Raw genomic sequence first — 251,427 nt, 5'->3', positions numbered from 1 at the left:
CCGCACGCGGGCCACTCTGTGATTTCTGAGGATGGGAGGGTTACTTGGACATGGCCCTGTTCCCAACTGCCCATCACGGCGCCAGCGCACAGCAGACCTAAAGCCTGAACGTGGGGGCCTCAGACGTCAACGGTTTAGAAAGTTTTAAAAACCTGCCTTCAACAGAACTGTGGAGACACCCTGGCCCGCGCAGGGTCTGCATAATTCTTCGGGGGGGAAGCCCCTGAGTCGTGTGCGCCCAGGGAGTCTGCGGGTTGCTATTTTCCCATTTATGAAGTCCCTTCCATTCGTCGTTACTATTTTATGTTCACAGTTTTAAAATTAATAATAACGCCAAGCCTTGACAAACACGCCTCGGCACTTCCTCCCCCCTTCGCCGAGCCTCCCAGGCTGGGCGGGGCGGGCGCGTCCAGCGCAGCGCACGTCCGCCGGGCCCCGCCTGGGGGAGCCGGGCAGCAGGAGGGAGGCCAGGCGCCGCCACGGCCGGGACAAGGGAGAAGAAGGAGGGGAAGGGACAGGAGGGAGGGGAGTTGTGCCTATCTAAAAATGCGCCGGCTTCGCGACCTGAGACTGGGAGCCGCAGTGCCAACTGGGACTGAGCCCCCCGGTGGGACCCCATGGCCATGGCCCTGGCCCTGCTCCTGCTCCTGAGATGCCCCCCAGGGTTGCCATCACTGCGCTTCATTGTTTTAATCGCTAAGGCGCTGGCCGCAGTCCGTCTAAGTCCTGCTCTGGCTGCAAATCCAAATCTCATTTACTTCTCAGAACGACCCCCTTCTTATATCCCACTTTATAAATAAGAAAACCCTACGAGAAGTAAAATTACGTGCCCAACCCCAGGGCAGAGGCGGAGCATCCCCCTCTCAGTCTGGCTTCAGACTGAGCCCAAAAGGAAATGTGTGGCGAGGGATTAAGTGGAAAACTGGCCTTGCCCCTGGTCTGAGTAGGGCGGCTCACCTTCCTCTCCCTCCGTTTTTCTCTCTGGGAAGGGGGCTGGAATCTGGCTGGGTGTCCCTGTGAAGGTCAGAGGAGCTGACTCGGTGGACACTGGGTAGTGCAGGGCTGCCACCCTAAGCTCACTGGATCCCTTAGGGATTCCTCCCCACCACATCCCTACTGTCCCTCTAGCCTTTGCTGGTGTAGGTCTCTTCCCTGGGAGATCTTCCCCGCTCCCAGGCTCTAAGGCAGCTGAGACAGGTACCTTCTTGCCTGGAAGCCCTCAAGTTCTCTCCCCATGCTGCAGGGAGGCTGGTAGGATTGGGGCGGCAGAGTCCAGACATGCAGGGAGGCTGGTAGGATTGGGGAGGCAGAGTCCAGACTCCTGTTATTCCTCTCTACCCCAGCAGCTGTGGGTCACCTTACCCCTACAATTTATTTTTATCTGTTCCATCAGTTTGCACCCCCAGGAAGAATGAAGTCATGGCACCTGGGAAATAGGGTAGGGGAGAGATGGGGCTCAGCAGGGTCCTGTCTGGCAACTGTGAACATCTATAGTAGAACTTCTGTAAGTTGACCATTCAAGGGGCTGTAACAAATGTCAACATATGCAGGCAGTCAACATAAAGAACTTGGTTGGATGTACTGACACATACATATGGTGCATGTCCCCTCTATGTAAATTAGGTCAACTTAAGGAGGCAGTCAATGTAGGGAGGTGGTCAGCTATGGAGGTTCTACTGCATTTGTCTTTTCCATCTAGCACCCTAGCAGTCACCAAACTTAACCCAGAAAGCCCAGTTGGGGAGGTAGGGGATGGAGGGCAGAGCAGGAAGGGAAGACACACCAGAAAGCCCAGTTGGGGAGGTAGGGGATGGAGGGCAGAGCAGGAAGGGAGGGTGTCTTCCGCAGGCACTCCCACCCAGGGGCTTAAGTGGAGCAAGTCATCCTCTGTCAAATTTCAGCTGAGACTGGGGCTGAGAGGACCAGAGCTACTAAGGGAGAGGGGGGAGGTGCAGCTCTAAGAAAAGGCCTAAAATGTCTGACCTTTGCCTAACCCCATCACTAAGCTCTCACCCAGGCCCTGGATAGCCCCTTAGCTGGCCCTCAGATGTCTTCTTCGTCCCCAAGTTCACAGGACCAGCCTGCCCATTTCTCCGGTGTCCCATAGTCCTACCTCACATGATCTAATAACTCCCTACGTTTCATGCCTCAACACTTATGCACACATAAGCCCCCCAACTCCTAGCACACTCATTGCCCCTGGACTGGCCCCTCGCACCACCACCCCCTTTCAGCTTTCACAATCCTGTGCAGGAGTCAGCTCACTGGCAGTGTCCTTCACCGCATCCTGCTTTAGTAACTTGTTGACTTAGCTGTTTTACCCCTCTAGGGTGTGAGCTCCTAGAAAGCTGACATCTTTAATTCAGGACTTTGGCTCTCTCCCCTAACTGTAGCACTGGGCCTGGCACAGGACGGACACCCATTTAATGCCAAGAGATTTGACCAGATGGGTGTGCAGGAAGTACAAGTAGGGGCATTTCTGGAAACTGGAAGTTCTGGGAGATGCCTTTCGTCACTAACTGCCACCCATCCATCTGCTCCATCATCTCTCATGGGCTCCATCTTTACCATTACCAAGCCCAGAGGAGGGTGGGTAGCTCTCTTGCCCAGGTTTCTTCTGCGGCAGCTGCCCTGGTTGCAACAGACTTGTCCCACGCCTTATCTTTTTGCTGGCCCCACTCCCATCGTTGCCCTTTTAAGAAATAGGAAATTCTTCTCATAAACAAGCGCCCCAACCTGAGTGGGGAACCTGGCCGCGGGCCGTGCAAGGTCCCGGGAAATTAGGGGTACTCCCAGGTACAGCACTTGTTCCTGGCTCAACTCTGGGGAAAGGTGCACAGCCCCTTTCACGGTGTTGCTCTCCTCAGCTCCCGGGACCGGGTCCCAGGGACTGTAGGAGGAACTTGGGGGAGCCTAGAAACAGCCTAGGGAGCGTCTATAAAGTGCAGCCTCTAACATCAGGCGAAGGGTCGGTCACCCGGCTGCTCCCTGCTACAGGGGGTTCCTCACGCACACACTACCCGCCACTAGCTCCTTGCTTAGGAGGATTCTGGGTAAGTCCGAGGTTTGCGACCCGAGCCTCGGGCTCTCCCAGTGGTTACACTAGGGTGAGAGGAGTGCATCCTGCTACGGTAAGGGTGCCTGAACTCGGCACCGTCCCAACCTCTAGGGGGAGCTGAGAGTTAGCAGAGGAGTGTTAAGAGTGTGGCGTGGGAGTGCAGGCCGCTGGGTCCCCTGGGGTGATTGCAAATGAATTGGGCCTGGGAGGCATGGACTCCTGTGTTCCTTATCACCTAGACCTTGAAGAAGAGAGAACTGCTCTTCCTTTTAATGGCTGGAAAATGGGTTACAGGCAGAACAGAAAGGTTGCAGGGAATAGGAGGGAAACAGACATTTGAGTAGGAAGTCTTGTTGATGCTTCTAGAGATTTCTTGCTTTGCGGATTTAAATTCTCTTCTCTTTGGGATGAGAAGTGAACTAGTATTTATTTAGCATTCATCAGATTCTACTTTACCAGTTTGGAGCCTGTGTCCTGCCCCTTTCCATCCCTATAGTAAGTAGGTCTGTCAGGCTACTCTTACAAGTACTCAATACATATTTTTTCAATGATTTTTTTTTTTTTTTTTTTAGTCCCAAGTGCCAGGCGTTGTGTTAAATTGTTTAACATCCATTGCTGGGTTGTTGTTGTTCCCATTTTACAGATGAGAACACTGAGACCCATAAGCTAATCTCTTGTCTAAGATAGTAAACAGTGCCTAAGGGACCCCTATGGGCCTGCCTCTAGAACTCTCCTACTGTGTGTTGCTGCCTTCAGTCGCCTCTCCATGTCCAGCAGGCCAATCTGCCTCATGCATATCACCTTGCAGCCAGGCTTTGCATGGGGGCTCATCCAGAAGTCTCTCCCTCCTTCCCTTCCGAGAGTCCATACAGGAAGTGTTGGTGGGAGCTGTGGGCCAAAAAGGTGGCTCCATGGACAATGCAACAGGTCCAGACCTGGGGAAGGGGTAACCATGAGTGGGGGAAAGGACAAGACCTCCACGCAAGTCTCCCTATGTGTCCCTCCCCATACCCTCTTCATCCGTTGCCTCTCTTTGCCTCCCCAAGGCACCCCCTGGCCCTACAGTACCAGGTAGGTAGTGAGGCCCAGGTAACCTGCAGCCAGCAGGGCTACAAGGCTGAAGTAGGCAGGGTGTGGGAGGCTGGGCAGGTAGCTGACCACGAAGTAGAGGTTGATGGCACAGACCAGAACCATGATGGAGGAAGTGATGACCTTGCTCAGCCTGGGGAATACAAGAGAGGCTCAGGACTGGCCAGATGCAGCTGGACCACCTATATCATCTCCTACGCCTCCTCCTCCTTCCCTAGTGATGGGGCAGCTAAGACAAAGGTGGCTCTCAGCTTCTCTGGGCTGTAGGATCTGGAGCATATATACCCCCTAGCCCACCTTTTGCCTCCTGGGCTCTCTCAGCTGCACACTGGTGAGATTTGGTAGGAGAAAAGTCTGAGGTGAGAGTGAGGAGGTCAGGGTCTAGAAATGGCCCTCACCCCTGAATTCCATTTCCTACCTCCCCCACTTGCTAGCTGGGTGACCCTGAGTAAGTTTCTTAACCTCTCTGAGCCTCAGTTGCTTCATCTGGATAATAGGGATAATGGTAGTTCCTACCTGGGTGGTTGTGAGGATCAAATGTGGTAATGCATGTCCAGTGCTTGGGATAGGGAGTACTCACAGTCCATTGGCAAACTCCTTCATGAGGGCAGGCAAACTGGTGAACGTGAGGATGGGCAGCACAGCAAATGGAAGCTGGGAGTGCAATGGGAGGTGGAGGCTGAGGGACTCTGTCCTCAGCATACAGGAGAGGAGGAACAGATGCAGCTTGTCATCTTCTGCCTGGCTGTGTGTGTGCCCTTGGGCAAGTTCCCCAACAACTCTGAGCCTCTTTCCCCCTTTCTATGCCTTCCAAGGACTTTGGGCTCCAAAGCAGGAGAAAGTGTTTTGAGGGCTGCCTGATTTTTAAATCCCTGCTCTGCCACTAGTCACTTAACTTTATTCATCAGTTTTCCCAACTGTAAAACGGAAATAAAATGGTGGTTCCTACCTCCTGAGGTGGCTGTGGGACTTAGGTGAGCCTTGTAGGCAAAGGATGTTTAGGATAGGGCCTGGCTGGCCAGGGTATGCTCAGGATGGGGGTGCTGCGGTTCTGTTTTGGCTCTATCGGGGGGCAGGGATGGTAGAAACTGCCCATCTCACCAGAAGACTCTGTAGCACGTTGAGCAGGTCGTTGAGACCTGACAGGTCCTTCAGGTCCCGGAAGACAGCCACCAACACAGTGGGCAGAATGGCACAGGAGCGGGTGAGAAGGACTCTAGCAAAGCGTGACCATCGCAGCCTCAGGAAGCCCTGTGTGTGAGGGGTGAGCACCTTGGTGGCAGAGACCCGCAGGACTAGGGCTTCCAGAGGAGGAACCCTCTGTCCACCTCATGCCTGGGGAACTCTGTTTTTCCATTACTTTGTTCCTAATTGGCAGAGAAGGGATGGGTGGGGAGAAATGGGGGCGAGGAGGTCCTTCCATAGCTGCTTGCTGAAGACTAAAGTTTTTGGGAAAATGCCCCTGTTAGTCCTGGGTCTGCAGCTTCCACAAGGAGCCTCACCTCTCTGAATCTCAGTTTTCTCATCTGTAAAGCGAGGCTTATATTAGCGCCCTCTGGGCTGCTTTAAGGAGCAACAAGGACTGGTGTCCACGCCCCTAGCAGTGCACCTGTTGTCTTTGCCCACTGTCCCACCTCCATCACGAACTGTCCAGCGTAGGTGCCTGTCATAGTGGAGCTCTGCCCGGCTGCCAGGAGACCTATGGCCCAAATGTAAAGGGCTGCGGGGCCGAAGAGGCAACCTAGGATCACGCCCTGCGGGGATGGGGCGTGGTCAGGCTAGTAGCACCACCCCTTTCCCCCTGAAGACTCCGCCCCTGAAGCGGGCGGGGCGACCTCCCCCGCCCACCGGTCCCGAGCTCTTACTCCTTGGTAAATGTCCACGGCTACTGTCTGGTTGTTCATGGGGAAGATGTTGGCGTAGTCGTGGAGGCTGCTGTTGGCACAGATGTTGAACTGTGGGCACCGGGGCAGTGAGAGGATGATGTGAAGCGTACACGCAGTCTTGTAAAACCAGACTGCCGGCCTTGACCAAAGTTCAAACAGTGGTGTACGGCCGGCTGAATCCGCCCAGACATATTTTGTTTGACTAACAAACTTTTTTTTTTTTTGTAGAGACAGAGTTTCACCTTATCGCCCTCGGTAGAGTGCCGTGGCGTCACACGGCTCACAGCAACCTCCAACTCCTGGGCTTAGGCGATTCTCTTGACTCAGCCTCCCAAGCAGCTGGGACTACAGGCGCCCGCCCCAACGCCCGGCTATTTTTTTGTTGCAGTTTGGCCGGGGCCGGGTTTGAACCCGCCACCCTCGGCATATGGGGCCGGCGCCCTACTCACTGAGCCACAGGTGCCGCCCAAACTTTTTTTTTCTTTAATGTGAATTTTTTTCCAACATTTAAATTGAGAAGACTTCCCGTGAGAACCCGATTTCCAGCTTCTCTTGGATTCCTAAGAGCTGGCATTACCACAGAGAGACAATTGGCCGGCATGTTCCCACTCCCCTTCCTTACACCGACTGACTTCCCACAGCTGTGCGGCCCACCTGGTCTTGAAGACAAGGGTTTACAGTATGTATGTATGTATGTATGTATGTATTTTGTTATTGAAACAGAGTCCCACCCATGCCCTGAGCAGAGTGCAGTGGTGTCATTGCTCACTGCAACTTCAGACTAGGGCTGTGGGCATCCTGCTGCCTCAGCCTCTGGAAGTTGCTGAGATTACAGGTGCTTCCCAGGCGCTGGGCTGGGTTTTTCTTGTTTTTTTTTTTTTTATGAGTCAGGGTCTCACTCTCGCTCAGGCAAGTCTCCAACTCCTAAGCTCAAGCAATTCTCCCTCCTCAGCCTTCCACAGTGCTGGGATTATAGGCAAGAGCCACCACGCCCAGCTACAGTCCCTATTTAAACCTCTTTCCTTGTTCCAAGGAACACAGACCCACGGAGAGGCATGACCTCCCACTGCCACATAGCAAGGCAGTGGCAGCGCCCAGGTCCCCAGAGGGGACCCGCACACAGTGTTCAGCATTCAGTAAGTACTCAACACTGGCAGACAGTTGTTACAGTCTCAGAAAGAGAGAGACACAGGTTCCAAACCCCAGAGAACCAAGGAAGAGCTGGCCAACTCCATTTTCAGTGTTAGCATAAATGTCTCCTCTTCCAAGCATTTCCTGACCACTCTGGCTAATGTAAGCCCTCCCATATACTCAGTTACGCTGTATCACTCCTTTGTTTCCACCACAGAGTCGTGGTTCATGCTCTGTGTTTCCCATAAGTATTTATTTGTTGACTTATTTCCTGTGGGATCAGCCTTCTCCCTATTTAAGGTACAAATGGGTAGGGTCTTTGCATCATTCATTACTGTATCCCCAGCATCTGGTATACAACAAATGCTCTCTAATTATTTTCTGAATGAACTGTGTTTAATCTGCCAACAATGAAGATTATCAGGAGACAAGACTCCAGTGCCTAGAATTCAGGGCATTGTCTGGGGTCCTCAGCAAGACTTGTAGGGCATGTGTATAGGGCATGGCCATGGGCACATGGGGGTGGGGAGTGTGTCTCACCGCAGCCTGGTTAGTTTGCTGGTAGAAGGCCTGTCCAAAGACAGCCATGACAAAGAGGTTGATGATGAAGGAGACAGATAGGGCGATGGTGGCTTCAATCAGGAAGTACATGTTGGCTTCTTGGATGTCCATTCGGCGGGTCCGGTCTATCTCTCGAGACTATGAAGGTCAAAGGGAGAGGAAAGAGCTCAAGTCCCTCAGAACCACCACAGTGTCCCAAACTCTCACACTTCTGCCTATGTTGCTCCCGAACCCCAGTACCTTCTAAAGTACCCTGGTCAGCTGACCTCTATCCTGCATCTCTGCTCTTGCCACAAAGGCCTGATCCTAGCTTACTGCAGCCTCTACTTCCTAGGCTCAAGGGATCCTCTGCCTCACCTCCCAAATAGCTGGGACTACAGGCCCACACCACTGTGTCCAGCTACTTATTCATTTAGTAAAGGAGTATTGCTCAGCACAGTAGTAGGCTCCAGTCTGTAGTTCTAGCTACCTGTGAGACTGAGAGGATTGCTTAAGCCCAGAAGTTTGAGGCCAGCCTGGGTAATATAACAAGATCCCTTCTCTAATAAAAAAATTTTGTTTATTATTATTTTTAGAGAGACAGAGTCTCACTATGTCACCCTGGCTGGAGTGCAGTGGTGCAGTTTCAGCTCACTGCAGCCACAAACTCTTGGGCTTAGGTGATCCTCCTGCCTCAGCTTCCCAAGTAGCTAGGAGTACCAGAGCATACAAACATGCTGGCTAATTTTTTTTTTTTTTTTTTTGTAGAGACAGAGTCTCACTCTACGGCCCTCGGTAGAGTGCCGTGGCCTCACACAGCTCACAGCAACCTCCAACTCCTGGGCCCAAGCGATTCTCTTGCCTCAGCCTCCCGAGTAGCTGGGACTACAGGCGCCCACCACAACGCCCGGCTATTTTTTGGTTGCAGTTTGGCCGGGGTCGGGCTTGAACCCGCCACCCTCGGCACATGGGGCCGGCGCCCCACCGACTGAGCCACAGGCGCCGCCCGCTAATTTTTTAATTTTTTTTGTAGAGACGGAGTCTCTATGTGCTGCCCAGGCTGATCTCCAACTCCTGGCCTCAAGTGATCCTCCTGCCTGAGCCTTCTAAAGTGCTGGGATTATAGATGTGAGCCACCACACCACATTTCTAATAACATATATAATTATATATATATTGTGTGTATATATACATATTTTTTTTTTGAGACAGAGTTTTATTTTGTCACCCTCGATAGAGGGCTATGGCATCATAGCTCACGGCAACCTCAAACTCTTGGGCTGAATCAATCCTCGTGCCTCAGCCTCCTGAGTAGCTGGGACTACAGCTGCCTGCCACAACACCTGCCTATTTTTAGAGATGGGATCTCACTGTAACTCAGGCTGGTCTTGAATTCCTGAGCTCAGGCAATCCACCCACCTAATCAAATATATTATTAAAATTTTCTTTTTTTTTTTGTAGAGACAGAGTCTCACTGTACCGCCCTCGGGTAGAGTGCCGTGGCGTCACACGGCTCACAGCAACTCTAACTCTTGGGCTTACGCGATTCTCTTGCCTCAGCCTCCCAAGCAGCTGGGACTACAGGCGCCCGCCACAACTCCCGGCTATTTTTTTGTTGCAGTTTGGCCGGGGCTGGGTTTGAACCCGCCACCCTCGGCATATGGGGCCGGCGCCCTACTCACTGAGCCACAGGCGCCACCCTATTAAAAATTTTTTTAAAAGAATGTTTGTTCTGAAGGAAGGTGCCAGAGCAGCGGAGCTTGAGGATTGGAAGAGGGGTCTGCAGGGCTCTACAGGAGGGACATCTCTCCCTCCCTTCCCCTCTGCTCACCTTGACCAGAGCCGAGTGCAGGTAGATGTTGTGGGGCATGATGATGGCACCCACAATGCCCACGGCCTGCAGCAGCTCAGGATGACCACAGCCAGGGCATGAGGGCAGGAACAGGTCTCGAAGAAGTGCTCCCTGGGAGGGTTGTGCCACCACATACTGTAGGGAGGAGTCTGGTCAGGAGTCTGGTTTGCCCCTGTGCAGCCAAAGCCACTGCCTCTGTCACTAATTCTCACCATCCACCAGTCCCAACCAAAAGGGGGCAGGGAAAGGGGAGGGGGAGAGGAATGACTTTAGGAGGACAGGGAATTACAGTTCTGGCTTCCCACCTCATAACCGAAGGTCAAGGCCATAATAGTAATAAGGAATCCAAAAAAGGCTTCCAGCTTTCGCAACCCTAGGGGTAGAACAAAGGGGCAAAACAAACACACAAACCAAAAAAATCTGTAACATAAACAATTGTTAATGGCTAGTATCTGGATCACTTCCAGGCTCTGTGCCAAGTGCCTAACATATATTACCTCACTGAATCTTCACAACAACCTCTGATGTCTGCTCTCTTATTTTCCTGAAGTTACAAAAGAAACTCAAGGTCTAGGGCAGTGCTTGTGGCTCAGTCGGTAAGGCGCTGGCCCCATATACCGAGGGTGGCGGGTTCAAACCTGGACCCGGCTGAACTGCAACCAAAAAATAGCCGGGCGTTGTGGTGGGCGCCTGTAGTCCCAGCTACTCGGGAGGCTGAGGCAAGAGAATCGCTTAAGCCCAGGAGTTGGAGGCTGCTGTGAGCTGTGTGAGGCCACAGCACTCTACCAAGGGCCATAAAGTGAGACTCTGTCTCTACAAAAATAAATAAATAAATAAATAAAACCATGAGTCCATACTAATGCTAAAAAAAAAAAAAAAAAAAGAAACTCAAGGTCTAAGTCACTTGCCACACAGTGACCAGTTGAGGGAGAGCCCCTGCACTGCCAGAGCCCCTCTCCCAGCACAGCACCTTCCTGCCACCACGCCCCTGTGAGGTGAGGTGCACACCTACCGTAGTTATCAAGGAAGAGGAAGAAGAAGGTGTCCACTATGGTGATCAGGACACCACCCCAGAGTGGGATTCTGAAACCAGAATGAACTGGGTCAGCTCAAACAGGCCCAGGGGTCTTGAACACCCATGCTCAGGGCTAGAGACTGTGGAATCTGGCCTTTTGGGAGTGGGGACCCAAGAGCCCTCAGACAGCTAGGGTGAGGGGAGTGAGAGTGGCAAGGCTAGATGGGAGATGACGCATGCCACAGAGCCTGGGGGTACAGTTCTGAAGTGTGCAGAATTCACATCTGTGTGACTTTAGACAAGTAAATTTTCATTTAGGGGAAATAGGGCAATTGCCCTATGTCAGAGGGGCTAAATCAGGTTTAAATGGACTCAGGGAGGCACAAGGCCTAGGGACAAGGAGCAGCCGTTCCCAGCCCTGGGCTAATGAGCTGGACACACAGGGCCTATACCGTCCAGCTGAGAGCAGGTTGAAGGCAATAGCTGTACCGATGACCTCCTGCATGTCTGAGCCCACAATGGCCAGCTCAATGGTTAGCCATAGGAGGGTGCGGGGCACCTGTGGGTAGGAGACAATCCTTCAGTTATCTGCCAGTTATCTGTCTATTGTCTCACCCAACACGTTTCCACACCCTGTGCTGTACTGCTGGGCTGGAAGCCTGCAAACTAAATTTGCAAGATGGCCTTGCCTGCTGGCTTCCAGGTGTAAGGACATGCTTTTAGGAAATTGGAAGACAGAGAGAAGCCATTTTTTCCCTGCTTCTGATGTTGTTTCTGGCAGTGACACCATAAAGCACACCAGGTAATCTGGGGTCTGGCAGCTCAAGTAGCCATTTCATCAATGTCAGCAATGCTTCTGGAAGCTCAGTAGCAAATCATGGCTCTTGAGCTTATGTCAGGGGTATAGCAGCTTCTGATCTTTGGGTAACCTTTGCTCCTCCAATTCTTTCAAACTTTTAAATCCCTTTATTAAATACTTTTGAAATGTCTAGTGCTGTGATTTCTGTTTTCCTTTCTGGACACAACTGGCAAGTCTCCAGCATCTAACCCAGCCAATGGCCATCCTGAGTTGATGGCTCTCTATTTTTTAGCTTGGGCAAGTCAGTTTTCCAGATTTCAGTTTCTCCCTCCCTCTGTAAAATAAGCGATGCATCTCTGAGGTGCCTCTCAGATTGTGTGTTATCAATTTGGGCCTCAGTCTTTTCATTTAGTAAATAAATACATCATCTCACCTTGGGATGCACCAAGTGAGATGATGCATTTATTTGATCATGAAAGCTAAATATACCTGTTTGGGGTTTGAAATCAGTGGGTTCTTCCTGTCCAGGTCCCCAAGCTCACCTTAGGGTAGTAGAGATGGCAGACCTCACCCAAATCTTTGCCTGTCACCACGCCTAGCCGAGCAGCTAGTCGCTGGCAGAGCAAGCCCAACACCGTGGCCCAGAGCAGCACCCAGAGCAGCTGTAAGAAGGCAGGGAGAGGCTTTCAGCCAGAGGGGCCAGTCTCAGAAAGTCTCTGGGGTTGGTGGTACCCTCTAATCAAGAACTCCTTGGGGAGAAAGTGGGAGAGATATAGCAAGAAGACCAACCCCCTCACCCCATATACCCCACACTCTGACAGGGCTACACTGGGGACCCTTCCCTGGCCTGTTTGAACTTGATACCTGCTCCCAGTAATACCATTCATTCATGCAGGCCCTAGGGAAACATGGTGAGCACAGAACTCCACCCACTTAGACCAGGCAACTCCCTCCCCACCCAGCCCTGTCTCAGGTCCCAACTCAGTCACTTTGAATTTAGCCACGGCGCCAGCCTGAAGATCTGACTCGATGTTTCCTGGGTCCAGGAAAGCGATGCTCATGAGGAAGCCAGGTCCTGTGAAGGCCCACAGCTTCCGCAGACTGAATGTGCCCTGGGGATGGGAACAGGTTGATAGGGTCCTGGGAGTAGTGGATGTGAAATTTGTTGGCCTTGGCCAGACTCCAGCTAAGCCCACAGGACCCTGAGCCCCTTGGCCAGCCTGCCCTCCAGTCCTCAAGCCTGGAGCTGCCCCCCAGGGAGCGGAACATGGATGGAGGAACCAGTAGGATTTGCTGAGTCACAGAGGAACTGCTTTCTGGAGCCATCACGTTCTCAGTGGCCAGCCTGCACCTGACCTCCCTGCCTCTTGCAGGCTCTGACTCAGCAGGTCCTCAGAGCCCTGAGAGGAGGCTTTCAGGGAGATAAGGCCCCCTGGTCTAGCTCCTCCCTCCTCAGTCCCTTCTCAGACCACTCTCTGGGGTCCACTGAGGTTCTGATCCCCCCACCCTATTCAGGGCTTGGCCTGTTAGTTTAGGAATCTGCTAAAGATTCTGGAATGCAGGTGACAGCATCCTAGATGCCAGCCGGCAGCCTCCTCCATGTCTATGCCCTGTCCTGGTCCTTTCCTTAAATACTAAAATGCATCCTCCAGCTTCCAGTCCTAATTCACCCCATGCCCCTTTTCCCTCATAGGGCAGCTCAGACACATTCACAAAGCCATTTGATAATTTTTAGACAAATACTGTGCACTCTGCCTAAGTGCTGGGATTAGAGACAGTTGTCTCTGTCTCTGCAGCTCAGAGCTGGAAGTGACTTGCCACAGTCACAAGAAGACTCCTCTCTCCCAGTCTGTGAGATTCCACTGGATCCTGCCAATCCCAAAAGCCCCGAGGAAGTTTCCAGCATTCCCACCGATTTTGTGTCCGGGATGAGGATCTTCTCACTCAGGTAGGTCTCTCTGGGAGGCACTTGCTGTGGTCCTGGGCTGGGTGGGCTGGAGATGGAGCCATAGCTGGGCCTGCTCAGCATTTGGGGACCCCTGTCACCTTTGAGGGGCCCCATGAAACATGGTGAGTGTCCTGCCTCTTGCTGGTGGCCCAGGATTAAAAATATCTGCCCTCTTTTCTACCTCCTCTTCTCTTGGCAGAGTGGAGAAATTAAGGTCTGGTCCCCATCTAGGGTCCATCACCTCCACCCCTCAACCAAACATTACAGAAGATGTATGTACGGGAAGCAGAGGCTTCAGAATTACTTCCCTCCCATGTGAGCACAGAGATCCCCAAATTCAGATCTCTTCCAAAGAGAATGCAAGAGAAAAGAGACACTGGACTTTGAGAAGGGCGGGCTGAGTCTGCATGTTTACCCTTGGCCTGATCCTTGCCTCCCTAGCCGCTGAGAAAGCTCCAGGGACTGAAATCCATACAGATGACACAAAGGAAAGTCAGGTGTGAGGGCTGTGAAGGATCCAGCTCCAGTAGGTCCTGTGTCCAGAACTGTGCTCTAGACCAGGACTCCAGTAGTAGTGATGGTGGCAGGAGGAAGGCAGGGCTTCTCTTGCCTTCTCAAGTCTCTCCCCACTGAGTCTCCTCCTCTCTCCATCCCCCTTTCCCCCCATTCAGGCTGTGTCCTTGAAGGCCACTACTCACTTGCCATGAGGACACAGGCTTCAGGTACTCTCTGAGTGTGAGCGATGTGCTGGGCAGCTCCTTACTTTGTACCCCCTCTCTGGGCACTGGTGTGAGAGAGTGTACTAGACCACACCCTCTTACTCATCCTGCCTGGACACTCGCCTCTTACGTCACAATTCACTTCACATACACACATTCTCACACACACTCTCTCTCTCTTACACATATGGTGTTGTGAAATATTTGCCAAAGGCAGAAGTAGTCAGTTCTGGTGGAAAGGTCTGGTAACACCCTAGCAGGGACCTTTGTTCCCCTCACAGCCTTCCCTGTGCCCCAACACATCCGTTCCCCTTTCAGGCACCCCCTACTCTGTGCCTCCAAGTTAGCTCTGATCTCAGGCACTTCCTGCCCCTTGAGCATTCCAGTCCAGAGTCCATGATCAACTCCACTCTGCCACACACACACACCACAAGTAGGCAAGCCCCCTTTCTCCTCAATTTGGAGCCCCAAGGCCACTAGTTGGCCTAATGGGAGGAGGGAGTCTTCATAGCTTTTGAGACCTCAGTTTCCCTTCCAGGGTTTTAGGGACAGATGGCAGATGCAGGCTAACAGGCTAACAGCCCGAAGCGGGTTACACAGTTTAGCACCTTCACCACAGAGAGGGAGCAAACTTCAAGAGGTCAATGAACAGCCTTGAACATCTAGCACTTAACCCATGACAGCAGGAAACTTGAGGTTAGGCTTAGAGCACGAACAGAACCAACTTGCCTCTTTAGCATGGTAAAAATCACCAGCACTGTGACAGTTTACAACTGCTACTGCAATCCCTAGAAGCAATCTTATAAGGTTACAAATGGGAGGACCCCTAAGTTCTAAGAAAGTCTCACCGCTTTTTCTATTTTTTTGAGATAGAGTTTCATTTTGTTGCCCTCAGTAGAGTCCTATGGCGTCACAGCTCACAGCAACCTCCAACTCCAGGGCTTAAGCGATTCTCTTGCCTCAGCCTCCCAAGTAGCTGGGACTACAGGCACTGGCCACAAGGCCCAGCTATTTTTAGAAAGGAGGTCTTGCCCAGACCAGCAGAGGCAGCAGCCAGAGCGGCTGCAGCCTGTGCCCTCTCTCTCCTGCCCGCAGGCCCCGGGGTCTCTTTTCCCCTTTCTCCTCCTCCGCCACCCCTCCTTCCTCTTCTTCCTCCGCCTGCCTCGGGTGGGTGGGGGGAGGGGGGCCCTCGCCTTCTTGCCTGCCCATATTGTGCCTCCCGTAGTCCTTCCCATTCCCGCCTGCTCCCCTTTTCCCCTCAGTCACCTTGGGCCTGCAGTTTTTGGCTTTCACCCCCACCAGTGACCAGAGACTTGACCACTCAAAGTCCAGCTCCCCAGAACATGCTCAACATGGATACCGGTGTGACTGAAGGTGGATTAAATGTCACTCTCACCATCTGGCTACTTATGCATGGAAAGGAAGTTGACAGTATCATTTCATTGGAAAGAAAGGAGAATCAGTTAAGAAATGCGCCAGGAGAGTAGTGCATGTATCAACATCTCAGAAGGGAATTGTCCTGAAAGAATTATCACTATGGCTGGACCCACTAATGCTGTTTTCAAAGTCTTTGCTATGATCATTGACAAACTGGAAGAGGACCTCAGCATCTCTATGACCAACAGCACAGCTGCCAGTAGACCTCCAGTTATCCTGAGGCTGGTGGTCCCTGCTAGACAGTGTGGCTCTCTCATTGGAAAAGGTGGTTGCAAGATCAAGGAGATATGAGAGAGTACAGGGGCTCAGGTCTAGGCAGGGGACATGCTACCAACTGAGCAGGTCATCACTATTGCTGGCATTCCACAATCCATCATTGAGTATGTCAAACAGATCTGCGTGGTCATGTTGGAGACTCTCCCAATCCCCCGCAAAGGCTGTGACAATCCCGTACCAGCCCAAGCCGTTCAGTTCTCCGGTCATCTTTGCAGGTGGTCAGGACAGGTACAGCACAGGCAGCCACAGTGTAAGCTTTCCCCACACCACCCCATCCATGTGCCTCAACCCTGACCTGGAGGGACCACCTCTAGAGGCCTATACGGTTCAAGGACAGTATGCCATTCCACAGCCAGATTTACCAAACTGCACTACAATGTAACAGTCTCATTTTCCCATTGCACATGGCAGCACCAGATTCAGTGGCATTGAATCCAGCTCTCCAGAGGTGAAAGGCTATTGGGCAGGTTTGGATGCATCTGCTCAGACTACTTCTCATGAACTCACCATTCCAAATGATTTGATTGTCTGCATCATCGAGCATCAGGGCGCCAAAATCAATGAGATCCATCAGATGTCTGGGGCACGGATCAAAATTGTGAACCCAGTGGAAGGATCTACTGAAAGACAGACTACCATCACTGGATCTACTGCCAGCGTTAGCCTGGCTCAATATCTAGTCAGGCTTTCCTCGGAGATGGGGAGCAGCTAGAACAATGCAGATTCATCCATTATCCTTTTCTGCTGTTCACCACCACCCATGATCCATCTGTGTAGTTTCTGAACAGTCAGCAATTCCAGGTTTTAAATAGTTTGTAAATTTTCAGTTTCTACACACTATCATCCACTCGTGTTTATTTATTTATTTATTTATTTATTTTTGAGACAGAGCCTGAAGCTGTCGCCCTGGGTAGAGTACCGTGTCGTCACAGCTCACAGCAACCTCAAACTCTTGGGCTTAAGTAATTCACATGCCTCAGCCTCCCAGGTAGCTGGGACTACAGGCGCCTGCCTCAATGCCCGGCTATTTTTAGAGATGGGGTCTCGCTCTGACTCAGGCTGGTCTTGAACCTGTGAGCTCAGGCAATCCACCCACCTCGGCCTCCCAAGTGCTGGGATTACAGATGTGAGCCACGACGCCCAGCCAACATAACTTTGGTTCCAATTTAGTTAAATCAACTTCCAGGGATGTCAAAACTAAGTACCCCTCAGGCCTATGAGATAGGATGGACCTGACTATTACTTCCTCCAACTGGACAAATAACCATGCCACTATTACTAAGTATAGCTCTGTTTGCCACAGTGACTTTTTTTTTTTTTTTTTTTTGAGACAGAGTCTCACTTTATCACCCCTGGTACAGTGCTGTGGCATCACACAGCTCACAACAACCGCCAACTCCTGGGCTCAGGAGATTCTGTTGCCTCAGCCTCCAGAGTAGCTGGGACCACAAGCACCCGCCACAACGCCTGGCTATTTTTTGTTGCAGTTTGGCCGGGGCCGGGTTTGAACCTGCCATCCCTGGCATATGGGGCTGGCACCCTACCCACTGAACCACAGGTGCCGCCCTGCCACAGTGACTTTTAGCTTCTACTTATAAAGACATAGAGCATGTCTTTATATTAGTATATCCATAAACATTGGTTTAAATCCCCAAATTCAAATTTACCTTCTCTGTGGATCAAATGCTTATTTATGCCTCCCGCAAACTGGATGGATACTAGTACTCTGGCATACATAATTCCTAACCTTATTCTTTTTTTTTTTTTCCCCGCAGTTTTTGGCCAGGGCCAGGTTTGAACCCGCCACCTCTGGTATATGGGGCCTGCACTCTACTCCTTTGAGTCACAGACGCCGCCCCCTAACCTTATTCTTACCAATGATACTGCACCTCATTCCATTTATTCCTCATAACTTTGAACCAAGTGCAGTGCCTTTTTATCATTCTTACAATAATTGAAATATCTGGGCTTGTTGCTGACATAATTGGCTTATTTAACTTTTGGTGTGAAGATTGTCTTTAAAAATAAGACAATTAGGGGCAGCGTCTGTGGCTCAAAGGGGTAGGGCGCTGGCCCCATATGCCGGAGGTGGTGGGTTCAAACCCAGACCCGGTCAAAAACTGCAAAAAAATAAATAAATAAATAAAAGTTAAAAAAAAAAAAAAGAATATGGTGCAGTAAAAAAAAAAAGGGTCAAAAATAAGACAATTAGTCAGGGAATCAGCCCAAGAAATTACTATTTTACAACAACAAATAAATTCCCTGGTGAGGGTTTTATTACAAAATAGATGAACTCTTGATCTCTTAACTTCCAATCAAAGAGACACATGTTCCATGCTAAAAGAAAATTATTGTCTCTTTGTTAATCAGAGAAAATACAAACTAACCTTAAGACATTTTTAAAAGGGCCAATACATTTCACAAACAGGTAACTTCTAGTGAATTTGACTGGAGGGATTTAAAACTCCATGTGTGGCATGGTTCTCTTAGAGCCCCTAACAACTCTGCTTTTAACACTCATTTTCAGATCCAACATTTTCTGCTATTTAATAATATTCATGCAAAACAAAATTCTAGCCTTATTGTTTCCTTCCAATAAAAACTCTATCCTTAAACAAACAAACAAACAAGGGCGGCGCCTGTGGCTCAGTGAGTAGGGCGAGCCCCATATACCAAGGGTGGCGGGTTTGAACCCGGCCCCAGCCAAACTGCAACAACAAAAAAATAGCCAGAGGGCGGCCACTGTGGTTCAAAGGAGTGGGGCGCCGGCCCCATATGCCAGAGGTGGCGGGTTCGAACCCAAACCGGGTCAAATACTGCAGAAACAAACAAACAAAAACAAACAAACAAAAAACAAACAAACAAAAAATAGCCAGGCATTGTGGCGGGCACCTGTAGTCCCAGCTACTCGGGAGGCTGAGGCAAAAGAAATTGTCTAAGCCCGTGAGTTGGAGGTTGCTGTAAGCTGTGATGTTACAGCACTCTACTGAGGGCGATAAAGTGAGACTCTGTTTCTACAAAAAAACAAAACAAAACAAAAACAAACAAACAAACAAACAAACAAAAAAAAACCTCTATCTTTCCTCTCCTTTGGCTTTTAAGACTATCCAATTTCAACTGCTCCCCCTTAATGAATCTCAATTGGACTCTCAAGTAGGGAGAACCTAAATCAACAGGAAACAGTTATAGAAGAATAGTCCATCATCCAAATTCCCCTGTCTCAAGTCCATTGATAAGAATATCAACGTGGGCGGCGCCTGTGGCTCAAAGGGGTAGGGCGCTGGTCCCATATGCTGGAAGTGGCGGGTTCAAACCCAGCCCCAGCCAAAAACCACAAAAAAAAAAAAAAGAATATCAATGCTAGGGCGGCAGCTGCGGCTCAAAGGAGTAGGGCACTGGCCCCATATGCTGGAGGTGGTGGGTTCAAATCCAGCCCTGGCCAAAAACTGCCAAAAAAAAAAAAAAAGAATATCAATTCTTGTTTTTTTTTTTTTGTAGAGACAGAGTCTCACTGTACCGCCCTCGGGTAGAGTGCCGTGGCATCACACGGCTCACAGCAACCTCTAACTCTTGGGCTTACGCGATTCTCTTGCCTCAACCTCCCGAATAGCTGGGACTACAGGCGCCCGCCACAACGCCCGGCTATTTTTTTGTTGCAGTTTGGCTGGGGCCGGGTTTGAACCTGCCACCCTCGGCATATGGGGCCGGCGCCCTACTTACTGAGCCACAGGCGCCGCCCAAGAATATCAATTCTAACCAATGGGGGAGGAAAGGACAGCATTACTAATAAACTACCTAACAGAGAAAAATAAACTATCTAATGGAAAAGAGTGAAAGATCATAGTGTACACTGCCTATTTGTTTGATCAGTCACTTGTGGCTCAACTTTAAGATTAACCATCTGTGGGATCACTTTGGTGTATAACTTCAAGTGAAGTTAATCTGAGGAGAAGCAAACGGAAAATTATAGAGGTTTTGTTGCCCAATCAACAGCAGCGAAAATAACCTGATATAGGGAATTGGGGACTGCTATGAGAGAGAGAACCATAAAGTACTCTTAGTATAGTAGAAACCCTAATCCAAAATCCTGTTCTTTTATCAGAGTGTGCAACAGAGGAACATAGCTCAAGAAACTAATCATGGTCAAGTGCTTATGCTTTGTTCCACTGGCTAAAGATTTTATGGAAACCCTTGTACAAAAGGCATGTGTTCAATATACTATAAAGAACATGTTCAGAGACAGAATAGTAGCAATGGTAGAATAAGCCCATCTGCACTTCTGTCAGTAGTATGTCTGAATCTTTACCCGTTCAGTATGCAGATGGCAGTGTCCCAGGAGCTCGGTTAATATTGGATTCTACATCTTCATCCATGCAGCCAAGGCATGTATCAAACCACTTTTATCAGAATCTGCAGCATCTTCCCAAGTGGATAGTACCTCTGTGGATAAAGCAGTACCTGAAACAGAAGATCTGCAAGCTGCAGTATCAGATATGACACAGCAGTCATCTGAAGAGCAAAGCAAGTCCCTTGAAAAACCAAAATAAACAAATTAATGTTTCATGTGCAGAAAGAAAGTGGGACTGCTAGGTTTGAATGCCAGTGTGGAAATGTTTACTGTGGTATATACCATTACTCAGATGTACACAATTGCTCTTATAATTACAAAAATTATGGTGCTGAGAAAAATAACAAACATAAATCCAGTAGTTTTTGGTGAAAAGATCCAGAAGATTTGAACTCCTACTGGAGTAAAAAAATCCTTTGATCTGCAAACCAAAAATTGACTTGACTTTTCCCCCCTAGTCATTGGGAATGTAGAGCAATGTATCTTGCATAGACCTTTTAATCTTGTGTGTTATCAGAAGAATAGATTTTTGGTTTTGTTTTGAAAATTGCTCTGAACGTTTATTTCCATTTCAGTTTCTGAAAAGACTTAAACTTTGCAAGTATTATCTTTTCAAAGATCATTTTAATTTTACTTGACAGCTTTCATAACAAACATGGAAAAATTTTGGAGGACTGGAGAATTTTTCCAGTATTAAACACGTGTATGTTTTCTTTTCCTTTTTTTTTTTTTTTGTTGTTGTTGCAGTTTTTGGCCAGGGCTGGGTTTGAACCTGCCACCTCCAGCATATGGGGCCAGAGCCCTACTCCTTGAGCCACAGGTGCCGCCTAACACACATATATTAAAAAAAAAAAACAAAAAAACAGATTAACCACCCGAGGCTTAACTTGTGGTCTTTAAGAGTTTCTTTCTTTCTTTTTTTTTTTTTTTTTGAGACAGAGTCTCAAGCTGTCGCCCTGGGTAGAGTGCCTTGGTGTCACAGTTGACAGTAACCTCACACTCTTGGGTTTAAGAGATTCTATTGCCTCTGCCTCCTAAGTAGCTGGGACTACAGGTGCCCGCCACTTCGCCCTGCTAGTTTTTGGCTGTATTTGTCATCATTGTTGTTTGGTGGCCCGAGCTAGATTCAAACCCACCAGCTGTAGTGTATGTGGCTGGCGCCCCAGCTGCTTGAGCTACAGGCGCTGAGCCTAAGAGTTTCTTTTTACAGCACTTATAAAGAACTAAGGAGATAGAAGGAGTGTGATCCTTCCCCAGTTTCCAGAGACCACATTCCAAGGAGACTGAAAAGTCAGCCTCCCAGAGAAGAGGAAAGAAAAAAGGAAAAACAAATGCAGCTACTTCACAGCTGCCATCTGCTATCAGCTTGCAGCAATAACTTTTTTTTTTTTTTAGCAATAACTCTTTTATTCTTAATACTCCCCAATAAAAAGCCCCAAATCTTCACCCTTGGGGTTGTAACTTCTTTTACTTCCATGCCATACCCTTTCCTCTTTAAACATGCAATAAACTTTTTTTTTAAACCTGTCCTAATCTTTGTGTTCAGAATTCTCTCTAGTCTGCACTGTGAGTTCCCACCCTAATAAGGACGATCATTTGAGCCCAAGAGTTTGAGGCTGCAATGATGTAGTGAGCGAGGATGACACTACTACACTGTAGCTTCAAAAAATAAAAAATGTTGAAAGTAAAGAATCAGAGCTTTTCCTTTCAGGAATGTTCTCAGGTCCAGACTTGATCTGAGATATGATTTATTCTCATGTTCAGTCTAAAACTGTAGATGAGACTTGGAAGCCTAAGGTGGAGGAGGCAGCCAGTTTCCTGGCTTTTCTCTGATGGGGGAGGCTGGAGGAAATGGAGAGGTGGGGGTGTAGAAAGGAATGAATGACGGGTCCGGAGAGAGACAGCAGCATCATGGTTTGTCATCATGTAATACTGTTGCTTAAAGTACTGTCATCATCCCTGGCCGCTGAGGTTTGCATACATTTCCCAATCACTGCTATGGGCTAATGTGGGGAAGACTGGGCTTGGGGTTGGGGTGCCTTTCTTCTTGCACCTTTTGTGGGGCCTTCCTACAGTTAGTAACTCCGTAAGTGTAATTGATTAACCATTGACCAGTACCCTGTACAACCACTAACTTAAAGAAGAGGCAGAATAGTGTAATGGTGAAGAGCAGAGACCCTGGGCAGAGTATTAGACAGCTGGAGTCTATGAAAGAAGAGCTCCAGAAATCTACATGGATATCCCTTGGATCTGGACCTGTTGCTGAATACTAAACCCTGCATGGGTGCGGTGAAATTTTATGAAGACTAATTCACTCAAAATGTGTCACAGACTTAAATAGAAATATAAAGGTATTAGAAAAAAAATAAAAGAGGAAATCTTTAGCACCTACTGCTGGACAAAGACTTTCTAGGCTTAATATGAAAAATATAATCCATGGGCAGCGCCTGTGGCTCAGTGAGTAGGGCGCCGGCCCCATATGCTGAGGGTGGCGGGTTCAAACCCAGCCCCGGCCAAACTGCAACCAAAAAAAAAAAAAAAAATAGCCGGGCGTTGTGGCGGGCGCCTGTAGTCCCAGCTACTCCGGAGGCTGAGGCAAGAGAATCACTTAAGCCCAAGCCCAGGAGTTGGAGGTTGCTGTGAGCCGTGTGACGCCACGGCACTCTACCCGAGGGCGGTACAGTGAGACTCTGTCTCTACAAAAAAAAAAAAAAAAAAAAAAAAGAAAAATATAATCCATAAAGGGAAAAATCAGGAAGCTGGACATCATCAAAATTAAAAACTTTTGCTCTGTGAAAGACCTCTTTAAGAGAATGAAAAGAATGCTTTACCAGTTTTCTAGGTTAAAAAAAAGATAAACAAATTAATAAAGTAATTAATGAAAAGAAAATATATTAAAATTTTTTTCTTTTTATTATTATTTTTATTTATTTATTTATTATTATTAAATCATAATTTTTTTTCACAAATAAGATTCTTTGTCATTATTAAAAGCCTGAATTTTAGACAGATTCTTGGACTGGTGGTTCATATACATCAGCTTGTTCAACTTTAGCACCTGTCTCGTCCCCAGTAGCTTTTCCAGAGCTACTACCTTCACCATGAAGCTCCATGAGTTTTCCCAATTCAAACTTGGGTTTCTTTAGCACTTTTACTTTACTTTTTTTTTTTTTTTTGAGACAGAGCCTCAAGCTGTCGCCCTGGGTAGAGTGCCGTGGCATCACAGCTCACAGCAACCTCCAACTCCTGGGCTCAAGCGATTCTCCTGCCTCAGCCTCCCAAGTAGCTGGGACTACAGGTGCCTGCCACAATGCCTGGCTATTTTTTTGGTTGCAGCCATCATTGTTGTTTGGCAGGCCTGGGCTGGATTCGAACCCGCCAGCTCAGGTGTATGTGGCTGGTGCCTTAGCTGCTTGAGTCACAGGCACCGAGCCAGCATTTTTACTTTTCTAACGAAGACATCATGGAGAGGATAAATAGATTGGCATGACTTTTTTTTTTTTTTAAAGTATAATTTCCATTTTATTTTATTTATTTTATTTTTTTCCCAAAGGATAGTTATTCTTCAGTCCTCAAGAACTCAATTCCTTACATGGGCTTTGGTGAAGGTCCTGGGGCAGCACCCGCTGGTCTAAATCTGGGTGGAGGTGTTCGGTCCTTGCGGGCTTCCCGAGAACGGTTCCTGACTACCTTGCTGTGAATGGCACAACTCACGCAGTAATGTAGCTTCACTTAGAGCTTGGGAAGCACATAAGCGTCGAAGACACTCGCTTCAGAAATATCCCTCACAGCCGCGGCCTCCACTGTGTTCCGAATGACGAACTTCTTTATAGCTTTGTCTTTGGGAACGCATCGGGCACAGTTCGTGCAGCGAATAGGTTGCACATGGCCACGACCCTTTTTGGCACGACCGTTGTTCCTTTTTTTTTCTTGTCATCTTCGAAACAAGGATGCGAAAATGGCATGCCTTTTCTATGTCTTTTCTAATGCTATCTGGAATCAATTTATTGACAACTTATTTCAAGTCATTGGTCTGCACCTCTCTGGTCATGATTTCCATCATTTTCGTCTGGATTTGGTGAACCTGTTGGTGCTGGGCGTAAGAGGTCTTCTGTATCTGATTGTTGCGTTTTTTAGTAAAACCAACACAGAACAGACGAAGCAAATAACCATTGGTAGTCTTTTTTTTTTTTTTTTGTAGAGACAGAGTCTCACTTTATGGCCCTCGGTAGAATGCCATGGCATCACACAGCTCACAGCAACCTCCAACTCCTGGGCTTACGCGATTCTCTTGCCTCAGCCTCCCGAGTAGCTGGGACTACAGGCGCCCGCCACAACGCCCGGCTATTTTTTGGTTGCAGTTTGGCTGGGGCCGGGTTTGAACCCACCACCCTTGGTATATGGGGCTGGCGCCTTACTGACTGAGCCACAGGTGCCGCCCACCATTGGTAGTCTTAACATCAACCTGAGCTTCAATCATAGTCTGCCATTTTTTAACCATAGAACACATTTTGTCACGGGTAAGATCCATGCCACAGAAGTTAGTCAGGCAGTTTTTGCCCTGAACATCTTCAGTAATCAGCTTGAATTTTCTAAACGCAACTTCATCATTCTGCAGATCAGCAAGACTGACTTCAAACACACGACCTTTGGGCCATAAGATGCAATTTTGGTTCTTTGAGTCCTGGTGATTAGTGTTTTTTCCAATATTCCTTATATTGAACATAGCAGATGCCTTCACATCATACCAATCTTTCTTAGAAAATGGATCAACCACTTTCTTCTTGGCTCCCTTTTTGCCGTCTTTCGTAAGGCGCTTGTTCTTGCCGACCGCCATGACGGTGCTCAGCGAGCCAAAAGGGCTAAAAAACAAAAATTTTTTAAATAAAAAACTTTTAAAATGAGCATGAAAAGACAAGAAATTGCCAGGTTTGGTGGCTCATGCCTATAATCCTAGCACTCTGGGAGGTTGAGGCTGGAAGATGACTTGAGGCCAGTGGTTTGAGACCAGCCTAAGCAAGAAAAAGATCCTGTCTCTGACAAAAATAAAAAAATTAGCTGGATGTGGTGGCACATGCCTAAAATCCCAGGTACTTGGGAGGCCAAGGCAGGAGAATTTCTTGAGCCCAGGAGTCTGAAGTTGTAGTGACTATGATGAAGCCACTGCACTATGTCTAAAAAACAAAAAGAAAGAAAAGAAGAAGAAAGGAAGGAAGGAAGGAAAGAAGGAAGGAAAGAAGGAAAGGAAACAAGAAAGGAAGAACAGAAAGAACTGGGCTTGGCTGGGCTCAGTGGCTCACGGCTGTAATCCTAGCACTCTGAAAGGCTGAGGCGGGTGGATAGCTTGAGCTCACGAGTTCAAGACCAGCCTGAGCAAAAGCAAGACCTCATCTCTACTAAAAAATAGGAAAACTGAGGCAAGAGGATTGCTTTAGCCCAAGAGTTAGAGATTGCTGTGAGCTATGATGCTACAGCACTCTACCAGGGCAACAGCTTGAGACTCCTTCTCAAAATAAATAAATAAGAAAGAAAGAAATGGGCTTGAGAAAATATTTGCAAATCACATACCTGACAAAAACTAATGTCTAGAAATACACAAATCTTAAAAAAAAAAAAACAGTTAAAAAAATGCAACTAGAAATGGGCAAAAATTATGAATAAGTGTTTTACCAAAGAAGATATACCTATGACAAATGCATGAAAGTATGTTCAACATCATTAGCCATTAGAGAAATGCAAATCGAGGGTGGCGCCTATGGCTCAATGAGTAGGGCGCTGGCCCCATATACCGAGGGTAGCGGGTTCAAACCCGGCCTCTGCCAAACTGCAAGCAAAAAATAGTCAGGCGTTGGCAGGCGTCTGTAGTCCCAGCTGTTCTGGAGGCTAAGACAAGAGAATCGTGTAAGCCCCAAAGCTGGAGGTTGCTGTGAGCCGTGTGAGGTCATGGCACTCTACCGAGGGTGGTAAAGTGAGACTCTGTCTCCACAAAAAAAAAAAAGAGAGAGAGAAATGCAAATCGAAATCATAATGACATTTGGTTATATACTTATTAGAATGGCTAAAATAAAAAGCAGTGAGAGGTGGGCACAGTGGCTTACGCCTGTAATCCTAGCACGCTGGAAGGCCAAGATGGGTGGATTGCCTGAGCTCACAGGTTCAAGACCAGCCTGAGCCAGAGCAAGACCTCGGCTCTAAAAATAGCTGGGTGTTGTGGCAGGTGCCTGTAGTCTCAGCTACTTGGGAGGCTGAGGCAAGAGAATTGCTTGCACCCAAGAGTTTGAGGTTGCTATGAGCTATGATGTCACAGCACTCTACCAAAGGTGACAAAGTGAGACTCTGTCTCCAAAAGAAAAAGAAAAAAAAGGGCAGTGAGAACACCAAATGTTGTCAAGAATGCGGAGAAAGTAGATCATTCCTGTATTATTGGTGAGAATGTAAAATAGTGGGAGTGGAATAGCCACTCTGGAAAAAAGTTATCAAATTTCTTAAAAAACTAAACATGCAACTATCATATGACCCCAAAATTGCACTCCTGTGCATGTTACCCAGAGAAATGATGACTTATGTTCTCATAAACATCTGTACACAGATTTTTATAGCAGCTTTATTCACAATAGCCCAAACTGGAAACAACCCATATGTCCTTCCACAGATAAATGGTTAACCAAACTATGGTACATCCATACCACAAAATATCCTTCTAGGCACTTATCCCAGAGAAATTAAAGCTGTGTTCACATAAAAACCTGTATAAGAATGTTTATAGCAGCTTCATTCATAATAGCACCAGACTGGAATTATCCCCAGATGTCCTTCAACAGGTGAATTGCTAAACAAACCACAGTACAATACCACGATCACTACTCAGCAATAAAAGAACAAAATATTGTTATACACAATAACTTGGATGGCTCTTCAGGAAATTATGCTGACTGAAAAAAAATTTTTTCATAGACCAATTTCAAATGGTCATTAATTTTCATTTATTTGGTCATTTTATTTCATTTATATAAGATGTTTGCAATGACAACATTTTAGAAATTTTGAAATTTTAATTAGAATTTTTTAGAAGATGAGGTTAGTGTTTGGCAGAAAGTAGGTTTGGATGAGGCGAGGGATGTGGGGATGTGGTGACTTGAGGGGTCCTTGTGGCAGGACTGTTCAGCATGTTGATCATGGTGATAGAAACATGAACCACTAATTACACAGAACAAAATACACCCACGTGTGCACATGCAAATGAATATAAGAAAAAATGGGAAGGCCAGGCATGGAGGCTCACACCTGTAATCCTAGCAGTCTAGGAGGACAAAGTGGGTGGATTACTTGAGCTCAGGAGTTTGAGACCAGCCTGAGCAAGAGTGAGATCTTGTGTCTACTAAAAATAGCTGGGCATTGTGGTGGGCACCTGTAGTCCCAGCTACTCAGTATGCTGAAGCAAGAGGATGGCTTGAACCCAGGAGTTTATAGTTGCTGTGAGCTATGAGCTATGACGCCATAGCATTCTACCCAGGGCGAAACAATGAGGCGCTCTCTCCCTCTCCCTCTCTCTCTCTCTCTCTCACACACACACACACACACACACAAATGGGAAATCTGAAAAAGATGAATGAGGTTAAGCCAACTAAGTCAATGTCAATTTCCTGGTTGTTTTTAAAGCAGGGATACAAACAAACATTTGTACATCAATGTTCATAGCAATAATATTCATAATAGCCAAAAGGTGGAAACTACTTAATTATCCATCAATGGATGAATAGATAAAGTGTGCTACACACATATAGTGGAACATCACTCAACCTTAAAAAGGAATGAAGTTCCAATATATGCTACAATATGATGAATCTTCAAAACCTTATGCTGAGTAAAGCAAGCCAGGGGACAAATGTATGATTCTATGTATATGAAGTACCCAGAATAGGCAAATTTAGAGACAAAAGGAATGATAGTTGCTAGAAGAGGGTAATGAGGAATTATTGTTGAATGGGTTTTATTCAACAGAGTTTTATTTGGGATGATAAAATGTTCTGGAAATAAATAGTAGTGATACGGGCGGTGCCTGTGGCTCAGTTGGTAAAGTGCCGGCCCCATATACCGAGGGTGGCGGGTTCAAACCCGGCCCCGGCCAAACTGCAACCAAAAAATAGCCGGGTGTTGTGGCGGGCGCCTGTAGTCCCAGCTACTCGGGAGGCTGAGGCAAGAGAACCGCTTAAGCCCAGGAGTTGGAGGTTGCTGTGAGCTGTGTGAGGCCATGGCACTCTACTGAGGGCCATAAAGTGAGACTCTGTCTCTACAAAAAAATAAAAATAAGAATAAATAAATAAATAGTAGTGATAGTTGAATAACATTGTGTACGTACTTAATGCTACTGAACTATGCAGTTAAAAATAGTTTTAAAAGGCAAATTTTATGTATATTTTGCTACCAAAAAAAGTGAAAAAAAAATCCTCATTATGATATTGTATTGCAGTTTTGCAAAATGTTACCATTGGGGGAAAATTGGCAAAGAATACAAGGGATCTCTAAATTATTTATTACAACTAGAGGTCTACATGTGAATCTAAGAATAAGAATCTAAAATTGTGTCTTTTTTTTTTTTTTTTTTGAGTCTCAAGCTGTCACCCTAGAGTGTTCTGGCATCACAGCTTACAGCAACCTCAAACTTTTGGGCTTAAGCAATTCTCCTGCCTCAGTCTTCCAAGTATCTGGGACTACAGGAGCCTGCCACATTGCCCGGCTATTTTGCTGCTGCTGTTGTAGTTGTCACTGTTGTTTTTAGAAGGCCTGGGGCCAGGTTCGAACCCACCAGCCCAGGATTATGTGGCTAGCGCCCTAACCGCTGAGCTATGGGCGCTGATTGTGCATATTATATCTTTATATATCTTAATAAAACAGATTTTGAAAAGAGCAGAGCCTCTGGAATTGCATGGCCTGGTTTTAAATCCTGGCTCTTCTACTCACTAGCTCTATGACTGGCAAGTTTCTTAGTCCCTCAGTTTCTTCGCCTATACAATGGGGATTATGACAGAACTTACTTCAAAGGGTTTTTGTGAAGCACGGGACTCACACCAGCACCGTGTGGTTAGTGGTTTTATAAATTGGGTTCCACAATTTTGGCAGTCACTGCCAGTTCTTTGGAACTCCAAATGTTACAAACAGTGATGCTCATGGTGGTTTAATTCTCATGTTTTTTCACTGTCATGGTTAGATTTGGGGGCCCCACCTAAATTCATACGTTCAAACCTAACTCCCAAAAGTGATAGTATTAAGACGTAGGGCTACGATTAAGTGATGTGGGCTCTGCCCTCAAGAAAGGAATTAGTATCTTTTTTTTTTTTTTGAGACCGAGTCTCACTATGTCACCCTCAGTAGAGTGCCATGGTATCACAGCTTACAGTAACCTCAAACTCTTGGGTTGATTCTCTTGCTTCAGCCTCCCAAGTAGCTGGGACTACAGGAACCTACCACAAATGCCCAACTATTTTTAGAAATGAGGTCTTGCTTTGGCTCAGGCTGGTCTCGAACCTGTGAGCTCAGACAATCTACCTGCCTCAGCCTCCAAGAGTGTTAGGATTACAGGAGTGAGGCACCATGCCTGGCCTTAATTTTTCTATTTTTAGCAGAGATGGTTTCTTCCTCTTGCTCAGGCTGGTCTCAAACTCCTGAGCTCAGGCTGAGTGCCAGGATAATAGGCAGGAGCCATCATGCTCAGCCTCTTCACTGTCTGGTTCGGAGCCCCTCGTGGTAGCTCAGAACTTAAGGGCTCCCTCCATCTCATCTCCAGGTCTTGCTTATGCTGGCTTCCTCCTGAAACAGCCTCTACATGCTATTTGAGAAGCCTGGTGGACGACTTCATCAGGACACAGTTCTCGTATGACCTCCTCCAGGAAGCCTTCCTGACCTTGGTGTGCTCTGTCTGCACAATGCCCTCCCCCTCTTACTCAAGCAACTCACAGCACTAAAGCTCCTGGAGGTGACAATGCACCAGGCAAGCGGGACAGTTGCTAGGTGCCAGGGAAGGAAAAGGACAGTATACGAGTTTACTCTGGATGTATCAAAGCAAGAAGATGCCTCATCTCTGTTCTGAGATGTCTCCAAACAGCCACATATGATCTGTTTATCAGAGTGGATTAGTGCATGAATTCTGGAGCTAGACTCCCGGAGTTCAAATCCTGACTCTACCACTAACCAGGGTATTGCCTTAGACCTCGACCTTTTCCTTATCTGTAAAATGGGTATAATAATAGAACCCATCTCATAGAGGTATTGTGAGAATCACATGAGTTATAGCCTTGCTCTTGTATTATTATTATTTATTTCCCTCTGCCTCCAGAATCCCAGACTAGGTCAAGTCTACTTTAAGCACTCTGCTTCATATTGCATGTGTACATTCCCTTCTTAGCCCTTTCCACTGTCTGTACTTAGACATTTATGGGGTTACTAACTGCTATCTCTTCTCTCTAGGTTGACGGCCAGTTGTGCAGGTGGAGCCCACCACAGCAGCCCCCAATCCTAGGCCAGTGTCCAGCACCACGGAAGTGCTCAACATGTTTTTTCTTTATACTAAAACATGTTATCTCTTAGTATTATGGAGTAAAAGAAAGGTGTCATAGGAATTCTGAGACAAATAATAACATTTAAAAATAAACCAGTTTTGGACTCAGTGCCTGTAGCTCAGTGGCTAGGGTGGCAGCCACATATACCAGAGCTGGCAGGTTCGAATTCAGCCGGAGCCTGCCAAACAACAATGACAACTACAACCAAAAAATAGCCGGGCGCCCGTTGTCCCAGCTACTTGGGAGGTTGTGGTAAGAGAATCACTTAAGTCCAAGAGTTTGAGGTTGCTGTGAGCTGTGACACCACAGCACTCTTCCCAGGGCGACATAGTGAAACTCTGTCTCAAAAAAGAAAAAAACCCAGTTTTGAAATATCACAGAGGAGACAGGGAAGTGGTTAGACTCCTACTTCCTATGTTGCCTGATGCAAGAAAACTCAGCAGAGGAAGAACTTCAGTGGGTTGAATGTTGCCACCTTCCTCTCCCCCACTGTGATTGCAGGGTATCCGAGACTGAAGGGGGCTCTTGGGGTCTCTCTGGGAATGTTCTTGGGCATCAGGTTGGGTCAGCCACAGTTACAGTTCTCCACAGATGAAGAGAACTTGCTAGGGCCTGAAAGACCCTCTGGGATCCAGCCCTGCTTGCCTGACAATGACCGAGCATGGTCATCTTCCCACTTTTCCTGCCCTATTGTGCTCCAGCCTCACTGGTCTTCCATTCGCCAACACGTGATGCTCAAAGCATTTTGCACTTGCTATTCCTCTGCCTAGAGTGCTTTTCCTTCAACTCTCCCCAGATCTGACTCCTTATCATTTAGGTCCTAGCTCAACTGACCCTATAGAGGCCTTCCCTGAAGTCTGTACCTTTAACCCTCCAACCTTGAGTCATTTTCTTTTTTTTTTGTGGTTTTTGGCCGGGGCTGGGTTTGAACCTGCCACCTCCAGCATATGGGACAGGCGCCCCACTCCTTGAGCCACAGGCACCACCCTTTTGAGTCATTTTCTATTCATAGTTTGGCTTTACTCCTTTTCATAAGTGTCTGAAATGTCATGTAGAAATTGACTTTTTGTGTATGTTGTCCATCTCCCTACACTGCCTGTAAGCTCCATGTGGACAGGGACTTTGTCTTGTAATTGCTGATACATGTATCCCAGTGCCCAAATAATCCTGGTGCATGGAAGAAGCCAGTATTTGTTGGGCTAACTGACTGATTGAATGATAGATTTATCCTCTAGAGCTGTGCTGTCCAATATGGTAGCCAGATGTGGCTATTTAAATTTAAATTAATATAATGGCTCTGCACCTGTAGCTCAGCGGCTAGGGCACCAGCCACATACATCGGAGCTGGTGGGTTCGAATCCAGACTGGGCCTGCCAAATAAATGACAACTACAACCAAACTATAGCCGGGCTTTGTGGCAGGCCCCTGTGGTCCCAGCTTCTTGGGAGGCTGAGGCAGAAGAATCCCTTAAGCCCAGGAGTTTGAGGTTGCTGTGAGTTGTGATGCAATGGCACTCTACCCAGGGCGACATAGCGAAACTCTGTCTCAAAAAAAAAAAAAAAAGGTTTGGTGCCTGTGGCTCAAGTGGCTAAGGCGCCAGGCACATACACATGAGCTGGTGGGTTCGAATACAGCCCAGGCACCAAACAGAATGATATGCAGCAACCAAAAAAAATAGCTGGGCGTTGTGGTGGGTGCCTATAGTTCCAGCTACTTGGGAGGCGGAGGCAGGAGAATAGCTTGAGCCCAGGAATTGGAGGTTGCCGTGAGCTATGATCCCACAGCACTCTACCCAGGGCAACAGCTTGAGGCTCTGTCTCAAAATAAAAAAAAAATTAATTAATATAAAAGTAAAACTTCGTTTCCTCAGCCATTTTTTGTCTTTTTTCTGAGACAGAGTTTCATGTTGTCACCCTCGGTAGAGTGCTGTGGTGTCACAGCTCACAGCAACCTCAAATTCTTCGGCTCAAATGATCCCCTTGCCTCAGCCTCCCGAGTAGCTGTGACTACAGGTGCCCACCAAAATGCCCAGCTATTTCTTTTTTTCACTCTTGCTCAGGCTCGTGAACTCATGAGCTCAGGCAATCCACCCACCTTGGTCTCCCAAAGTGCTAGGATTATAGGTGTCAACCACCATGCTGGGACTTTCCTAGGTCATATTAATCTGATTTCAAGTGCTCAGTAGCCTCACATGGCTGGTGGCAATCAGAGTGGATCCTACAGATGTAGAACATTCCCATCATTGCAGAAAGCTCAGTCGGACACTCTTGCTCTAGACCACCAATATGCATTACACTTTCCTATGTCTGCCCTTCCCTCATGTCATTTGCTCTGTTTCCAGAGCTTTATCTGTCCCTTAATAAAAAGTAAGTAATTCTTCTTCTCATGTAGAATTTGGCAATATATTAAAACAAACAAAGCCTTAAATTCAACAATTCAATTTGTTAGAACATATTGTTAAGTAAATAATTGTTGATATATGCAAAGATTTAGCTATAAGGCTGTTGCTAGTGCAGCACTGCTTATAATAAGGGGGAAAGGGAGAGATTAAATCAAAAATAGAAGACTGTGGGCGGCGCCTGTGGCTCAGTCCGTAAGGCGCTGGCCCCATATACTGAGGGTGGCGGGTTCAAACCCGGACCCGGCCAAACTGCAACCAAAAAATAGCCGGGCGTTGTGGCGGGTGCCTGTAGTCCCAGCTACTCGGGAGGCTGAGGCAAGAGAATCGCTTAAGCCCAGGAGTTGGAGGTTGCTGTGAGCTGTGTGAGGCCACGCCACTCTACTGGGGGCCATAAAGTGAGACTCTGTCTCTACAAAAAAAAAAAAAAAATAGAAGACTGTGTAATCACATGAAAATATTTTCAAAATTTACTGTTAGAGGCCAGTGCCTGTGGCTCAGTGAGTAGGGTGCTGGCCCCACATACCGAGGGTGGTAGGATCGAACCCGGCCCTGGCCAAACTGCAACCACAACAACAACAACAAAATAGCCAGGGGTTGTGACGGGTGCCTGTAGTCCCAGCTACTTGGGAGGCTGAGGCAAGAGAATTGCCTAAGCCCAAGAGCTGGAGGTTGCTGTGAGCTGTGATACCATAGCACTCTATCATGGGTGACGGAAGTGAGACTCTGTCTCTTTAAAAAAAAAGTTACTGTTAGATGACAGAAAGCCAGTTATGACATGAAAAATGTTATAAGATACAGCTGGACATGGTGGCTCATGCCTATAATCTTAGAAATATGGAAGGCTAAGGCAGGTGGATCTCCTGAGCTCACAGGTTAAAGAACAGCCTGAGCCAGAGCGAGACCTCATTTCTAAAAAAGTAGCTGGGCATTGTGGCAGATGCCTGTAGTTCCAGCTACTTAAGAGACTGAGGCAAGAGAATTGCTTAAGTTTGAAATTGTTTGTGAGCTACGACGCCATAGCACTCTACGAAGGGTGACAAAGTGAGACTCTGTCTCAAAAAAAAGAAAGAAAAATGTAGAGAAGCCGGGTTGGTGGCTCACACCTCTAATCCTAGCACTCTGGGAGGCCGAGGTGGGTGGATTGCCTGAGCTCATGAGTTGGAGACCAGCCTGAGCCAGAGCAAGACCTAGTCTCTAAAAATAGCCAGGCATTGTGGTAGGCTCCTATAGTCGCGGCTACTTGGAAGGCTGAAGCAAGAGAATCACTTGAGCCCAAGAGTTTGAGGTTGCTGTGAGCAATAGCACTCTACTGGGGCAATAAATTGAGACTGTGTCTCAAAAAAAAGCAGAGAGGATATTTGCTAGGTTAAGAGTGGCTGCCTCTAAGTACAGAGATTGAGATGATTGCATTTTTTCTTTTTCAAAGTTTTCTCTTGAAATGAGGGAATAAAAAATTCCTTTAAAAAATTTTTCAAGGCTGGGCGGCGCCTGTGGCTCAAGGAGTAGGGTGCCGGTCCCATATGCTGGAGGTGGCGGGTTCAAACCCAGCCCCAGCCAAAAAAAAAAAACCACAAAAAAAAAAAAAATTTTTTTTTCAAGGCTTAACTCAAGTGATAGTCCTCCATTAAGCCTTTTTCCCTGCAATTGCTTGGTCACTATCTAACCCTACACTGCACACACACACACACACACACACACACACACACACACACACACACACACGCCTCCCAAGCTGGAAGGTATCAGCTCATGTTGTTCACAGCTTCTCTGGAGTCCCTCTCGGCAGCGCAGGTAGGACGAATGAATAGATGGATGGGGTCTGCGTCCATTACCACCTGCCTCAGGAGACCTTACAGCCACCATCCCGTGGAAACGAGCCACTGGCCAGACTGACATTAAGAAAGGGGCCTAAGAGGAGGTGACAATCACCTGCTCAGTTTTTTTTACTCGGGAAGCGGGTAATTGGAAACTCAGTTTGGGAGTTCCAGTGTGTCGTGGGAATGAGGAAGAGCGCTGGCTCCGTTTTGGGAAACTTGAGAGATGTCAAGCAAGGCCAGCGATGTTTCTTGTTGGCCCTCCTCCCTCCCACATCCACAGTCCAGGTGGGTGGCCAGGACAGTCATACTTAGCGGCAACCGCAATGGTTCTGAGAGACAAGGAGCCACGCCCCCGGTTCCAGCTAACCTAGTGGGTAACAGTGTGGTTTTCCAAGTCTAAGGTCCAGCTTCGAATTCTGTTTCCCCACATGCCAATTCTGAGTTACCTAACCATTCTGTGCCTCTATTCTCTTTAAAATGGGGATAGTGAGTAAATTATCATCTAGGAAGAAAGGCTGGAATCGCTAGATGTACGATGCTAATGGTTCCTCCTTTTAGCCTAAGACACAAGACGCTGTCCTCGCTGACACTGCAGAGCCTCGGGAAGGCCCCGTTTATTTCCACAAAAACCGCAGCCGGGAAAGTGCGCCCGTCCCCTGCGCGTCCCGCCTGTGTCCCAGCCCCGACGATCCCCACCCTTCCTGCCCAGTTCCGGACCGCAGGGACCCGCCTAGTTTGCCCCTGAGCCGTCGTCGAGATCCGGGTCCAGCGAGCGGAAAGGGCTGGGCCGGTAGGAAGAGCGCAAGGCCGGGGTCGCGGGGCGGCGCGCCGCGAAGGGGCCGAAGTACTCGGCAGCGAAAGTGACCACGTCTTCGGGCTGGCGCAGCAGCAGGAAGAGGAGGAAGTCCGAGACGAGCGCTTGGGCCTCGGGGTGCTGCCGCAGATAGCTGGTGTGGCTGAGTCGGAGCTCTTCCTGCAGACGGACGGGGCAGCCCCGAATCTGAGACTACGCGGGTGGGGACAGACCCAAGAGGCTCCCCTCTCGCTCCAAAGAGGGCTAAGGGACACTGCAGCTTTCCAGCCTCTAGAGGTGTGCATTTCAATCAGGCTGGAAGAGAGATCAGAATTGGTGGAACTTATGCCCCCCCCACTCCCCTGCTGGTCGTAGCCCCTCCTCACCTTCCTATCCAAGAACCTGGAGTAGAGCTCCAAATCCTCCTCCCACGCCAGGGGCTTCTTCTCAAACACTGGTCGAGGCTCGAGCTCATCTGGGTGGGGAGGGAGGAAAGCTGCATTTCCCCTCGCCAGAACATTCCTTGGATACACAGAGGAATCCCAACAACATCCAAGCAGAAGACTCAGGTAAAAACCAAACAAAACAAAACCAGGATTCTGCGGGCCAGAGCAGAGTTGCAGGAAGGGGTTGAGGGCAAAATTTCTCCATGTGATTCCAGACTTCTGTCCCATTCATAGCACTAGTCCCGCCCTACATCCTAGAAGGCCCTACACTCTCCCACCTCTCTTCCACTCTCCCACTCACCTAATTAGCTTCACTCACCTTCCTCCCTTATTATGGGCATCTTGGTGATGATGCAGCACCCTGGGGAGCCCACCTGGACTCTCTTGGCCAGGTGCCTGGAGTGCAACACGGAAGGAAGGTGTGAGCACAAGTCCTATGGGCTGAACTGTGCCCTTCCCCCAACTGGAGTTGTACCTCTAACCTCAGTATGATGGCATTTGGAGATAAGGACTTTAGGGGAAGTAATTAAGGTTAAATGCCATCCCAAATGTGGGGCCCTAATCAGATTAGGATTGGTGTCCCTGTAAGAAGAGAAAGAGATGACAGAGAACGCTCTCCCTTCACTCCTACACAGAAGACATACTAGGAAGGCTGCTAAAAAGGGACTGAAACCTTAAGAGGTATAAGCACTAAAATAATCATGGAGGCAGTGCCTGTAGCTCAGTGGGTAGGGCACCAGCCACATAAACCAAGGCTGGCGGGTTGGAACCCGGCTGGGCCAGCTGAAGCAACAATGACAACTGCAACAAGGGTGGTGCCTGTGGCTCAAAGGAGTAGGGCGCTGGCCCCATATGCCGGAGGTGGCAGGTTCAAACCCAGCCCCAGCCAAAAACTGCAAAAAAAAAGAAAAAAAAAATAGCTGGGCATTGTGGTGGGTGCCTGTAGTCCCAGCTACTTGGGAGGCTGAGGTAAGATAATTGCTTAGGGCAGCGCCTGTGGCTCAAGGAGTAGGGCGCCGGTCCCATATGCCAGAGGTGGCGGGTTCAAACCTAGCCCCGGCCAAAAAAAAAAAAAAAAAAAAGATAATTGCTTAAACCCAAGAGTTGGAGGTTGCTGTGAGCCGTGATGCCATGGCACTCTACCCAGGGCGACAGCTTGAGACTCTGTCTCAAAAAATAAGTAAATAAATAATTATGGAGCCTCCTGCTATGTAACTCAAAATAGAAACATATTCAGGTATGAAATAAGGAAGGACAGCAGTCTGATTACTTTTTTCTCAGTGTAGTGACTATGCAAATACCTACTCTGAAATTTCAGGAAATGAATTCTCCCCCACCAAATTTTCTCAAGATTTGGAACCCAAGCTTTGCTGGTGGCAGCGTGCCAGGGGCACTTCTCCTAGCATGTGGATCTGATCAAGTGTCCAGTCATTTAAATCTTGGGTTTTTTTTTTATAATTACCCCAAACGCCATGGGAGCTGCTATAGATAACTAAGCCTTGGCTTGTGCAGTGGCATTTACTTCCTCAGCTCTTCAGGTTCACAGCAAGGTGCTGTGAGGATTAAGAGAACAAGCAAGAAAGGATGAATGATGTGGCTCAAGGAGGGAAGGCTCAGCTAGATCTCAATGGTGACTGTTGCTGGTGTTGTCCCAGAAACAGCTGGTCTCCCGTTTGTGTCATTCCCCACCCCACCTATGCTCACCCATCACGGAGCAGGTAGTACTGGCAGGACATGGGGATGCTGTCCTCTGAGTGTACAGTCTGCTCCACGATGAACACTTCAGTCTGCTGATGGCCCACCTGTATCGTCTGGAAGCCCAAGGCTTGCTAGTAACAGCCAAAATAGGGAGAGGGGGGTAAGGTGGATGCTCGTCAAGGTCTCTCCCACCATTTCACTCTGGCTTTTCCTCTGTCTCACATCTTACTTCCTTGTTCACCTGATAAACAGCTCTTGGCTGTCCAGACCTTCAAGTGCCACAGATTTGAGTTGCACCCCGAAGCTAAATTGGGGATCCCTTCCTAGAAAGCCAGGTTGTGCCCTAGCCCCTCCACTGCTACCTGGCTGACCAAGTGCTTCTAGTTGGCAGATTCTGTTATAGGGATGAGGAACAGTATGGGTGTGTGGGGTGTAGGGACTGTGCCATTGGGGATGGTGAGGGGATGGTAGAGAGAGGCTCCAGGAGCGAGACCGGTCTGAGACCTGTGGCCAGCTCAGGCCTGTGCCACTGCTGGCAAGCTGTTCCTGTTATAATTAAAACTTAAGCCCTGGGCGGCACCTGTGGCTCAAAGGAGTAGGGCGCTGGCCCCATATGCCAGAGGTGGCAGGCATAAAAAAAAAAAAATACAACAACAAAAACTTAAGCCCCAGGTAGGCACAATGTCTCATGCCTATAATCCTAGAACTCTGGGAGGTGGAGGCGGGTGGATTGCCTGAGCTCATGGGTTTGAAACCAGCCTGAGCAAAGAGCAAGACCTCCTTTCTAAAAATAGCCAGGCATTGTGGTGTGTGCCTGTAGTTCCAATTACTCGGGAGGCTGGAGGCTGAGGCAAGAAGATTGCTTGAGCCCAGGAGTTTGAGGTTGCTGTGTCTTCTGACACCATGGCACTCTACCAAGGGCAACAAAGTGAGACTCCGTCTCATCAAAGAAAAACCCTAAACCAAAAAACTCAAGTGTTAGGGCTGGGGTCATGGAGAAAAAAGTGCTGTTAAACAGGTATTTCCAAGAAAGTGGGCGGACTTGAGGGTGCCTGTCTGTGTTAAACACATTGCTATTCACTGTGTGTGATAGACAAGCCTAGAATGTAATTTACAAAGTTGGTCCAGGAAAGACACATCAGCCCTCAAAATGTCTTACTTGAAATTTCTTGTGTTCAAAGGCACAGTTTTGTTTTGTTAGTGATGGGATCTTGCTCTGTTGCCCAGGCTGGAGTGAAGTGGCATGATCATAGCTCACTGCACCCTGGAACTCAAGCCATTCTCCTATCTCAGCCCCCAGAGTACCAAGGACTACAAATGTGCACCACAGCACTCAGCTGTAAAGGTATAGCTTTTAAATCATGTATTATAAGAAATCCTAGGTATTTTGATTATGAAATTTTAGCCAAAATTAAAGAATAAAAGTCCAGGTATGGCCGGGCACAATGGCTCATGCCTGTAATCCTAGCACTCTGGGAGGCCGAGGCGGGTGGATTGCTCAAGTTCATGAGTTCAAGACCAGCCTGAGCAAAAGCAAGATCCTGTCTCTACTAAAAACTGAAATACTGAGGCAAGAGGATCGGTTGAGGTTGAATCTGAGTTGGAGGTTGCTGTGAGCTATGACGCATGGCACCCTGTCCAGGGTGACAGATTGAGACTCCATCTCAAAAAAAAAAAAATTTACATTTTGGCTTGCGCCTGTAGTTCAGCAGCTAGGGCGCCAGCCACATACACTGGAGCTGACAGGTTCAAGCTCAGATCAGGCCTGCTAAACAGCAGTGACAACTACAACAAAAAAATAGCTGGGCGCTGTGGAGGACACCTATAGTCCCAGCTACTTGGGAGGCTGAGGCAAGAAAATCGCTTAAGCCCAGGAGTTTGAGGTTGCTGTGGCACTCTACCGAGGGCGACATAATGAGACTCTGTCTCAAAAAAAAAAAAAAGTCCAGGTATGGTGGCTCACATCTGTAAAACCAGTGCTGGGAGGCTAAGGCAAAACATTAATTTTAAGTCCAGCAGTTCAAGACAGCCTAGACAACATATCAGACCCTGACTCTGCAAAAAAAGGAACACCCTTCAGAGTTGAGAAATCATAAAAGAATATTTAAATGCAGTTCGAGATGGTGAAGTTAAAACAATGTATCTTTAAAAGATGCCCTATCCTTTGTTTATTTTTCCTGGACTGATTTTTGCACGAAAAGGGTTGCCTCCCTGAACTATTCCACCTCTCACTCACTCTACCTGCCCTACACTTAATCTAACAAATGTGGTTCTTGCTTTCTCTTGCCCTTGGAAGTCTCAATTCCACTCCTGCAGTTCTATACAACCCGAGCTCCCTCTTCCACTCCACAGCTGTCTTCTCTCCCACCTTGGTACTCCCTTGCTCCTTCTAGATTGCCCCCCAGGGAAAGTCCCCTGCCCAAAAAGACCCCTCACATAGGTGGAATGGCAAAATTTGCCATCAGTATCCAAGGCCAGGAAGTGGGCGTTGCTGGGCACCATCTGCCGCCAGGCCATCAGCCTCAGCAAAACCATGTTGGCAGCTTCAGAGATGAAACCCTTAATTGAGCTCAAGGGGAAAAAAGTCACTCCAGTCTTCATATCCTGTTCAGGACAAATATGGGTCAGGGACCTGGGGCCAGGAAGGGGCAGGGAGTGGGGGATGGGCAAGCCAGTGTTGGGCATACAGTTCTTAATGAGTCTTCAGTCCAGGCTCACAGTTCTGGAGAGATGTGGGGTACAGCTCCCAGCTGGCTTCCATCCTCACCTCACCTTCCCTGACACTTCTGGTGATGGCCAGCTGATCATCCTGCTTCAGTAAGGTTATCTTCCGCTCCATGGGGAGGATGAGAAACTAAAGGCCAGAGCATGCAGGGGAGAATCACGGACTCCCTGGATCTCCCAGAGGTCACCTGCAATTCTCCTTTATAAATGTGAAAACTGAGGTTTAAAGATTTTTATTTAAAAAATAGCTGCAGGTGGTGGCACCTGTAGCTCAGTGGGTAGGGCGTTGACTACATACACCCAGGCTTCTGGGTTCGAACCCGGCCTAGGCCAGCTAAATAACAATGACAATTGCAACAACAACAAAAAATAGCCGGGCGTTGTGGCGGGCACCTGTAGTCCCAGCTACTTGGGAGGCTGAGGGAAGAGAATTGCTTAAGCCCAAGAGTTTGAGGTTGCTGTGAGCTGTGACTCCACAGCACTCTACCCAGGGCGACAGCTTGAGACTCTGTCTCAAGAAAAAAACAAAACAAAACAAACAAACAACAAAACAACAACAACAAAAAAAACAGCTAGGGCCAGGCATGATGGCTCATGCCTGTAATCCCAATACTTGGTGGAGGCCAAAGTGGGTGGATCCCCTGAGCTCAGGAGTTGGAGACTAACTTGAGCAAGAGCGAGACCCATCTCTACTGAAAACAGAAAAAATTGCTGGGCATTGTGGCAGGTGCCTGTTGTCCCAGCTACTTGGGAGGCTGAGGCAAGAGGATCTCTTGAGCCCAAGACATTGAGGTTGCTGTGAACTATGATGATGCCATGGCACTTTACTCAGGGCAACAGAGAGTCTATCTCAAAAAAACAAAAAGCAAACAAACCAAAAAAAGCAACAACACAACAAATCAAAGAGTCCTTTTGTTTATAGTAAACTCAACAACAGCAGCATATTATGGTGCTATTCAAAGTTAAAAAGCAGTGCAGTTCAGAATCTTAATTTTTAAAAGATGGGGATAGGTGGTGCCTGTGGCTCAGTGGGTAGGGCGCTGGCCACATACACTGAGGGTAGCAGGTTTGAACCCGACCCTGGCCAGCTAAAATAACAATGACAACTGCAACAATAACAACAGCAAAAAACATAGCTGGGCGCTGTAGCAGGCACCTATAGTCCCAGCTACTTGGGAGGCTGAGGCAAGAGGATTGCTTAAGCCCAAGAGTTTGAGGTTGTTGTGAACTGTGATGCCATGGCACTCTACCGAGGGTGATAAAAGTAAGACGCTGTCTCAAAAAGAAAAAAAAAGAAAAAAAACATGGGAATAGTAGTTTCCAATGTGTAAACAAGTCACAGTCACATCTCAAAAGTTAGTGATGTGGTAGGTGGGGCTGGGAGTAGGGCACAATACTAAAGGACTTGGAGGCCAGGTGGCCACAAGCCCCTGGGAAAGGCCAGGCTCTTGGAAAAGCCAACACTCAGGGCTCCCAGAAAGATGCTGGTCTCTCAGTCTGGTGTGAGCAAGGTTCAGAGCTTATGTAGAACTCCTCAGCACCAAACTGCTGCTGACCTCCAGTATCCTGGATAGATTGGTTTTCAAGTTATGTGGGTGGGGAGGCGGGGTGGTTGCAGGGTAATTGGGGAGAGAGAAGGGATGACACTCCTCTGGGGCCTCTCCCTCCATCCCAGCATCTCTATTCTCTCTTCCTGGATCAGGATCAAAGCGGTGGCCCTGGGAGGTACCTTGATGAACTCATGACTGTGTTGTTCCATGGTCTGCAACTGCCACGAGAGATAGCCTGGGATGTGGGGAGGCAAACACTGACATCACAGGAGCCACATGTTGTAGACGGAAGGAAAGGAAGGTAGTAACCCCAGCTGGAGGACCAGGTGTGATGCGACCACGGAACTACTGCTCTTGTCCTGAGTCTGTGGCTGCAAATAACCTCCCTGTGCCTCCCACCCCACCCTTGCCTGGTCCTGGTCCCAAGGCAAAGTCAAAGTCAACGTTAAGGGGCTTGGTCTGAATCTGAGAGTGGTGGAAGGCATAGTGGAGCAAGGAGAGGGTTAACGGGTATCGGGCAGCAGAAAATCTACCCAGTATGGAGTTTCCACAGAGCATTTTGTCCAAGAAGCCACGGCTACAGACATGCACGAAGAGGCAGTGTGACAAGACTCCAAAATCCTCTTTGTGTTTTCCCTTCTCCACCTTAATGGACAGCTCTCCCTGAGGCTCCCCTGTGTCTGAAACCATGGCCAGATTCTCAGAGAAGAACAGCATCTGCAGCTCCTCCTGCCCTGGGGGTGAGAGGACCATGGGGACACATAAAGTCTCTGCTCTTAGAGACCAATCCTCTGACCCCTGGACAACCAGTGTCCCCTGCAGTCTACAAATAGCCCCTCCTCACCCCACACACCTGCCAGCTACCCCTGCTTCTGCTCCAGTAGCACCTATTGGAATCAGAAGGTGAAGAACCCCTTCCACATGTCCCTGGGCTCTTCCCTTGAAGAGAGTCAGCAAATAGGCCTCAGGCCTTTGCCGAGTCTCAGTGTGGGAGAATCAAGGCTGAAAGAGCTGGATCAGGTCTGCACCTCCCTCTTCTCTCCTTCCCAGAATTGCACCGCCGCCCTCCCACCCCCACGCCCCCACTCCCCACCACCCGCCCTCCGCGTTAGGCTCACGGAGGGAGCGGAGGAAGTCGATGGCTTCGGCATTGGCTTTTGGGAGTGGCTTATGCTCGGGGTTTGGGGGCGAGGGGTCCTTGGCTCCGGGGACTGCAGAGGGAGGAGGGGTTAAGATGGCGGACCCTGGGAGAGGCCCGTGTGGGGCAGCCGTATCCCGGTCACAGCCCCCTTTCCCCAGAAGCAGAATCCTCCCAGGCCATGCCTAGGGTGGATTGTGAGGAGGAAATCCCCCACTTCTAGCTCCAGCAGTCCTCTTACCACCTGTGGAGTAAACTTTGGCGGACATTCTGCAGGCTGGTACCTAGTCTGTATCCAGCTGTCTCCATGGCACCGGGAGCGAACTCCCGCCTCTTAAAGGGCCAGCAACCCACTTTGCTCGGGTGGAGCATATGGACAGGGTACCTTTCGTTCTAGCCCTGAGCAGTGGCTCACGCCAGTTAGCGCTCTGGGTGTCCCGCATATTGGATTACTTGAGCTCAGGAGTGCTACATTGCAGGTTCTGGGGTTTGGATCATGCATGAGATGTTGTCCAGTAGAGGGAGCATTTGGCATTCTTTTTTGCTTGTTTGTTTTTTGAGACAAGAGTCTCACTATGTCGCCCTCCGTAGGGTGCTATAGCGTCACAGCTCACAGCAACCTCAAAGTCTTGGGCTTAAGAGATTCTCTTGCCTCAGCCTCCCAAGTAGCTGGTACTACAGGTGCCTGTCACAATGCCCGGCTATTTTTTGTTACAGTTGTCATTGTTCAGCTGGCCCAGGCTGGGTTCTAACCCACCAGCCTCGGTGTATGTGGCTGACGCCGTAACCACTGTACAACGGGCGCCGAGCCAGCATTTCACTTTTTTCTTTTTTTTTTTGGCCAGGGGCGGGTTCGAACCCACCACCTCGGGTATATGGGGCCGGCGCCCTACTCCTTTGAGCCACAGGTGCCGCCCAGCACATTCTTAAGAGACAGGGGTAAGAAATGGGTCATTAGAATGACTTTAGAAATTGTGACCTAGGCTACTCTGGGAGGCCGAGGCGGATGGATAGCTTGAGCTCACGGTTCAAGACCAGCCTGAGCAAAGAGTGAGAACCCCCTGCCGCCACTACTCTTTTAAAAATAGAAAAACTAGGCTCAGCACCATAGCACAGTGGTCACAGCGCCGGCCACATGCACCCAGGCTGGTGGGTTCAAACCCAGCCTGGGCCTGCTAAACAACAATGACAACGGCAACAAAAAAATAGCTGGGCCATGTGGCGGGCGCCTGTATTCCCAGCTACTTTGGGAGGCAAGAGAATCACTTAAGCCCAAGAGGTTGAGGTTGCTGTGAGCTGTGATGAGGGCGACATAATGAGACTATCTCAGAATAAATAAATAAATATAGAAAAACTGAGGCAAGAGGATTGCTTGAGTCCAAGAGTTGGAGATTGCTGTGAGCTCTGATGTCACGGCACTCTATCCAGGGCAAGGACTTCAGACTTTGTCACAAAACAAAACAACAGGCAGTGCCTTTAACTCAGTGGGTAGGACGCTGGCCACATACACCAAGGCTGGTGAGTTTGAACCCAGTCCGGGCCTGCTAAACAACAATGATGACATCTGCAACAAAAAATATCTGGGAGCTGGCTCAATGCCTGTGGCTCAAGTAGCTAAGGCACTAGCCACATACACCTGAGCTGGCAGGTTTGAATCCAGTCCGTGCCAGCCAAACAATGATAGCTGCAACCAAAAAACAGCCGGGAGTTGTGGCAAGCCAGCTACTTGGGAGGCAGAGGCAGGAGACTCACTTGAGCCCAGGAGTTGGAGGTTGCTGTGAGCTGTGACGTTACAACACTCTACAGAGAGCAACATAGTGAGACTCTGTCTCAAAAAAAAAAAAAGAAAGAAAAGAGAAAGAAAGAAATTGTGACCTAAAGTCAGACATAGCCTTATGTGCATACAATCCAATTAGATGCCCTATGAATATCTCTGCAAGTTGTGTCCTAAAACATGGTAATAATGATGACAATGACAATCATAACAAACCCTTAACCATGCTGACTTTTGGCCAGACACATATGTAACCTTTACATATGTCATGTCATTTAACCTACAGACTACCCAATGAGTAGGTGCTTTTATTACCTCAGTCTTATGAACAAGAAAACTGAGGCACAGAGAGTTTAAATACTTTCCCAAGGTCACATAGCTAATAATTGGCAGAGCCAGGACTCAACCCAAGGCCATCAAACTCCAGAGTCTGAGAGAATTCAGATGATAAGGAAGCAATAAATAAATTATACACTGAGTGCAAATGAGTGGGGTGCAACATGGGGAGAGATTAGGGATTGAAATTTGAATGATGCTATGACTCAAACCCCAGGTTGCAGACCATTTGATCTCCATCTTATACATATAAAAAGGGGTTAGCCTAATAGTCAGTCACAGGAAAAATCTTGGCGCAAAACCTCCTCAGTTATCTGAAGAGTTGGCTGTAGGATAATATTTAGAAATAAACTTATCCTACATCAAGCACACAAAGTAAATTCAGTGTGAGTTTAAAATGACATGCTTATTGCAGCCCAATTCATAATAGCTAAGTCATGGAAAAAGCCCAAGTGCCCATCGATCCACGAATGGATTAATAAATTGTGGTATATGTATACCATGGAATACTATGCAGCCTTAAAGAAAGATGGAGACTTTACCTCTTTCATGTTTACATGGATGGAGCTGGAACATATTCTTCTTAGTAAAGTATCCCAAGAATGGAAGAAAAAGTACCCAATGTACACAGCCCTACTATGAAACTAATTTGGGACTCTCACATGAAAGCTATAACCCAGCTACAACTTAACAATAGGGGGAAGTGGGAAGGGAGGGTGGGTAGAGGGAGGGGGATCGGTGGGATCACACCTGTGGTGCATCTTACAGGGGTATTTGCGAAACTTGGTAAATGTAGAATGTAAATGTTTTGGCACAGTAACTGAGATAACGCCAGAAAGGCTATGTTAACCACTGTGATAAAAATGTGTCAAATGGTTTATGAAAAAATAAATAAATAAATAAAAATTAGTACAGTGGCAAAAAAAAAAAAAAAAGAAAGAAAATGCCTTCCTTTAAAAAAATAAGAAATAAAAAAAATAAAATGACATGCTTTTCTTCCAGAGGCTTAAGAGGCTTGGACCCCCCTGGGTTACTCGCAGAGTTAGGCTTTTTTGGAATTGTAAAAATTCCTTAGGCCTTTTCTCTGAAGCAGTACACCCCGTGGAGCCTGAGATCCAAGGGCATGCCGCCCTTCCTCAGAGATATGGGCCAGAGGGTTGACATATGTTAACAACATATTGTCAGAAGTCTATAGGTGCTCTGCCCTGAAGGAAGGTCACGGTCATTACTTCATACTGAGTAAACTGAGTGAATGCTTGAAGATATTCTTCTATTAACTCTGTTCCCCTATAGCTGTTTTCGTCTTTGTGCCCTGCTTGGAAAACTAGTCACTATTTAGAGGAAGAGATTTACTACACTAGTGGTTACATTGATATGATAAATATTTCCTTTCAAGTTAAAATTCAGCTAATAGATAATGGATTAGGTGTGTACAGTGACTGGAAGAGTATAAAACTTAAATTTGGAATAAAGAACTTTGCTATATGCCATCCCACGGTGTATAGTCTGTTTCTTGACTTAATAATTACAGGAGCGAGTTTATACCTACAGCAAAGCTGCCGCTCGTTCGCGTCTCGGGTCACGCAACATTGGCTGCCACATTAAGCTCAGGTCATGTGGGAAGTCTTCCTATCGGTTAATCACCTTTCATCTTGGTTAATCATCTTTCAACTTCAGGAAGATTTAGGATTCCATGTAGAAATGCTATGGGAATCAAACTAGCAGTATTATTTTTGCATGTATTTGTTATATTGTGCATATTTGGTACTTCAAGTTCTTGAAACATTTATTTATTTATTTAATTGAGACAGAGTCTCACTTTTGTCACCCTCAGTAGAGTTCTGTGCTATCATAGCTCACAGCAACCTCAAACTCTTGGGCTCAAGTGTTTCTCTTGCCTCAGCCTCCCAAGTAGCTGGGACTACAGGCACCTGCCACAATGCCCAGCTATTTTTAGAGATGAGGTCTCGCTCTGGCTCAGGTTGGTCTTAAACCTGTGAGCTCAGGTGATCCACCCGACTTGGTTTCCTAGAGTGCTAGGATTATAGGAGTAAGCCACGGCATCCATGCCTGTAATCCTAAAACTCTGGGAGGCTGAGAGAGGTGTATTGCTTTAGCTCAGGAGTTGGAGACCAGTCTGAGCAAGAGTGAGACCTCCTTCTCTACTAAAATAGAAAAACTAGCTGGGCATTATGGCTGGCACCCATGGTCCTAGCTACTCAGGAGGCTGGGGCAAGAGGATCTCTTGAACCCAAGAGTTTGAGGTTGCTGAGAGCTATAACCATATGGCACTCAACCCCAGGGTGACAGAATGAGACTCTGTCTGAAAAAAGAAAAACAAGACAGCGGGAGCAGTGGTTCACACCTGTAATCCCAGCACTTGGGAAGCTGAGGCGGGTGGATTGCCCAAGCTGATGAGTTCGAGACCAACCTGAGCAAGACAGTGACCCTGTATCTAAAAAAGAAAATAGCTGGGTGTTGTGGTGGGCACCAGCTACCTGGGAGGCTAAGGCAAGAGAATTGCTTGAGCCCAAGAGTTTGAGGTTGCTGTGAGCTAAGATGCCATGGCACTGTACCAAAAAAAAAAGAAAAACCTGAGGATTCTTTTTTTTTTTTTTTTGTAGAGACAGAGTCTCACTTTTTCACCCTTGGTAGAGTGCCGTGGCATCACACAGCTCACAGGAACCTCCAGTTCCTGGGCTTAGGCGATTCTCTTGCTTCAGCCTCCCGAGTAGCTGAGATTACAGGCATCCACCACAATGCCTGGCTAGTTTTTGTTGCTGCAGTTTGGCTGGGGCTGGGTTTGAACCCACCACCCTCGGTATATGGGGCTGGCGCCCTACCCACTGAGCCATAGGCGCTGCCCAAACCTGAGGATTCTAATTTAAATTGGGCAGTAGTTGAATAATTGATTTAGGCTTGTAATTTTGTAAGTTAAAGTGTTGCTAAGATTGTAGGTAGAACCAGAACATTAAAAAGTAAAAAAAATTAAAATTTACTATAGTGGAAGTTCGATGCAGTGGCTCATGCCTATAATCTCAGCACTTTGGGAGACCGAGGCAGGAGACTGCTTGAAGCCAGGAGTTCAAGACCAGCCTGGGTAAAATAGCAAGATTCCACAGTGGGGACAAGTTACAAATAAATTCCCTTGGAATAGAAACTAATGAATGTCTTGGAACTTTCTAACATAAACAGACAGATGTGATCATATGTTATACTAACTTGGGTTATTTTATTTTATTTTTTTTTGTTTTTTGTTTTTTATTTTTTATTTTTGTAGAGACAGTCTCACTGTACCACCCTCGGGTAGAGTGCTGTGGCGTCACACGGCTCACAGCAACCTCTAACTCTTGGGCTTACGCGATTCTCTTGCCTCAGCCTCCTGAGCAGCTGGGACTACAGGCGCCCGCCACAACGCCCGGCTATTTTTTTTTGTTGCAGTTTGGCCAGGGCTGGGTTTGAACCTGCCACCCTCGGCATATGGGGCTGGCGCCCTACTCACTGAGCCACAGGCGCCGCCCATAACTTGGGTTATTTTAAAAACAGCCTAATTAAAAGCCCTCTTCTATATTTTCTTTTCTTTTCTTTTTTTTTTTGAGACAGAGTCTTATTATGTTGCCCTCACTAGAGTGTGTGGCATCACAGCTCACAGCAACCTCAAACTCTTGGGCTTAAGCACTTATCCCTCTTGCCTCAGCCTCCCAAGTAGGTGGGACTACAGGTGCCTGCCACAATGCTCGGCTATTTTTTTGTTGTAGTTGTCATTGTTATTTGGCAGGCCCAGGCCAGTTTGAACCTACCAGCCCCTATGTATGTGGCTGGTGCCCCAGCTGCTGAGCTACAGATGCCGAGCCATATATTTTCCTTTAATAAATTCAATGTGCTCTAAAAAACAAAAAGGGGGGAAATACAGGATAAATCATAGGGTTAAAAGTGCCCAGGCACTAGGGACAGAGTAATCTGGGGAAAACCCAAGCATCACTGCTCACCCAGTATTTATTTGTTTTGTAACCTTTACTCTCTCTTTGAAGCTTTCCGCTGTGCTACATTTTCTCATATCTGAGACTTCAACAAAACACAGGGCAGAAGTACAGTGCAGAGGGCTTGCTGGTCTTGGCCTCCCTGGGTACCTCAGTTCAATGCAATTGGACTGAGTAGGTGTTATTATTTTGTGTTGAGTTGCACTGATATTCCACCTCTATAAAAAAATTTAAAAATTTTTAAATTTATTATATTTGTATTTTTTAATTAATTAATTAATTTTTTAATTGTTGGGGATTCATTGAGGGTATAAGAAACCAGGTTACACTGATTGCATTTCTTAGGTAAAGTCCCTCTTACAATCCTGTATTGCCCCCAAAAGGTATGGCACACACCAAGGCCCCATATTTGTATTTTTTTTAAGATTGCAGTAAAAGTACTTGGGAGGCTTGTCATTGTTTCTTAAAAGGAATTAAAATATATCGAATGAATAAATGCAGTATAAACTGCCAAAAACAATTTTAACTTTGAAAAGAGGACCAATTATTAATCCAAACCCTCTTAAAAGTTAACATTCTAGTTGGGCATGATGGGCTGTTCTTGTAGTCTAGTTACTCAGAAGGCTGAGGTAAGAGGACCCTTTGAGCTCAGGAGTTCAAGACCAGCCCGGGAAACATAGTGAGATGTCTATTACCATTAGATTTATGATTAGAATGATTGGTAAGCTGAACTTAAAAGTTTTAAAAATACTGATCAGATGTGGTAGCACATGCCTATAATCCTAGCACTTTGGGAGATTGAGGTAGGAGGATCACATGCGCCCAAAAGTTTATGGCTAGCCCAAGAAACAGTGAGACCATGTCTCTGCAAAACTTAAAAATTGGCTTGGCGCCTGTAGTTCAAGCGGCTAAGGTGCCAACCACATACACCAGAGCTGGCAGGTTCAAATTCAGCCTGGGCCTGCCAAACAACAATGACAATTACAACGAAAAAATAGCCAGGTGCCTGTAGTCCCAACTACTTGGGAGGCTGAGGCAAGTGAATTGCTTAAGCCCAAGAGTTTGAGGTTGCTGTGAGCTGTGATGCTACAGCACTCTACCCAGGGTGACAGCTTGAGGCTCTGTCTCAAAAAAAAAAAAAAATTAAAAGATTAGTTGGGCATGGTGGCACCCACCTGTAGTCCTAGTACTTAAGAAGGCTGAGGTGGGAGGGTGAGCTCAGCAGTTTGAGGTTACAATGAGCCTGGCTGACAGAATAAGACCCTATGTTTAAAAAACCGAAAAAGTTTAAAATACCTATGTTTTTATTTTAAGATATTGGGTATTAATTTTTAAAAGCCATGGGGATTCTGAATAACCTTTTTTCAGCATATGAGCCATTATCAGTGGCATTAAAAAAACTCACAGTTGGGTGGCAACTGTGGCTCAGTGGGTAGGGCGCCAGCCCTATATACCGAGAGTGGAGGGTTTGAACTCGGCCCTGGCCAAACTGCAACAAAAAATAGCGGGGCGTTGTGGCAGGTGCCTATAGTCCCAGCTACTTGGGAGAACTGAGGCAAGAGAATTGCCTAAGCCCAGGAGTTGGAGGTTGCTGTGAGCTGTGACTCCACAGCACTCTACCCAGAGTGACAGCTTGAGACTATCTCAAAAAAAAAAAAGAAGAGGGCAGTGCCTGTGGCTCAGTGAGTAGGGTGCCGGCCCCATAGACCAAGGGTGGCGGGTTCGAACCTGACCCGGGCCAAACTGCAACAAAAGAAAGAAAGAAAGAAAGAAAATAGAATAGTAGTTGTCTCGTGTTGAGTAGGGTGAGGCCATGTAGGTAGGGAGTGACGTTGATGGGTGCATCATTTCTATTTGGGACAATGAAATGTTCTAAAATTAGATTGTGGTGATGGTCACCAAAACTGACTAAAAATTGTTGAATTTTACACCCTTTTTTTTAGAGACAGAGTCTCACTTTATTGCCCTTGTAGAGTGCTGTGGTCACAGCTCACAGCAACCTCCAACTCCTGGGCTTAGGCGATTCTCTTGCCTCAGCCTCCCAAGTAGCTGGGACTACAGGCATCCGCCACAATGCCTGGCTATTTTTTGGTACAGTTTGGCTGGGGCCGGGTTCAAACTCACCACCCTCCATATATGGGGCTGCCGCCCTACCCACTGAGCCACAGGCGCCACCCGAATTGTACATTTTAAAAGGGTGGATTTTGTGTTATGTGAATTATATCTCCATAAAACTGTTTATAAAATATAGCAGATTAATATAAAGTTTTTAAAAAGCAAACCCTATTGTATTTTTTTTTTGATGTGAATTACATAAAGTTAGACAAAATTTTTGGAATATTAGGACAAAGTTAAAAAAAGAAAGAGCCAGGCACAGTGTTTCACGCCTATAATCCTAGCTGTTTGAGAAGCCAAGGCAGGTGGATTGCTTGAGCTCAGGAGTTTGAGACTCGCCTGCGCAAGAGCAAGACCCCATCTCTACTAAAAATAGAAAAAACTAGCTGGGCATCATGGAGGGTGCCTGTAGTCCCAGCTATTCAGGAGGCTGAGGCAAGAGTTTGATCCGTTGAGCCCAAGAGTTTGAGGTTGCTGTGAGCTAGGATAACATCATAGCACTCTATCCAGGGCAACAGAGTGAGACTCTATTTCAAAATAAATGCATACATACATACATACATACATACACATACATAATTAAGATCAAAAACTAAAAAAAGAAAGAAGCAAATTGTGGTTTAGATGTTCTATTAGAGGTGCCCACATTGTTCTCTGCCTATGTCCTCTGCTTCCCCCGATACAAGATTCCAGCACTCAGGGGTGGACAAGGATTCCCCCATTCTCTAGGCTCAGAAATCAGGCCCCCATTTCCCGGCACAAATAGGCTGTCTTTTTCTTGTGAGAACCGTCTGGGCTCTCACAAGATCATGAACAAAGCAGCCTGAGATGATTTTTGGGGTGTTTCGACCTTGAGTGGAGAGCACACACCCTAATCCCTTCTGGGAGACAAAAACTATAAGGACCTGCATTCATTGACTTTGAAAAAATGTTTTTCCACCTACCAAGTCCTGGCCAAGTATAATTCTCAAGACCTAATACCCCTAGATAAAGAGCCCACATAGAGACTCCCTAGTTAGTTCTTTCCCCCTTCCAGACGCTCTGGTGCTTTTTATTCTGTATTCCTTTCTGTCTAATAAAATCCTGTCTTACCACTGATCTGTGGTCCAATGGGTTCATTCTTCGAATCCCTGAGACCAAGGACCTACTGAAGAAGAAATTCCAGTCTCACCCCCACTGTCCTGAACCCGTGACCTGAGGGAAGTTTAGCTTCCTACGTCCTCTTCCCTCTCTGCTCCTTGCGCAAGCTCCTCTAGCTGCATGGGCCTCTGCAGGCCACTCTCACATGCTTCCCACCTCCTGGGAGCTCTTGTTCTCTCTCACCTCTTCTACCAAAATTCTATCTCCCTTGATATTGGCTGTTTCCTGCTGGCTGCTAGAGCGGGAAACTCTTGAGCTACTCTAAGTAGCTCACATAAGGACTAACACCCCATTTGTCATCTTTTTTTTTTCCTTTGAGGCAGAGTCTCACTGTATTATCCAAGCTAGAGTGCAGTGGCATCATCACAGCTCACTGCAACCTCAAACTCCTGGGCTTAAATGATCTTCCTGCCTCAAACTCCTGAGAAGCCGGGAGTACAGGTGCACACCATCATGTCCAGCTAATTTTTTTTTTTTTTTTGAGACAAAGTCTCACGTGTCACCCCCGGTAGATTGCCAGGGCATGATCATCATAACTCACAGCAACTTCAAACTCTTGGGCTCAACCGATCCTCTTTCCTTAGTTTTTCTTTTTCTTTTCTCTTTTTTTTTTTCTTTTGAGGCAGAGTCTCACTATGTTGCCCTCAGTAGAGTGCTGTGGCATCACAGCTCACAGCAACCTCAACTCTTAAGCTTAAGAGATTCTCTTGCCTCAGCCTCCCAAGTAGCTGGGACTACAGGTACTCGCCACAATGCCCAGCTATTTTTGTTGTTGTTGGAGTTGTCGTTGTTTTAGCTGGTCTGGGCCAGATTCGAACATGCCAGCCTCAGTGTATATGGCCAGCACCCTACCCACTGAGCTACAGGCACCACCAGTTTTTCTATTTTAGAAGAGACAGGGTCTCTCACTCTTGCTTAGGCTGGTCTCGAACTCCTGAGCTCAAGCAATCCATCCACCTTGGCCTCTCAGAGTGCTAGGATTACAGGTGTGAACCACCGCACCCCACCCCAGCTACTTTTTTTATTTTTTGTAGAGACAGGGGTCTTACTATGTTGCCCAGAATGGTCTCAAACTCCTGGGCTCAAGGGATCCTTCTGCCTTGGCCTCCCAAATTTCCAGGATCATAGGGATGAGCCACCATGCCTAGCTTTTTGTCTATTTTTTAGCCCTCTGGAAGAGATCAATGAAAAAGCATTGTTTTGCTCCTTAAACCAGTGTAAGAATACGCTGGAGCAAGTTGGCATACTAGCTGTGTGGCACTGGATAGGCTGGTCCCTCTGAGCCTGAGATGGACAGTCTTCTAAATGCTCTCGTAGACATCTACTGAGCAACTGCTAACCTAGAGTGGGCTCACTGTGTGCTGAGCACTGAGGGTATTAACTCATTTAGTCCTCACACCTAAGGTGTGTACTATCATTATCCCTATTTGACAGATGAGAAACTGGGGCACAGAAAAGTTAAGTAGCCTTCTTCCAGTTAAAATATGGATATTATGGGCTCTAACCCAGATGGCTGGCTCAGATTTTTTTTCTTTTTTTGAGACAGAGTCTTACTTTGTTACCCTCAGTAGAGTGCCTTGGCATCATAGCTCACAGCAACCTCCAACCCTTGGACTCAAGGGATCCTCTTGCCTCGGCCTCCCAAGTAGCTGGGACTATAGGCACCCACCACAACGCTTGCCTATTTTTATTTTTGGCTGGGGCTGAGGTTTGAACCCGCCACCTCTGGCATATGGGACCGGCGCCCTGCTCCTTGAGCCACAGGTGCCGCCCCGCTTGCCTATTTTTAGAGATGAAGTCTTGCTCTGGGTCAGGCTGGTCTCAAACCTGTGAGGTTAGGCAATCCTCCCATCCCCCTTCCCCACACCAGTCTCCTAGAGTGCTAGGATTACAGGTGTGAGCCACCTCACCCGGCCTGAGTAAGTGTTTTTTTGTTTTTTGTTTTTTTTGTAGAGACAGAGTCTCACTTTATGGCCCTGGGTAGAGTGCCATGGCATCATATAGCTCACAGCAACCTCCAACTCCAAGCGATTCTCTTGCCTCAGCCTCCCGAGTAGCTGGGAGTACAGGTGCCCACCACAACACCGGCTATTTTCTCGTTGCAGTTTGGCTGGGGCCAGGTTTGAACCCGCCACCCTCGGTATATGGGGCCGGCGCCTTACCGACTGAGCCACAGGTGCCGCCCAACCAATTTGTTTTAATGCTCCTGATGGGATTGGCCTTCGTTCATTAATAATAGTAATAGGAAAAAGAGGCTGCTGTTAACTGAACACTGTGCGTGCCATTTAGTTTTCCCAACCTCTTTAGAATGAGGATACTGAGTCACTTGTCTAGCATTACACATAGCCAATCAGAGTAGAACCTAAATTTGTATTCCGATCAGTCCAACTTCAAGTGCTTTATATTTCTGCTACTTTGTCCAGCATTTGGCCTGAGCCTAGTGTGTTTACATACTATCAGTGTGAAGTTCCCACCTACTTTCAAAGTCTCCATCTAGGGGTAGGGGTTTGGAAGCCTAAGGCCACCCCCAACAAACACAGGTGCATTCTCAGGGCTTTAACATTCACTTCTACAACTTCCCCTTGGTCTGTTCTCTCCTGCACTGTGGAAGGCTGTCCACTTAGGCCCTGCTTCCTTCTTTTCTCCCCCCAAAGAGAGACAACCTTTGAGGCCATGTGTCCACCTCCATGTCCCAGAAATCTGATGTGGTGTTTTTCAGTATGACTTCCTATGCTTTTTCTCATCTGACCCTAGTTATAGCCTCCAATAAGTGGAATTATTAGTGAAGGTTTCATTTGTTTCTGGTGTTAGACACCCCCCTATTCTTTTGGGAGCCCCCCCTTACTTTCAGAGCAAGGTAGTTAAGTTGGGTCTAACACTGCCTTTCCATTGCAGAAGTCCACTCTATGATTGGTTCAGGGCTTGGTACGTGACCAAAGCTGGACCAGTGAAACTCAAGCCTTGGAACTACTGGAGATTCCAATAGGTTTGATGAGCTAGTATACTGCCTGTAAGGCTGGAACTTCTTTTTTTTTCTTTTGCAGTTTTTGGCCAGGGCTGAGTTTGAACCCACCACCTCCAGCATATGGGGCCAGCACCCTACTCAGATGAGCCACAGGTGCCACCCCAAGGCTGGAACTTCTAAAGACGGTCTTTCTACTGCACGGAGAAAGCCTGGCAGGGAATGATACTGATACAGAAGAAAGCAGAGCTAAGTGGAGATTCATTCCTTTTGAATCCCTAGAGTCAGTCATACCCGAAGCCACTATAATATAGTCCTATACTTCTTTTTTTTTTGAGGCAGAGTCTCACTATTTTATCCTTGGTAGAGTGCCATGGCATCACGGCTCACAGCAACCTCCAACTCCTTGGGCTTAAGCGATTCTCTTTCCTCAGCCTCCCAAGTACCTTGGACTACAGGCACCCGCCACAGCTCCCAGCTATTTTTTGTTGCAGATGTCATCGTTGTTTAGCAGGCTCGGGCTGGGTTCGAACATGCCTGCCTCAGTGTATGTGGCTGGCACCCTAACCACTGAGCTGTGGGTGTCAAGCCTAGTCCTACACTTTTTAATTTCAGGAGATGATAAACTACTTTTAGTTTAAGCAACTTTATGTTGAGCATTTGTCATTTGCATCTAAAAGGATTCTGACTCGGTGGTGCCCACAGTACAGTGGTTACAGTGCCACCACATGCACCAGGGCTGGGGGTTTCAAATCCAGCCCAGGCCAGATAAAACAATTGCAACAAAAAAAATAGCCAGACGTTGTGGAGGGCGCCTGTAGTCTCAACTACTTGGGAGGCTGAGGCAAGAGAATCACTTAAGTCCAAAAGTTTGAGGTCGCTGTGAGCAATGACGCCATGGCACTCTACCAAGGGTGACAAAGGGGACTGTATCTCAAAAAAAGTAAATAAATAATAATAAAAGGATTCTGACTTGTTCATGGTTGTGGCCACTGGTTGTACTTTCCATCGGAAGGTGAAGAAACTGAAGTCAGGGAAATGACTTGCCCAAGGTCCCTTGGATGCTGAATGACAGAGCTGGAACTGGTACCAAAGTCTCTAAGGCCAGTACATCTACTGTCAGATAAGCAAAATTCTCCAAGACAGTCACATACTCATCATTTTTGGACAGATGGCCCAGTGGGAGGATCACACAAAGCCCTGGGAAAATGCTCCAGAGAACTGTCACCAAGCTAGGCATATCCCAAGTGAACTGCATAGTCCAGAGCCTAGCCCTGGAGCTCCTCTGCCCAAGATAGCAGTAACCTTAACTTCTTAACAGATCACAGAGAACTATGCTTTTAGGACAGTGAAGATGATGGCCTGTTCTTCCATCCCCAGCCCACATGCAGCCATTATCAAAGACAGTGTCAAGGTCCCTGGCCTGGGGTGAGGGGGCGCCTAAGAGAGGAGGCTGATCTGTGGCCAGGGGTGGGAAAACTGTGCCTTGGACTGGCCCCAAGGAATTATGGAGATGAGCCAGTTCTTCCTAGTCTTCAGCCATATCAGGGCCACTTTCAAGAGTTTTGCCATAGCCAAGTGTCATCTTTATATTTTCCTATTTCAATAAATACCTTTAAATACTATTATGAACTGAAAACTGGTGTCTCTTGTCAAAAATAAATATTGACCCCAAAGCAAAATACAATGAAGGCTCAGTGCCTGTGGCTCAATTGGCTAAGGCGCCAGCCACATACACCTGAGCTGGTGGGTTCGAATCCAGTCCAGGCCCACCAAACAACAATGACGGCTGCAACCAAAAAATAGCTGGGTGTTGTGGCGGGCACCTGTAGTCCCAGCTACTTGGGAGGCGGACGCAAGAGAATCGCTTGAGTCCAGGAGCTGGAGGTTGCTGTGAGCTGTGATATCAAGCACCCTACCCAGGGTGACAGCTTAAGGCTCTGTTTCCACAAAAAAAGAAAAGAAAAATACAATGAAAACAAAACAAAGTTGTGTTAAAGTTTTACTAGAAACGGTTGCTAACTGAGGTATGGACCTCCTGGAGCCTGGCTCTTTCTTTTTAGGGAGGCATTAAAGATAAGCTTGATATGCCCTTGACATACTATGACTTCATAGCATAAGATATAGTCCATGCCCTTCATAACTTCATAGTATGTCAAGGGCACATGCTGTGACCACCTACAACTACCCCCCCTGTGGCCAGTGGTACATCTGGGCATCTGAAGTTTTGGAAAACCCTGAAATAAGCAAATCGTAAACCCCGAACAAGCACATGTGGGCTGTGGAAGTAATACATTTAGGGCATCATTCCCAACCAAAGCTCTTCAAGTATAGTAACTCCAAGTTAGAAGGCCTGGAAATAAGACAGGAAAATAGCAAGAAGTTTCTCTTGTATTTTCATTTGTGCAGCAGTAAAGACAAGCTATTGAGTGAGCAAGCCTTGTTTAAATCATTCATTCATTCAACATTTATTGAGCGCCTACTATGTGCCAGGCACCGTGCTAGGCGCAGAAGTACAGAGATGCATAAGATGCAGTCCATGCCCTTAAGGATTCACAGTCTAGAAGGGGAGACAAACATGTAAACAAGTAAAATACAGTGTGTTTAGTGCCATAAGAGAAGCATTTGCAAAGTGCAGAGGTAGCACTTTGAAGGGAGGGGCAGGGGTGTTGCCTTCCTGGAGAAGGGGGCCTTTGAGGGGATCATGAGAAATGAACAGGTGTTTGCTAGGCAGACAAGGCAGGAGGAGCAGGGGAAGGCATTCCAGTCTGGAGAAATAGCATGAGTGAAGGCACAGAGGCATGAAATTGCATGTCTTGAGGCTGGGGAACTCTACTAGTCTGGTGGTATTGCTAGAGTGTACCAGAGGCTACGGCTGGAAAGAGTGACAGAGGCCTCATGATGAGGGAAACCAAAGGCAGGGGGCATCTTGGAGGGTCACAAGAGGCAAGCGGAGCCCAAGGGAATGCTTGCTTCGACACAGGAAGAGATGGCTCCTGGCTGAGCCATGGTATGCCTGCTTAAGAACCACAGGGTTCCTCACTGTGTCCCCAAAGGGACCTGAACCTGAGACCAGAGGAGAATAGAGCTGGGGGGAAGGTGAGCAGAGGGGAAGGGCCCAGGCCTGGAGTCCCAGAGCAGCCACATGCTCGAGCTCCCTGCTGGCACACTGCTGATTTCTGCGCTTTGCTGCACAGAGCCTCCTCCTAGCCAAGATGGGGCCAAGGACAAATGCAAAATCACATGGGAATGCTCTCAGCAAACTGCACAGAGCCGGATGAGTATCAGGGTTACAAAATAAATCTTGTAACTAACTCAGAGAAGAAAGAGGCTTAAGATAAGCAGAAGAGATTAACCTATATAGAAGAAGGCAGGCAGAAGGGCTGAAAACAAGGGTCAAAATGAGAAAACTGCAGTGGCCGTGGCAGATGGTCTCAGACCATGGCTCTCTCTCTCATGGGAAGGAGGGGCCTTTTTGACCCAGAGCAGGGGCAGAGGCCTATGGGCAGGACCAGGCCAGATGTGCAGGGAGAGCGTGTGACCTGCAAGACTGCTGGACTCCAGATCCAGCTCTGGTGTCTCCTCAACCTGGAATGGAGATTTCCTTGGTAACCAGGACTATCCCTCTTCCAGGCTGTAGGGGGGCCACTGAGGCAGAGATTGGCCAGACTGCCAGACTTGCAGCCCTTTCAGTGTTCTTAGGAATGGCTCTGTGTGAAAAATGCCCTTGCAGGGGTGGGGTGGGGGCAGAGGCATGGGAAGGAGGGGCAGAGTCTCAGGAAGTCTGGTCACCCCTTTAAGTGCCCACTTTTCCAAGGCACCATACCTTAGGCCACTCCGAGGGGCTGAGTTTCTTTCCCAACCCTGGTTGAAGAAGGAGGAGAGCAGATTCAGCCTGGGCTTAGCTCCTGCTGCCCTGGGGGTTTCTGGGACTCCAGCAAGTTGAGGCATCTAAGGGAACTGCTGAAAGCAGCCTCGTGTCCGGCTGGACCCTCCCAGTCAGTGGGCTCTGGACATGTACTGAGGCCCCTCCTATCCTCTTGCACTTGATGGCTCAGCCTCACTCTGTGGGGTCTTTGAGCCTCCGACCAGCACTTTCCTCTCAGTCTCGAGGTCTCATCACCTTGTCCCTCCCCTCCCTGTGACCAGCGGAGGAATGATGGCCACTGTGGGTGCTGATGGAGGTGGTAGTGTTAGCAATGAGAAGAACGGTGAGGTGCAGGTGATGGGCGGCCTCCCCACTGTGGGGCAGGGCTGGGCTGGGGGCATCACTTGCTCTTGTGCATGTCCTTCAGTCGGCGGAGCTCTTCCAGAAGCTGGGCCCGGGAGCAGCCATCATCCCCAGTGGGGTCTGGGCCTGGCCCCAGAGCCTCCTGCAGTGCCAGGCAGTGGGTCCTCAGAAATGGGTTGTAGGAACGCTCCTCTCCCAGGGTGGATGGACACTGTGGGGCAAGAGGCACTGAGTTTGGTGGAAAGAAGGTGAAAAATGAGCCCAAGACATCGAAGTCTGTCCCCACACCTGCTCCTTCCTGTGTTCAGGAGATCTGACTTGAAGGCTAGATCCCAGTCAGAGCTCTGGGGAGGCCCCTGGGCCCAGGCTCAGCTGAGATGGGCTCCCGCTGGGGCTGAGCGGCCACATGGCCCTCCGGGGCCCCAAGTCCCTCACCGTGCTTTTGCGCTCCATCCGCTGCCTCTGCACCCACTGCATCTTCCTCTCTCGGGCCAGGTTCTCGGGCTCCACCACGCCTGCAAACCCCAAGTTCTCTTCTGCGTACTCATGACCTGAACGAGTGGGGGCATGGGGCCGAGACCAGAGCAGAGAGAGATTGGTGGTGTGGTCAGAACAAGTCCTCCCTGCCCATGGCCCGACCTGCGAGTATCCGACAAGGAGGGAGGAGGGTAGCACTTCCAGGAAAACCCCAACCACCCCAGCTGCTTCTCTAACTGTGGGCACAAGTCAGCCACAGGGAAGAGGTAGTGGTGTTTCAGGGGAAAAGTCACTGGACTCGGGACTGGGAGGCCTGTGTTCCTGCCCTGACTCTGCCACTGCCCAGTGAATGACCTCAGTCAGGTCACTATGCCTCTCTGAGCCACAATCTTCTCATTGGGCAATGCTAATGGACACAGATGACACTGCTGTGTTCTTGACGCCTAAAAGAGACCTGGTTAGGTGTGTATGATGATTTTTCCAGTGAACGAGTCAATGAATTTTCTGAGGCTTAGCTGAGATACTTGTGAGTGTTTTTATAAACCGCAAGGCAATGGGTACATGCAGAGTGGATTTACTGACTTCTCAGATAAGTGAAGACTATTTTCTGTTCCAGGCTCTGGCTGTGAACAACTGGATTATCTCTCTGGGATGCTCTGGGGCCTGCAGGGTTCCCCAAAGGCCAAAGGCTAGCTGGCAGGGGACAAGGGCCTGAGAAGCAGAGGCAGCTCCTCCAGAGAGCCAGCACTCCAGAGAGAAGGGAGGCTGGAGCTCTGCCCCTAATCCCCAGAGGTGGCTCCTGAGAGCCATCAGAGGTAGACCTGTGTCACCTGGCCAGGAACTAGGTTGGCCTGGTCTGTAGGAAAGTGAGGGGTTGGGAGATCCCTCCTATCGGTATTGGGGACTGGGGGTAGAGAGAAGTAGGGAGGGGGTGTCTCACCAGGCCACAGCAAGGTGTCATCCCCCAGCCCCAGCACAGTGTCCAGTGAGCTTAGCATGGTCTCTGCAGTGCCCTCAAAGGTTCGTCCTGGGTAGGTCAAGAGGGTATATCACAAGGTGCAAGGATAACACACTGTGGTCTAAGGCACGTGGAAGGGTGGGAAATAGCTTGTGCATGCCCCTCAGCCATGGCTCTCCTTCTAACGGGAACTAGGCCTAACTGGTCACATGCCCCACGCCCAGACCAAGATCATCCACAGCCTCCATGGCACACAGTGACATCTGAATGGAAAGAGGCTGCAGAACGTTCAGACCAAGCTCTCACAGCCCCTTGCTCTGTAGATGCAGGGCCGCCTTTTCCCAAGGGGCACTTCTTTGCCTGCACTGCCCTTTGGGACTCCAAGCAACCTGGGACTGTGATCCTCACCCATCCACGGGATCGCCCTCTAATGTAGGGGTTCCCAACTTTTCGTAACTGTGTCCTGCCAGTCGCTGTCAGAGAACCAAGCTCCACCCCATGGAGAGAAATGCCCTGCGAGGTCTTTACTCAGCCACAGGATTCTTCTATTTTTTTTTTTTTTTGAGAGACAGAGTCTCACTTTGTTGCCCTCAGTAGAGTAGTGTGGCATCACAGTTCACAGCAACCTCCAGCTCTTGGGCTTAGGTGATTCTCTTGCCTCAGCCTCCTGAGTACAGGCTAGGACTATAGGCGCCCGCCACAATGCCCGCCTATTTTTTTGTTGCACTTTGGCTGGGGCCAGGTTCAAACCCGCCACCCTCGGTATATGGGGCCCGTGCCCCACCCACTGAGCCACAGGCGCCACCCATACAGGGTTCCTCTCACCCTACCAATCCCAGGGGGAAGTCTTAGGGATAGAAAAAAATTCTGGTAACACAGATAGAGTAACTGCCAAGGCCATGTCTATGCTGAAACCAGAGCTTCAGGGCATTCCATGGGACCGTGGCTGTCTTGGCCTCTGCCGCTCTCTGTCCTCTCCCCACTCTTCCCTCTTTTTGGGGAACTCACCACAGCCAGAGAGGAATAGCAGGTCCCCTGAGAAGAGACAGGAGGGACCCTTGTAAGGCTCCCCATCCAGTAGGTAGACTAGATGGCCTTGTGTATGGCCAGGGGTGGCCAGAGCCCGGATCTGAAGCCGTCCCACGCTGACCACATCTTGATGACACAGGGGACTGGGGACAAGGTGGTAGGGGAGAGAAGGTACTAGAGCTTGTGCCATGCTGATGCCTGCCTCCAACCTAGACCCATGGGGCTGGTGATTTGCTGCCACACTAGAGAGAAGGCATGCCAGTACGAGGGTCTCAGATCCAGGACCCCCTCCTCTTTTGCAGATGGTGTGTCAGTTGGGGGTGGGGCAGTGCCAGTCTCCAGATGGGCTGGGATCTGCTCTCTATGGGCCAGGAAGGGTGACAGCAAAGATACACTGCACGTGTCACTGAAGGTGGGGGGTGAGGGCAAGGGCCAGAAGTCCCCAAGTCCTTGCCAGGGTCAAAGACTTACTGGGTGAGGTAGGGGATGCCGTCCTGAGGGCTCCCATACACCCGACAGTCCCGGTGCCATCTGCTGAGGTCGCGGTTTCCTCCACTGTGGTCCCTGTAGGATGGCAGACAGGTGGGAGGCTTCGAGGGGCAACTGTACCTGAGCCTCCCTCTTCCCCACAGCATCTCCAGGCCTGTAAGCCCTGGGCTGTGGCCTCTAGACTGGTCAGAGTTGTCTACAGCCCCTAGGCTTTTCAAGCTGTTCCCTGACCCAGAATGTCACCATCCACAACAACCTCAATCAAGCAAATGCCAATTGATCTTTCTGGACTCTCTCAGCTCAGGGTCATTGTCCTCCAAGTGGAGCTGAATACACCTGCCTTGTGTCTCCCCAGTCCCTGTACCTGTGCCAACTGCCACTTAAGTATTTTTAATTTTTATATACTTCCATATAGGGCTGTCTCCCTGCTGGACCTATCATATCTTCTATAGAAAAGATCCTAAGTTTTGTCCATGCCCAAAGCACAATAGGCATCTAATACATGCCCATTGCCTGCCCTCCTCTGGGGCTTCAGAAGCCTGAGAAGCAGAGCTGTGAGAGGAGCTCACCACCCCTTCCCCACGCCCTGCCTCTGCTGGTGCCCAGGTGCATCATGAGGAAGGTGGGTAACCCAGCCTTCCAGACTTCCAGACACCTAGCTTGACATGCCCAGCTGGGGCATGGGTAGACCAGCGAAGAATGTCTGCACCCAGTCCCACCCCTAGCCCCTTACCAGTGCTTGTGGGTGCAGAGAATGGCAACCAAGGTGACACCTTCCTTTTCAATGGAAGCCTGAGGAAGAGAGAAAGTTCTGAGCCGGGTAGCAGGATGCAGGGGGGAGTGTGAAGCAGAGGGAGTCCCAGGAGGTGTGCTGCTGGAGAGGACAGGACAACAGGGAGAGAAGAAGGGAGAAGGAGGGGATGCTAGAGAGGAGAGAGGTGGGAAGGGACTGGGGGTGACAGCTGAGATCCAACATAGGGCACGTGGAAAGGGGGAAGCAGGAGAGGGAGGGCAGAGAGAGACTTGTGGAGGGCATGGACACATAAAGCAGTAAGGAATGGAAGGGAAAGAGGAGTGATCCAACTACCAACAGGCTCAGAAAGAGGCCTAAAGGAGTGAGAGGCAGCCAGAGACTCCCTAGGCACCCCCTGGGCCAGCACCCCAGCCCTCCAGCTCTGCATCCTCCACTCTGGCCCTCCCCCTTTGTCAACCATGCCCTGGATGCATGTGCAAGTGTGAACATGGAAGGGGCAAGTCCCCTAGGCAGAGGGACCAGGGCCAGCCTCTCTCTAGCAAGGGAAAGCTGCCAGTCCTCAGGGGTGACCCCAGGCATCCTCCACTCCTCCTGCTCCCCTCACCTGCACAGCCCGAGGGTCTGAAGGGTCCACAGCCACAGCCAGACGGGCCTGGGTGTCTATGATGAGGTAGCTGTAGTTGTCTGAGAGGACGGGGATGGGAAGCACCTTCACTCCTGGGGGGCAGAGATGGCTGTGAGTGGTGATAGGCAGGGAGCCCAGGAGTTGGGGGCACATGGCACAGCGTGGGGCATGCCGTTGGGGGGTTGGTGGGGGCTTACCATTGAAGAGGCGGGGCTGGGCTTTGGAATGGCCTTTGGGGTAGCGATTCCGAGCCCTGCGCAGCTGCTGCCGGTAGAAGAGGTACCCAAGCCAGGTGCGGGTGTACAGGCTGTACCTAGAAGGGACAGTCTGTGGTCAGCCCCCCAGCTCTCCTGGATGCCCACAGGCCCCCCATCTGTACTCCCAGGGCCACCCGAGTCAATGCAATCCCACTCGCGCTTACTTCACTGTGTGCCTACTCTTTGCCCTGCTTAGCACTCAAGACAAGATGGAGAATAAAACAGACAAACCCAGAACTAGTAGACTGTCGGGGGACATGGGAACTGCAGAGTTCAAAGAAGAGATTCGGGCTTTAACCTATCCCAGGGCTGAGCCCCGCTGATGAAGTGACATTTACAGGAAAGGGGGAGTAAGAAATAGGAGGCTGAAATGAGGCAGGAAACATTTCAAGAAGAGCAATGGTGGTCAAACTTCGGCAAGCATTCCAGTCATCCCTGTTAAGGACCAGATTCCTGGACCCTCTCCCAGGTGTGTGGTGGGGTCTGGGAATTTGCATTTCTTCTTCTTTTTTTTTTTATAGCTTATATTTCTTTCTTTTGCAGTTTTTGGCCGGGGCTGGGTTTGAACCAGCCACCTCCCCAGCCACCTCCGGCATATGGGGCCGGTGCCCTACCGCTTTGAGCCACAGGCACCGCCTGGAATTTGCATTTCTTTCTTTTTTTTTTTTTGTAGAGACAGAGTCTCACTGTACCACCCTTAGGTAGAGTGCCGTGGCTGGGACTACAGGCGCCCGCCACAACGCGCTATTTTTTTTTTTTGCAGTTTGGCCGGGGCTGGGTTTGAACCCACCACCCTCGGCATATGGGGCCAGCACCCTACTCACTGAGCCACAGGCGCTGCCCTGGAATTTGCATTTCTAATAGTCTTCAGGTGGTGCTGTTGCTGCTGGTCCAGAGACTACAACTTTGAGAACCACAGGGCAACCACAGGGCAGAGGAAACAATAGGCAGAGGCAGCAAAACGGCAGGACTTGTTTGAAACTAGAACGTTCTGTTTGGCTGCTTAGTAGAGGAAGCAGTGAGAGGTAAGACTGCATAGGCTGACCATCCACCTCCCATCATTCCAGGCCTTACCAGACTAGCTGGTGGAAAGGGGGCACAATGAACCAAAGGGACCTGTGAGTGACATAGTCCTCATAGACATAGTCCAGAATGTAAGTATGCAGAGCAGGCTGCACAGGTGTGCAACCCAGGCAAGCACATAGGGCCCCTCCCTTAGAAGGGCCCCACAATGGTTTTAATGCTTTGCTGTTGCCACCTTGAAATTCTTTTTTTTTTTTTTTGAAACAATGTCTGTTGCCCTGGGTAGCGTTCCATGGTATATGATGGCATAGCTCACAGCAACCTTAACTCTTGGGCTTGAGCAATCCTCTTACCTTAGTCTCCAAGTAGCTGGGACTACAGGTGTGCACCACCATGCCCTGCTAGTTTTTCTATTTTTAGTAGAGACAGGGTCTTGCTCTTGCTCAGGCTAGTCTCAAACTCCTGAGCTCAAGGGGGCCACCACCTCTGCCTCCTAGAATGCTAGGATTACAGGTGTGGGCTGCTGCACCTGGCCTGAAATTCTTTTTTTTGTTTGTTTTTTGGCTGGGGCTAGGTTTGAACCCGCCACCTCTGGCATATGGGACCGGCACCCTACTCCTTGAGCCACAGGCGCTGCCCTGGCCTGAAATTCTTAATGCTTTATCTTTGACCTTGTGTCTTTTTTTTTTTTTTTTTTGTAGAGACAGAGTTTCACTTCATGGCCCTCGGTAGAGTGCTGTGGCATCACACAGCTCACAGCAACCTCCAACTCCTGGGCTTAGGCGATTCTCCTGCCTCAGCCTCTGACCTTGTGTCTTTTAAGGGGAGTCTGATAGGACAATGCAAAATACATGTGAGCAGCAGACACACAAATAAGTGTGTGCTCTGTTCCTTGCCACCACACATACAGCATTTGTAAAGCCCCATGAGCCCAGAATTCTGGGAGACCCACTAAGGGTGAGAGTTCAGCAAAACTCAAAGTTGAGTACAAGGTAAGTGCACATCTCTGACTGGCCTGGGAGGCTAAGTTTTCAGCTTAAATTAGAATTTGCCTCAAGTGCATAAAGAAGATAGCAGTGTCCTAAGAAAAGCAAATGACCCAGGAATCCTTCAGCACCCTTTTTTACTCTTATCATGGCTCCATTTATGCTGCAAAGGATGACACAGGGGAAAGGTAGTCCTTTTCCTTTCTGTCCTTTCCTACTCAGTGGTAAGTGGTAATGCTGGTAGAATGTGTGTGTATTAAGAAATGAAAAAAAAAAAAAAACCCAGCTGAGTTGGATTTGTGTGGCATTTCTATTGTAACCCATGTATAAGCTAAGAAATATGAAACTGTAGATTCAGCAATTCCATATGTGAATTAAATGCTCTTATATTTGCATTTAACACTGGCATTGCACAATTATAAAATGAATGGTAAAACCCCTGCTAGTAATTTAGATTTTTAATTTTTTTATTTAGAATGACATTAAATAGCAAATCAAAAACATTACAAGTCAATGGAGAGATCATGGAAAAAAGGAAAATTTCATACTTTAGTACCTTTAATGGCAATTTTTTCTGGCTTTTTTTTTTTTTTTTTTTTTCAGATAGAGTCTCACTCTGTTGCCCTGGTTAGAGTGCTGTGGCATCATCCTAGCTCACAGCAACCCCAAACTCTTGGTGAGTTCAAGCATTCATCTTGCCTCAGGCTCCTGAGTAGCTGGGACTATAGGTGCCCACCATGATGCCCAGCTAGTTTTTCTATTTTTATTTTATTTTTTATTTTTAGAGACAGTCTCACTTTGTTACCCTCGGTAGAGTGCCGTGGCATCACAGCTCACAGCAACCTCCAGCTCTTGGGCTTAGGTGATTCTCTTGCCTCAGCCTCCTGAGTAGCTGGGACCACAGGTGCCTGCCACAATGCCCAGCTATTTTTGTTGTTGTTGTTGTTGTTACAGTTTGGCCAGGGCCGGGTTTGAACCTGTCACCCTCAGTATATGGGGCTGGTGCCCTACTCACTGAGCCATAGGCACCACCCATAGTTTTTCTATTTTTAGTAGAGATGGGGTCTCACTCTTGCTCAGGTTGGTTTTGAACTCCTTAGCTTAAGCAATCCATCCGCCTCAGCCTCCCAAAGTGCTAGGATTTCAGGAGTGAGCCACCACACCTGTTTTTTTCCTGCTTTTTGAACAAGAGGGTTTTTACACTGGGCTCTGCAAATTATGTAGCTAGTATAGGAACCTGTAAGCTCAAGCCCTTGTCCACAGAAGGGAAACTGAGGCTTGCGAGGGTGAGGTGAGAAGGTAATCGATTATTAAAGCTAGTTTTTAAAAAGGCTTGGCACCTATGGCTCAAGCGGCTAAGGTGCCAGCTACGTACAACTGAGCTGGCGGGTTTGAATCCGGCCGGGCCTGCCAAACAACAGTGACGGCTGCAACCAAAAAATAGCCGGGCGTTGTGGCAGCCACCTGTAGTCCCAGTTACTTGGGAGGCAGAGGCAGAATTGCTTGAGCCCAGGAGTTGGAGGTTGCTATGAGCTGTGATGCCACGGCACTCTACCCAAGGGGACAGCTTGAGGCTCTGTCTCAAAAAAAAAAAAAAAGACAGAGAGATTCTAACTGATTAAACCTGAGACAGAAAAGTTGTCCAGGCTGGAGTGTGGTGGTGTCATCATAATCTTGAACTCCTGGGCTCAAACATTCTTCCTACCTCAGACTCCTGAGTAGCTGAGTAGATGGGATCACAGATGTGCACCACCACACTCAGCTAAATTTTTTTTTTTTTTGAGATGGAATGTCACTCTGTGGCCCTGGGTAGAGTGCTGTGGCATCATAGCTCACAGCAATCTCAAACCCTTGGGGTCAAACCATCCTCATGCCTTAGCCTCTGGAGTAGCTGGGACTACAGGTGTCCACCACAATACATGGCAATATTTGTAGAGACAGGGTCTTACTCTTGCTCAGGCTGGTCTCAAACTCCTGAGCTCAGTCAATCCACCAGCCTTGGCCTCCCAGAGTGCTCGGATTACAGGCACGAGCCACCATGCCTGGCCACTAATTAAAAGAAAATTTTTTTTGTAGGGATAGAGTTATGTTGGCTAGGGTAGTCTCAAACTCCTGGCCTCAAGGTATCCTCCCACCTTGGCCTCCTAAAACGCTGGGATTATAGGTTTGAGCTATTGTGGCCAACCCATAGACTTTTTCTTTAGGAAAAAAAGAAAGAAAATATTTGTATACATCTACATGCAACAGATACTGATTTTTTGAGAGTGCTTCTCAGTGGTGAAAATACCAGTAATCCTTAATGGTTCTTTTTCTTATCTGTATTTTCTGATTATTAGGTAGGGAACATAAGATGTTTTTGTACTCAAAGAGAGATTGGGAAAGGAGGAGGAAAGAGAAAGAAAGAAACTCTAAAGGAATCATGTGGTTCAGGAATAAGATTATTTCCTCCCACTCCCCTATACCACTACACACACACAAAGTCCCCAACTGTTGGATGGTTAGGTTGCTTTTATTTCTTTTTGTTAAAAACATCAACCAGGAATAAATAAGCTTTTATTTTAATAATTTAGTTCCTGTTGTGCCCAATGAAATAAAATCACATCTTTCAGGAACAAAAAAAAAAAAAAAAGCATTAACCAGGCCGTGCGCGGTGGCTCACGCCTATAATCCCAGCACTGTGGGAGGCTGAGAAGGGAGAATTGCTTGAGCTCAGGAGTTCGAGACTCGCCTGAACGACAGTGAGACCCGGACTCACAAAAAAAATGGAAAAACCCAGCCGGGCGCCTGTAATCCCAGCAGCTTCCGGAGGCTGAGGCAGCGGGCTGCCCGCAGCCCGAGTCTGAGGTGTGGTGAGCTACCACGCCCACTGCACTCTGCTCAGGGGCATAGGGTGGGACCCTGTCTCAACAACAAAAAAAAATCAACCAGTATAAGAACTGTTGGTTGAAAAGGAAATGCTAATGCAAAAAAGGCAGATACAGATTTTTAAAAATAAGTGAAAAATAGACATGCATGCTTAACAATATATTAAGAGTTACAAAACTTGGGGTGGCATCTGTGGCTCAGTGGGTACAGTGCGGGTCCCATATACGGAGGGTGGCGGGTTTGAGCCTGGCCCTGGCAAACTGTATCAAAAAAATAGAAATAGCAGGGGGAAAAAAAAAAAAATAGCCAGGCCTTGTGGCAGGTGCCTGTAGTCCCAGCTACTTGGGAGTCTGAAGCAGGAGAATTGCCTAAGCCCAGGAGTTGGAGGTTGCTGTGAGCTGTGATGCCACAGCACTCTACCAAGGGTGATAAAGTGAGACTCTGTCTCTAAAAAAAAAAAAAAGAGTTACAAAACTGCCCAAAAGTACACCAAAAGTGTCCATTTGATCATTTGAAATTACTCTTGGTGGGAGGTTTTGGTGGAGGGAGGTTAATGGGTGGGGCCACATCTACCGTGCATCTTAGAATGGGTACAGGCGAAACTTACTAAATGCAGAATACAGATGCCTACATACAGTAACTAAGAAAATGCCATGAAGGCTACGTTGAACAGTTTGATGAGAATATTTTAGATTGTATATGAAACCCGCACATTGTACCCCTTGATCGCACTAATGTACACAGCTATGATTTAACAAAAAAAAAAAAAAAGAGATTCTGAAAAGGAAAAAAAAAAAGAAATTACTCTTGGTGAGGGCAGACTATAGCAGACTGGAGGTGGGGTGGTAGATGCCAGATAAGAAGGAAATTTCCACCATTTTGAGGAGAGAGTCACTTTCTCCCTTATAGGTATTGAGTCCTGGCAACATGTAGGTGCTGGAGATACAGTGACTAAAACAGACCAGGTCGCTGCCTTCCTGGCACAACCATTCCACGTGAGTGGGGAACTTGAAGAGATTGTGTGAGTCTTCTCTAAAGGTCACTCAGCAAAGACCCCCACCTTTGCCTGGGCTGGGGAAATGGCTGCGTTCAGGTGGGCCTTGTGTTGGCTGCCTGATTGCCAAGGCCCTGTGGTTCTGAGGCTGAAATGGTGCAGAGCCTGTAGGTGGGGAACTCTGGGGGATCTGGAGCAATGGTGGGAGGGCACCAGGGGCCTGAGCATCCTTGCCTCCAAGCCGTCTCCTGGGCAAGTCCCTCCTTCCCTCTGCTCTAAATTCTGCCCTTGGTCCAAACTTCCTGCTCCAAGAAGCCTCCCTTGACCACCTTATCTCCTCTTGTCTCATCCTGATCTGAACACACAAACAACATTAGAGGATCTAACACACAGAGCATATCTAACACCTGGATACTCTGGTTAAATCACCCAAGTGTGATGAGAAGGAGGATATTTGCATAGTCTCAAAGTAGCTCCTTCACAAGATAGCCGCTAATTACAAAGGAAGTGGAGAAACCTGTCCCAACTTCACCTAGTCCAACGATCAAAATAAAACTTCATATATATCATTTGCTTCTTTTTTTTAAAGAAAAAAATTGTTTGTGATGGGTACAGGGACAGGGTCTCACTCCATCTCCCAGGCTCACTCTGTTACCTCATGCTCACCATAACCTCAAACTCTGGGCTCAAGGGATCCTCCTGCCTCTCAAGTAGCTGAGACTACAGGTGCATGCCATGATGCCCAGCTATGATTTTAGAAACAATTTTTTTTTTTGAGACAGAGTCTCACTTTGTCACTCTTGGTAGAGTGCCGTGGCATGATAGCTCATAGTAACCTTAAACTCTTGGGCTCAAGCAATCCTTTTGTCTCAGCCTCCTGAGTAGCTGGGACTACAGGTGCCCACTTCAATGCCTGACTATATTTTTAGAGATGGGGTCTCACTCTTGCTCAGGCTGGTCTTGGACTCTTGAGCTCAGGCAATCCACTGCCTCGGCCTCTGAAAGTGCTAGGATTGCAGGCGTGGCCACCGTGCCTGACCTCGTTTTAAAAAATGTTTGTAGGGGGCGGCGCCTGTGGCTCAGCGGGTAGGGCGCCGGCTCCATATGCTGAGGGTGGCGGGTTCAAACCCAGCCCCGGCCAAACTGCAAAAAAAAAAAAAAAAAATGTTTGTAGAGATGAGGTCTTGCTGTCTCCCTCAGATGGGTCTCAACTCCTGGCCTCAAGCTATCCTCCCAAAGCACTGAGATTTCAGGTGTGAACCACCACACCTGGCCCATTATCCCCTTGATACGATGCACGGTGAGGGCCTGACGTCACCATGGTATTCAATATGCCACAAATACATAACTGAATTTACCTGTGAGAAACCCTCAGACAAACCCCCAGACTGAGAGCATTCTATAAAATGCCTGGCCAATCCTGTTCAAACATGCTACCAACTTGAACACACTGAGAAACTATCCCAGACTAGAGGAATCAGAAGATTCAGGCTTGGCGCCTGTAGCTCAGTGAGTAGGGTGCCGGCCACATACACCGAGGCTGGTGGGTTCGAGCCTGGCCTGGGCATGCTAAGCAACAGTGACAACTGCAACCAAAAAATGGCTGGGCGTTGTAGTGGGCGCCTACAGTCCCAGCTACTTGGGAGGCTGAGGCAAGAGAATCGCTTAAGCCCAAGAATGTGAGGCTGCTGTGAGCTGTGACGCCATGACACTCTACCAAGGGTGACATAGTGAGACTCTGTCTCAAAAAAAAAAAGAAGAGGGGGTGGCGCCTGTGGCTCAGTCAGTAAGGCGCCAGCCCCATATACCGAGGGTGGCGGGTTCAAACCCGGCCCCGGCTGAACTGCAACCAAAAAAAAAAAATAGCTGGGCGTTGTGGCGGGCGCCTGTAGTCCCAGCTACTCGGGAGGCTGAGGCAAGAGAATCGCTTAAGCCCAGGAGTTGGAGGTTGCTGTGAGCTAAGTGATGCCATGGCACTCTACCGAGGGCCATAAAGTGAGACTCTGTCTCTACAAAAAAAAAAAAAAAAAAAAAAAGAAGATTCAATGCAATGTAGGATCCTGTTTTGGATTCTAGGCCAGAAAAGGGGCAGTAGTGGGGAAGCTGGCAAATATGAATAAGGTCTTCATAGAATTGCACTGATAAGAACTTTCTGGTTCTGATGACTATACGGTGGTTATAAGAGATGTTAACATTTGAGGAAGTTGAATGAGAGGTATGGGAATTCTTTTCTTTTTCAGTCTTGTTCTGTTGCCTGGGCTAGAGTGCAGCAGCCTCATCATAGCTCTGCTACCTTGAACTCCTGAGCCCAAGAAATCCTCCCACCTCAGTCTCCAGAGTAGCTAGGATTATAGGCACATGCCATCACGCCTGGCTAATATTTCTAATTTTTTTTTGTAGAGACAAGGTCTCACTCTCACTTAGGTAGGTCTTGAACTCCTGACCTCAAGTGATCCTCCCATCTTGGCTGGTATATGAGAATTCTTTGTACTATTTTGGCAAGTCTGAAATTATTTCAAAATGAAAAGTTAAAACAATAAAATTTTTAAAAATCACCCTTTCCTCTCTGTTTCAACACTACCTTGCATCCATGCCTGGGTCTTTTGTTTTTGTTTTTTTTTTTTTTTGAGACAGTCTCACTTAGTCACCCTCAGTAAAGTGTCATGGCATCATAGCTCAGAGCAACCTCCAGCTCTTGGGCTTAAGCGATTCTCTTGCCTCTGCCTCCTGAGTAGCTGGGACTATAGGTGCCTTACACAATGCCTGGCTAGCTTTTTTTTTTTTTTTTTTTTCAGAGACGGGGGTCTCCCTCTTGTTCAGGCTGGTCTTGAACCTGTGAGCTTAGGCAATCCATCTGCCTTGGCCTCCCAGAGTGCTAAGATTACAGGCATGAGCCCCTGCGCCCCTCCCATGCCTGAGTCTTCATCCTATCTTTATTTCTTCCTGTTAGGGCTTATCAAAAGGGCAGAGGCTCTGGCAACAGAAAGATCTGGGCTCCTATCATAGCCTGGACCTGCCCAGTCCTGTGACCTTGGGCAAGTCATGGGTCTCACAGATAAGGTTCCTCATCTACAGCATGGCAATGCCACAACGTACCCCTGCAGGACTGTGTGATGATTAAGTGACATAAACAAGATAACTAACATAAAGCACTCAGGCAAAAGCCAGGCAGGTGGATGGTGTTTACCAAATTCAGCTGGTTGCCCCTGTAGCTTCTACAACATGGTTGTCCACATTGGGGAGGGACTGATAAATGTTCCCTGCCTCTCCCTTATTGGATTCTTACTATATGTACTTTGGTATTGTCCCCTAACAAAGGGCGAGCTCTGCAAGGGCAGGGCAATGCACTAAGAAGCCACAGTAAGCAAGGCCCCTCTCTTTCACTTTTATTTGGGAAGTATTTACTGTATGTGCTGGATGGGGTGGGGACAGCAGGGAACAAGACACACAGGCCCCAGCCTTCAGGGAGCTCATAATGTGGTGAAAGGGAAGTCAATAGGCATTAACCAGAAAAGAGATAAGTCAGCACACTGCCACTTAACTAAGCTGGGGATGGAAAAGAGTGGCCGGAAGGGAAGAGGCCCTCCTGTAGCTGGAAATTGAAAGATGGGGCCAACAGCATGAACTGCTCAGGTGGTGTGGAGCACAGACTGCTTGGGTGGTGTGGCACCCAAGCCCAGGCAGGTGGGAGTATGGCTTGTTTTAAGAGCTGCCAGGAGGCCTCAGAGTTTCTAGGCAGGGCTAGAGGGCCAGAGAGTGCCAGAGAAGGGATCAGCAAACTGGGAAGGGGCTACACCTTGGATAGAAGGGTGGAAAATTGCTGGTGGGCCTGGGCACAGGGACACAGGATCTGATGCCCTCTCCAAGAGCTCACTGGGCTGCTGGGTGACAGATGCAATGAAGGGCGGCAAGAGGGACGGACTGAGTCATCCAGGTGAGGAGAGGACGGGACCTGGACTAGAGAGGATGCTAGGGGTGAAGAGGGTGGGTGGCAGTAAGACTGAGCTCTGTGCCCAGCAAGAAGTGGCTCAAGATCACTGGCAGAGCAGGGGAAGGCAGGGCTGAGGCAGGAGGGAGAGAGGGAAAGGCCTGGGAACCTAGTGACACTGAACAGTTTCCTAGGCCCATGCCTCCCTGACAATGACTTCCACTTGGCTCTCCACGCTGCTAAGCTCCTATTCCCTCCTTTACCTGCACAGTTGGCTGAGTCACAGTTGCCAGGAGCGGCTCCTCCTCCTGCCCCTCTTTCTGGGACAGGCCCTCCAGTCCTTACACTTAGCCCCCTCTCTGGCATATATGACCAAAACAGGATCTCCCATGGGAAGAGGCCCTGGACGCTCTTACTGAGGGCCTTACAAGAGCCCTCCCACCCAACTCTCAGCCTCCAACCCAAAGTGCAAAGCACTGGCAAAAGCATAAGTTCCTAAAGCACTGCATTTGACTGAGGACTGCTCCTGCTCAAAAGTCTTCAATGACTCCCCGCTACTGATAAGAAAGTGTCAGACTCCCAGTCAGGCCCTCTGTGAACTGAGAGCAAAGAGAGTGTCTGCCTCCTCCCCTCCTATATAACCCAAGGAAAATCCTGTGTTCCTAAGAGTGAAAGAGCAGAAAGCCCCTAAGTGACTGTCATCAGCAAAATGCATAAATAAGTGCTGACATACTCAAGCCATGGAAAACTACACAGCCTTGAAAAAAAATCTAGAGCAACAGATTTCAGCATGCACAAAGCGAGAAGACATACTGCAGAGAAAACAATCTGACAGTATTTATTAGAAGTACAAAAGCATGCAAAACCACCAAGCACATTGTTCAGGGAGAAGAGAGACCTATGAGTAAAAGAATACAGGGAGCCAGCGATGACCACTACCCACCCAGCAGTGCTACCTTAGGGCAGGGTGGACGCAGGTCTTCCACACTGAGACTTTTTATTTCTCAAGCTGGGAGGTGGGGCGGGAAGATTGTTATATCATCCCTCCTTTTTTTGAATTTGAGGAATAAGTCATTAAAATGTCAAAACTACCATCCTTCTCCCTGCCAAACTACCATCCTTCTCCCTGCCTCTGCTCTGGCCAGTTGCCTTCCCTGGAATACGGTGCTCTCTGCCCTCCAGGCTTCCCCACTTACTGAAGACAGCCACCTTCCAGGGTTCAGCTGAAACCCATTGCCTCTGAGACGTGGCCCCTGGCGACACCAGCAGAAAACCTCAGTCCCCTAAGCCTTCCCCAGGAGCTGGCCCCTTGGCAGCAGAGGCCCATACCATATCTGCTTCTCCCCAGGCACTGGTGGGAGGGCAGGCACACTCCCATCTGCTCCTCTGCCTCACCACTTGGAGCTCAAGCATCCACCTAGTACAGTAAGTGACACTACAAATGCCAGGTCCCATGTCCAGGAAAGATTGGCCAGGCACGCAGGTGGCAAAGTGGATCCCATTTGAAACCAGGGCTAATGGGCCCTGTGAAGCCCAGAGGGGATGTCTTGCCTAGTTTATAGACCCTACTGCCCCTGCTCTCCCCTCCCCTCCTCCCTCTGCAGGGGCCCTTCCCCTCTCCCTCTGCAGACCTGGCCAAGAATATGGGTGGGGCTGTGTCACTAGGGTTTAGAATGCCCCTGCCATGGGGTCTGGAGCCAGGGCCTAGAGCTGGGAAGCCCACCCTCTCAACCTCAAGAACCCTTCCCAAACCCAAAATGAGGGGGTAGGAAGAGACAATTGGCCCTGAACTATTTTGGGGCTGATTCAACTCCTCTGAGGGCCTTTTCTAAGAAAAATAACACATCAGGATAGTTACATTGACCCAGACACAGCCCAGGATCTGGCCTCTGGGACCTTCCAGAGAATGAGCTAAGGGCTGTGAGAATTTCCTAAATGCCCCGATGCTCTCTCTGGACCAGCTCATTACACAGGCGCACTGTGCAGGCAACTTTGGTGGGGCAAGACCCCATGGCAGGTATTGTTAAGACCCCTGAACCAGAGAATCTCCCTCAAATCTAGGCTCTGAGATCCCTAAACCTGAAATTGATGGCTGGGTTGATGGTTCCATGGTCCTGCTATGAGCCAGACAGAAAAGAGAATTTAGGAAAAAGGAATAGACCCAAGAGGGAAAATGTGATGGTGATAGAGTCACTGAAAGGAAACTGTCCCTCTATCTCTAAGCCCCCCCAGCCCCAAGCTGGAATGTCACTACCCCACGTAAGGGCTCCTGGTTTCTTTCTTTCTTTCTCTTTCTTTTTGAGACAGAGTCTCACTTTGTTGCCCTGGGAGTGCCGTGACATCACAGCTTAAAGCAACCTCAAACTCTTGGACTTAAGCGATTCTCTTGTCTCAGCCTCCCAAGTAGCTGGGACTACAGGCGTCTGTCACAATGCCTGGCTATTATTTTAGAGATGGGGTCTTGCTCTTGCTCAGGCTGGTCTCCATCAAACCTGTGAGCTCAGGCAATCCACCCATCTCAGCCTCCCAGAGTGTAGGATTACAAGCGTGAGTCACCGCCCAGCTAGGACCCCTGGTTTCTTAAGCCATTACCAGAGATATAGCTTTTCCTCTGTTGTCAGAGGCAAGAAGCAGGAAGTCACTGCCCATGCCTCAGTTTCCCTTTTCATAAAACTGAGAACTCCTCCTCTCTAAAAGAATACCTGAGCCCAGAGAGTTTACATGACTCACAAAGTGACACTGACACCCAGGACCAGGTATGGGTTCATATTCTCTACTGTGGGATTCCCAGGCACAGTCAGCAAGCTGGGGTCTAGGGCCCACACAGCACCAATACTTCTCAAAGATGGGCCTTGGCCCACCTGCATCTGGGGGTGATGGCTAAACAGGAAGATTCTCATTGCCTCTCTCCCTATCTCATCCTGGATTCTGATTCAGCAGTTCTGGGGCCCAGAACTATGCACCATCACTTACCAAAAAGAAAATAGTTTCCTAATTGGTCCTCAGAAACCCAGGTGGGAGACAGAGGAGGGGGTGGGGCTGGGGCAGGGAGCAGCCTGCCAGGGTGACCTGCAGCTCCCTGAGAGACCCACCCTATGCGCTTATAGCTGGGCACACAGCACCAATACTTCCAGTGTGGAGTCACAAGGCATCTCCCACTCCTTGCCTCAGAGAGCCAGAGGGTGGCTTCTCTGGTCTGAGTCTGAGCACTGGGCCCAGTGGTAGGCTGCGATTGACAGCTAGGGACAGTGAGACATTGCTGCTCCATACACCCCTCCCTCTGGCACACAGAAGAAAACACACAATGAAGCTCTTCTTCCCCTCCTCCCTCGGACAGTTCCACCAGTCCTGGGAGAGGCCTGAGGGCTTTCAAAGCCTGTCCTGGGCCTCAGACCAGTGGGGCAGGAGGGGAGCAGCGTAAATCTCTGAATCTGACAGAACCACCTGGAAAGCCCCTATTGCCAGGGTCACTTACCTCTACTCCTCCCTCCCTCTGATACTCCCTAGACTCCACTGGGACCCAACAGCCAAGCCTAGGTTGGTAAGGCCTCTGGTGCTCAGAGAAGCTCAAGGCTTCTCCCAGGCCCCCCAGGACCCAGTCTGCATCTGACCAGTGACAGGGCACTCTTAATGAAATCAGAAGGGGAAATGACTGAGGGCTGAGAGGCCTGGAGGACCCCTAGGACACAGGGTACTACTGGAGCTGAGGTCTGCTCCAACTGGACTTAGTAACAAAGAGAGCAGCTTCACATTTTATGATTTCTCAAAATTGAGGAAACTGAAGATAAAGAGACAGCTTAAAATGTCTACAGGGTGGGCGCCGCCTGTGGCTCAGCGTGTAGGGCGCCGGTCCCATATGCCGGAGGTGGCGGGTTCAAACCCAGCCCCGGCCAAAAAAAAAAAAAAAAAAATGTCTACAGGGTGAGGGTTTCCAACAATGGCCAGAATGCCTGGGGTGGGGGTGGGGAACTTCCCCATGCCCAGGAGAAGGGCAGTGCTGCACATGGTCAAACCACAAGCCTGGCCGTCTCTCTGCCCGTTCCGGAACTGGTTCTTCCCCAGACTTTGCAGCACTGTCCAGAGGATGACACGTATCTGTTACAGAGGAGGGGGACAGGCTGCTTGGGGCTCTTGGGTAGGACAGAGGCACAGAAAAAGTTGGTGGCCTGTCCATGGTATCTCATTCCTAACTGGGAGGCCTGAGATAGTTCTGTCTCCTTGTTTGTAATCCTAGGCCACCTGCCCAGGCAAGGCTCCTGCCTTTGTTTGGTTTGGGTTTGTTTTTGCTTTCCCCCTCTCTCTGTCATCCAAACTCCAGGCCCTCTTGATTCAGTCATACTCCCCAGGTCAGGCCTGTGGGGGTCCAGCCAGGGAGTCAGGCCTGTGAATACCTAATTCTAGAACAAGTAAGAGTTTGCGCCAACAGCTCTAAGAGGGAAGACATTGACAGGGACCAGTCTGGAGGCAGAGATTAATTTTGACTGAGGAGGCCAGGTAGGCTTTATAGAGGAGAGGGTACCTTAACCAAGCTTTCCATTCATTCATTCAAAAACTTTTTTTTTTTTTTTTGAGTCAGGGTCTTGCTCTATTGCCCAGGCTGGAATGCAGTGGTGTGATCATAGCTCAATGTAACCTGAGTTTCTGGGCTCAAGTGATCCTCCTGCCTTGACCTCCGAAAATGCTAGGATTACATGCATGAGCTACCCCACCCTGTCTCTACAAAAAGTAGAAAAATTAGCCAAGCATGGTGGTGTGCACCTCTTGTCCAAGCTACTCTGCAGGCTGAGGCAAAAGAATTGCTCCCAGCTCAGGAACTTGAGGATACAGTCATATAATCATACCACTGCACTCTAGCCTGGGTGACAGATCAAGACCTTGTCTCTAAATAAAACAACCAAGAAAACATTTAATAAGGGCTACCTATGTGCCAGGCACTGTTCTGCAAGCTGGGATACAATAATAAACAAAGTTTCTTCCCTTGAGTGGCTACAGTCTGGTTGGGGGAGAAAAACAAAAAGCAAATAGACAAGTGAATATACAGCCTATCATGTGGTGATATCAACCAGGCAGCATAACAAGCAGAGGAGAGGGAGCAGAGAGTGCAGGGGTGGGATGTGGCTCTTTCCATGAGGGGTAGTCAGGGCAGGCTTATCCAATATGGTGAAATTTAAGCAGAGACCTAAAGGAAGTAAGACACAAGCCACACAGCCATCTGGGTAGAAAGGATTCCAGGGAGCCACAGAAAGGCTGGGAGGTGGGATTGTCTGGGAGCATTTGAGCAACAGATGTGGCCTGTGTGACAAAGCAGAACAAGCCAGGCGAAGGGTGGTAAAGGATGAGGTGGGGGTGGGCAGACACACAAGCCATTCTTTAATGGACTGTGTAATGGACTGTGACTTCATGAGAGAGGTGGGAGAACCCTGGAGGTGTCTGAACAGTGACTCATTTTTGCCTTAAATCTTTACCATTTTGTCAAGGTTGCTGTGTTGAGAACACTTTGGGGATACAAAGGCAGAAGTGAGTAGTTAATTCAGGAGGCTAGGTAAGAGGGGACCTGGTTAGCTTTGGGCAGTAGCAGCAGTGGCTGGGAGAAGAATTCAGGTTCTGCATATATAAGATGAGCTTTGAGGATGCAACACAATTTGATGCATAGAGAAGTAGACAGGAAGGCAAGCCTGACAGGTCAGACAGAAGGACAGAAAGAGTTCAGTCTGGGTGAGATAAAACTGGGCAGATCTCCCCTGAAGGACCATTCTGCAAAACCCCCACAACTACCACTGAGAAGGCAAAAGGCAACCGAGGCATGAAGCAGAGTCACACATGGAATGTCCCATATTTCTGATTCCAGAATCTCAGGCTTACCCTGCCCTCCCAGGCTTGCAAGCACTGCCCCTGCTCTAGTTTGGACCCCTGTTATAAATAATTTGAAATCCATTCACAGATGCCTTTCCCCTTCTCCTGAAGAACAGTGACCAGATCCTGCTCATATCTGGTGTGGAACCCCAGTAGAACCCTCCTAGCCACACCTCATATCCCTGCTCATAGCCCTGCTCATATCCCACAGTTCCAAGCCAAGGCAGCTAGATGTCCACGGGATGAATGAAGACATGTGGGATTTCCTGCTGGGAGGTGGGCAGGACAGACCTGGGAGGCAGGAGAGAAAGTATAAAGGGAAGCTCCAGGAATCTGGCCAGCACCATGGATCCTCCCTCTGGCCCACCCCAGGCTATGGCATGAGTGACTGCCAACATTGCCTGAGCTTCCTCTGTGAGCCAGGCCCCAAGCACTCTAGGTGTCATTTCACTTGATCCTCACAGGAGCCCTGTGAAATAGGCACCATCACCATCCCTATTTCACAGTTGCAAACAACCAAGGCACAGAGGGGTTATTTGTCCAACATCATACAGCTGCTATGCTACTAAGCTAGGATTCAGAAGCAGATTTGTCTGACCCCACATGCTATGTCCTTCTTTACTACACACACTGTTCCCCAGGTCCCACAGGGCCACTCTCCATTGTGCTTGGTGATCCCCATCCTTAGACAAGCACAGTTATGTTTGAGGAAAGCCTTTTATAAAATTATCAAGCACCACTGATGATGATTATTAATGATATCCTACTCTTTTGCTTAATGTCTCCACTATCAGCTTTTTAGTCCCCAGTAGAACCCTCCCAGCCACACCTTCATGCTGGAGGTGCACATGTGTTCTCCCCCTCCCACCATGTATGGTCCTACCTGCGCCCCTCTTTCACCATCCTTCCTGGAGGCACCCCAATGCATCAATACCTGCCCATTCCCCCCTGCTGGTTTCCTGCTAATATCCCCTCTCCCTTCCAGAAGACAGCAGCCTCTCCCACAAGGCACTGGACTGATTGTTTCCCAGACCATGGAGGGGAAGAGTCAGGAATTCTGATTCCAGGCACACCCTTCTGCTATGCAGATTTGAGGAGTTGATTCCTAGGTAATCTTAAAATCCAGACACAGGGGCTGGCCACTGTGGCTCATGCCTGTAATCCCAGGCATTCTGGGAGGCCGAGGCAGGTGCATCGCCTGAGCTCACAGGTTCTGTACAGACCAGCCTGAGCCAGAGCCAGACCCTGCCTCTAAAAAGTAGCCAGGCATGGGTGGCGCCTGTGGCTCAACGGAGTAGGGCACCAACCTCATATGCCGGAGGGAAGGGAACCCTCATATGCGGGTTCAAACCCAGCCCTGGCCAAAAACTTAAAAAAAAAAAAAAATAGCCAGGCATTGCAGCGGGCACCCGTAGTCCCAGATACTAGGGAGTCTGAGGCAAGAGAATCCCTGAGCCTAAGAGTTAGAGATTACTGTGAGCTATGATGGGCACAGCACTCTACCAATGGTGACAAAGTGAGACTCTGTCTCAAAAAAGAAAAAAATCCAGACACAGGAAATCCCATAGAAATACTAAATTCTGTTTGGGTGAGGTGGTGCAAGCTTATACTCCTAGCAGTCTGAGAGGTCAAGGCAGGTAGATCACTTGAGCTCACTAATTCAAGACCAGCCTGAGCCAGAGTGAGACTCCCATCTCTAAACATAGCCGGGCATTGTGGCAGGCACCTAAAGTCCCAGTTACTCCTGTAGTCCAAGTTACTTGTGAGGTTGGGGCAAGGCGATCACCTAAGTCCAGGAGTTTGAGGTTGCTGTGAGCTATGACGCCCACCCATGGCATTGGAGGCAACAAAGTGAAACACTGTCTCAAAAAAAACAAAACCAAACCAAACAAACAAATGCTGAATTCTGAAGGAGCTCTCTGAATATTCCAATGTCAGATATTTGGAAACTCCCAAATCTCAAGTTCTAGGAATATCCAAACCCTCAAGTATCTGTGATGGGGATCTTGGGCATTCTGAACTCAGGAATTCCGACTCTACTTCCTTATGGAAACTTCTTTCTATCTTCTACTTCCTTAGACTGTTTGTATGAGTTCAAACTTACCAATTCTGAAAGGCAGAAGTATATTTAAAAATCCTTCCCTAGACAGAACTATAAAATTTCCAGAAATTTTGTGGGGAGAAATATGTTTTTTAAAAAATCCTAAGTAGGGGCGGCGCCTGTGGCTCAGTCGGTAAGGCGCCGGCCCCATATACCGAGGGTGGCCGGTTCAAGCCCGGCCTCTGCTGAACTGCAACCAAAAAATAGCCGGGCGTTGTGGCGGGTGCCTATAGTCCCAGCTACTCGGGAGGCTGAGGCAAGAGAATAGCTTAAGCCCAGGAGTTAGAGGTTGCTGTGAGCTGTGTGATGCCATGGCACTCTACCGAGGGCCATAAAGTGAGACTCTGTCTCTACAAAAAAAAAAAAAAACAAATAAAAAATCCTAAGTATGGGCAGCACCTATGGCTCAGTGAGCAGGGCGCCGGCCCCATATGCCGAGGGTGGCGGGTTCAAACCCAGCCCTGGCCAAACTGCAACAAAAAAAAAATCCTAAGTATATGGCTCGGTGCCTGTGGCTCAAGTGGCTTAAGCGCCAGCCACATACACCTGAGCTGGCGGGTTCGAATCCAGCCCGGGCCCACCAAACAACAATGATGGCTGCAACCAAAAAATAGCCGGGCATTGTGGCAGGCGGCTGTAGTCTCCGCTACTTGGGAGGCAGAGGCAAGAGAATCGCTTGAGCCCAGGAGTTGGAGATTGCTGTGAGCTCTGATGCCATGGCACTCTACCCAGGGTGACAGCTTGAGGCTCTGTCTCAAAAAAAAAAAAAAAAAAAAAAATCCTAAGTATAGACAACTATGCCAATATAATGAAAATGCCCTTATTTTAAAAGCCAATCAAACACTCCACTGGTGAGATTTGAATAATAAACATCAGCATTACAAAAACATTAATTAATTAAAAAAATCCCAAGTATGGAGATATTACATCTTATTATTCTAATGCTACTTGCAGAGCAATAGTAACTTGTAGTATTATGTGGAATGTGACCAACATTTGGGATATTAAAGATGTGAATATCCCAAAAGGCACAAACACAAAGACCCGTCCTTCCATGTTTTGCTAGATTTTTGCCCACTAGGTCTTTATAGCTCCATTTCTTAGACTGAGTGTGAGTGGAATGGTAGGCCTGAAGCTTCTGAAAGTATCTGGGGTAGTCTGGGTAGGAGAGGTGAATTGCACAATGTCTTCTCTGAAGCTCAGGAAATTCCCAGGCTTAGGCCTTCCCTACAACCTGGCCTGTGGCCAGGGCTCCTACAATTCCCACATCACTGTTCTTGAACTGGGGCATGAGGTTCTGCCCCATGGCCCCGGGCTAGTAGAGGAAGGGTACAGGGGCCCTTAAGCCCGTCTTCTGGTGCCTTCCCTGCCTCTCAGTGGCTCTGTGGCAGAACTGCGCTGGTTACCAGCCTTGCCTGGACCAGGAAGGAAGGGGCAGAGGGAGGAGAAGGGAAAAGTGCGGAGGAGGGACTGATGTGTCAGTGAACCTTGTAGGTCGGTGAGCCTTGACAAGTTCCCCCAAGTCAGTCAAGTCAGATTTCACAGCCTGGGACTTCCACACAGGCCCGAGTGAGGGACTGAAGAAAAGGGACAGACTGACTCAAGCTTGGAGAGAGGCACCTACGTAGGGTAGTGGGGAGTTGGAGTAGGGAGAGGGAGGGACACGTGGAAGGTTTCAAATGACCGTTAGATGGTCCGAGGCACTACTATCCTGTACTTTCCCACCGGCGTGGGCGTCTGCCGACCTCAGCTTCTGAGGAGGACAGCCTTGCCAGCTCGGGATCCTGTACTACAGACCCCCTTTTCCAGCGCCTTGGTCTCCGGCCCCTTATCCGGAGCTTTTCTCCAGGTGCAGTCTCACACCCTCTTCCCTGGCCCTGACCCGCCTTCCCGAATCCTCCTTCCCTTGCACATCTCAGTTTTCTCCTGCCTCCCAACTCCCCCAACTCTCCCAACTCAGTGGCTCCTCAAGCCAGTCTTCCCAGTCCCTGTCCTCTAGCCCTGGATCCCTCAGCCCAAGTCAAGGTCCTAACCCTCTACGCCCTCCCCCAGCCCCCTTTGCCAGCGCCTGCCTTCCCGCGCCCGCATCCCGCCAGAGCCCGGCACTAACCCGATTCGGAAGAGCAGCCGCTGGCTGCGCGCCATGAGCAGGCGGCGGAGGCCCTGCAGCGCTCGGGAGCCGCGGGGGCTCACCAGCAGAACAAGGAGGAAAAGCAGCCCGGAGCCTGTGACCCACAGCCAGCTCGCGGTCAACTGCCAAGCCATGCTTGGGGGCAGCACCCGCACCGGCCGGGGGCGGGGCGGGCGTTGCTAGGCGACGGTCCGCCCCCAGCAGGGAACCTACAACTAGGGCCCCGCCCCTTCGCCGCCCGGCTAGTCGGGCTAGAGGGCATGCTGGCCCCGCCCCACCCCGCCCATTGGCTCGCCCTCAGGCTCACCTCTTCTCCCCAGAGGGGCTTACCGTCGAATGCCACCAGGCTGGGGGCGGCCTGACTCCGCCCAGGCCGGCAGGCCGGGAGGCGGGGCCCAAAAGGCCTCAGACCTGCGCTAATCCGGTTCCACAGTCGCCTGAGTCCTGGGAAGCGACAGAAGCTGTCAGCCCGCCCCTCCCCCTTCACCCTCCTGGGGACTACTGGGAGAGGCCCTGGAGTGGTCCTTCTGGCAGCAACCTTAGAGTCAAACTTTTTCAGCTGGAGAGAACCTGATCAACTGTTATTCATACATTTGTTCATTAACTGAATTACTTTTCTAGCTCCTCCTATATGCCCAGCACTCTGCCAGGCTCTGAGGATTCAAGGGTCAAAGACACACGGACAGTCTGCATTCCTGGAGCCTACAATCTAAAATCTGGTGGGGAGATAAACCAAATAAGCAAACAAACGTGATTATATATTATATATATACACACGTGTGTGTAATGACAAATTGTGGTGCTAGAAAGGAAGCAAAGAGAGCAGGCAGTGGTATGTTGCACAGAGGGCTCAACTTAGATGGGGGAGGGCCTCCAGGGCAAGCCATATTTGAGCCATGCCCTGAAGGATAAGAAGAAGCCACAGTCTGGGGGCTGGGGTGGCAGAGAAATGTCTAGGGCTGAGGAGCTCTTGACTCCCAAGCCCAGTGAGACCTCCATATTACCATCCACCCAGCCTCCTAGTGCAGCCTTCCTGATGGGTTCCGGAATTCCTTAAGGTCAGTGGCATGGAAGTAGATGTGAGGGTAGGTGTGGTGAAATCTACACATTTGGGCATACAGGAGCAGGGCCTGGACTCCTTCTGGCCCAGTACCGGAAGAGAAGGAAATGCTGCAAACAGTCAAGCTCACTGTGCTTCCCACTGGCAGATAGCTGGGGTTGGGGTTGGGGAAAGCAAGTGAGGCAATGATCTTGTTTTCTTCCCTGCTTCCTATGCTCTGGTTTAAGAAAGGGTAGATGTTGAAATTCTCAATCACAGGTTTTCTCCCCTCCTCTGGGGCGAGAAATTAGGTATTTCTCAGATTAGATATTTGGATCTACAGGCTAAATCGTTAGTATGGAGAGTATATAACTGTAGGATTATTATTATTTTTTTTTTGTAGAGACAGAGTCTCACTTTATGGCCCTCGGTAGAGTGCCATGGCCTCACACAGCTCACAGCAACCTCCAACTCCTGGGCTTAAGCGATTCTCTTGCCTCAGCCTCCCGAGTAGCTGGGACTACAGGCGCCTGCCACAATGCCCGGCTATTTTTTGGTTGCAGTTTGGCGGGGCCGGGTTTGAACCCGCCACCCTTGGTATATGGGGCCGGCGCCTTACCGACTGAGCCACAGGCACCGCCCATAACTGTAGGATTATTATCCCAATGCAATGGAGTTTCATCCTCCTCATCCTCCCGCCCTCCACCAAAAAAGCCAGAGAATGTTTCAGATTATTCCCAAATGGAATTGTAGTTCCAACACCTAATTCTGGGTTTAATACAGAAAACCCAGACAGTTTCTCTCATTTGGGTACATCTTGAGGGACTATGACCTGCTCCTTCCCTGTCTCCTTGCCTGTAATTAAGCTCCTTCTGAGAAAATTGATAAGCTAATTTGCAGAAGGCCCTTCTGGGACCTGAGGATATGAGCAGTTGTACCTCTAAGTCTGTGTCTATACATGCAAAGTGAAGAATTATGAAGCACCGTCAAAGTCATGGTGAACACACCTTTTTGCAGATAAGGCTATGCCAAGCATTATATTGAGAAAGTAAAACACAGTCCCTGTAATAAGAAGCAGGAAATGCAGGCCCAGGCATGAGCCTATAGAGAACATGGAGATGACTGAATCCTAAATCTCAAGCCACACACATACTTTAACAAGATTATAGATAATAGAGCCGGGTACAGTGGCTCACGCCTGTAATCTCAGCACTTGGGAGGCCGAGGCAGGTGGATTGCCTGAGCTCACAGGTTCAAGACCAGCCTAAGCAAGAGTGAGACCCCATCTCTAAAAATAACCGGGCATTGGGGCAGGTGCCAGTAGTCCCAGCTACTTGGGAGGTGGCTGAGGCAAGACAATCACTTGAGCCCAAGAGTTTGAGGTTTCTGTGAGGTATGATGTGATAGCACTCTACTGAGGGCTACAAACTATGACTCTGTCTCAAAAAAAAAAAAAAAAGAAGAAGAAAGAAAACTTTCTTGAACCATCACACTGCAGGGGCTTAGCATGTCCTCCTTTGTGCCATCTCTGGGTCTTATACATAATTTTATCATTAAATGTAATACCCATGCCATATTTTTTCATTCACATGTCTAACTCAGAGTCTATAGTCTTGAAGACTTTACGACTTCCTTAAGAATACGGGCTGCAGGGTGGTAGGGTGCCTGTGATCCCACCACTTAGGGAAGCTAAGGCAGCAAGATTGCTTCAAGCCAGGAGTTGGAAGCTAAAATGAACTATGATGATGCTACTGCACTCTAGCAAGGGTGACATAATGAGAAAGGGAAAGGTAGGATAGGGGAGAAATGAAGGTTAGCCACAGGTTGGTTAATAGATACAAAAATACAGCTAGCTAGGAGGAATAAGTTCTAGCATTCTATAGCTGTAGGATGACTGTAATTAAGAGAAGGCAGCGCCCGTAGCTCAATGGGTAGGGCGCCAGCCACATACACCCAGGCTGACAGGTTCAAACCTGGCCTGGGGCCAGCTAAAACAACAATAACAACTGCAACAACCACAACAAAAAAAATAGGGCTGTGCCTGTGGCTCAAGGAGTAGGGTGCCAGCCCCATATACTGGAGGGGCTGGGTTCAAACCTGGCCCTGGCCAAACTGCAACAAAAAATAGCCAGGCATTGTGGCGGGTGCCTGTAGTCCCAGCTACTTGGGAGGCTGAGGCAAGAGAATCGCCTAAGCCCAAGAGCTGGAGGTTGCTGTGAGCTGGGACACCAGAGCACTCTACCAAGGGCAACAAAAAGACTCTGTCTCAAAAAAAAAAAAAATAGCCAGGCATTGTGGGGGGTGACTTGTAGTCCCAGCTACTTGTGAGGCTGAGGCAAGAGATTGCTTAAGCCCAAGAGTAGGAGGTTGCTGTGAGTTGTGACACCATGGCACTCTACCCAGGGTGACAGCTTGAGATTTTGTCTCAAAAAAAATTTTTTTTAATAAATAAATAAGTAAATAGCTAGAGAAGTGGATTTTGAATGTTCTAAACACAAAGAAATGGTAAATGTTTAGGGTGATGGATATGCTAATTACCCTGATTTCATCCTTATACATTATATAGATGTATTAAAATATCACATGTACCCCATGAATAAGTACAATCATTGTATGTCAATTAAAAATAATAATAAAACAGTAAAAAAGAGTAGGACAATGACTTGATTTATTCATCTTCAATTCTTTGGTGTCTGGCATGGTGCCAAATACATATTAAATAGTCACAAATATTCCTTGAAATGTTGAACTCTCTCTCTCTCTTTTTTTTTTTTTTGCAGTTTTTGGCCAGGGCTGGGTTTGAACCCGCCACCTCCAGCATATGAGGACAGCGCCCAACTCCTTTGAGCCACAAGTGCCACCCTTGAACTCTCATTTTTTTAGAGACAGAGTCTTACTTTGTCGCCCTCGGTAGAGTGCTGTGGAGTCCCAGCTCACAGCAACCTCCAGCTCTTGGGCTTAGGCGATTCTCTTGCCTCAGCCTCCCAAGTAGCTGGGACTACAGGTGCCCACCACAACGCCCGGCTATTTTTTGTTGTTGTTGTTGCAGTTTGGCCAGGGCCGAACCCGACACCCATGGTATATGGGGCCGGCGCCCTACTCATTGAGCCACAGGTGCCTGAAAAGTTGAACTCTTAATGATAGTTCATAGGTCTCTGCTTGCTGGCACTGAGCCTGGCACTTCAACTTTCTCAGATGCCATTCTCACCCTTGGTCCCAGAGACCAGCCACCCTGCTCCTTAAAGCCAAGTTCATTCCCACCCCAGGGCCTTTGTTCATGCTCTTTCCACTTAGAACACTCTTCCCTCAGATCTCTGAACAGGCAGCAACTTCTCGTCTGTGGGGTTTCAAATGCCAATCCATCCATGCTGTATCTTGAACTGAAGGGTGGTTTCACAGCATATACCAGTGGCTCTCAACAGGGGTGATTTTGCCTCCTAAGAGACACTTGGCAATGTCTGGACACATTCTTTCTTTCTTTTTTTTTTTTTTGTAGAGACAGAGTCTCACTTTATGGCCCTTGGTAGAGTGCCGTGGCCTCACACAGCTCACAGCAACCTCCAACTCCTGGGGCTTAAGCGATTCTCTTGCCTCAGCCTCCCGAGTAGCTGGGACTACAGGCGCCCGCCACAATGCCCGGCTATTTTTTGGTTGCAGTTTGGCCGGGGCCGGGTTTGAACCCGCCACCCTCGGTATATGGGGCCGGTGCCTTACCAACTGAGCCACAGGCGCCGCCCTGGACACATTCTTAATTGTCACAACTGGGTAGGAAGGGTGCTGCTATTGGTCTTTAATGCATAGGACAGACCCCTATAATAAAGAATTATCTGGTCCCAAATGTCTGGTCCCATAGTACATGTTGAAAACTCTGGCATATGCAAATGTAAAAATCTGCCTGGTTATACATTAAAGATCTGTCCACTTTACTATACGTAATTTATACAACAAATAAAAGACAAATGTTACCCCTTCTGAGAGGCCTTCCCTGACCACCTCACTCTCTATTACTTACATTACTCTGCTTATTTCTTCTTAGCACTTCTCACAGTCTGATATTATCTTGTGGATCTTTTCTGTCACCTCCACTGGAATATAAGCCCCATGGAGTCCTGTCATCCCTGTATTTCCAGGGCAGTGTTTAAAGCCTGGCCCAGAGGAGGCCCTTCAGTTAAGTATTTGAGGAATAAAGGTATGAATGACAGAAACAAGGAATGGATGAATGACAATTTATCTATCGTCACTGAACACTATGATTGTCAGAAGACTGGAACCCTCCTGTTCTGATAAGTGGGGTTGGTCCCTGAAGGAGAGTTGTGTGGAATCCAAACCCCACTCAGGAGGCAGATGGTGAATAGGAGTTAGAACAAGCCTTGAGACAGTCCCCTAATATCAAAGAAAGCTACAGGAGAGCCATGTCGGTGGAATCCGAATCCACCCATTCCAGGTCTTTGACTCCTTCCCTGGGCAGTGTGGGAGCACTTGCCTCTGTGACTCTTAGGAAAGACCCATTAATGACCTGAGTCAGGTGACTGACAGTCCTGTAGGTCTGGTGGTGGTTTTAGAGCTTCAGTCACAAAGGGCAAGCTCCTTTCCAGGTTCCTGGGGTGCGGTTGGGGTTCTCATGCCTGCCCCTTGTTCCACCTGACAGCCGGGCTGCCTATCCCTAGTGTCTGAATCTTGCCTTCCCTACTGGCCTGGGAGCTTCTCTTAGAATGAAGAGGCTGCCTTCATCTCTGCATCATGGCTCAAACTTGATGAGTGGTGCTTGGCTGGCATCCAGGAAATCATTGATGATAATGAAGATGACAATGACGATGACACAATCATGAAGGAGTTGAGATGGTTGGAGCTGTATGAATGTTAGAGAAAAGAGACATCTTGTTGGACCAGCTTGAGAAATTAGTTCAGTTTAGAAAAGTTAACCCAATGCAGAAGTGGTGGCTGAGATAACCTGGCCTCTGCTTAGCCTGGTCTTGTTCTTGTCAATCCTCATACCCTCATTTGTCGCCTCCCCACCCGAAGTTCACCATCCTATCCTCATCATGGATTTCTCCCCAAGCCATTGTGCTGAACACTCCAGAATCCTGGTTTGGTTGGAAATAAATCCCCCCCCCCCACACACACACATCCTCTGCCTTCTCACAGAGTTCCCACCCTGTCCTGTATGAACAGAATATAATCTTAGCTTCCATTCCCCACCTCTCCAACGTTGTTCTGCCTTGTGCAGGGGAAAGCTTGAGCCTCCAACATTGTCACATCTCCAGATTGGGAAGGGAAATGTTAACTCTAGTCCAGGTCAAGACCACTGACCTCTTCTTGCCTCATGTGAAAACTGTCCACCTCTCCTCATCAGTCCTGTGCACTGACTAAGCCAGACTCTCTGAGGAATTGGACATTTTTGGTTTTCTTTCCCGGTTTTTTCCATCAGGTAATTCCAAGAAGCACAGCTTCTTCAACAACTTAGCCCAGCAGTTCTCAAACTTTAGGGAGCCTAAGAACCACTCAAGGAGCTTGTGAATATAAAGCCCCCAGAGATTCAGACTCAGCAGGTCCAGCATTTTGCATAGGTAATTCTGAATTACACCTTGTCCTCAATTCTTGACCTCAATGCCAAGGCCTTCAATGTAATTCAGCAGCCTGCTCACATGGTCACGCCTTGGCTTCACCTGGAACATCTCTGCCTCTGAAAACCTAAACTCCAATGTCCTTTTCTTTTCTTTCTTTCTTTTTTTTGGAGACAGTCTCACTCTGTCACCTCAACTAGAGTACTGTAGCATCATTATAGCTCACAGCAACCTCAAACTCCTGAGCTCAAGCAATCCTCCTGCCTCAGCTTCCTGAGTGGCTGGTACTACAGGCATGTGCCACCACACCTGGCTAATATTTTTGGTGGAGATAAGATTTTACTCTTCCTCAAATTGCTCTCAAACTCCCATTCAGTGTCCTTTTCTCTGACTTTCCTCCCTGGTACACATGGTCCTCCATCTCCAACTCTTTAAACCATTTCTTTTCTTTTACCCTTCAGCCCCCCTATTGCCCATATTTGGACTTGGGTTCAATCCCTTGGCCACTCACCAGTTGTAGCTTCCTCACCCCCATTTGCTCTAACCTTAGTCTGCCAAACTCCAGATCTGCCTGTATCAACCTAACAATCCACCTTTCCTGCTCCCTGGTAGTGGACAGAGTGGAGGCAACTGCTGTCCCATGCGAATCAGGACCACTACGATCTAGTCCTTACTGGGACCCCAACACTAATGCTTGGCAGTACATTCATTTGGCTGAGGTCTTTTCTTATTATTCGTAGTTGTTATTCCAAACCTCAGGCCCCAACTTCATTTCCTTCACTTTCAGCAAATACTCTTCTTAGAGAAAACAATTTCTGTGCCCACTCACCTCTCTACATAGGAATTTTTAGAGAAATTGCTATTAGTCCCTCTTGCCCATGTCTTCAACCAGTGTTTTTCCTGGCCACCACTTTTTCTCATCCTTTGAGTGAGTGAATTCAAGTACCTCCCTGCCTTAAAAACTTGCCTTGACCTTGGGCCCTTTTCTGGACTGTGCTCTGCTTTTATCTCAACATGACCTAGTTTCCTGAAAGGCTGACTCCATGGGCGTGGAAGATTGCATTTCAGTTCTCAGTTCTTCATCTCTCCCTATAAACACACCCTTCACTATGCCCCATTTCAGTGGAGGCAAAATGTACTTATCCATGCCATTGATGTTGCTGATCTTAGGAAAAAGAAAGGTATGTGTAGCCAACCTGGATCCCACTCACAACTGGGAAGCCAATCCAGCCCAGGAGAGCTCAGCCTAGATCACCTGAAATTCAGCCTGCCCAAACATGCATGAGGGAGAAATACATGCTTACTGCTGTACTTCTTAGTTTTGAATCAGCTTGTTATGCAGCATTATTACAACAATAGCTGACAGAGACAGCAGGAAAAGTATTAATGGTGCTGGAATGACATGGTACAGGTATAACTGACAATTTACAAAAATGCAACTTAGACCTGAGTTTGCCTAAACAAATTCCAGTTGAATAGGATGTTAATGATAAAAAATGATATCATACAAAACTGGAAGAAAATGAAATATGTACATATTCAATCTCTGGATAGCAGAGGACTTTCTGAGGCCATAAAAGTGTATTCCTAATTTTCTTTAATAGGCATATATTATTCTCTCGCTACCTTTTTTTTTCCTTTGAGACAGAGTCTCACTTTGTCACCTTAGGTAGAATGCCTTAGTGTCATCATAGCTCACAGCAACCTTAAACTCTTGCCTCAGCCTTCTGCGTCAAAGATTTAATCTATTTAACATATAAAGACTTTAAATAAACGAGAAAACGATGAATTCAATTAACAAAGAGCAAATGGCTAAAAATTATGAAAAAATGTTAAATCTCAAAAGAATCAAGAAAATGCAAGTTAAACAATGAGATTTGATTTTTGCTTAACCAAATAGCAAAGGTTAAAAACAAGAATAAAATTTTGAAGATTTAACAATATGGGAAGGCCAGGTGTAGTGGTTCACACTTATAATCTTAGCACTCTGGGAGGCTGAGGCAGGAAGATCACTTGAGGTCAGAAGTTCAAGACTAGCTCTGAGCAAGAGTGAGACCCTAGCTCTGCTTAAAAACAAAAAAGGAAAAATTAGCCAGGCACCTGTAGTCTCAGCTACTTTAGAGGTTGGGGTGGGAGGATCACTTGAGCCCAGAAGTTTGAGATTGCAGTGAGCTATGATAACAGCACTGCACTATAGCTGGGTTGACAGAGCAAGACTCTACCTCAAAAAAATAAAAAAATAAAAATAAATAAATAAATAAATAAAAATAAATAAAATAAAAGGGAAGATGTGTATTGTTTGCGGGGGCATCAATTTGTACAATTTTCTAGAAAGCAATTACCAATATGTATCACGGCCTTAAAAACGTTCATTTCCTTTGACTGTTTTAGGGATCTTCCCCAAAGACAAAATTGAAATGTACACAAAACTTTAAGGCTACAGAGGTTACTGTGTAATGGTGATACTCCATAAAACAACCTAGAGGGCCAGGGTAGCCAGGGGTTACTGGTAATGGTGAAACTCTATAAAACAACCTAGAGGGCCTGCAACAGGGTTAGGTGCCATGGACCTCTGTGCTGCTTTAGAGTGGTGTTTAAAATTAGAATCCAATGCAATGTGTGATCCTGAACTGGGTCCTGCACCAGGAAAAGGACACTAGGGAAAAACTGTCAAAATCAATAATGAGTATAGACAGGTTATTAGAATTGCATATGTCTTGGTTTTGATTCTAATACTGTAGTTAAGAAAGATGTGAGCACTGGGGAAGCTAGGTGGCAAGCATGAGATCTTGTACTTTTTTGCAAATATTTTGTAAATCTTCAAATTTCAAAATTCAAAATTTTTCAAATTTTATTTTGAAATTACTTCAAAATAAAAAGTTTAAAAGAATAGAACACTTAGAACAAATAGAACAAATAGAATTCTGTTCACATGTTGAGAAACACATGTGTTTTTTTGCTGTTGTTGTTGTTTGTTTGTTTTTTTGAGACAGAGCCTCAAGCTATAACCCTGGGTAGAGTGCTATGGCATCACAGCTCACAGCAACCTCCAACTCCTGGGCTCAAGTGATTCTCCTGCCTCCGCCTCCCAAGTAGCTGGGATTACAGGTGCCCGCCACAATGCCCGGCTATTTTTTTGGTTGCAGCCATCACTGTTGTTTGGCGGGCCTGGGCCGGATTTGAACCCACTAGCTCAGGTGTATGTGGCTGGTGCCTTAGCCACTTGAGCCACAGGCGCTGAGCCAACACCATGTGTTTTTAACATGGGGTTATGGCAGGTCCTGTTGGTTAATACCCATTCTCCACCCCCTCTCTTTTTTTCCTTGTTAACCCCTATTTTGCCTTTAAGAGAGTCCCTCCCCAGCCCTGCGGGTGGATCTTGATTGGTCCAAGCCAGCTGGTGCATTCATTGCCTAGCCAAACTATTGGTGAGACATAGGAAGGTGGTGCAATTCTTGCCCTTAGATAATAATAGCAAATATTTACACATCACAAATCATGTGCCAGGCACTGCTGGAAGTGCTTTACACAGACTAATCCTCAGATTTCACAAAAACCCTGTGAATCAAATCTGATTACAATTCCCATTACCCAGATACAGATACTGAGGTACAGAGAAATCAATTCAATTGTTCCAGGTCACACAGATGCTGAGATGTGGAGGGAAACAGGCTGGAGGCTTTCCAGGAAGACTTTCCTTGTTCTTAAGAAGGGAAATACAGTTATGTGTCACTTAATGATGTGGACATATTCTGAGAAATGTATTGTTAGGCAATTCTGTAATTGTGCGAACACCCCGGAGTGTACTTACACAAGCCTAGCTGGGAGAGTCTACTGTGCACTGAGGCCACGGGGTCTAGCCTATTGCTCCTAAGCCACAAACGTGGGCAGCATGTTACCAGGGAATACTGTGGGCAAATGTATGCCAGTGGTAAGTATGTACCTAAGCATAGAAAAGGTTCAGCAAAAATACAATATTTTAATCCTATGCGACCACCGCCGTTTATGTGGATCTGTCACTGATTGAAACATTATATAGCACGTGACTGTCATGCTGTACTCTTCCCTTGCTTGAAGATGCTGTCATTTGCCTGAAACACCAGAAACTATAGCAGCCATCATAAGAGTATTAGGGAATAGTTAAGAGACTATTCCAATGTGTAGATGGCAGAGTGAAGAGAGGATGGAGCTCCTGAATTCACCCATCCTGGAATTACCCTGCTCTCGACTTCTTGTTATGTGAGATAATAATTACCCTTATAATGTAAACTACAATTAGCTAGATTTTCTGATACTTGCAGCCAAAAGCACCCAAACTAGTACTGTAGGTAAATTTTACATTTTATCACATGTATAAAGTGGAGAGGAAAACCCAACAGAGTACAAAATTGGGTAAATTTTGAATAACTGCAACTTTGTAAACGAAATTTCATAGAAAAAAATCTAAAATGTTACCAGTCATAATCTTTGGTTGGTGGGCTCAGGGAGTATCACTTTTTTCTTATACTTTTCAAATATTTTCTTTTTTTTTTTTTGTAGAGACAGAGTCTCACTGTACCGCCCTCGGGTAGAGAGCCGTGGCATCACACGGCTCACAGCAACCTCTAACTCTTGGGCTTACGCGATTCTCTTGCCTCAGCCTCCCGAGCAGCTGGGACTACAGGCGCCTGCCACAACGCCCGGCTATTTTTTTGTTGCAGTTTGGCCGGGGCCGGGTTTGAACCCGCCACCCTCGGCATATGGGGCTGGCGCCCTACTCACTGAGCCACAGGCGCTGCCCAACTTTTCAAATATTTTCTAACCTTCTCTCATGAGAATGTATCACTATGTTAATTTTTTAAATTAATATTTTACTAACATTGCTGTCATTTATAACACAAGACAGCAATCCTCCTTGCTGTTTCTACCTGTCACTTTGCATCCATTCTCAGGCCACTCACTTGGGCTCCTGCCTCCACTACCCCATCCTCATCTGGCTCTGTCCCCTTGAGGGTCAAGCCCATTTGTCACTGTTCAGACCTTATCACTGAGCTTCTAGGCAGCAATTCCTTTGCCTTCCCTGCCACTGTCTCTCTGTGAGAGGTCACATCCCAGAGTCCATTCCCTGGCCCTTTCCTCTTGCTCTACACTCACTGCTTGCCCTGACCCCAGCGGTCACCCACACGCTTGTTACTTCAGATGGGAGTTGCTCACAGGGACCTCTCTCCTCAGCTGCGTATCTCAATGTCCATCCTCTTTCTGGGCAGCTCTGCCAGGACATCCCATAGTCTCCACTTGATTTGTCCAAAGCTGACCTCTTCATGTCACCCTCTCCTGCTCCTAAGTGTCCCTCATTTTGGCAAATGATGTTCCCTCTTGTCTGTCACCTAAAGGTGATTTATAAGAGCACACCTTCTGAAGTCCTGGTCTCAAAACACAGCTCTGTGTGACCTTGCGCCAGTTACTCAACCTCACTGATCCCCGGTCTCATCTGTAGGTCAAGATGGGAAAAGGCGCTACTTCCTAGGGTTTTGTGAGGACCAAATAAGATAACACATGCTTGGCACGCTCTATGCAATGGTTGGCGTATAGATGCTCAAGAAATGTTGACTTAAAAATAAACTGACATCAGCTTGGCGCCCACGGCTCAATGAGGAGGGTGCCAGCCACATACACCAAGGCTGGAGAGTCGGAGCCCAGCCCGGGCCAGCTAAACAACAATGACAACTGCAACAAAAAATAGCTGGGCATTGTGGCGGGCGCCTGAAAGCCCAGCTACTTGGGAGGCTGAGGCAAGAGAATCGCTTAAACCCAAGAATTTGAGGTTGCTGTGAGCTGTGATGCCACATCACTGTATTGAGGGTGACATAGTGAGACTCTGTCTCAAAAACAAAAAAATAAATAAACTGACATCTTCCTTTTCCCACACAGCCAGTTGGTGCTTCTGGTAATCCTACAACATTCCAGCTTCCTGAATCCATCTTTCCTTGCTCACCTTTGTTGCTCCTGGCTTTGCTCTTATAGCTCTCAACCCCCTTCACGTGGACCCTTGCCACATCCTTTCCTAATCCAGTGGGGGCCCTCCAACTTACCCTGTCCTCTAGCTTTCCAGAAGCACTTTTGTGTAATGTAAATCTGAGCACATCTCTCCTGTTTAAGGCGCTTCGGTAGCTCCTTGTTGTCTGTGGACTATAGCCCCGACTGGCAAGCCTGGACTCTGTAGCCCCTAAAGATACAGCCCCTGCCTATCTCTCTCCTCCCCCATCAGGCCTCCCCACTCATCCCTGGCCTCCTGCCCCAGCAGCTGGGCCACCTCGGCACCCACTGCTGCTTTTCTCTTCTTTCCTGTGGAGTAGGGGTGATGATAGAGTTGTCTCATGGAGTTGTGAGGAAATGAATCATATGAAGTTCTGAGAACAGTGCCTGGTGCACAGAAAGAACTCAACACTTGCAAGAGATTACTTTGTCCTCTCCAGTGGAAGCCACAAGGACAGGGATGTTGTCTATTTTCTTCCTGGGTGTATTCACTTGTGACACTCTCTTGTGGTACTGGGCAGCGGCAGCAAGGCACAGCTGCCAGGCAGCCACTCGATCATAAGGGGAAACGACGGATACTCTACAGTGCACTGTGTTGCCCAATAACTTGGCCCAACTGTAGGCTGATGGAAGTTTTCTGAGCACGTGGAAGGCAGGCCAGGCCATGCAACAATGTTTGGTAGGTCAGGTATATTAATGCGTTCTGACTTATGATATGTTTAATCTGGGATAGCTTTATTTTATTATTATTTGTTTTGTTTTGTTTTTGAGACAATCTTGCTCTGTCACCCCGGCTAGACAGCAGTGGCATTGTCACAGGTCGCTGCAACCTCAAACTCCTGGGCTCAAGTGATCATCCTGTTCAGCCTCCCAAGTAGCTGGGACTACAGCCACGTGCCACATGCCCAGCTAATTTTTTTATTTTGTTGTGGAGATGGAGGTCTCACTCTTTCTCAAGCTGATCTTGGACTTCAGGGCTCACGCCCACCTCGGTCTTCCAGAGTGCTAGGATTATAGATGTGAGCCATTGTGTCCAGCTTAGGATGGCTTCATTGGTATGTGACCCCATCTTTTCTTTTTTTAGACAAAGTCTCACTTTGTCACCCTGGATAGAGTGCCATGGTGTCATCATAGCTCACAGCAATCTGAAATTCTTGGGCTCAAGTGATTCTCTTGCCTCATTCAGCCTCCCAAGTAGCTGGGACTACAGATGCCTGCCATGACATTGGCTAGTTTATTATTTTTCTTTCTCTCTCTCTCATTTTTTTTTTTTTTTTTTTAGTAGAGATGGGGTCTTGCTTTTGTTCAGTCTGAGCTCAAGCAATTCACCCGCCTTGGCCTCCCACAGTGCTAGAATTACAGGCACGAGCCACCATGCCTGGCCCAGGATACAACCTCATATTAAATTGAGGAACATCTGTATTTGTCAAACAAACCAATCCTCATACCCAGCTTTGGAGGATGCCTTCTGTAGCCACCTCATCAGGCCTAGGTAAAGACTTCCGCTTCATAAACCGCACCTGTCACTGAACTCAGGCTATTCTACTGTTCCTAGTGCTGCCCCTGCAGCTCCTGTGGGTAAGAAGGGGGGAGCTGTAGAGGAGGGAGCGGATCATAGGGTGTGTGCTAGACTTGGAATGACCAACTTCGAACCTTGTGTACTAGGAACTCTGCACTTTGGAGCAATGTTCTTTATCTACTTAAGCTTTATTCTTTGTCTCTGCAGAATCCACATGGGGCTACTGTGAGGATTAACTGTGACTATTCAAGAAAAGATGCAGTACATGGGCCTTCTCAGGTTCTTACAAGTGCGTTGATATTGGTGTATTTTGCCTCATTCTTGCAACATCAGCATGTGGTCCCTGTGGGCGCTCATATGTTTATTAACATTTTATGAATGAAGGCTGAAGGTGTGATCCTTCCCTTTCATTTCCCACTGTCATCATCCCAGATGAGGCTTTTGGGTCCTCATGCCTGGCCTGTTGCAGACACCTGCAGTCACATCCCCTGGACATCATCAGATGAAGTCTTTGGCATCCCTGCTCCAAAGAGGGGCTCCTCCTGCTCAAAGCCAGTGTCTACACAATCAAATTTCCATTACTTGGTTTAGCAATACTGTCACAACCCAGTTCTCTAGTGTGCTATGGTCCAGCTGCTCCCCTCTGCGTGCCCCCTTCAGCCAGCCTGCCCCATCCCAACTGGAGAATTCCTTGAAGGCAACCTTCTCAAGACACCAGGTACCTTTGGGCCCCAATACATCCAAGGGATACAATATGCTCCCAAGAGTAACTCACTAATTAGGGCCCAGTTCTCGTCTAGGGAGTCTAGCAGTCTCTCTGAGGGGAGGAGGAGAGTGAGTCAATCCGCAGGGAGGCTGATATGCCCTTTCTTTTTTTTTTTTTTGTAGAGACAGAGTCTCACTCTACCGCCCTTGGGTAGAGTGCCGTGGCGTCACACGGCTCACAGCAACCTCTAACTCTCGGGCTTACGCGATTCTCTTGCCTCAGCCTCCCGAGTAGCTGGGACTACAGGCGCCCGCCACAACGCCCGGCTATTTTTTTTTTTTGTTGCAGTTTGGCCGGGGCCGGGTTTGAACCCACCACCCTCGGCATATGGGGCCGGCGCCCTACTCACTGAGCCACAGGCGCCGCCCCTGATATGCCCTTTCTTTGAGTACTACTCTTTTAAAACTAAAAATAAATTGAATCTTCTCTTCAAAGTCTTTTCTGATCACCACAATTAATTGCATTGCCTGGTCACTAAAAATGTCTCATCATAGTGAAACAGAGTTAATGGTTGGAAAAGTAGCTGCTTTTCCACTCTGGACTATGGAGGAGCATCCTGGCCATTAGATGTCCTTTACAAACCCGAGGCCTCACTATAGGCAAAAACAAGCCTTTGTCTCTCCCTCACACCCAGCACCCAGGGCTGTGTCTGACACACGGCCTGTAATAATGTTCAGTTGTGGGGGAAGGAAGAAGACAGAACAAACGAGCACCAATTGTCTACTGAGTATGGGGCCTGTGTGGGGTCCTCTGCATATGTTACCTAACTGTTGTAACAGCTCTGTAAGGAAGGTAATGGCATCATTTAGGGGTTAACTCAGTTTAGAGTTAACATACTGAGGCTTGGAGAGGCTAAATGACTTATGCCATCACACAGCTAATAGGGGACAGAGCCTGAATTCAATTCTGGTTTTATTTGACCCCAAAGTCCATGCTCTTTCCACTGTTACTGTGTTACAACCTGGGTAGGAGGCATGTCAGTCAGTCTGCCAGGAAACAGATGACATACTCAAGCAATAATCTGAGGCTGAGGGTAGTTGTTTTGTTTTGCTTTTCTTTGTTTTCTTTTCTTTTTTTTTTTTTTTTTGTAGAGACAGAGTCTCACTGTACCGCCCTCGGGTAGAGTGCCGTGGCGTCACACGGCTCACAGCAACCTCTAACTCCTGGGCTTCCGCGATTCTCTTGCCTCAGCCTCCCTAGTAGCTGGGACTACAGGCGCCCGCCACAACGCCCGGCTATTTTTTTTTGTTGTTGCAGTTTGACCAGGGCTGGGTTTGAACCCGCCATCCTTGGCATGTGGGGCCGGCGCCCTACTCGCTGAGCCACAGGCGCCGCCCTTTTCTTTGTTTTCTAAGACAGTCTTCACTATGTCACCAGGCTGGAGTGCAGTGGTGGGACCAAAACTTTCAACTCCTGGGCTCAATGGATCCTTCTGCCTCAGCCACCCAAACACCTGGGACCACAGGTGCATGTCACCATATTTTTCTGTAGAGACAGGGTCTTGTCATGTTGCCCAGATTGGTCTCAAACTTCTGGTCTCAACTGATCCTACCACCTCAACCCCCCCAAATGGTGGGACCATAGGTGTGAGCCACCACCCAGAGTTTTATAAGGGGCCTACTCTACAAGGCTAGGGCAGGGTACAGGAAAGTGCTCCAGGGATAGTGACACTCTGTCACACACACACATCCCCCCACCCTAGGCCTGAAGGGTCAGAGGAGGGAGTAGTTAGACACAGAGAGACGGAGCTATATGGACAGGGCTGCCTAAAGGAGGCTGTGACTTCTGGTTGAGGGAGGAGCCAGTCTGTGGTGTCCTTTCTGGGAGGAAGGAGAACAAGGGCTGTGTCTCCATCTCCTGCGGGAGCTTTCTGTTGCCCAAACCCAAAGCCTGCTGTGGTGCCCACAGGGATCAGCTATAGGCTGGAGAAGAGGTAAGTGGATATGCAAATGGAGGCAGCCAAATGAGACCCAAGAGATGTGTGGGTTCAGGACAGCAGGAGTGTGCTGTCTCTTCAGAGTGGAGCTGTCACCTTTTCCCCAGTGGGAACTGGCTCCAGGCTTTCAACCCACTCACAGCTCAGAGGCAGGGGTGTTCTTTGAAAATATCACCCAGAGCATGTCTCTCCCCTGCTTAAAACTATTCAGTGGCTTCCATTTAGGGTAAAATCTGAAGTCATCAAGCCACAAGGCCCTTAGACTTGGTCCCTGCCACCTTCATAGTTTCCTCTCAGGCCATGCCCCAGTGCCTAACCCTCTCCAGCCTCGCTTCTTTCCTGGAAGTTTCCAGAATACCCCATGCTCTTTCAACTTCAGGGTTGCCCCCACTACCTTCATGTAGTTTGTTTCCTCCGCTGAGAGGGGGTCAAAACACGCTTGCCACCACACGTGTGTGCACGATGAACCCTCACACACACTGCCCATCCATCCTGGGCTACTCTTACAGGCCACCCTCCCCCACTCTAAATGAGGTAGGTCCCTGGGGGCTACTTTCTTAGGGCACCAAGTACACTTGCCTTCAGCACATGTATTACAGTTCATAACAACACATTCATTTGTGAGATTAGTTGCTGACATCTGGCTTCCCCACCAGACTGTAGGCTCTAAGAGGGCAGACACTGTAATTTATTCTGCATTGCCACAGTGCTTAGCACACAGTCAACCCCTCATAAGTGCTTATTCAATGAATATTAAAGACACTGAATTTGAGTCCTGGCTCTACCAATCCCAACTGTAAACTGGGAGCATGCCATTGTACACTGTACTGAGTTCAGTTTCTTTTTAAATAACTTTTTATTATGCGCAATTTAAAACATCTGGCTGGAAAAAAAAAAAAAAAGAAAACCATCTGGCTGGGCCAGGCACTGTGGCTCACACCCATAACCCCAGCACTCTGGGTGGCCAAGGCAGGGGGGTGGATTGCCTGAGCTCAGGAGACCAGCCTGAGCAAGAGTGAGACCCTGTTTCTACTAAAAAATACTAAAAATAGAAACAACAACAACAGTTCGGCACCCGTAGCACAGTGGTTACTGCGGCAGCCACATACACCAAGGGTGGTGGGTTCGAAGCTGGCCCGGGCCAGCTAACCAACGACAACTGCAACAAAAAATAGCTGGGCGTTTTGGCCAGTGCCTGTAGTCCCAGCTACTTGGGAGGCTGAGGCAAGAGAATCACTGAAGCCCAAGTTTGAGATTGCTGTGAGATTGTGAGATTGCTGTGAGCTGTGAAGCCATAGCACTCTACCAAGTGTGACATAGTGAGACTCTGTCTCAAAATAAAAACAAGCTCGGTGCCTGTGGTTCAAGCAGCTAAGGCACCAGCCACATACACCTGAGCTGGTGGGTTCGAATCCAGCCCGGGCCCACCAAACAACAATGATGGCTGCAACCAAAAAAATAGCCGGACATTGTGTTGGGTGCCTGTGGTCCCAGCTACTTGGGAGGCTGAGGCAAAAGAATCGCTTTAAGCCCAGGAGTTTGAGGTTGCTGTGAGCTGTGATGCCACAGCAGTCTACCCTGGGTGACAGCTTGAGGCTCTGTCTCAAAAAATAAATAAATAAATAAAACAAAAAAATAATTAAACAGTAATTGGCGTGGCTCCTGTAGCTCAGCGGCTAGAGGGCCAACCACATACACCAGAGCTCGGGTTCAAATCCAGCCCGGGCCTGCCAAACAACAATGACAACTACAACCAAAAAATAGTCAGGCAATGTGGCAGTCCCAGCTACTTGGGAAGCTGAGGCAAGAGAATTGCTTAAGCCCAAGAGTTTGAGGTTGCTGTAAGCTGTGATGCCATGGCACTCTACCCTGGACAAGATAGTGAGACTCTGTCTTAATAGAAAAAAAAAAAAAGAAAGAAAGAAAGAAAAGAAAAGAAAGAAACAACAACAACAAAAATTAGTTGGGCATTGTGCCAGGCACCTGTAGTTTCAGCTACTTGGGAGACTGAGGCAAGAGGACTGCTAGAGCCCAAGAGTTTGAGGTTGCTGTGAGCTCTGATGCTATGGCACTATGCCCAGGGGAACAGAGTGAGACTCTGTCTCAAAAAAAAAAAAAAAAGAAATCTAGCTGGGCACAGTGGCCCAAGCCTGTAATCCTAGCACTCCCAGTCTGGGAGGCTGAGGCAGGAGGATTGCTTGAGCCCAGCTCTAAAGTATCCATTACCCAACTCAACATTGTAGGTTTGGTTTCTTTCTTTCTTTTTTTTTTTTTTTTGGTAGAGGCAGAGTCTTACTTTATCGCCCTCAGTAGAGTGCCGTGGCGTCACACAGCTCATAGGAACCTCCAACTTCTGGGCTTAGGCGATTCTCTTGCCTCAGCCTCCCGAGTAGCTGGGGCTATAGGCGTCCGCCACGACTAATTTTTTTTTTTTGTTGTTGTTGTTGCAGTTTGGCTGGGGCTGGACTTGAACCCACCACCCTCGGTATATGGGGCCAGCGCCCTACCCACTGAGCCACAGGCGCTGCCCAGGTTTGGTTTCTTTATCTGTAGGTAAGGAAGATTAGTGTGATTTTCAAACTTCTTTTTTTTTTTGAGACAAAATCTCACTCAGTTGCCCTGGGGTTGAGTGCCCTAGGGTCATAGCTCACAGCAACCTCATCCTCTTGGGCTCAAGTGATTCTCTTGCCTCAGCCTTCTGAGTAGCTGAGACTACAGGCAACCAACACAACACCCAGATATTTTTAGAGACAGGGTCTCGCTCTTGCTCAGGCAATCCACCCACCGTGGCCTCCTGGGGTGCTAGGATTACAGGCTTGAGCCAGTTCTCAGTCCCTATTTAAAAACTTTTTCTTTTCTTTCTTTCTTTTTTTTTTTTTTTTTTGTTTTGAGAGTTTGCTTTGTTGCCCAGGCTAAAGTACCTTGGTTATCAGCCTAGCTTATAGCAAACTCAGACTTCTGAGTTCGAGTAACCTTCCTGCCTCAGCCTCCCAGTAGCTGGAATTGCAGGAGCCTGCCACTACTCCCAGCTATGATTTTCAAACTCTTTTGATCATGGACCTCACTAAGAAATACATTTTAAATCAAGACTCCCACAAAATACATATGTAAAAAAAATCTAAAACAAAACGTTGCACAAAACAACTATTGTGCTTATATTCTTACTTTATCTAGTCTTAATTTTTATTTTTATTTTTTGAGACAGAGTCTCATTATGTATGTTGCCCTTGGTAGAGTGCCATAGCGTCACAGCTCACAGCAACCTCAAGTTCTTGGGCCTAAGCCTCCTGAGTAGCTGGGACTACAGGCACCCGCCACAACCCCCAGCTATCTTTTGGTTGCAGTTGTCATTGTTGTTTATCAGACCCAGGACAGGCTTGAACACACCAGCTTAGATGTTTGTGGCCGGCACCCTATTCCCTGAGCTACGGTCACTGAGCCTAGTCTTAATTTTTAAAAAGCTGGTTATGATCCACTAATTGACTTCCCTGGTGTGGAAAGAGCTTCTCTCCTCTACTTGTGTCTGTCTGGGAAAGTGTTAAGGGCTCCCCCTTTTCTTCAGAAGCACAGCTTGCAAGATGCTTCCTCCTAGTGGTTGTATCTGGGAACTGCTTGTGCCTTGCTTTGACCTGGCTCTTCCGAGATGTCAATTTTTGACTTGATAGAAATAAACTGAATTCAAGAATTCTGGGAGCCAAAGCAGATGGATTGCGTGAGCTCACAGGTTCGAGACTAGCTTGAGCAACAGTGAGATCCCGTCTCTAAAAACAGCTGGGCATTGTGGAGGGTGCCTGTAGTCCCAGCCACTTGGGAGACTGAGGCAAGAGAATCACTTGAGCCCAAGTGTTTGAGGTTGCTGTGAGCTATGATGCCACTGCACTGTAACGAGGGTGACAAAGTGAGACTCTGTCTCAAAAAAAAAAAAAAAGGAAAGAAAGAAAAGAAAAGAAATAAACTGAATTCAGTAAAAAGTCTTGAGTGCATGATCATGTCCCATTTATTCATTTTCGGTGTTGCTGCAATTGACAAGGGGGTTTGCTTCATAAAATCTTTTCCCAGGCTGATATCAACAAGAATTTTTCTAACACTTTCTTCTAGAATTTTTATCATTTCATGTCCTAAATTGCAATCTTTTATCCAGCAAGAGCCCTTTTCTTTCTTTTTTTTTGAGACAGAGCCTTGCCTGAGACAGAGCCTCAAGCTGTTGCACTGGGTAGAGGGCTGTGATGCTCACAGCAACCTCCAACTCCTGGGCTCAAGCCATTCTCCTATCTTCGCCTCCCAAGTAGCTGGGACTACAGGCTCCCACCACAACACCCGGCTATTTTTTGTTGCAGCTGTCATTGTTGTTTGGTGGGCCCAGGCTGGATTCGAACCTGCCAGCTCAGGTACATGTGGCTGGCATCTTAGCCGCTTGAGCCACAGGTGCCGAGCCAGGAGTCAATTTTTGTAAGTGGTGAGTGGTGCAGGTCCAGTTTCAGTTTTCTACATGTGGCTAACCAGTTCTCCCAGCACCATTTATTTATTTTTTATTTTTATTTTTATTTTTTTTTGTGGTTTTTGGCCAGGGCTAGGTTTGAACCCACCACCTCTGACATATGGGACCGGCGCCCTACTCCTTGAGCCACAGGCGCCACCCATCCCAGCACCATTTATTAAATAGGGATTCTTTTCCCCAGTGCATGCTTTGTTGGGTTTATCAAAGATCAGATGGCATTATGTGGCTGGTTCCATCTTTAGGTTCTCTATTCTATTCTATAGATCTATGTTTCTATTTTTGTGCCAGTACATGTGTACCACAGAGTACTATTCAGCCATAAAAAAGATGGAGACATCTTTTGTATTTACCTGGATGAAGCTGAAGAACATTCTTCTCAGTAAAGTATCGCAAAAATGGAAAAGCAAATATCCAGTGTACTTGATACTAATACGAGACCAATAGATAAATAACTACACACCCCCCCCCACCATGAGCACTGCTTGAGACAGAGAGAAAAAAAAAATTAAGTGGGAGGGAGGGGAGAAGAGGGAAAGGGAGAGAGGAAAGAGGAAAAGGAGAGGGGAGGCTGGAGGGAGATTGGTAATTTCTTACTAATGGGTATAATGTAACAGTATATATCATAACCCCCTGGGCGAAGTGCTGGCTCAATTAGAACTTGAACTTTACCCAACAAATGCAAAGAATGTAATCTAATTATGTGTATCCTCTTGTTAATCTGAAATTAAAAAAAGAAGAAAGTCCTGATTGCAGGTTCTGGGCTAGGCATCTGGAGAGCTGAAGTCCAAGATGATTTACATCTTAGACTCTAGGCTGGGCATAGTGGCTCATGCCTGTAATTCTAGCACTCTGGGAGGCTGAGGCTGGTGAACTGCTTGAGCTCAGGGGGTCGAGTCCAGCCCCCATCTCTACTAAAAATGGGAAAAAAAACTGAGGCAAGAAGATTGCTTGAGCCCAAGAATTGGAGGTTGCTGTGAGCTATGACATCAGAGCACTCTACCCAGGGTGACAGCTGGAGATTCTGTCTCGAAAAAAAAAAAAAAAAAGGCTCAGTGCCTGTTGCTCAATGTTTAGGGCACCAGCCACGTACACCAAGGTAGACAGGTTCAAACCCGGCCCAGGCCTGCTAAACAACAATGACAACTGCAACAAAAAAATAGCCGGGCCTTGTGGTGGGTGCCTGTAGTCCCACCTACTTGGGAGGCTGAGGCAAGAGAATCGCTTAAGCCCAAGAGTTTGAGGTTGTTGTGAGCTATGATGCCATGGCACTCTACTGAGGGTGACAAAGTACAACTCTGTCTCAAAAACAAACAAACAAAAAAGACCTAGTATAAAGAAATCCCGTTAATAATACACACACACATATAAATATTTTTTGAAATAGAGTTTCACTTTTTGCCCTCAGTAGAGTGCCCTGGTATCATAGCTTACAACAACCTCAAACTCTTGTTGTTTTTTTTTCCTTTTTTTTTGGCCGGGGCTGGGTTTGAACCCACCACCTCCAGCATATGGGACTGGGTGCCCTACTCCTTGAGCCACAGGCACCACCCTTTTTTTTCCTTTTTTAGAGACAGAGTCTTACTGTGTTACCCTCAGCAAAGTGCTGTGGCGTCACAGCTCATAGCAACCTCCAGCTCTTGGGCTTAAGTGATTCTCTTGCCTCAGCCTCCCAAGTAGTTGGGACTATAGGTGCCCACCACAACATCCGGCTATTATTTTTGTTGCAGTTTGGCCAGGGACGGGTTCGAACACTCCACCCTTGGTATATGGGGCTGGCACCCTACTCATTGAGCCATAGGTGCTGCCCAACCTCAAACTCTTGGGCTCAAGTGATCCCCTTGCCTCAGCCTCCCAACTGGCTGGGACAGGTGCCCACCAAAATGCCCAGCTAAGTATTTATTTATTTATTATTAAATCATAGCTGTGTACATTAATGCGATCATGGGGCACCATACACTGGTTTTATAGACCGTTTGACACATTTTCATCACTCTGGTTAACACAGCCTTCCTGGCATTTTCTTAGTTATTGTGTTAAGACATTTACATTCTACATTTACTAAGTTTCACATATACCCTTATAAGATGCACCGCAGGTGTAATCCCACCTGTCACCCTCCCTCCACCCACCTCCCCTCTCCCTCCCCTCCCTTTCCTCCTTCCCCCTATTCTTCCAGCTAAGTTTTTAGAGATGGGGCCTCACCCTTGCTCAGGCTGGTCTCAAACTCATGAGCTCAGGAAATCTACCTGCTTCGGCCTCCCACAGTGCTAGGATTACAGGCATGAGACACCACACCCTGCCTATATATATATTTTTTGAGACAGAGTTTTGCTCTATCACTCTAGGCTGGAGTACAGTGGCACTATCATAACTCACTGTAACCTTTAACTCCTGTTCTCAAGCAATCTTCCTACCTCAGTCTCCTGAGCAGCTGGGAGTACATGCATACACCACCATGGCTGGCTAACTAAAAAAATTTTTTTGTGAAGATGGTGCCTTGCTATGTTGCCCAGGCTAGTCTCAGACTCCTGGTCTCAAGTGATCCATTTCATCCTCCCAAAGTTGCTTTGAGTACAGGTGTGAGGCACAGTGTCTGGTTCCATTAATAATTTTTAACAATATCTTTAGATATATTGAGTTAATTAAATATATCATCACAATTAATTTGCCTTTATCTTTCCGACTTTTTTTTTTTTTTTTTTGAGACAGAATCTCACTTTGCTGCCCTTGGTAGAGTGTCATGGCGTCATAGGTCACAGCAACCTCAAACTTTTGGGCTCAGGCCATCCTCTTGCCTCAGCCTCCCCAGTAGCTGGGACTATAGGCGCCCACCACAACACCTGGCTATTTTTAGAGATGATGTCTTGCTCTGGTTCAGGTGGGTCTGGAACCTGTGAGCTTAGGCAATCCACCCGCCTTGGCCTCCCAGAGTGCTGGGATTACAGGTGCGAGCCACCTCGCCTGGTCTTTTCGACTTTTAAAAATTACTAGAAATTTTTACGGGCAGCGCCTGTGGCTCAGTCGGTAAAGCGCTGGCCCCAAATACCGAGGGTGGCGGGTTCAAACCCAGCCTCGGCTGAACTGCAACCAAAAAATAGCTGGGTGTTGTGGTGGGCGCCTGTAGTCCCAGCTACTCGGGAGGCTGAGGCAAGAGAATCGCTTAAGCCCAGGAGTTGGAGGTTGCTGTGAGCTGTGTGAGGCCACGGCACTCTACGGAGGGCCATAAAGTGAGACTCTGTCTCTAAAAAAAAAAAAAAAATTACTAGAAATTTTTATTTTATTTATTTATTTATTTATTTTTTGGTTTTTGGCCGGGGCTGGGTTTGAACCCGCCACCTCTGGCATATGGGACCAGCACCCTACTCCTTAGCCACAGGCGCCGCCCTACTAGAAATTTTTAAATTCCATACATGGCTCACATGATATCTCTATCTACAGTACAGCACTGGCAAGGCTAGAATTCCCTCTGATGTCCCTCTGTCCAGCCCCTCTCCCGCATCTTGTCCCTTTGCATTCTTTTTTTTTTTTTTTTTTTTTTGAGACAGAGTCCTTCCCTGTTGCACAGGCTAGAGTGCTCTGGCATCAGCCTCGCTCACAGCCATCTCAAACTCCTGGGTTCAAAGGATCCTCCTGCCTCAGACTCCTGAGTGGCTGGGACTATAGGTGCCACACCACCCAGCTATATTTTCTATTTTTAGTAGAAACAGTCTAGGTCTCAAACTCCTGAGCTCAAGTGATCCTCCCACCTCAGCCTCCCAGACTGCCCCTTTACATTATTGATGGAGGTGGAGGAAGCTGCTAGAATCCTCATTCAGACTGTGGTGAGGGTGGGGTATGAATTGGGGGTTAAGTCTTGGAGGCTACTTAGAGTGTGGTCCCAGATGGACATCATTACCTGGGGCTCATTAAAATGCAGGATCTCAACCTACTGAAGCAGAATCTGCATTTGAACAAGCTCCATCTACCTGCACATCAAAGTTTGAGAAGAAATCACCTATTAGACACCTATTAGACAAGTGGCCATATAGGTTCTGTTCTCCAGCTACTTTTCTTTGCTCAGGGACACTGGAAGCAAGGCCAGGGCTGAGAGTGAGGCTGCAGAAGAGGATTGGAGTTTGAAGGGTCTGGAGGAAATGTGTGTGGAGTAATTGCCTAGGATGAGGATTTTAGCATAAATGGACAAGGAAAACTGAAGTTTTTGTGAATTCCAAGAAAGATCAGTCAGAGCTATGACATGTGTTTCTCTTCTCCTTGAGCTGTGTGGGTGCAGAGCTGAGGTGTGCTGCTGAGAGCCTTAGGCAGAGCTGAGGGGGTGAACAAAGGGGTAATTGTGCTATTGGGATCTAAGCTGGTCAAAGAGGAAAGTGAGCATGTGAGGGATAAGAAAGAGCTATAAAAATTAATAGATTATTGGGCGGCGCCTGTGGCTCAGTGAGTAGGGCGCCGGCCCCATATGCTGAGGGTGGCGGGTTCGGACCCAGCCCCGGCCAAACTGCAACAGAAAAATAGCTGGGCCTTGTGGTGGGCGCCTGTAGTCCCAGCTGCTCGGGAGGCTGAGGCAAGAGAATCGCGTAAGCCCAAGAGTTAGAGGTTGCTGTGAGCCGTGTGACGCCACGGCACTCTACCCGAGGGCGGTACAGTGAGACTCTGTCTCTACAAAAAAAAAAAAAAAATTAATAGATTATTGATCCTGATGTGGTCTCAGAATTGTCAGAGTCAGAAACACAGAGCTGGAGAGATAGAAGATGGTGGTCAGAGTGCAGGGCTCTTGAAACTGAGATTATCAGGGAGTACAATTTATTGGTAAGGAGTTCTCAGGCTGCTGTTACCTTGGGCTGGGAATAAGAGAAGAGGAAGTGGTTGTTGGCTATTCTTGCGGTGTGGAATTGTTCATGCAAATGCAAGAACTATGAGGAATCGGGCGGCGCCTGTGGCTCAAGGAGTAAGGCGCTGGTCCCATATGCTGGAGGTGGCGGGTTCAAACTCAGCCCCAGCCAAAAACCACAAAAAAAAAAAAAAAAATTGCATTTTGGTGGCGCCTGTGGCTCAAGGAGTAGGGCGCCAGACCCATATGCCGGAGGTGGTGGGTTCAAACCCAGCCCCGGCCAAAAACCACAAAAAAAAAAAAAAAAAAAAAGAACTATGAGGAATAGTTTCCAGCCTAGGAGACAGGAGAGTGGGAGGATGAAGCCCAAGATGGAAGAGGTGCGGGCGCTGGAAGCTGGGAATCCTCCAATGAGTCTGACTGTCCGAAGTGCCAGGGCCCACGGCTGCACCAGGCAGGGTGTGAAGGCATCATTGCTGGAGCCTGGCCCTGCTGAGCACCCAGCAGATTCATCCCTGCAGGCCCTGTTTAGTCTGAAAAGGGTTTGTGTTCTCTGAGTGAATCACTGGGCTATCTCACTGACAACAATAACAATTGACAGTTTTAATTCTGCTCCAGGCACTTGACAACTGCTATTTTAATTTATTTATTAATTTTTTTCCCCCCCCGGCTGTGATGGCTCATGCCTGTAATCTTAGAACTCTAGGAGGCCCAGGCAGGTGGATTGCTTGGGCTCAGGAGTTCGAGACCAGCCTGAGCAACAGCAAGACCTCATCTCTACTAAAAATAGAAAAACTAAGTGGGTGCTGTGGCAGGTGTCTATAGTCCTAGCTACTTGGGAGGCTGAAGTGGGAGGATCATCTGAGCTTGGGAGTTGGAGACCAGCCTAAGCAAGAGCAAGACCCCATCTCTACTAAAAATGGAAAAACTAGGTGGGTGTGGTGTCAGGCATCTGTAGTCCTAGTTACCTGGGAGTGAGGCAAGAGGATCTCTTGAGCCCAGGAGTTAGAGGTTGCTATGAGCTATGATGCCATACTAGTGTGGGGCAACAGAGTGAGACTGTCTCAAAAAAAATTTTTTTTTAATTTGGCAGGTGGGTTGTTACACACTCCTTAGTGGATTCCAACTTCCAGGGCCACTGTCCTCATAAGTGCTGTATTTAATCCTTACAACAACCTCAAACCGCCTTTTGCAAATTAAAAGAGGTGCAAAGTGAGAGGGTAAGGGCCCCAAAAACTCTGTGAAAGAATGGGCCTAGCTAAAAATAATGACAAAAATTAGACATTGTCCATAATTGCTACTCTGGACTCACAAGGATGTAGACATAAAATTCTTAACTTTCTCCATAGATAACATCACCCTTGTGAAACTTAAGGCTAGTGTTTGAGACATCTTCCAGGCCCTGCATTCAGGAGGAAGAGCTGACCCAACCAGACCAGCGGCCCAAATAGAGGAACTGACTCATCTGGAATTGTAACCCCAGGAACTGAAGCCCCAAACTAGCCAATTAGCAAACCTAATTGCTTGATCCTTTGCCTGCCAAACTATCCTTAAAAACCCTTTTCCCCAAATTCTCAGGAGGCATATTTGAGAAATTCTTCCTGCTTCCAGGCTTAGCCTCCATGGAATTGCACCTTTTTTCAGCAGTAACATCGCTGTCCTTGTGTACTGGCTTCCTCTGGAGCAGCCTGCTGTGAACCCAGTTGGGTGGCAACAAATCCTATATTATTACCTCCCTTTTTATAGATAAAGGCACAAAGGCTCAGAGCAGTTAAGTAATATGCCCCAGGTCACACAGCCACTAAAGAGATCTGAATTAGGGCAGTGCCCGTAGCTCAGTGGGTAGGGCGTCAGCCACATACACCAACTCTGACGAGTTTGAACCCGGCAAAGGCCTGCTAAAACAACAATGACAACTGCAACAACAACAACAAAAATAGCTGGGCTTTGTAGTGGGCACCTGTAGTCCCAGCTACTTGGGAGGCTGAGGCAAGAGAATCACTTAAGTGTTAGGCCTAGACTAAGGTGGAAAAATACCAGTTAACTCCTGGCAAATTTCTGGGCTGCAAGCCCTCAACAGTCTAGTTCACTCCCAAGATAGATGGGAAAATACTCACTGACTTCTTGCTTGACTAACTCCCCTGAGAAATGGACTGGGAAGTACCAACTGTCCCTGAACTGCCCTTTGAGAAATACCAGGGGGTGAAAGTACTGAAACAAAGATGTATGGGTAACTAACCACAAAGTTCTGCTTCTGTACATTGCTTGCTAACCATCCTGGATGCACCTGGGCAGCCTGCGTGCCAACCAGGATGCAGACCAAGCCTTAAAAACCCGACCCCTTAAGCAGTTGGGGCTGCTCTCTGAACCCCTGTGTTGGGTGTGAGGCAGTTGCCCACCAGCTTTTATTTTTTTTTGGCCGGGGATGGGTTTGAACCCGCCACCTCTGGCATATGGGACGGGCGCCCTACTCCTTGAGCCACAGGCGCTGCCCATCCCGCCAGCTTTTAAATAAAGGCTAGCATGATGGTGTGCTCTTTGGGAATTCCTGGGCACAACATAAGCCCAAGAGTTTGACATTGCTGTGAGCTGTGATGCCACAGCTCTCTACCCAGGGCAACAACTTGATACTCTGTTTCTAAAAAAAAAAAAAAAAAAAAAAAAGGGAGAGAGAGATTTGAACTGGGATTCAAACCCAGGTTTGTCTAGCACCAAAGTTGACTGGTGCTGGCTGGTGATTCTCTGGAGGGTGTTTACACCTCCTGTCAATGGAAAAGCCATACTTTATTCTGAGCCAAATTTGAGGACCATGACCTGGAGCCACACCAAAGAAGATGTGAACAAGTGGACTTGTGGTGGTGGGGTTACAGTTTGGGAGACAATAATTACAGGTAAAATCACAAATCAATGTGTGGGATGCATACATTGGTTTAGCCCCAAGGGTGAGACATCTAAAAGGGGGCAGGCTTACAGGTTATAGGTGAGTTTAAAGAATCTTTAGTTGCCAGTTGGCTAAAAGAGTTAGGCTTTGTCTAATAGACCAGGAGTCAGCAAAAAGGAATGCTTGAATTAAGATAAGGGTAGACAAAGTACTGGACTCAAGTGGTTTGTTATGTATATTGGGACCTGCAGATATGTCTTGCATAGCCTTAAGCCTGTAAATGAGTCACAAAGGACATCTCTAAGAAGGGAGGGAGACATTATGAGGCATGTCTGATCATGTTTCTCATGACTAGCATCTCAGTTTTAGGGAATCCCCTTGGCCAAGACAGGATCCAGTCAGCCATTAGAGGGAGCCTTAACATTTTACTTTAGTCCACACTCTCCTGAAGATTCTGATTCACAGGACTAGAAACAGATATCCCCAAGGGAGTTGGCATGTTTCCACAAGCATCTCAGGTACTTTGGACGGTCAGGGAGATGGATCTCATTGCTGTGGCCATGCACGGTGGATGCCAGGCTGGTTCTCTGGCCAGGCTTCCTCACAGTGCAACCTATTTCTGGTTCTGGCAGAGTTTGAGTCACTATCAATACCAGTGCCCTTTTCATCCCTTTCACCGCCTTTCAGTTAGATGACTTCATCTGAGGCTTCCAAAGTCATAGGAGGTGCATAAAAGCAGCATGATGAGACCCACTTACTAGGAAAGAGATGGGCCCCAGGCCTCCTGGCCATTCCATCCAAAGCTGGAACCAAACTCTCACTGCCAGGACATCCGAATTCACCATTCTTCCCACTCCCTATTTCCTTAGGAAAGTGCTGAATAATGTCTCTGAACAAGGTCAATATTAGAGGGAGGAGCCCAAAGCTCTATTCTCTGCCTCCTCCATGCACCCGTCATTCCTGCCTAGAGCCTCCCCCAGCCCATCTTGGAGCATTAGAATGCCTTCAATTCTGCTGTACCCAGTCCTGAGGAAGAATGAGACTTTGTCCCTGCCCTCCAGTGGGGAGAAAAAGGCCTATTTACCTCAGGCTGGGTGAAATGCCTCCATTCAATAAATATAAGGTCTTCTGAAAGGCTGGGCATAGTGGCTTGAGTCTGTAATCCTGGCAGTTTGGGAGGCCGAGGTGGGTGAATTGGCTGAGCTCAGGAGTTTGAGATCAGTCTGAGCAAGAGTGAGGCACTGTCTTTACTAAAAATAGGAAAAAAAAAATACTTAGCTGGACATTGTGGCAGGCACCTGTAGTCCTAGCTACTTGGGAGGCTGAGGCAAGAGGATCACTTGAGCCCAAGAGTTTGAGGTTGCTGTGAGCTAAGATGCCATGGCATTCTATTCAGGGCCCCAGAATGAGATTCTACCTCAAAAAAGCCCCCAGAACAAAACAAAACAAAGCAAAAAAAAAAAAAAGTCCTCTCAAAAAAGCCTATTTCTTCTGAGAAAGTTAGTGATAAACGCTTGGGAGGAGGAACCCATTAAATGCTAAGAAATCAATTGAGCCCCAGGAGGAATCTGTAGGACCCATTAGTGGAGCCCTGGGGCTGTGCTGAAGAGCACACAGCAACAGAGAAAGTTGTCTGGATCCACAGATTCAACTAAGTTTTTTCTTCTGCTTCCACCCAGGACCAACCACTTCCAGGTTCCCACCACCCCCTCCAATCAATCACTGAGTTTTCTCTACTCCAGTCCTGAAATAAACTCCAGCTGATCTCTTTTATTCTCCACCCCTCTTTCTGCTGCCACTGACTTGACTTTCCTCCTAGGAGGCTTGTCAGAAAAATGCAAGGTGCTCGGGTAAATTTGAATTTCATATAAACAATGAATTTTTTTAGTGTAAATATTCTCAAATATTGTATGGGAGAAGGGACATATTTATACCAAAAAATTACTTGTTGTTTATCTGAAATTCCAGTTTAACTTTTAGTCTTGCATCTTTGTTTGCTGAAGCTGGAAGCTCTACCCCACAGCTGTTACCAAAGCCTTCCCCAGTCTCCCAACCTTTCTCAAGATGGCCGTTCTTTGGTTTTTCATTGCTCATGGGGTAAAATCTCCATTCCTGGGCGGCACCTGTGGCTCAGTGGGTAGGGCGCCAGCCCCATAGGCTGAGGGTGGCAGGTTCAAACCCAGCCCCGGCCAAAACTGCAAAAAAAAAAAAAAAAAAAAAAAAATCTCCATTCCTAGTTCCCTGCCTCCTTGCCCAGTCCTATTTCTTACCCTTGCTACCCACTGCATTCTCCCCACCCTCCATCCTGGCTTGCTGGGACAACAGGCCCTATCTCCTTTGCTTTAGACAGTGTTCTATCTGGAGCACATTCTCCTCTGCCCCTCCTCTGGGTAGGCTGATTCCTAATGCCTAACATTCAGGTGTCACCTCTTCTGAAGATCCTTCCCAAACTCTCATTCTACTCCCCACACTGGGTTAGTAGCTCCCTTCTCTTTGATCCCAAAGAACCAAGTGAATTTTTCTTTATCTCAACACTAGCCATCCTGTCAAAATTGTAATAATCTGGTCTTTTACCAGCTCCCTTGGATTGTGAGTTTCTGGAAAGCATGGGCTTGTTCTTCAGCTTTGTTATCTCTAGAACTAGAAGTTTCTGTCTGGTTGGCAAATAGTAGGGTAATTAATAATTTTACAGATAAGACCCTTGTCGGCCGGGCACAGTGGCTCATGCCTATAATCCTAGCACTCTGGGAGGCTGAGGCTGGTGGATTGCCTGAGCTCATAAGTTCAAGACCAACCTGAGCAAGAGTGAGCCCCTCATCTCTAAAAATAGCCAGCCATGGTGGTGGTCACCAATAGTCCCAGCTACTTGGGAGGCTGAGGCAAGAGAATCACTTGAGCCCACAGAGCCACTCTAAGCTATGATGCTATGGTATTCTACTGGGGGTGACAAAGTAAGAGTCTGTCTCAAAAAAAAAAAAAGACCCTTATAAAGAGGAGACATCATTTATTGAATGCATCTTGCCAGCTAAAGCTAAGCACTGTTGCTCTGGGCTGGGGAGGATGGAGGTCAGGAGTTTTTGGCCAGGGCTGGGTTTGAACCCACCACCTCCAGCATATGGGGCCAGCGCCCTACTCCTTTGAGCCACAGGCGCTGCCCAGGAGTTTTTTTTTTTGAGACACAGTCTCACTTTGTTGCCCTCAGTAGAGTGCTGTAGCGTCACAGCTCACAGGAACATCAAACTCTTGGGCTCAGCGATTCTCTTACCTCAACCTCCTGAGTAGCTGGGACTACAGGCATGTACCACAACACCCGACTATTTTTCCATATGAGGTCTTGCTCTGGCTTAGGCTGGTGTCGAACCCATGAGCTCAGGTAATCCACTGACCTCGGCCTTCCAAGTGCTAGGATTACAGGCATGAGTTACTGTGCCCAGCCTTTTTTTTTTTTGCAGTTTTTGGCCAGGGCTGGGTTTGAACCCGCCACCTCTGGCATTTGGAGCTGTGCCCTACTCCTTTGAGCCACAGGCACCACCTTTTTTTTTTTTTTTTTTTTGAGACAGAATCTCATTCTGTCATGCTGGGCAGAGTGCTGTGGTGTCACAGCTCATAGCAACCTCAAACTCTTGGGCTCAAGTAATTTTCTTGTCTTAGCCTCCCGAGTAGCTGAGATTACAGGTGCCTGCCAAAATGCCCACCTTGTTTTTTTTTCCTGTCTATTTTTAGTAGAGATGGGGTCTGGCTCTTGCTCAGGCTGGTCTCAAACTCCTGAGCTTCAGAGCAATCCACCCGTTTTGGCCTCCCAAAATGCTAGGATAACTGGTATGAGCCATGGGGCTGAAGTCAGGCCTTGGTGGTTGCTGGCTGGAAAATAAATCTCCTTGGAAACCATCCTGGCAGTTCTAGAAAGCAGAGAGTGCTTCTGGAAAAGGGGCCTCCTACCATCTGAATGTTGGTGTCCCCCAAGTCCATTTGTTGAAACTTAATCCTGGATGTGATAATTAAGAGGTGGTACCTTGAAGAGGTGAGTAGGTCATGAGGCTGAATAGGATTTGTGCTCTTAAGAATGAGGATGGACAGTCCCACAAACCCCATTCACAGTTGCATCGCCAACCTCCTTCCTTGGGTTTCTTCCCCTTGGCATGTAACCAGTGTCAAGTGTTTCCTGCCCCCACCACACACACAGCCTCTCCTCACTCTCGTTTTCCTCTCCAGGTGCCACTCCTGTTTCTCTCCTCCCATCACAGACAAACTTCCCTGGGGAGCTGTTCAACTCTGTGGGCTCCACTCCCTCACCTTCCATTTGGTTCCCACTCCCACCCTTCTCCATCTACCAAGGTCACCTCCCTGCGGTCAAACACCTGGGGAACTGCTGACCTCTTGGTAAAATCCATCAAGGTGATTAGGACCTCTCCTCTCTGCGAACATTCTGGCTTCAGAGATTCCCGCCTGTCCTGATTTTCCTCCCACCTGTCTAGATTTTTTCCCTCCTCTCTGCTCTCCCTCTTTCAGTATTAAGGTTCCCCAGGCCTCTCTCTCTAGCCTTGCTTCTGGGACAACCTCATCTACTCCGATGACTTCAGTGGGCTTTCCTATGCTAAACCTACTCCATCCGGGCATTTCCTCTGAACTCCAGAACCACACTCAGTTCCTAGGTCCTTCCTCCTGGAGCTCCTACAGGCACCACATGTAAAAAAAAAAAAAAAGAATGAGGCTGGAGTTAAGCCTGTTTCCTTCAGCCATGTCAGGATGTCTCCACTCACAGGTTGAGAACAGCTGCACTAGAAGATACCAGCATCTATGAAGCAGAGAGAGCCCTCACCACACACTTCATCTGCTAGTCTTAGATTTCCCAGCCTACAGAATTGTGAGCAATAAATTTTCTTATTTATAAATTACTCAGCTTAAGATATTTTTTGTTTAGCAGCCAAAATGGACTCAGACAATGAAAGTGTGGAGAACATGGAAGGCTGTCAGGAGATCTGGACAGATTTTCTAGGGCTGTGCATTTCACCTAGGGCTCTATTCCTCTAGCAAAGGAAAGACAGAAATTGAGCAGTGCTGTACTTGTTCTCATGAGCTCACACTTTGGGTGGAAACTTCCTAAAATGTCCCACAGGAACTGGAATTACACCGAAGGGTTGGGGTGGCCGAGGGAGCTAGCTCACCATAATGTCTACTACCCTCCTAAGTAACTGCTACTTTTACATTATATTTATCTATACAAATAAACATACATAGGGTGTATTTGTTGGGGAGGAACAATTTAACAACCTCCATTTTAATTGGTCTGAAACATATAAGCTTACTGTGCTTACTACAGTAAGCAAATTGCTTTCACTTATGCTCACTAAGCAAATGAATCTCCACTTAAATCCATGGGCCCCTCCTTTTAAAGCTTGCTCTATGAAAGAGCTGGACTGGCTAGTGGAGGTAATATAAATAAACACGGCTTAGTGATGAGTTTGGTGTTAGGAGGTGCTCAGGTAGTGCTCAGACTAGCTCAGCTCCATTAATTTCTGTGTTTTGTCCATTCAAAAAGGGAAAATGTCAACAAGCTGTGCAAGACATTCAGTGGTGGTAGCTGTTAGCACAAGATAAGCATTTTAAACATAGCCGTTCAACTACCTGCAGCCTAAAATAGTGGAAAGAACATAGACTTTGGAACCACATAAACTTGGGCAAGCTGATGTTTCAAAACTTTGCTAACCCTCCTTCTTCTTGGAACCACTACTGCCATTCTTCCCTGGGTGGCTACAAGGGTTGCAAAGGCTGGGGCTGGAGGTTGTCTGCTCACAGTATTAATCTACATTCAGTACAGAACTTCTGACTCTAGGAAAACACCTGCTTTCCTGGTGGAAGTAATTCCAAGCAGACAGAGATTCTAAATTTCATCTCCACATTTGCATGTTAAAAAAGTTCATTTAAGGCTGGGAACGCCTCTAATCCTAGCACTCTGGGAGGCCAAGGCGGGTGGATTGCCTGAGCTCACAGGTTCAAGACCAGCCAGATCAAGAGTGAGACACCACCACCCCCTACTAAAAATAGAAAAACTGGGCAGCTCAGTAGCTCCGTGGGTAGGGCACCGACCACATACACCAAGGCTGGCAGGTTCAAACCCCACCAGGCCAGCTAAAACAATGGCAACAAAAAAATAGCCAGGGCTCAGCACCTGTGGCTCAAGTGGCTAAGGCGACAGCCACATACACCTGAGCTCGCGGGTTTCAATCCAGCCCAGCGCCAAACAACAATGATGGCTGCAACCAAAAATAGCCGGCGTTGTGGCAGGCACCTGTGGTCCCAGCTACTTGGGAGGCAGACGCAGAGAATTGCTTTAGCCCAGGAGTTGGAGGTTGCTGTGAGCTGTGACGCTATAGTACTCTACCCAGGGCGCCGCTTGAGAGTCTGTCTCCAGAGAAAAAAAAAAAAATAGCCGGGTATTGTGGCAGGCACATGTAGTCCCAGCTACTGGGGAGGCTGAGGCAAGAGAATTGCTTAGGCCAAGAATTTGAGGTTGCTGTGAGCTGTTATGTCACTGCACTCTACTGAGGGTGACAAAGTGAGACTCTGTCTCACAACTAAACTAAACTGAAATAAAATAAAATTAGAAAAACTGAGGCAAGAGGATCGCTTGAGCCCAAGAGTTGGAGGTTGCTGTGAGCTGTGACACGACAGCACTCTACTCAGGGCGACAGCTTGAGACTTTGTCTCAAACAAAACAAAACAAAGTTCATTTAGCTTAAAAGCACAGACTTGACAGGGATATTCATGTCGGATTTGTTTGTAAAACTGGGAAACAAATGTCCTCTAGTAGGAAAACTGATTTACTAAATTGGCATAACAACGTGATGAAATACTCTGCAGCTTTAAAACTATGCTTTTAAAGACTGCTGAGTGACAAGAAAAATGTTCATGATAAAATGTTAACATTAAAGCAGTAAACAAAACATCACACAATATGACCTCACTCTAGAAAACAAGTAAAATATATAGATAAATATAATAGGCGTAGAAGCACCCCCAAACAAGAGATTACCTCTGGGAGTTGGGACGGGTAGAAAAAGTTATTTTCTTTCCTATCAATAATCCTGTATTGCTTTTAGATCCGAGAATAACCACCACCGTTATTGGTAAGCTGTCGTCGGGGCAGCCGGAGGCCCCGCGGACCCGGACGGACCCCTGCGCCCCCTGGCGGCGCCCCGAGGCCCCGCCCCACGGGGCCGGCGCGACGGGGCGGGGCGCGGAGACCCAACCCAGCCTACCCCAGCCCAGCTCAGCCCAGGCAGGACTCGCAATACCTGGACGCCCGGAACACTCCGTCGGGAACCGCGCAGGCAAGCTGGGGGTCTTGGGCCGGCGGAATTGGGGACTATGGGCCAGCGGGGACTGGGCCAGGGTTGCGGTGACGCCAGGCCGGGGCCCTCAAACTTTCTCGGAGCGCGGGGCTGGCCGGGCCAGCTCCCGGGACTTAGCTTCTGGCGGGCCTGCCCGGGCCCAAGGTGCTGGCGCCTGAATGAGGATCTCTCGCCGACCGCTGGGAGGGAGTTTCGCTTTCCTTGTGCGCCACGGGGCGGACACGCGTGTGGCACCTGGTTAGCCTTGGGAGCTGAGCTGCGTGTTGTGGGCACCAGTGAGTGGGCCAGGGTCTAGGGGTATCCTGGAGCGAGTGGACTGCCTTTCGCTGGGTGTGTCCACCATGCCAGCCCCAGAATTGCCAGCTGTGTGTGGGATGGGGATTTTCATGGTCCTCATTGGTGGGAAGAGTTAAAGGAGACAGTCCAGGGCCTGGCACCGACCCCAGTTTGCCCCAGCATGCCGTGGCACCAGTCTCAGTGTAGACAGGTGAATATTTAAGGGTTGGGGAATTGCTGGTTCTTAAATTGGAGTTGGGGGTGGAAGCCAATGAGCAGCCTAAGTATTTGGGTGGAGAAGTAGCCACCCCTGTCACCATGACTTTGCTTTTGGTTGGTCGTCAGTCTTGCTTCCAGCCACTGCTTCCTGGGCTGGGTTCAGAAATCTGCAGGGAAACGCTCGCCTCCTGGTGACCTCTTTGGGTAAGAGTAAAAATAAAGCAGGGAAATGGGGAAAAGCAAAACAAGTGGAGAAGACAGGGCAGGAATCAAGGAACAGTGGGAGGAAGTACAAGGCAGCTGCTGGGAGGCTTGGCCCTGACCTTGTGGGCTCTGCACCAATTCTTGTTTATGGGATCTGCAGTCTCCTCACTCCACTGTGGCCTCTGTATGGTACCCAGGGGGTTGGGTTTCTGCCTGAGCACCCTGGATGAGAGATAGGTGGTGGTGGTAGGGGTAGGCTTGGGAATGGGGGTCAGAGCTAGATGTCTTAGAAGGGGCCCTCAGGTGTCCAGTTCTCTGGGCTCTAAAATATTCATCTCATTGGTGAGCTTTGGTTTCACTGGTGAGCTTTTGGTGCCTTTGGCCTGGCCAGTGATGGCAGGAGAGCCAGGTGCTGTTGGGGCAAAGGGGGAGCCATACTTTTCCTGTCTATCCTGTCATGAGGACACAGAAAACTGGTTTATAGCTTAGAAAGAAGTGGCAGGATGTTGGGGTGCTGACTTCTTCCATTTTCTTGTGCCATGACCTCAAAGCCACACTTGTAAAAATGAGCATGTCAGAGAGGTAATGACAGGTTAAACTCTAAATGTCAGAAGAACCTCATGTCATGAGCTGGGGTAATAGCCACCTTGGCTCAGGCTCCTCCCATGAGAATGGGCGCCTCTGTCAGAAACCATCTGCCTCAGAGTACCTCCAACCCCGAAACTTCTCATCCTGTCCCCTTCAGACAAAGCAGAGGCCACAGAGAAGGACACAAGTATTTGTGTTTTCAGAGGGCTGAACTGAGAGGACCAGAGAGGGGAAGCTCATACAAGTCTCTGGGAAGAAGTTCTAACTCTATGGGTGACCATGGATAGGGCTTTCTGGATGTATTCTGTTGGTAATGCTATGGAAGGGATGACCTTGGCAGAATCTTCCAACCCTAAAATTCTGGGACTCTAGGCAAAAGCCTGAGTCTTGTTTTGAAGTAGAAAAGAAGTCCTTTTTTTGCTGGGCGCGGTGGCTCACGCCTGTAATACTAACACTTTGGGAGGCGAGGCAGGTGGATCGCATGAGCTCAGGAGTTCAACACCAACCTGAGCAAGAGTGAAACCCCATCTCTACTAAAAATAGAAAATCTCTACTAAAAATAGAAAAAACTAGTCTGGTGTTGTGGCCAGGCACAAGCTCCCAGCAGCTGCCTTGTACTTCCTCCCACTGTTCCTTGATTCCTGCCCCGTCTTCTACACTTGCTTTGCTTTTCCCCATTTCCCTGCTTTGTTCTTACTCTGACCCAAAGAGGTCACCAGGAGGATGGCATTTCCCTGCAGATTTCTGAACCCAGCTACTTAGGAGACTGAGACAAGAGGATTGCTTGAGCCCAAGGGTTTGAAGTTGCTGTGTGCTATGATGCCATGGCGCTCTACCTAGGATGGCAGATTGAGACTTTGTCTCAAAAAAAAAAAAAAGAAATCCTTTCCGTTCTAATAGAGTCAGTACCCTACCCACCCAAAACAAACAAACCAACAAACAAACCCAGTAGTCCTCAGGCAAACCACAGTGGTGAGCCCTTAGAGGGTTCTCAATACATTGGTCAGGGAGGAAGACAGTAATGATTTATTTGTACTTCTCCATTACACAGAGGTGATGTTAGGGGATGCCAGTTTCCTGGTTATATGCTAGCTGGCATGTCCCCCAACCTTCAGCAGTAAATCCCACCATAGAGGTTAGAATAGCAGCTGTCTGGAACAGGGGGTGAGGGGAGGACTCTTGAAGAGGATCCTGGCACTGAGATGACTCCCCGAGAGTGAGAGGGCATGCCTGGTACTTAATGCAACTGCTCTGAGGGGCAGGCTCTCTATAAGCACAGGGGGTTTAAGACAGGCAGAGGTTTGGGTCTGTGTCCCACAGAGTATTCATAGGTCTGCCTTGATAAAAGCTTAAGGAAGTTTGAAGGAACACTTGTTTAAACAAAGTTGAACAGGTTTGACCTCCCTGAGGCGTAATGTGGCAGTGTGCCTTGTGAATTTCCAGAAGGGGATATGGACTGTTTCTTGGGTTCCTCTGTTTCCAGAGCTTATCTGTTAATGTCTCATGGGGTGTGATGGTCTGGGGAAATTACTGGTTAGGTGATTCTGTCTCTCTGCTTTCTCATTCCAGTAAACTGGTCCCTATTCCTTTCTCTCATGGGGGCTGATTTAGGGATAAGAGGAGGCCAAGGGGGTCATTTGCCTGGATTCCCATAGCTAGTTAATGATCCCAGGTCTCTTGACTTCCTGTCTCATACTTTTTCTTTTCTATAGTTTCTCTGTAGGCTCTGGGGTAACTGAGCAACCAGGGAGGAGCTGGCAAGGCACCACAGGGTGTTATGGGGGCAGTTTGGGAGGAGAGGGAGTTATGGCCGTGCCGACTTCCAGAACATGCCATGTGTTTCTGTCTCTGTGGATATTCTCTAGACCAGTTGAACATCAGTAGTGACCCCTGGTGTAGATTGTTTAGAGGTATGTCATCCTGTTAGGCAGTTCATTCAGAATCAGACACTGTCAGAGTTAGAATGGCCTTTTTTCAGTTCAGGGTACTCCTCTGAAAAACTGAGTCCAGGGATATGAAGTAGTCTACTGTGACTCATGTCCCACAAGGGAGTCAGTATCAAAGTGGGCACAAAAACTCAGGTCCCTGCCTCCTAACCCAGGCTCAGGCATCATCAACTTTTCACAGGCAAAAGGAATTGTCATCAATACCACATGCGCTCAGCCCCCTTCTGCCATTTTGTTCTCTACTACCTCACCCACACCAGGTGCTGCCCATTCACACAGGTGACTGGCAGGGTTGTCTCCAGCCAGATGTAAACCAAAGGGGTGAACTTTAAATCAGACATCAGATCTGGGTTTGGACGCATATCAGTGGGACCTTAGATCAGTTTTTTTCTGAATTTCAGTTGAAATTTTAGTTTTCCCTGAATCTCATCTACAGAGTGGGGGTAAGAGTATCTACCTCATAGGGCTGTTGTGAGGCTCAGATGTGCCTTAGTGACTACAGGTTGAGTATCCCTTATCCAGAACGCTTGGGACCAGAAGTGTCTTGGATTTTGAATTTTTTCAGATTTTAGAATATTTGCTTTATACTTTAGGGTTGAGCAGTATAATGCAAATATTCTAAATCTGCTCATTGGAGCATTTCTTTTGAGTGTTATGTCAGGGCTCAAAAATTTTTGGATTTTGGAGCATTTTGGATTAGAGATACTCAACCTATATCTAGTTAGTTGCTTAGTTAAGTACTTCTAGTAGGTACTCTAAGTAGTTCATTTCCTTCCCTGCCCACCTCCAATTCTCTACTAGGGGTTGTTAATTATCTGAATTCCTCTGCTTCTTTCCCTTCTAGATCTTGAAGTTCAACTGAAAAGAAACATAAAGAAGGAGGTGGATAGGGCCTATGTTTTAGAATTGGCAACTGCCTGCCAATTAATGGCTTCCTTTTCCTTATCTGCATTCCCACCCTGACTTGGCTGGGAAATCACTAGAGAACTGGGGGAATGGTGGCTTATTCTGGCTCCTCCTTAGGGTTGTGTGTGCTTGTGTCTGTTACCTAGTTCTCAGTGAGTGGGCGAGGCTGGGAAGGGAAGTTCCAAACCCATGACCAAGAGGCTCTGGGGTGGAGCAGGAACTTTCTTGGGTCTGGGGTTTCCTTGTCTGTTAAATGACCACATAATTCCCAAGTCCATTCCAGCTCTGATATTTCAGTTTTTAGATCCCTTCAGTTTTATCCTCTTAATCCTAGAGGCCAGGCCACTGAAGGATATTAAGTTTGCTCCCTGCCACTTCTGGGCCCCCCTGGTTCAAAATCAGGCCTAGTGACTTGCCCAGACATTCCTGGATATATCTTTTTACTCCTCTGCCCTCATGTGCTGGGGTATGAGGGTAAAGTATTTTCTTGGGGGGCAGTTGGGTAAAGGAAAAGGGAGGGAAATGTCAGAGAGATCCGGCACAGTGGCAGAGCTGTGCCCCTGTGCTGCTGGGTGGGGTTTCCTGAGATGTGCACTGAGCTATTCTTTCCATTCTGGCTCTGGGCGTCTGTCCCTGGCAGGGAGAGGGCAGGCTGCCTGGACCAGTCAGCTGCTCCTTTCCATCCCTCCTTCCAACACACACCCCCTTGGGCTGTAACTCCAGTAGCTCAGGCCTCCTCTACAGATTCCAGAGCTTTAACCCTGCAGATGCCCCCAGGAGAAGGCTGGGAGCAGGTTACCACACTGGGACCGGTGCCAGAGTAGGAGATGCTTCTTACCCCTGCATCTGAAAACCTTGGTACCTTACAAGTCCTGCTGCCACCATGGCTGGGTCTCATGTCCTGCAGGATAAATTAGGGGCTCTGTTTCCTTCCTGACAGGGGCTGGGGCCATGAGAGAAACAAACTGAGATCTGTAAGAGACAAGGAAGGCCAGGGGCCAAATGCTGTGAGGAGAGGAACAGTGACCTGGAGATTCGGGCTGCTGCAGACATAGTGGGCTTGTTGCCTGCTGCTGGAGTTTGTTTCAGTGGAAGATGAATGCCTATGGTATTTCAGGAAAATTCAAGTTTCTTTTTTTTTTTTTTTTGTAGAGACAGAGTCTCACTTTATGGACCTCGGTAGAGTGCCATGACGTCACACGGCTCACAGCAACCTCTAACTCTTGGGCTTACGCGATTCTCTTGCCTCAGCCTCCCAAGTAGCTGGGACTACAGGCGCCTGCCACAACTCCCGGCTATTTTTTGGTTGCAGTTTGGCCGGGCCTGGGTTTGAACCCACCACCCTCAGCATATGGGGCCGGTGCCCTACTCACTGAGCCACAGGCGCCGCCGAAAATTCAAGTTTCTAATGGCCTTTTTAGCCCATGGAGACTGTGAGCACCAGCAGAACCCCAAAGCCCTGATGTCTGGTCTTTGGGGCATCATACTTACCCTGTCAGTCTTGTGACCTCCTTGCCCTTTGCCCTTGTTCCTTCTATTCTCCTTTCTTCTCTAGACCCCACCCTTAGACATAGCTAGGAGAATAAACCCGGCCACTTCTTCCTTTCCCTGCTACCTAGACAGACAGCAGCCCCAAACTGCATCCCTACTTGAGGCCTTGATGATACGAGGTGGCCAGGGCCCTCATGTAGGTCACAGGGAACCTGGGAGCAGGCTACAAAGCTGGCACGCCTCGCAGCTTGGGCCCCAGGGGTTCCTGCAGTCTAATAGTGTTCTTGGCACTGCTTAGAGGCGAGTGTGGCTGAGTTTAGAAACTCCCCCGATAGGCACTAATGCTAGGGATTTCCTCTCTACACCCAGGTGTTTCTACACCAGAGAGCTAGGATCTAGTCCTGGCCCCAGAATTAGCTTTGTGACCAATGATAGATCACTCTGCCTCTCTGCTCTGACTAGTTGGTAAAGTGTGGGCTTGGCTTGCCTTGGATGAGTGGGTTTCCTTTCAGCTCTGACCTTTATGAATCTGTATCCCTGGACTACCCTCTTCTCCTTATGCTGTGGGACTGGGCTTGAGCCCCGTGGCATTGTAGAGGGACTGAATGGTTGGCGTTCATTTACTGTGTAAGGCTTCTGTCATCACAAGAGGGTTTTAGGTGGGGTGCTCTGGTGGAAGTGATGAGAAGCTTGGAAGGACAGAGTGCCCCAGTGAGAGATTAGGAGCAGGGCTTGGGACCCAGTTTTGGGCCCAGCCTTGACTTCATCCCACCCTAGCTAGGCAGCCTTGGCCAAGTGACTTCATTCTTCTAAACCTTAATTTCTTCATTTGTAAATTGACATAATAACAACAGTACTCACCCAGCTGGACTATTGTAAGAATTTAATGAAATAATAACTGAAAATAGCTGGGTGGTGCCTGTGGCTCAGTGGGTATGGGGTCGGCCCCATTTACCTAGGGTGGCAGGTTCAAACCCGGCCCCGGCCAAACTGCAACAAAAAAATAGCCAGGCGTTGTGGCGGGCACCTGTAGTCCCAGCTACTCAGGAGGCTGAGGCAAGAGAATCGCCTAAGCCCAAGAGCTGGAGGTTGCTGTGATCTGTGATGCCATGGCACTCTACTGAGGGCGACAAAGTGAGACTCTGTCTCTAAAAAAAAAAAACAAAACAAACCCCCCCCCCCAAACTGAAAATAGCCCATATTTAACCTTGCTTATCAGGGCTTAGCTATCATTCTCAGTGTCCTGTGTGTATTTTTTAATTTAACTTTTATAAGAAGTCTGTGTGGGGGGGACTATTACTAGTGGTAAGCCCATTTTCTGGGTGAAGAAACTGAGGCATGGGGAGGTTAAGTAGTCGATGGTGGTCTCTGGTGTGGACAGGCTGGGGGCTGAGGCCCCCAGAGAACTGGAGTGGGACCTTTTGTGTTCCTAGCAGGCAGCAGGCCTAGTGGAGAATTTCTCTGAAACTACACATGTGAAGGGGAGTTCAGGAGGGCATCTCTGTTGAGTCAGCAGCTTGTGGGAAAGGACTAGAACCCCAGAGTCCTAGTGGCCCACCCATACTGATCCTTCTCTTCTTGAGTCACGTGTCACCCTTAGTCTGGAAAAGGACCTATCTTCCCTGAATGGCTCAGGGGCCATTAGGGAAGGAGGGGCAGCTGTCTAGCCAAAGGGCAGGCCCTGCAGAGCTGAATTCCCAGGATCATAGTCTGTTGTCAGAGCTGGCAGTGGACTCAGAAATCACCTGACTTGCCCCACCCCATTTCACAGAGGTGCACCCTGAGAAGGTGAAGGGATAGGTCACAGTAACGTCTTGGTTTGGTGGCCCACAATGGCCATTCCTGCCAGTGCCTCTTGTGTTGTGTTCAGCCAGCCACCTGTATACTGCCTGCCTGATAGTGGCTGTCAGATGGGCCTGGGGTGCTGAACTGATGGCAATAATGACAGACATCCCTACTCCAAAGGTGACCTGCCCCACATTCCTACCTACAAATAGGACCCCATTCTTTTTGTGAAGCCAAAAGTGTGTGTTTTTTTTTTGTAGAGACAGAGTCTCACTTTATGGCCCTCGGTAGAGTGCCGTGGCCTCACACAGCTCACAGCAACCTCCAACTCCTGGGCTCAAGCGATTCTCCTGCCTCAGCCTCCCGAGTAGCTGGGACTACAGGCGCCCGCCACAACGCCCGGCTATTTTTTGGTTGCAGTTCAGCCGGGGCCGGGCTTGAACCCGCCACCCTCGGCATATGGGGCTGGCGCCTTACCGACTGAGCCACAGGCGCCGCCCCCAAAAGTGTGTTTTCAAAGGGGGCAGGTAGAGGGGTCAGGGAGGGGGAGCCTCTTGCTCTAGGGGAGGAGAAGGCCCGGCTTCTTTGTCTTTTTTCTTTTACCCTATTAAAGGGATTCACATTGTACACCTACTTATGATTGTCTTCCTATGTTTACATAAGTGAAAACATTTCCCAAAACAGTTCATATCTCTGCATCTTAAACTTCCATTACTCTCCCTGTTGCCCTTCCCTTGTTCTCTTGCTCTGCGTTTCCTCAGGGTGTGCAGTGACAATCCTCTGCCCCTCTCCTGGTGTCCTGGCTTGCCTCCTCACATCCTCACTGTAGGGAAGGCCTTTCTTTCCCTCCCTTCCTCTTTTCTTCCTTCCTTCCTTCCTTCCCTTCCCTTCCCTTCCTTTCCTTCCTTCCTTTCCTTTTCTTCCTTTCCTTCCCTTCCTTTCCTTTTCTTCCTTTCCTTCCTTCCTTCCCTCCCTTCCCTTCCTTTCCTTCCTTTCCTTCCTTTCCTTCCCTTCCTTCCCTTCCTTCCCTTCCTTTCCTTCCCTTCCTTCCTTTCCTTTCCTTCCTTCCCTTCCTTCCCTTCCCTTCCTTTCTTTCCTTTCCTTTCTTTCCTTTCCTTCCTTCCTTTCCTTCCCTTCCTTCCCTTCCCTTCCTTCCTTTCCTTTCCTTCCCTTCCCTTCCCTTCCTTTCCTTTCCTTCATTTCCTTCCTTCCTTTCCTTCCCTTCCTTCCCTTCCTTCCTTTCTTTCCTTCCCTTCCTTCCCTTCCCTTCCTTTCCTTCCCTTCCTTCCCTTCCCTTCCTTCCCTTCCTTTCCTTCCTTCCCTTCCTTTCCTTCCTTTTCTTTCCTTCCTTTCCTTCCTTCCCTTCCCTTTCCTTCATTCCCTTCCCTTTCCTTCCTTCCCTTCCCTTTCCTTCCTTCCTTTCTTTCCTTTCCTTCCTTCCTTTCCTTCCCTTCCTTCCCTTCCCTTCCTTCCCTTCCCTTCCTTCCCTTCCTTTCCTTCCCTTCCTTTCCTTCCTTCCCTTCTTTCCCTTCCCTTCCCTTCCCTTCCTTTCCTTCCCTTCCCTTCCTTTCCTTCCCTTCCCTTTTTTTCCTTTCCTTCCTTTCCTTCCCATCCCTTCCTTTCCTTCCTTCCTTCCCTTCCCTTCCCTTCCTTTCCTTCCCTTCCCTTCCTTTCCTTTCCTTCCTTCCTTTCCTTCCCTTCCCTTCCTTTCCTTTCCTTCCCTTCCCTTCCTTTCCTTCCCTTCCTTTCCTTTCCTTCCTTTCCTTCCTTCCTTTCCTCCCTTCCCTTCCTTTCCTTCCCTTCCTTTCCTTTCCTTCCTTTCCTTCCTTCCTTTCCTTCCCTTCCCTTCCTTTCCTTCCCTTCCTTTCCTTTCCTTCCTTCCTTTCCTTCCTTCCTTTCCTTCCTTCCCTTCTTTCCCTTCCCTTCCCTTCCCTTCCTTTCTTTCCTTTCCTTCCTTCCTTCCCTTCCTTTCCTTCCTTCCCTTTCCTTCCTTCCCTTTCCTTCCTTTCCTTTCCTTCCTTTCCTTCCTTCCCTTCCTTCCCTTCCCTTTTTTTCCTTTCCTTCCTTTCCTTTCCTTCCTTTCCTTCCCTTCCCTTCCTTTCCTTTCCTTCCTTCCTTTCCTTCCTTTCCTTCCCTTCCCTTCCTTTCCTTTCCTTCCTTCCTTTCCTTCCCTTCCCTTCCTTTCCTTCCTTTCCTTTCCTTCCTTTCCTTCCTTCCTTTCCTTCCCTTCCCTTCCTTTCCTTCCCTTCCTTTCCTTCCTTTCCTTTCCTTCCTTTCCTTCCTTCCTTTCCTTCCCTTCCCTTCCTTTCCTTTCCTTCCTTTCCTTCCCTTCCCTTCCCTTCCTTTCCTTCCCTTCCCTTCCCTTCCTTTCCTTCCTTCCCTTCCCTTCCCTTCCCTTTCCTTCCTTTCCTTCCCTTCCCTTCCCTTCCTTTCCTTCCTTTCCTTCCCTTCCTTCCTTTCCTTCCTTCCTTTCCTTTCCTTCCTTTCCTTCCTTCCTTTCCTTTCCTTCCTTTCCTTCCTTCCTTCCTTTCCTTCCTTCCTTTCCTTTCCTTCCTTTCCTTCCTTTCCTTCCCTTCCTTCCTTTCCTTCCTTCCTTTCCTTTCCTTCCTTTCCTTCCTTCCTTTCCTTTCCTTCCTTTCCTTCCTTCCTTCCTTTCCTTCCTTCCTTTCCTTTCCTTCCTTTCCTTCCTTTCCTTCCCTTCCTTCCTTTCCTTCCTTCCTTTCCTTTCCTTCCTTTCCTTCCCTTCCTTCCTTTCCTTCCTTCCTTTCCTTTCCTTCCTTTCCTTCCTTCCTTTCCTTTCCTTCCTTTCCTTCCTTCCTTCCTTTCCTTCCTTCCTTTCCTTTCCTTCCTTTCCTTCCTTTCCTTCCCTTCCTTCCTTTCCTTCCTTCCTTCCTTTCCTTCCTTCCTTTCCTTTCCTTCCTTTCCTTCCTTTCCTTCCCTTCCTTCCTTTCCTTCCTTCCTTTCCTTTCCTTCCTTCCTTTCCTTCCTTCCTTTCCTTCCCTTCCTTTCCTTCCTTTCCTTCCCTTCCTTCCTTTCCTTCCTTCCTTTCCTTTCCTTCCTTTCCTTCCTTCCTTTCCTTTCCTTCCTTTCCTTTCCTTCCTTTCCTTCCTTCCTTCCTTTCCTTCCCTTCCCTTCCCTTCCCTTCCCTTCCCTTCCCTTCCCTTCCTTTCCTTCCCTTCCTTCCTTTCCTTCCTTCCTTTCCTTTCCTTCCTTCCTTTCCCTCCTTTCCTCTCCCACCCTGGGTAGAGTGCTGTGGTGTCATCCTAGCTCACAGCAGCCTCAACTCTTGAGCTTGAGCAATCCTCCTGTCTTAGCCCCTCAAGTAGGACTACAGGTGTGTGCCACAATGCCCAACTAGCTTTTTCTTTTTCTTTTTTTTTTTTTTTTTGTAGAGACAGAGTCTCACTTTATGGCCCTCGGTAGAATGCCATGGCATCACACAGCTCACAGCAACCTCCAACTCCTGGGCTTAAGCGATTCCCTTGCCTCAGCCTCCCGAGTAGCTGGGGACTACATGCGGCCACCACAATGCCCAGCTATTTTTTTTTTTTTTTTTTGGTTGCAGTTCAGCTGGGGCTGGGTTTGAACCTGCCACCCTCGGTATATGGGGCCGGCGCCTTACCGACTGAGCCATAGGCACTGCCCAGCTTTTTCTATTTTTAGTCAAGATGGTGTCTCACTCTTACTTAGGGTTGTCTTGAACGCCTGAGCTGAGGCAATCCACCTGCCTCAGCCTCCAGAGTGCTAGGATTACAGGCCATGCCCACCATGCCCAGCTGGGAAGGCTTTTCTTATTTTCTGACCTGACATTCTTGTTGTTTGGCAGGCCCGAGCTGGGTTCAAACCCTCCAGCTCTGGTGTATGTGGCTGGCAACCTAGACACTGAGCTACAGATAACAAGCCAGTGACCTGATATATATATATATTTTTAATTCAATTCAAATGGTTATTTATTCTAAAAATGGAAGCTACTGTGCCTACATTTTTGCCATAATGGGGAGGAAAAAGTTACAGATGTAAACAATGACACGGTTACATTTTTCTTTTTAAATGGTAAAACCCTTCTTTACTGGCCACTTCCAAGAATGCTGACCTGACATTCTCGTTCTGGGTCTATCCCATCTGCTCTGGGGAGATGGAGAAAAGTTTTCTTCAAAATAACCCACTTACGGACCTGGCCTGTCATTTAAGCTCCCTTCTTAGCCTTCCCTGCACCATCCCCTCTCTGAGTTATCCCAGTTGTCCGAAGAGAGAAGAGATTAAGACAGCCCTTCATCTGATCCCGGAATGCACAGGGTGCCCTAAAAAGAGGCCAGTCTCTCTTGCTTCTAGCAGAGGCTCTGAGGGATGCCAACTTGGATCTCAGAGTACCTGCCCTGGAGGTCCTAAAGGTCTGCCCCCTGGGAGATGCTCTAGGGGAGGTGGTGACTCTGTCAAGGGGCCCATACTTTGCCCAGGCTTGTCCTTACCAGGACCCAGGGGCCTTGCAGGGATCTCTTCCTTAGCTCTTCCCAAATCTCTGATACCTCAGAGGGTGAAAGCAGGCCCAGAGAACATTTATTTGGCAGAAAAGGCATAAGAGCACAGAGTAACATAAAGGACAGGACTCAGGATCCTGAAGGCCTGGATTCTGACTATACCACTAATCTGCTAGTTTTGTGATCTGGGGGAGCCACTCCACTGTTCTGAGCCTTGATTCTCTCATCTGAAATGAATATTCAGGGCTGTACAACCTTGAGCTTCCTTCCACCTGGTTCCTGGTTCCCTTCCTCCCCTGGCTGAGGGGCTCTCCCTGCTGTAGGCACGGTGCTCTCTCCATCTTGTGGCCTGATTCCTCAGCCCTTTATCCTCCCTAGCCACTGCCCCTGGGGAATACAGGCAGAAGTCAGATTCCAGAGACCCTGGGATTCAAAATGTGTGTCTCCTCCTCTTGGGGTGTGTGTGTGTGTTTTTCAGGGCTGCTCCTTGTACTCACTGTCTGCTCCTTAGCAGAGCCAGTGAAGAGAACAGTCACAGGCTGCCACATGCCTCTCTGACACACCACAGCTGTTATTTGAAGGAACCAGAAAGTCCTGTCTCGGGCCTGCCCTTAGAAGTGCAGCTTCCCAGGCCCCATGGCCAGCATGATGTACCCACTCACCTGGGCTCCTCAGGCCGCCCTGACTCAGTCTGCTAATGGTCCACTGCTCCCTTCCCCCTTGGGGCCTGGCAGCTCTGGCACTGAGGATAGCTTGTTTTCCTCCTCCTCCTTGCTCTCTACTTTGAACCTTGGCTCTGTCCCAGATCTGGCTTTCAGGCCTGGTGCTCCTGCCAGCTGCCCTGGGGATGGGGCTGACCCTTTCAAAGGGTCCCAGCTGGCCCTATGAATCACCAAGAGGCTTTACTGGGGGCCGTCTAACTTCTTCCCTCATTCTGCTGTCAACCCAAATACTGGAAGGTTATCTTTCTTTCTTTTCTATTCTTTTCTTCTTCTTCTTCTTTTTTTTTTTTTTTGCAACAGGGTCTTGCTCTGTCACCCAGGTTAGAGAGCAGTGGTGTTACCATAGCTCACTGCAACCTCAAACTCCTGAGCTCAAGTAATCCTCCTGCCTCAGCCTTCCAAGTAGCTGGGACTGAAGGCATGTACCGTCATGTCTGGCAAATTTTTCTATTCGTAGAAGAGATGGGGTCTTGCTTTTGCTCAGGCTGGTCCTGAACTCCTGAGTTAAGTGATCTTCCTGCTTCGGCTTCCCAGAGTGCTAGAATTATAGGCATGAGGCACCGCACTGGCACAGGTTTCCCCTGTTCTTGCCTTTCCCAGCACTGAAGCTCAGCAGCACGTCTGGGCTCTGGAGATGACCCACCTTCTCCTGCTTTCCTGTGGCCAGGGAGGTACCCAGTGAGGAGAAGTACCAGGGCAGGAGGGGCACGGGATTAGTTGCTGGGGAAATGGCTTGTGGACTGCAAACAACAGGCTGTGATCTAGAGAGGAAACAGGAGGAAACAGGACACAGCCTGGACTGGGCTGGGATGGGGAACTCATGACTGCTTTCCTTGTCTCCTATTTCAGGTTCCAGCAGCTGGGGTTTCCCCTCAGCCCTCAAGCACCATGTCCAACCCCAGTGCCCCCGCCTCCATATGAGGACCTCAACCCCCTGTACCCTGGCTCCCCGCCCCCTGGGGGCTATGGGCAGCCATCTGTCCTGCCGGGTGGGTACCCTGCCTACCCGCAGCCTGGCTACGGTCACCCTGCTGGCTACCCACAGCCCATGCCCCCCATCCACCCTATGCCCATGAACTATGGTGAGTGTTTGAAGGGCATATGATGTGTGGGTGGGAGGGGCAACACTTAGAGCAGATGAGGCCACTTCCTTTCATCCCTGTCTCTCCCACTTCCCCTTTAATCCCTTTTTCCAGTGTCTCTCTTTATAGCTCCCCTTCTGTTTCCTGTGTTCAGTCCCCCTACTTTTCCCTCAGCACCTGCCCCCTAGCCACTTCACTTAGCAAGGACACCAAGTCCATGAGACTTATACCAGAATTTACACACCAGAGGAGAAAGTGGCTGAGTAAAGCAATGACTTCCGAGTGTTACCCCAGGAAACCATTTCTATTTCCCAACAAGGCGCCTCCCACCCACTCAGACTCCAAGTCTTAGCTATTGCCTTTTGAACCCAAAGCACTTTTTTTTTTAAGTTTCCAAATGGTTATTTTATTAGATTGTTTGAACATTAAATTTATCCTTGTTTGCAATCCAAAATAGTTACCTGAAGTTTGCTGTTTCTTTTTCTTTCTCTGTGTATGTATTTTCTTTTATTCTTTTTAAATTAATATCCTTGGTGCTGACAAATTCTCATCCTTTAAGGTAAAATCTGACTTTTGCAAATATCCAGAAGTTATTTGGAACCAAATTTGGTAAACACTGCGGCATATAAATGCTATATTTGGTCAGAAATGAGGTGAGATTAAAATGCAGTGAGACTCCTTTCCTGGCTGGCTCACATGGGGATTCTGAAAACAGTTCCTAAAGAGGCATTTAAGGAATGTTCGGAACCCCTGCAACATCTCTGGAATCCTAGAGGGAGTCCTGCCAACTCTCATCTGGATGTGTGTTCTGGTGCAGATCTTAGCACGTCACTCATATTTTACAGTCATGCGTACCCATGACACTTCTGTTCTCTAGGAGGCCTGATGCAGGTCCCCAGTTTTACTGAGTTCTCCCATGCATACGCATACTCATGTCTGCACTTTGCTACCCTCCTTTGGTCTGCCTAAGCCAGGTGCATCAACTGAGGCTTCAAGGCCTGCTGCTGCCTACATTGGGACCCCATCTTCTGCCCTCAGTGGCATGGGCTAGGCACAGATGTCTGCCTAGGTGTGATTAGCACACCTAAGCCATCTTATGACAGGTCAGCTCTGGGTGGCTCTCAGGGCATCTAGAAGACCCTGCCTAGGCAAGGAGTTCCTGCATTATAACACTTGTTTTTGGAAGCTTTGGGATTGAGGCCACATGTCCCAGGCCCCAACTGGTTATGTGTGGTCTGTCCCTAGGCCCAGGCCAAGGCTATGATGGGGAGGAGAGAGCAGTGAGTGACAACTTTGGGCCTGGAGAGTGGGATGACCAGAAGGTCCGACACACCTTCATCCGAAAGGTAAGATGTGGGTGGGAGGCAGGTGTGCCTGGGGCCTTCAGGCAATGGGGAGGGGGAAGGGTGGGCCATGTAACCCCCAGGGCTCAGTCCCACATAACATCTGCTTGCCTGCCTTCTCTAGCCCTATGCTGTCCTCAGAGGGATCCTTGGCTCCTCTAATTCTAGTGTTGCCCTTCTTTCCTTCTTCTCTTTATTTTTAGTTTGACTATTCCTTAATCAGAAACACTATTTTATTCAGAAAAGTATAAATAAACAGCAATTAGGATATTCTTTTTTTTTTTTGAGACAGAGTCTCACTTTGTTGTCCTGGGTAAAGTGCCGTGGTATCATAGCTCACAGCAACCTCAAACTCTTGGGCTCAAGAGATCCTCTTGCCTCAGCTTGCCTAGTAGCTGGGACTGCAGGTGCCTGCCATAATGCCTGGCTACCACCTTCTCTTCTTTACTTTGTTTTTGGAGGGCAGATTGAATCTGGGAGAACCTCCTGGGTAGGTTTTGCCAAAGTTTTCCATTTTCTCTGACATCTTTCTCCCATTAGACTATACACAACTTGCAGCCAGAAATGACCACACTTGGTCATAACACACCCTCCCTAGCACTCTCCCTAGCTCCCAGTGCACAGCATGCATGGACTGCTCCCAGGCAGGGCGAGTTGGTAGTGACAAAGCAGGTGTTGGGCAAGAGGGGGAAGCCAGGGAGCACTCTGTAGGCAAGGAAGAGGTGGCTATAGCAGCTGAGCCAGGCTGCTGTGGCCTCATGGGATCACCCCTGGGCCCTTCAGCATCAACAAGCAGCCCCCTCCCACCACTGGCAAGACATGGAATGGCAGGGTCTGGTGGGCTTTGGGCTCCTTGGTTGTGGGGGAGGGCAGCTTCCTGGGGGAGGCCAGGGGTGCAGGATGGTGACCCTGACTGCCTGCCTGTGTTCCAGGTGTACTCCATCATCTCCGTCCAGCTGCTTCTCACAGTGGCCATCATCGCCATCTTCACCTTTGTGTGAGTCTCTAGGCCTCACTGCCTTTCCAGCCCTAGGGATGTTGGGGTTGCCTGCTGGGAGCTAGGTTGCTGTGGGACCTGCTCTCAGAGTGACTATGGGTGATTAGAGAAGATGGAGCCCCAGGCTGACTGGCAGGGGGCAGACAAGCCACAGTGTGAGTCCTCTGTCCTCCCCTGCCTCACAGGGAACCAGTCAGCACCTTTGTAAGGAAAAACACAGCCATCTACTACGTGTCCTAGTGAGTATGTGCTCATCCCTGCTTGGGGGTCGGGTAGAGGATGGCGGCAGCTTCTGCTTCTGGCTAGCCAGCTTTGCTGGGGGCAGGATCAAATGCTTTTTGAGAGGAATCTCAAGTTGCTGGTGCCAGTTTTTCATGCTGTGAAGTGCAATACATGTGTCCAGATAAGGAGTCCAGACTCTTGAGAGTGGGGCTGGGGCATTCTGGTGGCAACATGCAGGCTGCACAAGCGGTCCCCACCTCCTGAGTTCTCTTCCTTGCCTGCTGCGGCCTCCTTGAACCTCCTTCCTGGCCCACACCTGAGAGCTTCTCAGTGCCCCTGGCTGGGGGTGGTCTCATCCTTGCTTCCTGCTGAGTAGCTGCCCCTTAGACTTCCAAGCAGCTTTTGGGCCTCCAATCTACCAGCCTGGTGCTGCTGCCAGGTGGAGCCGGGAGGGGGCTGAATAATCAGGTTTGGGCCTGTAGACTACTTCCTCATCTCTTTCTTCTCAGTGGTGTCTTCATCGTCACCTACTTGATCCTTGCCTGTTGCCAGGGACCCAGGTGAGTCTCAGAGACTTAGACAATGAGAAGGGATAGGCAGGGGGGTGGGACAGGGGCTAAGTAGTTTGGAAAGGAAAGGGATTCCTGATAGTATCCCTTTTTGGAGATATACAAAAAATAATGATCATGAAGATGGCAGCTACTAGCCAAGTGTCAAATGTGTACACTTTTGCGTGTGTGTGTGTGTTTGTGTGATCTAACTAGTTATCTAGCTGTCATTCTTATAGCAATCCTGCAAATATGTGGCATTTTAACCACTTAATAGGAAGACAGCCAGGGCGGTGGCTCATGCCTATAATCTCAGCACTTTGGGAGGCTGAGGCAGGAGGATCACTTGAAGTCAGGAGTTCAGGACCACCCTGAGCAACATAGTGGGACCATGCCTTTACAAAAAAGAAAAATTATCTGCGTGTGGTGGCACGTGCTTGCAGTCGTAGGCTTTTGGGAGGCTGAGGCAGGAGAATTGCTTGAGCCTTGGAGTTTGAGGTTGTAGTGAGCTATGATGATGCCATTGCCTTCATGCATGGGCCCCAAAGTAAGATGCTATCTTAAAAAACAAAACAAAACAGCCTTGGTGCCTGTTGCTCAGTGGTTAGGGCACCAGCCACATACACCGAGGTGGGTTCAAACTGGGCCCAGGCCTGTTAAACAACAATGACACCTGCAACAAAAAAAATAGCTGGGCATTGTGGTGGGCGCCTGTAGTCCCAGCTACTTGAGAGGCTGAGGCAAGAGAATCTCTTAAGCCCAAAAGTTTGAGGTTGCTATGAGCTGTGACGCAATGGCACTCTACTGAGGGCAACATAGTGAGACTCTTGTCTCAAGAAACAAACAAAACAAAACACACAACAACAATAAAAACTAAAAAAGACAAAAAACAAATCCCAAGACTCAAAGAGGCTGAGGATATTTGTCAGTCACACAGGCAGTCAGTGTAAAAGCTGCAAATGAAGCCAGGTCTTTCCATGCTGCAGGTCTGTCCCACTGCCCCATGTTGTCCCCACTTAGAACACCTGAGCAGGTGCCAAAGGCTATTCAGCCTCCCTGCCCTGGAATCAAGGCTTAACCCTCTGGGCACAGGAGCCAAGTGCCTCCTTCTGCTACAGAAGCTGCTAGGACCGGACTAGCCCAGTCATTTAACCAGGGTTTCTCTTTCTCTTCAGACGCCGTTTCCCATGGAATATCATCCTGTTGACCCTCTTTGTGAGTCTGGAAGGGTAGCAGGAAGGTGTGGAAATGGTTTGAGGGAAGGCTGGGAACAACACTGTGGAAGGATGTCCCTGGCTGTCCCCCCACCTCATCCTGACCACTTTGTGGCTGCCTCTCTAGCTTGGTCACATTTACTCCCAGCTCTTGCAGGCCACCACAGCCACTCCCCTAGGGTCCTGCCTTTCTTTTTAAGTGTTTCATTCTTATTTCTCTCTTTCTCTTAGACTCTTGCCATGGGCTTCATGACAGGCACCATTTCCAGGTACACTCTTGGGGAGTGTGTACTATGGGGGAGCGTGGTGTTCCTGGGCTGACAAGACTCTTTTAGAAGCAGTAATTTTGAAGTCATTGTGGTTTATGCTCCTGACCTCTCTTAATACCTTCTTTCTCCTCAGTATGTATCAAACCAAAGCTGTCATCATTGCAATGATCATCACTGCTGTGGTGTCCATTTCAGTCACAATTTTCTGCTTTCAGACCAAGGTGAGGACATGGGGGTCCTTTCCTAGCCACCTACCCCCTTTCTTACCAGACCTGACCCTTTGGGCTTGGCGTTTGGATAGACTTGGGAGGGCCCAGACCCTAGTACATCGGGGATTTCCCTTAGAGATCTTTCCCTTCATCTGCACTTACAAAACTGCTTCCCGTGTCTGTCCTTAAAATGTCATGGTCACTCCTGTGCCTCCTAGGGAGCTCCTTGGCAGGGGTTAAGGTGGCAGTTGCCTGACAGGTGCATCCTTCTCCCTTCCTGGCAGGTGGACTTCACCTCATGTACAGGCCTGTTCTGTGTCCTGGGAATTGTGCTCTTGGTGACTGGCATTGTCACTAGCATTGTGCTGTACTTTAAATACGTGAGTGTCGGTGGCGCCCGTAGCTCAGTGGGTAGGACGCTGGCCACATACACCAAGGCTGGTGGGTTCAACCCCAGCCTTGGCCAGCTAAAACAACAATGATAACTGCAACAAGAAAAATAGCTGGGTGTTGTGGTGGGTGCCTATAGTGCCAGCTACTTGGGAGGCTGAGAGAATCACTTAAGCCCAAGAGTTGGAGGTTGCTGTGAGCTGTGACGCCATGGCACTCTACCCAGGGTGACAGCTTGAGACTCTGTCTCAAAAAAAAAAAAAAAAAAAAAAATACATGAGTGTCCCAGGAGAGCTGGGATCACTGAACCCAGTGCTCAGAGCAGATTTCTGTATTGCATAGTGTAGCAGGACCCTTCTTGGGCCCCAAAGGCCTCTGGGCAGGCTCTGACCTCTAGAACTTCTTGAAAGGCTGGGGAAGGTGCCAACATAAAGCACCATCCATTTGGGTTAGGGTATAACCTCTATTTGGCCCTGGGAGCCAGAGCATCTGAATCCCTGGATAGCATCACCAAAATCCCTTGGGAAGGGGTAGATTAGATCTGTCTAACAGCTGAGACCAGGTTGCAGGAAGCCAAGTGGGAGAGGAATCCAGAGGACTAAGAAGGTGGGCTTGGGTGGATGGGAACTTAGGGATCTCAGGATCCAATTCCATCTTTCATTCCAGTCAGCTGGGAGATGGTATGAGGCCCTGAACCTGAGGGAGAACAGTATTGAAGGGGCAGGATGTGAACATGAGAGCTGCCTGCCCACTTCATCATGCCAGGCCTGTAGACGGGGACCTGTGGGAGTGCCAATGCAAGCTGCCCCAGGGATGTCCCCAGATTGTAATACTCTACAGAGTGGTTGGCAGCCTCTGTCACAGCCTCTCTTCCTTAGTCTGTCCCTCCTAGGCTGGGCTCCAGGAACCACTCTATTGAATACTATGACTGGGTCTGCCCCCTCAACTAGTACCCAACTGTCTTCTTTTCTCCAGAAGTATAGTGCACACCTCGATACCTTGACTAACTTTTGGAGATTGGTATGACTAAAAGATGCTGTGACTGTTTTTATTTTTAATTTTTTTTACATTTACCTTTTACAATTTTTTTGTGGAAGTTTATAGGGTACTGTGATTGGTTTGATATGGCCATTGAAAGAGGGCCTCTGCTTTCACTGCCAACTATATGACCATTCTTAATTTCTTCCAGGATTTAGGAAGGCAGTATCCTTTCTAGTTGCCTAGTCAGACAGCCAGCTTCCTAGCTCTACCCACTCTCTTCCTAGAATTCCAGGGGGAAGCTGAGGCTGAGGGCATGCCTTGGTCTGTGCTTTACTAAGTTTTCTAATGCCATCCCTTGTCCCCCTGTTCCCAGGTTTACTGGCTCCACATGCTCTATGCTGCACTGGGGGCCATTTGTTTCACCCTGGTGAGTAAGTCCATGCCCTCCGCTAGGAAGGGAAGCAGAAGGGAAGGAGCATGAGTTTAGGCTGCTTGGGAGGGAGGCAGGGAGTAGGGCTTTCCTCTCCCTACTGATAAGCGGTGCCACTGATTTTTCTGGGCATTCCTGCCATCTCTTGCTTACATTGCCTGCTATTGGAACACTTGCTAGTTTATAGTATAGATGACAGTATGTCTCTTCACTTTTCTGAATTGTGATATGTGCTGGAAGGTAGAACCCACATATTATGCTGTTCATGAATGTGTCTTCTAAGCACACTTCATGGCATATAGGCTCCTAGGGCAAATCTGCTGACCACAAATGAGCTTTGGACACTGAGCTCTGGGTTCTCACTCTTGCTTTCCTATCCTTGCAGTTCCTGGCTTACGACACACAGCTGGTCCTGGGGAACCGGAAGCACACCATCAGCCCAGAGGACTACATCACTGGCGCCCTGCAGATTTACACAGACATCATATACATCTTCACCTTTGTGCTGCAGCTGATGGGGGATCGCAATTAAGGAGCAGCCTCCTATTTCACCCTACCTTAGGCTCTCCCTTCCCTAGAGGGCCATGCCCTGAGACTGGTCAGGGCCGCAGCTCCTTCCTTCCACTCAAGTAATAATACCCAGTTTCCTTTCTGTCCTGGAGATGGTGGTCTCTCTGGCTGTGGATGGCTAGGTACCTGGTGGGGATGCAGGAGCTGGGGACTAACTATTACCCTTAGTGAGCTTGACAGGGTCTAGGATGAAGATGTGTCTTCTCCCTTTTCCCAGTATATGGCGCCAGATTATTCTTACAGCTGGGGCTGGAGGGAAAGCAGAAGGAGCCTATTCTATAGCTAGGTATAGAAAGGTAGACATGACTTCAAGGTGCTAGGGTTCCCTTCCACCTTTGCCAAAGGCTTCTAGGCTAAGTAGCTGGAGCTGTTTCCTCACCCAATCCTCAAGAAAGCCAGAGAGCTTTGTCTCCAGCTTCCTGGACATAGAGGACATTATTCTATACTCCTTTGGCTTGGCACCTTTTAGCTCAGGAAGGTAGAAGAGATCTGTGCCCATGAGTTTTCTTGCTTTAACCCCTTCTTGTTTCAGTGACCTGTATATATTGTTTATCTCGGTGTCACAGGGATGGGGGAAGAAGAAAGGAGTGAAGCCTAGGGGCCATCCAGAGCAGCATCTACCCTGGGCTGTCTTGTGATGGTGGTAGAGTGAATAGGCTGACTATAGATAGGCATCTGGTCCCCATTCTCCAAAGCTGCTTGAGGCCTCCCTGGGTATTTTGAAATCTCTGGTCAGAGTTATCTCTTGCTTTCTGTGCTCAGGCCATTCAGAGGAAGTGAGGAATAAAGGTCAGGAAATCGGGTGGTTTAAGAACTATGAGGTCAGGAATTAATCAGGGTGAAAAGAGACTAGGTGGAAGACAAAGAAAATGCTTTGGGGCCCCCCACTTGGTCTGAGACATACTGAAACCTACTGTGATGCCCAAGAAGACTTCTGCGTTTTTCTGCACTGGGAGTAAGGTCGATTTCCTCTCTCAAGTTTGCTCTTAATTTGCACTGGAAGGTTTTTGGCTAGAACCCCATCTCTCTAGCTAGCTACCAATTTCTCTGTAATTTCAAGTGCCTCAAGCTGGAATGGGGAAGGGAGGACAAGGGCCAGTCTGTCAGGTGGGGGTAGAAACTGAATCAGCCCAAGGATATAGTTAGGATTTCTTTATTAAGTCCTTGATCTTAAATATATTACATAAAGGGACACAACTAGAAATGTAATGAAGTTTTGTGTCTAGAAGTTAAAATTCTGTATGGCTCTGGTGTTCTTCACTTGAAAGTGTTCACTCTGGGAGTATCTGCCTGGCTCTGCCCAGAGGATCCACTTCCTACCTCTGTATTCTTTTTTTTTGTAGACACAGAGTCTCACTTTATGGCCCTCGGTAGAGTGCCGTGGCATCACACAGCTCACAGCAACCTCCAACTCCTGGGCTTAAGCGATTCTCTTGCCTCAGCCTCCCAAGTAGCTGGGGACTACAGGCGCCCGCCACAACGCCCAGCTATTTTTTTTTTTTTGGTTGCAGTTCAGCCGGGGCCAGGTTTGAACCCACCACCCTCGGTATATGGGGCCGGCGCCTTACCTACTGAGCCACAGGAGCCGCCCCTACCTCTGTATTCTTGCTTGGTCTCTCCCATTTTTTGCAAGTAACCAAATACTCTGTAGTGCTTCCTGGAGATAGAGGCAATCTGCTGGTGAAGGGGGTGTTCAACCCTGCAACACTGGATCTAGAAGGGACCTCTCAACCATAGTGCTGATCTCATCTATGCCATGGACCTTTTTCCAAAGCTCACAAGAACTATTAACTCTTCCCCACAAAGCTGTATGGACACAGATGATTTTGTAGATGGGGGAGGGGATGGATTGCAGGTTGGGTTCAGAACTCCATCTTAGAAATCACTAGTCCAATTTCTTATAAGGGAGGAAACTGAGGCCCAGAGATGTTGAGTCATTTGGACTCAGCCAAGAGTAGTGCTTTTTTGCCTCCACACCCTGAATGCCTTCTTTGATTCTTTTTATTATTCGTTTCAGAACTGAGTGGGGCCCCACCCTCCCTGCTGGTAGCTCTGAGGGCTTGGTCCCCAGGGCCGCAGCCTAGGCTTCTTGCACTTAAGTCTCTGTGGTTGCCCCACCATCCAGCCGGGAACACTGAGCTCTTCTGTGAGATGGAGCACGCATGAGTAACCAACCCCACCCACTGCCCCTCCCGTCCCAAGGGACTCACAAACCCAGACCTGGTTCCTTTCCACCCAAACACTCAATAACTTTATTTGCCTTTGGCTGGCTCCTTGGTGTGGGAGGGGCGCGGGCTGGCAGCAGCCTGGGCTTTGCGCGCCCTCTGGTGGACCTCAAGAGGCAAGGACCAGAATCCCGGCCAAAACGGAGACTTCACGTCAATACAGTCTAGTGGAGTGTTGCAGAGCTCCTCAGGCCTGCACCCGTGACCCAATTTCAGGGGACGGGGCGTGTTGGGAGGAGGCCCTGAACCTCTGGCTCTCATACTCGCCCGTGTTGGACGCCCGCATGTTCTGCCGAGCCTTCATCTGCTTCAAACGGTCCTTGTCCACTTCCCGCTTGGTGAGGATGAAGAGGAGGATACCACAGGGGAAGCCGATGGCCCTAGGGGTGGGGAGATGTGCACGGGGTTTGGGGAGGGGCCAAGCCTGAGCCAGAGGAGCTAAGGGGAAATCATTCCAGCTTCAACTGGATGAATGCTGCAAATACCTCTTGTGTCTAATTCATCCTCTATGTTGGCTGCTTGAGGGACCCACACAAACCAGATCCTGCTCCCCTGCTTCAAGCTCTGTAACAGCTCTCCATCACTTTTTGGCCAAGTCCAAACTCCTAGGCATGGCACAAAAGGCCCAGTGTGGTTGAGTTTCTGCCTACCTCTTCTTCATTCCTTTTCCCTAGAGCCTGACACTCTTCAGCAGGAACCTTGCACTCCTGCCATAGCGCCTGTGTGTGATTCCTTGCATCTTGGCCAAGTCCCTTTCTGCCCAAATTGCCCCACATCCCCTTCGAGACTCCCCTTCCTAACCTGAGTAACTGTTACTTGGAAGACACCTTGGTGTGGGGAAAGAGCACAGAGTCACCAGACCTGGTGAAAATCTAGCTGAGCCTCAGTTCTCTCCTCTGTAAAAGGGGGATGTAGTATTTATGTCAGAATAAATAAATTATTTGTCTCAGAAACCTAAAATATTACATGGTAAAATATTGGTACACCCCAGGTGCTGAAAAAAATGACAACTTCCTCCTCCTTACCCTTTTAATTTTGATCAATATGTTTTAAGGTCAGAGTCGATAAAATAATAATGTTTGTAACACCTAGGCACTATTACACAACTAATATAATCTTACAAGACCTCAATTAACTAATTACTGAAACTTGGGTCTCACCCTAAGCTCCCAAAAGGGAGGATGAGGCCAGGGACCCAAATTTTAATCAGATCAGCTCACGTTACTCCACAGAAAACCCACTGTCTCCCCAATTTCACATATTTTCCCACCTCCCCTGTCCTGCTCCTCTGAGATTCAGATCCTTGAACCCAGCAAAGCTGTTCCCACAACTTTGGATTCAATTCACCACCTGAAACTCAGAGGAGTTTCTCAGTCCTACCCTCTCTTGGATGCTATTCCCCATTAGTGAGCAAACTTAAACTCACTTAAAACTCACCAGGCTAGTCCCACTGCTTTCATGGGATTCTTGCCCCTCTTTCTGGGAATGTATTCCAACTCAGGGGACAGGGGCTCAGGTTCCTCCTTGCACTCTGAGGAGCTGTGGCTTTGCAGTGCCCGAGTCCGGTTCTGGGAAGCCTTGTTAGCCGCGGCTCCTGAGAGAATCCCTGTGGATGGAGGTCAGGAAGGTCAGTAAGAGGATGAGGAGAAAGAAAAAGGGGAAGAGGGGGAAGGGCTGAGGAGGAGTGGTTGAGATCTGAGGAAGGGGAGTGACTGCCGTCTGAAGTAACAGTGCCAGGGAGAATCCAAAGGGAATTGGGAAAATCGTCATCAAGGTGGCACCTTTGGAAGCCACTTCCACGTCACTGCGGGCTCATCACCCTGGTGCCAGGAGGGCAAGCATTGCTGTTCTTCATCTCAGACGACAGGATGGGAAGGACTGCAGTGGGACTCACATGAAACGTATGAAAGAAATCCGGGAAAAGATTTAAAACTACAGAATGCTAGCATTGGAAGGGAGCTTACAGATAGTCAACTCCATCCCCTCATTTTAAAGAAGAGGAAACTGAAGCCCCAGAGACGAACTACTTCGCCCAAGGTCAAACTGCTAATTATCCGGGGCTAGAACCCAAGCCTCCAAGAAGTCCCAGGCTCTTTCCTCTGCACTGCGGTGAGTGTGAAACACCCGGAGCGCGGGAGTCTAAAAGACTTCCCTGGGTCACCCTTTTGCAGCAAAACCCTAGACGTGTCGGGCAGCCCGATGGCAGAGGGATGGACTGGGTGACCTCTAGAGAGCATCTTTTCTCCCCCAGACTCTTAAGATCCCGCAGAGAAGTATGGGCAGCAACAGACAGCCCTGACCTCCTGCCCTCGCTGGTGACATGTGAAAGAAAAGGGATCTCCGGCAGTCCTGCCCTCCCCGGGGTCCCTCTCCTTACCCCGGAGGACGCGGGCATTTCTCGCCCCCCGGCCCTTCAGCGCTGTAGCAGCTACCACCGCCGCCATGTTCAGATCCCCCCCCTTCACTGCGCTCCCAGCCGGGAATTGTAGTTTGCGTAAGGGGCCTCCCCCGCTCCTTCCGTCCTGCCTACAGGCCAGAAACTACAACTCCCAGAAGTCCATGGAGCGGACCCGAGAGAACTACTCTTCCCAGGAGACCCCGGAGGCGCGCACGCTCTCTTGTTTGCCTCTTGTTGGGGGCGGGGTCAGGTGGGGCGGAGTTTGGGTTCTCCTCGCCACGCCCCGGCCCGGTTTACCAACTCTGCACTGTGATTGGTGATTCTGGCAGCCAACCCCTATCGCTAGTGGCCGAAGGGCCGTCGCTCTTTCTGCCGGGGACTCGCCTACGCCTACTTCCTCCCGGGAGGAGGGGCTCGAGTTCCGCGTCGTCGCGCAGAGCTGACTCTGGGAGGCGTTTGGGCCCTAGAAGTGGATCTGCTGCTTGCGCCGCATGGAGTCTGAATCGGAAAGCGGGGCTGCCGCTGACACCCCCCCACTGGAGACCCTAAGCTTCCATGGTGATGAAGAGATTATCGAGGTGGTAGAACTGGATCCTGGTCCACCGGACCCGGGTGAGAACTGCCGTTCTCAGGCCATGGGACAGGCAGAAGGCGCTCACCCCTGGCCTCTGACCCCTGCTGCTCTCCCCTCCGGTCCACACCCCACCAGTGATTCCTACCGACATCCTTCTCCATCCCCTCCCCCATCCCACACTTAGTTCTCAGGCCTGGAGGGGTGGGGGCTCCCTGACGTCTCCTCTGGCCCTTCCCCTCACACACCCCCTTCCCATCATCCCCTCGGCCCTCCCTTCCCCGCACAGTCGCTGGCCTGCCCTAGGTCCTTAGACCTGGTCTCCTGGCCTCCGTCCCACAAGCCCCCTCCTCCCTGCCGCTTCTCGCCCCCGCTACACCCAGTGTATCTGACTCCACCTTACCCTCTTGCCCAATGACCGAGCCTCAGGCCTGCTGACGCTTCTTACCGCTTCCTGAGCCCCGTCTTTTAACCCTGTTCCCAAAGCAGATGATCTGGCCCAGGAGATGGAAGATGTGGACTTTGAAGAAGAGGAAGAAGAAGAAGAGGGCAACGAAGAGGGCTGGGTTCTGGAACCTCAAGAAGGGGTGGTCGGAAGCATGGAGGGCCCCGACGATAGTGAGGTCACCTTTGCCTTGCACTCAGGTAGGTCTCTGAGGAGATCCACCTTAAATCAGTCCCAGTGGGCATGTGAGCATCAGACATACACCTTGGACAAAATAGCACTGAGAGTGACACAGAGAAGGGAAATATGCTGGTCTTGCCCTGGAGGAGCTTAAGGGTAGGGGTCAGTATGGTGGGATGGGCTTGGGTCTGGAGTCTGTTGAGACAACCTGGGTTCAAATCCTGCCTGTCTTACTTACCTACTAACCTTTGTTAACCTCTGGGTCTTAGTTTTATTTTAAAAAGTTATCTTTGATAAGAGTTAATGAAGGTACCTTGAGTATGAATTAGAGATAATACCTTTTAGAGCATAGTTTTAATAATCTTCTCAAATACTAGTTCTTAGCAAAAAACCTACAACATAATGCTCTCTGGCTCTCTTTTTTACCCAGCCTGGTGGCATCCCATGCTGTGAACAGAAAGCCCTGTACATGTACCCCTTATCCATGGCTTCAGTGTGGGTGACTTCTGTCATGGAGAATGACTTAAGCTTGGGGAAGGCTTTCTCTTAAAAACTGATGCTTTAAACTTAGAATAAGTTAGACTCTTTTTCAGAATGAAAGTCAAGTTGCTTTGGGTGAAATGGGGTGGGCTTCTGGAGGACAGAATCCTGGGTGGCAGCTCTGTCACCTTACCATGGACTATTTCTTGGGACAGCATCTGTGTTTTGTGTGAGCCTGGACCCCAAAACCAACACCTTAGCAGTGACAGGGGGTGAAGACGACAAAGCCTTTGTGTGGAGGCTCAGCGATGGGGAGCTGCTCTTTGAGTGTGCAGGTAAGGGGGCTGGGTTAGAGGCCTGGGAGGGCCAGGTTCCTTGGATATCGTAGGGGCCTGCCCTCCAGTGGTTGTGTATCCAACAGCCATTTAGTGACCTGTTTTGTGCCAACTCTGTGCTGGGGCCCAGGGCTACAGAGGAGTATACACATATAATAGTCTATTGCAGGCTCAGGAGGCACTAATTGGTTGAGGGAGTCTAGCAAAGACCTGGGGAGGTGACACTGGTGTAGGAGTAGTTGGATGGAGGGAATGACATAGAATTTAAGGAGAGGTATAGAGTGAACAGCAACAGAAGAAATAGGAGCCTGGGATATGCTTGGGTGAGGGAGGCCAGGAGTGTTTCTTCTGGGGACACCTGGGCTGTTTTGAGATGCAGTCTTGCTATGTTGCCCAGTTTGATCTTGAACCCAGCTAGCTGGGACTATAGAACATGCCACCACCCCTTTTTCTCTTTTTTTCCCTAGTCACCCCTTTCAGGAGGCCAGATACTGGGGTCATTTGTCCCTAGCAGTAGGTATCTTATTGTTTGTTTTCTTTCTGCCCACTTTTCAGGCCATAAAGACTCTGTGACTTGTGCTGGTTTTAGCCATGACTCTACCCTAGTGGCCACAGGGGACATGAGTGGCCTCTTGAAAGTGTGGCAGGTGGACACCAAGGAGGAGGTCTGGTCCTTTGAAGCAGGAGACCTGGAGGTGAGATCATCGGAATGGGCTTCAGCTCTGTGGGACCTCGGGTGGATGGGGGGGATAAGAACTCGGGGGGACAGTCCTATCTATAAGGAACAAGCTAGCATGGAGCCAGTGCACCTCAGAGTATAGCAAGAATGTCTGTATTTGTTACTGGAAAGTATGTGCTGATCCCAGAAGTAGGGAAACCTTGGTTAGGGCTCATGGGGCAGACTCCTAGGTGAGATCGAGATGATGGGTCTCCGTGTTATACCTTTTTCCCTGCCCAGTGGATGGAGTGGCACCCTCGGGCACCTGTCCTACTGGCGGGCACAGCTGATGGCAACACCTGGATGTGGAAGGTCCCGAATGGTGACTGTAAGACTTTTCAGGGTCCCAACTGCCCAGCGACCTGTGGCCGAGTCCTCCCTGATGGTGAGAACAGCTCCCTTGAGTGTCCTTTCCTGGGTGCAGAGGTTGAATCCAGAGTTAGGCACCTTCTTAAGCTCCCTCCTGAGCCACAGTTGGCAAACTCTGAAGCCTGCTCTTGGGAGTGCTTAACTCCTAGGCCCCAGAGCTGACAGCACCTTCCTCCTGCCCTGAACTGGGGCAGTGTCTGTGCCCTTACTCTGTTCTTGCCTCTCCCTTCCCCCCACCCCCTTCTCTTGCTCTTTGTGTCTCAGTGCACACTCTGTCTTCTCTCCACCTGTGCCTCTGGCCCTTCAGGGAAGAGAGCTGTGGTAGGCTATGAAGATGGCACTATCAGGATTTGGGACCTGAAGCAGGGAAACCCCATCCATGTACTGAAAGGTATCAGAGGTCGGGGGTGGGGGGTGTCAACCTGCACCTTGGGGAGGGGGTTGAAACCCCAGGGCAGTACTCAGAGGGGAGATAGGATAAAGCCTGTCCCCCTTGTTCTAACCTAGGGACTGAGGGTCACCAGGGCCCTCTGACTTGTGTTGCCACCAATCAGGATGGCAGCCTGATCCTAACTGGCTCTGTGGACTGCCAGGCCAAGCTGGTCAGTGCCACCACTGGCAAGGTGAGTGGACCCCTGGAGCCTGACTGGGGGGCCCTCTGCTTTCCTGTGACTTCTTTCCTTTCTTTTTCATTCTTCACTCTGTCCCTCTATCTCCTAGTCTTTTTATCAGAGGACTGAGATTCCAGGACCCCTGTGATCCTCTCTCACCTACAGGTGGTGGGTGTTTTCAGACCTGAGACTGTGGCCTCCCAGCCCAACCTGGGAGAAGGGGAGGAGAGTGAGTCCAACTCAGTGGAGTCCTTGGGCTTCTGCAGTGTGTGAGTGTGAGCCAAGGCCTTGGCCTGAAGACAGGGAGGATTGGAGGAAGAGGAGGCTTATGGGAGGGGCCTGGGCTGGGGCCCCAAGGGAGAGGCAGGGCATGTGTCCTCATGGTGGTGTTCTTGGTTCAGGATGCCTCTGGCAGCTGTTGGCTACCTGGATGGGACCTTGGCTATCTATGACCTGTCTACGCAGACCCTTAGGCACCAGTGTCAGCACCAGGTATGGACAGCTGGAGCTGGGTTCCCCATGGGCTATGGCCATGGCCATAGGAAAACCCAGCTCTCTGGGTGCATCTACCCCAGACCTGGTTCCTGCTTGGTCCTTCTCTGTGGCTTTCGCTCCATGAGAGGTGGGAGCAGATGCCTTTCAGCTCTTCCTACTCTGACCTCCACCCTGCATCTGTCACACCCCGGGGCAGTCGGGCATCGTGCAGCTGCTGTGGGAGGCAGGTACCGCTGTGGTTTACACCTGTAGTCTGGACGGCATTGTGCGCCTCTGGGACGCCCGGACTGGCCGGCTGCTCACTGACTACCGGGGCCATACAGCCGAGATCCTGGACTTTGCCCTCAGCAAGTAAGCGAAAGGGGCAAGGGCTGGATCTCTGTGTGTTTGGAAGGGTTCTTGGGGTATGGGAGGAGATTGCTGAGGAAAGCTGGGACCCGAGGCCTGGTTGTACCCTGTGAGGCAGGAATGCTAAGAAGCCTGAGTGTTCACAGCCCAGGGAATTGTTACTGCTAATCCAGCCCCCGACCCAGTAGATGACAGGGACCTACCTAGGGTCTCACATCCCGGTCATTCATTTTTCCTGTATGAGTCAGTTCTGTGATTCTCCTCTGCTGGGCTTTCCTTCTTTGATCCCCTTGCTGGCTGTGTGGAGGTGGCAGCACAGCGCTAGGCACTGGGGTCTAGCATTGAGGATGTGCCAGATGCTGGGTATAGTGGCTCATGCCCGTAATCCTAGCACTTTGGGAAGCTGAGGTGGGTGGATTGCTTGAGCTCAGCAGTTCAAGGCCAGCCTAACCAAGAGTGGAACCCTTTTTTTTTTTTTTTTTAATAGACAGAGTCTCACTTTGTTGCCCTCGGTAGAGTACGGTGGCATCACAGCTCATAGCAACCTCCAGCTCTTGGGCTTAGCCGATTCTCTTGCCTCAGCCTCCTGAGTAACTGGGACTACAGGCACCCACCATATCGCCCAGCAATTTTTTTTGTTGTTGCTGTTTGGCTGGGGCCGGGTTCACACCCACCACCCTCAGGATATGGGGCCCTTCCCTATTCACAAGCCATAGGCGCCGCCCTGAGACCCCGTTTCTTAAAAAAAAAAAAAAAAAAGATGTGCTAGAGGAGGCCCTAGGGTGGGCTTGGGTTGTCCTCAGATTGTCCCATCCCTTCACCTACATGCTTTCTATTTACAGAGATGCCTCCCTGGTGGTGACCACATCAGGAGACCATAAAGCGAAAGTATTTTGCGTCCAGAGACCTGACCGTTAATGGCTGCAGCCTCTGCCTTTGTGTCTGGTGTTGAGGGGGGATGAGGGGAGCCCCCCCACCAGCGGAGGCGGTAGGGTACAGAGGGAAGAGGAGGGGAGGGGCCTTGGACTACTTTCCAACTCCTTCAGCTGATTTGCCCCCCTCTTGTGCTTTTCTCCTCTTTAGAGACCCAGCCCTAGGCCCCCTCCCCTTCTCCCTCTTCCAGGCCTGGCCAGCCCTTCGAGTGGGGGTCAGGCCTCTCTTTCACTTTCCTTTGCTGGTGTGAGCCATGGGGGTGTGTATTTGTATGTGGGGAGTAGGTATTTGAGGTTCCCGTTCTTTCCCTTCCCAAGTCTCTGGGGATGGAAAGGAGGAAGAGATACTAGTTACAGACTTTAAAAATGTAAATAAAATATACTTCCCAGAGACAATGCCTGTGTGGATTTTGTGGTGTTGGGAGCGAGGAGGAGCTAGTGAGGGCCATGCCAGTGAGGCTCCCCTCCCGATCTGCTCCATGTCAAGTGTGTCAGCTCATACTCTCCCGGGGGTGGTCTCTTCATACCAACAATTACTTGCCTGTCTGAGTCGGAATCTCCCTTATTCCACACATCTCTTTTGAGGTTCTTTGCATAGCTGCTCCACCTGCCTCTCCCTTCTGAGATACGGAGTGAGATAACTATAAATGGCCTTTATTCAGTCAGGGCAGGGTCTTTGACCCTGAAAAGTGGGGATCTGTGGAGACAGGCTTGATGGAGATGGGTGGATGCTATGGTAGGGTCAGCCCAGGCCTAGTTCAAGTCCGGGTCGACACTGCTTTGACTGCTAGTGTGGTAGGCAGTGCTAGGGCCTGGACTGCCCCTGGAGACCCTTCCCCGCAGCCCTTGTAGCCATCTTTGGGCAGCCGCCTTCCAGGGGGCTGTGTATCGCTGATCACCCAGCCCCATGGCCACAGGCACGGCCGCCGCACTGGCACTGCCCAGTGAGAGGAGGGACAACAGAGTTCCAGCCCCCAGTGGTGGGCGCTGCTCAAAGGCCAGGACTGAGAGGAGCAGGGTAGCCACGTAGGGCCCCCAGCACAGCACGAAGAGTAGTGTGGCTCCTGCCTGTGCCTTTGCCTGCCTCCAGGTGAGGGCCCGGGCTAGGGCTGAAGGTGTGTCACGGCACACTGCCTGCTCCAGCCGACGAATGTCCTGCAGCTGGCGGTGGGCAGTGGCCAGCACGCAGGCAGAAAGGAGGGCAGCAGCACCCACAGCGGGCAGCAGGAGCCCATAGATTTCGAGGTAGAGGTAGGGGGCTGGGAAGACAGCCTGGGAGCTGCAGTTGGCACCAGGGGTCCAGTGGTTCCACCCCAGAGCAGGTAGGCTGGCAAACAGCAGGGGGCCAGCCCAGGTGAGGAGCAGGGCCAGCCGTGTGCTCCCAGGAGGCCGGAGTGGCCGCAGCACTGCTATGTAGCGCTCCCCATGCACCAGCAGGAGGTTGGCGAGCAGGGAGAGGAAGGAGAAATTGGGAGCCAAGTAGAGAAGAAGACAGGGCCAGTAACTCCGGCGGCTCTGGTTCCACAGCCCTGGCAGCACGGGCAGTGCCAGCCCTGTGAGCAGCCCGGCCAGCAGCAGACTTAGGAAGAAGCATCCAGCAGGTGGGCTGCGCAGACGGCGGTCCCAAGCGATGCCCAGGGACAGGAACAGGTTAGCCACGACGATGAGGCTTGCCAGGGCCAGAGAGAGCCCCAGAGCCTCCTTCGGTACAGAGCTGGGCCACTCCTCAGTGCTATTGGCTGTCATCTTGGGGCTGGGGATAGAACGGGCCTGAAGCAGCAGCTGGCATGCCTGCATGGAGGACCCGGGATCAGAGTTAGGGTGGGGTTGCAGGTTGCTATCCTGCTGGGATCTGCAAGTTAATCCAGAGCGTGCAGATCCACGTGCTGGGGGCCATATCATGTTTGCTGATACACATAATTTTTCAATTAATTGCCAATTAAAAATGTATATAAAACACATATTTTGTTTTTTTCTTGAAAAATCAGGTCTGGTAACACCGGTAGGGTAACAGCAAGGGGATTTAACCAGTGGCTGCCCTCAGACAGTCCCCATAGGGCCAGCTTTACCCCTTTCTGCTGTCTGCCTGGCCTCCCCTGGGCAGCTGTGTCTCCACCTCTGTTTAGACTACATGACAGAGCACCCAGCCCCACAGGGGTGTTGTACCTCCTGGCCTCCACCTGGGTGGCTTCTAAAAGAACAAAAGGAGAGGACAAGTCTAGCTAGTGTGCAGTGGCCTTCCAACCAGCCATCAGGTGAGGGGCTCCTTTGGGGCCAAGTCTGGGGTACAAACGGGGTGCCCTGTCTCCCGCACTCTTCCTCCCATCTGTCCTTGTAGCCCATTACAGTTCAGTGAGCAGCCTCCGGGTAGGACTTCCAGCCCATAAACTTGACTGTCAGCTCTACATTAGCAACAAGGCCCTTCCTAGGAACCAGAGGGAAGAGAGGAGCAGGGGGAGGGGACCCTTGGCAGTGAGAGTGGAGATACCAGCAGCAAGAAGACCCCCTCCACAGACTCCCAGGGCCCAAAGCTGAGCCAGATGACAGGGAAGAGAAGCCAATGGGCAGGGCCTGGCCTCTCTGTGGCTCTGATCTGTCCCTATCCTCCCCTTCACTCCTTGGTCTCAGTCCTCCAGTGCCATGTCCTTGTGGCCAAATCCTGGTGACAGGGGAGGGGTCCTGGGTCCTGCAGAAGCTCCTGCTTCTATCACAGCGGAGCAACTGCTGTTGCTGGGATTAAAATCAATAAGGAAAGGATTCCTACTCCCCATGTCCCTCCAAGTCAGAGGATCAGGGCCCCATGGCCACCATGAGCTGAAAAGAAGATGCTCTCCCTCCAGACTCAGATTCTCCAGTGCCCTGACCTGAGCCTCTAAACCCTTGCACCCCTGGGCCTCTTTCCCTTGCCCTCAGCCCTGGTTCTTCTTCCTCAGTCTCCCCTATGCCCTCCACCCAGGTCATCTTTCTGTATCCAGAGGCCCTCCAATTTCCGGTCCCCTTCCTCCTTGCACCATAATTTTTTTTTTTTTTTTATTGCAGTTTGGCCGGGGCTGGGTTTGAACCTGCCACCCTCGGCATATGGGGCCGGCGCCCTACTCACTGAGCCACAGGCGCCACCATCCATAATTTTTTTTTAAACTCCACAAGACTCAGGATTCTTTACCCAAAACTTGGCCTGTGTGTGGAGTGATTCTTCCTACCCCATCTCCACAGGGACAGTAAGAAGGGCAGGAAGCAGCCTGTGGTGTGATTTCCCAGTAGGATGCTGGCTGTACCACCCTCACACTGGAGGGGCTGGTGGTTTGGATTGGGCACAGTGACCTCTCTAGGACCTGGGGCTGAGGTATTGAAGTACGGTCGGGGGTGGGGTGGTGGGGTGTAGGGCTAGCTACTCACATGGCTGTTGAGGACGGGTGTTACTGGGCTTTCATCAGTGTCCAGGAGTTGCTGCAGCCAGCTGTGCAGGTCTTTGGATCATGTCTGGTGTCCTGGCTGGTGAGTGCATGGTGCCTCTGCTCTGTGGGGACAGTGGGCCCAGCTCACCTCGTCTGTCCAGGCTCTGCCCCTGCCTGGGTTCCGGGAGGGATGGAGTAGCAGCCGCTGACTACTGGCCCCGCCTCTGGGGGTGGGACCTGGCACTTGGTGAGCTGCAGCAACCCCTAGCCCTGTCCTATCCTTCAGAATTAGTGCCACCAGCCATAGCCAACCGGACACACCTTGCCACCTAGGTGGTGGCTCCCCTATCTCAGCTTGGAGCCCTATCTCCCACTAGTGCCCAGCTAATCTGAGAAACTGCATCCCCGTTCATGAATAATAATGATGTAGTCTACCCCTCCCCACTTCCTGCCTCAGCTAACGTATTTACATTTATAAACCTTAAACCCTGGGAGTGCCAGCCAGATGACAGCAAGGCCAGCTCCATACTTCTGCCACCTGCTACAGGTCGTGCCTCTGGTGATAGCAGCAGTGGGAGTTTGGTACTGAGGATCTTAACTGGTCCCATCCCATAACCTGATGGGCCCATCGGCTTACAAAGCCAGCCTTGCCTTCCTGAATCTGGTCATTCCACACTTTGCTCAATTACCTTCTGAGTCATGTTCTGGACTATGAAGTATAAATGGCTCTGGGGATGTGACCTTGGGCAAGCTACTGCTGGGCTTTGGGTTTTCCTCTGTAAAATGGGAACAAGAAAAACAACTTCTTGGCTGTGGGGAATGCATGGGGTAACCTATAACTGTGCATACCCCAGTGCTTTATGGGTTTTTCTCTCTTTCTCCATGATCATGAAGAGGCATGAGCCAGTGTTGCAATCAGAGCTATCTGGGATCCTATATTTTTAACTGTGTGAACTTAGGCAAATTACTGAAGTTCTCTTGTCTTAGTTTCCTCATCTGTAAAATGGAATTTTTTTGTACTTTACCTGTTGTGAGACTAAAGGAGGTAACATGTGATAAGTACGGCACTTAATGATGATAGCTATTATGTTAATAATCCTAATCCTTATTGGGATTTCTGCCTTTCTCTGAACCTATTACCTGTAAGCAACACCTCTGTTGAGGAAGGCAGATGGGGAGCCTATGAAAAGCAAGAGGAGAATGCCACTTTTTTTTTTTTGAGACAGAGTCTCACTTTGTCACTTCCATAGAGTGCTGTGATGTCATAGGTCACAGCAACTTCCAACTCTTGGGCTTAAGTGATTCTCTTGCCTCAGCCTCCCAAGTAGGGGGACTACAGGCATACGCCACAATGCCCAGCTATTTTTTTTTAGAGACGGGATCTAGCTCTTGCTCAGGCTGGTCTCAAACTTGTGAGCTCAGGGCAATCCACCCGCCTTGGCCTCCCAGAGTGCTAGGATTACAGATAGGCATACGCCACTGTGCCTGGCCATGGGAATGCCACTTCTGCTCCACAAGGAAACTGAGGAAAGTAGGTACAGTGAAAAGGAAGGGCAAGTTCAAGGATAGGAAGCCAAGAGGTGGCTCTGATTTCCACCTTGTATCAAAAGCAGATTTGGGGTGAGGAGGCAGAGAGAAGCCCAGGTACATGCTCTTGAGGCTGGAAATGAGAGAAAGCAGGCAGATACTGCAGCAAAATAGCTAGAGGTGAGACATTAGGAAGAACTCCTGGGCTGAAGAGCACAAGCCAATGGAGCAAGGAGACTTTGGTACTCTCTGGAGAGGGCTGGCCCTAAAGGGCAGCAGACCTGAGAGTCTGCCAGCCCTTCACAGCCAGCCCGGGGGCCTGGAGAGCTGGGACCTCCACTGGAACAAAAAGCAGGGACATGAAAGCATCCAGCCTTCAATCCCATCCTCACCGGTTCCGTTCTAGCACCCAGGCTCAGGACCCACGCTACCTGGTTGGGCAGAAGTCAGGGAAGCTCTGGGAGAGTTGACACAAGTGGATGTGGGGCCCCTTGGATATGGGGACTGCCAGGAATAAACAGACCTCCTCGTTCCCAGCCCTTGTCTCCCTGCAGGATCCAGGATGTCTGTGTTTCTTCTTCGAGGCTCTGTCTAAACACTGTGTGGAATGACATGCGAAGGGGGACAAACTTAGGTGGGTGGCAGCTGGGGAGTCTGTTCCCCATTCGGCCATTTCTTCCTTACTGGATCATCTAGTTCCTCTTTGCTCCTTCATTAACCCTGGGGCTGACTCATCCTCTGGCTTCCCTTCACCCGCACAGATGCAGTTTTTAGAGTTCTATTCAGCTGACTCTGCGCCCTAGACCCAGCTCTCTTCCTGAGGTAGTCTGTTTCACGATAAATAACCCAGACTTCTGGGCCTCCTCTGTCCACTTCCATGCTAATAGGTATTTGAATTTCTCTCTGCTGAACCATGATATTTGGGGCTGGGTAGGTGTGATACCCGAGGGCCAGGGCTATGAGCCCTGGACCGGCGGGGGCAGGGCTTCCTGGACCCTGGCTAGCCTCCCTGTGCCACTTTTCAACACTCCCCACTGGTAAGAGCAGGTGCACCCTTAGGGCCTCTGAACACAAACTTGACTTCAGGATGCCTTAAACCTAAGTCATTAGTACAGATAGAGGAAATCCTGCTTTTCTGTTAGGCATAAAACACTGGATCCTCCAGGCATGGGATGGCTGTCTGGATTAGATACTGACCCAAAGAATAGGGCACCAGCCCCATATACCAAAGGTGGTGGGTTCAAACCCAGCCCCAGCCAAAAACTGCAACAACAGATACTGACCCTACAAGCTACGGAAAACTATGGTACTTTTAGTAGTCCCCAGAAGGGGCAGCACTGCTTGAACTCCAAATCACCAGAGTAGACTCAGGCTCTGGGCCTAGGCTTCAGTAGCTGTTGGGTCAAGAGCTCATCAGCTCTACTCCAGTGAGAATGTGGGAAACAGAGTGGCAGCTCCCAGGAGAAGGCTGACACCGCAGCTAGGGTCACTTCCTCTCCTCAGTTTCAACCCCTCACCCTGACCCCATCCTTCCAGTTCCTGCCTGCCCAGCCGAGCTTGTTCTTAGCTTGCCCAGGTCCCAGTTTAGCCATACATGGAGATTCCCATCCACCTGCTCCCTGCATTAAGGTCCATTCAAGAAGGGGAAAACACCAAAATACCAACCATCTTGGGGAAGGGCTGGAAAATCCCAACAGCAAAATGGGGCTTGGCTTATGTTGAACTTTGCTTCTGCAGTAGTCTTGTCACTTCTTCTTCTTTTTTTAAAATAAAACTATTTATTTTTATTTTATTTGCAGTTTTTGAACCCACCACCTCCGGCATATGGGGCTGGCACCCTACTCCTTTGAGCCACAGGCGCCGCTGTCTTGTCACTTCTGATTCTCTTTGAATGTGTGAAGGGAACAAGGATTTATTAAACTGCATTGTAAACAGACATTATAACCCACATGATGTGACTGGCATTTATCTACTCTTTTCCTTTGAAAAACCCTGTGAGGTAGGTGGTGTTATGTCCAATTAAAGGAGAGGCTGTCAGGGCTCAGATTAAGAAGTTTGCTTAGGGGCAGCGCCTGTGGCTCAAAGGAGTAGGGCTCTGGCCCCATATGCCGGAGGTGGCGGGTTCAAACCCAGCCCTGGCCAAAAACTGCGAAAGAAAAAAATAAAAAAAGACAAAGAAAAAAAAAAAAAAAGAAGTTTGCTTAGCTGGGTGTGGTGGCACACACCCTGTAGTCCCAGCTGCTCAGGAGGCTGAGGCAGGACTGCTGGAGCCCAAGAGCTATAAGGACACCACTGCATTCTAGCCTGGGTAACAACGACAGAACAAGACTGTCTCAAAAAAAAAGAAAGAAAAAGAAAAAAAAAGAAAATAAATTTGCTACCTCACAGCTCTTAAGTGGTAGAACTTCGTCAAACTAAACTGTCTCCAAAACATTTTGTTCCTGTCCAATTCATATCCAAGGATATCCACACTTCCTAGGTGTGGGCCCTTGGGGCAGGTGAGCCAATCAGCAACCATGGGCATGGGACCAGCCACACTCTCCCTCCCACAGGCCTCGACGGAGCTACAGTAGCCTCAGGGACCACAAGGAGTGAGGTTCTTTTAGACTACATCCATGCTAATGCCAATGTGTCTTTTTTTTTTGGCCAGGGCTGGGTTTGAACCCGCCACCTCTGGCACATGGGACCGGCGCCCTACTCCTTGAGCCACAGGCGCCGCTCATGCCAATGTGTCTTAAAAACAGGGTAAGAGAAAGGAGTGAATCTGGATAGGGGTTTACCCAGCATAGGTTTTCTTTTGGAGACAGGATCTTACTCTGTCCCCTGGGCTACAGTACAGTGGTATAATCAAAGCTCACTGCAGCCTTGAGCTCCAGGGCTCAACCAATCCTGCTTCAGCTTCGGGTGTATACTACCCTTAGGGACTCTGAACACAAACCTGGCTTCAGGATGCCTTAAACCTAAGTCATCTGTACAGGTAGAGGAAATCATGCTTTTCGGTTAGGTATAAAACACTGGTTCTCGGTGTTTTATAAAACTAGCTCAGCTAGTTTTCAAGAATCTTTTGAGAGACCAGGCACAGTTGCTCATACTTGTAATGCCAGCACTCTAGGAGGCTGAGGCAGGTAGACTGCTTGAGCTTAGGAGTTCAAGACCAACCTGAGCAAGAGTGAGACTCCATCTCTACTAAAAACAGAAAAAAAACCCAAAAAAGAAAAAACTAGCTGGGTGTCATGGTACCTGTAGTCCCTGCTACTCGGGAGGCTGAGGCAAGAGGATTGCTTGAAGCCATGAATTTGAGGGTGCTGTGAGCTATGAGGCCATGGTACTCTGGCCTGGGGCAACAGAGTGAGATTCTGTAATCAAAAAAAAAAAACAAAAAACAAAAAAAAAATAATCTTGCACAGTGGCTCATACCTGTAATCCTAGCAGTCTGGGAGGCTGAAGGCGGGTGGACTGCCTCAGCTCAGGAGTTCAATACCAGCCTGAGCAAGAGCAAGGTCCCTTCCCTAAAGCTAGGGAATTGTGGCTGGGCACCTGTAGTCCCAGCTACTAAGGACGGTGACTATGTCTCAAAACAAAAAAAACAAAAAATAAAGAAAGAACAAACCAAACTTTTGTAGAGACAGTGTTCTGGTATGCTATTTGGGATACTCTCAAATGTTTGGCCTCAAGTGATCCTTCTCTACCTCAGCCTCTCAAAGAGCTAGGATTATAGGCATAAGCTACCATGCCTGATCTAGAATTGACTTTTAATGCTGACATAAGTTTCTTTTTTTTTTTTTTTTAATTTGGCCAGGGCTGGGTTTGAACCCGCCACCTCCGGCATATGGGACCGGCACCCTACCCGCTGAGCCACAGGCGCCGCCCATGACATAAGTTTCTTGGAATTAGATGCTTTCTTAGGATTTACTCCTGTGAAAAAATATTTAGTCCCTTTTTTTCTCCTAACTTCCGTATTTTCTAAGTGACTTTGGTTTTGCCATCTCCAGTACTTCTCAGGAATCTTGATTCCCACTATTGGCAAGAAGAGTTTAGTGAGTTCTAACATGTTAGAGTTATATTCTAAAATAACCAAGAAAGTAAAAACAGCTGAGTACAATGGTGTGTGCCTGTAGTTCTAGCTATTTTGGAGGCTGAGGAGCCCAGGAGCCCAACAGAACTCTCTTAAAAAAGGGGGGGAGGGGTTTGCGGGAGCAGTAGCTCAAGCCTGTAATCCTAGTATTCTGGGAGGCCAAGAAGGGTGGATTGCCTGAGGTCAGGAGTTCAAGATCCATCTGAGCAAGAGTGAAACCCCCTAAAAATAGCTGGGCATTGAGGCAGGTGCTACTAGGAAGGCTGAGGCAACAGGATCACTTAAACCCAAGAGTTTGACATTGCTGTGAGCTGTGACGCCATAGCACTCTACCCAGAGCAAAAAAGTGAGACTCTGTCTCTCCCTCCTCAAAAAAAATAATTAAATATCTGTAATCTTGACACTCTGGGAGGCCAAGGCAGGTGGATTGCCCTGAGCTCACAGGTTAGAGACCAGCCTGAGTGAGACCCTTGTCTCTAAGAAAAAAAAAAATTAGCTGGGCATTCTCGTGGGTACCTATAGTCCCAGCTACTCAGGAGGCCGAGACAAGAGAATTGCTTGAGCCCAAGAGTTTAAGGTTGCTGTGAGCTATGATGCCATAGCACTCTGCTGAGGGCGACAAAATGAGACTCTGTCTCCCGCAACAACAAAACAACAAATTAAATATAGAAAATACAATGTAGGTCATAAAAAAAAGGCAAAAACTTGGCTCGGTGCCTGTGGCTCAAGCTGCTAAGGCGCCAGTCACATACACCTGAGCTGGGGGGTTCAAATCCAGCCTGGGCCTGCCAAACAACAATGACGGCTGCAACCAAAAAATAGCTGGGCGTTGTGGCGGGCACCTGTAGTCCCAGCTACTTGGGAGGCAGAGGCAGGAGAATTGCTTGAGCCCAGGAGTTGGAGGTTGCTGTGAGCTGCGATGCCACTGCACTCTACCCTGGGCAACAGCTTGAGGCTGTCTCAAAAAAGAAAAAAAAAAAAAGGCAAAAACTGGTTTTTGTTGTTTTTGCCAGGTGTGGTGGCTAACCCCCATACTACTACTGTAATCCTAGCACTCTGGAAGGCTGAGGTGGGTGGAGTGTTTGAGGTCTGGAGTTTGAGACCAGCCTGAGCAAGGAGAGACCCCATCTCTACTAAAAAAGAAAAAATTAGCCAGATGTTGTGGTGGGCATCTGTAGTCCCAGCTACTCGGGAGGCTGAGGCACAAGAGAATCCCTTCAGCCCAGGAGTTTGAGGTTGCCGTGAACTAAGAGGACACCAGTACACTCTACCCAAGGTGACAGAGTGAGACTGTCTCAAAAAACAAAAACAAAGGGGCCAGGCACGGTGGCTCACACCTGTAATCCTAAGCACTCTGGGAGGCCAGGAGGGTGGATTGCCTGAGCTCAGGAGTTCAAGATCAGCCTAAGCCACAGCTAGACCCTGTCTCTAAAAATGGCAGATGTTGGGGTGGCGCCTGTGGCTCAGTTGGTAAGGTGCCAGCCCCATATACGGAGGGTGGCGGGTTCAAACCTCGCCCTGGCCAAACGGCAACAAAAAAATAGCCGGGTGTTGTGGTGGGCATCTGTGGTCCCAGCTACTGGGGAGGCTGAGGCAAGAGAATCGCCTAAGCCCAGGAGTTGGAGGTTGCTATGAGCTGTGACACCACAGCACTCTACTGAGGGTGACAAAGTGAGACTGTGTCTCAAAAAAACAAAATAAATCAACCCCCCCTCTGGTTTTTAGTAAAAATTACTCTCAAATAACTTATGGAGTACAGAATGCAAGTATTACTTTCTCTCAACACATGTAACCAGGTTTTCCATTTATCAGAAACAGGTGACCAGAAGCACCCCAACAGAAACCAGTTAGAAATCAGAGAACCCCAAGCTCTCTGGGAACCCATTTATGTAAAATGAAGTCTGATGACTGAATGACTTGTAGCTTTCAAACTTCTTCAATGACTCACAGTAAAAAGGCATTTCTACAATCCAGTCATGATCTGTGTATGTAACTAAAACTCATTTCCAAATTAATACCTACCCTTAGAAGGTGTGATGGATTCTGACCTAGCCCATTTCTTAAAAATGCTGGTGTCACATGAAACCATATACAGGATAAAATGCCTAGAAATACATATAAAACTAGTAAAATCTGAAGCAAGTGGGTGGATAACACCAGTGTTAACACCTCCTGAGTATGATGATGCATTAAAGTTATATGTTACCACTGGGGAGGAAGCCAGGTGAAGGGTACACAGGATCTTGCTGTATTATTTCTTACAACTGTATGTGAATCTACAGTTATCTCAAAATCAAAAGTTCAGGAAATAAAAACGCTGGCTGTGACACAGTTCATTAATAGGTGTCAAACCAGACTGAAACACACTGCCCCTAAGAGACAAATTAGAAGGGAAAGCAGAAAGGGAGAAACCATCAGGACAGCCCTCAGACCATTTCTGGTACTCCTAAAATTCTCCCGATAATTCCTTACAAAGAACATTTTCTTTTCTTTCTTTCTTTTTTTTTGAGACAGTCTCACTTTGTCACCCTTGGTAGAGAGCCATGGCATCTTAGCTCACAGCAACCTCAGACTCTTGTCTCAGCCTCCCAAGTAGCTGGGACTATAGGTACCCACTACAACACCTGGCTATTTTTAGCGATGAGGTCTTGCTCTGGCTCAGGCTGGTCTCAAACCCATGAGCTCAGACAGTCCACCTGTGAGCTCAGCCTCGGCCTCCCAAGTGCTGGGATTAGAGGTGTGAGCCACTGCGCCCAGGCCCAAGAACACTTTCTGAACCAGTTTTATTTCATAGATTAGTGTCCTGCTTGGGGAGACCATGCTCTGCTAGGCTCTGTACTATCTGGCAAACATCTCCTTGGGTGCTGGTCTTTTATGCTTTTGTTTAAGAAAAACTGTGGCCAGTTTGCATCAGATTCACACCTAAATACATGTCAATATCCTGCAGAATCACACACCCAGAGGAGCACATTTGGGAAATGCTATGCATTATCCATGATAAAGGAATCAACCAGAAAACATTTTAATTTGCCTGTCACTGGGGGGCTTCTTGGCCACTCAGGAGCTGCCAGGCAGTTTCAGGGAGCATATTCAATTTATTGCTTACTGGCAGCCATTCTCTCCTCTAGGGGAGGTAAGGATCTAGATCTGATGGGCTCTTGTACCTAAGGTTTTCCAGCTCAGATCTGCAGGTTCAAGGGCAATACAGGTCTATTCTTCTTCCCTCCTCCTCTCTTTGAACTCACAGTCCAGAAACCCAGCAGATTCTCATGTAAGATAGAAAGATTTTTCTTTATTAATGACCCCAACCGTATTTCTTTAGATACAGGAGTTTTGAACTCAAATACTTAGAAGAAAACAAGTTAAGATTGCATTATCCTGCAACTCATTACCAGTAACATATTGCAAAGCAAAACAGCTTGGAAAAGAGGGTAGAATGGAAGGGGAGTGAGGGAGGGGAGATAAAGAAAAGGAATAAGTTGATCAAGTGGAATTTTTTTTTTTTTTTTAATTCTTGGGAACTATGAAGTCCTTGCAAGCACAGCTCATTTCTGCAGATTATTTTCCAAACGTGTACAAAATGGAACCAAAATGGAGAATCCCTTAAGAACCTGAAGAGGTGCAACATTAAAAGCTACGATTATCCAGTAGCAAGTGTTCCAGCCTTCAGTTGCTAGCCGCTTCCTCCTCTTATTCCCAAGAGTTAGCGGGATGAAAACGTCTTCCCCCTAGGAAAGGAGAAATAAGTGTGAAGGTCAGTCTTTGTCTGACCTTTCCTGCCGCCCCACACTTCTGGACTAGACGGAATCCCTAAGAGACACCAAAGAAGTGAAGTGCTCGATTCCTTAGGCAGAGGTGCTGGAACCACAGAGCATGGGCTAAGACCCAGTTTTCACAGAATGGTTTCATGACCTTTTCTTTCCTATTGAATACTTTGGGGTACCAGGGAATATCTGTGTTAAAACTATAAAGACACTGGGCGGCGCCTGTGGCTCAGTCGTTAAGGCGCCGGCCCCATATACGGAGGGTGGCGGGTTCAAACTCGGCCCTGGCTGAACTGCAACCAAAAAATAGCTGGGCGTTGTGGTGGGCGCCTGTAGTCCCAGCTACTTGGGAGGCTGAGGCAAGAGAATTGCTTAAGCCCAGGAGTTGGAGGTTGCTGTGAGCTGTGTGAGGCCACGGCACTCTACAGAGGGCCATAAAGTGAGACTCTGTCTCTACAAAAAAAAAAAAAAACTATAAAGACAATGGACCATGTTAGACAGCAGAATCACTCATCTACAATTTCTGAATGGCTAGATGTACTTGAATTTCATACTGGACTCAAGTGTCTACCTTTCACGGCTCCCAGAGAGCAGTTCCTTATCTTTTACCATGGGAACAGTAAGTTCAAAGCACGCTTGGCACCCATAGCACAGTGGTTATGGTGCAGGCCACATGCACTGAGGCTGGCGAGTTTGAACCCGGCTGAGGCCAGCTAAACAACAATGACAACAACAAAATATCCAGGCATTGTGGCAGACGCCTGTAGTCCCAGCTACTTGTGAGGCTAAGGCAAGAGAATCGCTTGAGCCCAGGAGTTTGAGGTTGCTGTGAGCTGTGACGCCATAGCACTCTACAAAGGGTGACATAGTGAGACTCTGTCTCCAAAAAAAAAGAAGTTCAAAGCAATCCTCAAAACTTCCAAGGTATTTCTGCTATCATGTGCTGACTACACTCTGGCTTGTAGAACACATTATCTGGTTCTAGGCTCTTGAGTTGAGGTGTCCTATTCTACCCTGATTTCTCTAGAAGAGCCAGCTGATTCTTAAAGACAGCTGGTAACTAGTACCTAAGGATATGTAGTAAAATAGCCTGGAAGCTCAAGCTGAGAACTATAGGTAATGGGGTTAAAAACACCACCACCACACACACACACACAAAAATAAACAAGGGTTCTATGTTTTTCCTGCTCTGAATGTCTCACCCACTTCAAAATGAAGGCACAGTTTATTACCCCTGCCCCCACATGAAAAGCTCATGGTGTTCATTTCTGGGTAGCACACTGAGGTGTGCTAACTCTTGATTGTCAGCTTCAGATCCAGGGCCCTATTTCTCATAGCAGGCCCACCATGTTTCCCCTGTCAACGCTTCTGCAAACTTCCTGCTTTGTTGTGTGGAGGTCCCAGTTTCTCCAGGTCACAGCCAAGCCACACTTAACTCCTACCCACCATTAGTAACATGATCTGGTTTTCAGGGTGGACATAGTTGTCTGTGTTCCATGTCCCCTTTGTGCAACCCAACTCTGCCAAAGAAAGGTCACAGAGCAGAGGAAGGCAGAGCTGCTCTTTTAAGCCCCAGGAAAGAGGTTTATGGACAATTTTTTTTTTTTAAGACAGTATCACTTTGTTGCCTTGGTAGCGTGCTGTGGTGTTATAGCTCACAGCAACCTCAAACTCTTGGGCTTAAGGATTCTCTTGCCTCAGCCTCCCTGGTAGCTGGGACTACAGGCATTGGCCACAGTGCCTGGCTATTTTTTAGAGATGGGGTCACTCTTGCTCAGGTTGGTCCCGAACTCCTGAGTTCCGGCAATCCACACGCCTTGGCCTCCCAGAGTGCTAGGATTTTACAGGAGTGAGCCACAGTGCCCGGCCTACAATTTGTTCATTTTAGGATTCATCCTTTCCCAGGTCCTCCATCAGGACAGGCAGCCATCCTCGCCCCTCTAAAACTGCATTCACTTTGCAGCGACCCCCAGAGTTGGCTGCTTGGTGGTCCTCCTCCTGAATGGATACACAGTTATCAGAGCTGAAGGTGACACACGCAGCCTTGGGAGTTTTCTGATAACAGCCTTCCAGTCTATTTGTGACAGGCCGCCCAGGTCACCTCCTGGTCTCTAATAAACTACCTATCTCTCTAAGCAGCATGCAAATGGCTGTCTCAGCCCAGCGCCTGTAGCTCATTGAATAGGGTGCCGGCCACATACACCCGAAGGTGGGGGGTTTGAGTCTGGCCTGGGCCTGCTAAACAATGACAACTGTAACCAAAAAATAGCCAGGTATTGTGGCGGGCACCTGTAGTCCCAGCTACTTGGGAGGCTGAGAAAAGAGAATTGCATGAAACCGAGAGTTTGAGGTTGTTGTGAGCTGTGATGCCATAGCCTCTACTGGGGGCTATACAGTGACTGTCTCAGAAAAGCACCCTGTGGAGGACAAGAAGGGAAAGGGGAAATAGTAGACAGAAAGACGGAGACCCGGTTCTGGGTAGGCAGGAGTACCTGTGTCCAAGGGCACATCTGTCTCACCTTGCCCAACCCACCTTGTTGGTCACTTTGCCCAGGTTAGGAGCTGCCAAGCTGCACAGTAGCAGAAATAATACCACTATTTCATTGCAGGGCATTCTAATACCTCTCTCTGAGCAGAGGATCTATCTAGACTGAATACCATTCCTTCAGCTCTGGATGGCAGGCACAAAACTGCCACAAAGTCTCTGCCTAAAAAAGTCAGGGAGGCCAAGAGTGGTGCCTCACGCCTGTAATCCCAGCACTTTGGGAGGGCCAGGTGGGTGGACTGCTCAGCAGAAACTAACTTGGTAGAAGCCACACGACCCAGGCAAAGGAGCGTGAAGCCCTATGCATGAGATGGGGTCTTGCTCTAGCTCATGACTCACCCACCCAAGGTACTGAGTATTGGCAAATATGCTGGGAGGCTTAGTTTACCTCAATTCCTTTAGGTTAAAAGGCACAAAAGATAGTAGATAAGCACATATGGCCTTATCTTGTAAGCAGGATTGCCTAAATTTCACTAGGAGGGGAACCATGATCTGGCACCTTGTACAAAGACATACTCTCTAGGCTCTAGGTCATGTTGGCCTCTCTGGCACTCAGAGCTGTACACCATTCAGAGCTCTACTCATCATTTCCATTCCTGATAAAGACCCTCCTCTCCATGCAAACTTTCAGCTGAGAAGATGACAAGGAAAAGAACACTTGATGGGTGGGTCCAGGCTTATTTACTCAACTAAATACCCTAAAGCAAATGGCTCAATATCACTAGAAGATCAACCTCCTAACTCAGGCCCAAAGAGATCATAGCTTCTTGGTAAAAAGGTCCCCTTGCTTTTTTCCTAGCTGTAGCCTTGATAGCTCACAGATATGGAAAAAGGGAAACCCACCCTGGCCTATTCAGGAGTCAAAAACCTGTTAATCCCAACTCCAGTCCATCTGCCCAGCCTAGCCCTGCTGACCTCACTATAGCTACTGTCAGATACCTGAAGGACCAGGCCACCAACACCAACTACTTTCTTCTTGGTGAGCTCAGGAGAGGTAGGTGGTCCCGCCATGGTACTGCCCTACTTACGTGATTGTTTTCATTTCTTTTTTCTCGGCATCTGGGCGTGCACGGTTCAGCACCTTGAGGAAATCAGATGTTTTTGCCCGCATACGTGTGTGAATATAGGCCTGGGAACAGATACAACAAATACCCAAGCAGAGTCATATTGCAGAAAGACAGCTTTGGTTTCATTAGGGGACATCACCAGGAAAGTATGGGAACATACACCTTGGGACTGACCTAGCAGGAAGGTGGAGATATATTCATCTCTCTGCTACTGGGAGGGGTGGAAGACAGTGGCTCGATGAAGAAAGGCCACGATTGCCTGAAGCCTCTACAACTACCACTGAAAAGTCAGATCCATACCCCGAACTACAGGATCAACTTTTGTTAGGAGTTCTGATGGAAGATAGACCCAGAGCATAGGACTGAGCTGCGGGGCTCTCACCTTAGAGCACTTGATGTGGTAGTGCAGGTAGTCCCGGAACGTGTGGATCAGATTTATGGTGTTGTCTCGAGCATTGGCGTTGGTGTGGCGAGGGAACAGCACTGAGGGTGGGGACACAAATGAGGTGTCAAGGTATAACACAAACACCAAAGGGTCAGGAAGAAGAGCAGCCAACACTGAACCTCATTCACTTTGTGCTTAAGTAGAATCCACTTGTTTCACTACTCCTGGCTCCACAAGGGTTTTGATGAGACTAGGAAGGGATAACAGCATAACTAGGGATGTGCCAATGAGTGCAAACGGAGGAGCCCATGATGGAAAAACCAGGGTTTGACTCTGGCCACCCATTTCAGGCCTGGATTCTATGGCTGTGCACTCTGAAATTCATCCCCTGTCTGTCACACACCTATTAGCTTCTGTTTCTGTAGCTCTACAGACTCCAGGGTGGCATCAACTGGCTATCTGAGAAATAGTTTACCTAAGAAGACATGATTGCAAGAGGGACTTTACCTAACAATTGCAATCAGTGTAACCTGGCTTATTGTACCCTCAATGAATCCCCAACAATAAAAAAAAAAAAAAAAAAAGAAAGAAAAAAAAAGAAATAGTTTACCTAAGAAATCAGATTAGGAAATAAAGCTGCCTATCCTGGATCCTTGGTGCTAAAATACAAAGTAAGCCTTCAGAGAAACTAGATGCCAGGAGAAACTACAACTTTTGGGCTTAAGTGATTCTCTTGCCTCAGCCTCCCAAGTAGCTGGGAATTTAGGCACGCCCAGCTGTTTTTTTATTGTTTGTTGTTTTTTTTTGAGACAGAGCCTCAAGCTGTTGCCCTGGGTAGAGTGCCATGGCATCACAGCTCACAGTAACCTCCGACTCCTGGGCTCAAGCGATTCTTCTGCTTCCGCCTCCCAAGTAGCGGGGATTACAGGTGCCCACCACAACGCCAGGCTATTTTTTGGTTGCAGCCATCATTGTTGTTTGGCGGGCCCAGGCTGGATTTGAACCTGCCAATTCAGGTGTATGTGGCTGGCGCCTTAGCCACTTGAGCCATAGGTGCTGAGCCTGTTGTCCTTGTTGTTTTAGCAAGCCCTGGATGAGTTCTAACCCACCAGCCCCAGTGCATGTGGCTGGCGCCCTAAGCATTGAACTATAGGCGCCGAGCCAGAATATCTTATATTCTTGCTATGAAAACCAACCACTAAGGTGTAAGGACCTGAACCCTCGGACAGGCCAGGCAGGAGAAGCTGCTCTCTGGCTCAGGCTAAGCAAGGTCCATCCTGTGAATCTGCCAACACGAAGATCTGTGTAGTTACTGCTCGGTCCTTTGTACTGGAGCATACATATACCCTTCTCCCTCTGGTATTTTGGAATCCTTTATCTTCTGTACCTCCTCTATTCATTGGTCTCACTATCTGCAAAAGCTCCCGGGGTATCTAAAGTTTTGCTAAAGGGAAAAGAAATGCCTTCTAAGAATAGCTGGGATTCCTGTGTCAATTTGCCCTGGCCTAAAAGGAAATGAATAACAAGTAAAAGATAACATTTCCAAGAATCTAATGTGTTTATGACTATATGTACCACTAAAGAAAAATGCTGCCAATTAAATTGACATGCCGCAAATTTTTAAAATGCATCCCAACTTTAAAGACAATAACATGAAAAACAAATGTATAGCTTAAGGCTGGGTACGTGGCCCATGCCTGTAATCCTAGCACTCTGGGAGGCCAAGGTGGGTGGATTGCTTGTGCTCACGGGTTCAAGACCAGCCTGAGCAAGAGCAAGACCCCGCCTCTAAAAATAGCCAGGTGTTGTGGTGGGCACCTGTAGTCCCAGCTACATGAGAGGCTTAGCCAAGAGGATTGCTTAATACCAAGAATTTGAGGTTGCTGTAAGCTATGATGCCACGGCACTCTACCAAGGGTGACAAAGTGAGACTGTCTCAAAATCTCCCCCCAAAACAACCCCCCCAAATGTATAGCTTAGATTTAATGAAATATGGTAAACCAACTCATCTATTACCAAAAAGAGGTACACCTGCAGCACTAAGGTAAATTAAATAAAATTTCACAGGAGACATTCCAGTGGCATCAGGTGGAAAAGTGTGAATGAGCTAGTATTTCAAACTGTCAGTTATAATAATAATGAGCCAGCTCATGAAGCTGAAGGAACTGAAGGAAGACTTGAATTCCTCCAGTGTAAAAGTGGAATATGTCAATCATGGCTAGAGCTCAGGCTTAGTAAGTGAAAAACCAAGAAATGTCAAATGACAGAGAACTCCCACCCAACTGCTCAGTAATCCTTATGTGGCTCTATGCTTAATTCTTGACATCACAGTTCAGTCTTAAGATTTTTCCTTAAGATTTAAGAAAAACAGGGGAAAAAAAGAAAATGGTTACTACATAAAAATAGCACATAGCCTGCTCTGTAACACCCCTCCTACAGTTGTAGCAATGGCAACAACTTGGTATGCCTGCTTTTGCCCATCTTTTTTTTTTTTTTTCTTTTTTGAGACAGAATCTCAACCTGTCGCCCTGGGTAGAGTGCCATGGCTTCATCATAGCTCACAGCAACCCCAATTCTTGGGCTCCAGTGATCCTCTTGCTTCTGTCTTTCTATCTTTAGTCGAGATGGGGTCTTGCTCAGAGCTGGTCTCAAGCTCATGAGCTGAAGCCATCTACCCATCTCAGCCTCCCAGAGTACTAGGATTACAGACGTGAGCCACCTTGCCCGGCCTCTTTTGCCCATCTTAAAATGTTAACCAAGGTTCTGTGCAGATTTAGGTATTCTGCAGTGTGAACTCAATAAAGCTGCACAAAAGTGGCAAGGACACCCTGCTCACCAAAGGTGATGTAGCCAATGTTGTCACCCACGGCGGCATCTGTATCTTTCAGCTCGAGAGGAGGTTCCCTGTGGCTAAAGAGGACCTGTGGGGCTGTGTGGCTGGCTCTGCGTCCTTCTTTGAACTCCTGCCAAGAAAAGCAAAAGCAACCAGAAGAGAAGACAGTGAGTGTAAAACGAATAGCAACTATAGGGTTTGCCCTGTGCAGTGTGACCTTGTTAGACCTCTGAACCAGCAGAACACCAAACCTGAAATATTAGGTGTTGGCTGCTATCATTGAAAGGGAAAGAAAGACTGGGCAGTGCCTGTGGCTTAGTGGGTAGGGCACTGGCCCCATATACCAAGCCAAGGGTGGTGGGTTCGAACCCAGCCTCAGCCAAACTGCAACAACAAAAAAAAAACAAAACAGCTGGGCGTTGTGGTGGGCACCTGTAGTCCCAGCTACTTGGGAGGCTGAGGCAAGAGAATCACCTAAGTCCAAGAGTTGGAGATTGCTGTGAGCTGTGACATCACAGCACTCTACCGAGGGTGATAAAGTGAGACTGTCTCAAAAGACAAAAAAAAAAAATTTCAGCACTTTTTTTTCTTGAGACAGTCTTATTTTGTAGCTCTCGGTAGAGTGTTTTGGCATCACAGCTTATAGCAACTGCAAACTGTTGGGCTTAAGCAATTCTCTTGCCTCCCAAGTAGCTGAAACTGCAGGTGCCCGCCACAACACCCAGCTATTTTTTTGTTGCAGATGTTGTTTGGCAGGCCCGGGCCGGGTTTGAACCTGCCAGCTCCAGTGTATGTGGCCAGCACCCTAGCTGCTGAGCTACAGGCACTGAGCCTTTTTTTTTTTTTTTTTTAGACAGAGTCTCACTCTGTTGCCCTGGATAGAGTGCTGTAGCATCATAGCTCACAACCACCTCAAACTCTAAGGCTCAAGTGATCCTCTTGCCTCAGCCTCTTAAGTTGCTAGGACTACAGATGCATGCCACTACACCGGGATAGTTTTTCTATTTTTAGTAGAGACAGAGGTCTTGCTCTTGCTGAACTCCTGAGCTCACGAGATACAACCGGCTTGGCCTCCCAGAGTGTTAGGATTAGCGCTATGAGCGACCACAGCTGGCCAAATTTAAGTACTGTTAACCTTTAGCATAAGTCTTAACTCCTTGTATCTGTGCATAAAAAGCCCCTTATGAGTTAACCAGTTTTTCATTGCTTATCTCCCCTAATCCTCCTCTTCTTCTAGTTCAGGAATATCGTACTTTCTCTGGGCTTCTACATGAGTCTCATTTGACTGAGGACTCTCCAGAGCAGTGATTTGCAACTGATTTGCCGTGAAAATTTTTATTAATTTATTTTTTATTGTTGGGGATTCACTGAGGGTACAAAGAACCAGGCGACACTGATTACATTTGATAAAGACCCTCTTATAATTGTGTCCCACCCCCAAAAAGTGTACCACATCCCATGACCCCCCACCCTCACCCTCCTTCCCTTTTTTTTTGCTCTCTCCATCGTGTGAAAAATTTTAAAGATCGTTAATTATTTTTGAAAGAAGTTCAAAGTAGAGTTAAGCATATTCTTTTTTTTACTCCTTTTTTGGAACAACAAAATTTAAGCGTGTTATGGCAGTTTAATTATAGGTTTAAGCGTTGTAAGATAAAAAAGGTTGAAAAACACTGCTGTAGAACAAACTTAAACCCCTCCTGGGAGCAGAAGACGATGGAGTTCAAGAAGCTGAGTTGCTATAGTATTCATAAAGAAAGGGAGACTATGTGCTATGAGAAATAGTCTAATTTTAATTTTGGCTCTTGAATGGACCTAGATACCACCTCCTTCGTATAAGAAAAGAGCTAATCAAAAAATATCCTCAAAATACAGAAAAATGACTGAGGGTGTAAAAATCATTCCATTCCTTCCATGTTCCGATCTCTAAAGTTCAGGTTTTTATAGTCCATGTTTTTTTTTTTTTTGTAGAGACAGAGTCTCGCTGTACCGCCCTCGGTACAGTGCCGTGGCGTCACACGGCTCACAGCAACCTCTAACTCTTGGGCTTACGTGATTCTCTTGCCTCAGCCTCCCAAGCAGCTGGGACTACAGGCGCCCGCCACAACGCCTGGCTATTTTTTTGTTGCAGTTTGGCCGGGGCTGGGTTTGAACCCGCCACCCTCGGCATATGGGGCCGGTGCCCTACTCACTGAGCCACAGGCGCCGCCCAGTCCATGTTTTCTTTTTTTTTTTTTTATTGTTGGGGATTCATTGAGGGTACAATAAGCCAGGTTACACTGATTGCAATTGTTAGGTAAAGTCCCTCCCAGTCCATGTTTTCTTATGTAGACAGACAAGTGACAAGGCTTCCCCGTCAGATTTCTAGGAACAGAACTAGATTTTCTAGCAGTGCCTTTAACACTGGATGATTCAAATCTGATCCACTGAGCCTTCAAAGATGATGGCAGAAGAATGGCCGAGGGCTTTGCAATGTCTCTTCATCTTGGAGTACTGATGAAGGTGTGCTTACAAAGCCGTGTATTCTGCAGTGCTCTTCTACTGTATTCAAATATTACCTCCTCCATAATGCCATGTCCAACAGCCAGGGAAGGTGGCTATTCTCTTGCTGAAGTTGCCATGTCTTTTCTACAAACCTCTGCTATGACACTGTACTATTCGTTAAGGCATCTGGCTTACCTACTAGGGAAGTTCCTCATGCCAAAGAGGCTGTCTAGCACATGCCTTGCTGAATGAAAGAAAGCACTTCTACCCTACCTGATTTAATAAAGGAAGCAGTGGCTACTTCCATTTGCAGGTCAGAAGGATATATGGGCACCAGAAAATCCTAGTGATTAGTGGCAAAGAAAAGATAACACCTGGGGAGTCCCAGTGCCCAGTCTAGTACCTCACCTGTTCTGCATACTGCCTCTCAAACATGCACTACTCAGCTTCTAATGGATGGTGGAAAAGAAATGACCATAAGCTAGGTTACATTAGCTCCTTTTTTAACATATTTTGTTTCCCAAAGACCTATAGTTGGAGAGGGAAGGAAGGAGTAAAGATCACGCCAAATTGAAATTCCTAAAGCAAAGCTTCTGAAATCACCCTTCTCTAGAAAACATCTTTCATTTTACCAAGGGGTTAGGAAACTTTCTAACTTCTACTGTTTTTACCCTTTAGCTTCTGAGGATCAAACAGAACAGATTATGCTTCTGGGCTGGGCCCAGTGGCTCACACCTGTAATCCTAGCACTCTGAGAAGCCGAGCAGGTGGATTGCCTGAGCTCACAGGTTCGAGACCAGCCTGAACCAGAGCGAGACCTCATCTCTAAAAATAGCTGTGCATTGTGGCAGGCGCCTATAGTCCCATCTACTCAGGAGGCTGAGGCAAGAGAATCACTTGAGCCCAAGAGTTTGAGGTTGCTGTGAGCTATGATGCCATAGCATTTTACCAAGAGCAACAAAGTGAGACTGTCTTCAAAAAAAAAAAAAAACAAAAACAAAAAACACTATGCTTCTGGTTTGGGACTATACTTTAGATAACATATATATATACACATACATATATATATATATAACATATATATATATATCTTATATCTTATATATATCTTTGCTATATATATATATCTATATATATCTTTGCTCCTCCCTGGTTTTATTTCTTTAATAAAACTTAACAAACAAACAAACCCAAACAGCCCTCCATCATATCAGAGTCTTTATTATATGTAAACCAACAATGCTGCTTCTTTTTTCTTCCTCTGGCTATGATGTCTTTTGAACATCAAACTATTTTTTCTCTTCCAAAGTAAAATTTATCAGAAAGTTCAGAATAAATCCATATTACACAGGAATTTAGGGTAGCATATTAAATCAGGGGTATAAACATGAACTTTTATATAATTGCTATTGGAATCACTAAATGGAAATAATATTAATGCGAAAATAAAAATGTTTTGCTTATTAGGTAAGGGTCCAACCACAAGTACCTTAAGGGAACAGTTTAAAGTCATATGTAAAAAAAAAAAAATACACAGAATTTTCCTAATGAATAAAGATCTCCATTTATTTATTTATTTATTTTGAGACAGAGTCTCAAGCTGTTACCCTTGGTAGAGTGCCGTAGCATCACAGCTCACAGCAACTTCCATCTCTTGGGCGTAAGTGATTCTTTTGCCTGAGCCTCCCGAGTAGCTTGGACTACAGGCGTCTGCCACAACGCCTATTTTTTTGGTTGCAGTTGCCACTGCTGTTTTAGCTGGCTGGGGCTGGGTTCAAACATGCCACCCTTGGTATTTGGGGCCAGCGCCCTACCCACAGGCGCTGCCCTATTTTTTTTTTTTTTTTTTTGAGACAGAGTCTTATTATGTCACCCTCAGTAGAGTGCCGTAGTAGCATCACAGCTCACAGCAACCTCCAACTCTTGGGCTTAAGCAATTATCTTGCCTCAGTCTCCCAAGTAGCTGGGACTATAGGCGCCTGCCATAATGCCTGGCTATTTTCTTGTTGCAGTTGTCATTGTTGTTTAGCTGGCCTGGGTTGGGCTCGAACCCGCCAGCCTCACTGCATGTGGCTGGTGCTGTAACCACTGGGCTACGGGCGCTGAGTCAAAGATCTCCATTTAGAAAGCAAGATGGATCCCTCTTTCATGTTATATACCAGAAGAAACTCCCAAGAGATAAATACCAGGAAAACAGCACAGGTAAGTTTCTTTATAACCTTGGAGTAAGGAAGAGCTTTTCTAATTATGACTTGAAATGTAGAAGCTGTAAAAGAGAAAACTGATCAATTTGATTATGTAAAAATAAACTGCATGGGGAACGCCCTCCTAAAACAGTCTAATGACAAACTGCGGACAATATTTGCATCTCTTATCATAGATGAAAGGCCAACTCTCCCTAGTATTTAAAGAAATTGAGAATATCAATGACTCAATAAAAAAATGGGTAAAAGACAAGAGACATTTCATAAGAAAAGAAAAAAATGGTTTTTAATATAAGAAAGAATATTTGACCTTACTCCTAAGAAAATGTATATAAAATTAGCAGAAATCCATCTAAACAATACTCTGTGGGAAAATGGGCGTTCTTATTCATCACTAGTGGAAGATAAAATAGCACAACCCCTATGGAGTAGAGTTTGGCAGTACCTACCAAAATTACTGACTCGGACTCAGTGGTCCCAGTTCAGGAAAACACCTAAATATAAACATGTAAGCAGATGGAAAGGGCCCTCAAAATTACATTTTTGCAACTGCCTATGAGGTAGCTTGCTTGTGTCTTGTACCTGAACATATAGAAATCAGTGATTGCCATTTAACTTTTCTCACTTAGTTACTAGCTTGACCTTAAGATATTATAATATGAAAAGAATTCTAGTTCATTATAAGATAATCTCCAAAAGTGTAACTACCGGATCTACTGCTAAGTATGGAATGAGCACTGAACTGACATACACCAGGTTTTCCCTAGCATTAAATTGGTACACCTATAACAATAATCACCAATGCTAACAGTGGGACACCCGTGTGGGTGGAAGAATATGCTTCCTAAAGGTAGTAGGGCAGTGTTCAGTGTTCCTAAGGCACAACTTTCCGTACCAGGCATCCATGAGCCTCCTTTTCTCCTAGAAATTTAAAATTCTAGGCCCAGGGCAAAACTCAAGACAATTTATTTCTGGGGAAAACCCAAGCAAAGGTCCAGTTTCCTAAATTACCCCAGAGTCCAAATTTGGAAAGGGTGGCTGAGTAGATGACTTTCTGAAAAGGCCACTGCCTTTTCATGTTTTTAGATGCCATCTGGCCTGCACTGCACCAGGATAGTCACTAACCAGTGACACTGTTAATACACAATTCAAAAGAGGATTTGTTTTGCTTTTTAGATAAGCATCCAACCACAGGTACCTTTGAAGGAGTTTAAATTCCTATCACTGGCTCATGGCTATAATGCTAGCACTCTGGGAGGCTGGGGTGGAGGACTGCTTGAGCCCAGGACTTTAAGACCAGCCTGAGAAAGAGCAAGATCCTATATCTACAAAAAATAGAAAAATTAGCCAGTTATGGTAGTGTGCATCTATAGTTCCAGCTACTTGGGAGGCTAAGGCAGGAGGATTATTTGAGCCTGGAAGTGTGAGACTGCAGTAAGCTATGATGATGAAGCCACTGCACTCCAGCCTGAAGTGTGACCCTGTCTCAAAAAAAACCCAAACAGCCCCCAACCCCATTCTACTAAAGAACAAATCTCCAGTAAACTCTCCAAGATAACATCTGTTAAAGTTAAAAATTAAGTTGTTTCCTGGAATAAGATGGAACAAGACTGGTAAAAAACTAGCCAAATCTAAATACAGACTTCATACCTTTTAAAATTAGTTTGTTAGTCTGGATTTAGCCCAAATTTCTGAGCTACTACACTTAATTCCCTTGTCAATTCTACATAAAAACACAACAAATTCCTATCTGGAGTCTTATTTTCTGGATCCAAGAGATATGTACCTATGTATTATTGTTATGTTCAATACTTGAGAATGCTCAAATGTCGGTATTCCAATTTTTCTGCACAGACTTCCCAATTAGAGTTTCAAATTAATTAGCCGAAACACAAAAAGCCACTAGAGATGGGATTTTATTTATTTACTTACAGAGTCTTGCTCTGTTGCCTGGGCTAGTGGGCCAAGGCCTCAAATTCCTGGGCTTAAGCAATTCTCCTGTCTCAGCCTCCCAAAGAGCTGGGACTATAGGCATGAATCACCAAGCCTGGCTGATTTCCTATTTTTAGTAGAGATAGTGTCTTGATCCTGCTCTGGCTGGTCTCAAACTCCTGACCTTAAACGATCTTCCTGCCTCAGCCTCCCTGAGTTCTGGTATTATAGGAGGATATTGCTTTTTAACATTTCCCTAGCCAGGGAAGGGGAATTTCTCTAGCCACTTAGAAGGCTACACATAAAATATCCTCACTGTTAAAGCATAGTTGTCTTTCAACTCTATTTTGCAAAAGAAATTCTGTCAAGAGTTTAAAAACCTTTATCATTCTGCCAAGGATCAGAATGAAGAATTAAACTATTTAAAAAGTTTAATCAGGCCCAGCACTGTAGCTCAGTGGCTAGGGCGCCAGTCACATACACTGGAGCTGGCAGGTTCAAATCCAGCCCAGGCTTGCCAAACAATAATTAGACAACTACAACCAAAAAATAGCTGGGTGTTGTGGTGGGCGCCTATAGTCCCAGCTACTTGGGAGGCTGAGGAAAGAGAATCGTTTAAGCCCAAGAGTTTGAGGTTGCTGTGAGCTATGACACCACGGCACTCTACCCAGCGCGTCAGCTTGAGACTCTGATTCAGAAAAGAAAAGTTTAATTACTGTACTAAACTTTGAATCCGAGCCATTTCAAAAGAAACGAGCCTGGATACCATTTGACCAATGAACCTTCATGTCCTAGAGCCAGAAACTAATCGACTAGCAGACAACAGGACAAAGCCACAACGGGTATCTGATGACCTCAGTGAAACTGCACCAAAAACTCAATTATAAAATGTCCTGTTAATGCTCATTATTATTCTCAGAAGATGAGCTTCTTCTGAGAGAAGCACTCTACACTGACTCATCCAAATTTATGGCCGGTGTCTCCTCTGTCAGGTCAACAATTCCACCTATTAACACATTATCTACTACCTAAGAATTTGTTACAGACTCTATTCTAAAAAGACACTGGGACTAACCCAAGAAAAGAGCCAAAACTTGGTAGATATCTGAGGAAACATAGGTGGGTAGGAAACTTAAAAGCTTTCGATCAAAGACTTATTTACTCTAAAATGGTAACAAGGATACTTAATACTCAGTCACAGTGTGTTTAATGCCCAATTCTTCTAGTCCTGCCCTGCAAAAGATTAGACTCACTATGAAAAAATAACAACATTCAGTGAATTTGGTGGTGGTTCAGTTAAATCTTCAACAAGTTCCAGCATCAATAAAGCTGCTAGTTCTATTTTCTATAATTATGGTGTGTTTTGGTGTAAAGGTGTAACTCACCATACCCTAGTCTCCCTCCAAGATATTTACTCCATACCTGCATGAATACCTTTCCAATGACCACATCGTCATCATCCTTAAACACTGTGCTGAAGACTACTGTGACTCTGTCCTTTTTGGATTCAACATACCTGGGGGAAACAAAACCCATGAGAGTAAGCACAGCATCAGAATGGGATTTTGTGAATAACTTGATCAAGTAAAGTAGAAGGCTAAAGTCATAAATCTCTTAATTCATAAAAACAAAGGTGTGCCAAATGAAACTAGGTATTTATGGCCGCCACAAAATCACTATAGAAAATGCAGACAGAGGCAAGAGATGGAAATTACCAAAAGCATGTTTTATTAACTTGTATATATGGACATCGAATGCAGAGTTAGTGATTCTCAGAATTCTACTTTTAGACTCATAGTATACAGATAATCTAAGAGTTGCAATAACACAGAACCTAAGGTCATATTCTGCCACCTGATTATCTGGACTATACTCTTAAAGAGGACTCAAGAGTAGTGGTGTCTTAAAGGAAAGCATTAGATTCTTCTTTCATTTTTTGACAACTCTCAGTATCTGGAGACCAGGACAAGTAGCCGATTTTTCCCTTATCATCCACAACCTAGCTTAAGGAATTTTATGAAAAAACACTTAAAGGGGATTCATACAAGAGAATTTAAGGTTTATGTATGTATGTATGTATTTACTTTTTGCAGTCTTTTGGCCAGGGGCCAGGTTTGAACCCACTACCTCTGGCATATGGGGCTGGTATCCTACTTCTTGAGCCACAGGCACTGCCCAAATTTAAGGTTTAAATGAGCCATAATTCTTGCAGCAAGTGCCATCCTAGTGTGACAGCCACACTCAGGCTTCAGGACCAAATTCTATACTCACATGGTCTCATCATCCCTATAATGGATAACTGCCCTGTTCTCTCCTTCCTTGCCTTCTTCTTGGAACTGGAAGTACTTTTCAAAGACAGAGGCAAAACAATTTCGCTTCAACATGCCAGCCTGATGTACAATGGAATCCTTGGACGTGGGCAGATTTTCAAGGTCATATAGCAAGGAGACATTGTATCCTAGGATTGGGGGAAAAACATATTAACACATTTTTAATATAAACTCAGCGTTTATATTTTAAAAAAGAAAAGCTTACTAATCTCTCCTAAGTAAACAGAGACTAGAGGTAATTTTTTTAAAAAACAATTAACACTCTAATAACATCTATCTCAGTGTCTACACCTTTAGCCCAGGCAGAACATCCTTTGTTTCCACCTACCTCAAAAACAAAACAAAACAAAAAACCCCCTTGTAAATATATGTAATTAATAAATGCTAAGCAAAAATATGAACCAATATCAGATGACTGATTATAAGTATGGAATGGGAGAAAGTCATAATTCAGGAATTTTGATTAGAAATTTAGAGTTCCGGGTGGCACCTGTGGCTCAGTGGGTAGGGTGCCGGCCCCACATACCAAAGGGGTGAGTTCGAATCGGGCCCCGGCCAAACTGCAACAAAAAATAGTCGGGCATTGTGACGGGTGCCTGTAGTCCCAGCTACGTGGGAGGCTGAAGCAAAAGAATTGCCTAAGCCCAGGAGTTGGGAGTTTTCTGTGAGCTGTGACGCCATGGCAGTAAACCGAGGGCAACAAAGTGAGACTCTGTCTCTAAAAAAAAAAAAAAAAACAAAAAAAAAACAAAAAGAAATTTAGAGTTCCACAGACAAGTTTAAAGAGGATTATTGAATCATTTATTTGTCTCTGACGGTTTAACATGCCAAATGTCAAAATAGTTAGTAGCTGAGTAGCTTTCTGATAATAAAATATACCTCCTTATGTGCCACTGCAAACCCTCTGTGAGAGGAGGCAGTGTGGAAAAACCTAAATTACATGCTCATATATATACAAGTGTGATAAGTTTTAACTTGAATATACTGTAAAATATTCAAAATATATTTTTTAAACCTTTTACTTCATTGGTTCTCCGTAACAATTCTCTAAAGGTTATTCTCATTTTACAGAGGGAAAAAGACATTCAAAGAGACAAAGTGACTTGTTGAATGCTGCAAGATATAGAAGTGTAGAGCCATTATTCTGAACTCAACAGAACTGGGTCTAAATCCTGGCCTTGCTGCTATGTTAGGACCTTGGAAAGACTGCCTAACCTCTATACTTCCCTTAAAAAATGGGCAAGGAGATGAGGGAAGACTGTTACGAGCATTAAAAGAATGCATCGTATTTAAAATACATGGAACATAGCTGGTTAGTATCAATATAGGGGCAGAACAGGAGTTGAAATCCAAGTCTGCAGACCATGATACCTTCTGCCTCTTTATGGTATATACACTATGAATTCCAAGCAACAGAGCTGGAACATTTGATTAAATAATCAAGTGATTAATAAGTGCTAAGAACTATATAGATGTTTTACAAGAATATTTGTATATTACTAAAGAATATTTCATAGACAACTGATGGGAATACCTTTATCAGAACTGTAGGGATCTCACACTTCCAAATATCTCAAACCTTTATACTGCATTACTAATTCATTTTTTCTCAAGACATTACTGGAAATTTGAACGTTTGAGAGCATGGGCTAGCTAAATCTTTGCTTTGATAACACTTAGCACATTTTTGGCAGTCCAATATTAAATAACATTAATCACTATTTCATTTTGGGTCTCTGAAAAACAGACAAGCATACAGACTACAAGATGATTAGATTAAGAGAAACTACAGCTGAGGTTTGCTAGTTTTAGGAAGTCAAAAAAACCCAAACCAAATAAAACTACAACTAAGCTAAAGATCATCTTTAAGTAAGGCTTCTGATATGACAACAGAACATACCGAGGATATAGAGAAGTAAAAATCTATATGGCCTGAGTTTTCTAAACTTGGGTAGACAGACTCATAAAAACAGGAGAGATGCTACTTTTATATATTTATACTTTGCACTTAAATGAACACAGGGTCTGCAATCTGGCAATGTCTGTGTTTTAACAGGAGGTGGAAGAGAAGGCCCAGAGACAGAAACATAAACTCTCCATGATAGGATTTCAGCTGTGACAAGTATGCCCAAGACTTCCAACATTCTCTTTCTGTTTTACATCTGTTTGTTTTTCTTAAATTCCTTGATTTGTTTTTAGTCTATATTTATCTTGGTTTTTATTTCTGTGATACATTTGTTTCATCAGTTTGGATGTTAACATATTTCAGTATTCTTTATGGACTATTATCAAAGCTCCTATCCACAAATACTCAGTAACAAGTTGCATTCCAAGGGCATCTTTCTTTATCAAGAGACTTTGTTTCCAAAAGACACAAAGGTATTGTAAAGGTATTATAGTGGGGGGTGTTAAGGTGGTCACACTGAAAAAAAAATTATATATTTTTTGAGACAGAGCCTCAAGTTGTCGCCCTGGGTAGAGTGCCGTGGCATCACAGCAACCTCCAACTCCTGGGCTCAAGTGAGTCTCCTGCCTCCGCCTCCCAAGTAGCTGGGACAACAGGTGCCCACCACAACGCCCAACTATTTTTTGGTTGCAACCATCATTGTTGTTTGGCGGGCCCAGGCTGGAGTCAAACCCGCCAGCTCAGGTGCATGTGGCTGGCGCCTTAGCCGTTTGAGCCACAGGTGCCAAGCCATACACACTGGGGAAAAAAAAAAGTGAGGTAAGGAAAGAAGCTAGCAAAAGTTCAAATGACCTTACCACTTGGTTCTCACTTTGAGATCCTACTAACTGCTGCACCATTTGAGACATACCACTAAATCTCTGGGGTGAAAATGCTCTTTGGTTTTCCTAGTTTAAGCCTCCCTCTTATAAAACAGGGAGGGATAAAATATTATCCCTCTCTCTCTCTCTTTTTTTTATTTTTGGGAGACAAAGTCTCATTATGTTACCCTGGGTAGAGTGCCGTGATATCATAGCTCATAGCAACCTCCAACAAGATCTTGGCTTAAGCGACTCTTGCCTCAGCCTCCCAAATAGCTGGGACTACAGGCTCCCACCATGACACCCAGCTATTTTTTTGTTGTTGTTGTCATTGTTGTTTAGCAGGCCAAGGCCAGGTTCGAACCCACTAGCCCTAGTGTATGTGGCCGGCGCCCTAACTACTGAGCACCGGCACCAACCCTATTATCCCTCTTAAAGCAGTATAAAACACAGCTGTTCTACTCAAGGATGACACAGTGCTTTTATTTCCTCTATCCTTGAGTGCAGAGATCATTTATTATAAGATCGGCCTGAATAGAGGGCTGACATTTTTGTTACTTGAAAATAGGAGAATAGTGTTGTGACTTTCTCTTCCTTCTCCAAATACAGTGTGCAGAAAAAAGTGTTACTAAAGGCTGAGGGAGGAATCAATGTTTGGTCAGTCTTCTCAAAGGCATTTTAATCACCCTGAGCAAACAAGAGTGGCCTTTTGGCTGGAAGATTAAGGAGAGTCATTTGGCCCCATGAAGTGAGTGTTAGATGCCATACATCAATTCCGTACATCCTACTCTGTACCACACAGGACAAAGCAAAGCCCCTTAAAAGCTATTTTTGTATGTTGTGAAGGCTAGGTTAACCAGTTTGATGAAAATATTTCAAATTGTATATAAAACCAGCACATTGTACCCCATGATTGCATTGATGTACACAGCTATGATTTAATTAAAAAAAAAAAAAAAAGGCTATTTTTATAGAGGGAGTGGGAACTGGGCTTATGCAGAAATATTTGCAAAGTAAGTAAATATTTAAACAAAATCCATTGGTTAAAAAAAAGCATGATACAGAAAGGACACATCTCTTCCCATGTCATTCCATAGTTCCTTGTGTGACTACATACCTGATTCTGGATTTACCAAAAAACTCCCGTATACCCTCTTTAGTAACTAGAAAACAAACAAACAAACGTTAAGTCAAAAGGCTACAATAACATTATTTTTCAAGAACTGTACTTGCTAAGCTCTTTGTAAGCCAGCACTCTTTCATTTGGTGGATGGGAAACTAGAGACAAAGGAAGCAGATTTATCTACATCAGTGGTTCTCAACCTTCCTAATGCCGCGAGCCTTTAATACAGTTCCTCATATTGTGGTGACCCCCAACCATAAAATTATTTATCCATATCACCAACTACGCTACCCATAGAACTTCAGTTAGAATCCAAAAGGTTAACTGAGGTACTTCCTTTACCCTTTTAGGACCCCACACCCTTTACATGGTCTCTGTTCTCCAGATTTTACATAGTACCTAATCATCTTTTGTTTTCAAGAGAGCAGAAGGATGCCAAATATGAGGGAGAGAACAGATTACATCAGTTATCAACCAACCATAGGATAAGCCACTAATCCAGGTGAATGAGGAGATAAAAATGGGATTGCTGGGAACTGATTTCTGTTAGCCTGCTAATCTTGTATGCTTTAAAATTATTTATTGTATAACCAGGTTTTAAGGCAAGGGACAATGGATAATGAAATCTTACCCAGCTATTAATATTAGTGGGTCCACAGAAGGTTGTACGCTGTACATGTCTTTCCCCACAAACCAATATATACTGATGGCTACTTTGTAGCTTTTTGAAATAAGCAACCAAAAAAAGAGACCTTTTATTACCTATTTATACCTTTTTTGGAGGGTTTGCATGTTCCCTCCAAAACTCATGTTGAAATTGAAGTGCCATGGCGATGGTAAAAGGTGATTAGGCCATGAACACTACTCTCACGAGTGAATAAAGGATTAATTTCTATATTGGGAGAGTGGGTTTGTTAATTTCAAGAGTGGATTGTTAAAAAAAGCAACTCTGGCTCTCTCTTGCTCTTCTATCTTCCACCATGGGATGACACAGCACGAAGGTCTTTGCCAGATGTTGGCATCATACTCTTGGACTCCCCAGCCTTTAGAACTTTTGATTCAAAAAAGCTTGTTTTGTTTATAAATTACCCAGTCTGTGGCATTCTGTTTTGGCAACACAAAACAGAAGAAGACACCTTCCTACTTTTCCTCTGCTAGTATGACTGCTTCACCTGGTGGAAAGTACTCTGAGATTGACATGGTTGAAGAAATGTACGTTTTATTTTACATCACTATACCGTAAGAAGTTAAAACTGAAATCTAAATACTAACAGGCTGCAGAACTTTGTCTATAAGCATCCAGTCATTTTCACTATGGTACCATAATCACACTTATGCATATATGTATAATTTTTTAATATTTTCTGGGATACCAAAAAAGGGGGAAGGGTACTTAATCTATACTGTTACCAAATTAAAAATGAACAAAAGCAGAAACTTTCATTTACATTTTAAGAGTTATGTGTATATGCTTATTTTAAAGAATGTCATTAGCTAGAGAAAAGCACTGTGAACAAGGGTAGCACTCGAGTTGAGATCCATGTGAGTAGGTCCTATCTTAGTCACTGCTGTGCTCTCAGAAACACACAATAAACATCTGAAGAAATATGAATGTTTTTTCTTTTAAGTTTATTTTCACAGTATTTTCTAGATAGTCTTGAAAAACCTATGAAGAAATCATCTGTTTTATGTCCCATTTGAAAATACTATCCCTCTTAAATATTCTTTGGAAGCACTTTAATAATGGTCTGCAGTTATCAGAGTCCATTAAAACAAAATTTCCTAATATTTCAGATATTTATTTAACCATTTTTCTATAGTTGGAAGGAATACCCAATTGGCAAAACTTAAATAGGGTGGACCTCAAACCATGAATCAATCATTATACTTGCTTATACAAAGGCAAAGACAAGCAATGCCATGCGGTTCCTATTTGGTGATCACACAGGCATTGCAAGGAAACCTTTCTACAGAAGAGGAACTGAAGGGGGAGTTCAAGGTCACAGAATTTGTAGGTGGCACTGAAAGATTTGACCTTAAGGTGTCCCATACACCACTTCTCAAGAGTTTGGGGCAAATAAGTAAATGCATATTCCACAAGAATTTTAAACATCATACTACTTCTGAGCTACAATTTTGTGTTGCACGTACTATTGGGTCTTGGAAAATGGGGAAATCAGGAGGTGGGAAAGACCACTTAATATTCTGAGATCTAAGAGGGACATGGTGCCAAATTTATATCATGTTGAACTCTCTTGCTGTACCCCTGAACAAAACCAGCCAAAATCTCCCTATTAATTCATTCACACTTTTAACTATGACTCACTTTTGAATTTGTGCACCCTTTCCCAATCTGACACCACAGTGAGTGGAGGCAACCTATCGCTCATCATCATTAGACTTTCTCAGCCCAGCAGCATAACTGTTCTGGCCTTTAAAAGGGGCCTGTGATAAAGCAACAAGCTTCCTGTGGTTATCACAGCTAGTCACTGTTTAACCAACCCAGGGGGCCATTTACCATGCACTCTGCGCTAACACTGGGAATGTCATTTACTCCACTTGAGTGGGTGGAGTTGGGCTTTGACCCTTGTGGTAGTTATAAGAGCAGCAATGTGTGCTAGAGTTCTATTCTAAGAAAAGCACAAAATAGAAAGGAGATTTAAGAAATCTAGCTTAACACTTCTTTTCCCTTCCAGGATTATTATCACTATACTGAGACATCCTCTCCCCTGCTTTTAAAAAAAGATAGTCTCGCTGGGTTGCCAAGGCTGGACTTAAAACTCTGAGGCTCAAGCCAATCCTTTCCCCTCAGCATCCCAAATAGCTAAGACTTCAGGTATGTACCACCAGATCTAGCTTGCATCTAGATCTTTAAAGAGAGAAGATTATTCAGGGGAGAGTTGATTACAAAATTTTTAAACTGTCTGTTTAACTTCTCCTTTTCAGTTATTGCCATTTGTTTCTTTTTGCTCTTCATCTAAAAAGAAGAATTAGCCACTATCTTTTACATAATATTCCTTCATAAACTTTATAAAAAGCAGCAGTCTTGGCGGCGCCTGTGGCTCAGTCAGTAGGGCGCCGGCCCCATATACCGAGGGTGGCGGGTTCAAACCCAGCCCCGGCCAAACTGTAACAAAAAAATAGCCGGGCATTGTGGCGGGCGCCTGTAGTCCCAGCTACTTGGGAGGCTGAGGCAAGAGAATTGCTTAAGCCCAGGAGTTGGAGGTTGCTGTGAGCTTGTGTGAGGCCACGGCACTCTACCGAGGGCCATAAAGTGAGACTCTGTCTCTACAAAAAAAAAAAAAAAAAAAAAGCAGCAGTCTTCTTCCTGAAACTTTTCCAGTAAAGTAACTCCAAATTCAAACTCTGTTTCTTATTTCTTTAAACTTATGTGGCAAATCAATTGCCTATGAATAACTAAGGGAAGCAACTACCTATACCTCTGGGTATTGTGTTTAGTTCGGATCAATTTTAGTTTTAAAATTGCCAAGTTTTTGATCATATTCCTATACAAATGGAATTTTATGTAAATTTTAAATAATTCAAAAGCTACTACTTTTTTTCAGAAAGAAAACAGAAACGGCAGTATCTTCATTCAACAGATTAAGTAAAACCTAGTTTGTTAAAACTAAGATATTTGAAAACTGATTCAGGAACTGAGTCATACTTCCTGCTTTAAGACCCAACCACAACGTGCACACACTGGTGTAATAGCATTTTCTTTCTTCCATAAATGGTTCTCCCCAGAGCAAATATAGTTCAACAGGAACCAAACCTGCTACTTTAGCTATTGAAAGAAGCCAGTGAACAAGGCATAGCCATCAAGACTCTCATGTCTGGACATCCCTTCTTAATTCCCCTAAAGTAGTTATAAGGAAGAAGAGATATTGAGAAAGGCCAGCTCTAAAGAACACTAAATTAAAATATATATATTTTTTGAGTTTTTTTGGTCATTTTATTTTTAATTATTATACTTATGATAGTCTCTTCCATGCGCATTTATAATAAGAATAAAGCAATAACACAGTGTAAATTAAAATATTTAAAGGAAAGTTATTTGTCCCAACACTTCCAGAATGAGAAACTAAGATTATAAAACTTAAACAAGCTAGAAGTTATGCATCTGCCTTGATAACGTTACAAAAATAGAACAAAACCTTTCTCATTCTCACAATAGCTATTTTTATACCGGTCAAGGAAAAGTATTCTTTGCTATGTTTTCTGACAACTGAAGCTATTTTTTATTTCCACTGTGTTATAAAATCCTGGTTGCACATATAATTTGAAAAAAAGGCAAATCCTTCTAAGATTTTGATAGTCATTAAGCTTTGGTTAGAGAACATCTTTATTCTTCAAGATAAAAGGGAAACAGCCAAAACCTTTTCTGGGAAACACACATCTTTGCATCATTATGGTAGTTCGGAGCCTCTAGTTATGTGAAAAAGCTGTCCAGAGTGGCTTGTGTTGTAGGGGGTAATTTAGTGCCACAGATCTTCTATGAGTGGCAAGCAGTCAACAAAAAGGTGAGGAGGAAACGAGTCCTAAAGAAAATGATGTAGAACTTACCTCATCAGCACCGTGTGCCTGAAGTTCCTTGTAGAATTTCAAAGAAATACTGACCATCACTTTTGTTTTGTCTCCATTAGGATTTGAAATATGATAGAGGACCCCATCAAAATCTGTAAGGAAAGCAAGACTACTAAACTTGGGAATGGGGAAAGATCTCTTAAAGCACCTGCCTTGGTGCAGATCACAAGAAAGACCAATTATAAGAAAGCATATGAGTAAAATGGTGTTTATTTTAAATCTACGTGGGAAGTCAGAAGAAACACTGAACAGAATCGCTGAATACCCATCCATTTGCTCTTTCCTAAAATTATATATATGTATGTGTGTGTTATGTATGGATGTGTGTGTGTGTGTATATATATGTATGGGTGTGTGTGTGTATATATGTATAGGTGTGTGTGTATATGCATGCCAGTCAGGTGAAGCAGTGGGTGTGGAGAAGGAACAAAGAAATCTGTAAACTAGCTGTGATCAATAAATTGTAAATATCACTGCACTTGGACCAGCCTACAAAGCTATTCTTACTTTCATCATAGCTTTGTACTGAAAGAATTTTTTAAAAATCTCTTATTTGGGGGACGGTGCCTGTGGCTCAAGGGGTAGGGTGCCGGTCCCATATGCCAGAGGTGGCGGGTTCAAACCCAGCCCCGGCCAAAAAAAAAAAAAAAAAAAAATCTCTTATTTGGGATGCAATTTAAACATGCATATAAGTAGAAAACACAGCATAATGAATTTCCATCAATTATCAATAGATGGCTAATTCTTGTTTCATTCAGACAAACCCCCTTGACAATTTATTTTGAAGCAAATACCAGACATCACATTTCATTTATAAATACTTCAGCATGTATCTTTGGAAGATAAAGAACATAAGCCTATTTTTAAAAAACATAATCACAATACCACTACCGTGCCTAATGCTTTCTTTACAGAAAGCAGCAAAATTCTCTCTGATTTGACAGACAGGTCTTTAGCATGTTCTTATTTCCCTACTACTCGAATACTAGGCAAACTAAGACCGATGGCTGAAGGTAATACAAACATACTATTTCCAAATTTTAAATAAGTCTTAGTTTGAACTACAAATTAAATCCACACTTCTAAAATATCAGCAAATTTATAGTTAGTCACCAAATGTATTAAACAGATAAAGTGGTCATCTACAATAAAGAGCTAAAAAAGACTTGACAAGGGACAGTACTCACAATGTCAAAGCTTATTTTAGGAACAACTTTATTTTTTATATTATCCCTTCCTTTTATAAGATTGAGAAAAGAAACTTACCTGCAAATGTTACTTCTACTGCTTCTGGTTTGTTTCTGTAAAACAAACAAACAAAAAAGGCTCTTAGTTAAGATGATTATATTGTGGCTTGTATTCAAGGGGAACTGAAAGGTTCCTGAGCTTTACTTAAGATAGACCATTCTGTATAAATCGTAGATTACTGCCAATGAAAGCACACATTCATTTTTTCATGTACCTGAATCTTTGGACTTGCTTAAAGTGAAAGATACAGGAAAAGATAGCTATAGCTTCTGTTCTTCACCTGCTGTTGGAATCTCTTGCTATGGTTGGTATTTACTTTCAATTCTGAATTTCCTAAGAACATGATAAATACAAAAAAAAAAAAAAAAAGCTGATACAGAAGTCAAATAATACCATTCAAGGAAACTGGATTCTACTAAGCATATATTAGCCCTGTTAAAAATCAACCTATATGAATCACACGCAAAGTTCTAACCTGCTTCTTCAAAGCCTTTCCCTTAGGGAAAGCATGTTGAGTGTCTCTAAGAATGGGAGGATCAAATGGGCTTACAGAGAAGTAATGAGTCCAGAATAAGAGAAAAGAACTAGATGAAATTTTTCAAAATTTCATTTTGAAACTGAAGCCAGGAAACAAAGGCAACAAATGAACCATTTCTCACCTCTAGAAAACAAGAACAAAAAACGGAAATGTTCATCATAGCCCATCTGAATGAAATAGCAAGAGGACGACCAGTGGGAAGAAACACTGAAGTCTATTTTCCTGGGGAAGGCTGTCTGTGCCAAAGAGTCAGAGAGTTTAAAAAGCCCATATATTCTATCACTTAAAATGTCATTAATTGGCCCTGTCCCGGTAGTTCAGTGGTTAGGGCACCAGCCACACATACCCAGGCTGGCAGTTTGAACCCGGGCGAGCATGCCAAACAACAATGACAACTACAACACAAAAATAGCTGCGTGTTGTGGTGGACTACCTGTAGTCCCAGTTACTTGGGAGGCTGAGGCAAGAGAATCACTTATGGGCAGCACCTGTGGCTCAAGGAGTAGGGTGCTGGCCCCATATACTGGAGGTGGCGGGTACAATTATGTACAGCAGAACCCTCTTGTCTGTGAGGGATATATTCTAAGACCCCCAGAGGATGACTGAAATTGTAGATAGTACCAAACCTTAGCTAAGCAATACCAGGGTCTCCTTTTCATGTGAGACTTTATCACACCACTCACAACAATGAACAATTTTAAACATACAGGTTATTTATTTCTGGGATGTTCCATTCACAGTAATATTTTTCGACTGTGGGTGACCGCAGGTAACTGAAACTGCAAAAGTGAAACTGTGACAACTGGAGGCTACTATACAGCAAGGCTTTCCAACTACTGTCTCCTGTTTAAGTTATAGATACATTGAGATAATGATCCCCATAGCCCATAGGGCAGCCAGTGGTAGGATCTTACCCAAATATGCCATATAAATATGATCATGCTCATGTGTGTAAGATGATAAACAAGAATCAGAGAGAAGGATGAGCACAGTGCTTAATACACAACAGTTACTCAAAGCCTACTTCCCTGTCCAACCCCCAGAGCCTTAATTTTCTTGACTGTTTAAGTGGAATCTACTATGCGTCACAAAGATGTGTATTTTCAAATACATAGTTCATAGAGGGTGATGGTTTTTTTTTTCTTTTTTTGGGGAAGTCAGAGGAGATGGGATAGGTTTTTAAGATTGTGATAACTCCCTGAATCAGGAATTGCTTAGCAGTACAAGGAGAAACAGTACTCCTACTAGTCCCAGTCTGTTGTAATGTCTGGAATTCTAGAACAAGCCAGCTGGATAAGTCCTCAAAGTTACTGACTGGACAGCCCAAAACACTAAAACACACTCTATCTATTCACGTGGGTTTCAAGAGCTATCTTTAAAGTCCTTTAGAAAAAACAATTCTTGGCCAGGGGGTGGCTCACGTCTGTTATCCCAAAACTCTGGGAGGCCAAGGCAGGTGCATTGGCTAAGTTCACTAGCTCAAGACCAGCTTGAGCTACAGTGAGACCTCACCTCTAAATTAGCTAGGCGTTGTAGTGGGTGCCTGTAATCCCAGCTACTTGGGAGGCTGAGTCAAGAGAATTGCTTGAGCCCAAGAGTCTGAGATTGCTGTTGAGCTATGACACCATGGCACTCTACCAGTGGCGACAAAGTGAGACTCTTGTCCCCCCCAAAAAAAAAAAAAAATTCTTATATCCTTTTTCTAAGAAAGGTTCTGAAAAGTCAGTAATCAGTAAAAAAAAAAAAAGAAAAATATGGATAATATTAGGTAAGAAGCAGTCCTATTCTCTAACTCATATCTTAAAAAGTACAGAGGAAAAGAACAGCTGATTCACACAATGTCAGAAAAGTGACAGCTCCTAAAAAAGCCAAGAATTGTTCTACCTGGCTTCATTCATTTTTTTTCCTTCAAGAAAACATTTACTGAGCCGACTAGATACATAAGAAGAATGCTGGTGAAACAAAAATGACTAAAATTATAGACCCAGCCCTTTAGGAGTCATCAGTTTGGTGGAGTTTGCCTCTGGAGATTAATGCCCAAAGTGATTGCAAGGAGGCTGGAGGACAGGCAGCAGTGTTTAAACTACAATGACCCGTAAAAAGACCAACCAGGTCTATCTTAGGAAGTCAGACACTACATTCCATTTCTTCTCAATGTTTAAACAATGCCCTAATTCCAAATCATTTCAAACTAGCCTGTCTCTCTGAGGACATGCAGCATATTTGGGAATCAGAACAAGGTATCAGCAAGATATAATTTATGCTTTTCTAGATTTTCTCTTCCCACAGTCCTCGCCCACCCTAACTGGCACAGCTTGCTTACTGAGCTTCACTCCCCCTCACAGAACCACAGCTTCTCATAATATGCACAGGCTGAGGCAAGGAGCCAGCATGCACTTAAAATCAATAGCAATTTGCATCTGACAGCATTTCCTCAATTCTGGACTCCAGAATTGTAGCTAAGTTGACAAGCCTAGCTTCTGAGGCTGAAAAGGTTCTTGGTGCGCACACTAACAAAAAAATTAGATTAATTTGCTAGGTTATTTCTGCTTTAATTGGGAGTCTGGGTAAGAACTCCTAAATGAAATGGCAATGCTGTTGATTAGACCTGTGCATGAGGTTATTTGCAGTGTTAGGTGTAGCTTTCTAACAAGTCACATTCTCTAGTTTACAAACTGTTACAAACAATTTACCAATAATTATCACTCTGTGAGGATACATGGATCATTTTAATAAGCCACTCCTAGGAGTGTTATAGAAAAAGATAAAAAGCAATTTGTGCCAGGCATGGTGGCTAACATCTGGGAGGCCGAGGTGGGTGGACTTCTTGAGCTCAGGAGTTCGAGACCAGCCTGAGCAAGAGCAAGACTCCTATTTCTACTAAAAATAGAAAAAGACAGCCAGGCATAGTAGCACAAGCCTGTAATCCAGCTACTTGGGAGGTTGGGGCAAGAGGATTACTCAAGCCCAAGAGTTTGATGTTACTGTGAGCTATGACACCATGGCACTCTAAAAAAAAAAAAGGCAATTTGTTTGGAAGGAACCTTAACCTTTGCTGAACTGCCTCCAAATTAAAAGGTTATCATAACCAAATGTATTTTTATAGTTTAGATGACAGAACTGCTTTACTCAGAAGGAAGTTCAGCCTTTTAGTAGAATGTCACGAGCAAGACAATTCACCAGTATGACGCAAGAGGAATCATTAAAAAAAGATCAACCTCAAAAGGATATTTAATGCAATGCACTCAGAGGTATATGTCACAGAACTATTTTTTTTTTTTTTTAGAGACAAAGTTTTATTTTGTTGCCCTTGGTAGAGTGCCCTGGTGTCACACCTCACAGCAACCTCCAGCTCTTGGGCGTAGGCAAATTCTCTGGCCTCAGCCTCCCGAGTAGCTGGGACTACAGGCGCCGACCACAACGCCCGGCTATTTTTTTGTTGCAGTTTGGCTGGGGCTGGGTTCGAACCCACCACAGAACTATTTTTAAGACTATCTCATGCTTTCATTTTCAGTAGCTGGAGTAGTGCTAAAAGAACTTTCTGCCATAATGGAAATGTTCCAGATCTGCAAAAAGCACAGCAACTACTAGCCACATGTGACAAGGGAGCACTAGAAAGACAGCTCCTATGACTAAAGAGCTCAATTTTCAATTTATTTCACTTTAATTAATTTTTATGTAAATTTAGCCAGCCACATGTATGGCTATCTTACTGACATCCCAGAGATGGAAGACACATTCGGGAAAGGTTGCTCTGAATCATAATTTCCCCAACTGGTTTATTCTGAGAAGTATAAAATGCAGGGTGGAGCTGACGCTTCCCAGCAGTTCCCACGCTGGCAAAACTTTGAAATCTCCTAGGTTTCTCCCAGCTACTCCCTTTCTTTAATGTTTTTCTTGGATTTCCACCCCAATATCTCTCATCCCCCCACCCCCAACTCCTCCATAACTTGGCTAATAGGCTCTCAGAAAGGTCCCCCTTTTCTTTCTTTATTAAATCATAGCTGTGTACATTAATGTAATCATGGGGTACGATGCGCTGGTTCTACATACAATTTGAAATATTTTCATCAAACTGGTCAACAGAGCCTTCACAGCATTTTCTTAGTTACTGTGGTAAGACATTTATCTTCTACACTTAGTAAATTTCACATGTATCCTTGTAAGATGCACGGCAGGTATGGTCCTACCAATTACCCTCCCTCCACCCATCCTCCCACCCTCTCCTCTTTCCCCTTCTTCTAGGGCTATAATTGGGTTACAGCTTTCATAGTAGGGCTGAATACATTAGATATTTTTTCTTTCATTCTTGAGATACTCTGCTAAGAAGAATATGTTCCAGCTCCAAGGCCCCCTTTTTCTGTTGCTGCCTGGTACTAACTAAGCACTGGTAGAATCCATCATCACACTAGTTTCTGGCATAGGCATGAACCTTGATAAATACTTAACTGCTTCGCTGCTGTCTCACCTTACTGAGATGCCTGAAAACTTACACTTGCTTTAGGCTTTTTCACTGGGAAAGTCCTATCTACTAGGCATGATGTCATAGTATGTTTTCAAAGTAATTTTTGGCAGAACGTTTTGAGCCCAATAATTGAAAGTCACATCTGAAAAGGGAGATGGACCAGAATAAAAGCCAAAATTACTACCCCTCCCATTCAACTTTGCTACAATGTGTATCTTTGTAAAAAATATCCTGGAAGTTGTAACTTAGGCTTTTCAGACTTGAGGGACGACTTTAATCCCTCTGAAATGGTTAGCTGTTATTTTTAAAAATACTTTTCTAAAAGAAAAAGAGGAGTTCTGAATAATGGATCACATTTTGCAATCAGAAGTTAATACACAAATAGATATGCGAACATACTCCTACAACGAAAGACAAGCCTCTACTTGAAAATAGGCAGCCATTTATCTTGTAAATCAACTTATAACTACCCAGGTCTCATTCTTTGCTAGTCTGGACCTGAGGATGCACTAAGATCAGTTGTGAAAATGCAGAAGTTAATTCAACTTCCTCCTGGGTGCTATGCTGCTGGAAAAAAGTACACAGCAATCACCCAAAATAAGACTCTGGGCTGATATGCTTGAATATTTAAAATGCAAAGCTACTGGTAAGTGAAGCTGAAGACAAGAAAGAAACAAGTCAGCTTAAAATATAAGCAACTGCAGCTCCTGGCAGGAAATAGTACTGCTCCCTGCACATTACTTCAAGGAAAGTAGTGCTTTGTTTTACAGATAAAATCTGTGGCATTATAAAAGAGGACACACAATATACTCAATTTAACCAGTAAGTTGGTACTTTTTTTTTTTTAATGCCTTCAAGTCACAAGTTCATTATGACCACTTAGAAATTCCACTCCACCAGTCCTCTCTCACAATGTGGATCTCCAAATACTCTCTTATTACTAGTTCCCAGTTACAGTTTGCACTTATTTCCTCAACTGTGAAACCAAGATGTGAAGCCCCATCCTCACAGATGGGGAAATGAGGCAAAGGGACTGGCCACAGGCCACCAACAATTGGAAGCTAAAACCCTTGCTCATGTTTTAAATATTATTAGAAAAGCAAAGCAGCTTCAGGGAGGAGGTTGTTTGTCTTCTATTGATTCTTGTGTTCGACAGAGGAGGCTGCCTTGGAAACACGCCCTAAGCTCATCTTTAAAAATAGCCAATCATATAAAAGGTTATCTCAGAACTTTATGAATTCTGGAGGTTTTGATGTGTGTAACTGGACCTGGAAATCACAGACCAAGGGTCTCCTGTAAGAATTTAAAAGATAACCAGATAAAGGACAGTGGGTGGGGAAGGAGCATTAGAACCTCAAAAGAGCGATAAGGAAAGGGTGTGGAGAGAAGGACAATTAGCTTTGCTTGAGAAATATGTATCAAAATGGCCAGTGTCTCTCACGTAGCTTTCGGGTAAGGGCAACTAGAGAGATAGCGTTTTTCTGGCTGCAAGACTGGGTCGGCTTTCAGTCTTCCCTCCTGTTCCTTTAGAGGAGATGGGGGCGGGGAACGAGAACACTGGTGGCGATCTGGGGCTGCATCATCTTCCCTCTTCCAGTCCTGGGAATTCCTGAAAACTCCTGCCAACCCAATTCCAAACGGACTCTCTGGGCTCGTTAAAACAGCGCGGAATACGAAAGGAAGGGTCCCCCTGTAGTCACAGAGGGCAGTGAGCTCCTCCAGCCTGAGTTCCAGCCCAAGCTGCCCTCATGTCCCACAGGTCTCCAGCCCTTTGGCACGCACACTCCTGTCCGCTCACTGCTTCCGCATCCTCCTGAGCCGCTCCCCACACATCTCTGCCCCTCACCCTACTGCGCCCCGTCGCCTCCCACGTCTACCCAGCCGGGGCAACCCCTACACCTTGCCAGCCCCCGGTCTATCTCCTACAGGTCTGGGGGGCTGCACTACACTGGGGATTTACTGGGGTCGACTCTGCCTCCCCCGCCACCCCCGGGCGCGTGCTCACCCGGCGGCCGCGTTCTCGAACTTGAGCGCGAGCGTCTCCTCGATGATGCGGTTGTTCACCTCTAGCAGGATCATGGCGGCGGCTGTCCCAAGCAGGGGAAGGAGAAACAGGGAGGGTAAGGGTGGGTAAGGAAGGGAAGGACGGAGGCAGCGGCCCTGCGGCCCCCTGAAGAGGGGGCCTGGGTGGGGTAGCAGGTTAAGAGAGAAGGGGAAAGGGATTAGAGTGGAGGGAGGAGGTAGACGCACGGACTGGCCCACGTAGTACTGACTGTGGAGATACCCACCCACCCCACCGACCTGGCCCCGAAGCCTAAACCCGCCTGCCGAGCCGCCGCCGCCGCCGCCGCCGCCGCCGCTGCCGCCTCACCAAGAAGCCCGGTCCCCGCCCAGCCCCCGGCTCTAGCCGGCCACTTCCGCTCTCACACCCACTTCCGCTCGCTGCCGGACGCGCGGCCCCGCGGCGCCATTTCCGCTCCTACATCGTGCACGCGCACGCAAATGCGCCAGGGGGAGGAGGCTGAGCTTGCGCATACGTAATGCCATCGCCCCGCCTCTACTTTCCCACAGACCCTTCCCTCACGTGCACACGTCCACCCGAAGGAGCATGGGCCACTTCGAGCTGTCATTTCACCGAGGCACATCTCATTGTCCTTCTCCCTCTTGCTTTTCTCAGAGCTCTGACTCCGCCTTTCTGTTCTTATTTCAGCGACACGTACTCCCTCTCACTAGAAGCTCGCTCTTGTCATCTTCCACCAGGATTCTTAGCTGTCAGCTTATTTGTCGTGGGTGCCCCTTTTACGTTCCAGATTAACAGCTCCTCACGCATTCACTTCTGTAAAAAATATTTAGCGGGCTCTTGCTCTGTGCTGGGGATACAGTGGTAAAAATGAAATAGATGAGGTTCTGCCCTCGTAGAACTTAGTCTGGAGAAGGAAACACACAATAAATTATTAACTGTGCTTTGCTAAAAGAGTAATGAAGGGAAGGAATGAGACGTTACCTAGGTGGTCAGGCTCAGATGACCTCCCTGAGTTCCTGTCATACCTCTACTTCTATGCCTAGGGAGCTGCCTCGGGTGTCCTGAACATGATTTTTTCCTGCCTTTAAAACTCTCACCTTCCAGTACCTTTGCCAGAGGAATACCTTCCTACTCATCGGGATATGGAATTTGAACTCATCTTTGTCCTACATCTGCACCTTCTGCCTGTGTATCCTGTTTTGTATTCTCCCTCCCCCAGGGAGAATATAACAAACTTAGTTAATTCCTTCTACTTGCAGAAAAAAGAAAACAAATTTTTTCTAAGTGTTGGTTGGGGGAGAGGTTCGAAAAATGAACAAAAATGAACCTATAATTAAGGCCCCAACAGCCCTTAAAGAAAATTACTTTAGAGCTCCAGGGCATTGCAAATCACCCCAAATTATATCGGGTTGTTTTTTTTTTTTCTTTTTGAAACGGAGGCTCCCTCTATCGCCCTGGGTAGAGAGCCTTGGTGTCATAGTTCATAGCAACCTCAAACTGTTAAGCTCAAGTGATCCTTTTGCCTCACAAGTAGCTGGGACTACAGACCCCTTCCAACATGCCCTGCTAGTTTTTTCTATTTTTCGTAGAGACAGGTCTTGCTCTTGCTCAGGCTGGTCTCAAACCGAACTCCTGAGCTCAGGCCATCCACCCGCCTCAGCCTCCCAGAGTGCTAGGATTATAGGTGTGAGCAAGCCAGACCGGACTGTTATCCTAATGTTTTATTAATTAATTAATTAATTAATTTATTTATTTTTGACAGAGAGCCACAAGCTGTCGCCCTGGATAGAGTGCCGTGGCATCACAGTTCACAGCAATCTCCAACACCTGGGCTCAAGCAATTCTCCTGCCTCTGCCTCCCAAGTAGCTGGGACTACAGGCACCTGTCACAACACCCTGCTATTTTTTGGTTGTAGCCATCATTGTTGTTTGGCAGCCCTGGGCTGGATTCGAACCAGCCAGCTCAGGTGTATGTGGCAGGTGCCTTAGCCACTTGAGCCACAGGTGCCGAGCCTTATTTATTTTATTTTAGTTTATTTTAGGTTAGTTTTTTTTTCTAAATAGAGCCTCACTATGTTACCCTCAGTAGAGTGTTGTGGCATCACAGCTCACAGCAATCTCAAACTCTTGGGCTCAAGCGATTCTCTTGCCTCAGCCTCCTAAGTAGCTGGGACTACAGGCGCCTACCACAACCCCTGGCTATTTTTTGTTGTTGTTGTTGCAGTTGTCATTGTTGCTTACCTGGCCCGGGCCAGGTTCCAACCTGCCAACTTCCAGTGTATGTGGCTGGCACTGTAACCACTGTGCTACGGGCACCAAGCCTATCCTAATGTTTTAATATTAATGTCTTTTGAACTAAAATGATGCATATACATAATTTAAGATATGTGTATGTATTATATGAAAAAGCTTGTAATGAAAACAAGCATTACACTGGCCTACTCTTCAGAGACAATATCCTCAACTCTTCCACATATTTATCTTCATATTTCTTTTTTTTTTTTTCATAGAGACAGAGTCTCACTTTATGGCCCTCGGTAGAGTGGCATGGCATCACACAGCTCATAGCAACCTCCAACTCCTGGGCTTAAGCGATTCTCCTGCCTCAGCTTCCCGAGTAGCTGGGACTACAGGCGCCCGCCACAACGCCCAGCTATTTTTTGGTTGCAGTTTGGCCGGGGCTGGGTTTGAACCTGCCACCCTCAGTATATGGGGCTGGCACCTTACCGACTGAGCCACAGGTGCCGCCCCTTATCTTCATATTTCTAAAAAAATGTTATTTCTTGATTTGTTACTTTTTGGCATCATCTGTTGACTGCCATGGTAAATAACAAGTTGAGTCTATCACTTCTGCTCTCCACTATGTAGTTTGTAACAATTTTTGGTTAAACTAATAATTGTTTTGTATTGTTTATTGATGAGCCAAGAAAAGGACTACAATCATGCCTTCCATATTATATAGCCTTTCATTTTTCTTAGGGTTAACTACTTTCTTTTTTCTCTCATTTGCCTGATTTTCTACTGACAGTGTTTACAATTGGCTTGACCTCCAAGTGTTCTAAGACTTTGCCAAAAAGTTTAGCAATAATATTTTCCATACATATGAATACATTAGTTCCACTTTTTCTCTGGACTTTGTCTCAGAGCCTTTCTTTCTCTTGTTTCAATCTGGACTGACTGCTGTCTAGACTTGTCCCACAGTTGTTATCCTGGGATTTTCCTTTCCTTCCTGTGGCCCGAGCCCTAACCACCAAGCTATGGGGCCAAGACTTTCTTTTTCTTTACAAAGAAAAAGTTTAGAGCGCTTCCAAAGAGAGTTGGAAGTGGGTTCCTCTTATGAAGGAGCAGAGGTGAGAAAGACCAGGAGTTTTCTTTATTGATGTTCCAGGCTGGTTTTGTCCATTTCCTAGATCCTGTGTCTTCCTCTTTATTGGTAGACTTCCTTGTTTTGCTAAAGCACTTTCCCCAGTAACTTCCTAAGAAAGGGAGCTAGGTAATTTGTTGTCAGAATCTTCGCATCTTTGAAAATGTCTTATTTCTATCCTAACACTTGATTTCTTGTTGGGATGGATATTCAAGTTTGAAAATAATTTTCCTTCATCATTTTGAATGAATTACTTCATTTCCTAATTTCCTTCATTTCCTAATCCTTTCAGGATTGCTATAGTATTATTCTATCTTTAATGTAATTCCTTTTATTTCCTATATGATTTAAAAGCCAAATGCATAAAAGTAATTGTAAATATATGTTAATGGGCACATAGGTATAATATAAATATGTCATGTGTGATAATAAAATCAGAAGGCAAGAATGGAGCTGTATAAGTGCAGAGTTAATGTATGTTACTGAAGTAATTTGAGATCAGTTCAAACTAGACTTTTCTAAATTTGGAATGTTAATTGTAATTCCCAAGTCATTGACCAAGAAAATAACCAAAAAAAGTGGAGAATGAAATGAAGAAGGAATCAAAATCATACACTAGAAAAGTCAATCAAACACAAATGGAGACATTATAGGAGGGAATGAAGAACAAGAAAAGATCTAAAACATATAGAAAACAAATAGCACAATAGTAGAGGTAAGTTTCTTACTACAGTAATTATTTTAAATGTAAGTGGATTAATCTCAGTTAAAAGACAGAGATTGACAGGATAAATTAAAAAAATCTAACTCTTTGATCTTCAAGAGACTCTCTTTAGATCTAAAAACACAAAGAGGTTAAAAGTAAATTAATGGAAAAAGATATTCCATGCAAATAGCAACAAAATGTTAAGTCAAAACTGTTACAACACACAAAGAAGAACATTGTGTGTTGATAAAAAGATCAATCCAGGCTTGGTGATTGTAGCACAGTGTTACAGCTCCTGCCACATACACCCAGGCTGGCAGGTTCAAACAGGCCCAAGCCAGCTAAAACAACTGACAATTGCAATAAGCAACAACAACAAAAAAATAGCCTGGTGTTGTGGCTAGTGCCTGTAGTCCCAGTTACTTGGGAGGCTGAGACGAGAGAATTGCTTAAGCCTAAGAGTTTGAGGTTGCTGTGAGCTGTGATGCCATGGCACTGTACCCAGGGTGACAGCTTGAGACTCTGCCTCAAAAAAAAAAAAAAAAAAATAGGTGACTAAGTCCTTTAAAGGATAGTATAAATAGTGTATTTCTTCCTTAATTTTTCAAAAGGAAACCTTTATTGACTTTTATTATCATGCAAGTAACACAGGTGCCTTGTAAAAAGTGTAAATAATAGAGAAAATTTCCTTAAAATTCTACCCCACAGAGGTAACAACTGTTAGTAGTGGCTATCTTAGCGATAGGTTATGTATTAAATAAAAGAAGATCACTGTGGGAATTGTGTGAGCTGTTTTTCTCACATTAACATTGTATGTCTTGTGTCAATATATAAAGATGTTCCTTACCTTTCATAACATCTGCCGGTCTCCATAACATCTCCAACTCTCATAAATTTATTTAACTAAAATCCTGTTAAGTGGGCATTTAGGCTGTTTCTGTCTTTTCAGTACAATGACCATTTTTTTAAAATTGCAAATTAATATGAGGGTACAAATGTTTAGGTTATATTGTTTTCAATTCTACAAGGTAAAGTTCTAGTTGTAGTTGAGCCCTTCATCCAGGGGGTGTGCTGAACACTCTTGTATTGTGCACTTTAGGTGAGATCTTGGCAATTGCCCTCCCTCCTCTCCATATTGGTTCCATATTAGTATTGAGTACGTTGGAGTTCCATGTTAGTATTGAGTACATTGGATACTTTTTTTAACTCTCTTGAGATACCTCACTAAGAAGAATGTGTTTCAACTCCATCCAGGTAAACACAAAATATGTAAAGGCTCCATCTTTTCTTCTGGCTGAATAGTACTCGATGGCATACATTTACCACAATTTGTTAATCCATGGGTTGATGGGCACTTGGGTTGCTTCCACGTCTTGGCAATTGCGAATTGAGCTTCAATAAACATTCAATGATCTTTCTTGTTCATACAACTTTGCATTCCAGTGCCAGTATTTTTTAAAGGTAAATTCCTACAGGAGGGAAAGATGCAAGTTCATTTTAAATTTTGGTAACTGTCTTCCAAACTGTCCTCCTAAAGGCTGGTCCAATTTAGCCTTCCATTTGCAGAATGTTAGGGCACCTGCTTCCCCCACCCCTTGGCAGCAAGTGGGCTATCAGAAAAAAAATTCAAATCCTATTCACCTAATTTATCTCAGAAAAATGTCTTATTTTGGTTTGCTCTTCTGTAATTATTAGTGAAGTTGAATATCTGGAATGTAAGTTTTGGCCATTTACCTGTCTTTTTTTACAGAGCGTGTCTTCATGCTTTTTTGTGAGGAAAAACTCATTTTTCTACTGGGCTTGTCTTATTATTTTAAATAGTCCTTCCTTTGTTTAATAACATTATTTCTTTCTTCATTGTGTTGCAAATAGTTTTTCCATTTTGATATTTGTCTTTTAACTCTGTAATTGGTTTGTTTTGCTATGTAGAAATTTTACATTTTAATGTTGTATTTGTCAATCTTTTCCTTTTCTGTGGGTTTTTGTCATTAGAATAGTTCTAAGAAATCTGATTGCCACATGAAGATTATAAAAAAATCCTTCTATACTTTTTCTATTACTGTGTGATTTAACTTTTTTCTTTTTCTTTTTCTTTTCCTTTTTCTTTCTTTCTTTTTTTTTGATACAGAGTCTCACTATATCTCACCACCACTGCTACCACCTTGCAGTTGTCATGGTTGTTTAGGTGGCCCAGGTATTCAAACCTGCCAGCCTGGGTATACTTGGCTGGTGCCCTACCCACTGCCCTGATTTAACTTTTTTCATTAAAATTATATTATTTTCTGCTTATTTTTAATTAGATGGGCAATATATGATTACATCCTACTTACTTCCTTTATATCCCTTTCCCTGCCCATATATACTTTATAAGCAGGGAGGAGAAATGGGGGGATGATGAGCAAGGTTTTTTTGTGTGTGTGAACTTAAATAATTCTGCATTTCCTTTTGAAAAAAAGGAGCAGTTATTTTTATTTGATTATGGCTTATCCTTTAAGACTCTTTTGATGCTGGGCAGCACCTGTGGCTTAGTGGGTAGGGTGCCGGCCCCATATACCAAGGGTGGCGGGTTCAAACCCGGCCCCAGACAAACTACGACAACATAAAAATAGCCAGGATTGTGGTGGGTGCCTGTAGTCCCAGCTACTCGGGAGGTTGAGGCAAGAGAATTGCCTAAGCCCAGGAGTTGGAGGTTGCCGTGAGCCGTGTGACACCACGGCACTCTACCGAGGGTGATAAAGTGAGATTCTGTCTCTACAAAAAAAAAAAAAAGTCTCTTTTAATGCATTTACATTTGTATGTTCATATGGATATATATGGAAGCACATTTAACATAAATGGTATCATTCTATGTATGTTATTTATAACCTACTTTTTCTTTTCTTTTTTTTTTTTTGTTGCAGTTTGGCCGGGGCTGGGTTTGAACCCGCCACCCTTGGCATATGGGGTAGGCGCCCTACTCACTGAGCCACAGGCACTGCCCTTACTTTTTCCTTTTCTTTTCTTTTCTTTTTTTTTTTTTTTGAGATGGAGCCTCAAGCTGTCACCCTGGGTAGAGTGCTGTGGCATCAGAGCTCACAGCAACCTCTTAACTCCTGGGCTCAAGCGATTCTCCTGCCTCCGCCTCCCTAGTAGCTGGGACTACAGGTGCCCGCCACAGTGCCTGGCTATTTTTTGGTTGCAGCCGTCATTGTTGTTTGGCCATCCTGAGCTGGATTCGAACCCGCCAGCTGGGATGTATGTGGCGGCGCCTTAGCTGCTTGAGCCACAGGTGCCAAGCCATAACCTACCTTTTCATTGCCCATTAAACATTTCCATGGCAGAGTGTATATACATGTGTATATACACATATATAGTTCCTTTTCTAAATGCTGCATAATTGCCTTTTGTATGAATGTAGCATAAATTATGATTGAATTCTTTTCTATTTAAGTTTTTGATTCACCTGAATTTGTGTGTGTGTGTGTGTGCAGATGGAGTGAGTTAGGGATATGACAATTTTTCCTGATAGTTTCCCAGCTATCCTAACACCATGTGTTGAATAACCCATCTTTCCCATATGGACGTGGGCTGTTACTTTTATAATTGAATGAACACCAAAAGGACAATGCTTGGAGATAAACAGAGCAAAGTGCTCAGGAACATCTGAAGGAGCTTCCTACTTCAGCTGACCCCCACAGTACCAGATGACATGGGTATTCCTTTATTTAATTTCTTGTCGTCGTTTTTTTTTTTTTTTTTTTGAGACAGAGTTTCACTTTGTTGCCCTCGGTGGAGTGCCATGGCATCATAGCTCACAAGAACCTCAAATTCTTGGGCTCAAGCAATCCCCTTTTGCCTCAACCTCCTGAGTAGCTGGAACTACAGGCACCCCGCCACAACACTCAGCTATTTTTAGAGATAAAGTTTCAATCCTGCTCAGGCTGGTCTCAAACTCTTGAGCTCAAGGGATCCACCTTTCTTGGCCTCCCAGTGTGCTAGGATTATAGGCATGCCATGGGTATTCCTATTTCTCCCCACACTATGCTCTGCACAGGCATAAGAAAAGGACTGACCAATATTCCCTAACTTGTTCCCAGGGATTCAGAAATCTTAGTTTTGCAATGAGACCATTTAATACTACCGCTGCCACCACTAATCCCATGTGGGCTTATTATTCAGCAGATCTGCCAATCATCTCCATCTCCCTAGAGTTCCTTGAGATTTGTGTGGCCCTAGGTGCCATATAACCCAGAGAAAGATCCTGTTCAAGAACCTTCCCTTTTGAGAATTGGAACATTGGTATCAGAGACAACGACAGAGCTGAGTTTGCTTTTGTAAAGCGCTCCAATGGCAGCAATTAGATGGTTTGGGGTGGCACAAGGTAATCTGTTTTAGCCATTACAGGTTTATTTTAAGGTATGTTAGAAAAAGATAAAATGCACACACGAAAGCCACAAGCTTAAAGTATGTATTTAAGTTAACAAAAGTGAATCAATTCAAAGAAGAATATTGTAGTTGAGCATACATGGAAAAAATGCTGAAGGTGGTTTGAGGAGATGATTAAAGTTTGGAAGACCCCAAATTATATGATAGTATTATCAAAACCTAACTCACAGTGGCCTAAAAACATAGAGGTGAGGTTTTCTGTCTTTTGTTATTTTATTATTATTATTATTATTTTTACTAAAAGACGCAACAATTTTATTTTTATTGTAAACCAACAATTCATAATTGTATAAACTTATGGAGTACATAGCGATGTTATAATCTATGAATACAATGGGGAATAAATAAATCAGACTAGTCAATATATCCACCACCTCAAATACTTAACATTTTTGTGGTAAGAACATTTCAAATTTACTCTCTTAGCAATTTTGAAATATATGTTACTCTAATATTAACTATGATTAACACATTCTGCAACAGGACTCAAAAAAGAATAAAGCATTCTTTGTGAGATTTTGCATCTTTGACCATCAACGAGATAAAATATCATTTTCAAAATAGCATCCAAACGTGAGTGAGTGTATTTACCCACATCCTCCAGGTCATAATAAAGCAAGCAGGTGAACAGAGTAATAATTCATGGTATTTCATGTTTAACAAATTGTTAACAGAGAAAGTTGGCTGAAGAAAGGCATAGGAACATTGTCTTATAAGAATTAGAACCAAGGGACTCCATAATCATCCGGCGTCCGTTCAATATTGTATCTGTGGTTAGAAATATACATGATGGGAACTCCAGGGATTTTTCAGATTCTTCATTTAAGGTCTGGGTCAACTGTGGCCACGATGTAACACTTGTGCTGAGTTACTCTCTGTACTAAGCAGTCATCTGCATAGGTTCCTTTGTGTGTGCGTGGTAATCGTTCAAATCTTGGATCCTTGGCAATCCTGAGGGCCACTCCATACTTCTGCCCCAATTTCTCAGTTTCAGCCATTACACAGTCAGTTATACAAGGAATGCACTTGGCATACAGACAGTCCATCATTGACTGCACTAAGTCCAGTTTGGCTTTAATGGAGAAGTTGATAAAGTTGGTATCAACCAAGATGTGGTAAGGTGGGCCCAGTTGTGTATTACATTGGAAGAATAAGCAGGAAGGGTGCTGGGGGACTTCTCTTTCCTTTAATGTGCTGGGATCTTTCCTTTCTTTCTTTTTAGGTTTCAATCTGTCCTTTTCTTTAGGCCTCTAATCCCTGAGACTATGCATTCGCTTCATGATCGCATACTTCCTTGTTTTCTTTTGCTTCCCCATGCTCATGCCACACTCTTATTTCTTCTGTTTTGTTATTTTACACATAACATTTGCTAATCACTGGTTGGGGAATCAGTGATGTCCAAGGCTGACTGACTTCTGATTCTTTTCCACTTTTCTTCAGGGTCACAAGATGGTTGCTGCAGCTCTGGCATCACAATCAAAAGGGAAGAGGGTGCCGAACAGTGTAATTCCTTTTGTTATCATTATCACTGTTATTATTTTCTTTTTTAAGACAGAGTCTCACTTTGTTGTCCTCAGTAGAAGGCTACGGCATCATAGCTCACAGCAACTTCAAATTCTTGGGTTCAAGCAATTCTCATGTCTCAGCCTCCCGAGTAGGTGGGACTACAGACACCTGGCTAATTTTAGAATGGGGTCTCGCTCTTGCTAAAGCTGGTCTTGAACTTGTGAGCTCAGGCAATCCTCCCAGAGTGCTAGGATTACAGGTGTCAGGCTGCACACAGCCCTATTTTATTTTTAGGCACATTGTTTCACTCAGGCTGCAGTGCAGTGGCCCAATCACAGCTCACTGTAACCTCGAATTTCTGGACTCAAGAGATCCTCTGGCCTCAGAGGAGCATATGACCACACCTGGCTAATTTTTAAAATTTTTTGTAGAGATAGGATCTCACTATGTTGCCCAGGCTGGTCTCCAACTTCTGACCTCAAGTTCCTCTAGCCTTGGCCTCCCAAAGTGCCACTGCAGCCAGCCCTGTTGTTCGCTTTTGCTGGCAAAAGCCAGGGCTGCCCTCAAAGTTCCCAACAGCATTCTCTTTAAGCTTTATTGTCCAAAGTCATTGCTGTGGCCAGTGCCAGGTGTTAAAAAAAGCTGGAAAGTGGGCAATGGATTGTCAACTATCCACAAGCAACTGAAGTCTTGTTGGTGAGAGGGGAAGGGAACCAATAGTGGATAGACACTCCCTGTATCTGGCCTGTGGGAGCGTGTAGACCTGCAGAGGGAAGGAGAGGTGGAGACTAGACTGCCACAAAGGGAATGCTGCCAGAGGCAATATCAGGCTTCAGCTCCAGTCTCTAGTGATAAGCTGGCCTGTGTGGCCTGTTCTTCCAAGTTGGCAAGATTGCCTTTCGTATCATTGCCATCAGCTCTCCTTTGACCTGAGCTCCTGGGAGTGTATTTCTGCCCTGAGCAGAGTTTTAGATGCATTTTAAAGTTTTTTTTCTCATTTGTTCTTTACAGCAGTTATTATTATCCTTATTTTACAAAGAAGAGAAAGAGGCCCTGGGAGGTTGAGTTGCACAGCTGGCTGGAACTCTAACCCAGGTTTTCCAGCAACTCACATGTTCTTCGTGCTGTCTGTTTGCAAGAGGATCATTTTTAAGGGGAAGTGTTTGTTCCTTAAATAGCATCAAGAGGACCAAGGGCATAATATTTGAGAGACTGAATTTCCTCTGGGGCCTGTCAATGTCACCCATTGGCTCCAACCCTCCATTAAGTTAGAGGCAGGAAGCAGCTTGTCTCTATCATGCACTGGGTTTTGCAGACCTGGAGAATGTTTAGTCTTCAGCATGTCCATATCTCCAAATTTTATGGATGTAATTTATTGTCCTGATTACAGCTTAACATGGTTGGAAGATGTGAGGCATTCAAGTGACAGATTTGTCTGAGAAGCACAAGAGAAACTAAGAGCACTTGGGAGCTGTGGCCTGGCCCTCTTTCCTCTCATGCCTTAGTCTCTCCTTGGGTGACCTCAGCCACCCATGGTTTTTATCATCACTAAGACAGTGCTGGTTCTCAACACTCTGAGAGCCAACATTTTGATGCCAAGCAGAAATCAGTATCTCTTTTCCTGAAATGTGCGGTTTCTCCTCCATGCCCTATCTTGGTGCAACCATCCACGCAGTCCTGCCAGGAAGTCTTCACTCTGGCACGCACCTCCTTGCCACATTGTGCAGATTTCTTCCTCTCAATCACGGGGTAACATACCCAGCTCCCTTTCCTGAGTGCCTCAGTTCAGGCCGCCATTCCCTTTCAGAGGCTGGTGATCCTGATTTCCTGTATTCAGTGTTTTCTTGGTTGAGAGAAAACCTGAGTTATTTTCATTTTTATTTTTGGAGACAGAGTCTCACTCTGTGCCCTGGGTAGAGTGCTGTCACATCATAGCTCACAGCAACCTCAAACTTGTGGGCTGAAGCAATCCCCTTACCTTAGCCTCCCAAGTAGCTGGGACTACAGGTGTCTGCCACTATGTCTGGCCAGTTTTTCTATTTTTGGTAGTGATGGTGTCTTGCTCTTGCTCAGGCTGGTTTAGAACTCCTGAGCTCAAAGGAGCCTCCAGACTCAGCCTCCCAGAGGGCTAGGATTACAGGTATGAGTCACCCCAGCCGCTGAAACCTGAGATTTTTTTTTTTGAGACAGAGCCTCAAGCTGTCACCCTGGGTAGAGTGCCGTGGCATCACAGCTCACAGCAACCTCCAACTCCTGGACTCAAGTGATTCTCCTGCCTCTGTCTCCCAAGTAGCTGGGACTACAGGCGCCTGCCAAAACACTCGGCCATTTTTTGGTTGCAGCTGTCATTGTTGTTTGGCAGGCCCAGGCTGGATTCAAACCCACCAGCTCAGGTGTATGTGGCTGGCACCTTAGCCACTTGACCCCAGGTGCCGAGCCAAAACCTGAGATTTTGATCTTAAGATTTCCAAGCCCTTTCCTAGACTCAGTAGGTCTGGTGTGGGGCCCTGTTATCTGCATGTTTAACAAGTGTCTCAGGCTGGGCAGCGCCTGTGGCTCAGTTGGTAGGGCGCCAGCCCCATATACTGAGGGTGGCGGGTTCAAACCCGGCCCCCGCCAAACTGCAACCAAAAAATAGCCGGGCGTTGTGGCGGGCGCCTGTAGTCCCAGCTGCTTGGGAGGCTGAGGCAGGAGAATTGCTTAAGCCCAGGAGTTGGAGGTTGCTGTGAGCTGTGTGATGCCACGGCACTCTACCGAGGGCCATAAAGCGAGACTCTGTCTCTACAAAAAAATAAAAATAAAAAAAACAAAACAAAACAAAAAAAAAAACAAGTGTCCCAGGCAAGTCTTCTGTGCAAGTGGACAGCACTGGTTCCTGGCTGGTCTCCCTGGTTCAGGTCTCTCTCCTGTCAAGGCAGCCCCACTCTGCTACAGAAGTGCCATGGCTCTATATCTGCACAAAATCCAGACTCTGTAACACACAAATAGGATGGGGTTTGGTCCCTTTCTCCAGTTCAGCCTCATCTGCTTCCCTGAGTGCTAATAATTCAAACTGTTAATGCTAAGGATCCCTTTGCTCGTTCACTGTTTAGTACTTTTGCGTACGCTCTTCTTTCTGCCTGGACAGCCCTCCTTCCTCAGTGCTAGCTGGAAAACTCCCATCCACCCTGCAAGATCCAACAAGAATTCCCTCTTCCTGGGAGCTTTCCTTGCCACTCCCATCGCTTGAAGTATGTTGGTTATTACAGTTACCCCTTGGCTTCTCTGTGTCAGAGGCTGAGCTTAGCCCCCAGGCTTGCCTGGTATCTATGATAGTAGCTGCTCATTCTACACGTGGAATAAAGGCAGTGTCTCCTAGGTGAGAGGAAATTTAGCGAGAGTAAATAGGGCCGTTTTCAGGAAAACAGTGTTCCCACCCTTTTCCCTATGAGTCTAAACTCTTGAGAGCTTTTTACTGTGAAAATCAGTCATTACTTTACCTGTGTACGTGTACAAAGTCAGTATGTTAAACTGTGTAATAATAGGTGACATTTATCTGGTGCTCACTTGTGTGCCAGAAACTTTATATTTGCCATCTCACTTCATCCAACAGATGCAGAAACTGATACTCAGAGGTTAATTAATTTGCCTGAGATAAAAACTGATTTAATAGAGGCAGTGGTAAAATGTCACCCTGCCTTTTTCAGAGATTTAGTTAAGAGTGGCTAGGATATGCAGTGTGTGTCTAGGATTAAACATCTCTATACCAAGGGGTACAGATAATGTAAACAAGTGAAGAAATCTGGGCCTGAGGCAATAGGGAGGGGTGGGGAATGTGGAAAACTGGAGGACATACACCCTGTTTAAATGAGTCCACCAAGATTAAATGCTGGCCTATGGCCCCAACATTTTATCTTGAATAATTTTATCTGTAAAGGAAAGATGAAAGATTTTACATATATCCATGTAACTACTACCTACATTCTTTCATGGACATTTTACCCTACATCTTTATCCTACATCTTTCCATTTATCCATCCCCATATCCACAAATCCATTTTTTAATGTGTTTCCAAGTATTAATAAATTGCAGACAGCAATATACTTCTCCCTAAATACTTCAGCACAAACGTCATTATTAGGGATCAATATTTGTTTATAGTTCTATAACTATATTTTCTATAACTATTGTAAATGTATAGACAATGATGTACATAAATCTTAAGTCTATGTCCACTAAGTTTTGACAAGTGCTGCTATGTAATCCCAAACCCCCTCGAATATAGAAACTGCTCCTACCATCCCTAAAAATCCCTGTATATCCCCTGCTCTAACTTTGTATTTGCCTCTATCCTCCCAGATGAAGCTACTGCTTTGATTATTGTCCATTATATTAATTTTGCCGGTTATAGAACTTCATAAAAGCAAAAGTCTTTTTTCCCTGAGCATAATGGTTTTACCGTACATCATGTTGGGTGGATCAGTTGTTCATTCCTTTTTGTTGATGGGAAGTGTTCTATTATACGAATATCCCATTGTATGAATATACCACAGTTTGTTTATCCAGCCTCCTACCGACAGGCATCTGAATTTTTTCTAGTTTTTGTCTGTTATGAAGAAAGTTATTGGTGTTTTTATGAGCATAGATTTTCACTTCTCTTGGGTATATTACTGGGAGTAGAAGTATGTTTAGTTTTTTTTTTTTTTTTTGAGACAGAACCTCAAGCTCTCACCCTGGGTAGAGTGCTATGGCATCACAGCTCACAGCAACCTCCAACTCCTGGGCTCAAGCGAGTCTCCTGCCTCCACCTCCCAAGTAGCTGGGATTACAGGCACCTGCCACAATGCCTGGCTATTTTTTGGTTGCAGCCATCATTGTTGTTTGGCAGGTCCTGGTTGGAACCTGCCAGCTCAGGTGTATGTGGCTGGCACCTTAGCCGCTTGAGCCACAGGCACTGAGCCAGAGTATGTTTAGTTTTATAAGAAACTTCCAGGCCTTTCCCCAAAGTGGCTGCACCATTTTACATCTCCCAACAATTTGTGAGAATTCCGGTTGCTCTACATTCTTACCAGTACTTAATATTACCATTCTTTTCTATTTTTTTTTTCGTAGAGACAGAGTCTCACTTTATGGCCCTCGGTAGAGTGCTGTGGCCTCACACAGCTCACAGCAACCTCCAACTCCTGGGCTTAAGCGACTCTCCTGCCCCAGCCTCCCGAGTAGCTGGGACCACAGGCGCCTGCCACAACCCCCGGCTATTTTTTGGTTGCAGTTTGGCCGGGGCCGGGTCTGAACCCGTCACCCTCGGTACATGGGGCCGGCGCCCTACCGACTGAGCCACAGGCGCTGCCCCATTCTATTTTTAGTCATTCTGGTGATTGTGTGATGGTTTTTCCATTATGGTTTTAATTTGCATTTTCTTGATGACCAGTGATGTTAAGTGCTTTTTAATGTATATATCAGCCACTTGTATATTTTCTTTTTTGAAGTGTCCATTCAAATCTTTTGCCCCTTTTAGGAGTTTGTCTTTTATCGTTATTATTATTTTTTTTGACAGGGTCTTGCTTTGTTGCCTGGGCTAGAGTTCAGTGGCATCCTCATAGCTCATTGCAACCTCAAAGTCTTGGGATTGAATGATCCTTCTGTCTCAGATTCCTGAATAGCTGGAACTATAGGTGCATACTACCATGCCCAACTACTTTTAAAATTTTTTATGAAGACAAGGTCTCACTATTGCCCAAGCTGCTATCAAACTCCCGGCCTCAAGTGATCCTCCCATCTTAGTCTCCCAAAGTGCTAGGATTATAGATGTGAGCCCATGCCTGGCCTATTACTTTTATTATTTTATTATTGTTAGAGTTTATTATTGTAATAATAATTTATTATTATAATATTATTTTATTATTGTTAGAGTTCTTATATGTCCTGAATACCAGTTCTTTGTCAAATAGATGTTTTGCAATTATTTTCTCCCAGGCAGTGGCTTTTTTTTTTTGTAGAGACAGAGTCTCACTTTATGGCCCTTGGTAGAGTGCCTTGGCCTCACACAGCTCACAGCAACCTCCAACTCCTGGGCTTCAGCGATTCTCTTGCCTCAGCCTCCCGAGTAGCTGGGACTACAGGCGCCCACCACAACGCCTGGCTATTTTTTGGTTGCAGTTTGGCCGGGGCCGGGTTTGAACCCGCCACCCTCGGTATATGGGGCCAGTGCCTTACCAACTGAGACACAGGTGCTGCCCGGCAGTGGCTTTTTTTTTTTTAAACAGAGTCTCACTTTGTCACTCTCGGTAGAGTGCTGTAACATCACAGCTCATGGCAACTTCGAACTCTTGGGCTTAAGCCTCTTGCCTAGAACCTCTTGCCTCAGCCTCCCAAGTAGCTGGGACTACAGGCGCCCACCACAATGCTCAGCTGTTTTTTTTGTTGTTGTTGCAGTTGTTTAGCTGGTCTGGGCTAGCACCATGTGGCTGGCACCGTAACCACTGTGCTACGGGCGCTGAGCTGGGAGTGGCTTTTCTATTCCATTTCTTAACAGCATCTTTTTAATAAGCAGAAATTAAAATTTTCAATGAAGCCTAATTTATCAATTTTTTTTTCTTTTATGGTTGCATCCTTAGACTCATCTAAGAAAGTTTTGATTACCCTCAAGTCATAAAGATATTTATCCTTGTTTTCTCTGAAAGTTTTATAATTTTAGCTTTTATGTTTAGGTCTATGACTCATCTCAGAATAATGTTTGTGTGTGATTTAGGGATCAAGGTTCATATTTTCCCCATATTTAGTTATTCCCACACTATAATATTGGCAAAAAACTGAGATAAAAACTTCCTTTCTCTACTGGATTGCTTTGGAACTTTTGTTGAAAATCAAGTGATGGTGTGAGTGTGGCTCTATTTCTAGGAGCTCTTTGCCATAGCAAGTTTAGCTGTTTTTTTTGCTATGGACTCAATGTTTCCAGATCTTTCAAATTTTGTTGTATTATATTGTATTTTTTCAGACAGAGTCTTACTCTATCACCCTGGGAAGAGTGCTATGGTGTCATAGCTCACAGCCTCAAACTCCTGGGCTCCAGCAATCCTCCTGCTGCAGTCTCTCCAGTAACGAGGACTATAGGCATCTGACACAATGCCCAACTAATTTTTCTAATTTTTTTTTTTTGAGACAGAGTCTCACTGTGTCACCATCGATAGAGTGCTGTGGCATCACAGCTCATAGCAACCTTAAACTCTTGGGCTTAAGCAATTCTCTTGTCCTAGCCTCCCAAGTAGCTGGGACTACAGGCACCTGCCACAACACCCAGGCTGGGTTCAAACCCGCCACCGTCGGTGTATGTGCCTGGTGCCGTAACCACTGTGCTACGGGCACCAAGCCTAATTTTTCTATTTTTAATAGAGATGGGGATTTGCTCTTGCTCAGAGCTGGTCTCGAACTCCTGAGCTCAGGCAATCCACCTGCCTTGGCCTCCCAGGGTACTGGTATTACAGGCATGAGCCACCGTGTGTGGCCCTGTTTTCTTTTAAAATTTAGAAGATCTGGGGCGGTGCCTGTGGCTCAAGGGGTCGGGTGCCGGTCCCATATGCCAGAGGTGGCGGGTTCAAACCCAGCCCCGGCCAAAAACAAACAACAACAACAACAACAACAACAAAATTTAGAAGATCTGGCTGGATGTGGTGGGTCACACCTGTAATCCTAGCACTCTGGCTGAAGTAGGAGGATTGCTTGAGCTCAGGAGTTTGAGACCAGCCTGAACAAGAGCAAGAGCAAGACCCCATCTCTAAGAAATAGCCGGGCTTTGTGGCAGGTGCCTGTAGTCCCAGCTACTTGGGAGGCTGAGGCAAAGTGATTGCTTGAGCCCAAGATTTTGAGGTTGCTGTGAGCTATGATACTATGGTACTCTACTGAGGGTGAAAGAGGACCCTATCTCAAAAAAATTTTTTTAAAAAGAAAACATATAAATCCAAATTTCTTAAATGTAAAAAGGTCTCAATGTTTGAAAGATTTAAATGAACACAGACACCAATCCTGTGCAGCCAAAGAAACTCATGTATAGCTGAATCAGAACTGGACATTGGGATGGGAAGAGGTCATTTCATCAGGAAGCTGGATGTATGTATGCAAGGGTATAAATCAAGGGTCATGTTCTTTTTAAATTGAAAGATAATGGGAATGATCTCAGGGCAAGTAGGTGGGTTCCAAAAGATAATGTAAATTGATGAGGATTCTTTGCCAGGGTAAAATAAAAACCGATAGCTTGAGGTTTCGTTGGTATGTATGAAAGTGGAGGATCTACTTGTGGAGCTATTTGGAATTGCATTTAGAAACCATAAGGTTAGAGAGGCCAAGTGGGAGATGGAGAGAGGCCAGGGCGCCCTGATTGGTGGTGGAGGCCCTGAGTGCAGACAGTTGACAGACCAGTGACAGGAAAGAGACAAGGACCAAGAGAGCTCAAACTGAGGTAATTGGGAGAGTCTGGAGCAGAGAGAATAAAGAGAACTACAGGTCTTTAAGGCCAGGGCCCAGAAAGATGCTCCCTGGAATTGGCTGAAGGCCTCCGCAGCTCTCTGGTTTGAGAGGAGCAGACACCAGAGCTTAGAGCAGGCATCTTAGCTGCACCACAGGCCTCCAACCACCAAGGTAAAGTTATTACTTTTTAACTTCAAATTATTTTTTACATTTAAAACATGTCATGGGAGCTATGTCACATGTCTCAAAAATTTTTTTTCTTTTTTTTATTGTTAAATCATAGCTGTGTACATTAGTGCAATCGCCTGTACCCATTCTAAGATGCACCATAGATGTGGCCCCACCCATTACCCTCCCTCCACAAAAACCTCCCCCCTCACTTCCCCTTCCTTGGCCCTTTCCCCATAGTCTTGTGCTATAGTTGGGTTATAGTCTTCATGTGAAAGCTATAATTTAGCTTCATAGTAGGGCTGAGTACATTGGATACTTTTTCTTCCATTCCTGAGATACTTTGCTAAGAAGAATATGTTCCAGCTCCATCCATGTAAACATGAAAGAGGTGAAGTCTCTATCTTTCTTTAAGGCTGCATAGTATTCCATGGTATACATGTACCACAATTTGCTAGTCCATTCGTTGGTGGATGGGCACTTGGGCTTCTTCCATGACTTAGCAATTATGAATTGGGCTGCAATAAACATTCTGGTACAGATGTCTTTGTTATATTGTGACTTTTGGTCTTCTGGGTATAAACCTAGTAAAGGAATTTAGGATCGAATGGCAGGTCTATTTTTAGGTCTCTAAGTATTCTCCAAACATCCTTCCAGAAGGAACGTATTAGTGGGCATTCCCACCAGCAGTGTAGAAGTGTGCCCTTTCCTCCACATCCACACCAACATTTCTGGTTTTGGATTTTGTTATGTGGGCTACTCTTACTGGGGTTAGGTGATAGAGTAGTTTTGATTTGCATGTCTCTGATGATTAAGGATGATGAGCTTTTTTTCCTATGTTTGTAGATCTTGCGTCGGTCTTCTTTAGAGAAGTTTCTCTTCAAGTCCCTTGCCCACCCTGAGATGGGGTCACGTGTTCTTTTCTTGTTAATACGTTTGAGATCTCTGTGGATTCTGGTTATTAGACCTTTATCGGAGGTATAACCTGCAAATATTTTCTCCCATTCTGAGGGCTGTCTGCTTGCTTTACTCACTATGTTCTTGGCTGTGCAGAAGCTTTTTAGTTTGATCAGGTCCCAGTAGTGTATTTTTGATACTGCTTCGATTGCCTGGGGAGTCCTCCTCATAAAATATTCACCCAGGCCGATTCCTTCAAGAGTTTTCCCTGCACTTTCTTCAAGTGTTTTTATAGTTTCATGTCTTAAGTTTAAATCTTTTATCCAGTGAGAATCTATCTTAGTTAATGGTGAAAGGTGTGGGTCCAGTTTCAATCTTCTACAGGTTGCCAGCCAGTTCACCCAGCACCATTTGTTAAATAGGGAATCTTTTCCCCACTGAATGTTTTTAATTGGCTGGTCAAAGATCAAATAACAGTAAGTAGCTGGATCCATCTCTTGGTTCTCTATTCTGTTCCAGACATCTAATTCTCTGCTTTTGTGCCAGTACCATGCTGTTTTGATCACTATGGATTTATAGTACAGTCTCAGGTCTGGTAGTGTGATTCCTCCTGCTTTGTTTTTATTGCTCAGTAATGTTTTGGCTATTCGAGGTTTTTCTGATTCCATATAAAATGAAGTATTATTTTTTCAAGATCTTTAAAGTATGACAATGGAGCTTTAATAGGAATTGCATTAAAGTTATATATTGCTTTGGGCAGTATGGACATTTTAACAATGTTGATTCTTCCCAGCCATGAGCATAGTATGTTTTTCCATCTGTTAACATCTTTGGCTATTTCTTTTCTTAGAGTTTCATAGTTCTCTTTGTAGAGGTCTCTCACGTCCTTTGTTAGGTATACTCCCAAATATTTCATCTTCTTTGGCACTACTGTGAAAGGAATAGAGTCCTTGACTGTTTGTTCGGCTTGGTTATTGTTGGTATATATAAAAGCTACAGATTTATGGGTGTTGATTTTGTAGCCTGAGACATTGCTATATTCCTTGATCACTTCTAAAAGTTTTGTAGTAGAATCCCTAGTGTTTTCCAGATATACGATCATATCATCTGCGAAGAGTGAAAGTTTGATCTCTTCTGACCCTATGTGGATACCCTTGTTCGCCTTTTCTTCCCTAATTGCAATGGCTAAAACTTCCATTACAATGTTAAAGAGCAATGCAGACAATGGGCAACCTTGCCTGGTTCCTGATCTAAGTGGAAATGATTTCAATTTAACTCCATTCAATACGATATTGGCTGTGGGTTGCTGTAGATGGCCTCTATTAGTTTAAGAAATGTCCCTTCTCTACCAATTTTCTTAAGTGCTCTGATCATGAAGCGATGCTGGATATTATCAAAAGCTTTTTCTGCATCAATTGAAAGAATCATATGGTCTTTATTTTTTAGTTTGTTTATGTGTTGAATTACATTCATAGATTTACGTATATTGAACCAGCCTTGAGACCCTGGGATAAATCCGACTTGGTCATGGTGTATAATTTTTTTGATGTGTTGTTGGATTCTGTTTGTTAGGATCTTATCGAGTATTTTAGCATTTATATTCATTAGTGATATTGGTCTATAATTTTCTTTTCTTGTTGGGTCTTTCCCTGGTTTGGGGATCAAGGTGATGTTTGCTTCGTAGAATGTGTTGGGTAATATTCCTTTTTTTTCTATATTTTGGAAGATGTTTAGTAGTATAGGTACTAGTTCTTCTTTAAATGTTTGGTAGAATTCTGACGTAAAGCCATCTGGTCCTGGGCTTTTCTTTTTAGGGAGATTTTGTATAGTTGATGCTATTTCAGAACTTGATATAGGCCTGTTCAACATTTCCACTTTGTTCTGGCTAAGTCTTTATTTTATTTTATTTTATTTTTAAAAAATTTTTTTTGTAGAGACAGAGTCTCACTTTACCGCCTTCAGTAGAGTGCCATGATGTCACAGGACTCACAGCAACCTCTAGCTCTCGGGCTTCCGTGATTCTCCTGCCTCAGCCTCCCGAGCAGCTGGGACTACAGGCGCCTGCCACAATGCCCGGCTATTTTTTTTTTGGTTGCAGTTCAGCCGGGGCTGGGTTTGAACCCACTACCCTCGGTATATGGGGCCGGCGCCCTACTCACTGAGCCACAGGTACCACCCTGGCTAAATCTTGGTAGGTGGCATGCTTCCAGGTATTGGTTGATTTCTTTCAGATTTTCATATTTGTGAGAGTAGAGTTTTTTGTAGTATTCATTAAGGATTTTTTTAATTTCTGAGGGGTCTGTTGTTATTTCATCATTACCGTTTCTGATTGATGAAATTAGAGATTTTACTCTTTTTTTCCTGGTTAGGTTGGCCAAAGGTTTATCTATTTTATTGATCTTTTCAAAAAACCAGCTTTTAGATTTATTGATCTGTTGTATAGTTCTTTTGTTTTCAATTTCATTTAATTCTGCTCTGATTTTGGTTATTTCTTTTCTTCTGCTGCGTTTGGGGTTGAAGTGTTCTTCTTTCTCCAGTTGCTTGAGATGTTCCATTAAGTTATTGACTTCCTCTCTTTCCGTTTTCTTGAGGAAGGCTTGCAGTGCTATAAATTTCCCTCTTAGGACTGCGTTTGCAGTATCCCAGAGGTTCTGGTAGTTCGTGTCTTGATTGTTGTTTTGTTCCAAAAGTATGGTGCTTTCCTTCTTAATCTTGTCTATAACCCACGTATCCTTCAGCATAAGGTTGTTTAGCTTCCATGTTTTTGTATGGGTATGCAAGTTCCTGTTGTTATTTAGTTCAACTTTTATTCCATGATGGTCTGAGAAGATGCAAGGAATCATTTCTATTTTTTTAAATTTGCTGAGGTTAGATTTGTGGCCTAGGATGTGGTCGATTTTGGAATATGTTCTGTGGGCTGATGAGAAGAATGTGTATTCAGTTTTTTTGGGATGAAATGTTCTGTAGATGTCTGTTAAGTGCAGATGTTGAATGGTTGAGTTTAAATCTAAAATTTCTTTGCTTAGCTTCTTTTTGGATGCTCTATCCAGGACTGCTAAAGGGGTGTTAAAATCTCCAACTACTATGGAAGTGGAGGAAATCGAGTTGCTCATGTCTGTTAGAGTTTCTCTTATAAATTGAGGTGCATTGTGGTTGGGTGCATAAATATTAATAATTGAAATCTCATCATATTGAGTATTACCTTTAACAAACATGAAGTGTCTATCCTTAATTATTTTGGTTGGTTTAAAGCCTATTGCGTCTGTGAACAGGATTGCAATGCCTGCTTTTTTCTGCTTTCCATTTGCCTGGAATATAGATGACCATCCCTTCACCTTGAGTCTATATTTGTCTTTTAATGTAAGATGCGATTCTTGGATGCAGCAGATATCTGGCTTGAGTTTTTGTATCCAGTCTGCCAACCTATGCCTCTTTAGAGGACAATTTAAACCATTCGCATTAATTGAGAATATTGATAAGCCTTTCGAGAGACTGGTGGACATTTTTAATCCTTTTGCGACTGTGGAAGTTGGAATTTGATCAAAAAATTTTTGGGTGGGTTTACTTTTGTGGTGGAGAATTACGCTGGTCTTTATGGAGGATAGGTTCTAAGAATGTCCTGGAGAGCTGGTTTAGTTGTGGCAAATTTCTTCAACATGTGAATGTCGTTGAAGTATTTAATTTCTCCATCATAAATGAAGCTCAGTTTAGCTGGGTACAGGATCCTGGGTTGACAGTTATTTTGTTTTAGGAGATTAAAAGTCGATGACTGTCCTCTTCTATCTTGAAAGGTTTCAGCAGAGAGATCTGCAGTTATTCTGATATTCTTCCCCTTGTAGGTAATGGTTTTCTTTCATCTGGCAGCTTTCAGAATTTTCTCCTTCATATTAACTTTAGTGAAATTGATTATGATGTGTCTGGGGGATGTCTTATTTGGGTTGAGTCGTGCTGGAGTTCTGAAACTGTCTGCTATCTGAATTTCAGAATCTCTTGGCATGTCTGGAAAGTTCTCCTTCATAATCTCATGAAGAAGAGACTCTGTGCCTTGTGAAGCCACTTCATCACTTTCGGGGATCCCTATAAGATGAATATTGGTTATCTTAAAAAAAAAAAAAAAGATGAATATTGGTTTTCTTCAAATTATCCGAGAGCTCTCTGAGAGAGTGGTCTGTTTTTGCTCTCCATTTCTCTTCTTCTTTGAGGGTTTGGGAGCGTTCAAAAGCTTTGTCTTCAATGTCAGAAATCCTTTCTTCTGCTTGCTCCATTCTGTTACTGAGGGATTCTACTGTATTTCTCAGATCTTTGAGGGATGTAACTTCTTGTCTCAATGTGTCAAAATCTTTGGTCGGGGCGGCGCCTGTGGCTCAGTGAGTAGGGCCCTGGCCCCATATGCCGAGGGTGGTGGGTTCAAACCCAGCCCCGGCCAAACTGCAACAATAACAAAAAAATCTTTGGTCATTTGGTCTTTGAATCCGTTGAATTCTTGAGATAACTTTTGGAATTCTAATTCGATCTTATTTGCTATCCAGATCCTGAATTCAATTTCTGACATCTCAGCTATTTGTTTGTGCATGGGGTCTTGTGCTGTTTCTGCCCCATTGATCCTTGGGGGAGTTGATCTACTCTGATTATTCATATCGCCAGAGTTTTTCTGTTGATTTCGCCTTATGATTATTTTTCACCGTTGCCTCTGGCTGTCCTCGGAGTTGGGGAGGTGTCTTTCCAAGATTAGACCTCAGTGGGATCACTCTATTGTTGCTGGATCTTTGTAGGGAGTGACCCTGTGTAGTTCCTCTGGGGCTGCTCTAGCTAGGGAGTTCTGGTTGTCGAAGCAGCTCCGGTTTGTGACACACCCGGATCCAGCAACAGGGCTGGGGGTGGTGCACACGGTTCTGGGAGTGCCAGGCACCCAGTGACTTTGGCACAGAGAGCCCAAGGCTCCAGCATTCTCTGGCCAGGAGAAGAGCTCTGTGCAGAGGCAGGGAGGCCTCCAAAGGGCACGCAGCTACCAGAGTCCCTGTCCAGATGAACGGGCTAGTGTGGAAGCTGGGAGGACACAGGAGGGAGGACGCAGGGTTGCATGGCTCCCGCAGTTCCTGGTCAGGGAATGTGGAGGCCCAGTGGGTGCGGGTCACGGGTTGGGGGTTGCTGCACAGCTCTTATGGAGGTCTGGGCAGCGTCAAGCCCAGGAGTTTGAGGTTGCTATGAGCTGTGATGTCACGGCACTCTACCCAGGGCAACAGCCCAAGGCTCCAGTGTGCCAAAACCGTCTCACTCTGCCCCTAAGGATTAAGGCTGTAAGGCAGCTCAGTCCCCGCCTTTAGGCTGCTCAGTCAGTAGGTTACTTTGACCCACCCAATCCTTGCTCTGAGACCCTGAGGGCAGAGCTTTCTGGGGCAGTTCTTTCACAATGGCTTCCTGCGCCCAGCTCAGTGGCTCAGTCTGGGGCCCAGACAATGCCCAAAGTTCTCCACACTCCTGCTCAAGCTCTCCTCAAGGCAGTTCAACTGAGTGCCAAGTCCAAGAACACAGTTCACAGGTAAGGCCTTTCCGGTTTGCAGTCTCACTGTTGCTTGTATTTATGGTTGCCAGCGTGATTAGGTCGATCGAACACACCCAACCACTTGCCAGTTTTCCACTGTTTTTGTCCTCCTCTTGGGGTCCAGAAGTCCCTTGCTTGCTCCCTATATCCTCAAAGGGATGATTATAGGCAGATCCCACCGGCCAGAGATGCCTGGAGTCTTGTCTCCCCCGACTCGCTGTTCCCAGTTGCAGGGAAGCTGTTACTTGGCCTCCATCTTTAATCTCTCCCCACATGTCTCAAATTAAAAAATTGAAAGCCAGTCATGAAAATTCTTCTTCCCCACCTGGCTTCCATCTGCCCAGTTCCCATGTTCAACGCATCCACCCTCACCCCCTGTTAACCATTTTTACAGGTTATTTTTTACTGAAACCAGGGATACTAGTTTGGCAGCTGAGTCTGTTGGGGAGAATGTTGACTATGCAAATTGGACCACATACGGTAGAGCTTGGTACATTTGGCCACATGTAAGAGAAAATAAGCCAGGCTGGTAAATAATTGTTAGAACTTGCTAGAGGCTTGCCTCATGAATATGTCAGCACTATCAGGAAAGGAAATCATTCCAGTCAAACTGGGACATGGTGCTTGCTGTGGACTCAAAGTCTGTGTCCCCTCCAAAGTCATATGTTCAAGTCCCAACCACCGGTGTGATGGTATTTGGAGATGGGTGTCTTTGGAGAGATGACTGGCTTCAAATGAGGTCATGAGGTTAGGGTCCCATGAGTGGATTAGTGTCCTCATAAAAAGAGGAAGAGACCAGAGCACTCTCTCCCCCCACCACGTGACCACATACTGCAAGCCAGGAAGTCACCCTCCCCAGAACCAGACCATACTGGTGCCATAACCTAGAACTTCAGTTTCCAGAATAGTGAGGAATACATTCCTGTTGGTTCAATCGCCAGTGTATGGTGTTATGGTAGTCCAAGCTGGAGGATCAAAAAATGAGCTGTAAGAAAACTGATGTGCTGGGCGGCGCCTGTGGCTCAGTCGGTAAGGTGCCGGCCCCATATACCGAGGGTGGCGGGTTCAAACCTGGCCCCGGCCAAACTGCAACCAAAAAATAGCCAGGCGTTGTGGCGGGCGCCTGTAGTCCCAGATACTCGGGAGGCTGAGGCAAGAGAATCGCTTAAGCCCAGGAGTTGGAGGTTGCTGTGAGCTGTACGGCCACGGCACTCTACCGAGGGCCATAAAGTGAGACTCTGTCTCTACAAAAAAAAAAAAAAAGAAAAAGAAAACTGATGTGCCAAAAAATGCCTACACGTTTTAAGGAAGGAAAAAACTGTGTATTAAATTTGCAATACTCAAGTCATGTTTGACTTCTGTAGTTACAAGAGGTGCTCAACTGTGGCTTGTATTCATCTTTTGTTATTGGTATATATTGAGTATTACAAGTTTAGTAAAGCTTTCCCCTTTCTTAAAGTGTGAATACAATTTTTGAGCACCCTTTATTTTCAGTTCTCTAAGACCTGCTTTCTGTCTACCTTTTATCTGCTTTGCCACGAGTGTTCAAATGTGCTGTCTTTGAAAGTGTAGGTTAACTCAAAGAGGCTGAGAACCTTCTGCAGGAAGTGTCTGTGGGATGGAAAAGAAGGTTGACCACTGTCAAAGGCTTGAACCTTGTGACAAGTTGACCACATGGGTGATACAGTTCAATTGCTTTGTTTCAACTCCACTTACAATCTGGCAATGGTTAAACTTAGTTCTCGGAGGAGAGTATATGAAAAGGTTTGTAAACCTTCAAGGGTGGTGTTTGGTTCTAGATGTGGGCTGCCCAACCCAACTTAACAATTGTGCACTTCCATGGGATAGAGGGATTTTCTTCACTTGAACACTCCAGTTATTTGGTTTAATTGGAAGGTAATGCTGTCCTCTCCTGGAAAGATATTGCAATTACAGATTCTGACTTTTAGGAATAGATTATTCCTTTTTTTTTCGTCTCAGGTGTTGCCAGAAGCAAGCTAGTGGTCTTGCACTTTGTCAAGTCATTTCTTACAGCCCTGGCTGACTTACATTTCCTGCCAGTGTTATTCCTCCGAGTCTGGAGGGTGGAATACTGGAGGGTGTCCTACTCCCTAGAAATAGTCTCCATCTTTCTTCTTTTCCCTTTCTTTCTTTCCCTCCCTCTCTCCCTCCCTTTCTCTCTCTCTCTCTCTCTCTTTTTTTCACAGAGTCTCACTATGTCACTCTGTATAGAGTGCTATGGCATAACAGCTCACAGCAACCTCAAACTCTTGGGCTTAAGTGATTCTCTTGCCTCAGCCTTCCACGTAGCTGGGACTACAGGTACCCACCACAATGCCTGGATTTTTTTTTTTGCAGTTGTTATTGTTTTTTTTAGCTGGCTTGAGCTGGATTCGAACCTGCCAGTCTGGGTGCATGTGGCTGGTATCATAACCACTGTACTATGGGCACCTAGCTTCTTCTTTTCCTTTTCTTTATTTAACAACTGTTTAATTGCACCCTCCACTTGCCAAGCAACCTTGTAGGCATGTGAGATACAGTGGTCAGAGTAGATAAGGACCCCTGCCCTCGCTCACATGCTCCAGAATGGAAAGACAGTTAGCTGTTGGAAGTATGACACACAAGCAAGTGGTCCAGTATGTCAGAAATGGTGGGATATGGGGGGAAAGAAATGTGTTATGTAGAGCAGGGCAAGGGCATCAGGAAGGCTGCAGCTGCTGACAGGGGACAGAGTGGGCCTCAGTGAGCAGATGCTCTGGAGCAAAACTTGGAGGAGCATCTAAGGAAGAGATTTCCCAGGGAGTGAGTGGCCAGAGTTACTAAGGCAGGAGGATAAGGAGGTGTTCTGGGTGAATGATGTCCTGACCCGCCAAATTAAGATGCTAAGGTCCTTAGCCCAGTACATGAGAAAGTGACCTTATTTGGAATTAGGGTGATTATAGATGAAATTAGTTAAGATGACATCATTAGAGGTGGTCCTCTAATGTGATCAAATCTGACTGGTGTCCTTATAGAAAGGGGAAATTTGGATACGGACACACACACAGAGAGGGGATGCCGTGTAGTGCTGACGGCAGAGACTGGGGTGATGCTTCCACAGCTAAAGAATGTCAAAAATTGCCAGAAAACCACCAGGAGCTGAGGAGAGGCATGGAGCAGATTAGATTCTCTTTCACAGCTCTTGGAAGGAAGCAGCCTTGGTGATGCCTTGATCTCAGACTTCTAGCCTCCAGAACGCTGAGATAATACATTTCTTTCAAGCCACTCAGTGGCGGTACTTAGTTATGGCAGCCTTAGCAAACAGATGCAGAGGGTTAATGGGGGTGGGACGGGGATAGAAGGTGGGAGAGAGGCAGAGTAAATAAGGCCTAGATGGCCATTTTCAAATACTTTAGCCTGCATCAAATTCACTTTTTTTCATGATTAAGTGAGTTTTATTCCAAAATTTCAAATATGATTCCACATTAGAAAACCATTCATACAATTTACTTACTAATATATCTGAGAAGAAAAAGTCATAAGACTATCTTCATAAGCCTTTGATGAAATTCAAAACCTTTTTCCGATTTAAAGAATAAACTCAGTAAAATAAAACACAGATGGTCCCCTTATGATGGTTCAACTTATGCTTTTTGACTTTATAATGGGTTTATGTGGACATAACCTCATGGTAAGTTGAGAAGCATCTGTAAGTAACAACTTCAACAGCAACTATTATCTAAACTCTAGATTTGATTTGCATTTGGCCCATTATACCATTATCTCCTCTATTTCAGGATCTAGTCCTGGATACCACATTACATTTAGTTGTCATGTTTCCCCTGTCTTTTTTGGTCTGGCAGTTTTCCTCGGTCTTTTATTGTTTTTTATGATCTTGACTGTCTTTAGGTTTCCTGTAGAAAGTCCCCCACCCTGGGTTTATCTGATAACTTTCCCATGATGACTCAGGTTGTGGGTTTTGGAGAGCATACCCAGAGGTAAGGGGCCTTTTCCTCACATCGTCTGGGGGGTTCCTGAGATCCACACACCATTGCAGGTGATGTGAGCCTTCCTCACTTGAGTAAGGTGGTGTTTACCAGATTTCTCTGCTGTTGCTCTCGCAGTCCACCGAAAACATTTTAGAAGTAGTAGAATTTGTACTTGGGTAGACATTTGAAGGCAGTAATAAGGAGTGACATGATTGATCTGACTTGCACACAGAAGGATTGCTCAGGAGGCCAGGTGCAGTGGCTCAATCCTGTAATCCCAGCACTCTGGGAGGCCAAGGCAGGTGGATTTCCTGACCTCAGGAGTTCAAGACCAGCCTGAGAAAGAGTGAGACCCATCTCTAAAAATAGCCAGTGTTGTGGTGGGTGCCTATAGTCCCAGCTACTTGGGAGGCTGAGGCAGGAGAATCCCTTGAGCCCAAGAATTTGAGGCTGCTGTGAGCTCTGATGCCATGGCCCTATACCAGGGTGATAGGTGAGACTCTGTCTCAAAAAAAAAAAAAATAGGATTGCTCTGATAGCAAAATGAGAACAGACCTTAGACCACGTAGAGTAAAAGCAGGGACTGTGGGGTTGTTTCAATGATCCAGGTGACAAGGACTGTGGCAGGAACCGAGACAATCACAGAAGAGCTGCCAAGAAGACAGGAGTGGGAATTAATTTTGGCAGATGCAGTGGCAATTTCTGGTGGATTGAGTGTTGGTTATAAGAGACAGAGAAGTGTCAGTGATGAGTGCATGAATTTCGGTGACTGGAAGGAAAGAGTTGCTGTCTACTGAGCTAAGATGAGAATTCCATCCTGCTGATGGCTCCTTTCACTCCTTCAGTATCTTACCCATCTGACAAGTACTTAACCTGGCTTCAGGGCTGGCTACATAATTTGCAGGGCCCAGTGCAAAATGAAAACATGAGCTCCTTGCTCAAAAGTTGGAAAAACAGCTTTTCCTTTCTTCCATGATATTTCCCTTAACTGGATAGAAATTTTTTTTTGCTATTTAAAGCTGTGTTCCTTGTGGTGTGTGGATACTTATTGTGCTGTTCCCACTATCTGCACAGAAGCTGCCATATTTGAAGCAGAATGGTAAGAACAGTGTCGCCTGAAGAGATGCCATACTTGCCAGTTGACTGGCTCTCAGGCTGCACCTGTCACAGCCATCTTTGTGGCACTGAGAATGAAAAGCACTTTCTCATCAGAATTGTAGGCAGTTTACCAGGAGCAGTTACAGTGGGAGGTGAGGCCCAGAAGATGGCTTGTGTGGGCTGACTTGTGGAATGTCTGTTAAGGAACCCAGAAGGGGTATTCTCTTATTTGCAGCACAGAAAGCCAATTATTGAAAAAAACCAGGATTTTTAAGGAAGAAAGAATTTATGATGGCCGAGTGCAGTGGCTCACACCTGTAATCCCAGCACTCTGGGAGGCTGAGGTGGGCAGATTGCTTGAGCTCAGGAGTTCCAGACCAGTCTGAGCAAGAGCAAGACCCCATCTATGAAAATAGCCAGGCATTGTGGTAGATGCCTATAGCCCCAGCTACTTGGGAGGCTGAGGCAAAGGGATCGCTTGAGCCCAAGAGTTTGAGCTTGCTGTGAGCTGTGATGCCAGGGTACTCTACCCAGGGTGACAAAGTGAGACTCTGTCTCAAAAAAAAAAAAAAAAAAAAGAAAAGAAAAAGAAAAGATTTATGGTAGAGGACGTGTCAACTGGGAGGTGGGATTAATGGACTACCTCAAATCTGCCTCCCTGACCTAAAAGTTTTTTTTTTTTTTTTAGGTGAAATTAATGATGGAGTGGGCCTCAGTATGTGTTTGGGGTGGAGTATAGGGCATGAAAGTGTAGTAAGAAATCATGGTGTTATATACTCCTCAGGATCCCAAAATGGTGGATAAACCTCTCTCAGGGTAGAATTTTAGTGGTTTAATGAGCCAGGGGTTAATATTGGTTGGTTATTTATTTATATTTATTTCTTTATTTAGACAGAGCCTCAAGCTGTTGCCCTGGGTAGAGGGCTGTGGTGTCAGAGCTCACAGCAACCTTCAACTCCTGGGCTTAAGCGATTCTCCTACCTCAGCCTCCCAAGTAGCTGTGATTATAGGCGCCCCCCAAAATGCCTGGCTATTTTTTGGTTGTAGTTGTCATTGTTATTTGGCAGGCCTGGGCTGGATTCGAACCTGCCAGCTCAGGTGTATGTGGCTGGCGCTTTAGCCACCTGAGCTATAGGCGCTGAGCCATGGTTGTTTTTTAAACTTCTGTGTGGGTGGGATGCGGGGAGCAGGCTGCGCAGAGGTTTCTTAGACACAATCTGTGGAGGGGTGTCACTGGTCTTCTCTGAAGAAACAAGTGATGTAACACTTTGTAGTTATTTTGTGATTGCAAGGAGGCTCTGCTGTTTCTGGGAAAGAAACTCAGAAGGGAATGTATCAGTGTAACAGAAAGTTACAAAGTTCTGATCAGCAAATCTTACTGGCTTGGGAATTGGAAATTTTATAAGAGAACTACAAAACAACACAACTTAACAAAAATGTTAAAAAAATTTAAAAAGTGTTTTGCTTATGAGCTAGTTACACATTTTCTTTTCTTTTTAAAAATTTTATTTCAGATTAATGTGAGGATACAAACAATTAATTTCTGTTAATTTGTTAGGTAGAGTCTCTGTTCTTGTGTCCTGCCCCCAGGAGGTGTGCCGCATATACTTACATTGTGGGCATTAAGTGAGAGCACACCCATCCTCCTCCTTCCTCCCCCCTTTTCCCTCCCCCCATCTTGAAGTGAATTGAGTTTTTCTTTTTTTTTTGCAGTTTTTGGCCGGGGCTGGGTTTGACAACCCGCCACCTCCGGCGTATGGTGCCGGTGAATTGAGTTTTTCTCTGGTGTGTGTGTATTAGATCGTCTGATGGTTTCATATTAGTATTGAGTTCATTGGATACTTGCTTTTCCATTCTTGTGATACCTTATGAGGAAGAATGTGTTTTAGTTATACATTTTCTTTTTTCTTTTCTTCTTCTTCTTCTTTTTTTTTTTTTAGAGACAGAGTCTCACTTTATTGCCCTAGGTAGAGTGCTGTGGCATCACAGCTCACAGCAACCTCTAACTCTTGGGCTAAGGCCATTCTCTTGCCTCAGCCTCCCAAGTAGTTGGGACTACAGGTGCCTGCCACAACGCCTGGCTATTTTTTTTTGTTGCAGTTTGGCCGGGGCTGGGTTCGAACCCACCACCCTCTGTATATAGGGCTGGAGCTACCCACTGAACCACAGGCGCCACCCTAGTTATACTTCAATTGAGGAAAATTTTCTGTCCATGTGCCTTTCCCCCTCCTTCAGTGAAGTTCTCTTCCACTATGCAGGGAAACATTCTTCCTGGCTCTTTTCCTCCAGATCCACCTTCCCTTGAGGACCTCAGTAGTGGCTGTTGCCACCGCCAGGCCTTTCCAGTGGGGCTGCTTCTCCTTCACTCCTTGGGGTAGACCAGGCCCTTCCTGACCCTTCATGTGCTGAAACAGACTGGAATGGTGATCCTCCTTGACTGAAGACAGGAGAAGTGGAGGGAATTACACATAAAGAATGAGGATGGGTGTGGTGGCTCACACCTGTAATCCTAGCACTTGGGAGGCCGAGGCAGGTGCATTGCCTGAGCTCACAAGTTGGAGACCAGCCTGAGCCAGAGAGAGACCCCGTCTCTAAAAATAGCCAGGCGTTGTGGCAGGTGCCTGTAGTCCCAGCTACTTGGGAGGCTGAGGCAAGAGAATCGCTTGAGCCCAAGAGTTTGAGGTTGCTGTGAGCTATGACGTCACGCACTCTACCAAGGGGGACAAAGTGAAACTCTGTCAAAAAAAAAAAAAAAAAAAATGTGGCTCTTGGCCCTGGTCTTTATCAGCTGGTCACTTGCCAGGCCTTGCTGTCCAGCGACTGCTGCCCCCTTGTGGCAGAAGCTATATTTCTCCGTCAGCTCATGTACTTCGTCTGAGTACATGCAGCGTTCTGCAGTCCAAGCCCTAGTCCGCTGTTTTTCAACCTTTTCCATCTTACCGCACACTTGAACCTTCTGTGGCACACTTAAATTATGTTGATTAAAAAAGTTTAAAAAAGATATACTTACTGTGCTTTGAACTTCTTTCGAAAATAATTTAATTAATGATCTTTAACAATTTTTGTGGCACACCTAAGGTCCTATCATGGCACACCAGTTGAAAATCACTGCACTAGAGGTTGGCTGGGAAGGCACCATGCCAGGCAGACCAGCCTGGCTCTGTGGAAGTGAAGCTTTCAGACATACCTGTGGTATGAGTGTGTGGCCAAGAGCCATAGACTCTCTGAATTGTGATGATCCATGATCCGTGAATCATGTGCGATACATTTTTCATCATGTTTTCCACAATCATTGACTGAGAGCTCCGATATTTCCTGGCAAGAATACCTGGTGAATTGGAGAGATCCTTACACTCTTGTGGCTCACAGTCTGGGGAGAGGCCTGACTTGTAAAGGCATCACTGGGATCATGCTGTAATAGAGATGTGATGAAGGTACCAGAGGAGTCAAGCCAGAGGACAGTCACTAACTGCGGGGGGCAGGTAAGGCAGGCTTTCAGAGAAGCTGTTTGTTGTTACTGATGGGGGCAGCAGTGACCTTGACCCCATCTCTTCTGTTCCCTGATCACCTCGGCTCTTACAATGTCTCTACAATCCAGGCAGACTCCAGGGATGGCCCCTGCCCCAAGCCTCACAGCCATTCTAATCAGCCAGTCATTGGCAGGAGTTGTGTAAAAGAGTGGCTAGTAGTGGAGGGGAGTTGGTTTTACCCCCAGCTGTCTCCCCCTGATATATGTAAAGATTGTGTGTTGCTGTCCAAAAATGGCGTAAGCACAGTCATCCACCTCCTCCCCACCTGCTTACCCCCAAGTCCCTCCTACAGTGGACTCCTTCTGAAGTCTCTACTGTAAGACGTTGAATACTTTCCTTTTTTATTCTTGTCAGGCAAGTTGGAAGCTTTCAAAGTTGATCTACTAGGGAATGGAGCAATAAAAACTGGGAAGTAAATTCAAGAACAGGAAGAGAATAAAAGTGATTCTCTGCAGAGTGGAGAATTTGGATATTGACCCTTCAACCCCAGCTTCAGGCTGGGTACTCCCTGGAACATATGGACCCCCGGAGTCTCTGTTCTCTGTGGTTCCCTGACCTCATCTGCTTTTCCGCAAAGGCAGCCGTGGGTGGAGCTCAGAGGAGGTGTGGTCTGACGTGGTTTCCCAGTTTCTCTTTATTCATTAAGTTCCCTCTTTTTTCTAGAGTTAAGTCACTCTGGGCTCTGAGCTGCAGGCTCTTAACAGTTGGACACACCTGGCTGGTGCCTCAGGTAGGAAGCCACTTTTTCTTGCCAGAACTTTCTTTGGGGTAGGGAGGCTTGGCTTGACTTTATTTTAGGAAATTCATTCATTTTCCAGGGACCTGAGGATTTCTGCTCAACTGTCTGCCTGCCTCTTCCTCCCTTGTGACAATTTGTTCAACTATGGCCTCGTATCTGGCTGTAGTTGGTGACAAGAGGGCACAGACTCTTTTTTTTTTTTTTGAGACAGAGCCTCAAGCTCTTGCCCTGGGTAGAGTGCTGTGGCATCACAGGTCACAGCAACCTCCAACTCCTGGGCTCAAGTCTCCTGCCTCAAGTAGCTGGGACTATAGGCGCTGCCACAATGCTCGGCTATTTTTTTGTTGCATTTGTCATTGCTGTTTAGCTGGCCTGGGTCGGGTTTGAACTCTCCAGCCTGGGTGTATGTGGCCAGCGCCCTACCCACTGAACTACAGATGCCACTCCAAGGGCACGCCTCTTAATGCTGTCATACTTCTCCCTTTTGGGGGGCAGAGACTATTAACTACCCATTTTGAGGTTTGTTGCTTTTCCTTGAGACTTTGTCTTCTGTGAAAATGTAAATATCGGTGGGGAGGGAACATACTAAAATGTGCGGGTCTGAATGAGCTTCCCCGCAGACCTCAGACATGGAAGCAGAGAACTACTTTGTTTTCCTCAATTTGCAGATGAGAAGACTGAAGTTCGTAGAGCTAAAAGGTTCTTCTCAAGGTCACGCAGCTTATTTTGTTTTATTTTTTTTTGTGGTTTTTGGCCGGGGCTGGGTTTGAACCTGCCACCTCCAGCATATGGGACCGACGCCCTACTCCTTGAGCTACAGACGCCGCTCCACACAGCTTATTAATGATAGAGTCATTAATGATGAGGCCTAGATGCTAAATGTGCTCATTTCCATTCTGGGTGACTTTTCAGAGGTTTGCAATCTGCTCTCTAAAGCCCTGGAGGTGAAGATGGAGCTCCTTAGGGACTGTGTGGAGAAATACACACAGCCCAATGTCCCCCACAAAGGATCGGCTTTTATCTATTTTACATATCGGGCTTCCGGGAAGATTTTGTGTCAACAAAGTATCTTCCAATGTAAAATTCTGATAACTGCTGAATGATTCTGCTCATGTTTACTATGTGGTTCCAGGACCAAGATGGGGATTTTATCCTCTGAAACACATAAAATATTTTAGAAAGAGGACCAAAGCTTTTATTGCTCATTTGAAAATAAGGTTTAAGATACAGTTTGATGTAATTGGCTCTTATCAGGGAGAACATGGGAGGGGAAATAAGACAGAAAGGAACACTTGGGAACAGATTTGCCCTCTTCTGCTTTTTTTTTAAACACTGACCCCTCTTTGACTGTCTAAGACCAGGTTGGGCCTCCCTTCTGAGCACAGACATGGATGAGGATGGAACAGGCTGAAGCAGAGGCAGAGGTGGAGTTGCAGGCAGAGTTGGGACAGGTGCAGGCCAACCAAAATCAAAGGTTTTCCCTGTATCCCATCTTACCGCATACTGAGGCCAGGCCTCTGTGCTGTGGAAGGTGGACAGTACTGGGAAACCCACCTTGAAAGCGGGAGTCAAAGCAGGAGGATCTCTGGTTGCCAAGCCAACTGAGAGCAAAAGATGTCCCAGTAATTCCTCTCCCATCCTTGATGACAGTGACTTGATCTGAGCTAATCAGTCATATTTCTTTCTTTTTGACCTTTCAACTAGATTGAACATGGCTAAAACTGACACAAACAGTAGTGATCCTTGGTGGTGGTGGGATGATGAAGAGCTTTATAATTTCACTGGCCTGCCACCTATAGAGGAAGACTACAGCCCCTGTAGGCCAGATACTGAGACACTCAACAAGTATGCAGTGGTCACCATCTATGCCCTCGTGTTCCTCCTGAGCCTGCTGGGAAACTCCCTGGTGATGCTGGTCATCCTGTACAGCCGTGTCAGCCGCTCTGTCACTGACATCTACCTGCTGAACCTGGCCGTGGCTGACCTGCTCTTTGCCCTGTCCTTGCCCGTGTGGGCCGCCTCCAAGGTGAATGGCTGGATTTTTGGTACACGCCTGTGCAAGCTGGTGTCCCTCCTGAAGGAAGTCAACTTCTACAGCGGTATTCTCCTGCTGGCCTGCATCAGTGTGGACCGCTACCTGGCCATTGTCCATGCCACGCGCACGCTCACCCAGAAGCGCTACTTGGTCAAGTTTATATGTCTGAGCGCCTGGGGACTGTCTCTAACCCTGTCCCTGCCCTTCTTCCTCTTCCGTCAGGCCTATAAACCAAATAATTCCATCCCAGTGTGCTATGAAATCCTAGGAAATAACACAGCCAAGTGGCGGATGGTGCTGCGGATCCTGCCCCACACCTTTGGCTTTGTCCTGCCGCTGCTGGTCATGCTGTTCTGCTATGGACTCACTCTCCACACGCTGGTTAAGGCCCACATGGGGCAGAGGCACCGGGCCATGCGGGTCATCTTTGCTGTCGTCCTCATCTTCCTGCTCTGCTGGCTGCCCTACCACCTGGTCCTGCTCACAGACACCCTCATGAGGACCCAGATGATCAAGGAGACCTGTGAGCGCCGCAGTGACGTTGACCGGGCCCTGGAAGTCACCCAGATTCTGGGATTTCTCCACAGCTGCCTCAACCCCATCATCTACGCCTTCATTGGCCAAAATTTTCGCCATGGATTCTTTAAGATTCTGGCCACCCATGGCCTGGTCAGCAAGGAGTTCATGGCACGTCATCACGTTACGTCTTATACTTCTTCCTCTATCAGTGTGTCTCCTACCCTCTGAAAACCATCCTTGGAAGAATATATCTCCTCATAAGGAAAGAATAACCATCACTCCAGGGTTGTGAGTCGAGAGAGGTCTGGCTCTGGACAGATACTCTTTGGTTTTGGGAGAGAGGTTGTAGAGTGCCAGGAAGGTAGGGACTGGTGTCTTTGGGGGCCAAGCCAGCTTTCTGAAGGAACTGCTGAGGTACCACCAAGGACAGGCCTCCACAACTCCGTGGAAGGAAGTGTTATCATTTCTTTTGAACTCTTTATCTTTAGCCCACTCACTGCATAATTACTGGGGTCACAAGCACAGCCTGAACTTGACATTAGATCAAAGAACAGGGGCAGAAACTATTTTCTAATGTGGACTGGACTCTCTTGCTGACCCTCTCAAGAACATAATCTCAGCCACTGATGACACCCCGACCAAGCTGTCTGGTATCTCTGTGTCCTCTGATCTGAGCTCTTGGGACTATTTTCTTATCTTAAGTATATTGTAGAGTCTGCTGGGGGACATTGGGACAGGTGATACCACTAGGTGGCTTTGTGATGGAGCTGGAAACACTCTCAGCCTGGGTGTGGTGGGTGAGCAGAAAGGAAGAGGGGTGGGAAGGCAGACCCACTGCGTGAGGACTTCCTCCGCTCCTATGCCCAACAGCGCGGACAGCGTGTAATGGGCATGCACCAAGCCACGTGTGGAGCTGGATTAGCAGCTGTTAGTCCTGCCCTCCTGGAGCCTTCACGCTAACAGGGAACACCAGCAACCCAGAAAGCCATACATTGTCACCAGTCAGACGTTTCTAATAACGTCTCTGTTCCAGATTGTCCTTGGGGAAGTATCTTAGGTGTGACATAGAGTCAAATGTGTGTGTGGCATTGTTGGCTGTGCCTTCAGTAGACTGGGAATAGAACCCCTAAAAGGCGTCTCTCTGGGTTGAAGGGTGATGTTCTCTGGGCTTCAAATCCTGTTAGAACAATTTCTTGAGGGACAGGAACTCCTAATCATTCTGATCTTGCAGGCCAAGGACATCCCCCCTGTCTATAGGTAAAAAAGAACTGTTACCCCAGAGAATCTCAGCCTCACCTTAACTTGACCTTCTTTTTCTGGGTTAGATCTCGCCTGGCTTCCTCGGAGTAGAGTAGCTCACCTTCCCCCTGTCTGCTTGCTTAGTGATTGTCTGTCCCCTTTCAAGGCAGGAATGCTGTTTGTCTTGTTCATTCTATATCCCCATATGTGTCACACTGCCTGAAGCCTATTAAATGCTCAGTAAATACTTATTGTATGAATGAATGACTGCCGAGAGGACCGCTGCTCATTCATACACCATCTGCTCATAGCTCTTCTCGTCTGTACCCCTGTCAACCCCATGCTGTCCTCAGCCACACATCAAGTTTGCCTCTGTGCTTTATCTCATTAGATCTTTTTCTGTGTAGCGATGTCCCAAGTGAGTACTGGAGACATCAGGGCTCTTTTGATGGCAAATAATAGAAACCAAACTCAAACCAGCTTAAGCAAAACTTAGAATGTATGTTTTTACAATCATAAAAGTGTCTTTACTTGACTTTACTCAACAAATGCAATCAGTGTAGCCTAATTCTTTGTATCCTCAATGAATACCAAACAGTAAAAAAGAAAATAGTGTGTGTTTTCAGGTGGGATAGGGAAGGAACACGGAAGGCTTGAAGTTGGGAGTGGGGTAAGGCTCAGAGATGGGATTTCTTTTTAATTTTTAAATTTTCATGGGTATGGAATGGCTATACATATTTGTGGGGTACAGTGGTTTTTTTTTTTTTTTTTTTTTTTTTGTAGAGACAGAGTCTCACTTTATGGCCCTCGGTAGAGTGCCGTGGCCTCACACAGCTCACAGCAATCTCCAACTCCTGGGCTTAAGGGATTCTCTTGCCTCAGCCTCCCAAGTAGCTGGGACTACAGGTGCCCGCCACAACGCCCGGCTATTTTTTGGTTGCAGTTTGGCCGGGGCCGGGTTTGAACCTGCCACCCTCAGTATATGGGGCCGGCGCCCTACCGACTGAGCCACAGGTGCCGCCCACAAGTGGTTTTTTTTTTTTGAGACAGGGTCTCACTATGTCACCCTCTGTAGGGTGCTGTGGCATCACGGCTCACAGCAACCTCAAACTCTTGGGCTTAAGTGATTCTCTTGCCTTAGCCTCCCAAGTAGGTGGGACTACAGGTGACTGCCACAATGCCTGGCTATCTTTTTCTTGCAGTTGTCTTTGTTGTTTAGCTGGCCCGGGTCGGGTTCGAACCCGCCACCCTCGGTGCATGTGGCTGGTGCCATAACCACTGTGCTACAGGCGCCGAGTCTGTAAGTGGTATTTTGACACCAAATGTATCATGTGTAATGACCACATTAGGGTAACTGTGATATCTATCACCTCAAGAATTCATTATTTCTTTGTGTTAGAAACATTTAAGTTCTACTCTTTCAGTTATTTTGAAATATACAATTAAATACTGTTAACTATGATCACCCTGTTGTGCTAACGGATACTATTGATAGATCTTATTCTTTCTATTTAACTGTATTCTTGTACCCATTAGCCATGTACCCAGCTTGTAGTAACATCATTCTATGCTCTAAGAGGTAGGATTTAGATGAAGGTTGCCATTGGGATCAGCGGTTAAAGTTGCAGTTAGAGGTGAGGGGGCGGGGATGGGACAACAGCTTTGGGTAAGGTCAGATGAGGATGAATGTCAGGAGCAGGGAGAGATCTAGAAATAGGGGAGGTTTGGGAGGAGGTGAGTGAGATCCAGGGATGTAGTGAGGCATTGGAGATAGGGAGATTTGAGATATGGCTGGGACCAGGTGTGGAGTGAGGCTTAGGGATGTGATCAATGTGGGGTATGGTAAGTCTCATGGAGGGGATGTCAGGCATGGAATGACAGATGGGGACAGGCTGCAGCAAAAGAATTCCTGTCAGTGTCACCGTCTTCTCTGGAACAGTGTCTAAGATGCTCTTCCAGGGGCCAGGACAAGGCTCCTCAGCCTGTCCTGCTTGAGGTTCTCCAGACAGGTAGAGGGGAAGGCACTAGGTGCTCAAGCCCTAGGACAGAGCTGATTCTGGAAAGAACACAGAAGAAGGCAGAGAGAAGCCAGGCGAGGAGGGCTGAGAGCTGGGGCCTCTTCTCCTCTTCCTCCCTCCGCAATCACCTCCTCCATTGTTTCCTTAACCTCATCCCTTCTTCTCTTTTACCCGTGCACCCCAATGACAATTCCATCATGGATGCAGTAGCTAAAGAAGGATCCATATCAAGTCTGGGGGAAATATGTGTACAAATGACTAATAAACACATGAAAAGATGCTCAGCCTCACTGATAACTTGGGAAATGGGGCTTAGTTAGCAATAAAATAACTTGAAAGTATTTTATTTATTTATTTATTTTGAGACAGAGTCTCATTTTCTCACTCTCGGTAGAGTGCGTGGCATCGCAGCTCACAGCAACCTCCAGGTCTTGGTCTTTTTTTTTTTTAATTAAATCATAGCTGCATACATTAATGCAGTCTTGGGGTACAATGTGCTGGTTTTATATACAATTTGAAATATTTTCATCACACTGGTTAACATAGCCTTCATAGCATTTTCTTAGCTATTGTGTTGAGACCTTTATATTCTACATTTAGTAAGTTTCACATGTACCCTTGTAAGATGCACCGCACGTGTAATCCCACCAATTACCCTCCCTCCACCCATCCTGCCCCCTCCCCTCCCCTCCCTTTCCCCTTTCCCCATATTCTTGGGCTACAATTGGGTTATAGCTTTCATATGAAAGCTATAAATTAGTTTCATAGTAGGGCTGAGTACATTGGATACTTTTTCTTCCATTCTGGAGATACTTTGCTAAGAAGAATATGTTCCAGCTCCATCCATGTAAACATGAAAGAGGTAAAGTCTCCATCTTTTTTTAATGTCCAGCTCTTGGTATTAAGCGATTCTCTTGCTTCAGCCTCCTGAGTAGCTGGGACTACAGGTGCCTGCCACAAAACCCAGCTATTTTTTTTTTTTTTTTTTTTTGTAGTTTTTGGCCAGGGCTGGGTTTGAACCTATCACCTCTGGCATATGGGGCCGGTGCCCTACTCCTTTGAGCCACAGGCACCACCCATGCCCGGCTATTTTTTGTTGCAGTTTGGCTGGAGCTGGGTTCGAATGTGCCACCCTTGGTATATGGGGCTGGCGCCCTACTCACCGAGCCACAGGCGCAGCCCGTAAGTATTTTATTTATTTATTTATTTAGAGACAGTGCTTTGGTGTCAGTCTAGCCCATTTCCCCTAAACTACTTCCCTCAAACTCTTGGGCTCAAAGGATCCTCCTGCCTCGGCCCTCCAGTGCCCTAGGATTACAGGTGTGAGCCACCATACCTGGCCACTTGAAAGTATTTTTTTTTTTTTTGGCCAGGGCTGGGTTTGAACCCGCCACCTTCGGCATATGGGACCGGCGCTCTATCCCTTAGAGCCACAGGCACTGCCCAAACTTGAAAGTATTTTAAACAAGACTCTTTTTAAACAAGTCAACATAGTTTGGTTAGATATTTTAATGCAGTGCATAATTCTCTGGATATAGCTCAAGACATAAAAGGTTTGGATTTCAGATTCTTAAAAATGCCAGTTTTCAGGTACTTAATTAACACAGTGTATAGTAATTTCAAAAACTAGTGCTGCAATCATGAAACAGAGTGAGGATTAGACCTCTGGTCAATGCCAGGAGATGGTTCACCTCAGTGAGCAAGCCCCTGTCCAGGGTAGGGCTGAGACCAGGGATGAGATGAATCTTAAGAGAGAATGGAGGCTGGGTGCCTGCACTCAGGTGTTAGGGCGCTGGCCAGATGATCTAGGGCTGGTGGGTTTGAACCTGGCCCGGGCCTGCTAAACAAACAAACAAACAAAAAAAAAAATAGCCAGGTGTTGTGGTGGGTACCTGTAGTCCTAGCTACTAAGGAGGCTGAGGCAAGAGAATTGCTTGAGCCCAAGAGTTTGAAGTTGCTTTGAGCTATGACGCCATGCACTCTACCGAGGGTGACAAAGTGAGACTCGGTCTCAATAAAAAGAGAGAGAGGGAGGGAGAGGGAGAGGATGGGGTCAGAGTTAGGAAGGGTTAGGAACTAAAGGGGGTGCATATCAGAGATAAGTAGGGGACAGGGATGGGGATGTGACTGTGTGTTCTGAACAACGCTTGCTCATGTTAGAGTTTGAAAATTTATGTTATAGGCTTGGTCACAATGTTCCGGCCTCCAAGAAATGATGTCAAAATCATTTGTTTTTTCCTTAAACTACTTCCCTTCCAACCACAGCCCCTCATCATCCCTTGTCCCCCTATCCTGTGGCACATTCTGGTTAGTTCCAGCAAAAAAAGAAAAAAAAATGTTAATTGATGATTCAGGTTTTATGCCATAGAGGTTAAAATTGCCCCTTTTCCAGAAACTTGCATTTTAATAAGGATCTTTCAGAGGCTGAAAACTGTCATAGATGCAAATAAAATGAAATGACTGTTTCCTCTTTGGTCTGAGGATCTTCCAGAGGTGTATCTTTCTAGAGATGCCCACTAATCAGGTGATGGTGGTGCAGTCCAGCCTTTAGCTGTTTCCATGCAGAGGTTAAAGGGGCCATTCTGGGCTTGATCCAAAAAGCCACAGCAGGCTAATGGCTGAGATCTCAGTGATTTTATCCAGCCTGGCATTCTGATTTTAAATTCAAGATCTTTCTTTCAACCTTGAGGGTACAAATGAATCAAAGACATAAAAAAATAAAGAATACAAGTGTACAGAATATGTTCACTTGGACTTTTTTTTTTTTTGAGACAGAGTCTCACTCTATGCCCTGGGTAGAGTGCTGAGGCATTATCGTAGCTCACAGCAACTTCAGACTCTTGGTGATCTCCTTGCTTCATCCTACTAATTAGCTATGTTAGTATCTGGGATTATAGGCACCCGCTACAATGCCCAGCTAATTTTTCTATTATTAGTAGAGATAGGGTCTTGCTTTTGCTCAGGCTGGTTATGAACTCCTGAGCTCAGACGACCCACCTGCCTCAGCCTCCCAGAGTGCTAGGATTATAGGATTACAGGAGTGAGCCACTGTGCCTGCTGGCCTCACTTAGACTTCTTAACATTAATTTATCTTTTTTAAATCTGAGTTTGTTTTTTTTTTGAGACAGAGTTTCACTTTGTCACCCTTGGTAGAATGCCGTGGTATCATAGCTCACAGCAACCTCAAACTCTTGGCCTCAAGTGATCCTCTTGCCTCAGCCTCTCTAGTAGCTGGTACTACAGGTGCCTGCCACTGCTATTTTTAGAGACAGGCTCTCACTTTTTTTTTGTTGCAGTTGTTGTTTTAGCTGGCCTGGGCCAGGTTCGAACCCACCAGCCTCCGTGTATGTGGCAAGTGCCCTTACCCACTAAACTATGGGTGCCGCCTAAATTTTTCTTTTAATTTATTTATTTTTATTGTTAGATCATAGCTGTGTACATTAGTGCAATCAAGGGGTACAATGTGCGGGTTTCATATACAATCTGAAATATTCTCATCAAACTGTTCAACGTAGCCTTCATGGCATTTTCTTAGTTACTGTATGTAGACATTTGTATTCTGTCTTTAGTAAGTTTCGCCTGTACCCATTCTAAGATGCACCGGAGATGTGGCCCCACCCATTACCCTCCCTCCACCCAAACCTCACCCCTCCCTTCCCCTTTCTTGGCCCTTTCCCCATAGTCTTGTGCTGTAGTTGGGTTATAGCCTTCATGTGAAATAAATTTTTTATTTTTTTGAGACAGAATCTCACTATGTTGCCCTTGGTAGAGTGCCATGACATTGCAGCTCACAACAACCACAAACTCTTGGGCTTATGTGATTCTTTTCCTTCAGCCTCCCAAGTAGCTGGGACTATAGGCACCCACCACAAAGCCCGGCTATTTTTTTTTTTTTTTTTTGTTGTTGTTGTTTTAGTAGTCATTGTTATTTAGCAGACCTGGGCCAGATTAGAACACACCACCCCTGGTGTATGTGGCCTGTGCCCTAACCACTGAGCTATGGGCGCTGAGCTGCAGGGTCTCTTGCTCAGGCTGGTCTCAAACTTCTAAGCTCAGGCAATCTGCCCACGTTGGCCTCTCAGAGTGCAAGGATTACAGGTGTGAGCCTCAGCGCCTGGCTTTAATCTGAGTATTTTATGCACATTGTTGAAAAAGTGAAATGGCTGTATAAAGCTTCTAAGGAAAATCAACAGCCTTCCCAGCCTGAACCCTGTAGGCTAAGGCCACAGCTGTCAGCTGTCATAGCTGTTTCATCTAGTAGTGGTCTACATATTCCTAAATATCAAACTTACTGTGCCAATTCTTGATGCCCCCACTTCTGCTTTAGGTATCATCATTGATTTCTGTTTTGGCTAATGAGAATGTAATGCTCTTTCAACCTCTCTCCTGCTTTTGCCCCCAACCAAGTAAACACAAATACCGCTTCCCCATTTTCCCAGGATACAGACACCACACTTCTTGGTGAATGAACCTCTCATCCCGTTATCCCAGAACCATCACCCCTTTCTTTTAGCCAGACTCAAATTAGGGGATGAAGGAGTAAGATGCAGAAGGTTAAGTGGGGAGGGGCCTCTGAAGAAATCTAGTCACTTCCGACCTGGGAAGGAATCGTGTTGCCCAACAGAAACCTAAGAGGCCACATCCGTAGCTCTTCCTCTGTTTCCATACAGTAAACAACACCGTTGTCTTCCAGAAAGAGCTGGCTCTGTCCCAACCTTGAAGGTCCTGAGGGTGTGGGTGTCGGGGCTGTGTGGTACAGGGCTTCCACCTTGCCGGCATCCCTGAGTGCGCCTCCTCGCTGGGATCCTGCGGTGATCAGTGTGTGCCGTCCCCTGGCCACATTGCACATGTTCATAAGCAAGAATCAAGTAACTCATTTCTGATTATGTAATAAGTGCCTACTGGCGCCAGCTATGCCTAGGCCCTGAAGACAAAGTCTATACTATGAAAAGGAAATTTAGGGCACAAAGGAAGTTTGTGAGTGGAGTATATGTGAGGAGGTCATGAAACTTCCTGTAGCGTGACTGGTACAAAAAGATATACTTGGGGGTCCTAGTGCACCACAAGTTAAACCTGCAGATTTGGAAAAATGCTTCTAATCTTTCTAAATCAAAGAAAAATAGACAGGCTTGGCACCCATAGCACAGTGGTGAGGGTGTCGGCCACATGCATTGGGGCTGGTGGGTTCGAACCTGGCCCAGGCCTGCTAAGAAAACAAAAAATAGCTGGGCGTTGTGAAGGGTGCCTATAATCCCAGTTACTAGGGAGGCTGAGGCAAGAGAATTGCTTGAGCCCAAGAGTTTGAAGTTGCTGTGAGCTGTGATGCCACAGCACACTACCGAGGGTGATGTGAGACTCTGTCTCAAAAAAAAAAAAAAAAAGAAAGAAAGAAAGAAAGAAAAAGAAAAATAGACAAAAAATGCAGTAGCAGTGTTACTCAAATATTCACTTAAACTTTCTGAAATTATGCTTCCTTTTTCGTGAAATGAGGTTTGGTTAGGTAAGTTCCTTTCTAGTTCTAAGATGGTTTAAATATGGGAATCTACTAACATATACAAATAGGATATAGCTCTAATGAACTTTCTGTGAAATATTTGTCTTTGCTCTGATCATGATTATCAGCAATGAAGCGCTCCATAGAAGTGCAGATTTTAGCATGTGCTTTACAGATAGCTGCTGACCAAGTCTGCCAGGAGGGGTTCCTGGGATGCCTCCTCACACCTGCTGTTCTCCCCCTCCACCCCAGGCTAGTACCTCCCTCCCTGGTCTGCTGGTCCTTCCTTCCTTTGGGATAGGCAGGCCCTTTGGAAGAAGAGCTAATGCTTCTGCATTGGGGAAATATTTTTCTTTCAGTCAGGAAGCCTGGAAGGGGAATGGGTTTTTGAAATCGTTGTCTTGCTTAGAAGATCCTTTTTATCTGAACCTTCAAAGTCATGAGCAAACTGGCAGGCTGCAGTCCAACACATCAGTTTAAATTCTCACCTACAGGTATGTCCGTGCTCGCTCACAGCTAGACTTTGGATTTAGGAGTAGTCCCTCCTTCTTTTTAAAATTAAAAATTTTTAAATTTCAAATTAATATGAGGGTAAAAATTTTTAGATTGCATTGTTCTCACTTCCAGGGTAAAGTTCCAGTTGTAGAAGAGCCCCTCACTCAGGGAATGTGTTATATATACACCCTGACAATGTGCACATTAGATGAGATCCTGCGGCCTGCCCTCCCTCCTCTGCCAATCATCCTCCCTCCTCCCAGGAGAAGTCTCTTAAACTCAACATTACTCTGCTAAGACAAATGAGTGGAAATGTGCTAAACCTCCTCCCCTATCCCCATTTCTTGAATTTGAGTTTTTCTCTCATTTGAGCAGGTAGTTGTTAATCTACTAGTTTCAACTTAGTACTGAGTACATGTAATGCTTGTTTTTCCATTCTTGTGACCTTTTAGTTATTTTTAAGCATACCATAACTCACAAAGTATTGTTGACTATAGTCACCTTTTTGCGCTATCAAATATTGTTCATTCTATCTATCTGGCTATATTTTTGCATCAGTTAACCATTCCCACTCTACCCTCCTGTCCAAGGGAGTTAAAGTTGAGGGGCTGCCCTCAGAGTCTGAGCTCTCTACTGCTCTGTGGTGTGCGGAGAGGTGAGGTGGTGGACAGAAGCACAGGTGGCTTGAAGGTAGGCAGGGGCATGGTTGATTCTGACTTGTGTAATCTTGAGCAAATAATTTAACTTCTCTGGACCCCCATTGCTTTGAAGGGATGGCAGCATTAGAAGCTTGTTGTCAAGGTTCAAGGTAATGTATGTTAGATTCTTGGGATAGACCAGCATCTCTATAAACGGCAAACATTATTTATTGAAGCAGACAAGTCTTGGAAAGGCGAGTCAGTTGGGCACCTGGGATATAACACCGAATCTTCTAACTGTAATGCCAGTGCTTGCTGCATGATGTCAGAGGCCCAGAGGGCTAAAAGGAGACGCAGGATACACCACTTTCCAAGGCATTGGGTTGCTTGAGATGAAACACCAAAGCTTGGAAGAGGGATAAATGGTCCTTCTTCACGATCCTGAAGCATCCATTTTATTCTTTTCTGGATTGTTGCCCTTAGCACACAAGCCTGCTGCCAAGAGCTCCCACCTTATAAGAACCTTCTCTTGACCCCACACCCTATCAGCTATGGTGCTATTGCTCATCTCTACTTCGTAGCTGACGTCTGAGTCCCATGTGGAAGGATTCACTTCCAGCTTTCAGCTCATCATTATCCATCTTGGTCTCAGGTTGCCCACGTGGCTCATTTTCAAGATCAAAATGACTGGAACGGAACTTCTCAAACCACCGACATACTACTCATTCATTAGCCACATCCTTCCCAAATGCTATCTTGATATTTTGAGCTGTCTGGCTGCACTGGTTCCACGGCAGAACTCATATTTGAAGATAACACCAATTGTAGACTTATCCATGGTTTCACAAAAATTGTTTAAAAAAAATTGAAAGATAATCACAGCCAAAACGTGTTTGAAAGAATGAGGATATACCTTTACAAAAAAAAATTAATAATAAAAAGAAATCAAGAAGTGTTAAAGGGAAATGTCAGAGATAGTAACTGTCAAATTTAGTACTTAAGGAAATTGGACATTTCATGTTAATTGGACTAACTCAGGGAAAGCTGGCCCTGTGTCCGTCCAGGTGGCTGGGACAGAACTGGCAGCGGGGTAGAGGCCAACATGGCAGGAGAGCCCAGGCAGCCTCCAGGCAGGTGGGAGGAGAGGGGATTCCCTGTGGTGCTGGTCACAGGCTCACTGGATGGGTATACGCACAGAGGCTGTTCAAAGAAGAGCTGAAAAAAAAACAAGGCAAAAAACTACCCACTTATTTTTAGTCCTACAGTTCACACTTTGGCTTATTTCCTTCCAGCATTAAAAAAAAATAGACTTTATTTGTGAGAACAGTTTTATGTTCACAGCTAATCTGAGCAGAAAACCTTCCAGCATTTTTTCAAAGAAGTACTACCTGTTTATATTTTAACTGTCACAGTGCCACTGTACTGTAATTGTGTCATCGTATGACAACGCCTTGCCAGCACAGCTTAAACTGAGCCTTATTTGTTCATTTGATGTAAGGCAATTTTCATGTTATTATCACATTTAACTTGTCCTTGGCTGTGATATTCCTCCCACTTAGTAATTTTCTCCGACTTTCTTCTGTCCCCTTCTTTTTTTTTTTTTTTTTGTGGTTTTTGGCTGGGGCTGGGTTTGAACCCGCCACCTCTGGCATATGGGACCGGCGCCCTACTCCTTGAGCCACAGGCGCCACCCTGTCCTCTTCTTATTTCTGTCACTTTCCTTTCTAGGTCTGATCCCAGGGCTGGTTACTGTCTCACTTTCTCTCTCTCTGCTGGTTGTCTTGCTTCTCATTTATCTAACCGGGATCCTCAAACTTTTTAAACAGAGGGCCAGTTCACTGTCCCTCAGACCGTTGGAGGGCCGGACTACAGTTTAAAAAAAAAACAAAACTATGAACAAATTCCTATGCATGCTGCACATATCTTATTTAGAAGTGAAAAAACAGAACAGGAACAAATACAATCACACCGCCTCATGTGGCCCGCAGGCTGCAGTTTGAGGACCCCTGAAAGAAATCCAAAGCTGCTGGGCAGGAGGCTCCTCAGCAATTTGACCCCTCACCAGCTGCCGTACCTGCCCCCTTCCCCAGCCCCCTCTTCTGATGTCCCGAGAAAGTGGGCCGCTATGCCTTCTTTCTATTCCTTCCATTTGGTGGAATCCCCTGCAGGGCCCTACCCACCCTCACTTCTCAGCATGTTGAACTCACTCTGCCTTCGGGCCCTTGATCCCACTGCTGTGTTGTCCTTTCCCAGGCTTCAGCTCCTTCCGGAGGTATCTGCATTTGGCATTTCTTTTTTTTGGTAGAGACAAAGTTTTACTTTGTCGCCCCTGGTAGAGTGCTGTGGCGTCACACAGCTCACAGCAACCTCCAACTCCTGGGCTTAGGTGATTCTCTTGCCTCAGCCTCCAGAGTAGCTGGGACAACAGGTGCTCGCCACAACGCCCGGCTATTTTTTTGTTGCAGTTTGGCTGGGGCTGGGTTTGAACCTGCCACCCTCGGTATATGGGGCCGGCGCCCTACCCGCTGAGCCACAGGCGCCGCCCACTGCATTTGGCATTTCTGAACAACACTTCCTTTCTTTTAATTTCTTAAATCCTCTCACTCTTCAAGATTCTTTTCTCTCCTCTTTCATGCCCTTTCTCAATTTTCCCTGGGCTCAGCAAGCATGATGTTTCAATGCACATGGACATGTCTACTTGCACCCTCACCACAAACCCAAAGTTGAAGCAAGTGTCTTCCCCCGAAACCTGCCCCTTTAAGCCATTCATCCAGGTTATGGATAGAAAAATCTTGTTCGACTTCCTCTGTCTTTCTCACTTCTCCATCCTCATCCACTTGACAGCTAAGTCCTGTTGGTTTCCCCTTAAAGATTTCTTAGACTCATCCCTTCACCTCCATTCCCAGTGCTGAGACTCTGGGCAGACCCGTGCTGTTTCTGCTGAGCCTTACCCCTTTCCGTCTCTTCACGCACAATCTAGGGGAGCAACTGGGTTACATTATTCTTCTGCCTAAAGCTCTCCCCTGGTTCCCATTGCCTGTGGAATAAGCTTGCACTGTTTTAGCACAGCACCCAAGGCCCTTTGTGGCTTGGCCTTGCCCATGTCCTTTCATCCCATCCCACATATGGTATGGATTTTGCTTTGGCCATGCTGGATTTTTGTTTCCCCTAACACATCATGCTGCCTGCCCTAATCCAGATTTCTGTGGTTGTGACAGCTTTAAAGAGGCTGAAGCCAAAGGGGAACTTACTAGAAGGATCCAGAGGTCGTTAGATCCCAAGAGGGACTAGAATCGGGAGCACAAGGTGGCTCCTTTCTCAGGCTCTCTTTCTTTGAGGCCACTGAGTCATCTCTGCTCCATTTGGCCAGTCCATTTCACTCCTCTTTCTAAGAACACCAGTTTTCTCTACTTCTCTTAGCCATAGATGTTCCTGAGTTTACATTATTCCAGATCAATGGAAAAGGCCAGTTTCCCATTTCTAAGAAAGCAATGTGAGTGGCCCAGTTATGGCCATGGAGGTAGCGTCAGGTAGAGCAAACAACTGCTTAGAGAAGGAAGGCTTGTATGATATCCTAAAGAAGTCTCTGAAACTTCCCATGCTGGGCTTTTGCTGGATACCCTTTCCTGCACTTCATCTAGCTAAATTCTATTCATCCCTCAAGAGTTACCTCAAGGGTTAGACCTTCCTGAAAGCCTCCTTTGGCTGACTTAAGAGCCCCTCAATGTGTTCCCATGAAACTGTGACATACCTTGATTCTAACACATCGCATTTGGGTTGTGTTTATTGATTTCTCCATTAGACTGTGAGACCCTTGGCAGTAGACACAGAACCTGTTCACATATTTTTTTCCAGGGTCAGGGGGAACATCTGGGTCTAAAATAGGGACAAATCCAACTTTTTTTTTTTTTTTGTAGAGACAGAGTTTCACTTTATTGCCCTCGGTAGAGTGCCATGGCGTCACACAGCTCACAGCAACCTCCAACTCCTGGGCTTAGGCGATTCTCCTGCCTCAGCCTCCCGAGTAGCTGGGACTACAGGGGCCTGCCACAACGCTCGGCTATTTTTTTGTTGCAGTTTGGCTGGGGCTGGGTTTGAACCCACCACCCTCGGTATATGGGGCCGGTGCCCTGCTCACTGAGCCACAGGTGCCGCCCCAAATCCAACTTTTAAATGAAGAAACAGAACAGCCCATTAATCTTAGTCCAGCCCATGCATGTGATTTGGGGGGCAGGATTCGGGCGTGTGATGGGAAAAGAGAAAATACCACAGCTGGCTCATTGCATCAGCTGCATGGTCCTCACTGTTCACTCCAGGAAGGCCCACAGGAAGCTGCATAATCCAGGGTTCATTTTCTGCAGGTTTACAAAGTTATCTGTGGGTTTCTAGATAAAAACGTTCTAATTGGACTTGTGAGGTGTGAAGTGGTAAATAAATAAATGGCTAAAAGTAGAATAGGTTAGTTTTAGAACTGAATCTTCATTTGACAGGCTATTGATGATGGCTATGTACATTTTTATTAACACTATAGCTAGGAACTAGTTTGACCTTTGCATCAAAATTTCTATGCATAAAGTTTAGTCCAAATTACTGTGTCTGTGGAACTGGAACAAAAGAAAAGATACGTATTAATAGCTAACATTTATTGAGAGCTTACCATGTTCTAGGTCTTGGACTAAGTGCTTTATATGTGTTTTCTATTTTAATCCTTAAAACTACTCTATGAAGAGGGCTCTATAATTAACCCATTTTACCCAGGGGGAAACTGAAGCACAAGCATTTAAGTAACTAGAGTTGGGATGTGCATGCACGGATCTGGCTCCCATTTAGTAGCTTTCTTCTAATATTCATCCGTTAATGATTGCTATTTCAATTATGCCTTGTTTCACCATACTTTAATAGAGGTTTTCTTTTAACACACCTTTTATGTTTATGTTTTGGGTAAGAAGAATCACCTCTCTGTGTGAGTACAAGGCATCTTGGCAAGAAGCTCTTGTAAGAAGCTCTCATCATGCCAATGTTTCCCACTAAATGAGCTCCAAATGTTTTCCTGCCTTGTGTGGTGGACAGGAATAAAGGAATAAATAAAGAAGCTTTGGGATTGCCTTCTGTGTCTCTATTCCTGTGTTTTTCCCTTTACTCCCTCAATTTTTTTGGTTTTTGGCCGGGGCTGGGTTTGAACCCGCCACCTCGGGCATATGGGACCGGTGCCCTACTCCTTGAGCCACAGGCGCCGCCCTACTCCCTCAATTTTTATATAAAGGTACTAGAAGAAAACAATCATGGGCACAATCTTGTGAGTTTTGCCATCAGTCCCACAAGAATCAGATTCTCCAGCGATTCGAAGGAGGCTTCCTGGAAGTGAAGATGGTAATGAATGGGGAACCTGGGACCAGAATCTAGTGTTGTTTCTGTCACTTGTAGTTCAGGACTGTTGGCAAGTGTCCAATTCCTTTGGGTCTCCAGTTGCTCACTGGCCAAAAGAGGAAGTCAGTTCATAGTGGGTCTTTAAGCTCCGTTCCATCCAGAAATTCTAGATTTAGGTAAAGTAGTTCAGGGGTGAGAGGAGAGTGGAAAGCACAGTGTGAATAACGTCCTTATATGGATATGCCCTAAGATGAGTTAGAATCTTCCCATAGACAGAGGGTTTTTGAGCATGCCTGACCTAGCCACCGGGAGATACTATGTGTTGAGATCCTTGAGCTTTGCAGAAGCTTCCTGGCTGCACTGCTTATGCATTTTTGGCAATTAGGTTGGCCTCTTGGGCAAGCGTGGAGTTGGGCTGGTGGCAGCAGGGGTATTCAAAGTGCCGTAGGCAGCTGTGCAGTCTGGCATAGCAAATTCCTTAGCATAGTGCTGGACATCTGAGGAAGTCCTCTACAAACACTAGCTGGAATTATCATTGTAGTGGGTTAGGGAAAGAACAATCCACCTCATGGGAACCAAGACATTAGTCCTGCCTCTAGGTCTTCTTGGCACAGAGCCAGCATTGATGGGAATATGGCCCTGCTGTTTATGGCCAGGGCAACGTGTCTGACATCAGACTTTGCAAGACCTGTTGAGAAATCGGTGGCATGTTTGCCTTCTCCGGGAAGGTGCCTCCTGGACGTCTCTGAAGCTGCAGGGGGAGGAGGCTGTGCTCTCTGCTCCCCCCATAACCCCACCACATCGGCTGCTGCTGTACCCTGGGCAGACAGAATAATCAGGAGGAGACTCCAATGCAAGGCCACTTTCCTTGTGGCTACGGTCAGCAGGTTTTGGGGGTCTTGGGACTGGCAGAGCACACAGAGAAGAGGGGAAGTAGGCTACATAAAAATGATTATAATTCCAAGATTTTTTTTTATTTTTTTGTAGAGACAGAGTCTCACTTTACTGCCCTCGGTAGAGTGCCATGACGTCACAGGACTCACAGCAACCTCCAGCTCTTGGGCTTCTGTGATTCTCCTGCCTCAGCCTCCTAAGCAGCTGCGACTACAGGCGCCCGCCACAATGCCCAGCTATTTTTTTGTTGCCGTTTGGCCGGGGCTAGGTTTGAACCCGCCACCCTCGGTATATGGGGCTGGCGCCCTACTTACTGAGCCACAGGCACCACCCTAATTTTAATTTCCATGTCCACATTGGGTACTAGCTCTGCCACCATTGTTTCGGAGTCAGTAGGTTTTAAACTGTGTCTTGATCTGAGTAATCTGGGGCTCTAGATTCACATGTCCACCCTCAGCCATTCAGATTTAGTAGAACTAGACCATTACCTTTCACCTAAGCTGGTCAGTGAATCAAATATCTGTTTTTTCCTCCAGATCCACTCTGCCTTTTTCTACTGTGTCCTGGGTTACTGATCTATATATATGTAGTGCCTTGGTGGACTCTGGTGTCTTCTGGTTTCTGAACACAGCCAATGGGAATTCTGGTAGGACATCAGAATGGGCTCCATCAATGGGAATCCCAACAGGAAGGTGTGAGACTGAACTGGGTTCAGCCAAGGGGAACGCTGGTGGGAACTTCAAGAACCCGGAGCAGGAGCATTGTCAAGTTAGGGCTTCTCCTCCATCAAGCCTTTCTCTTCTGGTAACTGGGGTTGGCACCTGACTGGCAGCCCTCCTTACACCATTCTCTCTCTGGGCTCCTGTAACAGCTCCTTACCTTGGGGCCCCTTTAGGTCAAGGAGTAGTGACTGCTCCCCACCGTCACTGGCCTCAGGGTACTGCATCATTCGTCATTACTTTCCCCGAACCCTTTCTTGAACTTTTGTTCAGATCCTTTATTCAATTCTCACTAAGCTTGATAAATCTTTGTCTCCTTGCCTAGTTAAAATTTGCCGTCTGGGTCCTGCCAGGATCCTGATCCATCCAGAGATTGCTCATAAATCTACATTTTAACCAAGAAGCCCATTTTAAGAATGCAGCACTTTAGAAATGCTGCTCTATGGCCATCAATGCTGCCTAGCTCTTTTTTGGTCTAATATAAATAAGCCCCCCCACCATCTTGTTTAACTCTTTGAGACTAAGGTGATGTTTTTCAAGCATCCATGTATCCATGTTAGCCAGCAGCCCAATCTGCAGTCAGCTTCAGCTCCTTCATTTTGGGAAAAATTAGATCCAATCAAATAAATTCAAACAATGTGAACCTATTCAAAGCAACATGAATATTACTCCACCCTCAATTTCCTACAGCAATAGTGCCTATTAAAGCTTGGTGCATATCCTCTTGACATTTT

General features: G+C 46.8%; 8 protein-coding genes and 5 pseudogenes across 24 annotated transcripts; 5 read left to right on the top strand and 8 right to left on the bottom strand.

Annotated features, from left to right (window-relative positions):
• Positions 1-2,117: 2,117 nt before the first annotated feature.
• On the bottom strand, positions 2,118-14,297 carry SLC11A1 (solute carrier family 11 member 1). 5 transcript variants are annotated; one of them, XM_053597988.1, is made up of 15 exons: positions 14,017-14,287; positions 13,283-13,416; positions 12,360-12,482; positions 11,913-12,032; positions 11,024-11,130; positions 10,569-10,639; positions 9,862-9,929; positions 9,536-9,691; positions 7,705-7,863; positions 6,013-6,102; positions 5,782-5,901; positions 5,249-5,398; positions 4,728-4,801; positions 4,127-4,280; positions 3,137-3,993 (listed from the first exon to the last, which is right to left on the bottom strand). In XM_053597988.1, exons 1-15 carry the CDS (start codon positions 14,021-14,023, stop codon positions 3,886-3,888), a joined length of 1,641 nt encoding a protein of 546 aa, XP_053453963.1. In that variant the 5' UTR covers positions 14,024-14,287; the 3' UTR covers positions 3,137-3,885. The 5 variants fall into 5 exon arrangements, with proteins under 5 accessions (XP_053453964.1, XP_053453965.1, XP_053453963.1 ...); XM_053597991.1 differs by having other exon boundaries at positions 3,138-3,993; positions 13,283-13,388; positions 14,017-14,284; XM_053597989.1 differs by lacking the exon at positions 4,127-4,280 and having other exon boundaries at positions 2,118-3,993; positions 14,017-14,297.
• On the top strand, positions 12,492-16,986 carry LOC128590637 (poly(rC)-binding protein 2-like; annotated as a pseudogene).
• Positions 16,987-19,107: 2,121 nt separating this feature from the next.
• Positions 19,108-20,850, top strand: LOC128589777 (AN1-type zinc finger protein 6-like; annotated as a pseudogene).
• A 2,247-nt stretch (positions 20,851-23,097) lies between these two features.
• Positions 23,098-24,935, bottom strand: LOC128590644 (40S ribosomal protein S3a-like; annotated as a pseudogene).
• On the bottom strand, positions 23,603-24,022 carry LOC128590651 (40S ribosomal protein S26-like; annotated as a pseudogene).
• A 9,869-nt stretch (positions 24,936-34,804) lies between the features above and the next one.
• CATIP (ciliogenesis associated TTC17 interacting protein) lies at positions 34,805-44,041 on the bottom strand. 4 transcript variants are annotated; one of them, XM_053598009.1, is made up of 10 exons: positions 43,463-44,035; positions 43,202-43,294; positions 42,617-42,812; positions 42,263-42,318; positions 40,577-40,663; positions 40,246-40,413; positions 37,816-37,940; positions 36,431-36,507; positions 36,052-36,140; positions 34,805-35,845 (listed from the first exon to the last, which is right to left on the bottom strand). In XM_053598009.1, exons 2-10 carry the CDS (start codon positions 43,232-43,234, stop codon positions 35,603-35,605), a joined length of 1,074 nt encoding a protein of 357 aa, XP_053453984.1. In that variant the 5' UTR covers positions 43,235-43,294; positions 43,463-44,035; the 3' UTR covers positions 34,805-35,602. The 4 variants fall into 4 exon arrangements, with proteins under 4 accessions (XP_053453984.1, XP_053453983.1, XP_053453985.1 ...); XM_053598008.1 differs by having other exon boundaries at positions 42,617-42,817; positions 43,463-44,034; XM_053598010.1 differs by lacking the exon at positions 43,463-44,035 and having other exon boundaries at positions 43,202-43,438.
• Positions 44,042-57,971: 13,930 nt separating this feature from the next.
• On the bottom strand, positions 57,972-146,304 carry PNKD (PNKD metallo-beta-lactamase domain containing). 5 transcript variants are annotated; one of them, XM_053598015.1, is made up of 11 exons: positions 146,097-146,167; positions 145,501-145,597; positions 145,157-145,325; positions 64,289-64,404; positions 64,071-64,183; positions 63,446-63,504; positions 62,695-62,787; positions 62,203-62,366; positions 61,177-61,263; positions 60,195-60,310; positions 57,972-59,970 (listed from the first exon to the last, which is right to left on the bottom strand). In XM_053598015.1, exons 3-11 carry the CDS (start codon positions 145,177-145,179, stop codon positions 59,797-59,799), a joined length of 945 nt encoding a protein of 314 aa, XP_053453990.1. In that variant the 5' UTR covers positions 145,180-145,325; positions 145,501-145,597; positions 146,097-146,167; the 3' UTR covers positions 57,972-59,796. The 5 variants fall into 5 exon arrangements, with proteins under 5 accessions (XP_053453990.1, XP_053453987.1, XP_053453989.1 ...); XM_053598012.1 differs by lacking the exon at positions 145,501-145,597 and having other exon boundaries at positions 146,097-146,248; XM_053598014.1 differs by lacking the exon at positions 146,097-146,167 and having other exon boundaries at positions 145,501-146,090.
• On the top strand, positions 120,457-142,729 carry TMBIM1 (transmembrane BAX inhibitor motif containing 1). The gene is made up of 12 exons (XM_053598029.1): positions 120,457-120,603; positions 134,089-134,321; positions 135,567-135,667; positions 136,597-136,661; positions 136,847-136,900; positions 137,393-137,443; positions 138,607-138,646; positions 138,877-138,914; positions 139,048-139,135; positions 139,408-139,503; positions 140,868-140,921; positions 141,310-142,729. Exons 2-12 carry the CDS (start codon positions 134,288-134,290, stop codon positions 141,454-141,456), a joined length of 768 nt encoding a protein of 255 aa, XP_053454004.1. The 5' UTR covers positions 120,457-120,603; positions 134,089-134,287; the 3' UTR covers positions 141,457-142,729.
• Positions 146,305-146,443: 139 nt separating the features above from the next.
• Positions 146,444-151,992, top strand: AAMP (angio associated migratory cell protein). 2 transcript variants are annotated; one of them, XM_053598001.1, is made up of 11 exons: positions 146,444-146,729; positions 147,178-147,333; positions 148,009-148,128; positions 148,684-148,823; positions 149,087-149,231; positions 149,523-149,606; positions 149,723-149,838; positions 149,992-150,095; positions 150,228-150,318; positions 150,518-150,672; positions 151,512-151,992. In XM_053598001.1, the coding sequence occupies exons 1-11, from the start codon at positions 146,609-146,611 to the stop codon at positions 151,585-151,587; spliced, it is 1,308 nt and encodes a 435-aa protein (XP_053453976.1). In that variant the 5' UTR covers positions 146,444-146,608; the 3' UTR covers positions 151,588-151,992. The 2 variants fall into 2 exon arrangements, with proteins under 2 accessions (XP_053453976.1, XP_053453975.1); XM_053598000.1 differs by having other exon boundaries at positions 146,523-146,729; positions 147,175-147,333.
• A 271-nt stretch (positions 151,993-152,263) lies between these two features.
• On the bottom strand, positions 152,264-157,230 carry GPBAR1 (G protein-coupled bile acid receptor 1). The gene is made up of 3 exons (XM_053598025.1): positions 157,047-157,230; positions 154,998-155,118; positions 152,264-153,392 (listed from the first exon to the last, which is right to left on the bottom strand). The coding sequence occupies exon 3, from the start codon at positions 153,345-153,347 to the stop codon at positions 152,355-152,357; it is 993 nt and encodes a 330-aa protein (XP_053454000.1). The 5' UTR covers positions 153,348-153,392; positions 154,998-155,118; positions 157,047-157,230; the 3' UTR covers positions 152,264-152,354.
• Positions 157,231-163,870: 6,640 nt separating this feature from the next.
• ARPC2 (actin related protein 2/3 complex subunit 2) lies at positions 163,871-251,100 on the bottom strand. Of its 5 annotated transcripts, XM_053598018.1 has the most exons (13): positions 251,091-251,100; positions 197,168-197,225; positions 196,872-196,953; positions 196,308-196,556; positions 189,882-189,916; positions 188,595-188,707; positions 184,023-184,068; positions 180,081-180,267; positions 179,232-179,325; positions 171,196-171,322; positions 168,357-168,457; positions 167,936-168,036; positions 163,871-164,326 (listed from the first exon to the last, which is right to left on the bottom strand). In XM_053598018.1, the coding sequence occupies exons 3-13, from the start codon at positions 196,943-196,945 to the stop codon at positions 164,302-164,304; spliced, it is 1,152 nt and encodes a 383-aa protein (XP_053453993.1). In that variant the 5' UTR covers positions 196,946-196,953; positions 197,168-197,225; positions 251,091-251,100; the 3' UTR covers positions 163,871-164,301. The 5 variants fall into 5 exon arrangements, with proteins under 5 accessions (XP_053453993.1, XP_053453995.1, XP_053453992.1 ...); XM_053598020.1 differs by lacking the exon at positions 196,308-196,556; XM_053598017.1 differs by lacking the exon at positions 251,091-251,100 and having other exon boundaries at positions 196,872-197,225.
• Positions 206,104-206,700, bottom strand: LOC128590645 (rRNA-processing protein FCF1 homolog; annotated as a pseudogene).
• On the top strand, positions 231,213-235,805 carry LOC128590638 (C-X-C chemokine receptor type 1-like). Its single transcript, XM_053598024.1, has 2 exons — positions 231,213-231,266; positions 232,980-235,805. Exon 2 carries the CDS (start codon positions 232,987-232,989, stop codon positions 234,055-234,057), a length of 1,071 nt encoding a protein of 356 aa, XP_053453999.1. The 5' UTR covers positions 231,213-231,266; positions 232,980-232,986; the 3' UTR covers positions 234,058-235,805.
• Positions 251,101-251,427: the final 327 nt, after the last annotated feature.

Source organism: Nycticebus coucang, chromosome 7 (genome assembly GCF_027406575.1).
Source record: "Nycticebus coucang isolate mNycCou1 chromosome 7, mNycCou1.pri, whole genome shotgun sequence".
In the NCBI taxonomy this organism is placed as follows: domain Eukaryota; kingdom Metazoa; phylum Chordata; class Mammalia; order Primates; family Lorisidae; genus Nycticebus; species Nycticebus coucang.
The sequence above is the reverse complement of the archived record's forward strand: the minus strand, read 5'-3'. Positions and strand labels throughout refer to the sequence as shown.

Bases quoted from the DNA above. Each gene is read 5' to 3' on its own strand.
- SLC11A1 (XM_053597988.1), bottom strand. The intron at 9,930-10,568 runs GTAGGTGTGCAC...TTCTACCCCTAG, and splicing joins CCTCTTCCTTGATAACTACG to GGTTGCGAAAGCTGGAAGCC. The intron at 7,864-9,535 runs GTGAGCAGAGGG...TGACCTTCATAG, and splicing joins TGCACTCGGCTCTGGTCAAG to TCTCGAGAGATAGACCGGAC.
- CATIP (XM_053598008.1), bottom strand. From the start codon at position 43,490: ATGTCCGCCAAAGTTTACTCCACAGGTG. The intron at 42,319-42,616 runs GTAGATTTTCTG...CCCACATCCCAG, and splicing joins CTGTGGAAACTCCATACTGG to GCTATCTCTCGTGGCAGTTG. The intron at 36,508-37,815 runs GTGAGCATAGGT...GTTGCACTCCAG, and splicing joins TACTACCTGCTCCGTGATGG to GCACCTGGCCAAGAGAGTCC.
- TMBIM1 (XM_053598029.1), top strand. From the start codon at position 134,288: ATGCCCCCCATCCACCCTATGCCCATGAACTATG. The intron at 136,901-137,392 runs GTGAGTATGTGC...CTTTCTTCTCAG, and splicing joins GCCATCTACTACGTGTCCTA to TGGTGTCTTCATCGTCACCT. The intron at 138,915-139,047 runs GTACACTCTTGG...CTTTCTCCTCAG, and splicing joins ATGACAGGCACCATTTCCAG to TATGTATCAAACCAAAGCTG.
- PNKD (XM_053598012.1), bottom strand. From the start codon at position 146,163: ATGGCGGCGGTGGTAGCTGCTACAGCGCTGAAGGGCCGGGGGGCGAGA. The intron at 64,405-145,156 runs GTGAGTTTTAAG...TGTCCCTTCTAG, and splicing joins AAAGCAGTGGGACTAGCCTG to GTACAGCCTGTACACCCGCA. The intron at 60,311-61,176 runs GTGAGACACCCC...CCACTCGTTCAG, and splicing joins TGACACCTTGCTGTGGCCTG to GTCATGAGTACGCAGAAGAG.
- AAMP (XM_053598000.1), top strand. From the start codon at position 146,609: ATGGAGTCTGAATCGGAAAGCGGGGCTGCCGCTGACACCCCCCCACTG. The intron at 149,232-149,522 runs GTGAGAACAGCT...CTGGCCCTTCAG, and splicing joins TGGCCGAGTCCTCCCTGATG to GGAAGAGAGCTGTGGTAGGC. The intron at 149,607-149,722 runs GTATCAGAGGTC...GTTCTAACCTAG, and splicing joins CCCCATCCATGTACTGAAAG to GGACTGAGGGTCACCAGGGC.
- GPBAR1 (XM_053598025.1), bottom strand. From the start codon at position 153,347: ATGACAGCCAATAGCACTGAGGAGTGGCCCAGCTCTGTACCGAAGGAG.
- ARPC2 (XM_053598018.1), bottom strand. From the start codon at position 196,945: ATGATCCTGCTAGAGGTGAACAACCGCATCATCGAGGAGACGCTCGCG. The intron at 171,323-179,231 runs GTATGGAGTAAA...TTTTCTTGGCAG, and splicing joins TTGGAAAGGTATTCATGCAG to GAGTTCAAAGAAGGACGCAG. The intron at 168,458-171,195 runs GTGAGCAGGGTG...CCCCACCCTCAG, and splicing joins CATTGGCTACATCACCTTTG to TGCTGTTCCCTCGCCACACC.
- LOC128590638 (XM_053598024.1), top strand. From the start codon at position 232,987: ATGGCTAAAACTGACACAAACAGTAGTGATCCTTGGTGGTGGTGGGAT.